Source organism: Dama dama, chromosome 28 (genome assembly GCF_033118175.1).
Source record: "Dama dama isolate Ldn47 chromosome 28, ASM3311817v1, whole genome shotgun sequence".
Lineage (NCBI taxonomy): Eukaryota > Metazoa > Chordata > Mammalia > Artiodactyla > Cervidae > Dama > Dama dama.
The window spans coordinates 14,810,288-15,054,080 of record NC_083708.1 but is presented as its reverse complement, the minus strand read 5'-3'; the positions used below and the strand labels follow the sequence as shown (position 1 = coordinate 15,054,080).

General features: G+C 39.5%; 1 protein-coding gene across 1 annotated transcript; it reads left to right on the top strand.

The window, feature by feature from the left end:
* Positions 1 to 21,046: 21,046 nt before the first annotated feature.
* COL12A1 (collagen type XII alpha 1 chain) lies at positions 21,047 to 134,947 on the top strand. The gene is made up of 65 exons (XM_061131780.1): positions 21,047 to 21,155; positions 28,079 to 28,195; positions 29,968 to 30,111; positions 30,557 to 30,616; positions 33,187 to 33,450; positions 33,628 to 33,792; positions 35,150 to 35,323; positions 37,446 to 37,736; positions 38,186 to 38,788; positions 39,892 to 40,164; positions 42,787 to 43,059; positions 45,138 to 45,410; positions 55,109 to 55,381; positions 61,123 to 61,389; positions 61,846 to 62,038; positions 63,303 to 63,424; positions 65,120 to 65,269; positions 65,351 to 65,470; positions 65,568 to 65,732; positions 66,315 to 66,461; positions 69,173 to 69,312; positions 69,844 to 69,973; positions 72,466 to 72,608; positions 72,903 to 73,032; positions 74,894 to 75,034; positions 76,121 to 76,246; positions 78,702 to 78,841; positions 79,050 to 79,182; positions 79,290 to 79,316; positions 79,660 to 79,802; positions 82,323 to 82,452; positions 83,390 to 83,529; positions 83,949 to 84,078; positions 85,515 to 85,657; positions 87,262 to 87,391; positions 87,697 to 87,839; positions 89,753 to 89,882; positions 92,045 to 92,164; positions 93,251 to 93,397; positions 94,849 to 94,965; positions 95,117 to 95,263; positions 95,780 to 95,854; positions 97,717 to 97,856; positions 99,511 to 99,634; positions 99,800 to 99,943; positions 101,542 to 101,706; positions 102,999 to 103,037; positions 103,134 to 103,272; positions 105,797 to 105,939; positions 106,225 to 106,334; positions 111,183 to 111,332; positions 113,326 to 113,403; positions 114,745 to 114,831; positions 116,234 to 116,287; positions 117,367 to 117,462; positions 118,711 to 118,764; positions 119,115 to 119,168; positions 123,309 to 123,362; positions 124,755 to 124,826; positions 128,292 to 128,327; positions 128,426 to 128,492; positions 129,561 to 129,749; positions 130,695 to 130,763; positions 131,505 to 131,675; positions 132,734 to 134,947. Exons 1-65 carry the CDS (start codon positions 21,083 to 21,085, stop codon positions 132,742 to 132,744), a joined length of 9,198 nt encoding a protein of 3,065 aa, XP_060987763.1. The 5' UTR covers positions 21,047 to 21,082; the 3' UTR covers positions 132,745 to 134,947.
* The last annotated feature ends 108,846 nt before the right edge of the window (positions 134,948 to 243,793 follow it).

Below are 243,793 nucleotides of genomic sequence, written 5' to 3'. Positions count from 1 at the left end.
TTTAGCTGTGGTTCCCAGAAAGAAATATACAGAAATCTGAACATTTTTTAGTATTTTCTAGCCCAGTTTTCAGTGATATTCAGCACTTTTTCTGCCAAGCACTGTCCTTAGTGCTTTGTAATCCATGAAGCTCCAGGTAAAACTAGGTGAAAAAGCAAATAGTGCCCAGTCAGGAGAGAATTTTGACAATTAAATTCTAGAGTCCATGTTTTAAAATGCATTATCTCTGTGACCCCAGTATTCTGAGGGATAAGGGGAGTCTCCTTTCTGATTCAGGGACCACTGGTTATCCTGCAACACCCTTCCTTTCCATTTCTAGCAGGTGGCTCACAACTTCTTGGAATAAAGACTACATTTCCCATCATTCCTTCCCACTAGGCATGGCCATGTGATTAAATCACAACCAATGGAATAGATTTGGGAGTATTTGGGGGTAACATGCAGTAGCCTGCTTTATGAGACTATGTATATGCTTTACTCACGTTGTTCAGTTCAGTTCAGTTCAGTCCCTCAGTCATGTCTGATTCTTTGCGACCCCATGGACCACAGCACGCTAGGCTTCCCTGTCTATCACTAACTCCCAGAGCTTGCTCAAACTCATGTCCATTGAGTTGGTGATGCCATCCAACCATCTCATCCTCTGTCATCCTCTTCTCCTCCTGCCTTCCATCTTTTCCAGCATCAGGGTCTTTTCCAAAGAGTCAGTTCTTTGAATCAGGTGGCCAAAGTATTGGAGCTTCAGCTTCAGCATCAGTCCTTCCAATGAATATTCAGGACTGATTTCCTTTAGGATTGACTGGTTTGATTGTCTGGATTGATCTTCTCTCACCAGTCCAAGGGACCCCCTAAGAGTCTTCTCCAACACTACAGTTCAAAAGCATCAATTCTTCGGCGCTCAGCTTTCTTTATGGTCCAACTCTCACATCCATACCTGACTACTGGAAAAACCATAGCTTTGACTAGACAGACCTCTGTCGGCCAAGTAATGTCTCTGCTTTTACTTTCGCACCATGAAGTAACACAGTGCTAAATGATTCCTGTGTGTCCCATAGTGATGAAGCATGGCAGTCAAATAGGTTTTTGTGCACTTAACCTTTTTTTTTTTTTTTTAATGAAAACAATAGGAAGATGAAAGTCAAAGTCAAGCTGTTAAATCAACAAACTGGAGTAAACAGGACAGAAAGTGGTAAAGTAGTGGATATTAGAAATGGAACAATCAATCCTTGTGCGGATCCTTGAGTCACTGAGGAATTGATAGGTGCTTAAGCAAAGCACCCTTATTCTTACTGTGTCACAGCTCTGTTTATTTATGAACTTGGTTTTCTGGATGCTCAAGATCATCTACCACTTCCTCGGAAAGAACAAGTCACATTTAAATATATCTCACTGCCATGGAATTTTTTTCTGGCATGTTGTCTGAATTATCTCCTATTCATTCATTACATTATTCATTTTGGCAATTTTCAAAAGTGGAACTGATCCATGAAGACTTTCTCTCTCTCTCTGTTTTTGTATTTTTACTTCCTTAGCTAAGGATGTCCTCTTCTCTCATCTGGCTGACTAGCTCCTACACTGTCTTGGTGCCATCATTTCCAGAAATCTGATTTAGACACCCTACTGTGTCCTCCTGGCTTGCCTGGTGGTTCAGAGGTAATGCAATGCAGGAGACTTGGGTTTGATCCCTGGATCAGGAAGATCTCCTGGAGAAGGAAATGGCCACCCATCCCAGTATTCTTGCCTGGAAAATCCCATGGACAGAGGAGCCTGGGGGGTTAGAGTCCATGGGGTCTCTAAGAGTCAGACGAGACTCAGAGACTAAACAATACTGACTATGTTCTCCAGCCTGCTCTGCGAGTCTCCACCAAGGCACTTATTACTCAATGTCATGCTTTGCTCCCCTGCTCTCCTCCACTGGACTATAAACTCCCTAAAGTCATCAACTAGGTATTCTTGTATTCCTAGATCCCAGCAAGCACATAACTTAGAGCAAATATGCACTAGATTCTTTTTTTAAACATATTTTTCTCAGATCTGAGATTCAAAAAAATCTCAAACAACACACCATAACTATGATATATGATATTTCTATCACTCCCAAAAAGTTTTATTTGTTCCTTTGTAGTCAGTCCCCCACCCCTACCTGCCTGGAAATCACTGTTCTGATTTCTGTCCCTATAGTTTTACTAGTACTATGCTGTCATACAAATGAAATCATATGTAGCTTGTATTCCTTTGTGTCTGACATTTTACATTGGGTCTAATGAGTTTGAGATCCATCCATGTTGCCAATTTCAGTAGTTTATTAATTTTCTTATCTAAGTAATATCTCTTGTATGCATGGTCTAAATGTGTTTATCCACCAGATGATATTATAGTTGTTTTCAGTTTTTATTGTTGTGGATAATACTCCTATTAACATTCACACACCGGTCTTTATGTAGACATATATTTTCATTACTTTTGGGTAAGTACATAGGGTAAGGATTTCTTGGTCATATGGTAACCATGTGTTTAACTTTATAATAATAAATGCTAACTTTTCCCAAGGCAATTGTACCAATTTACATGTCTACAAGCAGTATATGCAGTTTTCATTTCTCTCGTACTTTGGAAATAAATATTGTAAGTATACTTGTTCTAGATTTTTGGTTTTAGAGTTGTAAGATATTACTAAGTTTTGAAAAAAGTGTCAAAGTAGATGGATAGATGTGCTGAGGTCTAAATTTTTTGGTTGTCAGGGTAGAAAGATATTGAATAAGACCAATCCCTCCCCCAATAATTCCTCCACTGTTTTGGTTAGCAATACTTGAAATTCCTTCTTTGCAGTGTCATTTTTTCCTCCTCAATTTTTTATTAGAATTCAGTCTCCAGGAAGCCGATCTGACAGGATCACCCCATCAGGGTTTACCAGGATCACTTTCCGAAGGCTTAGCAAGAGTTGAGTGGTGAGAGCCATTCCCAGAATGGAGAGTCTGAGTCCAGCCACAAGGCCAAAATGGGAAGTGGGATGACAGCATCAGGGGGACGCACAGCAAACCACCAGGTTGCCAGGAGGCCGGGGTGAAGCCCGTTTTCCTTCTCTTGCGGCTGTGGTGGTAGATTTAGGGTCAAGAACTGGTTGTGCCACTTTCTAGTCAGGTGGCTTTCAGCAAATCATGTAATCTCTTGGGGATTCCCTGATAGCTCAGTTGGGAAAGAATCCGCCTGCAATGCAGGAGACCCTGGTTTGATGCCTGGGTCAGGAAGATCCACTGGAGAAGGGATAGGCTACCCACTCCAGTATTCTTGGGCTTCTCTTGTGGCTCAGCTGGTAAAGAATCTGCCTGCAATATGGGAGACCTGAGTTTGATCCCTGAGTTTGGAAGATCCCCTGGAGAAGGCAAAGGCTGCCCACTCCAGTATTCTGTCCTGGAGAATCCCATGGACTGTATAGTCCATGGGGTCCCAAAGAGTTGGACACAACTGAGAGACTTTCACTTATTTAAACATTAGATTTATTATTATTATTTTTTCATCTAGGATGCTGAAGAAATAACATAAGCTCCATGTGCGTTGCATGACTGTTGTGGGCACTGCACGGAGATGTAAGGGTAAGTGTGATGTCTACTTCATAGGTGTCTTTTATCTGGTCAGTTTTTAACCTGCTTGCCCTCCTTTAATTCTCTTCTGTTGAATCATCTTTTGACTTTTACCCCTTGCCTACTGTGTCCATGGTGTTTCATTTCAGATTGATTGACTCTCTTTTCCTGCCCCCATTGAAACAGCTGACACACTTAGGAAGCAATCAGTGGCACTTTCATAAATTTCCTTTGACTTGAGCCCATCTCAGACCCAGAGAACAAAACGGTGAGGTTTGAGATACGACTGGAGTGTGCCCTTAAGTTTCAGGTTCCGTGATCAAAGAACATTCCAATTACGTTTCAGTCAACATGCGGTGGGATTCAGATTGATCTGAAATGCTAGAGGAAGGCTTCTTAATTTCTGAGGGGACACAGGTATCCTTCTGTGACTTTTCTGTTGTCTCTAAGACAAACACAAGCATTTTTTTTTTTTTAAACAAGAGATGCTAAGTCAGAGTCATTTATAAAATGCCTACATTTTCCTGGAAATTTTCCTATATTCCCTTTCTATTTATAACTGCATTTGTTTTGCCTTTTTGTGTGTTCCAGAATAATGTTTATAAAACCAACGTCATGTAATCCTTTCAATGCCCTCTATGATAGGAAAGATGAAATGAAGTTTTAATGGAGTAAATGACTCGCTGGGGAAAACACATGTCTGTGCAGTGATGTCACCAGTGATGATTCCACGGCCTCATTGTTCTCTGGGGACCTGCTGTTTCCATAGACCGTCTAGCTCACAGGATGCTTTTGCTCTCAAGTAGAGCCAATTCTCCAAATTATGCTAAGTGTGCGGGCCAAAACTTAGTAGGAGTTAAGGAATTTCTGAAGACAATAGTGAGAAGGAGATTCCTCTGTACTTGGCAGCTAGTTCTCCAGACTGAGTGGAACAAGTCCAAATTTTGAATATAGTCTTGTTAAATTTGATATTGGTAACCAGTACTATTTGATGCCTTGGATAGGACTTGGCCTAGCTTAATTATTAGCTACCAAGTGGCCAGTGCCGATGACCACAGATGGTGGATACTTACCACTGGATTGCTGTCTATCAGTGGTCAGCCCCCCACCCCATTATCTGTTTTCTCTTTCTGCCATAATAATAGAACCTCAGAGGAGTGAAGTTGCTCAGTTGTGTATGACTCTTTACAATCCCATTGACTGTAGCCTACCAGGCTTCTCCATCCATGGCATTTTCTAGGCAAGAATACTGGAGTGGGTTGCCATTTCCTTCTCCAGGGTATCTTCTCGACCCAGGGATAGAACCCAGGTCTCCCACGTTGCAGGCAGACACTTTACCCTCTGAGCCACCAGGGAAGCCCCTCGCAATTTTATTCTTTTTTTTGGCCAAGCCATGTGGCATGTGCGATCTTAGTTTCCCCACCAGGGATCAAACCCACAGCACCTGCTGTGGAGTCTTAACCACTGGACCTTCAGACATTTCCCAGTAGAACCACAGAGTTTTAAATGGGTACCTGGATGACCAGAATAAACTACACTGTCAAGCCTCCTTTGCAGCTAGATGTGACCACGTGACTAAGTTCTGGCCAATGAGATATAATCACAGTCATCAAAGAGCAGCTTGTGGGAAGCTTCCTCAGAAGACTACACAGACTACCTGTGACTCCTTCTCCCACCTTTTATTGCCCTTTGTCTTCATCTTCTGGCTGAAAAGTGTATTTCATGTCTTGTATGTATATATCTTGACACAGAGGACTCATCTGTGGTGTCATAAGATGGGAAGAACCTGGGTATCCGAAACTTCATAGAGCCAAAGCCACATCTCAGCTGTGGACTGCCGACCTCTTGCTTTCATGAGTGTTTTAATCCCTGTTATTTCTGTTCTCTATTGCCAGCAGCAAAACCCCTCCATGCAATAGAGGGCCAGCTATAAAGAGACTCACAGAATAGAAAACAAATTGATGGTTACAAAAGGGGAAAGGGGTGGGGAAAGGACAAATTAGGAGGTTGGGACTAAAAGTTGCATAAAATAAGGACCTAATGTAGAGCATAGGGAACTATACTCAATATTTTGTAATACCTTATAAAGGAGGATAATTATTATTAATTAGATAATAATAACTATTATTTAGATACTTATTATTTTCTAAATAATACATATATGTCAGTTATACAAAATATATATGTATTATATATACATGTATATACACACATGTATATATACACATGTGTATACATGTATGTATACATGTGTATATATAATAACATATGGGGCTTCCCTGGTGGCTCAGATGGTAAAGAATCTACCTACAATGCAGGAGATCCAGGTTCCATCCCTGGGTCAGAAAGATCCCCTGGAGAAAGGCAAGGCAACCCACTCCAATATTCTTGCCTAGAGAATTCCATGGACCAAGGAGCTGGGGAGGCTACAGTCCACGGAGTCACAGAGAGTTGGACACAACTGAGGGACTAACACACATACAACATGTGTATATATATATATATATATATATAACTGAATTGCTGTGCCGTACACTTGAAACTAACACGACGTTGTAAATCAACCACACATCAATTAAAAAAAATTTTTTTTAAGTGGGCTTGGCAATGTTCTCAAGGATTCCCAGAAAGGAGCTTCTCGGGGAGAAAGCAGACGTTGGCCGTCACGGCACACGAGTCCCAGCGCTGGGCCTGTCTGTCCACCTGCAGTCAGAACACACGCAGACTGCGCCGGCCCTGGTTACGTGTCTACAGCAAGGAGGCAGCTACCTCCCCTGCTTGCTCTGGGAGCAGACTCACAGCCCCAGGCATCTGATCTCCTTCAGCTGGACTGCTAAGCACTGGGTGGGCCAGGCACATCTCATTGCAGATGTCACTGCCTATTTGTGGCAAGTTTTGTTTTGCTTTAACTTTAAAAGATTGCAGATGCAGATATGTTGTGATAGACGGTGGGCAGCTTTCCACTGCTCTAGTCCAGCCTGTTCTTGAGACAGTTAGGTGATGAGTCCCAACATGTTTCGCAAAATTAATGACATGCCCAAGAATAGGGTACCCAGAGGAATGGAAAGAAGACCAACCAGGCAGCTGACACCTGGATTCCAGTCCCGTCACCACGGATCTGCTGAGATGAATATGATGTTGAACCAGCTACTCAGCTGCTCTGGTTCCCAGGTTTTGCATGTGTGAAATGAGGGAGTGGGTGGCAGGATTTCCAAGATCCCTTTGCTCCCATCACTCTGTGATAATCCCACCATCATTAGCTGGGCCCATCATACAGTTTCATATGTGTGTGTGGATTAGTCAGTCAGTCATGTCTGACTCTTTGTGACCCCATGGACTGTAGCCTGCCAGGCTCCTCTGTCCATGGGATTCTCCAGGCAAGAATACTGGAGTGGGTTGCCATTTCCTTCTCCATACAGTTTCGTGTCTTTCTCTCAAACTATTCAATTAATCTGTTGAGTACATTATTTGTTTATCTTCTAAAATCAGAGTATAGTGGATTTACAGTGTGGTGTTAATTACTGATGTATAGCAAAGTGACTCAGTTGTACAGCTACATATAAAAGCTTCTTTTTCATATTCTTTTCCATTGTGGCTTAGCACAGGAAATGGCATATAGTTCCCTGGACTATACAGCGGGACCGTGTTGTTTATGCACTCTACATATACCAGTTTGCCACTGCTAACCCCAAACTCCCAACCCATCCCTCGGCCACCCTCTCCTCCTTGGCGACCACAAGTCTATCCTCTATGCCCGATATCGTTTCTGTTTCACAGCTACTTTCACTTGTGTCATATTTTAGACCATCGAGTAGGAAAACAGGAAAACAAAAATGTTACCAATATTTTCATTGGAAGAAATAAAACGCAGATTCTTTCTCACCTTTGGACATTTACTTTAGCATCGGCATCAGTAAGAGCAAGAGATAAATGACACCTTGAGTATCCTTCAGCAAAAGATACTGGACCATGTTTCTCTCTGACTTAGACTTTGGAGCCACTGATGACAGTGACAGATTCTCTGCAGCTGAGATGTGGAAGGGGGGCTCATGGAGACTTGTGAAGCTGGTAGGCTGGGTCTGATTCGATGCCCCACTTGCCAGCTCTGGCCCATCAATGTTTCCTCCGTTTGCTGGTTTCATCATGACATTTTTCTAACTGCTACTGCCAACACTGAACCCAAATTTAAACACCCCCATGGGCCTTGGTGGCCCAGACGGTAAAGAATATGCCTGCAATGCAGGAGACCCAGGTTTGATCCCTGGGGCAGGAAGATCCCCTGGAGAAGGGAATGGCTACCCACTCCAGTATTCTTGCCTGGAGAATCCCATGGACAGAGGCGCCTATCCTCTGTCGAACATGACAGAGCCACTAATACTTTCACTTTCTTGTGGGTGGTTAGTCCTTCTTACCTGTCAGTTCGAGGTGATGACTCTGTCTTCCACTGGCCTCTGAGTTCCCAGTATTTCCTTTAAACAAAGGGGGCTTGGCTTAGACAGGCATGTGTCAACTCTCACTGACCATCGGAATTACCCAGGTAGCTTCACGAACATGCAGATGCCCAGACCCCAGTCTGGATGAGAGTTAACTGGTGTAAGGGTGGTGTTCAGACATCAGTACAGAGATTGACAGAAATTGGTCTGTCTCTAAGAGTGATTATTTTGTGCAGGCAGACTTGAGACCTATTGACTTAGACCCACTGGGGCCACCTCCAGCCACATGGCCATGCAATAGGGCAGCAGTGGAAGGAATATGGCTGAGCCCACCGCTGAGTCCACACCATGATCACCTTGTGAAAGAAAGCCCATGATCGACCTGCCAAGACCCTCACCTCAACTTCCAACACTGAAACAGTACTGGACCCGGCTCGGAAATGCAAAACCAGACACTGCAACTTCATTTTCATAGCCCATAATCAAAATAATAAAAGTCCAAGACTTCATTTCAGAAACATGTTAATAACACATGAATGCAATCCGAAATCTTTAGTGTTTTAATTACATCCCTGTTTCGAACACAAGTCTTCAGTGTTCTAACACCAGAATCTTTTATTTTGGGTGCAGTTTGTGGTTTTGCTCCAAAGCTGCTTGCTACCAGAAAAGAAAACCCCAAAATTGCAAGAAAAGAAGCCACTCAGTAAATAAAACTATACTTTCTTTTTTAAAGGCAAAGCTAGGCCATATGTGAGTTTGAAGTGGTTATTTTCTCAATTTAAACACGAAGTGAAAACTTCACTTTCAGCTTGATGAGTCCAATACTCAGGCAGCAGATAGACAGGCGGAGGATGGAGAAATTGTTTAAGCATTTTCCAGATGCTTTTGTGTCACAAGCAGTGTTATGTATTTACCCACCCATGAACAAGCTTGCGGGAGGCCAAGGCCCAACAATGCCATTCTTTTCCTTTTGAATGGCTGCCTGTCTCAGAGTGCAAATGTGACTTGTAGTTTTTCACAGTTTGCAAAATCCTGAAAAAAGAGAGAAGGATACACCTCTATCTTAAAAAAAAAAAAAAATGGATCCACGTTTGTATCTGAGATACTGTGCTGTGCTGTGTTGAGTCACTCAGTCACGTCCCACTCTCTGTGACCCCATGGACTGTAGCCCACCAGACTCCTCTGTCCATGGGGATCCTCCAGGCAAGAACACTGGAGTGGGTTTCCATGCCCTCCTCCAGGGGATCTTCCCAACCCGGGGATCAAACCCAGGTCTCCCACATTACAGACTGATTCTTTACCATCTGAGTCACCAGGGAAGCTGAAAAATACTGGAGTGGGTAGCCTATCCTTTCTCTAGGGGAACTTCCTGACCCAGGAATCGAGCCAGGGTCTCCTGCATTTCAGGCAGATTCTTTACCAGCTGAGCTACCAGAGAAATCCTTTTAATATTATTAATACAATGGAAAGCTACCAATAAACTTTATTAGGAAAAAACCTACAAGGATTTTGATCATATAGAAGGCACATCTAAAGCCATGTGTCCTGTTCTAAAGCTAGTTTGCCTGCCTTACTTCCCTAATTTTCCCCATGGTATCATCATTCTTCCAGTCATCTGATTTTGCTTGGAGGTACTGCTTTTCCCATCCTTACTTCCTCCGGCCAGTCATCTTCCTCTTTGCCCACCACTGCTGTGAGCACCGTGATGGAGACCCTCTGCTTCTCCTACCTGGACTCTATCGTGGACCCTCCTCCTCCAGCTGGTCTCCTGGCTTGAAGCTGTCTTCCCAGAAAGTTACTATGAGCTCCATTGCCAGATTAAGCTTTTTTTAATAGTACATTTTTTCTTTAAGAAGCATTGATTTTCATATGATGGAAAGACCATAAGCTTAGATGTCAGATAATTGAATTTAGAGCCTGGTTCCAAAATAATTGACTAGCAAATCACTCAACTCTTCTGAGCCTCAATTTCTCATCTGCAACACAGAGAGAAAACTCAGATTTGGGGAACTAATAGGTACAAAATGTTTTGTGCAGTGTCTGGAATACACTCTGCAAATGATTACATTTAAAGGATTAAATGCAGAATCACAGCTACTTCCAAGTTCCACTGCTATTCCAAGTTGCATTCACACACTTCGTGCTAAAACAACTCAGCTTTATTTATTGCCCAAGACATTTCCTGACCTTGCCTCATTTTTCAACTTCTTATTTTGAACCTGGTGCTAGGAAGGCTCAGTTCTAGTCCTTTAAAGTCTCCTCCTCCAGAAATTCTTTAGAGACCATCTTGACACAGTGATTTTTCCCTTCTGTGAACTCCCAACAGTTCTTACTGCTGACACATTGCTCCATGGGTCTCTCCTGTGTCTGCGTGTCTTTTGAGCAGAGGCACTGGGAGGGGGACTGCTTTTGTTCCAGATGAGTTCTTCTAGGGCGTTTGTACATTAGCAGCCTTGGAAGAGCAAAGGGCAAGTTTGTTTACTGTCCAGTATAGCAAATATAATGTCTCTTTTCAAGGCAAAAGTCAAGCAGGCTTACTGTCCTTGTAAAAGTCTTGGGTTCCCCACGCTCAGATTTGGGTCCTGCAATGTAGTTACTGTGAATGCAGGTCGCTGGCTCTCTTTGCATCACCCAGCGGGAACTGGAGCTTAGGGAACCTTGCGAAGCACGCTATTCTGGCTACTGCTGTTGCTGTGAGTAATATATTCCTTTGTCTGGTTCCTTGGGTTGTCTGCCAGCACCCATGAAACTGCAACTGGGTAACTTGTTAGCCTGCAAGTAAGATAAAACTCCAGACCCTTCACATTTCTTGACAACTACTATTATTGTTATTGTTACTTGTAGTATTAGAAAATGTATCCTAAATACTTTTTCATAACAATCCACTCTTTCCTCCCCATTTTTCTTATCTTTGGTTTGTGGAAAGATTGCTTTATAGAGAAATTGGTTTGCACAAAAAAAATTTTTTTTTCTTGTGGAATATTCTGAATCATGGATTGAGCTGATTGTTTCCTGTGATGTCAAGTATCTTGTTTCTCTGTACTATGTATTTCCACCCAAACTATTTTTCATATTGGTCTTTTAGCTTCCAGTTACACAGTCTCCAGACCTCTCTTGAAGCATTTGAATCTTGGTGATGTTTGTTTTTAATCTCTGTTACCACATTAAATTTTTTGTTTTATTTATGGACAAGACTTCTTTTGGTTTGACTTAAGGAAAAAATTCTCCCACCCTTCCTAGTGAGCATGATGGCTAGAGCAACAGCAATTGCCAAATGAAAGCTCATGGTAAAATGATTAAAGGATGAGTCTGATCAGACAGGGTTTCCTGGGTGGCACAGTGGTAAAGAATCTGCCTGCCAATGCAGGAGATGCAGGAGACTCGGGTTTGATCCCTGGGTTGCGACGATCCTCTGGAGAAGGAGATGGAAACCCAGTCCAATGTTCTTGCCTGGAAAATGGACAGAGGCGCCTGGTGGTCTCCAGTTCATGGGGTTGCAAAGAGTTGCACAGGTCTCAGGGACTGAGCCCACACTCAGTGATCAGACAATAGCCACCTTTCCCCCTCTCTCCACCAGAGAGCACATTCCACGAGCAGGAGCATCCCAAATCTGAGCTCTTGGCTTTGAATACCTGGGTGTCTGTGCACCATACGTTTAGCTAAGTGAATTAGTAGGTGTATAAAATGTATTATCAAGTGGAGCCTTGGTCTGGTTACACTTCATTCTACACAGGAGCTCCAACTGAAACTGAAGTTGCTCAGTCGTGTCTGACTCATTGCGACCTCATGGACCATAGCCTACCAGGCTCCTCCATCCATGGGATTTTCCAGCTAAGAGTACTGGAGTGGGTTGCCATTTCCTTCTCCAGGGAATCTTCCCGACCCAGGGATCCCACATTGCAGGCAGACGCTTTACTGTCTGGGCCACCAGGGAAGCGAGGCCAATGAAACCTCTCTTTTGACTGTGATTTTGTTAGGGGAAGCACCCTGATTGAAACCGCCCACCCTGGCCAGGCACCATAGTAACCATTTGCATGAGCTGTTTTAGGACAGGAGGTCCTGGTAAGGAACACGGAACTAATAAGCCACCACCAACCGGGAGAGTTCAGCAAAGGTCAAGAGGAGACACCGCATGTCCGACTATCTCCCAGAATCCTCCTCCCTGGCGTCCATCCTGGCTGAACAAGTCCTGTCCCACCAGGAAGGACTCTGAGTCAGGATGATTGGCTAAAGACAACCTGGAAACTAATCCCGTCACCATAAAACCCGAGATTTCTAGCCACAGCAGAGCAGTCTCCTGGGTTCCCTTACCCTCTTGCTCTCCACCTGGGTGTCCTTTCCCAATAAAATCTCTTGCTTTTTCAGCATGTGTGTCTCCTCTGACAATTCATTTCTGAGTGTTAGATAAGAGCCCACTTTCGGGCCCTGGAAGGGGTCCCCCTTCCTGAAATAGTTTCATTATCACTGCATTTCAGTCTACTGTGTAGTGCATTTGAAGGCCAAGATCAAATCTTGAGCATTGGGTTCCTATGATTTTTCACATTTTTTCACTAATCGGGAAGTATATATCAAGCATACAGTCCTCACTGCTGACACATAGTGCAGTGACCTGGCTAGAAGTTCTGGACCTTCTGTTACTTGGATAATTGCAAGCTAAATAGATTCCCAGTCCCTTGACGTCTAAGGATGACTCAAACAGTGTTGAATCTTATGGAAATGAAAAAGGAAGTGGCAGAATGTTGCTTTCTGAACTCTTAAGGAAATGTATTGTCTTCTATCTTTTGCACTTTGCTTAAGGAGTTTAGGGCTAACTGAATAATCCACTTCCAGCAGCACTTGACTTTCATTAAATCTAAAGGGTTCATCCCAAACAGACACTGTATTTGGATACACTGTTTTTGTGGTTTCATAGCTTTCCATGCAACGGCAACTTTTTGAGGTCATGTGATGACCTCGTGACATTGAATATAATAAATAAGGTGAGTTACCGTTTTCCGCTCCAGAGTTGCTCATACCCTGATGCAGGTGGTGGGGCGGGGTGGGGATGGGGGTTCTGTAATGAAAGTGAGAAGCAGCACCAAGCCTGTGGGCACCCCTGAAGTAATCCTTTGTGAGGAAGCAGAGCCTTTCAGGATGGCAGGAAGACATGGCTTCCCTCTTCCTTCCTTCAGGGATGCCTTTGGTCTCTGATTCTTCAGCTTTCCTACTGCCTGCTGCTTCGTGCTATTTTTTTTTTTTTTTCCTTTTGCATACTTTTCACCACATAAGGGAGAGGGATCTGGGTAAGACCCCCAGGCCATTGGGTCTGAGGCCATTACCCGCAGGATCCTTACCCAGATCCAGCGATGGGTGTGTCCCTTTAAGTCACTACAAATTTCCATTGTTATGGCCCCACTGAACATTTACCTTTAGTATAGGTGAACTGTCAGTGTGAAACCCAGGATTCATGTTGAATCCTCAGTCCTGAGAGGAAGTGCTGCCGTTAGGGCTATTTTAGTAGGCCTGTGTTAGACCTCGAACCTCTCCAGTCACCAGTGCCTCCTGCCTTTGTCTTCCAAAGCCCCTGCCTGGGGAAGAACAACTGCTTAATGAAGTGAAAGTTCTCCATGAGATGAACTATCAAATAACGCACTCAACTTGTGCCCACAGCTTTAGGCACACAGAGACGCAGTTGATAAACTGCTGCTTTGCAATTTTAATGTTAAAACATTTTGGAGGCAAAATCTCTTGGGAGATTTGAGTGGGTGGAGTGGCCACACAAAGATGTTTCAAGTGCCCCAGGTATTGCCTGACAGAGTTTTGAGGGGGAAGCCTCTGTGTAGTTCTTTTGTATCCACTACGTGAGCTTGCCTTTATAGACACATGCAAGGTGCTGCCTGGTGTGATTCAACTTGCCTGGAGAACCCCAATCTAAGGGAGAGGATTCAGATAGCTTTTTCTGAGAATCCATGCAGGTGCCTTCTCTCTTTACACCCTTGGTGATTGTGGTGGCTTATTCACTAAGTCGTGTCCAACTTTTGTGACCTCATGGACTGCAGCCTGCCAGACTCCTCTGTCTATGGGATTTTCCAGGCAAGAATACTGGAGTGAGTTGCCATTTTCTTCTCCAGGGGTCTTCCGTACCCAGAGATAGAACCCGTGTCTCCTTCATTGCAGGCGAATTCATTACAGACAGATCCACCAGGGAAGCCCGTCTCCCAAAGGAATTGCCAGGGCTTTCTTCACAAAGACCCTTAAAAGCTCAGTCTGGGGACAACTCGTGCACAGCCAAGAGCTGGAACATCCGTGCTGGCTGAGTCCAGGTTTCTCCTTCCCGCAAAGGAAATCAGCAAGAACTTACGATGGAAACAACTCTAGCCTATGGCCAGGAACGCCGGCTGTGCTGACCTCAAGCAAATCACTGAGGCGGCCGCTTTTGTCCTTTTATAAGTTAAGAAGGGCGCTGTAATCTGCACTTCTTACTGATATTAGCATCTCAACCTTTGCCTTCCCCTGATCTGACCTCTCAGCAGCTTGGGGGCAAGAATTTCTAGAGGGGACTACTTCATGGGCGCACAGAAAATTTATGTCACTTCCCCAGACGTTCCTCCGTCCTGTCGCTTCGCTTCTCAGTCAATCCTGGGAGTCTGATCCATGGATGACACATTTCCCCAAAACTCACAGAAACCCGTCAACTTGCAGCCTGTATGTATCTACTTTCTGGAATTTAGACGTCAGGGATCGCGCCGACCGCTAGATCGCGCTGTCGGACAAGAAATCTGAAGCTCGGGACCCGCCGGGAACCCAGGAGTCGGAGGGAGAAGAGGCGGGAGCAGTGGATGGGAAGAGTGAGGTGAAGGAGATTCCGGGATGCAGCCTGAGGAATAAAAGCCAGGAAAAAAAACAAACGATAAATCCAGCCGGCGCTGCCTCAGTCGATAAATATCATTCAGTTCAGTTCAGTCGCTCAGTCGTGTCCGACTCTTTACGACCCCATGAATCGCAGCGCGCCAGGCCTCCCTGTCCATCACCAACTCCCGGAGTTTACTCAGACTCATGTCCATTGAGTCGGTGATGCCATCCAAGCATCTCATCCATAAATATCATTAATTTATTGCAAAAAACTAACAGGTTCAGAGGGGGTATTAAGAACTGGACGCACTACTGAAGGGGAAGACGGTTTACAATTTTTTTTCTTTTTTTTTTACGTTTGTCTGCTCACCATACTGGGAACCCAGCAGAAGGGCACCCTGAGGCCACACAGTGCAGACAGCCCGCTGGGAGCACCCCTCCCCCTCGCTCTCCTCAAGAGCGCCTTTGGAGACGTTTGAATTGCACTCGTGTCCCTCGGAGTGCGTGTATTGGATTAGTTTGTGGATGAGCATCTGTGCCCTTCCCGACCCGGGTGTCCCCAACCTTCTCCTTTCACCCTACTCAGGAAGTTTTGTGTATGATCCTTTTTTCAACGGGAGAGAGGACTTTTGCAGCCGGTGGATAACATTACCTATACTTCTTTGCAGCAACTGTTCTCGAGTGTATTAAATCTAAATTTGGGAACGAGACTGCTTTGAGCCGGAGAGGACGGCTTTGAGGGTCCCCAGCCGCCGCCAGGCGCGTGGTCTTGGGCGGACGTCTCTTCCACCGACTCTGTGGCCTCCAGCCTCCAGAAGGGGAAGCCCGCCTCTGCGCTCCGCTCTCCGGCTCGATTCCCGGGCTGCTAGATGCATTTGCGGTTCTGAATCAAATCAACAGCGAACTCTTTTTTTAATCCCCAAATATCAACACCTAGGGTTAAGTAGCTTCCTAGGCAACCTCGCCATCACAACTTTTAAAAAAGTACATAAAGAAAAAGAGCGCGCTCGCGTGCACACACACACATTCCACCCGGGCGAGATGCAAACTCCAGCCAGCCTGGGCTGACTTGCAAGGCAGCAGTTTTCCTTTTCTAGACAGAGGTGTGGATTTCCCAGGGGCATCCCCGGCGGTTCCAGGCCACCGGAAGCACCGTTGGGTGCCCGGGGCCGTGGATGCCGGGACTTCTTTGCTTCCCCGCTCTGTCCCAAGGCTGCCACCCGCCTAGGAGTGGAGTGAGACAGAGGGTGAAGGGCTGCTACCCTGGCGATCACCGCGCACTAGGGTGTTCACGTTGGGTTATTCACGCCTGGGGCGCTGGAGGTTTGTGCCAGACACTTGGGCTGTGAGAGTTTGAAGGGGAAAAGGCCTGTGCACTGTGCATGTGTGGGCTCTTTGTGTGAGCTCCCAGCTGGACTTCCAGTGGGCTGTGTGTGCTCGGGGAATGTGCAGAGGTGGCGATTCCCATTTTCCTCCATCCCCGCCCCCCAACCCCGTCCCCCCTTAATCTTCTCCCTGGCTTCCTCCAGAGCAGGCTGTGCGTGGGGCGGAGTACAGGGGACCGCTCGCTCTGCGAGTTCTTGCCATTCTGAAGGCAAGTTCGGAGGCTATCGAGCCCGGTGGGGGGAAGGGCAAATTAACAGATGTCAGATCAAACAGGGAGACGAGGTTATATTGGCCACCCGGCCTCCTCCTCCACTGCGGGCGGTGAATTCCAGGGCCGGCGCCGCGGCGTTCCCCTCCGCGCCCTCGCCTCCATCCCCAGTGGCTTCAATGAGGCAGACTAACCCCTGGGCTCCAAGAGGCCAAAAGGCGCAGGGCTTGCCCTGAGCGCACTGACATGTGTAACTCGAACGTTTCCTGAAGCGCTTTTCCGACGCCGCAGGGTAGGTGCGCCTCACCTCCTCCCGGGCGTCTAACACGGTTTGGCAGCCCTCGGTGCCAGGCGCCCCGCTAGGGGCCAAGAGGTGGCGCAGAGCGGGGAGCGGGGCGGCCAAACCTGGAGAAGGCGCTGGCAGAACGCGAGCCCCCATCTGGCCGCCAGCTCCCAGCAGTGGGGGTCGGGGGGAAACTCACTTCCCTCCGTCACCTTGACCCCGCGGTGTTTGAAGGGCAGAGCTTTCTTTCCGAAGCCTAGACTCGGAACCAAGTTTTGTTCTGGCTCAAGTGAGACATTTCGACGGTGGATGGAACTTGTTCCCGAGCGGGCTTCTAGTTCGGAGGATCCCTAGGTTTCATAGCATTCCTTCATTTTGGCTCAAATGAAGCCTCCCAGTTCTGTGCCGGAGCACCGCGGGGAGAGAGAGACAGGACTGGGAAAGCCATCCCGCCGCTGAGCCCCGCGCCGGCGGCCATCCGGGTTTCCAATCGCCCGAGATTGAAAAAGACAGAAGGCGCGCCGCGTGCACAGACAGTTAGTTAATGGAAACGCCGTAAATCGGTTTTAAGTGCACCCCAGGACGGATGGGGAGAAAGGTGTAGGTGGCGATGATGGGGGATGGGGCTAACGATGGGGTGGGGTCGGTCACATTCTTGCAGTTCTATACAGGAGACTCGCTACTTCCCTCCCCCCTCCTTCTTAATTTAGAAAAATAAATTTATTAAAGAAAATCGCCCGGAGAGGGAAACCCGAGCTCCCCAGCCCGCCCCAAGCGGAGGAGTGAGCGGATTCCCTTGGCAGTGAACCCGGCCACGGCTGTCGTCCCCCCACCCCCCCTCGCCCCTCCCTGCTTCCTCTGCATCGCCCCTGCCCCCTCCCCTTCTCCCCTCCCCGCCGGGGCACTGCTACTACGGCGATCGCCACCTCACGCCGAAGGAATGCTCGAAGTATGCACACGTTCCCAAAAGTAGACCTCCTTCACCGCCGGAGGAGCATACATCACCCCGTGGCAGCCGTCCACCTTCTCAGGCGTTTCGTAACCGAGTAAACTTGAGAGCTGGGAACAGCCCTCTATTAAGGAGCCCGCGGCGCGGAGCCTCTTCCCATTCGACCGAGGCGAGCCGACCCAGACGCGTCCGCGCGCCGGCAGCTGCGGTCCCGGGCCGTCTCCGCCAGTCCGGCCGCGCCCGCCGCTCCGCCCGGGCTCCACCGCCTCCGGCTCGCCGGTGGCCCTGCGGCCGCTCCACCTCTCCGCGGCCGCCAGGTGCGCCCGGAGCGCAGCGCCGACCGCCCGGGCGTGCGCGGGGGGTCACACCGAGCGCCGGCTTCCGCGACGCCGGGAAGCCTCTGTCGCCGCCGCTACCTCGGTCACCTCCGCCTCAGGTCGGTCTGGCTGCTAGCCGCCCCCCACCCTCGCCTCGTCCCTTCCAAAGATAACTGGGGAAACTCACTTCGAGCCTCTTCCTCGCTCCGCTCTGAGCCATTCAGGAGCCCGAGCGGGGGCCGTTTGAACGTGCGCCTGGGCTACTCGGAGATTTTTTGGGGGTTCATTTGTAACATGAAGGGGGAAAGAAATTTAGTTTTTTTCTCAAGAGAGGATGCCGGGCGGCTGTGCGTGTGTAGAGCACCGCTTCACTGTTCCAGCTGGGGGAGGCATTTCGTCTATAGATGCTTGGTTGAAATTGACGAGGGGTGCGCGGGGTCCTGGAGCCGCCGGTCTCCCCCCGGCCTCGCGGCTGCCGGAGCGCAAAGAAGGTGACGCCCGGGGCGGAATTCTTTAGAGGGCCCGCCGACCCCTCGTCGAGGCTGCGCTGGTTCGTGTGGCATCTGGAGGTAGATTCCCGGGCTGGTGTTCTGGCTCCTTCCTCCGCTTTTCAAAGCATCCCAGAGTGGGGGTTAGTTCAGCTCTCGGGGACTCCGCTTTGGCCTGACGTTACCCAGCTTCTCCCCAGGGCAGACGGGGTGGCCCTCCTCAGGGTCGTGGAACCTTTGCACGGGTTTCCATCCTCTATCCTAGAGAGTGTAGGGATCGCAGAGGGTTTTAAGGAGCGGGGAGTGTAGTCAGGGAGCAGAAGAGGTACACCGCATCAAGCACCCTTAGGGGCCGCAGATGGTCCTTGCGGGGCTTGCCGGGGACCCCATTCCCTTCCCCTCAACCCGGATTCTGTGGCCTTCTAAAGCGTGCTGACACGCTGGGGAAGGATGGGGCAAGAAAGGAAATGAACGCTAAACTTGGTGGTCCTTGGGTAACTAATGTCAGGGAGTCAGTGGGTTAGGACGGCGGTAGGTGACGCGCAGGAAATCTGGAGGGACCCCGCGGGGGTGGGGGTGCAATTGCCTTTTTTAACTTGGCAAGAATTGGCCTCTTCCAGCGGAGTTGGGGGAGGGGACGAGTTGGCCCAAGGAGATGAATCCAAGTTTCCAACCCCCCATCTACGCCCCCCACCCCCGCCCCCACTGACTCGTTTTCATTCATGAGTGTGTGAAATGGCCCTGCTGCCACGTAGGGGCGGCCGATTTCAGACTTTCTGTGTCTGAGAATGCTCAATGAAGTGTTGCTAATCATTCAGATAAATGTTTTGGCTAAAAGGAGAGAGAACTTTTCTCTTCTTTGTTTCTTCGTCTTCTTTTTAAACATGGGTGTAATGCCTGGCTGGCTGGCAGAACTGAGTTTATGTTCAGATACCGCGACGAGACAGGATCCATTGTGCCGCTGAGTTAAGACAGCCGATAAGTGGCGCTCTAGACCTGCCACAACTTTTACAGCGCGTTCAGCGGTTAAAAAAGAAAAAAAAATATATATATATATATATCTGCCCACAGTTTTTCGGTGGGTCGATTGTCAGCCTTTAACTTATCGTGAGCACAACTGCCAACTGAGTTGGAAATTATTATAGCGAAGTTAGGGCCAGATGATGGGAACAATGGACTGGTCTCACCTCTTGCCTTTTACTGATGTAGAAAAGGGTTAGACATGTCAGTTAGTTGTTAAGTAGGAAGAAAGAAATTGCTAGAGTCCTTGGGTCTCCAGAGCAGCGGGAAAATTTTAATCTTGGCTTATAAAAAGGAGCTCCCGGCAATTTGGCAAGCCTGTTCATCAGACATTTAAAATGCAATTTACACTCGGGCCCAGGAAAGCTGCCCTGATACATCATGCCAATAATTTGGAAAGACATGATTGGAGCTTGTCAGTTTCTTTTCTCAAAGAGGGCTCAACCTTTGGCTCCTTTTTGGATTCCCAAGCATGACTTCGTTTTTCAAGAGGCCTGGTCTGTTGCCTTACAATAATTTAAGTATCTCAGAATCAACTCTCTTTTTCTATTTGCCTCCGGCAGTCTTCCACTTTTAAGTTCATCGCTAGTAGCTTTTGTTCCTGAGTTGGATCTTAGAATAGTTTAGATTTCCTTCTACCAACATGGATTCGGCACCTACCTACTATGTGTTACTTGCCACAAAAGGTGAATACGTTTCCTTGTCTTGAAGGAATTAATAGCCTAGTTACAGAATCAGGAAAAAAATCAGAGTAGGATATATTCTCCTCTGGAGCATGTAAACCTGTACTCTTCTGGAATAAATGAACAGTTAAGTGAGAAGAGTAATTATTACTGAGAATTTTATTTTAAAAACCTTGGAAAAACAGAGACCAGTGCTTTGTCTCTTCTATTTTCCTTTTAATTATGTATTTCAGAGTTGTTTTTTCCTCATCTTGAGTGAAAGATTTATCAGATGTGAAGACAACACAGCTAGCAGGAGGGTCAAGTTTCTCTTGGGCTTTACATGTTTCTGTATAATCCATTTCAGACCTTCAAGGGCTGCATATTTTTAGGCAGAATAAAATGAAGAAAAAAAGAGAGTAAAAGAGGCTTATACTTTTCCAAATTACCCTGAGACTACTAAAGTACAGTTACCTAAAGAATTCCACAGCTAGGAAAAAAAAAAAAGGCTGGCCAAATAAAAACCCCAGCTGGAAGAGACATTTAGTTGACTCAGGGATAAGATGATCTCTGAATTAGCCATCACCCAGGCAGGATGAAGTCATGTGGGGCCTGATAAGGCCCTTCACCCGGGACGCTAAGCAGGTCCGGCCTCCAAGCAAACAGGACCCTCTTTAAACTTCAATTGGCTCTCAGGGCCTTGGTTGAACTGCTGCAGACGAACTTGACTGCTCCCACTGCTCTACAATAGGGCCCATTCTCTGCCCGGCTGGGCCCTGTGGTTATTAAGGCAGAGCGGGTCGGGTCCTGGCCCGGGTCCAAGCTCCAGTTCTAACCTGGTTCCAGGCTCGCCCGGACCCGGTTCTGATGCGGTCACTGTTTCCTCCGGCAGATCCCTTCATGTGGCTGTGAGCCCCGAGGCGGAGCATGCGGACCAGGCTTCCCCCAGCGCTCGCCGCCCTGGGCGCGGCCCTGCTCCTGTCTTCCATCGAGGCAGAAGGTAAAAGGCTCTTCCCTCCTTCTCCCCCGTGACAAGGTAGAAGTCTAGAAAGGAAAGAAAAAAAAAAAAAAGCAAACCTTCCTTGCCACTGTTGCTCGATCTGTTTCCCCTGCACTTCGTGTGTTTTCTCCCGGGGTTTCTCTGCTTCGGAGAAACGCCCCCTTCTCTGAGGTTCGTCCGCCTCGCAGCTCTCGGGTCCGGCTCTTTCTCGTCTTCCGCTTGCTCCGTTCCGTAAAGTGCTGTGTGCTGTCCCTCCGCTTGTCTCTGCGGTGTGCTGTCCACACCGCCACCGCCGCTGCCGCCTTCCGAGCGAGGACCAGCCGCCCGGGAGGGGGCGACGGCTGCACCGGCGCTACGGACCGGACGCCGGAGGGTGGTACCCAGGAGCCCCGGAGCGCGCGGCGCGCTGGCTCGTGCGCGTGGCTGGGGGAGCCCCTGGCTGGGGGCCGCGACCTCGGTGACAGCATCAAATAAAAGACTCCAACAGCGCCGGCTCTGCGCCTCTGTGTGTTTTGTGGGGGTCCGGTCGGCGAGGTGGGCGGTGCGGGCACGTGAGCAGCCGGATCGCCCCCCGGGAGCGGATGGTCGGTAGCGATCCGGGACCCGGGGTGTGTTGGCAGTGGCCGGGGGTGGAGGTAGGGGGTCGCTGCGGCCCTGTTTGGTTCGCTGCGCTCCGGGACGCCTGGCCCAAGCCCAGACCCAGCCCCTCGCGCACAGGTTGGGTCTGGGCCAAGGTTCTTAACCCAGGGAGCTGGTGGGAGCCTGGCAAGCCGGCATCACCTCCTCCAACCCTCCTTTCCCCAGTATCAGCCCTGGGCGCTGAGTCTTCTCAGCCTCAGAGATGGGCTCAGGGCCCAAGGGTCTGGAAGGGCTCTATAGGCTCCACCCCTTAGAAAATGAAGGACTTTTGCTAGATTTTCAACCTTATTTCATTCTTACTTTTGTGTGCATTTGATGGCTTCATTTATCAGTATTGGTGGAACAAGCCCTTTCTGGGTATTAACCCAGTAGGGGCTTCTGTGTTTCCTCAGTTATGGGAGATCTGACACTAGATTTATTGTTCTGCAAGGTAAATGGGGTACTACCTTAAAAGACAACTTAAAAATATACTTTTTTTTTTTTCTTTTTCAGTAAGGAAATGCTCCTGATGGAGTTAGGGGAGAAAAGCAATACTTCTGGGTGGGGCAGTGTGGAAACTGGGGGTGGGGTTCAGAGGGTGAGGCTTATTTAGAGGTTGTGGGGAAGTAGAAGGGTTTCAAGACAGCACTGAGATTTTCCAAAACCTCTGTTGTGTTCAATTCTCTGGTTCAAGACCGAAAGTACAAAAAAATTAAGATTAGGAAAAGTAGAGTCTTCAAAATGTACAGCATGTTCAGAAAAGAGGGGAACTTGCTGGCTCTGCTTATCTGATGAATACTTCATGAATGTAGAGGCTTTTCAGAGTGGCCTCTGTGAAGTAATATTCAGATGAGAGTGCTTTTAATGTTCCTTTCTATGTCGTTGTTAGGAAGGAATTTCACTGGAGGAACTTCTGGAAGCCCCACTCAAGATATTTTTAGATAATTCACTTAAGTGGCCTATTTATTGCTCATTAAGAAAATAGTTATTTGAAAATCAGAAAGAGCTGTGAATTCTTAGGACAAGAATTGGATTGGAAATGATGTAAGTGGAAAAAAATCAGTTCTCAATTGGATAATAGATAGCAAAGTGCAGTTAAAAAGAACATTTTGCTATCTACATTACTGATTATTTCCATATTTCTCATAGTTTACCTTTTAAGTTTGTATTTATTTCCACACAGTATAGCTCTTTCTTTTGCTTTCTTAAGCTGTTTCTCTTCTTGTCTCTCACCTGCTTAGGTCAGCATTTAATAATGATATTTTAATAAGATTTTTAATTTGAAGGGGACCTCATTCTCCAGTTTGACACTGTCAAATAGAAATATATTGTGAGCCACAAATGCAAGCCACACATGCAACTTAAAATATGCTGATTGTGACATTAAAGGGAAAGAGAAAAAGGAGAAATTAGTCTTTGTAACATATTTCACTTAACCTAATATATCCACTGTATTGCCATTTTAACAGGTAATCAATATAAGAGTTATTAGTGAGATATTTTGCATTTTTTGTATTAAGTCTTTGAAACTGGGTGTGTATTTTACACTTGCAGTGCATTTCGTCCAGACTGGCCACATTTCAAATGCTTGATAGCCACATGTGGCTTGTGGCTCCAGTATTGGACAGGACTCCTCCAGTGTTAATCACCAACTAAGTGGCCCCAGGAGGCTGGGAAGGGCTAACAAAATTTGTAGCCAAGGCGTTTCTGGGGACAATGGGCTGCAAACAGAAGTTCTCTGAATCATTTCTGTTGATACATTTCAAAACTTCAACTGGCAGCCCTGCTTCTTGAGATGTCATTTTGACCTTAATTCTGAAGTAGCCATTGTAACTTTTCTTTCCCTTTTGCAACTTGTACTCTTGTCTTCATACTATTTTCCAGTCAATTTCTACTTAATTTTTTTCGCATGTGTGGAAAGTTCCATACCTTGAATTACAAGATTTTGGCATTCATTTTTTGCATTTATCCTTTTTTTAAAATATAGGGAGTACCACCATTATCATGTTATTTTATTCTACCTACTTGTATAAGGAACTTAATTTTTCATTATTAGTATTTTGTCCCATAGAAATAAAAGTGAAAATGAATTTTTCTTTTAATTATTTAGCTGCAGCATAGACTTTATTAACCTTATAGCTTGGCCAGCTTTCTGTAAGGTCTAGAATGTGTGAGTTATTTTTGGTTCCTGTATCATAGGGTACATTAATTGCCATTTAGAAAATTTAACACTTAACATTTAAAGGTCAACGGCCAGTGTTCCCTGAGAATTAGACACCTTTCTAATTAATCTAAATTTGGGGTGATCCTATGATCTATGAAAAACAGTTGTAATTTTAGAAGCTCTGATTTGTAGTTCATAATATACAATGAAATGTTGGATATTTTGAATTCATAACAGAGTAGAGGCCATAAGCTTTAATTTTCTTGTGTCTAGGTTAAGAGGCAAGTTAATGCTATTTCTATAATCCTGTGTCTAACTTGCAACAGAAATTTCAAACTAGATGGGAACGTATAGTCATCTATTCTAATTTTCTCATTCTCCAAATGAGAAAATGAGGACCAGAGAGGCTGAATAGCTCAGTTAAGGATCGTGATGCCCACATGGCGCAGGCAAGACCCAGGTCTTCTAGTCCAGTGCTTTGCGAGTTTGCTCCCACTGCGCTGCTGTCTAGCTTGACAGTGGGTCAACCCAGTCAGTTTAATGAAAGAATGCATTTTGTAATCTGTACAGAATAATTTATTACTTGTCTGAAACATGAACTTTTCAACTGCTTATTTCTGGTATCTTTTAAACACAAATGAAATAAATATCTGTATCATGGCAAAGGTCATTTAATTTGTACTAGCTTTGGACAGAAAATAAAAATTAGTGCCTACTGAATATAGTATACTTTGCTCGCTTCTCAAAGTTTCTACCATTAAAGTAGTACCCTTCTCAGTATTGCTATCACAAAAATTAGACTAAAGTTCTTACTGGTTCATCAAGATGATATTTTAGCAGTTTGTTCTTAGTTTTCCTTATCTTTAATACACTTCATACACTTGCCAAATCTTATTAAGCTAATCTCCTCTCACCTGTCCATCCATCCTTGCACTGTTGTTAAACTCTTGGACATATCTTCCTTTTGAGTGCCATAATGAATAACAGTGTTTTGTAAAAACTATATATCAAGATAGACACTTTGGTTTTAAAATTGCTTAAACAAGTTGTAAAGTTAATATACCAAATTTTATCTGTATCTGAATTGGAGATGTCAGAATAGCACATATTTATTGTTGATGAGGAATCAAAGTTTTTCATAGAGTAAGTAAAATACTTATGTATATTTTAATAGCCAAATTCATATCAATATTGGTTTCTAAACTTAATCTTTCATGCAAATATTTCTTATTTAATAAGCCAGTATGGTAGAAAACTGTATGCTCTGGAGTCAGACTATGGGGGTCAAAGTTTTGCTGCTTATTTGTTGCTGTGTTAACCCTTCTGAATTTCATTGATTCACCTGTGAATCAGATAATAAGGCCACTCTGCTGGGTGGTCATGAGAGGAGAGAGAGACAATATATAAAGTGTCCAAATCTCCTCCTGTCATAGAAAAGACACTCAGCAAACACTAGCTATTATTATCATTGTTAAAAAGTCCTAAATCCTGCCAATTTATGTAAAAAGATATATCAGAATGTAGCTTTGATAGCATAGCCTTTTGATAACAAAAAGCATTATTCATAAATATGAACTTAAACTGCTAGTGTTATGAATACTTAAAACTTTAGTTTCTTCACTCAGTATTCAGTTTTGTGGCTATATTAATATACCTGATTGCTACCTTATTCATTTATAATTACACTTCTATTTATCTTCATTCCCGTTCATATTCTACACAACGATGACTGTTTGCAATCACAATCCCTATGTAGATAGTTTTATTAGAAATATTCTGGCATCTGCATTCACTGTTTATAATGATGCAAGGGCAGTTGTGAATTACTTTTATATAAAATGAAAGACTTTTGAAGTTAATGAAAATATATTTTGCATTGATTCACGTCAACAGGGGTCCACACTCAAACCTGCTTTATTATGTTTTTTTCATGAACAAACAAACAAACAAACAAAATACATAGAATGGCAAGCCTGAAAGATTTTACAGGTGATAAAAGTGGCAAGAAGAAAAGTGCAAAGGGCTGTCTGTTGTACACATGCTGGTCAACCACCCTTTCTCACTTTTGATCCCTAAGTACCACATCTGAGTTTCTATGAACACCTTAAAATCCAATTGTTAAAGACTTTTCCCAACAGTCAATTTTTCAGTTTTTCTGGAGTCCTGGTCATTTGGAAATCAACAAGGTGGGCTGCTGCTGCCCTTCAGCAGTTTTAACCTAGTGTCTGCTGCTTCAGGTCAATTTCCTTGCAAGGTTGGTGGTACTGTTTTTCCATGTACTGATTTTTCAAAAGCATGCTCAGGCCAGTCGCGTCTGCCTTTGCATTAAATTTGTCCTGAGCCATTGCTACTGGAACAATATTTTATAATGATATTCTTAATACCTATTGTCCTATTAACATCTGTTGCATGCTTGTTATACTAAGTGATGGCTACCGGGAAACCTCGCAATATGGTTACAGACAGCAGAATGTTGAATAATTAAACTATGCATGTAGATTAATGGTCTAATCTCACTGCCTGTGTATGGATAGTAGGAAAATAACATCCATTCCATTCCTAGTGTATACAGTCAAAAATAAAAAGCCATCTCCTACAGTTGGAAACAACAGTTCCTTAAAGCAAATGTTTGCTTAATTTGTATCATTTCCATTAAAATGTGCTATTAATATTATATAAATCCCTAACCCCAGTTAAATTCTATGACTCATGTCTCCAAGCTACTACTGCAGTTCAATTGACCTTTAGGAAAACCTAAAAGGAGATTGTGATCTCTCAAAACAGATGCGAAAATTCTGACTCACAAGGAATACTTTCAGTCTTAAAACGAAGAGTATGGCAGAAAGTCACTTTACTGTGTTGACCTGCTTCAAGAGTAATCATTTTGAATGCATCGACCATGCACTGTCAGTGAGTCAGTACAATGCTGCATGTTGAGGCATGAACATTGCAGGGAGAATATCATTATAAAATATTTCTGGAACGTCTTTGTGTAATGACTACTGTACATGGAGGCTTTCATTCATTGTGGGAAACTAAAAACCCAGTCAACATTTCATTGACACGTGCATGATGCTGAACAGTTTTGTATGTAAACTATTGCTTTCTGTACGTTTCAATTATTCCTGTCATTGACTTCTCCAAGATTTATGCGGTCATGTCTTCAGATTGCTTCACTAGTTTCTTTAAGTTCTGTAAATAAATGTCCATAAATATACACTGATGTTGTCTTTTCATAATTAACCATCATTTTTGTAAAAGGACCATACTGGCATTTTAACTTAAAATGCCACTTTTAGTATGGAATATACCTGCTGCAAAGGAAAATAAGTGTTGGTTTACACCTTGCAAACATACAGCAAATTGGTGTAAACAGGCAGAATATTACTTTTATAAACACCTGTATATCATTCTTTATATATTTATAAATGATTGACATCCCTTATGACTATTTTTGAGTATTGGTCTATTTGAGTACAAATATACATTTAAATGTATATTTCCTTGTGAAACGCAACAGTGCTAAATTTCCCAACAGTGTTTCTCCCTTTTTATTAAAATACATTTTTCATCTCTGCCACAGACTGAGAATTATCAAACAAAAATTAATAACAAGGCAATGATGCAGAGAATGAACCAAAATATCATTGATTTTTTTCCATATTATGAAAAAAAATAGTATTATGTCAGTGTTCTAACTTAACTTCTGTGGTTGTAAGCAGGTTGTGATTTGGCATGCTTATTCAAAATGCACTCAGCATGTATTGAAATTTCCTTAATTGTTATGTGAATTGTTTGCATATGTGGTTATTATATGTGATTTCATTGTACCTGTATGTACTTGTATCCAAATTTGTTTCTATTATGCTTGATTTTGCTGGCCATTCTTGGATGACCTAGCAACTCAAGAATCCAAAGCGTTTTGTGCTGTCTTCTGTAATATGTATACTCTCTGATGTTTTGTCATACCGTGTCAGCTTTTAATTTTATTCTCGTCCAACAAGATATCTTTTATATTTGTTGGAAACAAATTTATGCAAAGACAATTTTAGTAAGCTTTGCTCAACACAATTCTTTATTAATTAAATTGACCATTTTGTGACATTGGAAAATGTAACATACCAACTCTCTCTTTTTGCAGTTGAACCACCTTCAGACTTGAATTTTAAAATTATAGATGAAAATACTGTTCATATGTCATGGGCAATACCACCTGATCCAATTGTGGGTTTCAAAATAACAGTGGACCCTACAACGGGTAAGTTTTGGGATGTAGGGGTTTTCGGACAGAGACATCCAAGATGATATAATCTGATCCTTCCTCCACCTTCCACTTCATTATGAGGAAGCCAAGATTTAGAAAACATGAGGGGTTTACCTAATGTCACAAGACATTTGGTGGACTCAGGCCTCCAGATTTCCAGCTCAGAACCCACTGTTGTATTTTTATAGTGTAACTAGGTTTGCTGTGTAAAGCTGTTAGACTTTATCCCCTGATCAGAATATTGCTGGTAATCTTTGATTTTATAAAATAGAATGATCACTGCTTGACATTCTTCTTGAATCACTTAATCTGTCCAACACTTCAAGTGACAAGTGATAAAGTGAGGTGTTACACTTTGCCCAGTGTCCTGCTCACTTCAGTGCTCAGGACACAGGGTTCTGGGATCGTGGTGAGCGGCCATGATGGAAGACAAGGATTTACTGGGTAAATTCTGTAGATCCTAAGACTAAGAGTCAGTATCCATGATGTTGCTTGAGTAGGGAGAACCAATCTCTCTTGATTAACTTTTATTTCTAACATGGAATGGGAATAAAACCATTTTTATGAGCACTGGCCAAGTGGTAGGAAGGGGTCTTGATGGACTGATAGAAGAGATGGATGATGTCAACATACCTTATCACCAGAGCTGTGTTTGCATACTTATGGCCTTTAAAAATGCCAATGATTTTAAATGCTGATTTATCAGGGGATTGAGAAACTGTTAACCTGTTTTCAATATGATCTAAGAGCTTAAAAAGAGATCAGGCATTTACTTTTTCTTCCTTGAATCTTTTCTTCCCAAATACATTTGCAGTTAACTATTTCATTGATTCCAAAGCTGAAAAGCAGTTGAAAAATTCATCTGGTTTCCAGATGTTGGAAATGACTGACTGTAAAAATGCACACTGGGACCATCCATACCCGCAGAGTCCGGGGTCTTATTTTCCCATGGTGGGCCCTGGTTGGTTCTGCAATGCTCCACATATTAACCTGGAGCATTTCTCAGGGTTCTGTCATACTTGTTGCCTTTTTTGATTATTTATATTTTGATGAAAATTAATATGGTTAAGAATTTAAAAAGTCATTTTGTCTCTAACAACTACTGTTTCCTGTTGAATTGAACATTAACATAATCTAAAAGGAAACACATAATTGTCAACATGTAAGGAAACGCTCAGTACACCGTACTTTGAAATGTTTGATAGTTAAGTCAGTTCAGAGGACCATGGTTACCCATTAGAGTATGCCCCACCCCTCACTGGCGTGGAGGATACACCTCTCCTATAGGAGTGAATGCTGTTTCCCAGTAGACATTCATTTTAGCCAATGGGGTTTGTTGTCTTTGAGTTGATTTTCAGCCCTTCGTTTTCATTTGTTACTCTCCAATACATAATTTAAAATTAAATTATTTTCGGCTTTATTTCTCATTTATAAAAATTTTGTTATCTACCATTAGTATTCAAAAACAGTGAGAGATATTTTTTTTGATGTTCTGGTATATCTTTAATCTAGAGGCATACTTGAGTCCTCAAACAAATATGGAATATGATTGTAACAGGTAAAGGCAATGCCAGTTCATTTATTGAATTTCTAGAATTCAAAGTGTTAGTTTTGGAGGACAGTAAAAAATAATGCTTGGGCATTCTGAAAAAAATGTGTATTTTGAATTTTCAGGTTTTGAGTATATCTGGGAATTACATTATATTGTATTACATTATGTGTAAAAAAGTTTTGTTGCATTGATATTTTCCTTTCTATATTTCCAGATGGGCCCACTAAAGAATTTACCCTTTCAGCTAGTACCACTGAAACTTTATTAACAGAGCTTATACCTGAAATAGAGTATGTGGTGACAATCACTTCATATGATGAAGTAGAAGAAAGTGTACCAGTTATAGGCCAATTAACAAGTAAGCACACATATAAAGTACTTTTATACCTTATATTTTGCAGAAGGATTCTCCAACTTTCAAATTTAGTTTGTTGTTATGCAGAGTTAATTTACATCAGTATTAACTATTCTTGCTCTGATCCTAGTTATTAGTAGATGTGAATAATTTCCTCCTGATTTATAAGCTTGGTCTCTGGAAGCAGCAGGAATGTTATGAATGAAAACTATTAAAAAGCATTAGACTTTGCCAAGCTACAGAGTTAATATCTTTTTTTGAAATATATCTAAAGCCTTACTGAAAATAACTTATTTGCAAGGGAATGCTTATTTGGCTGTATTCTCTGACCAGCTGGGAATACACCATACACTTGAAAGACAATGGTGAAAGACAATATACTTATTTTCTTCTTAGGAAGTATTTGTATGGGTTCATTTCCCTTTGTAATAATCAAGTTTTGACTCAGTTCAAACAGGTGGCCCGACAAAGCCAGGGGAGAAGAAACCTGGAAAAACAGAGATACAAAGTAAGCATTTTCCTTAATATTTGTACATGGTTTTGCAGAAATAAGTTATAAATATAATATGTAAAGGAGATGTTCCAACTGGATCCATAGTTTGATCTCACTCCTATATTAATTTCTGTAAGCTTTACCTACAAGTATAGGCAGTGTAATAGTAATGTATGACCAAGTGGTTATAACACCTACGTTCTTACTTTCTAACCATTCTAGGTACTAAATATTCTTTTTACTGGGGGTGTTTTAAGTGTGTGTATGTTCAAGTTTCCCTGCAGTATTTTGGCAGTAGGTGAAAAACAAAGCTTATCATTGGACTTAACTCATTTCTCGAAGACAAATTGTAGAAACAGATGGTAGTTTAGGGACACATGGGAAATAGAAGGTTGGACCACAAGGGAGATGCCCTCGTGGTGTCTTTAGCAATTCCATTGCTGTGAAAATCTCTGTATATATTCTGTCATCTCTAGGGTGTTTATGTGTTTAGGCTTCCTTGGTGTGACTGGAACCATTTCCAGAGTCTCTGTAGGATGTCTCTGATAAATTGATGCATTTGTAATCAAATGAAAGCAATTTTATGGTCTGGTTTTGTGGTTTCTAGGCCTTTTTTGTCCTACACTGCTCTGACTTACTGGGATGAAGCCTTAAGTGGTTGGACTTCTAATTTTGCCACCTTATAAATGGGATTTATGACTCAGGATAACAATAAAAATATTGTGAACACAAAGTTCCCTTTATCTGCAATTTTCCCCTCCAGATCACTGTTTATAATTCTTTCTAATGTCTAATAAGCTGAAGTGAAGTTTATAGCATGCAGTTACAATGCAAATATTTTCCCTGAATCATCAATATTTATTCTAAAGCAAAGTATTATTCCAGACATCGACTTTAAATAGACTTATGTTGGCCCATTAAATAGTATGCAAAAATTATTTAGGCAGGCAACTTGTATTGGCTTGCAAATTTTTCCGGGACCCTTTCCTTCTTTTCTGAGCCAAATACTTCTCTTATTATCCATCAACTGACTGCAGGGACAAAAATATCTTCAGAAAATTTACTCAGCTTTGCCTTATGGATACAGATTTTCATAAAAACCAACCTGTTTCCCACTCACCAACTGACCACAGCGAGAAGAAAAAATATGTTTGATTACAAACACCAATTGTTGCATTTTTGGCGATTTAAAGATACCACATGTGTTTTTACTTTTGCATTAAAATATTTTCCCTGCCTTTTCTTTAGTGAAAGTAGATTTAGTTGTGAAATTTAAATACATTGATGATTAGGACAAGATATTATGGGTGTTTTGCATTACATTTATGATAGTTGTTACTTCTGTTAAGATTTCATTAACCCTCTGAACTAACCGGCTGCCAGCTTTAGACCATTACCTTGTAAAGTGCAGGAGAATGTTAAAAGATTTGCTTTTTTCTTCAGCTTTATTGCATTTGTTTAAATGGCACAGCAATTGTTCTGTAATTTTAAGAAAATATTTATTTGACTGCACCAGATCTTAGTTGCAGCATGTGGGATCTGGTCCCCTGATCAGAGATGGAACCCAGGCCCCCTGCATCGGTAATGTAGGGTCTTAGCCACTGGACCATCTGGGAAGTTCCTGTTTTGTGTGTATTGATCTAAAAGTACCAAGAATGAAAACACTTTGCTTATATTTCTTTTTTTTTTCATTTATTTTTATTAGTTGGAGGCTAATTACTTCACAACTTTGCAGTGGGTTTTGTCATACATTGACATGAATCAGCCATGGGTTTACACGTATTCCCCATCCCGATCCCCCCTCCCACCTCCCTCTCCACCCGATTCCTCTGGGTCTTCCCAGTGCACCAGGCCCGAGCACTTGTCTCATGCATCCCACCTGGGCTGGTGATCTGTTTCACTATAGATAATATACATGCTGTTCTCTTGAAACATCCCAAGAATGAAAACACTTTGCTTATATTTCTTTTGTATGCCTCCTAGATATTTTATATAATTTTTACTTGCAAAAAAGAGTGAGGATATAGTTACAAAAATAGATAAGTCAACAGCACAAATGCTTGGGTCACAGACTCTTGGAGAATCAGTCATATATCTTTTCATCTTGTCTTGCACAATGTCTTCTATGACAGTTTAAAGACATAGTTGTAGAAATGCATCTTCACGAAGGTACTGAAAATGCTTCTGTGTGTGTGTGTGTGTGATAAGTTGCTTCAGTCATGTCTGACTCTCTGTGACCCTATGGACTGTAGCCCGCCAGACCAGGCAAGAATACTGGAGTGGGTTGCCATGCCCTCCTCCAGGGGATCTTCCCCATCCAGGGATCGAACCCTTGTCTCATTGTCTCTTGCCTTGGCAGGTGGGTTCTTTAGCACTAGCGCCATCTGGGAACCTGCCTGAAAATGTGTGCCAATAAAATTTTGTGTTCTTTTGTGCATGTCAGTTGTGGGGAAGAAAGATATGAAATGTCCTAATGAACAAAATGATTTTAGGAGCCAACGTTTTTGCAATGTTAGTTTGTATTCCTTAATGCTAGGTAGATTTAATGGCGTGTCATTTACAAAAACGTATCACATATATTTCAGAATGTTCTGTCAGTGCCTGGACCGATTTAGTTTTCCTTGTGGATGGCTCATGGAGTGTGGGAAGAAACAATTTCAAGTACATCTTAGACTTCATTGCTGCTCTCGTGTCTGCTTTTGACATTGGGGAAGAGAAGACAAGGGTTGGAGTTGTTCAGTATAGCTCTGACACGAGGACGGAATTTAACTTAAATCAGTACTACCAACAGGAAGACCTGCTCGCCGCCATTAAAAGAATCCCATACAAAGGTGGCAACACAATGACAGGTATTTCTTTTACAAATTTAGTTTTGTTTACGGTACGTGAAGTGTCTGTTTGGGAAAGGAATGATGGGCTGCACAAATGATCATATGTTAAATAATTTTGAAAACAATCTCGCAGTTTTTGATTTTAATAAAATTATATCGTGCGGAGTGACTGAACGTATCTCTTTTTCATTTCAGGGGAAGCCATTGATTACTTAATTAAAAATACCTTCAAGGAATCTGCTGGGGCAAGAGTTGGCTTTCCCAAAGTGGCGATTATCATTACAGATGGCAAATCCCAGGACGAAGTGGAAATTCCAGCAAGAGAGCTTCGAAATATTGGGGTTGAAGTGTTCTCTTTGGGTAGGTCAAGTTTGGTGAAGTGTTTTCCTTTTAGAACTACTTTACTACTTCATGCTCAGAAGATGAAGGCTTGATTCCTCAGAAAGGATCCTTCCTCAAGGAAGGACAGCAAGGTTTACTGCATCTTATAGTGCAGTGTTAATCCAAATCAGTTTTGAGTAAAATTCTGCTTGTCTATTTCTTTCATGTAATGCATCCCTTTTTTTAAAAATAAACTTTTTTATTTTGCATTGGTGTATAGCTGATGAACGATGTGATAGTTTCAGGTGAATAGTAAAGAGATTCAGCCATACATGTACATGTATCCATTCTCCCCCAAACTCCCCTTCCAGTCTGCCATATAACATTGAGCAGAGTTCCATATGCTACACAGTAGGTCCCCATTGGTTATCCATGTCCCTTCTTTTTAAAAAAGGCATTAGAGCTGCATATGTATTAAGTAAGGCGATATTCACATTCCTTGTCAACCCTCTGCTTTTCAAAGAATTCTGGGCCAGTGGTTCTCATAAAGGTCCTCCTTGTATTATCATTAAGTGTTTTATATGTGTTTCCTCTATTATGTAATGCTTGAAGAATTCAGAGGGCTCCAGCTCATTCAGGACTCTGGAAGAAAAAAAGTATTATCTTCACAGATGGCAGCAGGGACAAATGATGGCGCGGTTGGCATGAGAGCCCACTCTGTCTTACTGACCACTCATTTGCCTCTGTGGCCACATTATGTGAGATGAGAAAATGTCATTCAACCGTTTTTGTCCTTTCAACAGTTGCACGCTCGTTAGGAAACAAAGCAATTCCCGTTTATGACTGAATAAGGATTTGAAAACGTCTTCACTTGGGAAAGACCAAGAAAGCAAAGAACTTCCTTGATTTGACCCACTTCCCTTTTCCAAAGATCCTGTATGTGTGTGTATGTGTTAGTTGCTCAGTCGAGTCCTACTCTTTGTGACCCAATGGACTGAAGCCCACCAGGCTCCTCTGACCATGGGATTCTCTGAGCAAGAATACTGGAGAGGGTTGTCATTCCCTTCTCCAGGGGACCTTCCCGACCCAGGATCGAACCTGGGTCTCCTGCGTTGCAGGTGGATTCTTTTGTTTGAGCCACTTTTGAAAGAAAGCCCCTTCAAATATCCTACTCCCTTTTTTAAAAACTTTATTTTGTACTGGGGTATTGCTAATTAACAATGTTGTGATAGTTTCAGGTGAATAGTAAAGGGATTCAACCATACATATACATGTATCCATGTACATTCTCCCCCCAAACTCCCCTTCCATCCAGACTGCCATATAACATTGAGCAGAGTTCCATGTACCATACAGGAGGTCCCCATTGGTTATCCATGTATCTTCTTTTTCAAAGGCATCAAGGCTGCAGATGCAAAAGAACTCAAACAAATAGCCTCCACACCTTCTCTCAATCATGTTTTCAATGTGGCCAACTTCGATGCCATTGTGGATATTCAGAATGAGATCATCTCCCAGGTGTGCTCAGGTGTGGATGAACAGCTCGGTGAACTGGTCAGCGGAGAAGAAGGTGAGTGAATTGTTGGGCATTCCCATGTGTTCACCTTTTCCATTATTCGAGAGCATTCGTGGTTTTACAAGCAGGGGGACATTTAGCTTAGCACTCTGCAACTTAAACTCATCACAGTGCTGTTTCTATTCAGTGGCAAAGAGTTTTTTATCACCATAAACTGCGTAGTGTTTTCAAAGCCCTTAAGAATATTTCAAAGAGCAGTCAGTTTGATCCTCCCGCTTTTGCAAAATGTCCCCATTTATCAGTCACTGCTTTTAAATACATGGGAGAGAGAGAAAAACATTTCATAACATCCTTTGGGGCGTTAAAAAAAATCACAGTTTCCATGATTGTTCTCCTCTCAGCCTGAGAATTGACAACTGATTCAAGATAAGTTCTAAATAACTCCATCTTCAATCATGTAGAATCTTTCATCTCCAAACCCCAAGCATTTTGGCAGTGGTCATGGGCTGTAATTCAGTTTCAGAACTCCTTTTTATTACCTCATGGGCTCTGAATCTCTTTCTTTGTTTTACTGCCTAATGTCTATGATTTTTTGCCCTGTATTGTTACAAAATCCACCCCCGCCTGACTTTCCCCTGGTTATCTTCTCTTCTTCAGTCTTTTAAAACATTTGAGTTTTCATCCTCACTAGGGTGCATGTGCGAGGTTAGGCCAACTTTGGTTCTGCCCCTGTTTGCACCCTCCCTGGCAGGGGGCGTGGACTTCATCCCAGGCGTCCACAGTCTTAACTTTGGGGTCTCCTCTCTGTTGCTGGCGATCCCCTATGACTTCTGTCCCCTTACTGTCTCTGCATCAGTCCAGGGCTTTGCCCAGGCTTCCAGTTGGCACGTCTATTCCTGTCCTCCCATTATTTCTCATTTCTTTAGACATCATTTTTATGGACTATGTCTGATTGCCTTTCAGAGAAGACAAGGAGTAGCCTTGTGCATGTTTTATCACCCAGTGTCTCAGGCTGACTTATAAAAACAGAACCATATCTTCTGGGAAATAGATTCCACTGACAGATCTAAAACTTCGAAGATTTGGTCTGAAATAGCTTAAGATACTTTGTTTTTAGCTAAGTACATGACTATGTTCTGCATCGACTGAGGATAGAACATTTATAGATGATCAGTATTTGCTTATCAGTCTGCTTGTTGTACACCGTGGTTTCACCTCTGTTTGGTGGCATAGCTGAACTTTTTCTTCTAAACCTTGAATGAAGTGGAAATACAATTATTTAAAATTATAAGAACCTGTCATTTAAGAATGGCCAACTTCTTATCTTTCTTGGCATGTTATAAAGTATCTTTAAAGTATTACATTATTATGCTTAATGTTTTATGAAAAGGGAAAAAATTTCTAAAGTATTGAGTAAGCCATTGATTTAACAACTATTTATCAAGTTCCTCCTTTGGTACCTGAATAAAGGCCTTGACATGCGTGTGTGCTAAGTCGCTTCAGTTATGTCCAACTCTCTGTGACCCCATGGACTGTAGCCTTCCAGGCTCCTCAGTCCAGGGGATTCTCCAGGCAAGAATACTGGAGTGGGTTGCCCTGCCCTCCTCCAGGATAAAGGCCCATGAATGTAATACCAAAACCAAAATGGGAGGTCTTGGTCCCAGAAATGAATTAGGCATCTGATGTTCTATCATTAATTTTTTCAAGGATTTCTTTGCCCTAAACTTCTCATCTCCTGGGTTAAAATTCAGGTACTGAATCTCTGGTTTGATGGGTACAAGTGCAAGTGGGGGCCTGGGACTGGAAACTTTTCCTGATATGTGCACGCAATGCATATGTGCGTGCTAAGTTGCTCAGTCGTGTCCGACTCTTTGCAACCCTATGGACTGTAGCCCGCCAGGCTCCTCTGTCCATGTGATTCTCCAGGCAAGAATACTGGAGTGGGTTGCGATGCCCTCCTCCAGGGGATCTTCCCAACCCAGGGATGGAACCTGCGTCTCTTAAGATCCTGCATTGGCAGGTGGGTTCTTTTACAACTCGTACCACCTGGGAAGCCCTTTTCCTGATGCGATCATGATTAATTTGAATAGGGAAAATTAAGGTGTAAACCTAAAGACCTCTTTAATGGGGTTGCTTCTCACTGTTTTTAATCACTGTTCTGCTTGTTGTTTTGTAGTTGTTGAACCTCCTTCAAATTTGATTGCCACGGAAGTCTCGTCGAAATACGTTAAGCTAAGCTGGAGTCCATCTCCTAGCGCAGTGACTGGTTATAAAGTTCTCCTCATACCCATGACCACGGGAAGCCGGCAGCACGCTCTGAGTGTGGGGCCTCAGACAACCACGCTCAGCGTCCGTGACCTCTCAGCAGACACAGAGTACCAGATCAGTGTCTCTGCCATGAAGGGGCTGACATCCAGTGAACCTGTTTCGATAATGGAGAAGACTCAACCAATGAAAGTTCAAGTGGGTGAGTTAATAGGGTTTGAAATGTGTGGCGGTCCATTTGATAGTATACCTTTCTGGTTCAGACTTACTTTTAAACAAAATAGTTGCGATAAGTTTCTTTTAAAGAAGCCTGCTTACTAAGAAAGTCAGATGTCTTTAGCCCTCTATATCCATGGGTTCCACAACCACAGATTCAACCACCTGTGTTGTCTGACGTTGGTTGAACCCGCAGATGTAGAAATCTGTGACTCTGGAGGGCCAACCTACCTGTGTGCCGTTTTATAGAGTCGACTTGAACATCCACAGAGTTTGGAATGGGAAAGGAGGTTCTGGAACCACTCCCACCCCCAAGATGCAGAGAAACTGCTGTATTTATATTTTTATGATTAATTCATATTTGTTTATAAATTTGTTTATTTCAAATGATTAATTGATATTCAAACTTTAATGGGCTTTCTTTCTTTTTTACAGAATGTTCACGTGGTGTGGATATAAAAGCCGATATTGTGTTTTTGGTTGATGGTTCCTATAGCATTGGGATTGCAAACTTTGTTAAAGTTAGGGCCTTTTTGGAAGTTCTCGTAAAAAGTTTTGAGATTTCACCAAATAGGGTACAGATAAGTCTTGTCCAATACAGCCGGGATCCTCATACTGAATTCACACTGAAAAAATTCACCAAAGTTGAAGATATAATTGAAGCAATAAACACTTTCCCCTACCGAGGAGGGTCTACCAACACTGGGAAAGCAATGACTTATGTCAGAGAGAAAATATTTGTGCCGAGCAAGGGTTCAAGAAGCAATGTCCCAAAGGTCATGATTCTTATCACAGATGGAAAATCTTCAGATGCTTTCAGAGACCCGGCTATAAAACTGAGGAATTCAGATGTTGAAATCTTTGCTGTTGGTGTGAAGGATGCTGTTCGCTCAGAACTAGAAGCCATTGCCTCTCCTCCTGCCGAGACCCATGTGTTCACAGTGGAAGATTTTGATGCTTTTCAGAGGATATCTTTTGAACTCACACAGTCTATCTGCCTTAGAATTGAGCAAGAATTGGCAGCCATAAAGAAAAAAGGTTAGTAGACTCTGTAAAGTAAAAGTTATTCCTTCATGAACAAAGCATTTTGGGTTCTAAAATAGTGGATAATCTGCTTTGTCAATTCTATCTGTAGGAAAAAGTAACTTTCCTGTATTATTGAAAACTACTGAACTTAGCTCATTTACCTCTGAGACATGGCTTTATCCTGGCTATGGGTCAGATGTTTATTGGTGAAAAAGCTGTTTACCTTGAGAGTCATGTAGGACTGGGAACCAGCTTTGTCACGCCCATTTGTCATGTCCAATTAAATAACTGAATTGAGTGGAGGGCTGAGCTAGTTCCTTTGAATCAAAGGTGACTGCAGTATAGTCCTGGATCTTTGAATTCTTTTTCCTGGACCATTTTTGGGCATCATTCCTCACAAATGAATTCCCTATTCTCTTCTCTTCATTTGGTCAATTTCTGTTTTTCAGCATTCGATTAAAAGTCCCATCTCTTGCATCAAGCTTCGTAACTGTTCTAGAGCTGTAACGCTTATCACTTGTAGTCATTTGGCATTCAAATAGACCACTTTTTTGTTAATAACCTTGCCCTCTCTTGTCACTTCAGTTTCATTGTATGTCCGCTAAGGATAGTGAGCTTGCCTTCAACACTGCGTCTTCCTATGATTTGGTTTAATAAATATTCTTTTGTTAGGAAAGCATTTTAAATTATTACTTTGAAATATCTATTTATGGTATGACAGAAATATCTGTCAAACCGTTTGCTTGATGATTCATTTTAGGTCTGATACTGTTTAAATATTCTAGTTGTGGGTAGGACCATTCTGTTACTGCTTTGCCTTATGAAGCTCAAAACTCTAATTCAGTTTTTTTTTTAAGTAGTTGTTTTCATTAAACAACATAACTTAGTATTATGAATGATCAAGACAAATGATCAAGCCCTCTTTGCAGGGCTGTGAGTGAGAGTGAGAGGCTGCCTCTCACTGGTCTTGTGTGGACTGCTTACTCAGTGCGTTGGCCTCAGCGACCACTCTTCCAACAGAACGGAAGGCATTTCAGAAAATGTGTAGCTGTTGGGTCCATGTTTGCTTTGTAGATTGAAAAAATTTAACTATGCCCTTCTTTTTCTCTTAACAGCTTATGTGCCTCCAAAGGATATTAATTTTTCTGAGGTGACTTCCAACAGTTTGAAAACCAGCTGGTCTCCTGCTGGAGAAAATGTTTTTTCGTACCACATCACCTACAAAGAAGCTACTGGGGATGATGAAGTGACGTTGGTGGAGCCAGCTTCGAGTACCAGTGTGGTCCTCAGCAACCTGAAACCAGAGACCCTGTACCTCGTCAATGTGACCGCGGAGTACGAGGATGGCTTCAGTATCCCCTTAGCTGGAGAGGAGACCACTGCAGAAGGTGTGAGGAGGGTTCCCCACCGTTTCCCCCAAACTAATAGTTTATCACAGAACACAGTCACCATGGGAAGTGACCATCTGCTTTATAGTTCAGCACTGTGAATGCCCTTGTAAGATTCAGTTCCTTTAAAATACAGCTACTCATAAATCTTTTTTCAAAAGGGAAAAAGTAGCTCTTGAAATACTGCCTATCTAGCATTTTCTATCCCATGTTTCAAATACTTCTGAGCTACCAAACCTCTGATGACAGATATATATTACCAACTTTTAAAAATTGTGGTAAAATGTATCTATAAGTAACATTATAGTGACCGTTTTAACCCTTTTAAAGTGTGCATTTCAGAGGCAATTAGTACATTCGTATTGTGCTAACATCACCACATTGTCTCCAGAACTTTTTTATCTTGCAAAACTGGAACTCTCTACGTGTTAAACAACAACTCTTCATTCCCACTGCTACTCCTAAACAACTCCCCCTTCTTCCCCCGCAACAGTCATTTTACTTCCTGTTTCTATGAATTCGATGGCCCTAGGTTCCCATATGACTAGAATCATACAGTATTTGTCATTTTGTGACTGGCTTAGGGTTCATCTGTGCTTGAAGCAGGTGTCAGAATGTCCTTTCTTCTATGACTGAATGATATTCCAACGTATGTATAGACCAACTTTTCTTTATCCATTCACCCATCAGTAAATACTTGGATTGCTTCATCCTTTAGCTACTGTAGATAAACCTGCTAAGAACCTGGGTGTACAAAGTTTACCAGATGTTTTAAGTGATATTTGTTTAGATGTGTCTGCTTTACTGGAAAGAGTTGAATACTTTCTGATACATTTTTCTACATTTGATATTTAAAGTATTCCAAAGAACCTTGTCAGAAGACTAGCACTGGATATTTACTCTTTAAGATAAAAACAGTGAATATTATAAGAGATATCAGTTGTTCTCCATTTTTATTGGGTATAGAAAAGGCTGATAGTTACAAACAAAGAAGTATTTGTTGACAGGGAAGTCATGTGCAGGTCTACTTGCTGATAAAAGCTAGAGAATCTTTGAGTTTTTCAAATATGATTGGTTTTTCTTTTGTGCATGGTTTAGGTATATTCCTTCCTGAAGGTTAGTAGATAGACTAAATGGCCTAAGGTGTCTTCTTGTCTTATGAATTTTGTGATGGTATAACCTAGCAGTCCACACTTAGCTATTTCTGACTTTCTGATGATTTCTCTGTAATGTCAAATTGTGGTTTGATGAGCCTGGCCCTTTTTCTTCAGCACTTTGGGGGTGGAGATGGAACTTTGTCTCAAGAAGAAATCGAAACCTAGAGGGTTTTTTTAGTACAGTCAACTATATTTGGATACACTCTAATTTTTCCTCAGTGGGCTACTACAATAGAATTTGGTAACGCCTTTCCAGTTCTGTTGTTTATAGTCAAATCTGAGATTTAAACTTTCTTCTGTCAATAAGGAAGTGTCTGATTCAATATCTTTATTAAACTAGCAGTTATTAAGCTTCTGCTATGTGTCAGGTACTATGATAATTGTTTCCAAGGATTATCTCATTTCACCACCTCAATAACCCTACAATTAGTCACGTTTTTGCTGTTGGCTAAGCTGAGACTCAAAATTACACGTTAATTAAATTTCAGAGCCAGTATTCAGATCCATCAGTTTTGTTTGCTTGGACTAATATAGCCTTTTTACTTGCCATATTAAATGAATCATGGATATAGGTCTGCCAAATTGCAAATTAATTTTCAGTTTGCTTTCTTTTCTTGAGATATGCAATTCCTTTTCCTCCCTGGAGTGGTCTATTGGATATCTTGGACATTTTGATAAACTTCTAATTGCATGAGAGGTACCTGCAGATATAGTGCACTGTGATTTTACCCTAGTGGATTTAGTTCATCTTTTCTGACCATGTTGTCCATATGAACAATTCGCTTCTTAGACAAAAAGGTCATTAAACCACAAAACCAAGTGATGTTCTCATTTGGACTTAATGAAAATTTCATTTAAGACTTAATGAAAATTTCATTTCATTTAAATTACATTGCAGTTTAACTTCAAGATTTAGATTCAGCTAGTATTCATTAAGTACCTACAAATATGTTTGGTTTAATGCATGTGTGGTCTAATTATTCTCAAGTCAAATGACTGTACAGATAAAAAAGTTACCAGTGTGACTGATTGGATAAGACAGTTTGTTCAAGTGGGTAAATATGGTAGACCTCAGTGTTAGGTATTACTTTCCTGCTTTTTTGAGAAAATCTAGTAAGAGTGAAAGCCTTGTTACTTGTACTTGAAGAAACAGATTGTCTTTATTTTTCATTTTGTGTCAATGTTAATTTGCAATTTTATAGAGTATTTATGATTTTCAAAGTTTACTGTTATATACCTCTTTATTTGATTAAACAATTGACAGTACTCAGTTTATTTCTGGGTATTGTAGTGTGTTTGCCATTTCAGAATGTAGTTAATATCTGGCCGAATGAGTTCAGGAACCAGGATGTTTGTCAAAAAATGCTCATGGATTTGCTTAGAGAAATGCTGTAACTTAGTGATCAAAAACTAACTTTTTATTCTTCACATATAATCAATCAACTTATTATTTTTTAAATTTTAGTGAAAGGAGCACCTCGAAACCTAAAGGTGACAGATGAGACTACGGATAGCTTTAAAATTACCTGGACTCAAGCTCCGGGGAGAGTCTTAAGGTACCGAATTATTTATAGACCTGTTGCTGGTGGAGAAAGCAAAGAAGTTACCACTCCAGCCAATCAGAGGAGGAGAACACTGGAGAACCTGACTCCAGACACAAAATATGAAGTATCTGTAATTCCTGAATATTTCTCAGGACCCGGGTCTCCGTTGACTGGAAATGCAGCCACTGAAGAAGGTAGATGAAATATGCTCATTATTTGGTAACAACTGAAATCTTAGACTAGGAGGCACTTTGGACAACTATTCAGACACTACAAGCCATGAGATACTTTGTCTCAATTATTGGAGTATCTAAGATGCTAGTCCTATTAGATTTGATTTACTCAGATATTTGACTTACTTGTGACCCCATTTATTGGGCTTTCCTGGTAGCTCAGATGGTAAAGAATCTGCCTGCAACACGGGAGACCTGGGTTTGATCCCTGGGTTGGGAAGATCCCCTGGAGCAGGGCAAGGCAATCCACTCCAGTATTCTTGCCTGAAGAATCCCCATGGACAGAGGAGCCTGGCAGGCAGGCTACAGTCCATGGGGTTGCAAAGAGTTAGATATCACTGAGTGACTAAGCACAGCACAGACCTCATTTATTGGTGTCAGCAGAAACCTGAGTTGTATGATACAGTCTAAATATTCTTTTAATATAATATTATTAAATATTCTATTATAAATTGAATGATGATTAGGGATTAAAAATCTCATTATGCACCATTGAGATAGATTACCTGTTATTTCTTCAGGAAGATTTTAAAATACTCACCTGTTTTTATTTAAATGGAATGATTTGGCTTCCAGGATAGATTCTGATATTAGTTGCAAGTTATTAATATTTAATGTATCATTTCATGAATAAAAATTAAGGCATATGTATTTTTCATTTTATTCCTTGTCTTTAAAGTTTTAAAAACATAATAATAATTCCATGTCAGCAATAATCAGCAGTTATTAAGTACCTGAAGTAGGAAATGGGAACCCACTCCAATATTCTTGCCTGGGAAATCCCATGGACAGAGGAGCCTACTGGACTATAGTCCACGGGTCACAAGAGTCGGACTCAACTGAGAGACTAAACCACCACCACTATTAAGCACCTATTCACATCAGCTTCTGTGCAAAGCTTTTCATGTATTCTCTCACTTAATCCCTGCATAGGACCTATGAAGTTGTTACTTTTATTGTCTTAGTGTTGCAAAAACATTGAGGCTAAGGAAACTGAATGTTGTTAATAAGCAGTGAATGTGAGTTTGTTGCCCTCCTGCAGAGGCTGACTGCTTCATGACTCCTGTCCTGGTGCAGCCTAGCTAATTAGTCTCTCCTGCAAAGACCCTCTCCACCTGCCCTCTTCTTCTCTTCCATTGGAGAAGTTACTACCCTTATTCTTTCCAGTTGGGGATCTAGGGCTCTTAGTACTGGGCACCAAAAAAAAAAAAAAATGACCCAGTGATGCTTCATCCTTATATTTTTTTGAGTTAAAGCAGCTGGGGGATGTGTACCTGGTGAGGAGCGTGATAGAGTTTGGAGCCTTGAGACCCTTCGGAGACCACATGGCCCCGTTACCAGGAAAGTCATGAAAAGCCAAACATCACAGTTGCAAAGGGATGGGCAGCCCCTGAGTGGAACCGAGGCTCGTTTCCTCTCATATATATTTTTCTAGAGACAGCACTATTTATCATTTTTATCAGTTAACATATTTCATGGGCATCACATTTAGATGTTCCTAGCTTTCCTCCAACAAAGTCTTTTTATTGACTATTTCTTAGAGGAGTTAAAAATCTTCACTGTGTTACTAATCAGCATATATACATTTTGTAGTGCTTTGTTCCAGTTTTAGAGAAAATGTTGTAGTTTTTTCACATGAAAGATTCTAGCATGGAAGACTTTAACCTGTGTGACTTCTGTACAGAAGAGAAATTGGATGGCTTTTGCTTCGTTTCTGCTAACACATAGGGCCCAATTTAGAGACACTTAAACTCTGTTGACTAGTCAGCAGTTACAATAGTCATAATCTCACCCAGGATGTAAATTTGATGACATATCTATCAATAGATAGATAGATAGATATGGGCTTTCCAGGTGGCACTATTGTAAAGAACCTGCATGTCAATGCAGGAGATGTGAGAGACTCGGGTTTGATCTCTGGGTGGGGAAGATCTCCTGGAGGAGGGCGTGGCAATTGATTATATATATATATAGCAGCAAAATATTTTTAAGTCATTTTATTAATAATGAATTTTGACGTTGTTGTTTCTTTAATGAAGTTAGAGGGAAGCCAAGGGATTTACGAGTTTCTGATCCTACGACATCAACGATGAAACTGGCTTGGACGGGGGCCCCAGGAAAGGTGAAACAGTATCTCATCACATACACACCGGTGGCAGGAGGTGACACTCAGGAGGTCACTGTGAAGGGAGACTCAGCAAGTACCGTCCTGAGAGGGTTAAACGAAGGGACGACGTATGCCTTGTCTGTGACAGCCTTGTACGCCTCTGGAGCTGGAGATGCCCTTTTTGGAGAAGGAACAACACTTGAAGGTGATTACTGTCATATTTTATAGAAATCTCAGAGCTTGCTTGTGACTGTGCTTAGGAAGCTTAAAATGTATTCAGAGAATGAAATCTGAGTGTGGGCCATCTTTTCTCTTAAAAGGAATTTGTATTGAAAAATAAGTAGTCATAAAAGTGCTTCTTATTCAGAGATGTAGGTTACCAGAAAAATTAAATTTGATTGAGAAGCAGTGTACTGGGGAGCTGAGTGTGTAGTAAGGCTGTAGAAATGTGTCTATTATGCCATGGGTTGGTTAAATGGAGAATGGGTGTGTGACTCTCAGAGTGGACAGGAGGAAACATTAATGGAACAAGAGGGTTTGGCTTGCCTGAGATAACGTGGTTGGTTTGTCACCCAGGAGCAGAAAGGAGCCCATTTCTGACTAATAACCTCTTCTCCTGCTCCGTGCCTATCAATATCAGTATCAGTTCAGTCGCTCAGTTGTGTCCGACTCTTTGTGACCCCGTGGACTGCAGTACACCAGGCCTCCCTGTCCATCACCAACTCCCAGAGCTTGCTCAAACTCATGTCCATTGAGTTGGTGATGCCATCCAACCATCTCATCCTCTGACGTCCCCTTCTCCTCCCACCTTCAATCTTTCCCAGCATCAGGGTCTTTTCCAATAAGTCAGTTCTTCACATCAGGTGGCCAAAGTTTTGGAGTTTCAGCTTCAGCATCAGTCCTTCCAATAAATATTCAGGATTGATTTCCTTTAGGATGGACTGGTTGGATCTCCTTGCAGTCCAAGGGACCCTCAAGAGTCTTCTCTGACTGTGCCTATAAGCAGTTATAAAAGCTTGAGAAATATGAGAATCCAAGTTACTGTTTGTTTTCTGAATGACTTCTAAAATTCAGTTCTGTGTTAGGAGTTCAAAGTTAATGCAGTACTTAGTAAGAACCATCAACAAGACTGGATCTGTTTCCTTGGTTCTCTAGAGTTCATTGTTAGAGGGCTTCATATTTCTTAGGCTCTTTTGAACTGTAATGGCAGCTTAGATTTGACTCACCACAACCAGAAAGTAAGTCATATGAGAGAGAGAAAGCACAAATTTAACTTAACTACAATGAGAATGGATTGTAGTGATGAAAAGCAGTATCAGTGGATGGTTAAAATGATGATGCAGTTCCGTAGCTGGGGCCTAAACGGGAGGTTGGGTTTCCTTTTGTTATCACCACCTTTTTTTGCCTTATTTAAAATAATTGTAGGAAGAAAATGAATCTGAAGTATCTTTTGTCATGTGAGATCACAGTGCTATTAGACAAATATCCATATCAGATTTAGTGGATCCAAGAGCTTGGGGGACGATAGATGTAATTACAAGGATGAGATCTACAAGAGGCAGTGTCGATTAAAACTTTAAGACTTAGGTAAGAAATAAAAGCTAATTGACAAAAACAGTCTAATCAAAGTTTTGTCTCTAATAGTGATCAAAGGTTTAATCCAATACTCTGTGAAATTTATTATTAGAAGAGGGTTTAAATGAAAGATTAAATCCCAGTGTGCAAAGTACTGATTATTTGACGAGTCCTGGTCTGGCTACCATGTGATTTTGAAATAACCTCTTAACCCCTCTGAACCTCAGTTTATCAATCTGTAAAGAGGGGATGACCATTTTCCCCCCTTTCTCCCAGACTTACTGTGGAGATCAAATGGTAGGGTGTGAAGTGAAATGCTTTGGGATCTGGAAAATACTCCACATATATAAAATTCATCAAGGGGAAACAACATTCAGTTTAGAACTGATATCTAAAGATACAGCTTTTGTAAGTATATCAAAGATGTTGACTGGTTACTCTAAAATTTTGAAAATAATAAGAGATGGAAATGGAAATTGCCTTAATTAGGGGGACACAGTCCAAATAATGAAAGCATGTGATCTTTATACCTGGAGCAACATTCAGAATTTCTGAGAAATTTGTCCTTTTTTTTTTTGACCTTTCAGTTCTCTTTCTCATGCGCTTTCTACAGGCTTTCAACATAGATTGCTCCTCTAAGAGTTTTAAAGGATCGGCTTTGGAGCTTTTGTTTTTTTATAGAATAGTTGTAGATTGTTTATATTTGCGAACATTTCTCCCTTGTAAGGGATATCTTGAAAATAATTTAATAGTTTTACTTTTGCTTATACTTTTTAAACTTCTTATATTCTTTTGCATTTCTTACTTTGTAAATATACTTACACTTTGTCAAAATGTTGCCTCTAAAGATTAATGCATTTTTACTAAGAATAATATATTATAAAATTTTAGAAGATAAAATGCACATTTTAACATCACAGCAAACATTCTATTGGGTAATGACTTTTCTAGGCCAAGTGTGTAGCTAAATTCTTTATAATTTTATGGCTTTGCACAGGTGGTATAGAAAATCCACAAATTTGAATATGTGTGTTAGTGTGCACACCCATATATCTGGTCAGGAATAATCTCCAAGGGAGATATACAGGTAGTAAAATAAATTAAAAAATTACTATTTCCCATTCCCTGAGATGGAGGAAAGCTAGATGATTTGTAACTTCACTTAAAAAATATAGTTAATTCATAACTAGATTGTAATAGTAGATTTTTTTCCATTGACACCAAAGCTTTTCACTTTAGTGAAGGATTAGAGAAAATGCTGCCAGCCTGATTTTGTTAACATATTTATCTCATTGCATGATGTGTGGTAAACTTATCAAATATGTGAAAGCATAGTTGTGACTAAGTTAAAATAATAGATTTTTTTTTTGCTCATGGTTATTCCATTTCATTTTATTATATTAACTCAGCCAAATCCACATACCATATACAGGAATAGGATATGATGGTAAATGCAGAGAATGGAAAGCCCAGAAACACAGCCAGCCAACTGCTCTTGAGGGTTGCTGTTTTTCTAATCTGTTTTTCTCTTGGGAGAGGAGGTGGTTAGAGCAGACCTTGAAGGAATGTCTCTTCCATCCAGAGGCATGGCTCAGCCAGCGAGGGCATTCTGTGGCTTGAAAATTTTTAGATTGACTGAAGTGCGTTCTATTCAATTAAGAAAGAATTAAAAAAATATTTAGCATGGGCTATAACCATCCCTAACTTGAATCTGTTTCCTAGTGCTTTCTTGAAATGCAGCCAATGATCAGAAAATTCCCCTGTCCCTGGAAGAGAGATTTATTAGCATTGGCGTTGGGGAGGGTTCATGGTTGGCCCTAGTACTGTATGAAATAGAATCACAAAGGCAGAGTTTATTACTATTTCAGATCCAAACTTCAGAGGAATCTGAGCACAAGCTATTAGGTTTGATTTACATTGTTTTTTTCTCCTGTTGTTGTTAAAGTAGATTTAATGTAATTACTAAAACACTGCTGTGCATGTAAATGGACTTCAGATCTTGAAAGAATTCTTAGTTGTCACTGCTAGTGTTTACAGAGGGAAACCTGCTCTCTTAAACCTAGAAATGAATAATTCCCATTTTAATTCAGAGATTTGCTGCAAATGAATGCAGATTTCAGCGTTGGAATAATACAGTTCTTTTACTTTTGAACGTGTTTGATGGCTGTGGAAAAGATGATTTTTCAGAATTTCCTTTCAGTTGCCATAGCAACCCTCTGGTGTCCTAAACACGAAAGGCTTCCTATACATCAAACCGAGCTAACTCAGCTGACATTTGGTTACCATGAGGTTTTTAGCACATCACAGGAATTCTTCTGCAAGATGTTGAGTAACATGGGGTGCCTCCAAGATGGAATAAATAAGGCCTCTGTGTTTTCCTAGATTTACTGCTGTCTCATAATTAGAAAAATCACTCATTCTGTGTATAACAATTCTGATGTTTCCAGGGAACTGTAGTCCAATCACCAAACAGTAACAATCTTTCCCACACATTGATGGCTTATCAGAGAAAAATCTAAACTACGTCGGAGAGGTGACAGTTATGGAAGAAATCTCATCCAGGCTTTGAGGTTGAAGGGCAATTTGTTTAGAGCTTTTTAAGAACTGTGTGTTACTTAAAGTAGGTTAACTGATCAATAGTGAACTTTGTCCTTTGGAATGGTGATTACAAGTCGTTGCTTGTAAATCAAGTATGTTTCCACATGAACATTATCCAGAGCAGGTCTTCCTTATTCTGCCGTGGAAAGTTGGATGACTTTGAGTTGAGCTCTATCGGAAAAGACAAATTGATTTAGAAGTGGGTTACATTACCTTTTCAATTTAATTTCTATTTTTGAAAGTGGTATGTGAAACTCAATGAAAGCTGGCTGGAACAATCTATAAGATGAAAATAGTTTCATTTCATAATGATTAATTTTTCAGTTATCACTGGCTAATTTGTGTTATAATTATATTTGAATTGGATGATGATCTGCTTTTCAGAAAGCAAATGGAAAAGGGCTAAGGAAATGTAGGAAAGTTACTTAAATGAGGCCTCAGTTCTTTGGCCTCGTATATGGAAAAAGTAGAATCAACCCCATGTGGATCTTCAGATCATGAGAAATGCACCTGTCTAATTATTTGCCTCAGCAGCAGCACAGAGACGCATGCATGTAGGCACCAGCAATGCTGCCTTTTGATATATGTGACTGTGGTTTGTAATCTGATCAGAAATACTGAGTATCAAAATTTCAAAAACTGGTGAATTTTGTTTGTTTAAATTTATGACAGAAAAGCTTTGTTATTTCTTATACTTCCCCTAGTACTATACTGGAGAGAGCAGAGTAGAAGGGAAAACTATTGAGAGGGAATCAAAGGAATAGAGATGAAGGCATGCCAATATTACAGAAGATGGTATGACTTTTTTGAAATGATTGCCAGCAATTCCATTCCCAGAGGTAAAAGTAACATGCAAAGTACAGGCATGTGGTTCAGAATGGCAGGAAACAAGTACAGTGAGATTATATATTATTGAAAACCATGTCACTCAGGTGAAAAACGTGAACAAACCCAAACATCATAAAACATGCATTTGTGAGTCTTGCGGGCAGACAGAGAGGAGGAGTTCAAGACGGGGGAGCCTTGCCTAGAGCAGAAGTGGGTTCATATTTAGGGACAGGTGAGACAAAGTGGCAAAAGTGTGCTGGATTGGTTTCCGCTCATGCCACTGTTTCTCTGGTTCCTGTTTTGAAGAACTGCAAATGGTGATTCCAGCCATGAAATTAAAAGACGCTTACTCCTTGGAAGGAAAGTTATGACCAACCTAGATAGCATATTAAAAAGCAGAGACATTACTTGGCCAACAAAGGTCCGTCTAGTCAAGGCTATGGTTTTTCCAGTGGTCATGTATGGATGTGAGAGTTGGACTGTGAGGAAAGCTGAGTGCCGAAAAATTGATGCTTTTGAACTGTGGTGTTGAAGACTCTTGAGAGTCCCTTCGACTGCAAGGAGATCCAACCAGTCCATCCTAATGGACATCAGTCCTGGGTGTTCATTGGAAGGACTGATGTTGAAGCTGAAACTCCAATACTTTGGCCACCTCATGTGAAGAGTTGACTCATTGGAAAAGACCCTGATGCTGGGAGGGACTGGGGGCAAGAGGAGACGGGGACGACAGAGGATGAGATGGTTGGATGGCATCACCGACTCAATGGACATGACTTTGGGTAAACTCCGGGAGTTTGTGATGGACAGGGAGGCTTGGCGTGCTGCAGTCCATGGGATCGCAGAGAGTCGGACTTGACTGAGCGACTGAACTGAACTGAACTGATCCTTTGTGGTCTTTCCTGTTAGCTCAAACAGTAAAGAATCCTCCTACATGCAGGAGACTCAGGTCTGATCCCTGGGTCTGGAAGATCTTCTGGAGATGGGAATGGTAATCCACTCCAGTATTTTTGCCTGGAGAATCCATGGACAGAGGAGCCTGGTGGGCTACAGTCCATGGGGTCGCAGAGAGTCAGACACGACTGAGTGACTAATACTAACCTTTGCTGGATAGAGGCTCTATACTAGTCTTATATTTCTTTCTTGTTCCTTTCTCTTTCCTCTTCCCTCCCAGGTATATTAGAAATAGACTCTCTCCCCAAACCAGTCCAAATAATCTCTTTCAGTAGCTGCTGATGTCTGAACTTCTGTAGTTTGAGAAAACCTACAATTCAATATAAACTAAAGCAAATGGCTCACTGGGTAACACTTGAGTGGAATCTCATTCACTGGAAAATGTGATCAATGCTTGACGAAGAAGCACTGAAAAGCCATTTCCTTTTGACACAGGATGGATGGAAAGGATTCTCTGAGGGTCGGCCTTGGGCTCACGCCACTACTACTAAAAGGGTGACTTGTGTGTGGCCATAGACCCATGTGATATAGAGAAACCATCACACCGTGCTACACAGCGTCCCCATTTCCTCCAGTTTTGACCAATTTTGCTTTCACCCCACGGTGTTTTATTTCACTACACTTGTCTTTCATTTCTGAATGAAAGCAAGGGTGAGGGTTCCCTCCCACACTGATCAAACACAGCTTCCAAATAAATGTCCCTTAAGTGAGAAAAGAGGCCAGAATCCTGTAGGAATTAGGATCACAGAGGAGTCTGAAACAATTTTTAGAAAGCATCAGGGCTCAGGCATGTCTTCAGACATTCCAGTTTAATTGGTCTGGGATGGCCGGGTCTTAGCCCTCCAGGTGATTCCTGTATCTGACCAGGTCCAGTCCAGGTTTTACTCCTGAGGGTCCCAGGGCTCCAGGAGGTAGCAGCATGCTCATCCCGTTGCACACCTTGTCCCCAGGCCAGCGTGGCCCCTTGGCAGACTGCCAGTAATATCACAGGGTGCGATTCAGCTGCTTTTTTGGTAACTTAACATTTGGCCAAGTCAAGATTCCATTTTTAAAAACTTCAAGGATTATAGGTCTGATAAAATATACTTATCACCAAAATATCATAGTCTCATGATTCTTGGATGTAATGCAACAGTTTGAAAACCCAGCCTTCCTACTTTTTGGAGAAAAAAGGTGTTTCCATGTGTTTGACAACAGTGTACACTTAGTATTTCAGTTCAGTTCAGTTCAGTCGCTCAGTCGTGTCTGACTCTTTGCAACCCCATGGACTGCAGCACACCAGGCCTCCCTGTTCATCACCAACTCCCAGAGTTACTCAAACTCATGTCCATTGAGTCAGTGATGCCATCCAGCCATCTCATCCTCTGTCGTCCCCTTCTCCTCCCGCCTTCAATCTTTCCCAGCATCAGGGTCTTTTCCAATGAGTCAGTTCTTTGCATCAGGTGGCCAAAGTATTGGAGTTTCAGCTTCAGCATCAGTCCTTCCAATGAATATTCAGTACTGATTTCCTTTAGGATAGGCTGGTTGGACCTCCTTATATTTAGGATTATTCTTATCAAACTGACTGACTGACATACAAGAAACCCACTGAAGCAGTTTATATTTTCAGTCTTAGCTTCTGGTTTGAGGTGTATTTTTTCTTTGGATTTCACGTTTCTTTGTCACAAACATGGAATGTTGCAGCACCAGTACGTACAAATAATGCCTTTCTGTGCCAGGCAGAAACTATCATTTTTTTGAGGACCTTTTATTTCTGTAATTGAGAATATAATTAGTGTTCACTTGAATTAGTGCTGTCATGCTATTAATGGGAACTCAGGAATATTTTTTAGTTAATATTGTATTTGGATCTTAAAAAGTGTCTTTACAGATTCTTTCCAGGACATTGACCAGTCTTGCAGAGGTCTTCATTGCAATTTTATTAATATTTTGTCCTAGCTTTCCAGGTCTTGAGAGTGTTAATGTAGTTGATTAAAATCCATGGGAATACATGTCTAGAGCTCCTTTTGTTTGTAGCTCAGAAATATCTTTGTGAATGTATTTTTGCTTCAACCACAAATTCCCTTCCTATTATTTTCTCACAGTGAAATCATTAGACTGTGTTTGTGAGATTGATGTCTGTTGCCATGGAAAGAAACAATGTCACAAATTCAGAACTATAGAACGTGGGCAGAAAAATAGGCTGAGAAGCGCAATCTTTGGGAAAACTAGAAATTGAAATTATTATTTGTAAATCACTCCAGTGTTAATTTGGACGATTACCCCCATGTTGTAGCTAACTTTGTTTTATACTTTTGGGGAATGTTCTTAATGTAGCTTTTTAGCTTATTTAAATTCTGAATCCTTTTCAAGTGCTTTCAAGTATTATTTCACAAAAGCTGTTGCTAACTGCATCCTGGGAAATTTAAGAGGTGAAAAAAGGGTGTAGTATATATTAAACAAATGAAACATGCTGTGTATTTAAAACTTAGAGACCAATAGTTGAAATATCCACCATAAAAACAAAATATAAAGCAAAAAAAATAACAACCAAGTCAAACCCAACCAACTCAGCCCAACTCAACCAAAGAAACAGTTTGTTTAATTCCTATAAGTAGAGAAGATATAAAGATGTGTGACCTTAGTAGAAATACAATTAAAGAAGACCTTCAAATGAAGATGAGCCTCAGGAACTGAGGGAAAGAAGTCAGTATGTTCTTGAAAATAAATATTCTTGGTTGCAGTGAAATATGTAATTAATTTCCCTCCAGAGATGAGATGTCCTGTCAGCAGTTAAACTTATTTATAATAGAGTTAGAATTTTCCATTTGGTCTTGGGGTCTGGTAGTATGCCCAGCTTCCATTTTATTTATTTTTTCCACTGTAATCTAACATATATGATAGGGTTTTGTCCACCAAGATTTCTTTGTCATTTATTGTTATCTTTATGTACTTGAAATTTAGATAATTATGAGTATTTTTAAGATACTCATTTTTACTCTTTGATTCAAGTAGAATAACAGCCTTCAGCATTCTTGTAGCAGCACTATATATCATTTTCTTGAATACACAACAATTACTGGTAAAATGTATGCTGTAGAGGCAGATAGTTTTATATTTATGTCATACTGTGGCATAAACCCTAGTAAAGGTAGCCAGTATAAAATGACTTGCATGTTTATCTTACATTTAAATTATGGAAAGTTAGGGTTTTATTGGTAGACATCTGTGCCTCCTATTAAGTCGGGGTTTCCATATTTTTTCCACTTGAGTTGTATTTTTATTTTGAATGAGAGAGCCAAAATTTAGTAGCAGGCATTTTCGATCAGTTAGAGCAAGTGGTGTGTTTTATTTTGATGACTAATCGTTTTTAGGTTTTCCAGAAGAACTGTCGGTTTTTATTTTCCTTAGGGTTAAGCTATAATCAAAATTTTGCATTTCTGGTTTTTTAGCTTTGTGAACGAACAGACCTTTGAAAATAGATTGTGAAAAAAAGACTGTTGAAATTAAGATTTGCAAGTGATATAAGATTGTTGAAGTAACTGGAAGTGGTACATTGAAACTGAACTTATTTAAAGAAGATAGGAAAAGATGGCGAAGAAATAAAGATCTTTGTGAACAATGGATAAAGAGAACTGAGTTGTAAAATTGGGGGATTTAGATGCTTTTTTTTCTCTTTGAAATTTTCTTTAGGCACTTACTTCTTCGTATTTGAATGTCATTCTTGTCCTGAAGGACATTTCAATCTGACTGGACATATGGGGGCAAGGGTGATAGGCAGGAATCAGGCATAGTCATTAAGTTTAATCCCATCTTCTGTTCCCCTGACAGAATGGGACAGACAGCTCAGAAAGAAGAAATGGGTAAGTTAGACAAATTGAGTCCAACAAGTCAGGGTGTCTGCCAGGATGAGGGAATATTTACATATCTAATAGACATTAAAAAATGATCCCCCTTTCATTTCTTTTCTAGAGCGCGGTTCACCTGGAGGTTTGATTACTAAAGATATCACGGACACATCGATTGGGGCTTATTGGACGTCGGCTCCAGGAATGGTTCGCGGTTACAGGGTCTCTTGGCAATCACTTTATGATGACATAGAGGCTGGAGAAAAGAGTCTTCCTGCAGATGTAATTCATACTGTGATAGAAAACCTGCAGCCAGAGACCAAATACAGAGTTTCCGTATTTGCAACTTACAGTAGTGGAGAAGGGGAGCCCTTGAGTGCAGAAGCCATAACTGAATGTAGGTAACATTCTGAGGGGGCTTGGCAGTGTGTTGGTGCTACCTAATAGCTGTCAGCTCATGATAACCTCTTGCATTTTTTTTCTTTATGTGACAGATAAGGACTAAAAACTTATGGCCTTTCATGAATGTGCTTTAAAATCAAGTTCGTTGTGTATCTAAACTTGTATTAAATTTTGAAATATTGAATCCCTGCCAACTACCTACACAGTTTACCCTTGAAAATGTGGGGGTTAATCTGAGTAAAATTTATAGGCAACTGTTCTTATCTGAGGTTCCTCTGCATCCCAGGATAAAACCAACCTTGGATTATGTAGTCCTGCAGCATTTGATAGTGAAAAAAAAAAATCCATGTGTAAGTGGACCTTCAAAGCTCAAACCATTGTTGTTCAAGGATGAACTGTGTTTCTCTCTGTCTTTCTCTCGCTTCTTTTTTTCTGGTGGAAAGATCAACTAGATAAGAGACTCAACTAGTAAAGAGACAAGAAGCTATGGAAACAAAGAGAATTCAGGCACATTTATAACTACATGGCCTCGGGCAAGTTCTTGAAATTTCTTTGAGCTTCAGTTTCCTAATATGTAGAATGCAGCGTCAGACTGTGTTGAGCATTAAATAAAATAACAGTGGGCAAAGCAACAAGCATAGTGCCTAGCCACTTGGAGAAGACTGATGTATAATGCGGCTAGTGAGACAATGTTTATTATACAACCAGGACTAATCCTAAATTATTTTTACTATGTTTGGGGAGGCTAATTCAAGTCTACTCAGTTTTCTGGTGGCTAAAATTTACCTTAATCTCATATTCCTTCCTGTGAAAAATTTTGAGTGACCTCTCATCATTTATCATCAGGTGGCTAGTGAGAAATGGGTCTGTATTTCATAATTGTCTTTCCTAAAAAACAATTTATTAAAAATGGGCATTTCTAAGAATTTATAGGAAAGTTTATTCCTTTTGTTTGGGAGGATTTTAGGAAAAGGGGAAAGAGTGGGGGTATTCTTGCATTTCTTTTGTTAAGAAGAGGTGGTGATTTTTCTGCCAAAGGAGGAGAGAGGAAAATGCCAAGGGCAATTTCAATTTCAGTGAAGTCCTGTATCCTGATTTGAAGTTGTCCTTAAATTAAAATCTTTTGGTCTGAGTTCTCTGTAGAAGTCATTTTTTTTTTCTTTTTTTTAAATCACTGGCAAACTCAGTTGGATATGTCTAAGCTAGGCCACATATGACACATCTAGCTAAATTTATTTGTAGGTATAAAGATACAATTCACATGGCTGAGAAATTATCAAAAAACACATATTTAGAAGGAAACTTTTTCAAAAATTCTCCTCCATCCTTTCTCCTTCTGAAAAGATTGAATCCTCAGATATTTATTTGGGATTTAAAATCTCCACAAGGGATATGTTTTAGCTCAAAGCAAGTATGTTAGTAGAAATTCTAAATAAGCTTTCTAAAAGCTGAGCATCTAAGACATTTTCAGTATTTCTTGGCTAATTGATTGATTTAAAGCTTAGTAAATAGAAAGGCCTCTTTTGAACCATGAGCAGAGTAGGTAGGAATGAAAGGCACATTTTCTAGAGGGTATAAGTCAACTGCTCAAACTGCTAAGCAAATTAGATGAAAGACAAGAACCTTTCTTTGTTCTGCTACCATTTTTTAAAATTTTTATTTGGAGGACAATGGCTTTACAATGTTGTGTTGGTTTTTGCCTTACAGCAACATGAATCAGCCACAAGTGTATATACATCGCCTCCCTCTTGAGCCTCCCTCCCCATCCCCTATCTGCTACCATTTTTAGTTGTTGGCGTGTTTTAGTTTGCTCTTTTTGTGGAAGGTAAGGTAGTTTCGACGATACTTTGAGAAATCCAAGTCACATGTAGTGTCTTTGGCTGGTGGACAAATCCAAAATGGTGTGTCTAACTGGGCCATGCTCTTAGAGGACCTTATAAACTTCCAAGAGGGACGTTTTGGAAATATTTTCTGCTTTTGCCTGACATTCAGATACATGGAATGCAGACTGTCGATACAATGACAATGACAAATTGTGGCTAGAAAGCCAGCAGGTGGGAAACTACCAGCCCTCCAATTATGGCAGCTAGTTTAGCCAAGGTACAGTGAATTTTGGAGAACATCTTGTGAAAAGCACTAAAACTTGAAAAGAACTTAGAGAGTGGGAGTGTTATAGCATTTTATAGCATGTGGCATACCAATGAATGGAGTGACAAATCTTGCCTTTTACTTATGGGAAGCCAACAAGGATTTTTCTTCCCTCCTTAAAATTCAGAGTTTCCTGTTAAAGCTAGGATGAGATATGTCGTACTTTATTTAACTTCAATTCCTTTATTTTAAAGAGTTAATTAAAAAGCAGGAAAACAATTGAGATCCTGAAGCATTTCAAGCATTCATTTCAGTATGAAGAACAGTATTTGACAGCTATTAACATATTTAAATTTGGGAATATTTTCAAGTTTGTGATCCCACTTTTTGGGGACATAGGCTTCTTTTTAGACCAATACTCATAAGATGTAAATGTCCGTTTTTCTCAGTTTTAAATGTTATGAAATGGGCTTGAGAATTTTGTGTAAGGAAGAAATGTCTTGTTTTAGTGAACAAGAGTTGAAGACATGGAAACAAGAGGTCAGTAAACATATTTTAGCAGAACTCTTTCTAGGAAAGTGTTAGACACACATGGATTTACTCAACTCTTGTGATAGATTGTTCTGTGTACTATTCTTTCAAAAATCCTATGTAAGGTCTTTACATTTTTTTTTTGTTGAAAATATATATGTATATTTTTCTTTTAATAGTTCACTTACCTAGAAAATAGTAATGGAGAATGGGAGATTAACTAAATACATTTTAATATTCCAGGAAGTAATGGACTTGGCTGAGAATTCTCTTACTTTCTTTTTAACCCTAAAATTAAAAAAGTTGCAACTAATATACTCTTAGTTGAATTATTAGCATCTTTCAGAGACATAATTCTTAACCATATATTGATTTTCTTTACCTATTTTGTTATTCTTACCTTTGTCCTCTATACATAATGTATCTTTTGCTTATATGGCTGCTGTCAAGATTTTCTTTTTATACTGATTTTAAGTAGTTTGCTAATAATGTGCCTAGGTGTAGTTTTTTCATGTTTCTTGTGCTTAGGGTTATTGAGATTGCTGGATCTGTGGGTTTATAGTTTTATAAAGTTTGAAAATATTTAGGCCATTATTTCTTAGAATGTTTTATTTATTACTCTTCACTTTCTTCAGGTACTCTGGTTCCACATGTGTTAGACTGAAGTTGTCACATAGCTCACTCCTGTGCTGTTCAATTTTTCAGTCTTTTTTCTTTTATTATGTTTCAATTTGGGTAGATTTCATTCTCATGTCATCAAGTTCAGTAGTTTTTTTTTTTTTTCCCCAGTGTCTGATTTGATGTTAATACCACCCTGTGCATTTCTCGTGTTAGGCATTGTATTTTTCACTTCTAGAGGTTTGGTTTGAGTCTTTCTTATATAGTCTATGTGTTTACCTAACATGCTTAATATTTCTTGTACCATCATTAACATATGGAATATGGTACATATTATAATATTAATAATAGCTGTTTTGATGTCCCCTTTGAATAGTTCTGTCATATGTATTATTTGCAGTTCTGTTTCTGCTTGCAGAACTTGGTTTCTGGTGAGAGCTCTCCTCCGGGTTTGCTGATGGCCATGTTCTTTCCATGTCCTCACGTAGCCTTTCCTCAGTCTGTGCGTGTTGAGGGTGGGGAGGGGAGAGAGGGAGAGAGGAAATGTCTGGTGTCTCCTCATCCTCTTATAAGGATTCCAGTTTCATCAGATTAGGGCTTTATCTGTAAAATCTCATTTAATCCTAATTACCTCCCTGCTTGCTAAGTCACTTCAGTCATGTCCAACTCTTTGCGACCGCACGGACTGTAGCGCTCCAGGCTCCTCTGTCCATGGGATTTTCCAGGCAAGAAATAATTGAGTGGATTGCCATTTCCTTCTCCAATTACCTCCCTAAAGGTCCAAATACTATCCCCAAAGGCATTAACATATGAATATGGGGAGGCACAATCATTCAGTCCATGATACAGGTTATAATTTTTTTCTTTATTTGCATTTCTGGTCAGTTTTATTAGAAGCCAGACTTTATGAATTTTACCTTTTTGGATGTCAGATATTTTTATGTTCTTACAAATATCCTTAAGATTTGTTCTGGGATGTAGTAAACTCACTTGGAAACAGTTTGATATTTTTGAAGCTTTCATTAACATTGTGTTAAAGCTAGACCAGAGAAACCTTTAGTTGAGGGCTTCTTTAACTCCACTCCTGGGGCAGTAACTCCTTCTTAGTACTCTATATGATGTTCAGAGAATTTTGAAATTTTGTACTGTGAAGACGAGGAACATTTCTGGCCCCACATGAACTCTAGGAACTTTTTCTCCCCACACCTTCCAGGTGGTTCTTTCTCTGGTTTTGAGTAGTTTCCTTATTCATATGCACTGAGTAGTACTGGGTTGAAGACTCAAGTAGGACCTTTTGCAGATTTTTGGAGTTTTTTCTCCGTCACACCATCTTCAGGACGTTCTCTTCAAGTTCTAAGTGCCTTGGACTCCCTGAACTGACAAAACTACCTCCTCAAGGGAGACCACCAGGCTCCATCTGGGTTCCCCTTTCCCGTACTGGTGCTGGAAACTCTCTCCAAGCAATTAGTCAGGACAGTGATCAAGCTCCTTCTCATTTGTTTCTCTCGGGAATCATGGTCCTATGCTGCCTGATGTCCAGTGTCTGAAAAATGCTGCTACGTCTCTCTGTGTGTGTATATATTTTTTAAAGCTTTCCCAGGTTTTTTTTTTTAGTTCTTTCAAGTGGTCCTTACCTTTTTTGAACATGAAGATTTCTTTTAGAATCAAAAAAGATTGTCTGCAGTGTTTCCTTCAGCTTTGTCTCTCTTTTTAGAAGATGCTTATGATTTTTGAATGCTAAGATTACTGAACTGAATGAAATGATCCTGCTTAGAAATTCTAATTACATATAAGAAGAGGACTGTATTGGCTATTTGTGGATGTTGGGTGACCTGTTTCTGATATAGTTATTAATAAGATATAATTTAATAAAGTTTGTTGTATATTAATCAAACCCTTCTTACATACAGTTTTTTCTAAAACCACCCAGTGTTTACTGGTTCATCTCCAGAGCCCCTGAGATATTTTTATGTGTCAGAGTTTCCTGTTCCTTTGTGTTGATCGTGTTACGTGTTCACGGCAATCACAAAGGATGGTGTTAACTACAGTCACTCTGGCTAGTCATTTATGCATTGTAGTTTTTTCTGAAAAGACTCAAGGAGTATTTCTGACCCTGTATTTATGATTTTTCATATTCTGCACACTGTAATTTCTACAGGAATTCTTTACAGATGGAAATATAACAAAAATTCTAAAAACTCATCTCCGGAAATGGATGTTTTCTTTACTAAAGTCTCTGGAATGCAAATAGGAAATCCTTGCAATATGAACTTCCATTTTTTAGTTATTAGCCAGATAAAGAGAAAACATCTCAGTGTAACCTCACTGAGATTAAGTTCACACGCCATCCTGAATTTAAGCGAGATCACAATGCTAAGAAAAGGAAGGGTGTATGTATTTAAGAAACCACACCTAGTGTCTTTTCACATAAATGCGGTGGTGGACATAAGCATTTTCTTTCAGCATGATATACACTATAGTCTTCTTTTCATCTCACAGTGTCTGAAGACTCGAAAACCTTGAAAGTGGATGAAGAAACGGAAAACACAATGAGAGTTACCTGGAAACCGGCCCCTGGGAAGGTTGTCAACTACCGTGTTGTGTATCGCCCCCGCGGGGGTGGGAGACAGATGGTTGCTAAAGTGTCACCCACAGTCACCTCAACGGTGCTAAAGCGACTTCAGCCCCAGACCACGTATGACATCACTGTTCTCCCAGTTTACAAGACAGGAGAAGGAAAGCTTAGGCAAGGATCAGGAACAACAGGTATGGAATCATCAGAATTTGGGGGGGGAAGTGTGTAATATTTTAATGGGGGATTTTAATATATCTGCTTCATTTGTGAATATCTAAAATGAGTTCTGTAATAAATTACATTATAATAAATAGTTGGATAAGATGCCTAGTTAGCATATGATTTTTATCAATCTAGTTCCTTATAAAATGATTCTACATATTAATGTTACTCTAATCTGAATTGTGAGTGCTATTTACACTCTCACTTGGCTTGTGTTCTAAGATTCTGACTTTTATTGGGCATTATAGTTTGTGCTTTCTGACTGAACCCTTTAGGTAAATATTTATTTTGAAGTGTTTTGCTTGTAATGATTGATATGTGTGTCACTTAGATATTTAGAATTCAACTCATTATTGTAGGGGTTAATAAAAAACTGCAAAGCCTAGGCTTTTGGATAATATTTTAATTATCTATTATCTCTACAGCTTCTCGATTTAAATCACCCAGAAACCTCAAAACATCTGATCCAACCATGTCCAGCTTCCGGGTGACTTGGGAGCCCGCACCTGGTGAAGTCAAGGGTTACAAGGTCACGTTTCACCCCACGGGAGATGACAGAAGGCTGGGGGAGTTAGTGGTTGGACCGTATGACAACACAGTTGTTCTAGAGGAACTTAGGTAGGAGTGAACTCTTATTTCATTTTTGTTAACAAATGGCATAATCGATGTAAATTTGTAGGCCTTCCACACAAGATCACTTATGTCTCTGTTGCCGGCAAGGTATTTAAAATCAGCCCAAGTTCGCTTTCTTCACTCTTGTTGAGGCTGAAGTTGAGGTTAGGGTTCAGACATTCGAATTTAGCCCTGAACAAGGGTACTATTTTAATGATGTTTGTTATTAAGAGATCAGGAATGGTGATTTTTTTCTATAACATCCCCCTTTTAAAAAATTGACATCCACGTTGCTCAATTTCACCAAGAGCAGCTTGTCCCCAGCCAGCCCTGTGGAAATGTGGGTGTTTCTGTGCTTCAGGAAAGGCCCAGGGGCGAGGGAGGGAGTGGGCCTTCATGCTTGGGGTCAGCTGAGAGGCTTGGGGAAGTGGGGGCTGCTGGAAGGTCTTGCTGTAGGCTGCGCAGTGGAAAAGAAGGAGGTTTGAGTTTTAACAGCGGCCTATACCCTTTATAGTGAAATAAACAGAGTGCTCTGCATTCATTGCCTAGTGGAAAGTTGACTTGTTTTGACTATTCATTCAACAACACTGAAATCTGTTTGAATGCACAATACTTACTTTTATCAGAATAGGGAGGATAAAATTGATTGAGCCTACTGTGTGCCAGGGGGCATCCCTGGTAAAGTATATATATGCAATGCAGAAGACCCAGATTTGATCCCTGGGTGGGGAAGATCCCCTGCAGAACGGAATGGCTACCCACTCCAGTGATCTTGCCTGGAGAACCCCATGCACAGAGGAGCCTGGTGGGCTGCCCTCCATGGGGTCACAAAGAGTCGGACATGACTGAGCAACTTTCACACGCTATGTGCTGGGCACTGTGCCAGGGCTTTTTGTTTCCTTGCAAGTACAACATTTTCAATTGTTTTCTTAAAGCCCATTACTTAGCAGTAGTGAAAGTGAGAGCTTGATCCTTCCCTGACTTGCTCAGTGGGAAGGTGGGAATTCTACATCTGATGGAAAGGCAAGGTGGAAACTGGTGCTCTGAACCCCCAGTGTTCTCTAGAGCGCTAGTTTCCCTCGATACCTCACAGTGTGAGCTTCAGCTGGAATGTGATGGAAATTATTTTTCTTCTCTTGCAATGTTATGTATTATAACTTCCTCTGAGTGATCATTTGTAAATCAAGCTGAATATTTATAACAAAACAAAGCAAAAAATGCTACCACTTGAGCTTATTATACATGCAGACTGTATATTTTAACATTTCAGGGCAGGTACCACCTATAAAGTAAATGTTTTTGGAATGTTTGATGGCGGAGAAAGTTCACCACTTGTTGGACAAGAAATGACAACTCTTTCTGACACAACTGTAATGCCAATTTTATCCTCTGGTAAGAAATTGAATTGCATCCCCCTAAGAAAAGTTAGTACCGTGCAACTTTTTCAAATGTAAATTGTTGGATTAATCATACCATGAAAATCAACCATTAAATTTTACATTAAAATTTATTTCAGTAATATATAATTAAAAAAATTCTTCAGACATCCAGCTAAGCACACTTTGCCAACATTTTTTAAGGCTTTCTTGTCAGCATTACATTAGTTACATAGTACTGTATTATTTAAAACTGAGTTTTTCAGTGGATAGATGATGTACATTTTCTCTCTTTTTAATGATTAAAATGCAATTTTGTTTCACTAAAGTAATTGTAGAAAGGATTTATTTGGGCTGAGCAAGTGGTGTTTGGTTATTGATGTGTTAATAGGTGGGCAGCTAAGACTTGGGAAGCAAAATGGTAACATAAACCCCTTAGACTTTTGCTCCTGCCAAGACTACAGCTTTGATACACATGAAGCTAGATTTGAACATTCTTAGCAGTGAGGGTGGTGGATAGAGTTTACTTTTAAATATTTTCATCATTTGCTTGTAAAGAGTAGGTCTTGGCCGAAGCAGACTTGTAAAGGCATAGGTGCTTGGACAGCGTTGGGGAATCCTCACTCTGATGCACCATCCAATATACCAGTGAAACCTTTGTATAATGAGCATCACTGAGTTTTTCTGTTTTTTTTTTTTTAAATAATATAAAGATCAGATGCTAACATGGCAAGTAGTTGGAAAATTCATAGCTGGTAACATAAGCTCTTGGAAAAGAAAGCATTTGAAAATATGGATGTGGATAAAATAAAGTCTGAACTCTTGCTGTTTTGCATTGATGTTCTGTTTTTTCTCTTATGATGATATTAACTGACTTATATTTTTATTTTGTAGCTTGTGCACTGAGGATTTGGGATAATTCTCTTTCCAAAGCTCCCTAGCTTTCTATCAGTGTGTGCTTGTGGTCTCTGTAGCTCTCAATTTCTATACTTGTTTGCATCTTTTTTTCTAGATTGTCTTCCTTCTCTTGATTTTTTTAATGTGCAGATTTCACCATCTGTACTTACCTGATTGTTATATGTAGTAGATGATTAAGTTATTTAAACCTAAATAATAGCCATCAGATTTTTAAGCAATATATCTTTACTTCAGAAGGGTTGAGAGTTCTGTGCCTAATCCTTAATAATATATATATTATTGAGAGTTTTCATTCATTCAAAAGATAATTTTGGCTCACTGAACCTTTTCCCGGCTTGCACATTTTAAAGTTCATCTCATACTTGTCTGCTAATGACTACTGAAAATTGAGAAAAATGCAAAGTTTTATTGAGACTGTTATTTCCTTATAGTCAGAAGGCTGTAGATTCCCTCTCATATATTTCAGTGTTTGGGTTTGTGAGCCCATTCAAATTTATAATGACATAAACTCAGTCTCCATGTTCTATGACTGTGGCCGTAAATATAGTCAAAGATGAAGGACAGATTTTCCACTGAAATGATTATTAGAGGGCTGGATAGTTCCTGTGATTCTTATCGGAGGCTCTAAGTCATATGGACACGTTTTCAAAGTCTTGAACCTCCAATCGCCTCTCTGAGCCACAGAGCTGAGACTGTTAGGTGAGCCTGGCCCCTGGGGTGGCAGAAGCTGGTAGGCAGTGACCCGACAAGGAATGCGCCCTGACCCTGTGCTGTCTCGTGATTGCCGCGTCAGGGATGGAGTGCCTCACCCGGGCGGAGGCAGACATCGTGCTGCTGGTGGACGGATCCTGGAGCATCGGCCGGGCCAACTTCAGAACCGTCAGGAGCTTCATTTCCCGCATCGTGGAAGTCTTTGAAATTGGCCCCAAAAGAGTACAGATTGGTAGGTCTGACAACACTGACGGCATCTAGATGTCTTCGTCGGGTCTGTTTACATATGCTAATGCCAGTGGTGTCCTTTCAGCCCTCGCTCAGTACAGTGGGGACCCCAGGACAGAGTGGCAGTTAAATGCTCACAAAGACAAGAAGAGCCTGCTGCAGGCCGTGGCGAACCTGCCTTACAAGGGAGGCAACACCCTTACCGGTGAGCCAAATGGTCCAGGGCGCTGCCCGCTCTCTCTTTTGTCCGAGCTCCTGGCTGAATAATGATGTGGCTGATTCTCTTTTAACAATCCCACTAGGGATGGCCTTGAATTTCATTCGCCAGCAGAGCTTCAAGACCCAAGCTGGCATGAGACCTCGAGCTCGAAAAATCGGTGTTCTTATCACTGATGGAAAATCCCAGGATGATGTTGAGGCACCTTCCAAAAAACTCAAGGATGAAGGCGTGGAACTGTTCGCTGTTGGTAAGCATGGATGAGAATAGCCACGCCCCCACGGGTGACAAATATTTTTGCAGAGGATGATTTTGTAGTTAAAAATATTTTCTGAAGCATGAAAAATACAAAGACACACTTTCCCTATCACACAAGTTATCAAAATAATGTGCCAGGAAGTTCATCTATTTTCTTCTTTTCTCCTCCTAATGGGAGGAAACTACGCGGCTTCTTGGAAGAGAGTAGTAAATCAAGAGGACAATTGTAGTGTTAATAGGATTCAGGAAAATTCCTATTTTGTTTTCCACAGCATCATGTTTGTTTTTGATATCCACTATTTTATAATACTTTCCAGAAAAAAGCACTAAACAAACTCTTTTTGGTGGGGAATTGGTGCTCGAAGCACTGAGAAGAAGCCAAACAAAATAACCTTCAGTTTGTATTATTTTTTGTTTCTATTTAATTTATGTAATCATTTTATTATTGGGGAAAATCTTATTTACATTCTAGCTAACACTGAATGTATAAGGGTAGCCTATGAAATATTTGCTTCGTTCCATGAATTTTTTTCTGAGACATGCTTTTAATTTGTGTATGTCCATTTTCCCCAAGGTATTAAAAATGCTGATGAAGTTGAGTTAAAGATGATTGCAACAGATCCTGATGATATCCACGCTTACAACGTGGCGGATTTTGAGTCACTCTCTAGGATTGTGGATGACCTCACCAACAACTTGTGTAACAGTGTCAAAGGTCCAGGTAAGATTAGCCCAGGTTCTCACCCTCAGAACTGTTGGTATCTTGGCCCAGATAATTCTTTGTAGAATGGAGGGAGTGGATTACTTTGTGCATTGTGAGATATTTAGCAGCATCCCTGAACTCTGCCCACTGGATACCAGTAGTATCCCCTGAGTTAGGACAACTAAAAATACCTTCAGAATGTGCTGAATGTCTGCTGGGGAGAACACTGCCCCCAGTTGAGAATCATTGATTTAGTTCTTGAATTTTCTCTGATGGCATCAAACTGTAAATGACTTCTAGATTATTTGAGGATACATTTAGTTTATATGTGCCTCTACCAAACACATGCTTCCTAGGTGGCTCAGTGGTAAAGAATCCTCCTGCCAATGCAGGAGATTCAGTTTTGATCCCTGGGTCGGGGAGATCCCCTGGAGAAGGAAGTGGCAACGCACTCTAGTATTCTTGCTGGCATAATCCCATGAACAGAGGAGCCTGGCGGGCTACGGTCCACGTGGTCGCAAAGACTTGGACATGACTGAACGACTGCACACGTGTGCTGCACACGTGTGCTGCACACACAGAGACACATACACAAGTGAGATTAGGGAATAAAGAGGGGCTTTCTTGCCTGGTGTATATCTATTCTCTGGTAAAGCATCTTCACTCCATATCATTACTAAATTACTATTAAATGCCCCAACCAGAGATGATCACATTTGGTACTTTGTACTTGTAACCTCTAAACATAAAGACAAATTACAGTGTTAGAGTGTGGATTTTTAGAAAGGGTATTATCTCTCTTTACCACTGAAGAAATAGATTTAGAGAGATTCAGTTACTCACTCAAAGTCAGATGGGTAAAGATGTTTTGAGACGTCCTTGCAAAAAGGTAGCTATTGATAAAGAATTAAGATTTAGAAATAAAATTATAGAAGTGAATTTGTAGTGACAAGTGGTATAAAATGATTACTATCTGTGTAAATTGTAGGTCAAATCATGGTAAATACTAAATTGAAGGTATTTGGAAAATTAATGATATAAATGATGGTTCTTATTGTATGAGAAAAATTTCTTTCAAGTAAATGTAGATTCTGGTAAAGACTGTCTTTCATTAACTTACTCTGGTTTTGGAAAGTTGGAATGAGTTTAACAAAGTGGTAGAAATGGTTCACGTGCTTTGGATACTAAGGATACGTTTATTTGAATGTTCCTTCTTGAATTTCTCTCTTCAAAATTTTGCAGATTTTCTTTTTGGATTTTGAACAATAGACTGACCTTTTCCCAGGAGAAATAGACCAGCCAGGAAGCCAGAATTTGTAGGCGTCTGGCTCTGGATTAGCTGAGAGAGTTGTAGTTTTATTTAGTTGGAGAGAACTTTGAGTGGGGATGAAAACATCTTTTATCTGTTTTACTTTATTTTTTTTACATCAGCTATGTAATAGTTGCATTCATTTAGTTTCCCAGACAGTAAAATTGCTTGATAATTTTGTAGGCTTGATTATGACCCAAGTACAATAAGGGTTAGGATACTAAGAATGGAATTGCTTTTTCCCAGCTTTGGCTTACAAAGAAAGTAGGAAGAGTTCTTATGAGAATGATTTGCTATGCTCATGGAGTCGTTGCATTAAGTCTCCCATAATTATTATTTGGGACATCTCTCTAATGGTCATATTGAGCCCAATATTTCTATTTTCATTTATATTGATTCCAAATATTTTTCTATATTAGTCATTTCACCTACACTTATGAACAGAAAAAAATAAAACACAGGCAGTAGGATAGTCCTAAATTTTAGAAGACTTGGTTGTTTCTCTCTGAGTGAGAAAGTAAGTAGGTTCTCTTACCACTGAATTAGATCCTGAAAGGAAAGTAAACATAAATAAGAAATCACTTCTGTCCTCACAGAGCATGACTTATAGTTAAGAAGATAAGACATGAATGTAAATAATCAACATGATAATGAGGGCAGTGAACTTGGCTGGTACCAATAGTGATAGAAGCAGTAGAGTTGTCAGGACCCATGTTATCATTTACTGATACATGTAGAAGGTGGGAGAGCAGAGAGAGTATCTCGGATGAGTCAGAGGATTTGAATCTAGGTGACCAATAAACTGTGATGCTGTCAGGATGAGGGGAGCAGCTTTTAAAGAATGACAAGAGCTCAGATTTGAATTTCCTGAGGGTGAAGAATCTTAGGCCACCCATTCAGAGAGGACTTATAGGCACTGGGCTGATTTACTGGAGAAGACTCTTGAGAGAGTCCCTTGGACAGCAAGGAGATCAAACCAGTCAATCATAAAGGAGATCAAGCTTGAATATTCATTGGAAGGACTGATGCGGAAGCTGAAGCTCCAATACTTTGGCCACCTGATGCAAAGAGCTGACTCATTAGAAAAGACCCCTGATGCTGGGAAAGATTGAGGGAAGGGAGAGAAGGGGGCAGCTGAGGATGAGATAGTTAGATAGCATCACCAACTCAATGGACATGGATTTGAGCAAACTCCAGGAGACAGTGGAGGACAGAGGAGCCGGGCCTGCTGCAGCCCATGGGGTTACAAAGAGTCAGATATGATTTAGCAACTGAACAAGAACAACTGTAACTTCTTAGTATATGGAAGAATGTGTGTAAATGCTTGAAATATGGAGAGGAACACCACTGCAACCTAATTTAAATATCACCATCTTGCTATGATAATGAAAAAGTCTATTTACTTCATTTCCACGTGCAGGTGACTTGGAAGCACCTTCCAACCTAGTTCTTTCTGAGCGGACCCATCGTTCTATGAGAGTGAGCTGGACCCCTCCTTCTGACAGCGTGGACAGGTACAAGGTGGAATACTACCCAGTGTCAGGAGGGAAACGGCAAGAAGTGAGTAGACAGTCCTTACAGCCCGCTCCTTCCTGTCCTGAGACTGGGCCCTCCTCCTTAGGGCTCTGGGAGGAAGGCCGGGGGGATGTAGGGGGCAGAACTGGGTCCATGGTGGTGGGCTCCATTTCTTGCAGGGCAAGCACTTCCATTTAGGTTTAATTAGAGGGAAGAGCTTTTAATTTCTTATGCTTTCCAAAAATTACAGTATCAATTAAATTTTTAATTAGGGATTATGAGGGCATTTAATTTATTCATGAGTTTATACCAGAATCATCGAGTAGGAAGGAAACATTGAGGACGTTCTAATTTTATGCACTCATCTTACAAATAAGGAAACAAGAGCTGGGAGAATAAACTGTATGGATTATCCAAGATCTCACTGTAATCTGATAGTTTTCAAAAACAAAAACAATGGTCTCATTAAAGAATATTTCCTAAGGTCATTGAAATTAACTACTTCACAATCAACAGTAGAAAAGAGGGAGCTGATTCTAACAGAAGTTGTTATTATTTGTAAATTTTCCTCCCTAGTTTTATGTGAGCCGATTGGAAAGGAGCACGGTCCTGAAAGATCTGAAGCCTGAAACTGAATATGTTGTCAACGTATATTCTGTAGTGGAAGATGAATACAGTGAGCCTCTGAAGGGCACAGAAAAAACATGTAAGTCAGATTTAAAAAAAAACTCATTGTTTAATTTATTAAGGTAAAGAGGTGTCAGGCCATGTGGGATTTTTTTTCATTTTCATTTAAAAAAAATTATTGAAATATTGGTGATTTACAGAGTTGTGTTAGTTTCAAAGGTACAGCAAAGTGATTCAGTTATATGTGTGCATTCTTTTTTTTTAGATTTTTTTTAGATTCTTATAGATTATTAAAAGATACTGAGTGTAGTTCCCTGTGCTATATAGTAGGTTCTTGTTGATTGTCTATTTCATATATAGTTGTTGTTCAGTCGCTAAGTCATGTCTGACTCTTTGTGACCTCATGGACCTAGCTCACCAGGCCTCCCTGACCTTCACCATCTCCTGGAGTTTGCTCAAACTCATGTCCATTGAGTCAGTGATGCTATCCAGCCATTTCATCCTCTGTCGCTCTCTTCTCCTCTCGCCCTCCATCTTTTTCAGCATCAGGGTTTTTTTTTTTTACATATCAGTTCAGTTCAGTCGCTCAGTCACGTCAGACTCTTGGCGACCCCATGAATCGCAGCACACCAGGCCTCCCTGTCCATCACCAGCTCCGGGAGTTTACTCGAACTCATGTCCATCGAGTTGGTGATGCCATCCAGCCATCTCATCTTCTGTCGTCCCCTTCTCCTCCTGCCCCCAATCCCTCCCAGCATCAGGGTCTTTTCCAATGAGTCAACTCTTCACATGAGGTGGCCCAAGTACTGGAGTTTCAGCTTCAGCATCAGTCCTTCCAATGAACACCCAGGACTACTCTCCTTTAGGATGGACTGGTTGGATCTCCTTGCAGTCCAAGGGACTCTCAAGAGTCTTCTCCAACACCACAGTTCAAAAGCATCAATTTTTCGGCACTCAGCTTTCCTCACAGTCCAACTCTCACATCCATACATGACCACTGGAAAAACCATAGCCTTGACTTGATGGAGCTTTGTTGGCCAAGTAATGTCTCTGCTTTTTAATATGCTATCTAGGTTGGTCATAACTTTCCTTCCAAGGAGTAAGTGTCTTTTAATTTCATGGCTGCAATCACCATCTGCAGTGATTTTGGAGCCCCTCCAAAAATAAAGTCAGACACCGCTTCCACTGTTTCCCCGGCTATTTCCCATGAAGTGATATAGTACTGTGTATATTTTAACCCCAGCCTCCTAACTTATCTCTCCCCACCTCTACCACTATCCCCCTTGGTAACTAGTTTGTTTTCTATGTCTGTGAGTCTATCCGTGTTTTGTAAATAAGTTCATTTGTACTGTGTTGGATTTCAGTAAGCCTTCCAAATCATTCCTTTATTTGATAGCTCTTCAACACACATTTACTGAATGTGTACTTTGTGCAGGTACTCGATAAATACTTTGATTTTCTGCTTTTCATGGCTGCTCCTGCCTTCTTGGGACCCACTGGGTAGTCATGGCCAGAGTTTACTTTAGAGGGAAGGGTACCTTTCACAATTGTCCACCTCTTAAGGGAAGGTACCATGTGGGGAGTGGGACTCAGAGTATCTGGAGGAGCAGCTGTGCAGGAATGATCCAGTTCAGTTCTGCATGAGGCCAGATCTTCCCGCTGGCAGTGAGAGCTCCTTTTTTATTGACTTTTGGACTCTGGCCTTTACTAGAGAAGCTCTGATGGCTTTGGCTTTGAGTAGAGCTTTGGGGAAAGATATTCCTCACTCCTATTCCTGGTGGGGTTTCTGAGGCCATATGAAAATACTCTTTCCTTCTCCCATCTTCTTGGCTGACCTCCAGGAAGAAGGGAGACCTCTTAAAAGAAAGAGGAAGGAATGGGTGTAACTCCAAGGCAAGAATCTACTCCACTGACTGCTCAGTCCCTTAGGTCTTTATCTCTTCTATTTCCCTTCATATTAGACCATTAGGCTGGAAATAATATATTTCATAATGGGCAGGATTAATCTGATAATTCCTTAAAACTTTAAAGTCCATCTTTGGACAAAAAAATAGAAAGCTGTGTGGATATTAAGTGAAGAGGAGACTGTAAGCCTGTTAGTGTGCCTCATGGGCTAATCTTCTCTTTGAAGAATCCCCTGAGTTCCACTTATTAGTAGACATCACTCTCACTTATTTTTTCTAAAGTAAAAATGAAATGAAATGAAATACTAGGTTGGCTTTTTATATATGAAATTCCATGATTGAAGAACGAAAATGGTCAACTTACAGATGTTCCAGAAAAAGAGACTGAAACCTCAGGAAGTTAGTCTCTGTTTTGGCTTTTGTATAGACGTACTAGAATGCCATTTTACATTTAAATGTCTTTTCTTTATGAATTAGTTATCACATGCAGTCCTAGTAGGTGTTGGCATGAAACAATGAGATTTTTGAGGGGAGAGAAAGGGATTATATTAACTCTCACTGATTTCTCACAACAACTCGTTTTCTATTTACCATATACAAAGGATGCGGTTAACAAATGAGGAGAATGACAAGAGTTAGAATGATGTCTGCTTTTTTATTTCAACAGTGCCAGTGCCTGTGGTCAGCCTGAACATTTACGACATTGGCTCAACCACCATGCACGTGCAGTGGCAGCCAGTCGGGGGCGCTACTGGCTACACCGTGACCTACGAACCCATCAATGCCACAGTTCCGACCAAGCCCAAAGAGGTGGGAGCCCTTTATTTCTTTATCTTGGGTCTTCTTGAGTCCCCGTTAAGGGGCAGTTTACTCGTTAGCTCATTTATAGCTTTACACGCAAAACAAAAAACAGATTAGATTTGTGGCCTGTGACACATCTTAAAAAAAAATAATCAGTATGAAAAAGGAAATGCCGTTCAGAGAAATGAAAAATAAAAGTTGTGATCAAATCTAGTGGTCACAACTTGGTGTGATTGGCTGTCCCTCATTAGCGGAAATGTTTCATTTGAATGTATTCTTCCGCCTCGGCTTGTCCATCTACAGATGCGCGTGGAGCCGACAGTGAATGACGTGCAGCTGAGTGACCTCTTCCCCAACACTGAGTATGCGGTTACAGTCCAGGCTGTCCTGCATGACCTCACCAGTGAACCCGTCACAGCAAGGGAAGTCACCTGTAAGATGTCACTAAGTTTCCTTATTCCTTCATTGCTGTGAATGTGACTCATTCGTTAGGCTTTTTCTTTTGCCCAATGATGCTAAAAATGATTTTGATTGTGTGTAAGTTGTAGGGTGATTCCTTATGGCCAATGTTGTTTCTGGACTTAGGGCAGCATCTTAAATCGATTGTTAAGATTTGCATTTATTTTTCCATATTTAACATATCAGATTTTCAGATGGTATCATGCAATCAGTGGTGTCTTACAGTTGCTCTTGGTGAGGTGTCAGTCAGGGATCAGAGCGTAAAATAATGGTGCATCTTACAGTCCATGTTGTTGTTGATCCATGAATATGGTATACACCATTAGTGAGAAGGGGATGTTGGAGAAAAATGCTAGGTTTAAGATCAAGATGTTCCAAGTTCTTGTTGAAGTGGAAACTATGGCACATCAATCAGTCTGTTTATGTGAAGTAAATTAACTCAATCCCCAAACATATTGATCAACTGTGACGTTGCAGTCTTCTGCCTAGGTATTGGGAATGTGTTGATAAATAACGTAGGGCAGGGTGGAGGACCCCGACTCCTTCATGGTTTGCACTTCTCTTGTGTGTGTTATTCAGCCTCCTGTGTGTTTCTGGTTTGTTTCACTAGCCTTTAGGTGCTTTTTTCTTGAAAAGTGACAATGATGGCACTTAGGACCCTGGTCTCACCCAGCTGGTAGTTTTGTTTCATGCTTCTTGGGGTGGGCATGCTGGGATTCTAAGCATGTCTTGACTTACATTTTGTGAGTCTCAGCCTGCATTTCTAAGGAAATTAAGAAGTTGTAAGAAGCCTTCAAGGGGCTATGGGGCTGAGACAGAAGCATGAAGAGACAGAGAAGAGAAATGCTGCAAGGTGGGGCAGGATATAGTCACGGACATCAAATAATCACCTTTTACATGTCAGACCCTATCTGGAACTTGTGGTTTGTAGAAGTGGGGTGGTGGCGGGTGGAAAGAGTGGGGATCCAGCCAGGCATGGAGACATATTTTGGAGATGCTGAGTGAGGGGACCCAAGTCATAGTGGGATTAAAGACAGACATGGCTATAGATTTGGATATAGGGCTGGACTGCAGCACCAAAGGAGGGGAGGGTACAGAGAGAGGCTGAGAGGAAAGCATTGAAGGGATGGAGGTGTAGGAGCATAGAGGTGGAGAGACAGATTCAGGAAGAGACATGTGCAGACTTGAAATGAAAGACAAAGAAAGTTGGTCAAACAGGCAGCTAGAAAGAGTGAGATACATCTCATGTGGCAAGAGAAAAGCTCTTCTTTAGTTATCCTCCTCCTTGTCCTTTTTAAGGTAAAGCTTTGTCTGACTTGGGGAAAATTTATTGTTGGATTTGCTCCTAACCATTTGGGCTTCTGTGGGTTTTTTCTTATAAACTTATTGGATGCATAATTTTGAATCATCGTCGTTCTTCACTCTTGTAACCATTTGTTTTGCTATCACATACTTCAGGAAGCATGACACTTTGATTTCAATCTCAACTGATTTAATATTTGATAAAGAAACATAAGCTGTACATTTATGGTGAATTATGATTTATTATAGCTGAGCAGCAAGTAAGAGTTTATTTAAGTAGAAGGGGAGAAAGTTAAATATAAACGAGAAAGAGTTGTTATAAAAATTTAAATTTATCCTATTTTTAAAAAGCCTTCTTAAGAATTCATACCTCGTAGAATCAAAGTGCTTTTGTCATCATAACCAGTTTGTTTAGTTACTTTGCTGCACACCTTTTAAGTTTTCTCCAAGCGACTTCTTGAAAGCTTGTGTGGAAACTGTAGAGCTTTGTGGTTGAGAATAAATTCTGGTCCTAATTTATCATGCGTCTCCAGTGCCTCTGCCCAGTCCTCGAGACCTGAAACTCAGAGACGTGACTCACAGCACCATGAACGTCCTATGGGAACCTGCGCCTGGAAAAGTGCGTAAATACATAGTTCGCTACAAAACCCCAGAAGAGGAAGCCAAAGAGGTAGGTTGAGGTTGGAAACGGTTTAGAAATATTTGTTTTCCTAGTAGGTTTAATGGAAGAATCTAAACAGGTATAGCATGTTTTGAATACTTGTCACTTTATGAACATAATGTTGAAAACTTGTCATATATTAACAAAGCACTATTTGAGTAATGATAATATATTGGACTGTTTTGCATTTAGTTTAGAAATATTTTGCTGTGTGATATTAATCCTAAAACATCATCTCTTAGTAGATAAAGGGTTACAGAATCCTGATGGTATTTCGCTCTCCTCCTGATGCCTAATATGGTGCTCTGCATTCTATGAATGACTGAAAGATTGTCATAACAATGTTCCTAAAAATGAAAGATAGCAAGGGGATTCAGGAAAGAAGAGGGGGAGTTTGTCTGGGAATGGGGAGGTAGGATAGTTAAACAGGGCAGAGAGAAAGTATGAATATAGTGTCAGGAGAGCATCTCTTTGGCTTTGAATGTTTCTGAGTTGATGCTGGGATGAAAAGCTATTTCCATGACAGCCTGCTTCAGAGTGGGAGCAAATTGAGGGGCTTCACCAGCAAATGGGTTTAAAATGTTATGTTTCCCTGAAGGGACACTAATGTAAGCACCTCAGAGGCAGTTTTGCAAGCTAGAAATAGTTTCTGTGAGCACCCAGTTGCAGACTGCGCTGGTCTTCTCAACTGCACGCAAGCTAATTTAGACCTGTGCACATATTTGTTTCATTCTGGGTTTCAATTTTTGGAAGCAGTACCATGACCAGTGGGTCTTATAAGCTAATGTGCAGGAGAATTTTTCTGAAGGAAACGAGGCAGTGACTCTCAGGGAAATGGGGAGAAAGCGATCAGGTTGTTTGAATTCCTAGGCTGTCATCATTTACCAAACACAGGGCTCTAGTACATACACCGTTTCCACTTTGGAAACTATAAATGGTCTTAGGTTCCTGGACTCTTAGGCAAATTGGAAAACTTTGCTGGTTTTTTTTTTTTTTGTACTGCCGTTCTCATGCTCTTGTGCTGAGAGACACAGCCAACAACAGAAAGATGTCAAAACTAGACTTTGTAAAAATAGTTCCACCGCTCTATTGTAGGTAGAGGTGGACAGGTCACGGGCCAGCACGCCGCTTAAAGACCTCTTCTCACAAACCCTGTACACAGTCAGCGTGTCTGCCGTATATGAAGAGGGGGAGTCTCCCCCCATGACTGCGCAAGAAACCACCCGTGAGTTTTGCTCATGCTTTAATGATAATTGAGAAATATCACCGCATGCATGTGTCACTGACTAACTGGTTATTTCATTTCTTAAAACTTTTTTAAATTTTTTTAATGGAAGTATAGTTGATTTATCATGTTGTGTTAGTTTCAGTGAAGGGATTCAGATTTATATGTACCTCTGTAATATATACTTTAGATATAAGTATATTCCTTTCTGGAATCTTTTCCCTTATAGGTATTATAAAATATTGAGTATAGTTCTCTGTGCATTTCTTAATGCTATTTTTGCCAGAATTTAATAATGTTTGGGATCATAGATTGTTTTTCACTTAGTTACTTCCCATCTTCTATCCTTATGTCTATTCCTTTTGTGATAATTTCTCTCCTGTTATTCTACCAGCCACTGTCACTAACTAATTCATTTTCCAGATACTTAACTGGTGTGTGTGTGTTTGTGTAGGGGGATGGAGAGAAAGCATGCTACTTCCACAGTATTTAACTCAATTATTATTGCCTGTCGGTCTTTTCCTGTCTATACCACTTCCCTCTGGCTCCCTCCTAATGACGTCTGAGACATTTATTTTGCTCAACTTTGAACTTCCAGTTTCTGGCTCAGTGCTTACCACGCCATTTTCTAAATAAGTTGTGTTTAAGAAATTGAAGTCTAGAGCCAGCAGAATTCCCAAGAAATATAATATATTGGGAGCCACATAGGTAATTCAAAATTTTCTAATAGCCACATTAGAAAAGGTAAGGAGAAAAATGAAATTAACTATAATAATGTGTTGTATTTAACCCAGTGTATCCAAAATATTAGCATTTCAAAATTTACCAGTATAATAATTATTAGTGAGATATTTCACATTTTTTTGATAATAATTTATTTTTTAAATCTGATGTGTCTTAATTTGGGGCTTCCCTACTGACTCAGTGGTAAAGAATCTGCCTGCAGTGCAGGAGATGCAGGTGACGTGGGTTTGATCCCTGGGTCAGGAGAATCCCCTGGAGGAGGAAATGGCAACCCACTCTAACATTTGTGCCTGGAGAATCCCATGGATAGAGAAGCCTGGTGGGCTACCGCCCACGGAACTGCAGGGTAGGATACGACTGAGTGAGCATACATGCACACACGTGTCTTAATTTATGCTTTCGGTGCATCTCAACTCAGATGCCACATTTCAAGTACTCGATAGCTACATGTGACTGTTGTCTCCCATGGTGGACAACACAGGTCTAGAGAATTCAAACAACTTGCCCAGCCTTGCCCAGGAAGCTAGTGGTGGGATAAGTGCTGTGGTCCAAAACTTTTCCAGCATCTTTATCACCAGAGGATCAGAAACTTCTTCAGTGCCCTGCTGTCTGTACATGATCAATGCCTCTTGTCAAATATCACAGCCTCCTATGTAACTTCAGACAGTCTCTACCTCTGCTGTTTTCTTACCATGTGAAATCTCTTAGCAGCTTCAGTTGCCTTCTTGGCATCAGTTCTTACCTGGGAAGGGTAGTGGCTGGAGATGAAAATTTGCCCGTAGGTGCACACTGGCATAAATATAACAGGAATAGTAAAGGGAAGGGAAAGTTCAGGAAGAAAGACTAGTGAAAGCAGGTAATTTAGCATACTAAATTAATGCTTGTTTTTAATCCTTAAGATTTCCTAGGAACTTTTAGACACATCCAAAGTGCATCCTTCATGGTTGGTTGGTTCTGCAGTCATGCTTGTCAAAGTGGGACCAGTCTCTCTGTCTCAATGGGCCTTTTCATTGTCATTATTAGAAACAAATTTTTGATAGCTCTGGCTTTTGTGTAGTTGGCTTTGGTTACCAGGAGATAGAAGAATAATTGACAATGAAAGCTCAGAACGGGTGGCAGACGTTCCAAATTGCTTGCGCTGCAAGCTCACTGGGGGTGCCTGGTCAGTAGAAGGGTGAGGGATTTCAGCCATCGTCAGCACTGCAGGGCTGTTCCTGTCTCTGAATAGAGCTGATACAGTCAGCTTCACATAGTGTGTTAGGTTAGTAATCTGTAGGAAAAGCTTATTTGTGGGTTACTTAGATCATAAGATTTCATGGACCATGGAGGTTCATGCACTCTCTGATACTCCAGGCTAAAGTGTGGCTTCTGTGTTGCTGTGGAAGAGTCCAGGGTTTTCCTTAGATTCTCAAAAAGTGTGAAGGGCAAAACGATGAAGAACCACTGTGTTAGAATAGTATGACTAAATGGTACTTTTTAAGAAAAAAACACCATTTTAATAGACTTAAGTAGTCTGTTATATCCATAAAATACTTGCAGTTCTCAGGGCTCTCTCCCATATTTACTTTCAAATGAACTGAATTTGTAAGATACTTGGTTCTCACATTGTCAGCCGGTTTCCTCATGTCCGTTAAAATAAAACAAGGTAGTTTTATTATACTGAGTTTGTAGATCACATCCAAACATATAGTCCTGCCTTTTCTCATGACAGACACCGTGCCAGCCCCAACAAACCTACAGATTACTGAAGTAACACCAGAGAGTTTCAGAGGGACTTGGGATCATGGAGCTTCTGATGTGTCTCTCTATAGAATCACCTGGGCACCTTCAGGAAGCACAGATAAGATGGAGGTAGTGTTAACTCTTTTTTTTTTTTTTTTTAATATATGACCTTTGTTGCCTGAAAAGCATCATTTCCTACTAGTTACATTTGAGCTCATGGTATGCCTCAAAGCAGGAAGAACATCTGGCTAAATGATGTCAACCAGCTGCTGTGGAGTGTGTGTGCACACAGTGACTTAATCTTGTTTGGGCTTTTTTTTTCCCCTCTTTCCTGAAGACCATCCTAAATGGAGATGAAAATACTCTGGTGTTTCAAAACCTGAACCCCAACACTCTCTATGAAGTTTCTGTCACCGCCATTTATCCTGATGAGTCAGAAAGCGATGACCTGATTGGCAGTGAGCGTACACGTAGGTGTTTAACTTTCAGTAGGACATTTTTTTTTTTTAATTAACAGAATAGAACTATGGCTGAATTAGTAATATTTTGCCACCTTCTTCTTCTTTTTTTTTTTTAGAGCGTTTGATACCGTTAACAACACAAGGTAAGAATTTAATTTGCTGATTGTATGAGTGACCAAAGAATGAACAAATGAATGAATGAAAAATACCACAAAATCCATTGCAAATAGGCCTTCTGCTTTTACAATAAATTGTAAGGTGTTGATTGGGACCTCTTTTAAACAGGTCTCTCTGGAAGAATTTTGCTCTTTGCTACTATCTGTTAAGGAGTCCTTTGAGACTCAATGACCATCATTTGTTATGGGGTCAGATTTAGTTCTGAGTCTAGAAGTACACAACTCTGTTCATTTCCTTGGGGATGGTGCATATTTGTGGGGGAGGCATTCTTCAGTTTGTTTACTCTATTTCTCAACAATCTTTCTTAAGCTCCAAAGAGTGGCCCACGAAACCTTCAGGTGTACAATGCAACATCTAACAGCTTGACTGTTAAGTGGGATCCTGCAAGTGGTCGTGTGCAGAAATACAGAATCACCTACCAGCCTTCAACAGGGGAAGGCAATGAACAAACGGTAATCTGTTTGGGAAAAAACATCCTTGGTTACATTCTTTTTCTCCTCAGGCTCTCACTCCCAGTGTTTAGTTAGTCAGACTTACTGTTTTGAGAGTTATGAAATTTACTGTATTAGTTGGAATTATTTGGCTTTATCCCCAATGGAGTCTCATAGCATCAGGCTTATGCCTCAGTTCATTCATGTTTTCTTAAAAACTATTAGGGCTGGGTTATCCATGAAGATATCTAGATTTTTGAGTCTATTTGTATTTTCATTTCTTATATCTCTGACTTGATCAAGTGTTGAGAGAGTTTGCTAATCTTCCATTATTCTAATTTTTCTGTTTTTTGCATGTCATAATGTATGTCTTCATTCTGATGTTTCTTGATCTGGGTACCTGTTCAACCTAACTTATACTGTGTATCACATTTGCATTGATCCAAATGGAGATTCCTGAGGAAGACAGTAGGACTGTAAACTTGGCCTTCACCGAGCCTTCCCTTATTTAACAGAGCCCTTATCCATTCACTTGGCTTACTTTGAACCTTCTCCAACTTTGTTTTATGAAAGGTGTGGCCCAAACTGCACACATTACCCTGGGTCAGGAAGCAGTGTGATTTTTATTTAGGTAGAGTGATGCTTTCTGATTTATTTCAAATACTTCTTTGGGTGAGGTCTGGCATTTTGTTGACTTTTGCGGGACTATATTCTTTCCTCACAAAGCCTTGGAGAGAGATGACTTATTAACTTTTAATCATCCGACTCTCTGAGCTCCAGCAAATGGTTCATACCTCTTCCCGTTTTAGAGGTGTTAGGAGGGGTAGACGCTGGCAGTGGTTAAAGGTCTCTGAACCTGCACGGTAAGGGGATTGAGCTGAACTAGTGCCGCTTGTGAACCACTCTGTTGAGGTTTCCGTAGAACCGGAGTTTGGGAGTGTGATACATTTGGATTAAAAATTTCTTAGAGTTCATCATAATAAACTAAATACCAAGTGTCATCAAGTGGCTTTTATATAGAATAAGACATTTAAGGGACTGATATTGTAATGGCAGAAACAGAACTTTCACCTGTGCTGGGCCAGATTTAGGTAAAATTTGTCCTTAGCATTTCTGTTCTTGGTGATACTGACCATCTAGCTGCTGCCTCAAGTCTCTTTTTCCTATCCTTCAGCTGTTTGTTGTAAGTAGAAGGAGTGTCCTAAACTTATCCTCTGTAAAGTATTAGCTGACAGTCCCTTAGAATCTGTTATTCTTAGGAGTATTTGACTTTTAATGCTGGCCCGTAAAATAATCAAAGTAATGACTTACTGATGCTAGCATTATTTTGGAGAATTGGATGTAAGAAGTAGGCACACTCTTCTGTTTCCTCATGGGGCTAGTTCTACTAAGTGGACTCTTTCAGATTTGTTAAGTATCAAATACGTTGATAGCTTGAGCTCATAATCTCAGATACTAAAATTTGTTAAAATTGGCCACTGTGAGCTTCCCTCGTGGCTCAGGCAGTAAAGAATCCGCCTGTAATGCAGGAGACCTGAGTTTGATCTGTGGGTTGGGAAGATCCCCTGGAGGAGAGCATCGTGACCCACGCCAACATTCTTGCCTGGAGAATCCCCATGGACAGGGAAGCCTGGCGGGCTACAGTCCATCAGGTTGCAGAGAGTCGAACACGACTGAGCGACTAAGCAGTAGTGGTTGAGTTTGCCCGTGTTGAGGAGGAGTGCAGTGACGCACTGAAGTTTTCCCTGAAACTCAGACCACTCAAGTGGATGGGTGCTAAGCGGGGAACATCTGGGCTGACCATGGCATGTGCACTCATGGTGGGCAGCATGCCGTTTTCATGTGATTTTAATGAGTCTGGCATAAGCATCTGAATTCGGTAGACTGTTAACAAATCATACAAATTTCCTTTCAACAAGATAACGAGATGGCCTTAAGCAGTGACTCTGTAATCAGAGGATGTTGAGAAAGCTTCATACTGCAAGGCTGGAGTCCTGGGGTGTGGCCTGGCAGAGGGTCCTGACTCGTAGTTTACACAGCTCATGCTGTGAGAGGGGTAGTTTTTGAGGGGAAAACCAAAAGCTTTAGATCTTTTGCTGAATCATTTTAATGTGTTTCTAAAGCAAATAAGAAACATCTGTAAAAAAGGTAAGACTAACACTCAATGGTGTGGTGCCTCCACTATTGTGCAGTTCTTTGCTTTCTTGAAGTTCCTTTGCAGCTCGCTTATGATCAATGCCTTTTTTGGGGGAAGAGATCTGTGAAACGTGTTTTGGATGAAAATTTCACAGTGCTAGCAGCTAGCACGTTGAAATATCTTTTTAAGGTCACCAGGTTTAAGGCTTAGAATCCTTTTTATGATTGAAGGTGCATCTTTTACATTTAAAATTATACCTAAGATATATTTCCAACTTTCACTGTGGGACATGTTTCCAGATCTTGGCAAAGGTCTCTCTATAACTACTCTGTAGAAAGAGCTTTTTTCTAACAGGTTAGTGAGATGGAGAGACAAGGCTGACACTTATCCTTGTTTCGCTCAAGACCACGATAGGAGGACGGCAGAACAGTGTGCTCCTGCAGAAGCTGAAGCCTGACACTCCTTACACCATCACCGTGTCCTCCCTGTATCCGGATGGCGAAGGTGGTCGCATGACAGGAAGAGGCAAGACCAGTAAGTGAACCCAGAATCCTGTAGCTTTAAAAACAAAAAAATTAATTCATTTATTTATTTTTGGGTTTTCTGGGTCTTTGATGCCGCTTGGGCTTTTCTCTAGGTTTGGTGAGCGGGGGCTGCTCTCTATTTGCAATGCTCAGGCTACTCATTGAGGTGGCTTCTCTTGTTGCAAAGCACCAGGGTTCATGGGGTTCAGTGGGGTTCTAGGGCTCGGGGGGTTCAGTAGTTGCAGCTTCCAGGGTCTGGAGCACAGGCTCAGTAGTTGTGATGTGTGTGCTGAGTTTCTCTGTGCATGTAGGATCTTCCCAGATCAGGGATCGAACCCATGTCTCCTGCATTGGCAGGTGGATTCAATACCACTGGGCCACCAGAGAAGCCCAGTCCTGTGGCTTTTTAAATAACCTTCATGGAAATGGAATCATATCTTTCTCTGGAAACCCTGGGGTGACACAGAGCTTTGCTAATCTTTTAAAATGCATATTGAAAATGGTCTCAATTGTTTTTAATATCCTTGCAATTCTCTGTCTCTGTTCAGGGAAAAAAGACGTTTATAATCACTCTATCAGTTCAGTTCAGTTCAGTTGCTCAGTCATGTCCGACTCTTTGCGACCCCATGGACTGCAGCACGCCAGGCCTCCCTGTCTATCACCAACTCCCAGAGCTTGTTCAAACTCATGTCCATTGGGTCGGTATTATTCTCTAGGATAAAGCAAATGAAAACTGCCTTGGAGCCAAAATATCTCTGGAGAGATGAGAGACATTCATCAGACGATCACAGACATTCTTTCATTTATTCACTACTTTGACAAATATTTGTGGGGTGCCTACTACGGGGGACCTGCTGTGTTCTAGGGTTCCTGGGAGACATCAGGGAACCTGTGTTTTGTGTGTGCTGGGTTGTTCGCATCACACCATGACTGTGTGTGCATTTCAGAACCTTTGAATACCGTGAGGAACCTCAGAGTGTACGACCCTTCCACCAGCAGTTTGAACGTTCGCTGGGACCATGCCGAGGGCAATCCTCGCCAGTACAAGCTCTTCTACGCACCCACAGCAGGGGGGCCGGAGGAACTGGTAATTATTTCCTGTAGGGAAGAATGTGTGTTTGTTTCAGCTGCAGCCAAATGGTGCAAAGTAGAGCTAAAGAGTTAAACATTTACCTTAGAGCCTAAGAAGTTCATATTCATTTAGTAGAACTTGACGGAGGCTAGTAGGTTGGTGCCTCAGTGCCTGGGTGATTGGGTAGTTTTGGGGACAGAGGATTGGAGCTGAGGGAAGTGATCATTCCAGGGAGTTCTAGGAGAGAGTCTAGGATTAGTGTAAGAAGTCTTCTCAAATAGTTCGTCTGGGGGCACATCATTCTGTCCCAGTATTACAGAATTTGCTTCTTGACTTGGTCTTGAGTGATTATATTGAGTATTGTGTCATTCGAAGCATTATTTCCTTTGCAAGTTTTTCAAATCAAGAACTTTACATTTTATTAAAATCTTTAGGTACCAATCCCTGGGAATACCAATTATGCCATTCTTAGGAATCTGCAGCCGGATACCCAATACACCGTTACAGTGGTGCCTGTTTATTCTGAAGGTGATGGAGGACGCACATCAGATACTGGAAGGACCTGTAAGTAAGAAGGCAGAAAATGGAGCTCTTTCATGATATACTTTGCTTCTCAATGTAAAGGCCGTATAGGCACATTAAAGAATATTTGGAAAATTCATGATAGAATAAAAATGTAAAAGTTACTCATAGTTTATCATTCAAATGCCACCAACTTAATATTTTAGTGTATAAAACAGAAAAGTTATAATGGCATTCTTCTTCTGAAATGGTAATTTCAGAATTTATACATGTGTATATAATGGTCCGTATTCTGTTTCACTGGCAAAAATTCATGAACTTTGCTTTGTGCTTTATAAATTTACTTGGAGCAGTATTTTGTAACTGGCTCTCACAGTGTCAATTTTTGAAATCTGTTCGTCACATTACTTAATTGCACATTTCTCTGGTTTGCTGATGAAGTGCTTTTTGGCGTTGAAAAGCTGAGTGCTTTCATTTGCCATTAACATCCTGAGAAACCAGTTTATAGTGGTTTTACAATTCTTTGTAGTATTGCTTAAAGGCTTTGGGGCATACCTATAAATATTTCTTTGGCTTTAAAAATACACTTGCTGATGGCTAAAAGAGAGCAAGTTCGGATGACTTCTTTTGGCAAAAGATTAGTGGTCTGGAAAGATGATGATATTGGCTAAACTAGAGTTTGGGGTTAATACATGGATTTAACTTGAATGTTTTTCTAAGACCTGGTTGAGGCAGTTAACTGAGAACTGACTGTATCTTTTCTCCTTCCTTTTGCCTTTTATTTTAATCATAGAAGACATTCAGTATCGATTTGCTGAATGAGAAGAAATGAATGGGTGAAGATAGCTATTTGGAATTAGATGGCTTCACCCGTGTTGCCAGGTTTCCCTTAGAAGGCAGAGCTATAAAATCCTCTCTCTCTCCAGTACCTGTGTTGGAAAACTTAGGCTTCTTTTCAGTTTCTTGTTCCTTGTCTGTTCTTTTATGGCCAGGAGTGCTCAGTCACTTGGTCGTATACTATTCTTTGTGACACCATGGACTGTAGCCCACCAGGCTTCTCTGCACATGGAGTTTTCCAGGCAAGAATACTGGAGTGTTTTGCCATTCCTTCTCCAGGGGATCTTCTCAACCCAGGGATTGAACCCATGTCTCTTGGCGTCTCCTGCATCGGCAGGTGGATTCTTTACCACTGAGCTACCTGGGAAGCCCTTTTTATGGCCAACCCAGTACTATTGCTTTTACTTGCTTGTTTTTATTGGCAACAACTTTGCTTCCATATAGACCAAAGACATAGTTGGCTAACTTGGACTACATTTGGATTTGAAAATTTTTAACCTGCTTTTGTGTGTGGATAATTAGACGTTTAAGGAGGACAATATTTTATCCTATTGGAGAGTGGAAGTTCTGGAGAAGTGATAACAAAAACTCGACACAGATAAACAAACATAAGAAATATGTGTTGGCTTTTCTTTCCTCAGTGGTGAGAGGGCTGGCGAGAAATGTCCAAGTGTACAATCCGACACCAAACAACCTGGACGTTCGTTGGGACTCGGCACCTGGCCCAGTTCAGCAGTATCGCATCGTGTATTCGCCTCAGGATGGTACAAGACCCTCCGAATCTGTAAGTCATGCTGTTGCCTTAGAACCTGGCCAAAGAATGCTGCGGATTTCACTGTATCTCCAGCTGTAGTAGTTGCTGGCCCCGGACAATAAGTCAGTTGGTGTGGCACTGGGTCTCCTGGAAACTTTCTTTCTTGATAAGCTTAGTTTCATGTTTGTGTCCTGGTTGGTTGTGAGAATGCAAGCCATAGACAAGCCTGCATGTAATGCTTAAATGATTGCTTTTGATGAAATAAAGTATTTCCTATAGGGTTAGTTAGCAAAAATGAATTTTATTTTAAAAATGAGAATTAGCTATATAAGTAAAAGCCCCATTAGTTAATGCAAATCGTTGCTCAGTTCAGTTCAGTCACTCAGTCGTGTCCGACTCTTTGCGACCCCATGAATCGCAGCACGCCAGGCTGAATCGCAGCACGCCAGGCCTCCCTGTCCATCACAAACTCCCGGAGTTTTACTCAAACTCCATCCAGCCATCTCATCCTCTGTCGTCCCCTTCTCCTCCTGCCCCCAACCCCTCCCAGATCTTTTCCAATGAGTCAACTCTTTGCATGAGGTGGCCAAAGTATTGGAGTTTCAGCTTCAGCATCAGTCCTTCCAATGAACACCCAGGACTGATCAATGTGGGCTTTTGTTATAACATACGTGTGTCTTTGTTAAGAAAATACTTTGTTAAAGTTTGTCTCCATTGGCTCTTAATAGATTGCCCAATCTATCTTCAATTCATGGTACTGTGCTTTTTTTTTTTTTAAAGTAGATTAGTAGAGATCAGAAATTACTAATTTGACTACAAATATGGGCTTCCCAGGTGGTGCAGTTGGTAAAGAATCCACCTGCCAATGCAGGAGACACTGAGATGTGGGTTTGATCCCTGGGTCAGGAAAATCCTCTGGAGTGGGAAAGAGAAACCCACTCCAGTATTCTTGTCTGGAAAATTCCATGGGCAGAGGAGCCAGGTGGGCTATAGTCCACGGGGTAGCAGAGTCAGACATAACTGAGCATGCATGCATTGTCAGAATACCTATGGGAAAGTAAACTTATAAACTAATTTAATTTATAAGTCTTTACAAAATAAACAATGATGATGAACAAAGATTAAACAAATGAGCAATGGCTGTGTTCTGTAAGAATATTGATTTGCATATCCCTGTGTGTGTTGTGTATATTCAGACAACTTTGCCTTTACCCATTGAATGGAGTTGCTATTTTAATAGAAAAGCTCTGCCCCGCCAGTGTGTGTGTGTGTGTGTGTGTGTGTGTTGCTTTTCTTATGTGTACCTAACATTTGGGACACTTTTGATTAACTGTCACGAGCCCTGGATGTTGTATTTGAGAATCTTTTACCATGAACGTAAATGTGAGATAATTGAAGTTAGTAAGGGTCCCGTGTGAACTAACTTTTTTTGGAGAGGAAATTTCTGAGGCTCAATTGCATCGAATGCTATGGCTTGGGCATATCCCACGAGGTAGCACAGAAGTCGGTTTCTGCTGTATTGGGCTCCACTTTCGTTGTAAACGTTATTGTGCTGACTAATGAAAGACTTGGTAAGTGTTTGGGTTGTCATCAGAGCTCTGTCTTCAGAGAATCTGGCATGTTCTCCCCTCCAGATTGTGGTGCCAGGAAATACCCACACGGTGCACTTGGAGCAGCTGATTCCGGACACGCCCTATTCTGTGAACATCGTGGCGCTCTACTCGGATGCAGAAGGGAATCCCAGCCCTGGCCAGGGCCGCACACGTGAGGCGCAAATCCTTTCTCCACTGGGTTCTCTTGTGACTCAGGCTGGGAGGCCTGGGGGGATGTGGGTGGTGAATGAGGGGTGCTGGGAGCTGCCTAAGTGAAGCATGGATAGCTCTGAATACAGCATTTTCTACTGTTTCTGGTTTCACATGAAAACCATAGATGTCTATTCCATCATAAGGGAGTAAGCAACTCAGAGAGTGGTGAGGTACCTACCCTGGGGACATTTCTTTCACACCCACCCCCCACCACGTTCACCATGATGACAGACTGGAAACTAACTGTTGCATTTATTTATTTAGTACCACGAAGTGGACCAAGAAACCTCAGAGTCTTTGGGGAGACCACCAACAGCCTCTCGGTAGCCTGGGATCATGCTGATGGACCGGTTCAACAATACAGGATCATTTATTCTCCCACTGTTGGTGACCCGATTGATGAATATGTGAGTCTGATTCTCATTCTCCTGAGCATTTTATTTTGTAGTCTCTTACCTGTTGAAGGGTGAACTTCAGCTTTCCTCTTTAGGAAGTCTTGTGATCACAGTTGCATTCTTGTCTCTTGTGAGACGGTCACACTTTGTATGACTTTCTCTGACGTGATATTAGAGCAGCTGCCTGTGCCTAGCATAGCCTCCCCCACCACAGCCTATCGGTGTCTTTGGGCTCATTTCTTTTCTAAAGACAGGTTGAAAGATTTGTCTTCTCTAATATAAATGCATATATTTTTATTCTATCATGAATTTTCCAAATATTCAGGTAATGTGACTCTTTAAATCTTAACCTTGCTTTAAATATAATTTCTCCACAATATCTCCCGTCAATCGTTGCTGTTTAGTCGCTAAGTCATGTGTGACTCTTTACAACCCCATGGACTGTAGCCCACCAGACTCTGTCCATGGGATTCTCCAGGCAAGAATACTGGAGCGGGTTGCCACTTCCTTCTCCAGGGGATCTTCCCGACCCAGGGACCGAATGCATTTCCTACACTGGCAGGCAGGGTCTTTCTCGCCGAGTCAGCAGGCTAATCAAGCAGTCTTTTCTCTGAATTGAACATTTTTGGGTACACTTTAGTTTTTGAGTATACATACTCTCACTTTAGTCTTAAACTTTTTTGAGTGTTGTATTTTGTCACTCTAGAACCCGATTCAAGTTTCTTCAAGCTTCTTCCTAGTTCTCAGTATGTGTATCCATCCATTACAGAGGGACGAACTCACTCCTTTCTTTAAAGTTTAATGGTTAATTGATGTGATAGGTTAGTAGAATATGACACAGAATGTTGATTGTAAGGCAGTGAAGTCTGTGCTTTGTAGCCATTTTGTCACATGTATCTTCTTTGACTCAATGGACATGAGTTTGAGCAAACTCCAGGAGATGGTGAAGGACAGGGAAGCCTGGCATGCTGCAGTCCATCGGGTAGCAAAGAGTTGGACATGGCTTAGCGACTGAAAAATAGCAATCGTCTTTGATAGTTCTTCCTTCATGATCCCCATGTTGTATCATTTTTTATTTACTTGAACTTGAAATATTAAACTTGAATTCAAGCCCCTATTTTTATTAATCAGAAAGTCACATAACTGTCTTTCAGTTTCTGCTCAAGATGAGATAAGCAGTATTACCACACTTAGTTTGCTAAAGCAGAGAGGCTCATGCTTTAGTGTTTATTCAGCTTTGCCACTGACAAATATGCAATTTCCTGTCTTTTTCTGAAGACACTAAAAATGTAATCTCCCCCCACTTCACCATTTGGATTTAGAGGACACCATGCTGGAATTCACTGGTTTAAGTGATCCCTGTTGTTTGTAGAAGCAGAGCATAGGGTTGGAAGGGAGATTCATTTCCTCTTCATGGGGGCAGTTGAATGCATCTTCCATTTCCTCTTTTTCACCTAGCTCATATCAGCCAAACTGATCTTCTTGAGGACAGAACCTGAGTCTCCTTTTGCTCCCTGGTGTGCTCCCGTGGAGGGTGTCACGCCTGGCCCGTGGGGGGCCCCGGGTGCATGTGTGTGGAGGGAGCACCATTAAACTGACACAGAGGGGTGGGTGAGAAAGGACAGGGGCACAGCGGTGCATGGTCACGTGTGTGCGAGATGCTGCCTTTCTTTCTCAAGGCTTCCTTCCTTCCGAGGGGCTGAGCCACAGGACAGGGACGTGACTGATGTAGGATTTGAGCTGAGATGTACCTGACTCTAAAACCATTCCCCTTGCTGTTTGGCGGCAGGGAAGACAGTTTGCCCCACTGTGAACACTGTACAACAAGAAGGAACCAGGAAGAAAACATTGCTGTTTATGGGAATACATATTGATCTGAAAATCCTCTAGCTGGTAATAACCTCATAATTTAACTTCCCCTGCAGACCACTGTCCCAGGCAGAAGAAACAACGTAATTCTCCAGCCCCTGCAGCCGGATACCCCCTATAAAATTACCATTATTCCCGTTTATGAAGATGGAGATGGTGCCCATTTGATAGGAAATGGAAGAACTGGTAAATGTCTTCTACCTTTTATAATCTTTAAACTTGGTGGGCTTTGAGTAGCTGCATCTCAGATACTGTATTAATCCTGCATCAACATTTGCATTTTGGCAAAATGATATGACAACAGAATGTGTTTTTAACTTTTTAAAGGTCCACTAGAAGAAGGAAAATGAGACACAAGCCTGCATATTTTTCTTTGCTTGAGACAGCTTTATCCTTTGGAAAGCCATCTGCTAGTCACTGAATAATGTTTTAGTTTGTGTGGTGTCAGTCATGGCTGTGGCTGTTAATCAATTAAGTGTCAGCAAAAAACACCATGTCACCATTGAATTTGTCATAAAAAGCAAGATGACTAGTAGTCATCTGCCTTTACAAAGTTAGGTTTAAAAAAAATTTTTTTTTCTATTGTTCAGTTCAGTTCAGTTGCTCAGTCATGTCTGACTCTTTGCGACCCCATGGACTGCAGCACGCCAGGCCTCCCTGTCCATCACCAGTTCCCGTAGTTTACTCAAACTCATGTCCATTGAGTCAGTGATGCCATCCAATCATCTCATCCTCTGTCACCCCCTTCTCCCGCCCTCAATCTTTCCCAGCATCAAGGTCTTTTTCAGTGAGTCAGTTCTTCGCATCTGGTGACCAAAGTATTGGAGTTTCAGCTTCAGCATCAGTTCTTCCAGTGAATATTCAGGACTGATTTCCTTTAAGATGGATTGGTTGGATCTCCTTGCAGTCCAAGGAACTCTCAAGAGTCTTCTCCAACACCACAGTTCAAAAGCATCAATTCTTCGGCGCTCAGCCTTCTTTATAGTCCTAAGTCATTTACAGAGAATTACCAGGATTCAGGTGTCTTTTCTAGCCCACATGGGTGGCAGTTTCTTATGATTTAGATTACAAGTTCTCTAGTTCAGTAGCTGGAATCACCTGAGGACCCTTAGAAAGGCTTACGCCTTGGCACCACCCACAGAGACACTGGCGTAGTCTGTCTAGATGTGGCCTGGACCTGCTGAAGTTGTAGTGCGTAGCCAATGCTGAGAGTCTCTGGCTGAGCTTGGAGGCAGGCTGGCTGTCAGTATGCTGGGTTCTGTTAACTGGGCAACATTGCTAAGACTTTTTTTCCACTTCATTCAGCAAAAATCCCCTTAAGTAACATGATTTCAGGGTCCTTGCCTCACTTAATTGCCCAGACTCTTTCTCTGCTTAACCGATCTTGACAACATTACAGGATTTGGGAGAGGAAACATTTGAAAACTCCCGAGAGAAAAGCAGGACCAGTGTTTCAGCTCAGTCTCTGGAGGCCAGGAATTTGTATTTCTCGACACTTGTTGTCTACAGAACTGAGTCAACAGAGACTCTTGTTTAGCGACTCAAGATAATTTTAATTGAACAATTTCCAATTTTCACTCCTGCCTGAGGTTTCAGAATATATTTAGATACTTTTCTGGAGGAAATGCCATATTTCAGAATGTTGTGCTTAATCACAGAACATGAAAAATCTCTCCTAGATCATGAGTTTTCTAGGAAGGGCCAAAGCCACTTCTGGTTTCTGTTATTAAAACAGTTTTTTAAGTTGAAGTCCTTATGTGTGTAATGCTATGAATAATAACTCAGTGGCTGACTATCATGCTATTTCACAGCATTGCTCTTACTGGGAGTGGAGGTAGCCTGAGCTCTGGAAGCCCGAGGATTTTCTCTAGGTCTTGCTGGTAGAGGTTATAATGGTGCTGGGCAAGAACCTTGTTTTAGTCATTAGCTAGCTGTGTAGTCTTGGACAAACCATAGTTTATTTTTGTGATAAGATGGTTGGGCTAGATAGTCTCAAAATTGCTTTTTTTGGTCTAAGAATCTTTGAACTATAACATTCAAAAACTGGTATGAGATGTATTTTAGTCTCTATGATTCTGCATCACATAACATACTGGTTCGGAAATCACCAGTTCCTGAGTCCGTTTGATTTGCTGTCGGAATTTGGAAAATTTCCAAGCTTTCTGTTGAACATTTAAGTGCTTATTAATTGTTTTTTGGATCAGAACATTATGGGATATATTAATATGCTTTCATGGGGCTACACTTCCAACATTCATAGTCAATACTCACTAAGTTCTATGCTTAATGTTTGTTAGTCCTTGTTTGTCAATAAAAGGTCAGTAATGTGTGCCAATGTTTGTTTTCAGTGGGATTACTTCCTCCTCAGAACATACACATCTCTGATGAGTGGTATACCAGATTCAGGGTGTCCTGGGATCCTTCACCCTCTCCTGTTCTTGGATATAAAATTGTGTATAAGCCAGCAGGTAAGGAAACACCTTTGTCATCTTAAAAATGCATTAGAGGGTTATTTGTGTATGAGGGTGTTTTTAATTGCATCCTCCATTAGATTCTCCTGATAGTTCAGTTATCACATCAAGTTCTCTCCTACCAAAGGTAACATTTCTGGAAATAGTATTTAAGCCAGTGGTTTAAAGTATTATTGTTACTATGGGTTTAGATGTTACTCCCATTAATTTGCATGACTAAGATGTCTGATCTGGTTCATAAAATTCCACAAATTGAAATTGTGTTCAGACAACCTATATGTTATTATGCTTGTGAAATAATGGGTGCATAAACAATATAAACTGTATTTCTGTATTTTCCCATTATGTCAAGGTATTATTCCATTTGGGGCATGTGCATTTTAGTTTATTCACAACAGGCTTGGTTTTCAACTTCCCACTGACACTTTCACCTAAATGGATATCCTCTCTATTAAATTATTTGCCATCTTTGTTTCCATATTCTATCTATATGTTTAGCAAAATGGAATAAATATACTCTTTGTGCTAAATTTGCTGAGGTATCTTCCATGTGCCCAAGAAGGGTGTGAACCAGAAAAAGGAAAAGGAGAGAAGGCAAATGTCAGGATATGTGAGCTGTGTAAGAAGCAAAGAGAGAACTTCAAAGTGGAGGAATGGGATGCAAGACAGATGTTCTTAAATCATCTCTACAACAGAAAAAATGTTAACTGAGTACCTAGTTAATGTTAACATAGTACCTAGAGTACTATGCTGGCAAAGTGAGGCTTAAGAGAAGAAACTTGAGAGTCTAGAGTAGTTGACTGTGTGATGATTTATTCATTAAATGAACATTAATTGCACACATGCTGCATTCATTAGCACACATGATAGGTATTGTGCTACACTTTGAGAATAACAAGAAAAGGATTGTCTCTGCCTACAGTTCTGTATTCACCATATAATATAGCATGTATTACAGGGAGCAAGTGCATAAGGGCTATGAAATCAATAGTGTTCATACTATCGTTTAAGTCACTTGATTTTAAGAAAAAATTGAGACTAAGGATCACATATTTCCCTGTATTTTTGTGATTGTAATAAAAGGTTCCAATGAGCCCATGGAAGTCTTTGTTGGAGAAGTGACATCGTACACATTACACAATCTCAACCCCAGTACCACCTATGACGTGAATGTCTATGCTCAGTATGATTCTGGACTCAGTGTTCCTCTGACCGACCAAGGCACGACATGTGAGTCACGTAGCTTTTTGTGGTTGTAAGAAAAAGTGTCATATAAATGATCAGACCAGTCTGTTTTAATTTTCTTTCTTAACATGCATGTTTCCTCAGCATTGAGTAGGTAATCCTTTTGTGTCCAGCTAAACAAATACTTGGGCCATATAATCAAAATTACAAAATGTGTATGTTGAGATATGTTTATTTCATATAAAATACATTTAAAATATTGAAAGATAAAAATTTTGGAAGTATTATTTCATCCATGAATAATATGTAAGATCACAGAGTTGAGAACTATGTGGTTTTTCTTGACATTTGATGTTAAACACGGGCTTCATAGGTGGTTCAGTGGTAAAGAAGGCACCTGGCAATGCAGGAGATGTGAGAGACACGGTTCAACCCCTGGGTTGGGAAGATCCCCTGGAGTAGGAAAAGGCAACCCATTCCAGTATCCTTGCCTGGAAAATTCCATGGACAGAGGAGCCTGGTGGACTACAGTCCATGTGGTCACAAACTCACACCTGGGTGACTAAGTAAACATATGCACAGTTGAAAGTTTTCCTGTAAATGTCATGATTACTGATTCAGCCCACAGATAGATTTTGTTATCATCAAATGCTTTAATGACTATTTTAAGAACTTAGCAGATAGAATTTCAGAAAAAATTCTCATTGTATTTCATGAGATCTTGGACATTCATTGTGTTGAGAGGGGCTACAGACAGACCTCGTTTTACTGCACTTGGCTTTATTGCACTTTGCAGATGCTGCATTTTCTATAAATTGAAGTTCTGTGGCAACCTGGCATGGAGCAAGTCTACTGGTGCCATTTTTCCATCAACATTTGCTCACTTCATGTCTCTGTGTCACATTTGGTGGTTCTTGAAATATTTCAAACTTTCTCATTATTATTATGTTTGATATGGTGATCTGAGATCAGTGGTCTTTGGTGTTACTATTGCAGAAAGATTACAATTAGCTGAAGGCTCAGATGATGGTTAATGTTTTTAGCAATCAAGTATTTTTAATAAAGGTATGAACGTTACATTTTTAATACAAAAAGCTGCTTCACACTTAATATACTATGGTATGGTATATGTGTATAGTGTATAGTGTATAACTTTTCTATGCTCTGGAAAGTCAAAATATTCATGCCACTCATTTACTGAACCAATAGTTGCTTTATTCTGGTGGTCTGGAACTGAACCTGCAGTATCTCAGAGATATGCCTGAATGTGGAATTTCCTTCTCTTGAAAATCAGTGATAGAAAGGGAGATCCATTTTGACTGTACCATATTTTCATGTTGGTTTCATGTATATTTCTTAATAAGGAAACACTGTGAGACTTTAGGCATTATGTTTTTCAGCCACAAAGAAAGTTTTAAAATTGTGCTAGGATTAAAAGTATGCTTTTTGCCTTTGTTTGGGAAGTAAGTCTATTTCTTTCTGCCTTTCTTTTGTAGTATATTTGAATGTGACAGATCTGAAAACTTACCAAGTCGGGTGGGATACATTCTGTGTCAGATGGTTGGCTCATCGAGCAGCTACTTCCTACAGACTAAAACTAAGCCCCGCAGATGGTACGTGTACAAAACAAAACAAAACAAAAATACCTGGAGCACATAGTTGTCACATTTTAAGCTTTAGTAAAGATGTTATTTTGGTTATAAAATGATGCATCAAAATGCCTTTAAATATAACTACTGACAATGCTGGCATTGTCCTAACCAGGAACCAGAGGGCAGGAAATCACAGTGCGTGGATCAGAAACCAGTCACTGCTTCACTGACCTGTCACCAGAAACTGATTACAGCGTCACTGTCTTTGTGCAAACACCAAATCTTGAGGGACCAGGTGTCTCGGTCAAAGAACGTACTAGTAAGTGCCTGAGTAATCTGGGGAGTCTCTGTAAGGCTTCAGAATAGGATGCTCTGGGTGCGGGAGGCTGAAGTGACTCCTGCGTGGACACTTCTCCTTGTGAGCAGCAATAGTGACGTGATGGCAGATCCTTGAGGTGGGCCTGTGGCCGGTTGATCCCTGTGGCTGTCTCAACACCCTTATCTGCAGCAAACCTGTGCTACCCCTGTTAGGCTTGGTATAATCATAAGGAAAGACCTCAAGGAGGGAGCTGGCTCTAGCAAACAGTGAGAAGGCGAATATGTGTTGCATTAGTGACCTTTGCCCATTCTTCCTCTGATTCTGGGCTTCAGTTCCTGCTGCAGTCAATACTGAGTGTCTGCCAATGGTACCAAATTTGGATGAAATGGAATTCCCAGCGTCAGTGCCAGGGAGACCTAATTTGTTGTTGAGGGCTTAAATGGCTCTTAAGATTTACTTTCTGTGATGTGAAATATGCACTTGTTGTGGTTTTCTCATTATTCTTTTAAATTCTAGCCTTAAAACCAACAGAAGCCCCTACAGAGCCACCCACACCCCCTCCTCCTCCTACAATTCCACCAGCCCGGGAAGGTAAGTGATGCTGTCAAGTCAATGCATTCAGCTGATGGGGACTGAGCTCCTTCTTACTTATGCAGCCTGTACATCATTTACAGTTGATATAGGACATTTCTGATTTATTATTCCTGCTGAAGTGTTTTTCGATCAAAGGCAAAGATTACCAGTCATTGGCTCTTCCCACGCTCCAGACACATTTTGGTGTGACTAAAATCAATCATAAACCACTGCAGCTCTTCAGTGGAACTCTGTTTCCTCAATTTTGCAGATGAAGGTCTAGTGATGCCTTATATAATCCATAGTCACATGGTGGGCATTTCTTTCTTCTGGCTGTTGGCATCAAAAAGCACTGGGAACCTTTGGGGCTAAATCTGCAATGTAACTCCTGTGGCCTTTGACTTTGGAATTCCTGGCTTCTGACCTGAGAGGCCCTGAATTACACAAAGCTGAAAAATTTCCATTCACCAAAGTTGGAGGCATAATTGTCACTTGCAGAGAACTGGTAAAAAGACACATACTGACCTTTTCCTACTGGTCTCTCTGTAATTTGGGGCAGCACTCAGCGTTTCATCCAATTAAGTTTCAGGTGACAGAGGATGAGATGGTTGGATGAGTCATGGACATGAGTTTGAGCAAGCTCTGGGAGGTAGTGAAGGACAGGAAAGCTGGCGTGCTGCAGTCTGTGGGGTTGCAGAGTCGGACACGACTAAGTGACTGAATAGCAAATTAACTACTGGTTTATTCTTTTCCTACATTCTGTTTCCAGCATTTAACTGAAAGCATTTCAGACTTTAAAGGTTTTTTTTTTTTAAATCCTGGAAGACTTAGAAGGCTATGATTTTATCTTAGCCTTTTTGATATGATTTTATCAAGTCTATTAAAAAAGTAAAATTAAAAATGTGTTATTATAGGATAAAATAGTAATGAGTTTTTTTTTTTAATTTTTTTAGTAATGAGTTTCTTTAAGTTAAACTTTTGAAAGGAATTCAATAAGTAATTTTGGCTTAAAGATGTGCTAAGGTCTTAATAGACGTTAAATTTTATTTTAGAGGAGTTAAATTTTAGAGCAGTTTTAGGTTCATAGCAAATTTGAACTGAAAGTACATGTAGGTCCCAGACATGCCCTACCTCCTCCCATCCAAACCTCCCCCAACCCTTAACATCCCCCTGCTGCCAGAGTGGTATGTTTGTTACATCCTGTGAACCTATATTGGCACATCATTATCATCCAAAGTCCATATTTACATTAGGATTCATTCTTGGTGTTAAATATTCTGCACATTAAATTTTTGTCACTAAAATGTTGTTAAATTCTTATTTTCAGAATTTTTTTAATCCTTCAAGTCTAAAGATTTAAAGATGTTTCTTTATTTTATCCCCCCCCCCTTTCCTCCTTCCATATGATTCTGGTGGCTTAAGTTAAAATTTAAAAGACACCTTATCTGCATCAAGTCTTTGATAATTATATATAGAATCTCCAAACCCACTGATGACTCAAGTTCTGTGAATAATTGTTTTTAATTTGATTTCCTCCACATTTATTGTTTGAAGCTACTTGAATTATTCTATATGGAGGGAGTCTGTGTTTGCAGAGTGAATGTGAGCAGGTGGAGTAATTCTAGAGCAGAGATTGAGAGCACTTCTCAAACTTTAGTGTTCACTCGAATCATCTGGCACGTTGTCACTGCGAATTCTGATTCAGGAAGTCTGGGGTGGGACCCAGCACTCTGCATTTCTATCAAGTTCCCACATGATGCAGTTACTGCTGGAACCACAGGGGAATAGCAGGCTGTTAGATTACATTTCTCAGTTTTGTAACTTCACTTGAATGAAAGAATTTATGAGATTTGGGGCTTCTTTTGTGTTTTCTCCCCCAGTGTGCAAAGGGGCCAAAGCAGATATTGTATTCTTGACCGATGCTTCCTGGAGTATTGGGGATGATAATTTTAACAAAGTTGTAAAATTCATCTTCAATACCGTGGGAGGCTTTGATGAAATCAGTCCTGCAGGAATTCAGGTGGGTGTCGTATCAAAGGTTATTCATCTGTAATGTCTTGCTGTTTCCTCCAAACTTCTTAAGTACAAAGACTTTTCAGTATAAACTCCGTTTTGACTTTGTTTGCTATTCTCTTTACACATATACTTCTGGGAAGGGCTTGGGTGTAAATGATAAAGTGAATAGAAAAAATAAGTATTCCTCTAGGTATACTCTTGGCTAAATGATGTTCTTGTTGAAGAATTTAGGGAATTCTAACTCTTAACTTGCAGCCTAAAACTTCTGACAAGGATCCGTTTTCACAAAAGATCATTTTGTATTCTGGAAGTTAAATGCATTGTAACTGTCCTACCCTGTTAACTCAGAAGATCTAGGGATGATTAGTGACTGGTGGGGGTGTGGAACCCTGCTGTCCCCTCTATCATGACACTCAGGGCCAGTGGCTCTGTTACTTATAATTCAGATTCTGCAACCTTGAAGACCCACTTCAATTCCACCCTTTCTGGGGAAGTTTCCTTGACAGTCTTAGGCATTCCAGACTCCTGAAGGGTTCTGTTTGTATTGCTCTTGTGGCCCATACCACTTTATATTGTCATTATTTGTGTGTTTCTCTGCTGTCTAAATCATTGACTCCTAAAGGCAAGAGACTGTATTGTTTTATTATTTTTTTGGAATTTTGTTCTTTCCTTCCACGTTTCTCTTGGTGAGTTTTCTTCTTTATTTTGGCTGTTTGTACCTCTTCATTGTGACATCTTAGAGATGTTATGAAAATAAGAGCTTTTGACATAAACCACAAATAATTCTGCAAACAAATCATGTCTTCTTTTATGGAATAATGTTTTATGGAATATATTAAATTTCAAATCCCCAAATAATCCTGTGGATGTTATTCCAACCCAAGACGAGGAAAATGTCAGGCTAGTTATGTTCTTAATTTAATGTATCAGCAACTAAGCCATTTAAAAAATCCTCTTAGAAATTAAGATTTCTGATAAAATATAAGAATAAAAAAGCTACCATATTTTATTAGCTTCTGTGTGCCAGCTACTTAGTATATATGATTCTTCTTTAAAATGACTGTAGAAAGTAAGTATAATTATTTCCATTTTACTGATTAAAAAAACAAAGACCCAGAGATGTTGGGAACTTGCCCGATGTCACAAAGCTATTAATCGGCAAAGTTTTGATCCCATTGATCCTGTGTATAAAGCCTATAATCTTTCTACTAAATCACACCGCCACCGAGTTTGTGATGAGTGATGATTATTATCACACATGTGCCATTTTTATGTTACCATGAAGAGTAGATTTAGTCAGTAGAAGAGAGGAACAATTGCTTAGCCAACATTTGAGCTCAAGATGGTATGTTCGCATTTCTCATCCTGGAACCACATTGCTTTCTGGCTTCACGTATCCCTTCTTACATCCTGGACAATGAACATACTGCACGTACTTTATCAGTTATCAATTACTGACACTTTTATGAAGATCAGAAATTCGAGAATTTAGTGAGACAATGGTAGTCAGTGTTATAATATTAGCTATAAAGTGTTTATAATATTTCATCAGGTCTAATCCACTTCTCTTTCCCATTCTACAACTAGAGGAATCATTTGAAAACTGAAACATAAAAAGAGCTGACTTACCCTCACCACCAAACTGCCTTTCCTTTCAGGTCTCATTTGTGCAGTACAGTGACGAGGTCAAGTCTGAGTTTAAGCTGAACACATACAACGACAAGGCCCTGGCCCTGGGTGCTCTCCAGAATATTCGGTACAGAGGAGGAAACACAAGAACAGGTACCGTTCATCAGCATGTATTTAGACTTTCACTCTCCAAAGCCTTTGGAGTGATGGGCTGAGTATAACTCTAACATTCAAATTCTTACCAGCTGGGTGTGACTAAGGGCATTTGGATAGTTTTCACTGATATGACACGAACATGTTCCATGCCACATTCTACAGGCAAGGCTCTGACCTTTATCAAGGAGAAGGTGTTGACCTGGGAGAGCGGCATGAGGAAGAATGTCCCCAAAGTGCTGGTTGTGGTCACGGATGGTCGGTCGCAGGATGAGGTCAAGAAGGCAGCTTTGGTCATTCAGCAGTCAGGTAAGCACAGGCATACATTTGACGCCCAGGGATTGCCCTCATTTATTTTACAGTTTCAAACATTCAGAAATGCTTGCAAAAGACCAAAATTATGGATTTTACTTTATTGTTTCTCTTTGACTCTATCCTCCTCCACACCCTTCTAATGTTAGTTTACATTTAATCATGGAACAGTTGGATAATTGCTCAGCTATGACATGGTGTATTCTTTGTGTAAGACATGCATGCCTCAGGGTCTGTCCCCCATAGTGGTTGGAAGGCTACAGACAGCAGAGATGGGATGATCCTCAAGCAGGCTTCCTGCTGTAGCAGAAGCAAATCTTGATGCTGGTTCAACCCACTCTAAGGAGGGACATAGGTTTAGCATGACCTGGTAAACTCATGCCCCAAACAGGTTGCTGGAAGGTTCACTGCAAAGGAGCGGAGAGGCTTCTGGGGAGACGTCACTGGTGTAGATCCTGGCGATCCAACATTCTGAAAGCCTGTAGCAAGGATGTGACATTGCCTTTCAAATTAGTTATGTCAGATGATTAGAGATGAAACTAGATCTTTATAGTACTTGAATTAACAACCTCACTCCTTCAGGCAGGGTCCAAGGTGGACATATTTTAGAGAGAATTCTATGCTATGCATGATTTACTGTGGTCTAAATTGTAGAGTACTTCATTACATGGAGTTTGTCATCTGCACATGTGTGGGTCTTTTGCTAAAATTTTGAGTCATGATTAGTACTAAGTCATGCTGTCTTCTTACAATAGAGATCATTCTATGTACTGGTGTTTTTATAAATTATTTCCATTGTGGTTAGGCACTTTGAACAGATTTCTTCATATGTTGGGCTCCTCGCTGATTTAACTTTGGGGTTATGAATGACTGCTCCTCAAGTTATCTTGTTTCTAGCTAATTATGTAACCAGTTCTTTATATAGCCTATTTTTCCTGCTGTCAAATTAAACTTTTGGAGTGAAAACTTTGTTTATTTGTATTAGCCTAAATAAATGAAAGTTTATTGCCAGCGGCAGTTGTAGATTTCATTTTGAAAGTGGTCAAAGTGCTGACTTTGAGCCTGAGTTTATTGAGTAAATTAGTTTCAGGAATTCAGTTTAAAATGGGCCTATTGTTGGTTTCTGAGTCACATCAGCTTAAAATGCTGATGTTGCCTAAGACATGTGTAGAATTAATGGGTATGTTAGGATGTGTGGAAGGAAATGAGTGCTACATTAAGTCATTTTGTTATTAAAATGTTCACCTTTTAATTGTGAAGATTTTATTTTAGGAAATCCAATTAATTGCATTTTATGTTAATGGGTATGTTAGGATGTGTGGAAGGAAATGAGTGCTACATTAAGTCATTTTGTTATTAAAATGTTCACCTTTTAATTGTGAAGATTTTACTTTAGGAAATCCAGTTAATTGAATTTTATAAGCCAGACATAGGAAAAAGTGTATATTAATTAAGGAGACTTTATGTCAGTTGAAAGAACTTGATGCATAAGCTGAGAAAGTTTGGCATCATTTCTGATAAGATTTTATTTTGAGTTGTTTAGGCCCCAAAGGAGGCACAGAAGTCTGTGTAATTCTATAAACATTGCTCTGCAGGGTTCAGTGTCTTTGTAGTTGGTGTGGCTGATGTCGACTACAATGAACTTGCCAACATAGCCAGCAAACCAAGCGAGCGGCACGTGTTCATTGTGGATGACTTTGAATCTTTTGAGAAGATAGAGGACAACCTAATCACATTTGTGTGTGAAACTGCCACTTCAAGTAAGTCATGGTCCATATGGATCCATAGTGTCCCTTGTTTTGAAAAATAACTACTGAGTAGACCATTCCTTATCCTAACCAAGATCAAGTCTTGTGCATAAATAGATCCTGGGAAACCACTTGAGAACCTGATGAATCACTGGTCCTATTGAGGTCATGCTAACTGTGTGCTTGTCAGAGGTCCATTTTTAGTCTTGAAGATGCAATATTCCTTGTATGGAAATAAAATGTTGGTATATATCCTTTTCCCACCATCTCAATGCCTGTGACATTTGAGAAAATGAATCTTCAACTTAGAAACGCATTTATAGAAGCATTTCTGTGAGATGAAGGTTTTCCCTGTTAGTAATCAATTGGTATTTGTTCTGTCAACATCTGTGCTTCACGAGAGCCATGAAAAAACAGCCTTATGCGAGTGTGCCCCGTAGAAATGCACTTGGTTCTCATTTGTTTCTTTGGGTATATTCATGGTATACTGTAGACCTCCAGTTTAACTTTTAAGATACAGTGAAGGACAAAAGATTTAAATCCATTTGTCCTCCTCCCCATTCATGAACTCTGATTCTTGGAGTATTAGATTAAGGAGATAGTTGAGTGGCTCATCTAAACCCCTAATCCCAGGCAGGGCTGTACTTTTTAAGTGTTGTGTTTTCCCCTATTAAACATTATATCAGACTCTCAGAACTCTGGTTCAAGGCAGCAGAAGTAAACGAATGTCAGTGGCTTACTGTAAAAATTAACGCTGAAGCTCAGAATGGAGCTGCCGTCGTGAAAGTGAGCGGGAGCAGCAGCTGCTCCGTCCATTCCAGGGGGTCCTGCATGCAGCCCTCCCTGTCCCAGCTCCGGGCCCCAGGTTGAGACCCCCTGCATACCTACCCCTGGACGGTTCAGTGACGAGCACGAGCCTCCAGCGTTTGGCCGAGAAGAGGATTGGCTGGCAACAGATTCCTCCTGCCCTTGCACAAATTTAAAGTTCCCTGGGTGAAACGTTCTTTAATCCATCGAAAAAAATATATAAATTTCCCCCTTTAATTCTATCTTAACCATTCTTAAGAACGTTGTAAAATTCCAGGTGGACTGGAGACGGTCCAGAAAACATGATTCCACTGCTCAATAGCATGATTTCCCCTACAAGTTGAAAATCTACACAAAACCACTTAGAAAAGGTTTGATTGTTGTGTTTTATAAATGAATGAACAGTTTTGTTACTTGCTGTATGCAGGTGGTTTCTGTGCGTGTATAATGTTGGTATACCTTGGTGAATTGTACTTAAACAACGCTGTATGTTGCAGGTTGTCCTCTCATTTATTTGGATGGCTACACCTCGCCAGGTAAACATTCATACTCTTTGGCTAATTTATTTGAGGATTTAAGCAATAAGATAATTCAAATAACCTCATTGCAATATTTTCTGTTCTGATGTGAAGGTTTTAAGATGCTTGAAGCATACAATCTGACCGAAAAGAACTTTGCTTCTGTGCAAGGGGTCTCCCTGGAGTCCGGCTCTTTCCCCAGCCACTCGTCTTACAGGCTTCAGAAGAACGCCTTCGTGAGCCAGCCCACAGTGTGAGTCTGACAGCCGGAGGGTCTCTTTCTTACCATGGGCCAGGGGCTTTTCGGAGGTTCTTAGAGTCTTTGCTAACGTAGCACTCTGGTATTTTAGAATTGTCGGAGAAGTTGTATGGATGACCTGATTTAGTTTCCTTGAGTCCAGTTGGGTTGTGTGTGTGTGTATGTGTGTGTGTGTGTGTTGTGTGTGTGTTCAGTTGCTCAGTCATGTCCGACTCTTTGCGACTGCATGGTCTGTAGCCTGCCAGGCTCCTCTGTCCTTGGGATTCTCTTGGCATGACTACTGGTCATTTCTTCCTCCAGAGGATTTTCCCAACCCAGGGATTGAACCCGTGTCTCCTGCATCTCCTTCACTGCAGACAGATTCTTTACCGCTGAGCCATCAGGGAAGCCCCACTGCTGAGTTAAGGGTCACATGGGAGACTAGTACTCAAGTCTGCTACTCTGAGAATCTCATCCTGTGTCTGCCGTGTGATGGATTACTAAGTCCTTTTGAATTTAAGGCTAGGACTGTAGTTATGCATCTTCTAAGGGAGATTATTTAAGCAGGGAGGCATCATCTTCTCTTGAACCCTTCTCCGTGGGTGCAGAGGGGCTGGATGGAATCAGTGCAGAATGGGAACAGGCATTCTTCCTAGAGTTTCTGACTCCAGAAGATGAAAGACTGCAGCAGTCTGTCTGTGATCTGACAGGCGGCAGTTAGTTTTTATTGGCCGGTGCTCCAGGGACCTGTTGGGCAGCTCTAGATGTTATTTAACTTGATGAAAGTTTGTACCTGGTTCTGATAACCAAAATATGTGTTTGGCACCTTCTGGAGGGGAAAGAACACTAAGAAATAAAGTTTTCAGAAACCTAGGACAAGGTCAGATGATGATGCCTGAAATTTGAAATGCTCTGGGAAAGCTGACGGAAAATTCAGACTAAAACCAAGGCTAATTTCTTGTAAGGAAGCACAGATTGTATTGTTGTAGCATGACCACACTGTGAGTTCCTAACTCTTTTATGGTTAACCTCACTAGTTAGCAGTTTTAGGTTTTGCAGTGAACCTAAATACCCAGTGTTTAACTCTGTCACCTCAAGCTATGATTCCTACATTTTCACATAAGACAGCCCACTGTCCTCTTAAGATTCAGAACTTGTGGCTGAAAGAGGCATAAAATGCAATTAAATACTTCTTTTTTTTCATAACCATTCATTAACTATAAATGAAGAAAAATGGGCTAAGTGACTGATGAATTTATATGGAGAAGATATTATTTTTAATGTGGAATATTATGAAGATTCCAAGGATAGAGGAGCCTGGCAGGCTATAGTCCATGGGTTGGCAAAGAGTTAGATATGACTGAGCAACTCTCACTTCACTTCATTATGACGATAGTTGGTTTTCGAACATACAAAAGACATTGTGTCAGCTTGCCCAGAACATATGCTTTAAGAAGGAGGGCATTACAGAGTATTGAGTAGAGTTCCCTCCCTGTACAGATGGGAAAAGGATCTAAAAAAAGAGAGGCTCTATGTATTTGTATAACTGATTCACTTTTCTGTACAGCAGAAACAAATACAACATTGCAAATAAGTATATACCAAATAAAAACTGAAAAAAAATGTAGGACAGCATTATATTCCAGAAGCGCCAGCACCGTGGTACACTGAGGCTCAAAACCCCAAGAGCCGTTCTGGGCCCTCTATCAAAATCTGTGGAGCAGTTGCTTCTCTTCTGTCCATGAGCCAATTATCAAGGCCCTTTTCCTATCTTTTCGAAGAAAGTATTTTTAAATGGTCTCTGGCAAAAATCCATTAATTCTGTTTCAGAGATTCCCTTAGAACAATGATTGACTCAAGTCTAGAAGGACACATGGGGCCACATTTTATCTCTAATAGCCTTAGAGCCAAGAAACTTGAATCACATCCGCTTATCAACACTAAACATTTGCACATGTATGTGGCCGTAACACATATTATTGGTTTTGTTTCTGGGAATGTGTGACCTTCTGAAGCTTATTTGATTTATTTGATTTTAAGGGAGGACTTTGGAAGTGTATAGGGAGGGAGAAATTGAAACCTTGAGCCATCTTACTTATGATCTCATATCCCTGATGTTGGAAATTGAATATATTTAGTGAGATTTATGCTCTTTAAATTACATCCATAGATAGAATGTTTATCACTCCAAAGTCATTATATAGTTTTATAATCATCTATGTATCAAGAAAAAATGATTTATTAACTGTAGGATGAAAGACCATTTGGCAGTTTCCCAGACTTTTTGACTTTATCAGATTATGAATAAACTATTACTGTTTACATAATGGATCTTTAGTGTTTGCTATTTTGAAGTCATTCTCAAATTTTCCCCCTTCTCATAATGTATTATTAGAAAGATTATTATAATTGGATTATTATAAATGGCTTCTAATACTAGTCATGAAAAGATTCTAGTCCAAAAAATTTAAGTATCATCTATTTCTGATGAGAAATCCTTACTAATTACCTAATTAATTAATTTTGCTTTATTCAACAGAGAACTACATCCCAATGGACTCCCTCCTTCATATACAATTATATTACTATTCAGACTCCTCCCAGAAACTCCCAGCGACCCTTTTGCAATTTGGCAAATCACAGACAGAGACTATAAACCACAAGTTGGGGTGATTGCAGATCGTAAGGATTTTTATCTTCTTTTAGGGCCCACGCATGCATATTTTTGATTATGTTTTTCCTTCTCTTTAAGAACCTTCTAGATGTGTGTATATATATATATATTTCCTTGATTATGCTTTTATGTTTAAAGTTTTTAAAAAATATGTCAGTAAATATTAGAATTACATTTTATCTTAATTGAATTATTAATTTTTTAGAGATCTCTTCAACAAGAATTAATTGTTAATACTTTCAATATAGAATCTCCATGCATTTGATTTAATAACAATTATGTGTTGATTACAGCTTCTAGCAAGACATTATCATTCTTTAACAAGGATACAAGAGGTGAGGTGCAGACTGTTACATTTGACACAGATGAAGTGAAGGCATTATTTTATGGAAGTTTCCATAAGGTAAAATTGTAAGATTATCTGGTTATTTATAAAAGAAGTATATGGACTTAAAACTTAAACTAATTTATTATTCATTAAAATGTATGTTAAACTGGTGGAAACATAGCTATGTCTTTTGAAAACATCTTATTTCAGAAGATTTGATTAATTTTCAAAGAAGAAAATTTAAAATGATATTTCTACTAACTATGAGATTAACTACTATTAACATTTCAGTATATATTCAATGCTAATGTCTTTTTAGAATATGCGTTGTGTAGTATATACAATATTGTATGCCCATTTTTCTACCTACCATTTTATTTTGAACCTTTATGTAATTTTGTTTCAAAAGCTTAATTTTTGTGGATTGTATTTAGTTGATAATATTATTTATTCTTTTATAGCGCATAGTAAGCTGCTTCGCTTGCTCATTTATTGAAAAGTTATAAACATGTCAGTCCAAAAGTTTTCACTATCTACCAAAATAATTAAGATAATGTTTATGAGATTAACTTCTGCATGAACACATTTACAACTTCTCTGAAACATTTTATTAAAACTTCTAAGATAAATTCTTAGGGGATTATCTATTCTTGATGATCTTAATTTTTTTATTTTAAGATCCAAGGGTAATATAGACTTGCTTTCAGACAATTAATTGACAGAAAAGAGTACTGGCGTTGGCAGCATCAGAAATGAACAGTCTTGGTTATGAGTGGACTTTTTAATGGAATTTTTTTCATCAGTTGGATCAAACGAACAGGAGGAAGACTACTTGCCATGCAATCTTTAAAATTTCCCTGTATGATGCTCAGAAATTTAGTCCCCATATGTAGAAAACAAATATTTCCAATTCAGTCTGATTTTTCAAGTGAAAATTGAAGAACTTCCCCATAATTAGGTAGATTTAGATGAATTTCTTGCTGATTCTCTTCCTAAAAATCTTGGTTTCTTCCCAGAATGTTTTCTTATTCATGAATCAGATTCTTGGTGAAGATAGCAAGGGCCTCTCCTCACGGGACTTGGAGAGGCCTCAAAGTGCACATTATTGTTGTTGTTTAGTCACTCAGTGGTGTCCGACTCTATGGGATCCCATGAACTGTAGCCCGCCAGGCTCCTCTGTCCATGGAATTTTCCAGGCAAGAATCCTGGAGTGGGTTGCCATTTCCTTTTCCAGGGAAGCTTCCTGATCCACGGATTGAATCCTTGTCTCCTGCATTGGCAGGTGGATTCTTTACCACTGAGCCACCAGGGAAGCTGGATGAGCTCATTAGTGATAAGCAAGAAAAAAAAAAAAAAAACAATGATGGGAAAACATAAAGGCATATTTGCTCAACAGGTTACAGACTTTACTGGTAAAGTACAGGAAAATAAATGCCTTATTGGAAAAGAAGATTCTGGTTTGACAGATTTTTACTAGCTTCAATTGCTTCTTGTCCAATAATAGATGCTGAATCTGGCAAAGTTCTTATGAACTTTTTTTGGCTCATTGATACACCTATTAAACTTACATTTGAGTAACTTGCTAAAGAGGACTATTTTATTTTTCTTCCATACCCATTGAAGATATTAGAAACTCAGCCTGCTATGAACCACCTGATAATCATTTAGAAACTATTATTATTATCTTTTTGAACTTTTCATTTTGTACTGGGGTATAGCTAATTAACAATGTTGTGATAATTTCAGGTGAATAGCAAATTGACTCAGCCGTACGTATACATGTATCCATTCTCCCCCAAACTATTCCCCCCATCTAGGCTCGGAACTATTATTTTTTAATTTCTGACTTTCATTGAATGTTTCATTTTACTTGACTGAAATAAGGTAGTAATTTTGAAGAGATCTACAGGGATAGTTTTTTGACCCTCCCTTCTTAATTTGCCTTTATAGAGAGGTATTTGTACTCTTAGGTTTTATGTAATGCCTCTTCTCTCTTTTTCTCATAAACTCTTTTCTTTTCAAATTCTCTACCTTCTTTTTTCATAGTGTCTTTCTATTTTTTTAGTTCCTCCTCTACTTTTTCATTATGCTTTCTTCCCCCTCCTTCCTTCCTCCACCCCATTCTTATAACCTACGCTCATTTACCGCATCAGTTCAAGCACCAAATTCAGCCTCTATTGGCTACTTACATTCTTCTGATCCAAGGACTTGGAACGCCCTTCTTTCATTTCCCATGTGATTTGGGAACTGAAGTTCTTCAGTCTTTGAGATAAGAGCAAGTAGTTCTCTGAGAGAAGCAGCAAATTAGTGAAAATAACATGCAGGAGGCTCTTGGGAGAGAGGCTAAAAAGCTAAAAGAGCTTATGTGGGGAAGGGCAGACAACTGCAGCTTCTAGAGGATTCTCTTGAAAAGTTCTATGTCTTTATCTTATTGTATCAGATGACATAGATTCAAGTGAGAAATTTGTAATAAGACAAAAAGGTAGAATAGATGAAAAATAAGGAATGGCAGACCTTGGGAAGGGTGATGATGAGTTGACAAGAGTGTTCCTGTTTCTTTCTACTGGTCTGTGACCAACATGCTTCCCAGTTGGGAAATAGTCGCTAACTACTTGGGACAATGGTGCCCAGATGAAGAGCCAATCTGAAATGTAATTATGCATGTGTTTTAAGTGCAATAAAACACTGAAGAGATTGTAGAAAAATATATTTTTAGCATGTGTTTCTTTTTGGTTCGCATTGAGTGACGAGTGTATTTGGAATAATTTTGTTTCAAAACTTCAAAGCTTTGATTTTGAAATAATTTTTCCAGATACTATGATTTTTCAAATAGCTTTTGAGTGTTAGCCTCTGAGATTGTTCATATAAGATCCAATAAATAAGTTTCAGTTCTTACTAGATATTACTAGATAATAAATACCTTGGGAATTTCTGTATGGTATTCATCTTGAATTCAGTATTAGATGATTGTCCTGGGGTATTTAAAATTATTTTTAGTAAGTCATATATCATTTTTAAATAAAAGCAATATGTAATTCATACTACTTATAGATACACTAAATTAATGTTTTGGTGGTGATTCTATGTGGAAAAAATATCTACTGTTAAAAAAAAATCTCTGGAGACTGTCCTTATGCTTATTTACTCTAAAATATTTAATGGAATTTCTGTTCCTTAACTTGGAACCAAACTTTTTAAAGTAATCATCATGGGCTTACTTAGTTATTTGGGCTGTGATAAGTGGAAACCATGGGCATATCTATAAAGCCAAAGATTGCCTGCAGGCATTCTTTACATTATTGAAATATAGATGTTTTATTATTTATCTGTACTAATAGATTTCTTAAGATTCTGAATATCTTCAATATCCAATAACAATAAATCAACATAAGTTTGTTTTCTTATGAGGAAATTGAGTCTTGAATTTGATTTCCAGAGCTGACTCTTTATAAAAGATACAACCTAGCTCTTTCCTGTGTTAGGTGTGGAAGGTCTGTTTGGCAAGGACTGTTGTTGTTCAGTTGCCCAGTCATGTCTGATTCTTTGCAACCCCATGGACTGCAGCGTGCCAGGCCTCCCTGTACCTTCATCATCTCCTGAAGTTTGCCAAGTTCATGTCCATCGCGTTGGTGATGCCATCCAGCCATCTCATCTGATGCCCTCTTCTCCCTCTGCCCTCAATCTTTCTCACCATCAGGGATTTTTCCAATGAGTTGGCAGGGATTCTGGACTAAGAAATTAAAAACTGAATTTAGCAAAATCAGTGGAAGACATTCGAGGCTCCTTTGTTCTGAGTATAACAATTTATTAATGATTTATTAACTTGTATTTTAATTCACTTTCTAGTGTATTTTTTAATAGTTATTAAAAATATTGACTATGTTCCCCATATTGTATAGTGTATCTTGATAGCTTATTTTATACAAACTGCTGTGTACCTCTTAATCCCCTACCCCGATTTTGCCCCCGTGCCCCGCCACAGGTATCCACAAGCTTGTTCTCTGTATCTGTCAGTTTGCTTTTTTTTTTTTGGAAAAGCTCTCTATAGTTTAAAGAGTCATCTCATCTACTATATTACCTCTAGCCATCTCAGGAAGAGTACATAGTGGGGAAAATAGGAAATTATAGTGATATATAATAGTGGTAGGAAACTGAGACTCAGAGAGGTTAAGTGGTTCATTTAATTTGATGTTGTTAAATTAAATGACGTTGACACTGCAACCTGGTTCTTGAATTTTTAGTCCAAGGCTCTTGATTTGGGATGAGAATAGCTTTCAGTTCAGTTGCTCAGTTGTGTCCGACTCTTTGCAATGCCATGGACTGCAGCATGCTAGGCCTCCCTGTCCATCACAAGCTCCCAGAGTTTACTCAAACTTATGTCCATCAGTGATGCCATCCAACCATCTCATCCTCTGTTGTCCCCTTCTCCTCCCTCCTTTGATCTTTCCCAGCATTGGGGTCTTTTCAAATGAGTCAGTTTTTCACATCAGGTGGCCAAAATATTGGAGTTTTAGCTTCAGCATCAGTTCTTCCAATGAATATTCAGGACTGATTTCCTTTAGGATGGACTGGTTGGATCTCCTTGCAGTCCAAGGGACTTGCAAGAGTCTTCTCCAACACCACAGTTCAAAAGCATCAATTCTTCGGTGCTCAGCTTTCTTTATTGTCTAGCTCTCACATCCATACATGACTACTAGAAACACCATAGCCTTGACTAGACGAACCTTTGTTGGCAAAGTAATGTCTCTGCTTTTTAATAAGCTGCCTAGGTTGGTCATAGCTATTCTTCCAAGGAACAAACGTCTTCTAATTTCATGAATAGCTTTAAGTATACATTTTTTTAACATGTGATCTGATATATGTAGAAGTCAGCCATATTGTTCTGGGTAGAAATTTTGTAATGGAAACAAATTATCTTTTTAGGTTCATATCGTAGTGACCTCGAAAAGTGTTAAGATTTACATCGACTGCTATGAGATTGTAGAGAAGGATATCAAGGAAGCTGGAAATATCACCACTGATGGTTATGAAATTCTTGGAAAACTGCTTAAAGGGGAGAGGAAGTCAGCCACAGTAAGTAAGACAGTTTTATTTTTCTTGGTACCTTGTACGAAGATAGAAATGACATTTTTCAAAGTAATTGGTACTTTTTCTTTTCCCTTGATGATGTTTTTAATTGTTTTATATCTTGGTTAGATTGAAACACTGGAAGTTACACTGAGGTAATACGCTACTGACAAAACATGATAATATGCTTTACTGCTAGAAGCAAATTAAGATGTCAGGGCACCAGAGAACATCATGTAGTCGACTTGAAACCGAATCAAACTGGAGAGTACAGCACAAACGGTTGCCAGGAGAATCAGTGAAATGTAAACGAATTCATTTTTTTGCTTTTCAAAAGTAGGGACTGTTGACACAGCTTTGTGCATTGAGGACATTTTGCATTTGTGGACTCTGTGACCGTCACAGAGCTACGCTCCCTCACAGAGGGGTCAGTCCTGCCTCGAAGGAAGACGAGTGTGGGGTGGCAGCCGCCTCACAACTGTCATTGGCTTAAGCTTGAGACGGGGGCTTGCCAACCCTTTTACAATGCTATTTAGTAATAGACTGTTAAAACCTGAGGTTTTCATTGTCCCAGGCTAAGTTCATAATAAATGTTGATTCATAATAACCTTGTTCTGAAAGCAGGACTACTATTTTTGGCTTCTATTATTTTTTAAGATAATTTTGCTTGTTTATTTCTGGCTGTTCAGGCTTTTCCCTTGTTGTGACAAACGGGGGCTACTCTCTGGCTGTGGCATTTGGCTTCTTATCGCTGCAGCTCCTCTTGTGGTAGAACACGGGCTCTAGGGCATGAGCTGCTCTAGTTGCATCCCATGGGCTCAGTAGTTGTGACCCCCAGGGTCTAGAGCACAGGCTCAGTAGTTGTGGTGCCTGGGGTTAGTTGCTCCATGAAATGTGGGATCTTCCCAGATCAGGGATTGAACCTGTGTCTCCTGCATTGGCAGATGGATTCTTTACTGCTGAGCCACCAGGGAAGCCCTTCTATTATTTTTTCAATTGCTGTTACTGAGCTTAGCTTTCTTCCATGGGCAGCATTTTCTTCTCTATTCAGAAATGAAATTTTTAACCCTCAATGGAGAACTTGAACTGGCAAACACTCCTAGCTTTCACTACGTGAAGTTGAAGTGAAGTTGCTCAGTCGTGTCCGACTCTTTGTGACCTCATGGACTGTAGCCTACCAGGCTCCTCCATCCATTGAATTTTCCAGGCGAGAGTACTGGAGTGGGTTGCCATTTCCTTCTCCAGAGGAGATTCCCAACCCAAGGATCGAACTCAGATCTCCCACATTGCAGGCAGACTCTACCCTCAGAGCCATGAGGGGAGAACTAGTTAGTGCAAATTTCATATAATTGCAATTAAAATCTTTTATTGAATATTGGGTTTAATATTTAAATAGAACAATTACATTAAGTTTATAAAAGAATGACTATATCTAAATGACCTTTTCTTTTTTATCCAAAGAACTCTGTTTTTTAAGTGTAGAAAGATAGAAAAAATATATATATTGAAATAGTTAAGCTGAAGGTAGACATAAAATTATTAGTTAGCCCCTAGGTAAGAATTTATAAGAAGAAGAGTATCAATTTAAGTGAGGAATTTTAAAAAATGTTACTTTTTTTTTTTTTTTTTTTTACAGAGGTAGACTCTTAAAAGTTGATTTAAATGTGTGGTCTTCAAATTAAAATTCTGAATTAAATGCACCTATCATTTTTAAGGATATAAAGAAATCAATGTTCTCTTAAAAAAAAAAATGAGACATTTCATTTTAGGTAAGGAAATGAATCAGAAGTGGGACTATCACATCTGCATTTTGCTTTACTGTCCCTTTCTCTGAGGCATAGGTTTTTTTTGCTTTTAGGAGGTAAGGATCACATTGCTCTAATTGCCTGGACCCTCAAGAGAGTCTGTGTGAGAAGTTAGCAGAGGTTAAAATGTGGAAATGTTAATATGAAATGTTTTTCACGCATCTGCAGCTCATGTTGTTGTTGGTTGTTTACAGTTCCAAATCCAGAATTTTGATATTGTCTGCAGTCCGGTGTGGACCAGTAGAGACAGATGCTGTGATATTCCCTCCAGAGTAAGTGAAACAGAATGGAATTTTGTCATGGTTTGATTAGTCTTCGAGGAATAAGAGATGTGGATGAGGATGACCTGGGAGAGGAAGTAGCCCTCAGCAGCTGCATGTTCAGGACGGAGCCAGGGACACACATGGTGTGTGTGCTCATCAACGGCCACAGCTCAGGCTGGGGAGCCCTCCCTCGAAAGTCAGGAATGTAGAGGACCGCATCTGGAAATTCTCCCTAACAGCCAAAGTGGTTAGGCATAGTCAGAAAAGTCCTGCTTTAATCAGCATGTCTGATAAACCCATTTACTGTGGAGTCCTCCTAGTGCTTGTAAAATACCAGCATTTTACAATAAATGCTTATTAAATCCTTTACAGGATCAGCCATCATACCTCTCTGGATGTCTAAGTAGAAATGCTCAGTGATGATGGCCTTCGCCCATATTATCTGTGTAGGTGGTAATGGTTATGAAGTTGAATGCTGATGAAGGATTTGAATTCTAGGCAAATAGTGAGCTGCATGCACCCACACAATAAGTGTGCATTATTTTCAGCAAATACTTACTGAACACCTGTTATAGGCCAGGTACTATCCTGTGAGCCGGGGTTATAGTAGTGAAAGGGAATGTTCTAGTGAAAGGCAGAGAGAGAGGAGGAGTTAATAAGTAGGTGTATACTGTGTTATCCAGTGAAAAGAAATAGAGAGAAAACCAACCAGGGTACAAGGACAGGTAGCCAGGTGAGTACCCTCAGCGCTCAGGGATAAGGTGAGTTTTAAGCAGAGACCTGAGTGAAGTGAGGGGACAAGCAACGTGGATAATGGAGAAAGAGCATTCCAACCAGAGGCAACTGTAAGCGCAAAGGCCCTAAGGCCACAAGGTGCCCTGAGCATCTGAGAAGCAAGAAGTGGATGAGGGGGGCTGGGGCAGAGTGAAGGAGACGGGAGGTGGTGGGCAGTGGGTGGGGGGGGCAAGGTGGTGGGGTGCTGTTTTGCAGACCGTGTGAGGCCTGTAGGCTCTGGAAGGGACTTTAAATTTTATTCTGAATGAAATGGGCATCCATATCTGGAACACTCAGCATTTCTCTGATACCAGACTAGAGAGAATTGGATTAAATTACCAGGGGTCCTGATGATGGTTTTGTAAACATATCTTATGTGAGATTTCCTAAAGCAAAACTTTTAAAGACATAAAGGGGCATAGCAAGATTGGGTGTAAGACTTTGTAATCATAATTAAAAATTATTCCTTTAAGTTGGGAAATAGATTTCCCTGTGTGTATAAGATAAGTGGGTGTGGAGGATAAGAGGCTGTGTTTACTTTCAATTCAGAGATAAATATTCTTTTCCAAATTTCAGAGAGATGAAGCAAAATGCCCAGCTCTTCCGAATGCTTGCACATGTACACAGGACAGCGTTGGACCTCCGGGACCCCCCGGCCCTGCAGTAAGGAAACTGAAATAGTCCTTCTAGTATTTCCAGTTAAATCTTTGGCATAATCATTCTTTGGTCAGTGTGTTGTGGATAAAATGTTTCCAGCCACTGGTGTGTTCTAGGACAGAACAAGATGAATTGCAGACCATTTTCACAGCACATCTTGAGATCTGAACTGGAGTAAATCCAGAAGAAAATCTTCAAGCATTTGAACACATTTCTCTACTCACATGAGAATGAATGATATGGGCTAGCATTCAAGAGTTTTTCAAGATACGGATTTGGGTTTCTCTCTGTAATTACATGATTTTGAAAATTCCTTACATCTCCTGAAAGCTTCTTGTACCTATGTTATGGAGCCATGATTGAGAGGCTGACCCAAAAAATCTTTAGAGCCTAGGATATGTGTATATTATTAACAAGCATATCATAGAATAACATATAGAGGATAATTTATGTATGTGATGATATTATAAACTCTGGGTGAAAGTGTTGGGGTTAGGAATAACCTGAGTGAGAAAACTGACCAGGTCTTTCTATGGGGGTAGGAGGGGAGACCAATAAAATGCGATGCAAAACATTGAAGAGTACAGTGTTAGATCCTGTTGATCAATTACATGTGACCTGGGCTGGCTTTTCAGAATGGAAGTGGTACCACTAAGCTTTATTGACCTCTTTTAAGAACATGGATTAATTAACATAGAAACAGCTTAAAGAGCCTTAGAACACCAGATTTTACTATACATGGTTGTTAACAAATAATGTAAATTGATTTTAGGTTAATTACAAACCAGCTCCTCATATATGGAATCAAAATATATCTGGAATTAGCATCATTTATTTTCTTTAATTAATAGTGACTTACCTGACTTATATTTATAATCATAAAATTATATCCTGGATGTGACTTCGATGTTTTTGAGAATTAGGAATTTTTTTCCTAATTGTAAGATAACATGTCAGTATCATGTTTATTTCCTCTTTGTTCGGTGAACAGGTCTCTGAATTCCTATTACTAAATTACATGTTCTGAGATTCTGAGAGAGTCTTCTTATTGCATATTATTTTTCCTGAAGAATACACTCATATAATTCTGAAATAATTTTTTTTCCTTAGAAATGCTTAAATATTGTATTTAATGTTTTTTTAAGTAAACCTCAAATTTTCAAATCAACTTCAAAATTTGCTAACAATTAAGGAAAGATCAGAATATAAAAATGAGATCCTTAAGAATGTTTTGAAATTCTCCTTTCCCACATGTTTGTATGATAGAAAGTATTTACTTCCATATTTCATAAATATCTGTAGTAGTATTGGTTGTCTGGAGTATGCGCTGCTTCTTAAAGCAATTTTTATGTCTCAGCTTCTTCCTAGTTTCCTATGTTCACCCTAAAATGTGCTCTGTGTATTTTAGGGAGGACCTGGTGCTAAAGGTCCAAGAGGTGAAAGAGGTGTCAGCGGGGCAGTTGTAAGTATATTTTAGAGTGCATTTACATTTTCACCTATATGTTGAAGTCTTGTTATTCAAATTTCTACTCACAGGGTAATGTGACCTTGAATAAGTTGATTCAAGCTTAGTGAGCCTTAGGCAATATAATGATCTCTGTCTTGCCTCTGGATGTCAAAATGGTAGATTAGATTAGTCAGATAAAGGAATGTACAGGGGATGTCACTGAAGTGGGAATTGCCCATGGGAGACCTAGAGAAGCACCTAAGGGCTCTGCTCTCATATGGGCAAGCAGAGGGGGAGACCTGGCCATCAGCTGGAAGACCCCCCTCAAGGAGCAGAGTCCCACTAGAGGGGGCTGGGGAGGGTTCATCTCTCTCAGAGAAAGAGCCGAGCCGGCCACATCTGCCTTCGCTGGGGGTCACTGGCCTCTTCTATCGGTTCAAAACTGTCTCCGTAAGACAACTCCAGCATCTTGGGAGGATGTATTATGAAGGTGATGTGTAGTTTTTGTCATACTGTCATTAAGCTAACTCAGGAAAGTGAGGCTGGGGTGCTGACCCAGGTCTGTCTAACTCCAGGTCTGTCCTTTTCTACCTGGACACCCTGCAAAGAAGCTCCAACATTGAGTGAACGTACCTGCTCTTTCCTTTCTTGATATAGACATGTGTTAGTCCCAGAAATCAGCCCAAGTCTAAGAGGAATCAGGACCAGCTTAAAAGAAATCAAATCTAGTGAATTGTGAGGTTTGATCTCTGAATGAATCTAGGACTATAGATATATGAATATATTTGATGTATTTTAGTTTTTAAGAAACCTATTCCCTTGTTAAAATAGGAGGTTTGGAAATTTAAGTGCTCTTGTGAATTTATTGTACTTTCTAATTCTTTTAGTGAGTATTCAAAGGAAGAAAGGATGACATTAATAAATGCTTTTATATTGGGTTGGCCAATAACTTCGTTTGGGTTTTCTGGTCAACCCAATAGATGGGATGATTTCTAAAATGTTTGCAGGGATTCTGATTGGTATCTTAGAGTTGTGAAGACAGCCCTGGAAGGGCAGTCTATGACTCTGTGCTTGTTTCTCTGTTCTGTATGTAGGGGCCCCCCGGTCCTCGTGGAGATACAGGTCCTCCTGGTCCCCAGGGTCCTCCAGGCCCTCAGGGACCCAATGGCCTCTCTATTCCCGGTGAACAAGTAAGCACAAAGACTTTCTGTATGAAATGAGGATGGTGGATTAATGTTGAATTTAACTGGAACATTTTCTACTCTATTTTGCCAAATTCCAGTGTTTTTTCAGAAAACTCAACAAGTTTAGTCATTGAGATGACTTCCTGTGACTATAATTTCAGATATGTAAATAGCATATGTAATAATATGTAACTGTAGGAAAAATTGTTGCTACTTCTTTGACCTTTAAAAATTATTTTAATAAGTAATGCAAATATCCTTTAATATCCTGAAAGCTTTGAAATGGCTTTGAGTCTGTGGCAGGCCCTGGGGTTCTGTCTGATATTTATGACTTATTTATCTAGGTCATTACTTCAATAAAAATTTGTTTTATTCCAAATGCCAATCTGAATTTAGAAGTGTCTTACCTTTTGAGGCTGGTGTTTTATTTAACTACTTTTTTCTATACTTTAAAATAAAACAAATACAGCATATGAATAAGAATCCAGATAATTACATAGTTTTAAATTTAGATCTAAACTCCCTTTAAAGACCTTTTTTTAGCATTTAGAGAAAAAAATAATCTATATCAGATATAGCTAGAAATGAAACATTTGAAAGAACTGGGTTTTTCTTTTCACTCAAAAGGGTTGAATGCAGGACTTCCCTAGGGGTCCAGTGATTAAGACTGAGCTTCCACTGCAGGGGGCACAGGTTCAATCTCTGGTCAGGGAACTCAGATCCTGCATACCTCTCAGTGCAGCTATAAAAATGGAACAGGGTTGAATGTATCTACTTTTAGCTTCATATATTCACAGGGGAGTTTGGGGGAGTTTTATTTCTATTTATTTTCTTATTACTACTATTAAATTATCAGCTTTAATTCGGATCTGCCTATTAACAAGTGTCTTCTAGCATGTAGTTATAAAGAACAAAATTATATTACGTTTCATTGACTCTCCATTACAATTAGCACCAAATTAAATATGTTAAATAATAAAAATAGTTTTCCCTTCAACTTGGGTTCTTTTAAAAGAAAGGCATATTATCCCATGATTATATAAAATGATCCCATAACACGATAAATGGAAATTATAACAGCATTTGTAGTTTAAAAAGTGAGCATCAGTCCCCAAAATAATTTATTCATCTCCCTTCACAAATATGCTTCATTGGATTTATGAAGTGATAGAGATTTCAGGAATGACTCACGTCTTCCCTTTTCACTTAATTTCTGTAAAATGCTGAGACCTGTTTTCCCACTGCTTGCTCCAGGGTCGCCAGGGAATGAAGGGCGATGCCGGAGAGCCAGGACTTCCAGGCCGGACTGTGAGTTGTTCTTCACCTTGCCTTTTCTTGACTTGTCAAGTGTTCTTTGCAAAGTTGCCCTTGTAGTGCCTCAGAAGGTGAACCAAGGTTAAGCCGCAGAGCAGAAGCCTGGCCATTTTCCATTCCGTCGCCTGGCCTGAGGCTTCAGGCTGAGGCTGTGCAGTCAGGTCTGGGCTTGTTGACTGAGCTAGAGTCTCCCTCGCGGGCTGGCTCTGCACTCGCTACTGAGTTTCTATTCCTTCGCAGAGTCCCTGCACTTTTCTCCCAAACATTTTGGAGAAGGACACAAATTCCTTTCCTCACACAAGAAGTTTATTACCTTGTTTTCTTGTTTGTTTCCTTTTGTGTAGGGAACTCCAGGATTACCTGGCCCACCAGGACCAATGGGCCCTCCAGGAGACAGAGTAAGTGTTCTTGTGCGGCCTCTAATGACATTGGACATGATTATTGCCTATTAATTAACCCCCCCCCCCCCCCCCCATAGTTCGGTTGGTGTGGCTGAAAATGCAGAGTTCACATATCTCATAGGAGGCAGGAAAGCTAATATCAGTGGGCCAACTGACACCAGGGCAATCTCAAGGTCTATGAAACAAAATGGTGGGACTTTAAATGAGTCGTTAGAATTTTGGAAATTTAAAAAAATTCAGCATACTCAGAAACCAATGAATTTTGGTTCATTGGGAAGAGATTCAAGAATCCTAGAAAACTGTGTTAAATCTGAAAATTAATAATTTTTTATGAGGCATCTTTTATGTAGCTCTAAGAATAGTCTTGATTCCCGTGGCACTTTGTATGTGGTCAGGGACATCTTTTCTACACCTTTAGAACTCAGATACCATCTGCAGGCCTCTGTGATGGATAGCAACTGGAACTTAGTAGGAATTGTGCTCATTTATGGCAGATCTCAGGTCTGTTCTTGAGTTATGAGGAGATCAGTGCAGGAGACCCAGTTTTTTCTAGGACAAGTAGATGAGAAGCACAGTGGCTTCTGTGCTCTGTTTAACGTTACAGAAACATTTGGTTTCATAGGAGACCACAGACGCTTTAATAGAAGGTTTTAGAGCTGCTCAGAACCAAGGCACTAATGACTTCAGCACCTTCTAGTTTAGACAGCAGTCTGAGTGTTGTCTATATTCTGACTAATCAAGTCAAAACACAAGACTAGCAGCAGGCTCTGAGAGGGCCAGAGCTGTAATAGTTGTCACTCATGCATTGATCTGTTAACCTTAACACCTCCAAGACCCCATGGGGCAGAAGAGTTGGGTCAATCGGATGGAGCAAAGTTTTGCCCAGATAATACCAGATGTTGGATGATTTGCCAATGAAATTTATTTGCTCCAATGCCTACTCTTGAGTTTATGAGAAAATGAGGTCAAAGAGAAAACTGTTCTCTGGGAGCCTGGGACCCACTGGTACTTATACATATTCTTCTGACTCTTTTGAGACTGGCACTCTAGTTTTATTTGAATTCTTGTCTCATAATAAAGGACCACAATGATATTGCAAGGGTGATCAGTCAGCCTATGCAATCAGTCAACAAAACCAAAAATATCGCATTCAGGAAGTAATGACGGATATTAAATATAGTTCAATGTCCTATGATAAGCCATGATAAGAAAGAATATGGAAAAGAATATATATGTATAACTGAGTCATCTTGCTGTATAACAGAAATGAAATACAACATGGTAGATCAATTATACTCCAATAAAATAAAAAAACAAAACAAAAGTAATGATGGGCTGCCTCCCTTGCCACCGCTACTGCGGAAGCCATGTTGGCTTGGCACGTGCTTCAGCATGGGTTCCATGCAGACTCGCTGGGTGGTCAGTGCCCACCCCATCAACACGCTCCTTCTGAGGTGGCGGTCAGGCAGCCATCCCCGCCATCACTGCTTCCCTGAAAAGTGAAGGGGTGGGAAGGACGGTGTTTTTCACTCTTGCATTTTAATCTGTGAATCCAGCTTTGTGGTGAGGCAACCCAAGACCCTCATGTTGAGAGTGAGGAAAGTTTTCAGGAAATTATTCATCTTTTTTCCATCACAGCCTTGTACCTACCACTCAATTTCCTGTCACTACAGCTGAGAGTAGGAGTCACGGCTGATGGAACATAAACGGTTTTGGAAAGTTAGACTTTGGGTGCAGGCATCTCAGCCAAAAGAGAAAGAAAGGGAGACGGAGAGAGGAAGGAAGGGATGAAGAAAGAAAGGAAGGAAGGAAGAAACTTGAAACCTGTGGTGGGACAGAAGAGAATAAAGCTCAGGAGAGCACGCCCAAGATCATGGTGATGAAGAAAGATGTCCTATGTGGATGGAGTTGTCAGAGGCAAGAGGCTTGGGTTGCCTTCAGCTCAGATCGATTTTCAAATGAACCACAGTTTTGGGGACTGTTAGAAAGTAGGAAGACAAGTACGTGTTCAGGCAAGTCATACATGTGCGTCTGTGAAAGCAACCACAGGTCCTCTTGGCCACCCTCCCATGGAGGGAAGCAGCAATAGCTGCTGCAGCTTTGAAAATGGAAAGTAAAAAAAAAGAAAAAAAATTTGCAGCACAAAGTTCTGCAGGTGGCTCAGTGGTAGCCTTCTGAGGTCACCAGAATAGAATCCGCCTCATCCCAATTTAGGTAAATGTTACTTCTAAGAGAAAATGACTGGTTATACCTAACTGTCCGCCCATGAATGAGTGGATAAAGGTGTGATATTTTAATATATGAATATATGTTTAATGTATATAATGGAATATTATTCTGTCTTAAAAGAAGAGGGAAATGCTGTCATTTCCCAAAACACGGATAAACCTTGAACCTGGAGGACATGCCATCTGAAATAAGCAAAGCGCAGAAAGAAATACCACATGATCTCACTTATGTATGAAATCTCAAAAAAGCTGAACTCCTGGAAGCAGGTGGCTGCCAGGGGCTGAAAAAGAAGGAGAAATGGGGAGATGTTAGACAAAGAATACAGAGTTTCAGTTATGCCAGATAAGTTCTGGAGATCTAATGTACATTTTGATGACCACAGTTAATACTATAGTATGTACTTGAAATTTGCTAATAGAGTGTATCTTAAATAGTCTCACTACATAAAAAATGATAGCTCTGTGAGATGATGGGTGTGTTACCTTGATTGTAGTAATCATTTCACAATGTCTACATGTATCAAAACATCACGTGTACACCATAAATATATACGATTTTGTCAATTATAGCTCAATAAAGCAAGGAAAACAGAGAAAATGATTGGTCAGGAAGTTCTTAGAATGACTGAAGGAGGATTATTCATAGACATGATATTTACCTTAAAAAATAAAAGAAAAAGAGTGTTTTCCACAGTGGTTGGAGGAAATTTAGATGACATTCAACTGTCCAAACCATACTCAGAGCATTTTTGCTTCTTAAGTGGCTCCCAGGAGTGGTGTTGATGTTACATCAGATGAACTTAGAGTCTGTTTTTTGTTAAGCAGGGCTGGATCTTCCAGAAAACAGTCTGAAATGTTTATCTCTATAAGTTTCTGAATTTTTTTGAAAGGACAGACTATTTCTAATGCAATTTTAAAGAAATAATTTAAACTTCCTCTTTTGTAAAATCAATGGGAGTCCACTTAATGCAGGCAGTGATCCAAATGATCTTGACTTTTTGCTAGGATCCAAGAATATGCATAAAATTATCACTTATTCTCAAAGGAGGCAAAAATTTCCTTTGACAGAGGAATGCAGCAACCATAAAAAACTGCCTGACTCAGAAATCCTCGGCTGGATTTCAGAGGTCCGCACTTGGGATGAATACTAGGCGGGCAGTGAGTGACTCATTCCAGGCAGAGGTCGTCTGGCTCTGTGCAAGCTGCACAGAGATGCCCGCTACTCCTGGGTAGATCTCTCCTCTCAACCTGACCCGGTATAGGTCTAGTCTGTGAGATGAGGGGAGATGGACCACTAAACAGTTAAGTGAAGATTGAGGGTTTCCTTTCTTTTGAGTGGTGGAGTTAAGGTAGTTTTGCCTCTTTCTTGGAGGGGAGGAGAGAAATCACCCAGGAGTGAAGCGACAGTGGTCCTGTCCTGGCTGCCTGGAAGCAAGGGAGAGGGTTTTCCCACCAGGTGGTTGGCCTCTCCTGCATCTTCTATGACGTCACCTGGTTTCCTCAACAACATTCCCTTCATCCTATTTTGATCCTTCCCAGGCCAGTTCGTGGACGTTGACTTTTCAGTAGAAAGGGCTAGTCTTCCTGTAGAGTTCTCTATACTCTTAAAAAAGCAAAAGGCAGTATCTTCATAATAGGAAACTGCCTTCTTTGGAGAAGACTAGTTTGATTCTTAAAATGATCTTATTTGTAACCCTGTAAATGACTGAGTTTAGAACTGAATTATTCAGTTAAAGGCATAACTTAAACGGAAAGCATTTTTTTGGGGGCATATTTGTCTTTATATTGAAAAGTTACCTGCAATTGGGTTAAATCTCTCACCTGTCACTTTTATCATCCTGTTTAGTTTCTTTCCGTTTTGGCTGGTCATTATTTCACTAATCCACACTTAATTTCATTTTTACAATAGGGCTTTACTGGAAAAGATGGAGCAATGGGACCCAGGGGTCCCCCTGGGCCACCGGTAAGAATGGAATTGGGTGACAGTCGTCTCCCTGTCCTGACTCCCTACCCCCACTTGCTAGGAAAAAGTTCAGAAACCTGACCTTTGAGGCATATTCCATCTGTGCTGTGGACCGCACTGTTGAGGGACCTGCTTGTTTTTATTCTCCTAAATCAAAATCGGCTAGAGAAAACATGTGTTAAAAGTCTTTCTGTTTAATCAAGTTATATTTGAAAAACAGAAAAATATCTCTTAACTGGTTAGTGCCCCAGTTCCTTCACTGTGTACATTAAGTGGTGGGTTTTATGATCTTGCTGGTCATTTCCTGTTCTAGAATTTTAAGAGTCTGTAGCTTATGATATTTGAATTTTAAGGATATTAATTACAGAACAGCTTTAAGTCATTCAAAGGATGTAATTCTTATTGAGTAAGTTTTCTAATTAAGATCTTTGGGAAAATTACTGAGGCCATTGACTCTGAAAGAAGTATCTGTATATCTGCATCCAGGTGAGATAGCAATTACATTGTTGGAGGTAATTGATGCTCTTCATGGCTTCTGGCTGGATAGGAATGATTTATGTTTAATATATATGTACTCAAGTAGAGTTGAAAATGTACAGTAAACTTTCATTTAAAGTATTTACTACAGAGATTAACCTTTATATGATTGATGAATAAAGAATTGTTTTATAGAAATCTGATGATTCCATTTTAAGGAAATTTTAGCTTTAGAAGATAATGTACTGACTAGCAATATTATAAATATTTTACTAAAATATGGCTGTGTGAAAGTCGCTCAGTCGTGTCGGACTCTTTGCGACCCCACAGACTAAACTATGGCTAAAGTTTCTTAAAGCTGTGCTAAAAGGGAGAAATTCTTATGGTTTTGATGGGGTTGAGGGTGCTGATACGATAGAAGAGAATTATGCTTTATTAGAATGCATCAAAGAAAAAGTGAGTTTCTAGGCTGAGCTCCGACTTCCTGGAGGTAAGGGGAACTCCACCACATGGGGCTCAGATACCTTCTCAATTTCTTCCCCAAACAAAGTTTTCACTCTTGTCTTTTGATGTGTTTTCTATTTTGATAACAGAAATAAACGAACAGAAATTGCTTTCTGTAAATTCACTTGGTAGCCAATTTACTAGGATCCCAGTCTGTGAATGGTGAAACTGATTAAAAACAGTATATGTATATATATTTTTCAAATGGTTTCAAATGTATTTTTCAACTATACACTCCATAAAGACTGAATAGGAATTTTCAAGATTTTTTTTCTCCATGTTATCTTAAATTTGATTTTACTCTTCCTTAATATGCTGAAAGCTTTCAAAACCCTCCGCGCTTTGTTAGTTTCCTTCACATGGGATTCCTCTTTCACGGTAACCTTTTGTTTCTCTGCCTGTGTGTATCAGGGAAGCCCAGGCTCTCCAGGAGTCACAGGACCAAGTGGGAAACCAGGAAAGCCGGGAGATCACGGCAGACCAGTAAGTGGATGGCTTGCATGCCTAGTCATTCCATTGTGAGTGATGAAGAGACTGCAAGACTGTGGCGTATTTATGTTATCTCTGCCGTAATACGTTTGAAGCATTTGTTGAAACTATGCTAAACCCATGGATTTAACTTGGTACTAGTTCTAAAATTTTTCTCTCCAAGTTATAACATTCTGGGATGAAAACTGTGGTCATAGGGTTTCTTTAAAAGGAGAATGGGATTATGAGCCAAGACACATATTTCTGCACTGTATAAACACTCAGAGCTGGGTCAGCAGAATCATTCTTTTTATTTAGGAGCGGTATGCAGCTTAAGATAGAAAAACACATGATGGTGCATGGCGCCTCCATGGATGCTCTGCAGAAGTTAACCCTTTGTGAGCGTCCTGTAGCCCTGCCACTCACTCTTTGCCCTTCTGTTGAGGATGCTAGAGTATTAGCCCCAGAATGAAAATAATTTATCTAATCCATTATCTTACTTTTTTACACTGCCCTGCTCCAACTCATATCCAGTTTACCTTTCTGTTTATCAGATGTTTTGGTTAAAATAATAGTTGAGCTGGTCTAATGCATATCTTCTGTTTTCAAATTTGTATCTCCAAAACTGAATGCTTCCCAGGTGGTGCTAGTGGTAAAGAATCTGCCTGCCAATGCAAGAGACAGGAGTTTGATCCCTGGGTCGGGAAGATCCCCTGGAGTAGGAAATGGCAATCCCCTCCATTTTTCTTTCCTGGAAAATTTCATGGACAGAGGAGCCTGGCGGGCTATAGTCCATGGGGTTGCAAAGAGTCGGACATAACTGAGCACATATTTGTAATGACTGTTGGGCTCCATATTCTTCCTTACAAGCTCTCCCCTATTTGTGTCTATGAAGAATAAATGTATTTTAAGCAGCTTTTTGTCTGAGTAGAATTCTGAAATATAAAAATTTATTTCAAAGGTCATGAAGTCCGACATTAGTGATGGCACGCCTATCAGAGCTGTTCTCTGAATGGAACTTCTCTCTTCTTAAGTTTTGTCCAAGTTAAAAAAAAAAAGTATAAACCCAAGTTAAAAAAAAACAGTTTAATGTCAAACTAACTTAGGGTAGAATCTTTATGTGACATGGCCTGCCTTCTACGTTTACATAAAATTAAGCAAGCAGCGTAAAGATGAAAGGCCTCCTGATATGCCTCATACTCTGTGTATACTCTAGCACATGACTTTATTACTCTCTTTTCATTAATAAATCATGGCAGAAACTTCACAAGAGCAGTTAAAAGTACACAGAACTTTTCAACCCATTCAGGATTCTATTTCTTTTTATAATGACCAAAATAGAGTCTAACATAATAATATCACTGATGTAATTGATGGCTGCAGCTAGAAACCTGAAAGAAATGTCTACTTCCTTTACTTGAAATGAGATCTCAGGATACTGGCAATAAAGATGAGTTCTAAATCATATATACTAGACCAATCTCAGAGAGGCACTAAATTAAAAAAAAAAGGGGGAACAAAGTAGCAGTTAATGCAAAAAAGATTCCCTGAAATTTACAAAAGGCTCCAAGCTAAATAATGTTTCCATGAGAGTGGAATACTTTTGGTAGAGAGAGTCAGGCTCCACTTTTTCTTCGAACTACAGTTTGGTGACATTTATCTGGACGTTATCTACCCCGTTCCCGTCCTTTAACCATCCTTTTAAGGTGGTAAATTACCTCTCCTTTTCTTCTCTCTTCTATTTACGTTTAGTTTCTAAAACCAAAACTAGCAGTTGCATGTATAAAGGTCTTAGCAGGGAACTTAGCTCAACCACGGTTAGCTTGTCATTAGTGCTTGTATGCAGAGTTGTCTTTCTGTTAAGTATATAATACCTGATGTTGTATAGTGGATGTTGCCAAGAAATGCTGATGGAATGTTTTTATTCATTTACTCAACACCCTTTGGTTGGTGCCTAACTGTGCTAGTTGGCATTCTAGGGTCTGGATAAAGCCATAAACAGGGCGAAGTCCTTGCCCTCACAGAGATCCTAGTGGGGGATACAGACCAAAAATGTAAATACATAATATAGTTTCTGGTGATGATGAGTGATATGAAAGAAAGAGGCACAGAGTAAGGGGTCAGGGCCCATTATGGTGGTGTGAATGGGCTATTTCAGATGCAGCGGTCAGGGAGCCTGTCCGAGCAGGTGCAGTGAGGTTGGGAGTATCTGCGGGCACATTATTCCAGGTGTGGGGAAAGATGAACAAAGGCTGAGGGAGGGTGAGTGGGGCACGTGGATGGAACAGCAGAGAGATCCGAGCACCTGAAGCGAATGAAGTGAGGAGAGGCAAGGTCAGGTAGCTGGGCAGAGGCCATCATGTGGCCCACCCAGCCCACACTTATTCTAAGTGTGATAAGAAGCCCTTGGAGCCAAGAGTGACATGGGCCGATTTTCCTCTTAAATTAACAGTCTGGCTTCTTTGTGGAGAACAGACTCGAAAGGGGCAAAAGTGGGAGAAAGGAAGACCAGTTGGATGGATGTTGAGGAGTTGAGGTAAAAGTCTTGTAGACGGTAAGATGCAGTTTGGGATGTTATCTGAACGTCAGATTTGTCAGTGGTATGGGTATTCCTTTCAGGGGGTAGCCTGGAGATATACAGAAAGACAAAAACTTCTTACACTAGAAGGAAGACTTTTTCCAAGGTGTTCTTGTGGCCAGTGAGAAGCCTGACAGAATAGGGAAGGGGGCGGCAGAGGACGAGATGGTTGGATGGCATCACTGACTCAATGGATGTGAATTTGAGCAAGCTCCAGGAGATACTGGAGGACAGGGAAGCCTGGTGTTCTGCAGTCTATGGGGTCACAGAGAGTTGCACACAACTTAGCAACTGAACAACAACAACAACAAATTCTGTAATTGTGTTTGGATGTGGGACCAGCATTTGGGTTAAGTTCTTTGATAATCGAGGCATGTAGCTCTTTCATATCCAAGGCACAAAATCACTAGAAGTTAGAGATGCATGTTTAGTTAGGGAATTGATGGAAGGTCTTACTATTAAGAGATCTTATGGGTTCTTACTGGAACTGAACCAAGATTAACCTACAATAGTCAGTTGAGCTCCCTAGCCATAGTGACATGAAAAAAAGGTAGAATAGAAGCAAGGGCAATGTGACATGTATTTCAGTTCCAGATCTCTACTGTGAATGGGCATCATAAAATGCAGGCACAATACATAACTTCTAAACGTGATCATAAAATGCACATCTCAGCACTATTTTGGAGGACATCTGCTTCTGAGAGAGGGAGACAGGGAGACAGGGAGACAGATTAGATTCCTTCTTACAGACAAGCAAAAGGTGAGTAACTTGAATGTGAACACGATGTGTGATTTTGCTAATTTGTTAGAAAATAGACCTTGCTGTCTTTCATCATGTCCATTCAGAAGTCATTTTAGACCATGTTTGTCAGTTTGTAATATCTGAAATTCCTATATTTCAGGGTCCATCAGGATTGAAAGGAGAGAAAGGCGATAGAGTATGTATTTCTTAAAATTTGACTTACAAGTTTATTTTGTGTGTTAAACATTGAACTCTGGAACTATGCTGATCATACTTACTGATTTAATTCACTAGGGAGACATCGCTTCCCAGAACATGATGCGAGCAGTTGCAAGACAAGTCTGTGAACAATTGATAAGTGGTAAAATTTCTTTTCCTTTGAATATATGCATGTTTAAGTGAATTGCAGGAAAATGCAGGGTGTTTTCTAAGATATATACTTTCTAAGATAAATGTTTCTATTTCATTTTCACAACCTCTTCTTTTTATACATTGTCAGTTTTGTATCCTGTTAGATAAAGTGGATGATATTTTAATGATTGTCATCAAGATAAAACAGTAACCCAAGGTAAAATAATAGCCCGTTATCCTTATATTCGGTCTGATACAAAATCACATTTTAAAAGGGCCTTTCAGTTTCAATATTAGGATTTTTTACTGGGTATCCACTGAAGCAGCAATCATTGCATCTCTTAAGTTATGCTGTTTGAGTTTCACTGACTCTTAAGGAAGGAGGACCGTGGAGATTAATTTGATCCTGAAAAGTCCACGTTGATGGGGAACTTTCTATTGCCTCCTTTTGATTCACGGACTCTTTCTCCTTATTCCACGAAATTTATTAAGTGATAAGGCGCAGTGCCTGCAAACTGAGTGTGACCTCCAACTCAAGGCCTCCCTTTTCAGAAGTTTTAGGCCAGCTGTCTCCCAGGGTGGTTCCGAGGAGCGCCTGCTTTAGAGTCACTGATGCTGTATGTGAGAAATTAGTTCCTTGGTCACCCCAAATCTGGTGAATCACTCTTTGGAGATGAGACCCAGAAATTTGTAGTGTTTGAAGTATCCCACAGGTGATTCCAGTTTACACTAAAGCCTGATTATCACTGCTGTAGGCACACACACAAAAATGCTGTCATTTTTTAATTTAAAAAAAGGTTCTTTTTGAGTGACATCATCGGGCAAAACCTTGGGGCTTCATATGAGAAGCACGTTAAACTTTCACAAGTCTTTTATGTTTAGAGTAATGTTGATGGCTTACTAGACAGTATTTGGTGTTCTTATCAGGGACCATTTTGTCTGGGATGACTGGAGTGTTTTATTTTAGGGTTGGGATTCTAATTAAAATGTTTGCCGGAGGGGGCTGGAACAGAGATGAATGTCACTAAATACTAAGAGAAATCTGTTTCATGTTCTCATCCCTTATTTTAATTTTCAGGTCAGATGAACAGATTCAATCAGATGCTGAACCAGATTCCAAACGATTACCACTCTAGTCGCAACCAGCCAGGCCCTCCAGGCCCCCCAGGTCCCCCCGGCAGCGCAGGAGCCAGAGGAGAACCAGGACCTGGGGGGCGGCCCGGCTTCCCAGGCACACCAGGGATGCAGGGGCCCCCGGGAGAACGAGGTAGGCATTCCTGGCTGCTGCCTAGGCATCAAGGAAGGAATCGCTAAGTGTAGAAGCTGGGTCGAAAAGCACGTGGAAGGCTGAGCTTGGCAAATGACGCTGGTCTTGTTTGGACAGCCCCAGAAGAGCCACGCATCCCTGAACCTGTTTTTCTTTCTAGGCAGCTGTAGGCTATAGAGATCCTTATCTTAGAAAACAGGAAGATTTTGTCAGGAGATCTCTGTCAAGACAATGCCGTTTTCTGATTGTTGCTGTTAGTGAGCAAAATTGTTTCTTGGCAAAGGGAATCAGGCACTAAAACCGTATTAATTGTTTTGACTGGCAAGAGCTGGGCAGCAACTGAATGTAAGCTGCCTTACGATTTTAGATCCAAATTCTTCTGGTTCCTTTACTCAGGGTCTGGAACTGGTCTTATGTGTTTATTTGGCTTTAATTTCATGGTAGATAAGTGTAATTGAAGGAAAAGGAGAAAAACAAGATTATCTGATTCCAGATGTTTCAGCATGCTGGGGACTGACTTTGTGAAAGTAGTGGTTAACATTCTGGGGAAGACCTAGATGCTTCTATAATTCTGATGGTTTAGATGCCATCCTCATAGGGCTACTGAAGCTGAGGTACCTTTGAGATGTCTTCAGTGGGTTCTAATTCTTTAGTCAAGATTTCTGTTCTTAATTACTGTTTCTAAAATAATATATTCGACGTGTTTGTTTTCTTCAAATAATTTTTCCCCTGACTTGTAGCCAGATTTGTTTCTTGGCCATGAACCTGGAATTACACAAATGTCTAGAAAGAATTTTGGCTTAGAAAGTGGACTTCTGTGAAAAATTGGGTTCTGCTTTTACTAAGGGAAATGAATTACTTAAATCAAGTATTATCGGTTCCGATGAAAACTACATTTTTCCAGATAATTTTCCCTCTGTGTTTTCCCATTCTGTCCTTGCTTAGGTTTGCCGGGAGAGAAAGGTGAAAGGGGTACTGGATCTCCAGGACCTCGAGGGCTACCTGGCCCCCCAGGTAGGTTTTGAGAGCGCACAGCCCTCCTCAGAGGCGCAAACTCATCCTGTTAGCTTCAGGCAGGCCAATCATCATGGTATATATTTGAACAAGAAGTTCCTCTTGATCCTCCTCATTTTTATGTTCTTTTTGTTTAAAAAAAAAGTTTCAGCACATTCTATTTAAGATTTACTCTAAGTGTAATATATGAGGGTCTGAGTTTTAGTGACAGAAAGATGCTGTTTTCTTTTCATGGGATTCCTTTTTTTTTTTTCCCCTATTTGTTTTGTTTGGCCTCACAGCTGTTAAGGATGGCATCATTTCCTGCTCCTTCCGCTGTTCTTCAAGATGCTAATAGACTAATAGACTGAGGAAATATATCCTTGTTAGAAATCCTGACACATCCCAAGATTTCATTCACAGGTTTTTTTATTGAGGTTTTGGAAGGAAAGAATAGTTGTTCTATGCATTTTGTTTACTAGATTGAGAATGAATTGTTTTCTTCACCATAAGGTCCATAAGGTCCTTTGCAACCATGGTCAGCCCTGGAGGTTAAATCTTTATATTTGTGTTAACCACGAGTGAGTATCAGTAGATTCAGAAATAACATTGCTTCATACTGGTGATTTCTAAGGAAATATTTTCTTACCATATGCTAGAGACTCATCTGGTCTTGAAGTAGTGGAGGTACCAAAGTACTGTTGACTGCCTTGGGAGATGCATTTAACAAGAGGGGCAATATTTGTCTTAAACCCACAATAGGTCCACAAGGAGAATCAAGAACTGGTCCACCAGGGTCCACAGGTTCCAGAGGTCCTCCAGGTCCTCCTGGTCGTCCTGGAAACTCAGGTATCCGAGGCCCCCCAGGTCCTCCTGGATACTGTGACTCATCCCAATGTGCCAGCATCCCATACAATGGACAAGGCTATCCAGGTATGTTGTGGCCCTTATAGGGACCCAAATTCACCTGAGTTAAAGAAAAACCTGTATGAAAATAAAGTTCCCTAGGATTGAAGGAAAGTTGATTTGAGGATTTCTTCAAGATAGCCACTCTTTCAGTTGTGTGTTTTGATTATGTAGTAATAGTCTCTCTCAAAAGAATCAATGTTAATTTTATGACATTATTTCACTGATAGGAGTTGAATAATTCTTTTCTCCTCCTTTCTATACTTCTGCATTTATCAAATTACAACATAATCTTCTCTATTTCTCCTGATAGTTCAAAGAATGTTATTGATTGATTTTTTTTTTTTTTTTGGCCTAAAGGTTGGGAACAGGGATTTATTGAGTACAACTGTAGAATGCCAAGAATATATATATATATAAAATTTGTTTTGGGAATCTAATGTGTAGGCAGACTATTTGATAACATAGTAGAGGTAATTGGAAATATTTCACTATTTTACTTTGTCCATGGAATTAGTGTTTTATAAACTCTGGGACCTAATTTTTCAAGAGTTTGTCACAAAATTCTAATATTTGACAATTTGACAATTACAGGAGGCAGAAGTCTCTTAAGCCTGAATTTGGGGAATATGGGGACAGAGGCAATATGCTGATCTAGAAATTAAAAAATTAATGCTGTGGGCAGTGGTCAGCAGTGACCTTTTTCATCAATGCACCCTCAAGCATCTTGCAAGTTTTAAAAATGATACTGCTGTTTGATATGGTTGGCTACTAGCAAGTAGTGCATGAGTAGTTGAATATCTGAATATCTATATATCTATATATTTATGTGCATACTTACATATGACCAAAAATAATCATATGAATCTTAAATTTCTTATGCAAACCATTCACAAAATTGCAATTTCATTCTTTATAAAAGAAATTTGAATTACCTCTGCCTTCTGGTATGTATGAGTAACTTGAAATATATGGATATATACATATATAATTTAACCATTACATACTTAGATGAATGTGTATAGATATTTTTTTTTTGCATAGTAATTCAACTTTTAAAAACTATCATCTTTGACCTGTTTCAGGTTCCGGCTAACAAATTTTCTAAGTCGCCAGTGCTGCTTACAGTTTGAATACATGAAAATCCTGTTTCTGAGATGTTTGCGCACGTGCTTATTAGAAAATGAGTCTGTATGGAAATCTCACCACAGATCTGGTTAACGAACCGGGTGGACATCATAAAGGAGGGTGGAGACTCTTTATACTAACTTGAATGAGACAAAAGCAGTGGTGGTAGTTTATAAGCCTGATGCATTTCAGTAATAATGTAGAAAAATATTATTTAAAAAAAAAAGTTCAAACACAGCTCATGAGGAGCCTCGGTTGTGAAAGAGGCGCATAATAAAACTACTAACGCGGAGATGATGCCATTTTGGGAAAAACAATTAACCTGGTTAAAGAGAAATACCTTATGTAAATAATAAACTAATTATGGCTTGTAAATGATTTGTATGTGATACTGTCCACTAAAATCACTTAACAATTCTACAATCAGCTTCTGCCTGCCGCTTGCTCTCTGCCGGAATAACATCGAATTAGAATCTCCTCATCTCTTGCTTGTTAGCGATGTGTCTGATTACCTTATGTACATGTACTCTCATTTGGGTTTTTGTAATCGCCCTTTTCAAACCAAAAGTTCAGACTCCCTTTTTTTCTTCCTGTTTCGCTGTTGTCACTGGTGGTCCTCACCCACCAGCTGTTAACTCAGGCTGTGGGCCAGACAGCCACAGAAAACGTCATGTACTGTATATTACTTGGTGATAATTGACTTTCACCTCCAGAGTTCAGTTTTAAGGAGCCAATATAACTTCCCCATCACCTCCTCACCTTTCCCAGTGGTTCTCTGAACTGAGAAATTCGAAGTCATGAAGTTACTTGGGGATTTGCAAAAAACTCCTACCTAGGTTGGTTGACAGTTCTCTTTGGCCCAGTCGCTGACCCTTCCCAGGTGTTTGTGCAATAACTCTATTTACTGCTGGACCTCTGAAGGTTACAGACAAGTGCCATTTCAGATCACCAAATTCTCTCTGCGAATGGAAGGAATCAGAACGGTGTAATTTCTCTGCTTTTGTAGTCATGGGATTAAGACTGGAGTGCAGTCCCCTCGGGTGATGGTTTAGCTTTTGGTGTGTGTGTATCCCTTCCAAATCATGCCATAACTGTAATGTTGAATCGGACAGAGCCCTACGTGCCCGAGGGCGGGGCCTACTTGCCCGAGCGCGAGCCCTTCATCGTGCCGGTGGAGCCCGAGCGGACCGCGGACGAGTACGAGGACTACGGCGCCGACGAGCCGGCCGGCGAGCACCCTCCCCACGCGCGCTGGCGGCGCGCCCTGCCCCACCGCCCCCGGCAGTGACCCTGATCCCGCGCGCTTGCGCAGCGCGGCCGGGCCGCGGGGAGGTGTTCGGATTCCCATTTACAGGTCAGACGGAGCAGTGGACGTCTTACCTGCCACGTTTCTTCCGGCGTTGCTTCATCGGAGAGTACCCTTTCTGACTGTTAGCGAACCTTGTTCCTGCAGGAAGCCTAGCTCGCTGCCCGCGCAGTCTGTAGAAATCTTTTGCCTTTGCTCTTGAAGTTGTTTGCAAGATCCTTTGTTCACAAAAGCTGCGGGGAGAGAACGTCCTTTGTGCCTTAAATAGGTAGCTAGCAGACAGCCTCAGTGAAACTCTTAAAGCAGTTAAGTCCTGGAACCCAGAGCGACGGTGTATTTCGAGAGGGCAGTTTGTCTTTTCCAATACTTAGCTGCAATTCAGTTACATCCCCATCCAAGCAGTTTCCCTCGTAAAACCAAAAAAGAGGGAAAAGTCACTCTATTGCAACTGTTTATCTTCCTCTTCTATCCTCTCTCATACATTAGGGCATAGAATGCTCTTATACATCTCTTTTTTAAAAACCACCAACCTTAAGCCATGTAGCTGAAGTTATTGTATCAACTGGATACAGTTCCATATTGCCTTAAACCTCCTTGTTTTAGACACGCTAACATTTATGCCAAATTGCAGATTATTCTGCAGAGATGGAATTGCATGTTTGTGTTGTATATTTAGTATGAACTTTTTTTTTTTCCAGAACATAATGTTTCTTAGTTATCAAAAGCAGTTGGAAAATGTTTGCAAGACTATGAACATAGAATTGCTGCTTTTATATTTTAACTGCAGATTGTGAATTTCACTGCCTTATATTATTTATTTCTGAAACAAAAGAGGCATTTTTCAATAAAACTACTGAAAATTTGACATGGTATGTGTTTTCTTTAATGTCCTTTGGGACTATTCAGGCCGTTGTTACAACAAACAAGTTCATGTCCTTGGATACGGTTACAAAGCTTGTTACTATTAAATTATGGTAAATAATGTTAGATTTTTAATGATATGGTGAAGTCATAGAAAGTAGTGAGAGAGCCTTTAAAGGCCCAGAAGATTCCAAAGGCTTTATTAGGAATGTAGAGGATGTGTGTGTTGGTGGAAAAACAACTAAGTATCCTAGGAGACCCCAAACAACCAAACAACCTTTAACAAGTCACATGATTTCACATGCACTTACTCATATTTCCTATACCATACTTTACCCAATAGCATGTTTAACTACAAAAAGAGTAATTCCTTAGTGATACCTTCTTTTTGTACCTTTTATGAATACAATAACATCATTTTAAATACCAAAGAAAACAATGTTCATTTGAAAGAACCAACATCAATTGAAGAAAGAAGTATTGAAAGAAAATTTTCCACAGAGTAAAACTTAAGGTTTAAATACTTCCTGGAGACCAAGATCAAAAGGACTAGATGATAAATGATAGTATTGTTTGATTAGGAGGTTTCAACCAGGTCACCGAATTCATAGTATTCACCTGTAATTTCTGATACATACGGTTTAAAGTTGAAGGAGACCCCTGAGAACATCCCAGTTCAAGTCTTCACTTTAAGTGGGGAGAAACACTCACCTCATCAGTATCAGATCGAACCCTGGTCTCCTATATTGCAGGCAGTGTCCTGCATTGCAGGTCGATTCTTTACTGACTGAACCACCAGGGAAGCCCTAAAATCCTAACATCAGTTCAGTTTAGTCATTCAGTCGTGTCCGACTCTTTGCGACCCCATGAATTGCAGCATGCCAGGCCTCCCTGTCCATCACCAGCTCCCAGAGTTTACTCAAACTCATGCCCATTGAGTCAGTGATGCCATCCAGCCATCTCATCCTCTGTTGTCCCCTTCTCCTCCTGCCCCCAACCCCTCCCAGCATCAGGGTCTTTTCCAATGAGTCAACTCTTCACATGAGGTGGCCAAAGTATTGGAGTTTCAGCTTCAACATCAGTCCTTCCAATGAACACCCAGGACTTATCTCCTTTAGGATGGACTGGTTTAATCTCCTTGCAGTCCAAGGGACTCTCAAGAGTCTTCTCCAACACCACAGTTCAAAAGCATCAATTTTTCAGTGCTCAGCTTTCTTCACAGTCCAACTCTCACATCCATACATGACCACTGGAAAAACCATAACCTTGACCAGATGGACCTTTGTTGGCAAAGTAATGTCTCTGCTTTTTAATATGCTATCTAGGTTGGTCATAACTTTCCTTCCAAGGAGTAAGCATCTTTTAATTTCATGGCTGCAGTCACCATCTGCAGTGATTTTGGAGCCCCCCAAAATAAAGTCTGACACTGTTTCCACTGTCTCCCCATCTATTTCCCATGAGGTGATGGGACCAGATGCCATGATCTTAGTTTTCTGAATGTTAAGCTTTAAGCCAACTTTTTCACTCTCCTCTTTCACTTTCATCAAGAGGCTCTTTAGTTCTTCTTCACTTTCTGCCATAAGGGTGGTGTCATCTGCATATCTGAGGTTATTGATATTTCTCCCGGCAATCTAGATTCCAGCTTGTGCTTCTTCCAGCCCAGCATTTCTCATGATGTACTCTGCATATAAGTTAAATAAGCAGGGTGACAATATACAGCCTTGACGTACTCCTTTTCCTATTTGGAACCAGTCGGTTGTTGTATGTCCAGTTCTAACTGTTGCTTTCTGACCTACATACAGGTTTCTCAAGAGGCAGGTCAGGTGGTCTGGTATTCCCATCTCCTTCAGAATTTTCCACAGTTTATTGTGATCCACACAGTCGAAGGCTTTGGTGTGGTCAATAAAGCAGAAATAGATGTTTTTCTGGAACTCTCTAGCTTTTTCCATGATCCAGCGGATATTGGCAATTTGATCTCTGTTTCCTTTACCTTTTCTAAAACCAGCTTGAACATCTGGAAGTTCTCAGTTCACGTATTGCTGAGGCCTGGCTTGGAGAATTTTGAGCATTACTTTACTAGCGTGTGAGATGAGTGCAATTGTGTGGTAGTTTGAGCATTCTTTGGGATTGCCTTTCATAAATCTGATTTTCCTCCATTGTCCCCATCAACCACCAGTTTCTGAGGCTAGAATTTTGAGTCATTGTAAACTCTTTTCTCCTTTCAGTTTTCACATCCAATTCAAGTCTAACTGACTGAGCTCCTACATACGCATCTTAATCACCCCATTGTTACTACTCAGTTTTAGACCCTTGGGATCTCTTATCAGGAGTGTAATCGCAGTCTCTTAAATGATCTTTTTTCCTGTAGCCTTTGTCGACTTAAAAAAATGTACAACATGAGAAGTGTGAAAAGCAAAAGTGAAATTTGCTCAATCCATGAAATTCTCCAGGCCAGAATGCTGGAGTGGGTAGATGGATGGCAGGCATGAATCCCACATGGCAAGCGGATTCTTTACCTGTTGAGCCACAAGGGAAGCCCAAGAATACTGGAGTGGGTAGCCTTCTTCAGGGGATCTTCCCAACCCAGGAATTGAACCGGGGTCTCCTGCATTGCAGGTGGATTGTTTACCAACTGAACTATCAGGGAAGGTGAGTGAAGCTTTATCTGGGGCAAAATGAGCCCTACCTGAGAGGGCCTCAGCTCTGAGAACCCACTTCAGAGAGGCAGGAGGGAAGAACTTGGTTATAAGTGATTTTGGTGAAGGGGCAGTCTATGCAATCAAGTACATATTTTCCCATGGATTCCGCTAGTCTTGTGAAGCTTTCTTCTAGTCATGAGGAACAGTCATCACCAGGAGGGGTTTTAGTGCTTTCCTAGCTATAAAGAGGGCTTCCCTGGTGGCTCAGAGGTTAAAGCGTCTGCCTGCAATGTGGGAGGACCAGGGTTCAATCCCTGGGTCGGGAAGATCTCCTGGAGAAGGAAATGACAACCCACTCCAGTATTCTTGCCTGGAGAATCCCATGGAAAGAGGAGCTTGGTAGGCTACAGTCCACGGGGTCACAAAGAGTCGGACATGATTGAGCGACTTCACTTTCACTGTCGACTTAAAAAAATGTACAGCTATAAAGGGATACAAGAATTGAGCTCAAATATTGGCTCCTAAAAATATCTGACTCCTGAGGACCTGTTCTGCCAGCCCGTACCTCCTCCTGCCCCAAACACAGAGTTGCCTCATGTCTCCTGTCCACTCTGAACTCCCTCAGGGGATGTTGAAGGTCAGTAGCTGCAGCAGCATTTGTGAGTCAGTCATCGTAGAGGTAAAATGACGTGCCAATTTGTAGCTGACAGGTGCAAGCCTGATGCATCAAGAGATCCGTATTCTATTGGCATGACCATTTAGCAGCTGTTTTTGTACCTTTACCTTAGTGCCCTCAAAGAAGTACACAGGCCAGTGTGATTTATCTAGAATGCAAACCTGACCTTGTCATGTCCTCTGCTCAACCGTCTTCAAGTGGTTTACCAATGTCTCCGCAAATCAGGGTGCTACCCTGGCACCTCCTGGCTTGACCCTGCAGATACCCATGAGAGAGTATATGCCTCCCAGAGTTGGTGGGTGGAGACGTGTCCTCCTCACCCCTCAGCACTGTTTCCAGGCCAACAGTCCTTCCTTCTGTAAAGTCCCTTTATTCTTTGGGGCTCATACCCAGCTTCCCATAACTGTCATATAATTTCATTGTGTTCAGTTCAGTTCAGTCACTCAGTTGTGTCCGACTCTTTGCGATCCCATGAGCTGCAGCATGCCAGGCATCCCTGTCCGTCACCAACTCCCAGAGCCCACCCAAACTCATGTCCATTGAGTTGGTGATGCCATCCAACCTTCTCATCCTCTGTCATCCCCTTCTTTCTCCTCCTGCCGTCAATCTTTCCCGGCACCAGGGTCTTTTCAAATGAGTCAATTCGTCCCATCAGGTGGCCAAAGTATTGGAGTTTTAGCTTCAACATCAGACCTTCCAATGAACACCCAGGACTGATCGCCTTTAGGATGGACTGGTTTAATCTCCTTGCAGTCCGAGGGACTCTCAAGAGTCTTCTCCAATCCCACAGTTCAAAGGCATCACTTCTGCACTCAGCTTTCTTTATAGTCCAACTCTCACATTGATACATGACCACTGGAAGAACCATAGCCTTGACTAGATGGAGCTTTGTTGGCCAAGTAATGTCTCTGCTTTTTAATATGCTATCTAGGTTGGTCATAACTTTCCTTCCAAGGAGCAAGCATCTTTTAATTTCAGGGCTGCAATTACCATCTGCAGTGACATTGGAGCCCGCAAAAATAAAGTCTGACACTGTTTCCACTGTTTCCCCATCTATTTCCCATGAAGTGATGGGACCAGATGCCATGATCTTAGTTTTCTGAATGTTGAGCTTTAAGCCAACGTTTTCACTCTGCTCTTTCACTTTCATCAAGAGGCTCTTTAGTTCTTCACTTTCTGCCATAAGGGTGGTGTCATCTGCATATCTGAGGTTATTGATATTTCTCCCAGCAATCTTGATTCCAGATTGTGCTTCCTCCACCCCAATCAGTAGGAGTTTTAGTAGAGGGCCATCAGTGTTTTTACCCATCCTAGCGTCTGCCATCTTCTGGGTGTCTTAAGCATCCATGTTTGATGACAAATATAACATTATCTCAGCTATTTGACCTTTTCATCTTCACAATCATTTTTTTTTTTTTTTTTAATCTCAGCTCCTTGGTCTCTTGAAGTTCTTGGACTTGAATCAAACTGCCACTACTTTGAAATCATTGATTTAGACAGGCCACTCTTCTTCAGTTTCTAGGCCACCAACTCAAGTACCCCCACTGGAGCTCTTTTCAAGCTTCATCATGACACTCAGTGCTGTGAAGCATCTATGATCTTCCATCCATCAGCACCTCCTCATCTTCACTCTCTTTACCCACTTTGGATTTCATGTCTTGGTAACATACCCAGTTTAATGAACTGCCTGAACTCCAAGTTTACTTTCCTCTATTTTTCAGTTATGTTCTGTTGGATATTATTTTTCTGTCCCTTCACATGCCTTATACAAAACCCATTGCTTTTAGATTATTTCAAGCATGAATACTTGAAATAATGCATGAATAAGCATGGATACTCCAGTCCAGTCCCATGTAATTTAATCCACTTGAAAACATTAATCTCAAATCTAATTTAGTATTCCTTTTCCTTTCTATCTTGAAGTCAGAAATTAGGACTTGAACTGTAGAGACAGTATGCCAGTGCTTTCACTCAGCTTCTTCAGAGTTCAGCTAGGGGATGAGAACTAGAGAAAAAGGAGGTTAAGATTGTCTCCACTTAATGTGTGCTACTAGAGTCTTCTCTTGAATGTCAATGCTCACTGCATGATGGTGCCCATATGCTACTCCTGTTATTGGGGACCTGTGTTTGCCCTTCAGAGGAGCCTTCTGGGTCTCTGTCCACTACCAGTTATCTCTAGAATGGTCAATCCCAACCCCCCTCAGCCTCTTGTCTCTATGGAATATTTTATGGCTATTTGCTTCTCAGATCCTCTCCCCAAACCTAAAGTCTTATTAGGGGGGATTCTAGTTAGATGGCTCAAGTTTGGGTACCTGTTTGACCACAGGAGACTCAGGCTTCCTTGTCAAGCCAAATGAAAAATGGAAGTCTGCTTCCACAAATATGACATCTTGTTTCCTTGCTGCCTCCCATGCCTTTCCCCCCATTCAAGCACATAGGCATGTAAGTTAGGTCAGCAATTTCACTGTGTAATACATAACCACTGGTGGAATAACATGCTCTTCTTGAAGACACACCTCAGTCTCTGTGAACTGTTTTCATAGCGCTTTTCTCATGTGGCTCACTGGATGAAGGTTTGAAGCACTCTTTCTATAATAGAAAGTAAAAGCCCCAACTCTCTACCCTATACCAATGTTTCCCTGCTTCCATGGAGTCTTCTTGATTTTTTCTTTTGCAAATGTAGACTGCTTGGGTGTGATGGTGTCTCAGTTTGGATGGCAGAGCCAGTTCTATAAATTCTTGGAAGTCCCAATGGAATGTGCTTTATGACTCTCTCTAGACCACGGGTGGTACTTAATGGTTATTTTTATCTTTATGGCCATCTGTCAACTTCTGAGTCAAAAGGAAAAGTCCCATTTAATAGCCCAATTATCCAGATGAACCAAACTCCCTTGCTCCTTTTTTCTTCTGTCATAACTATACATTAAAACCTTAACTCCAGATTATCCCAGCTGTTTGGGATCACCATGACTATACCCAGGGTACTTAGCACAGTAGGGCAAAATCAGACTTTGGTCAAGTCTGTAAATTCATTATGACCAACCTCAACTTGCCTGACAACAGAGTAATTTGACTAGCCATATTCTCGATTCTTTTCAAAAATTTCCAAATTCCAACGCTGTACCTCATCTTGTTCACATGATTTCTTGTTACTTCTCATAGAAACAGCTATTTCATATTGAAATGAGAAGCCAAACTAAAACCTCACTTTTCTAGCACCAAGGTTACAAAACCACTTGCCTCTGGACTCACCCTTTTCTCCTGTTTCAACGAAAGGAACATCTCTACTCTTTGAACTCTGAATCCCTTTTTATTCCTTCCACAGATTTGGATTAAGCAACTAGGCAGTGGAAGGCACTGTTAGAAATGGTGCTGGGATTCTATAGAGAATATAGGAAAGAATAGGCAAAATCCTTACCCTCTTGGGGCTCACATTTTTTGGGGTGAGATTTTGTATATGCTTTACTCATTAGCGTTACCTAGTAAAGTAAAATAAAGTAAAGGTAGAGGATGATAAGTGCTCTGGAGGAAGGTAGAGCAGGGCTAAAGGATAGATACGCTGGGTGTAGTTTCTGGTTTAGGTAGGGTGGTAGAATATGCTTCTTTGAACAGGGACCTGAATGAAGGTGCCAGAAACCATGAAACTGAAATCTGACTGACAATTGTATAATCTGGATACTTTCCTAATTATATAGATTACCAGGCATATTCCTAGAGCTGTAGTGCTTGACTTCTGCCTACCCATCTGGGGAATTAAAAAAAAAAAATCTTCATGTCTGAATACTACCCTCATAAATTCTGGTTAATTGGACTAGGATGAGGTCTGATGATAAGGATTTTTGAGAGTCTCCAGGTAATTAAGAAGTAAAGCTAATGAGACTAACTAAAAGACCTAGAGATTCTGATCCTGCATATTGGAGATGGAGGCTTAAGAACACATATAATTTAAATATATTCTTCAGGTGAGTCACATTATCAGCCAGAATGGGAAAATTTTACACACTCTCTTTTTGATTTTGGATATAATTTTTATTCCAAAACTGTATTTCTAGCCCAGATTTTGCTTCTGATCCTCAAGGCATGTGTATCCAACTGCCTTGATATGTCTCTCATTGGACGTTTTACAAGCATTTCAAGTTTATTATGCATGAAGTGAAATCCCTCACTCTCTTTTCCACACTGTCTTCTTTCTGCAAGTTCCTTGCTCTGGCGAGTGGCTCCACCACCCTCTCAGTTGCTTAGCCCACAACCCAGGGACTGACATGATTTCTCTTTCTCTCACCTCCTACATCCCATCAATCACCAAATCCTTGGGCGTCTTTCTGTTTCCTGAGCATCTTTCAGCTGCTCACCTCCCTGTAACCCCACTGTCATTCTCTCCCTGTGGGCCCTGGGGTCTTGTCTGGATTCCTCTGAAGTCTTCCACCTGATGTCTTTCCATTTGTTCCACTTTTCTCCCTTCAATCCACTTTTCTTACAGCTTAACAGCCGGAATGATTGTGAATAATGCAAATCTGGTCATATCATGGCATTTCTTAAATTTTTGGTGGTATCAAGTTTGGAAACCTTATCAAGACTTAGGTGCCAAGGATCTGGGCTCTTCCTACTTTTGCCATCATGATACCTCATTTATCTCAGTTGATTTTCCCCAACTACACTGAACTTCCTGCTCTAATCCTTCTTAATCATGAGCCTTCGTGGGCGCTATTTCTTTTATCTGTAAACTGCTCTTTTGATTTTGTCATGTCTTATTTATCCTTTAATTTGATGTTGAAATAATCACTTCCTTTTAGATACCTGTTTGTCACTTTCAAAGCTCAAGATCCTTACAGCATGAATTAATACCACTTATGTTCCCTTTGATGTGTGTGTGTGTTAGTTGCTGTCGTGTCTGACTCTTTGCCACCCCACGGACTGTAGCCCATCAGGCTCCTCTGTCCATGGAATTCTCCAGGCAAGAATACTGGAGTGGGTTGCTGTTCCCTTCTCCAGGGGATCTTCCTGACCCAGGGATCAAACCGGGGTCTCCTGCATTGCGGGCAGATTCTTTACCGTCTGAGCCACCTGGGAAGCCTATCATACCAGTAATTTCTTACCCAATTTGCCTCTCCCACTGGACAGTTGTGGTGGTTTAGTAGCTAAGTCATACCCCATGGACTGTAGCCCACCAAGTTTCTCTGTCCAAGGGATTTCCCTGGCGAAAATACTGGAGTGGGTTCCCATTTCTTTCTTCAGGGGATCTTTCTGACCCAGGGATTGAACCCGGGTTCTCTTGCATGGCAGGCAGATTCTTTTCTACTGAACCAGGGAAGCCCCTCCCACTGGATAGCAAGTTTATATAAGAGCAGGAACCGTATTTATTTTGTTCACTCTTATGTTTCCAGCAGACATTAGAGTACTGGCATCTAGGTGGTGTTGAATGAATAATTTCAGGAGGAACGAACTCTCTTCCTTTATACACCAGATTTTATTTGAAACATCAAAGTACTATATGAAGATTGAATAATGCACCTGTAATTGAACTTCATGTCTACCTTGTTGCAGAACCAGGACAGATGCCAACACTGTCTTTTTGTTTGTTTTTCCCTCTGTAAGAGCCACAAGTGACAGGAAGGCTTGATTACTCCTACTTTGAGCTATATTATACAGTTTTGTTAGCACACTATTGTTGGAGAAGGTCATTGACAGACATGATTGCCAGTTGACCTTCCACTGGATCTGGGCAACTAGAGGTTCCTCACTCCATCCTCTATCTGTGGAATATATCCTTCACCCACCGTTCTCACACTAGGAGCTATTTTCAAGGATGCAAATTTGAGAGAGTGAGGTGGTGTTGAAACCATCTGGACTGAATATATGTCTGGACCCAGTTAAGACCTCATATAAACTCTTATGATTCTGGTAGGTGGATGTGGAGACCTTCTGGTGTTGGGTCCACCCAAGACAAACCTTGTAAGCGAGTCCTTTACTTATTAAACCTGCTCCCCCAGTCTGGAGTGCTCCATCTCTATCTCTGGTCCCTCCTTGCCATCTGAGTACAGGGGCTCATGTCAACTTTCACCTGGGAAGCTCCTGAGCTTTCAAGCCAACCCTTGTACCTGTGGATCCAAGGCAATGTGAGCAATGAAGGGAAGATAATTGGCTAGACTATAGGAAACATTTCATGTTCTCTTCTTCTTTAGGATCATACCCGGAAAATCAGATAAAGAGTTTGCTCCACATTCTCATTGAATTATTAATGAAAAAAGCCTAAGGTGTTTAGGAAATGTGACAGAGAAGAAAGAATGCCTTATTTTCTCCCATTAAATTCTTTTGCCCAAGCCATGCCCTCAAGAGTCAGCACCTGACATGATTAAATAATGGAGTTTATTATAAAAGTAATGTTTTATTGAGAGAGGTCCTGGTAAAAACTGTTGTCAATCATTGGAGCTTTTGATTGTAATTCTGGTTACCCCAAATGGAATAAGCAAAGGGTTGTCAAATGGGAAATATCTTCAATCAGAACATCTCCCAGAGTTTGACAATTCAAGGTACATGTGAGAGTCACCAGTTTAAGTTTCTGCTTTTTAGATCCCTCAAGGCAAATGCCACTGGAATACATTGCTTTGATCAATTTACTCAAGTACATCTATACTAACAGAAAATTTACACATTTTTCTTCTATATATACTGTTAAGTTTAGATTTTCTTACCATATATATGTATATTTTTTTCTTGATCTCTCAATTTCTTAGTTTCTCAATTAGCAATACTAATTTCAGAACAATGCAAAATGTAATTGAGGCAAAGATATATTAGGTTAGATAGAGCTTAAAATGAAGTTATGAAATATTTTTCAGAGATATTTTAAAGACAGGAAATAAAGCCACCATGTAAGCTACCTTGTGTCTGACATGGTGCTAAGTGCCTTTACTTAGCTGTTCTTACATGTGTTATTGTCCGCACTGTACAGATTAGAAAAAGTTTTTAAAAATTAAACTGCTGTTGAAGGTCACGCAATTAAGAGAGGTTTCCAATCTGTGCCTTTCTCCTACACTATGCTGTCATTACTGTTTACCTGTGGTAATGAAATCATAATCTTGTGTATAAAACCTGATGGTCTTAAGAGAGCACTCAGATAAACCTGAGTTTGAACTCTGACTCACATGCTTTCTGACTGTGATGTTAATAATTTTCTTAACTTCTCTGATTCTAAAGTTCTGAAAATCTGGGCCTCATACCTGTCTCTAGAGTTGTGCCAATATTTGGCAACCCACTCCAGTATTCTTGCCAGGAGAATCCCATGGACAGAGGAGCCTGGTGCACTATAGTCCATGGGGGTCACAAAACAGTTGGACACGACTGAAGTGACTTAGCACATGACCATATTAAACAATTAAGCCAGATACGAATCCACAAGGAGGTGTTAGAAACGTCTCCAGTAGCTATTCCAACTCATGCTATGGTTGTTCCCGTTCATTTTCCAGCTGAAGCTGTCTTACTTTCTCTTAAGTTTTCATTCCATCACTTTAAGTTCTAACATCTGTTTCTCCTTTCACATTTTGACAGCTGATCACCCTTTTCTTCCCTCATATCAATAGAATCAGAAAAGACAATGACCTGCTGCCCAGCACTGGTCCTTGAATAAATGCTGTCTTCCAAGTCTAGCCACCCAGTAGCTCCAGTAAATCGGTCTTGACATGTGATCGGATTTCTCAATACTTCTTAGGGATTATGGTGAAGACTTTGCATAAGGTTTTAGTAAGGATTTTATGCCACAGGAATTTAACATGCCTTGCCTTGACTTAACCAGATGGAAGAATGTGGAGGGGGAAAATGGAAGGGACGTATGAAATAGGAACATTTTGGGAGTATGAGAAGCCTTTATCAGAATTTGCTAATGAGAATAGTTTCACAACTTGTGAAGGTATTAGAATTATGACCTTCTTATATAACATTGTGTTCTTAGGTTGTGGAGCCAAAGGTTGCATTTTTAAGAACAAAATATCAAGAGAGAGCAGCCCATTTGGGGATTGGCAGTGCAGTAGTGGAAAAAGGCTCTGGAGCCAGGAAGACCTGGATTAAGCCTAGAGTTTGCTGTTTACTAGTTACTTTGGGAAAGTAATTCAACTTCTCTGAGTTTTACTTTTCTAATCTATCAAATGGGTATAATATTTCTTTTGCAGGGTTGTGTTAGAGGTAGAGTTAATACATGTATAAACACTTGCTATATAGTAATTGATTTTTAATTTAGTGGAAATTTCTAAATGAATAGAATTGCTTTTTTCCTCTATATTTGATACAGAGCTATTTCCATGTGGATGTTCTGTCATTTATTATAAGTAGGATACCAGCAAACTGGTATGAGGGAGAATGTGCCAGGAAAAAAAAGTGTAGCTTTCCTCAAAAACATTCTACATCTAAATTATGGCTGCTCAGAAATTCCCCCTCAGCTCTTAAGTTAATTGGCTGTTTAGTAAGGTTATTTTTTGTCATGGCATATCTTTTAGCAGAGATCTATCTAGAATTTAGAGGTCTGTTAGTGATGCTAATAACCAGCTTTAGAATTGATGTTAAGGATTAGATGATGTCATGTTAATAAAGCATTTTGCTTGTTTAAGAAATGATATTTTTGTTACTAGTGGATATATCTTACAACACCTATCAATCACATGATGGCACCAAAATGTTAATTACTTGTATTAATACTATCTAAAATGGATACAATCTAATTGTTTACTTTACCATTAGCATTTTGAGAGCTCCCTCAAATTGGGCTAGCCGGTAAGTGAATTATTGACTGAATTATTCCTTCAATTTTTAGCATATCCAATCTGCAAATAAAACCTTCAGATGAATAAAATATACATCTAGAAAATCGCTTCAACAAATTTAGAGCGGAATAACTTACAAACAAAACAAAGTCTCTTGGTCATCTCCTAAACCACTGAAAACATTCTACACTTTCAGAATTGAATAAAAAAATAATAACACATGTCAACTAGGAGTGAAAACGCCCTTTGACACACTTTGGTATGTGGTTGGGTAAGAGGAGCGGGCACTCTGCTGTCCTGGGACACGAGAACTTCAAATGGATCTTGTTTGGGGTTTTGATTCTTGTGGGCAGGCAGCCATAACCACTGAGTACTTTCCATGTGAAATCTAAAGTCTGTTTCTGGAACTTGTGGGTAGGAAGAAACTTCCGAAAAAATCTAGCCCAACTTCTCATTAAAACTTTGATCAGTAGTGCACTGAAAATGAGCATTCATCTGCTGATTCTTCAGTGAAATCCTATTAAAAAGATTATGAAAATCGAGCGTGAAGAGTCATAGAAGATAAGGGAACAACTGAGCCAGGTTGGCAGTGAGTGTGGGAGATTTAAAAGGAGGGAACCTTCTTAGAGAAAGTTATGCCTGAGCTAAGTCAACAAAGAGAAGAAGACTTCCCTTTTATCATTGTCAAGGATGGCACTATTCAAATCTCTTTGGTAAAATGTTGCCTCACTATTCCTACAACATACTTGAAAATAAATATGTAGAAAGATTATATCCTATAGTAATAATCTATAATTACAATTTATTTATGATTACAACAATAAATCCAAGGTGGAATCAAGAATGCCAGGAGAAATATCAACAACCTCAGATATGCAGATGGTGCCATTCTAATGGCAGATAGAAGAACTAAAGAGCCTCTTGATGAGGCTGAAAGCAGAAAATAAAAAGCTGGCTTAAAACAATAATCAAAAAACTAAGATCATGGCATCTGGTTCCATTGCTTCATGGCAAATAAAAGGGGGAAAAGTGGAAATAATGACAGATTTTATTCTTGAGTTCCAAAATCACTGCAGATGGTGACTGTAGCCATGAAAATAAAAGACACTTGCTCCTTGGAAGAAAAGCTTTAACAAATCTAGCCAGTGTATTAAAAAGTAAAGTCATCACCTTGGTGACAAAGGTTTGGATAGTAAAAGCTATAGTTTTTCTGGTAGTCATGTATGGATGTGAGAGTTGGACCATAAAGAAGGCTGAGCACCCAAGATCTGATGCTTCAAACTGTGATGCCAGAGAAGACTCTTGAGAGTCCCTTGTACTGCAAGGAGATCAAACCAGTTAATCCTAAAGAAAATAAGTCCTGAATATTCATTGGAAGGACTGATGCTAAATCTGAAGCTCCAATACTTTGGCCACTTGATACGAAGAGCTGACTCATTGGAAAAGATCCTGATGCTGGGAAAGACTGAGGGCAGGAGGAGAATGGGGCAACACATCAGCTCAATTGACATGAGTTTGAGCAAACTCCAGGAAATAGTGAGGGGCAGGAAAGTCTGGTGTGCTGCAGTCCATGAGGTCACAAAGAGTTGGACATGACTTAGCAACTGAACGACAACAAGATAGGTTTTATAGTGATAAAAAGTGATAGACTCTTGTTTTATTTCTTCTTTCTAATTGATAGTCAAAATTCAAGTTGATTCATTAACATTACTAATAATAACAATAATTTTTTAAGTTTTTTTTATCATGTGTCACCATGGTGATAATCATATGATAGGCATTAAAAGAGTTAATATAGGAAAAGTACTTAGATCAGTTCTTGGCACACAGTAAATGCTCAAAAGCATTTTTGGCAATTATTATTATCACAAATCTACTGTTATATACAATCTATTGCAAAATGAACATGAGGACAGAGTTTGGAGAGATTTAGTAATTTACTTAAGATCACAGAGCTAGTAAATTTACAAATTTGGGATTGGAATTCAGGAATCTCTAACTCAGAGTGCCCAAACTGAATTACTGTGATTCAGTTTACTAAATTATTCTCTAACAACCTGCAAGCTAAATTTATGTTAAGTAATAGTAAGGAGAACATGGGTCTTCCTTGGTGGCTCAGACAGTAAAGAATCAGCCTGTAATGCGGGAGACCTGGGTTCAGTCCCTGGGTTGGGAAGATCCCCTGGAGGAGGGCATGGCAACCCACTCCAGTACACAATGTGCTTGCCTGGAGAATGCCCATGGACAGACGAGCCTTGTGGGCTATAGTCCATGGGATTGCAAAGAGTCAGACATGACTGAGTGACTAAACACAAGAACACAACAGGGGGAACGGGAGTTAATCCATATTACTTTAGTCTAGACTATTGCTAGTCAGTTTTCTTTTAAGCCCTGATAATGTTGTACATTGTAATGAACAAAAATTTATTAATTAATAACATTTGAAATCTCTGAAGATAAAGCAGATAAGTATTTACAGGGGCTACCAATGTACCAAGAGTCTGATAATACTGGTAAAAAAAAAATGTCTAACTAGGTATAAGAAATGAATTTGTGTTGGTATAAGGAATCATATAGTAGGGGAGGAGACAGGTCAACATGGGAGTCAGTAAAGGCAAGTGGCAGCCCCTGCGAAACCTAAGAAGCAAACCTGATAGTCCTTAGATTATATTGGGGATTATGTGGATTTCACTTTCTATAATTGGATGTGCATAAAACAATTTGCCAATCAGCTACATTTACAAACTTCAGCAAACTAGAAACCTTTTTTTTTGGTTGTTTTTGTTTGCTCTTTCCTCTTCTAATTATTTTTGCTTTCCTCCATTCCTTTCTCTTTCAGCTCCTGTGATAGATTAGTGAGATATCAGGAAAGCCTCACAATCTGAAAACAAAAGATTATTAGCAAATGTTTTATGAGAAGCACAGTCCTCACTTTCCTGGAAACTGGGGGTACCCTAAGATGGAACTGTGGGTGCCAGATCCAGCTTGAAGAGATGGAAGGTCTCTTTGTGTACTTCCATCTAGGTTGAGACTGGTCATTTCTGGGGACCTAAGAAGGTGCCTCTAATACCCACCCCCAAACCTGCTCCCATCTGAAGTTTCAGCATTAGGTTCTTCTCTCCCAGTTTCTGTTGCAGTGGAGGGCAGGGTTCCCCAGCACATGTAAAAAGAGACCAAAGGAAAGATCCAATCTGTAAACGTGGTGTGAGGGGCTCTGTGGGTCTGCTCCCTAGTGAAGTCACCATAGCTAGTGAAAATTATTGAAAAAGCAACAATTGAAAGCTTTTGGAAATTGTCCTAAGAGCATCCAGCAAACGAGGAAACATTTATGGAAGAAAATCTACTATATTTGAGTGAGAATAGCAAGAATCTTTGGCATCTGAGCCATGAACTGCTCCATCACTTCCTCCTCATGTCCCCAAGCTGAACTTGATTGCATTTCAGGTGGGTGTGACGAACAGGGAGCTCTCTTCTCCCAGCTCTCAGTCAAGGACTATGGTATCTCCTTGGAGGGTCAGACAGTCAGAATTTCTCATCCCTTCCAGGGCATCACACGATGATAAAAGGATCAATCCAACAAGGCATTTGAAATTAATTGTACGTCAGTTCAGTTCAGTCTCTCAGTCATGTCCGACTCTTTGCGACCCCATGAATTGCAGCACACCAGGCCTCCCTGTCCATCACCAACTCCTGGAGTTTACTCAAACTCAAGTTCATCAAGCTGGTGTTGCCATTCAGCCATCTCATCCTCTGTTGTCCCCTTCTCCTCTTGCCCCCAATCCCTCCCAGCATCTGTATATAACTGTACATAGGAACACCTAAATACATAAAGCAAATATTAAAAAGCATAAAGGGAGAAGTTGATAGTAATACAACAATTATAGCAGACTTTGACACCCACTTCTATCAATGAACAGATTTTCCTGATAAAAGCAACAAGGAAATACTGATTTTAAGTGACAAATAAGACTAGATAGTTTTAAATGATATATATATAGAACATACCACCCCAAAGCAGCCAAATACATATTCTTTTCACCTGCACATGAAACATTCCCCAAGAAATATCACATTAAGCCACAGAATAAGTCTTAATAAACTTAAGAAATTATATCAAACATTGTTTTCATCCACAACATATGATCATCTCAATAGATACAGAAAAATCTTTTGACAAAATTCAGCACCCATTTATGATAAAAATTCTCCAAAGGGAACATGCTACTGTTAAGTCACTTCAGTTGTGTCCGACTCTGTGCGATCCCATCCCTGGGATTCTCCAGGCAAGAACACTGGAGTGGGTTGCCATTTCCTTCTCCAATGCATAAAAGTGAAAAGTGAAAGTGAAGTCGCTCAGTCATGTCCGACTCTTCATGATCCCATGGACTGCAGCCTACCAGGCTCCTCCGTCCATGGGATTTTCCAGGCAAGAGTACTGGAGTGGGATGCCATTGCCTTCTCAAACTAATTGAGACCACAAATGACAAACCCACAGCTTTATATCATACTCAATGGTGAAAAACGGAAAGATTTTCCTCTAAGGTCAGAAACAAGACAAAGACACTCACTCTCACCACTTTTACTCAACATAGTATTGGAAGTCCTAGTTATAGCAGTTAGAAAATAAAAAGAGATGAAAACAGCCAAACTGGAAAGGAAGAAGTAAAACTGTCACTTTGCAGATGACATAATATTATATATAGAAAACCCTAAAAGCTCCTCCAAAAAGCTATCAGAATAAATGAATTCAGTAAGGTTGTAGAACACTCAGTTAATAACAGAATTTCATGTATTCCTATACAATAATAATGAACTGTCAAAAAGAGAAATTAAGAAAGCAACTTCATTTACATTTACACAAAAAAGAATAAATTTGACCAAGGGGGTGAAGGACTGTATTTTGAAAACTATAAGACACTGATGAAAGAAACTGAAGATGGTACAAGCAAGGGGAAAGACATGCAGTGCTAATAGATTGTAATAATTAATATTGTTACAACATCCATACTATCCAAAGCAATCTACAGATTTAATGTAATTGCTATCAAAATACCAATGGCATTATTCATAAAACAAAACAAATAATTTTATAACTTGTATAGAAACACATAATACTTCAAATAGTCAAAATATTCTTAACAAAGAAGCTTATAGTAATCAAAATTGTGCACAACAGACACATAAATCAGTGAACAGAATAGAGAGTCTTGAAATAAACTCTTGCTTATATGGTCAATTAATTTTTGATAAAGGAGGCAAGAATATACAATGAGGAAAAGACAATCTCTTCAATAAATATTGTTGGAAAAACCAGAGAACTATTTGCAAAAGAATGAATTTAGATCACTTTCTTACACTATTAAATGAAAATTAACCCAAAATTGATTAAAGATAGATGTAAGATCTGATACTAGAAAACTAGAAGAAGAAAATATTAACCATACACTCTTTGACGTCAGTCTCAGTAATATTTTGTTTTGGATTTGTCTCCTCAGGCAAGGACAACAAAAGGCAAAATAAACCAACAAAACTATATCAAACTAAAAAGCTTTTGCATAGCAGATGAAATCATCAACAAAATTAAAGGAAAGTCTACTGAATGGGAGAACATATTTGCAAATGATATATCTGATAAGGGATTAATATTCAAAGTTATTAAAAACTACACATGTCAATGGGCTTCCCAGGTGGCTCAGTGGTAAAGAATCTGCCTGTCAATGCAGGAAATGAGGGTTTGATCCCTGAGAAAATGACAATCCACTCTAGTATTCTTGCCTGGGAAATCCCATGGACAGAGAAGCCTGGTCTTCAGTCCATGGGATTGCAAAAGAGTCAGACATGACTTAGCAACTAAACAACAATGATACACCTCAATTTAAAAAAATCTGATTAGAAATGGACAGAGGACTGCCAAAGATATTTTTCAAAGGAAGAAATATAGATGGCCAACAGACACATGAAACAATGCTCATCAAGAACCATCAGGGAAATGCAAATAGAAACCACAATGAGATATCACCTCACACTTGTCACTATGACTATTATTAAAAAGGCAGTAAATAATCAGTGTTGGCAAAGATGTGGCGAAAAAGGAACACTTGTACACTGTTGGTGGGACTGTAAATTTGCACAGCCACTGTAGAAAACATAGATTTCCTCAAAAAATTAAAAATAGAACTATCATATAATCCAACAATTCCATTTCTGGGTATTTGTCAGAAGAAATGAAAACACTCATTTGAAAAGATATATACACCTTTATGTTCACTGCAGCCTTATTTACAATAGTCAAGATATGGAAACTGCTGAAGTGTCCATAATTAGATGAATGGATAAAAAAGATGATACACACACACACACACACACACACACACACACAAAGGAATACAACTTAGCGATAAAAAAGAATGAAATCTTATTATTTGCAGCAATGTGGATGGACCTAGTGAGTATTATGCTAAGCGAAATGAGTCAGAGAAAGATAAATATTGTATAACTTCACTTACATGTGAATCTAAAAACCAAAACAAATGAACAAAAACCAAAACTGAAACAGAGTCATTGATACAGAGAGCAAACTGGTGGTTGCCAAAGGAGAGGGTGGTTGGCGGTTGGGTGAAGTAGGTGAAGGAAATTTAGAGATATGAACTTCCAGTTATGAAATAAATAAGTCATGGATTTTATCAACAGCATAGGAAATATAGTCAACAATATTGTAATAACTCTGGTGTGGTGACAGATGTTATTGGGCTTAACATGGTGATTAATTTATAATGGATATAAATGTTGAGTCACTGCCTCACACACCTGAAACTAACATAATGCTGTATTTAGTTATACTTGAAAAAAGATACACAATTCAAAACATTTAAAAATAGGAAAAAAGAGGTTTGCATTTGGGCCTGGTAAAGGCACACAGGGATCCCAGAAATCTAAGATGGGAAAGTAAAAATTGAGTCAGATGGAGAGATCCAGGGCATTTGATGTCCAAGACTTTTTTCTTTTGGAGATCTTATCAGTTTCCACTGATGTTTGGCTTGCTCCTTTCTTGTCTGACTTTGATCATTGCTTATAATCAAGTCCCTTTGATCATTGCTTATAACCAAGTCTATTGTCTGTGTGCGTGGTGGTGGAGAATGTGGTGAACAACACTTTTGGATATTTGTGATCTATATTTAGAGTAAATTAATTTTTGAAGATTTTGTTAGAAAAACGAGGAAGAACCAATGAAGACACCAGATGTTATATAAAGATATTTGGTGAATGAAATTTCAAAAGGCTAAGAAAAGGAAGAACAAGAAGCTTCCATTGTTAAGGCCACTGCTCAACCTAGAGCTCTCCTTTGGCCATTACATTTTATAGACATGAATTCTGCAGATAAAGACCCCAGACCATATGGGTCAGACAGGACAAGAAAGTCTTTCTCCTGCCTTTATGTGGACTCTTGGGGCCAGTAGCTATACCAGATACACATGTGTGTGACAGACTTAGTCTAGTTCAAATCACAGAAAGCCAGAGGGAAACTCCTCCTGAAGAATGTGGTGGGAATATTTGCAGAAGACAATTGGGCTATCAAAATATAATCTAGATATCTTTATCTCCAAAGAAGACATACAGATGGCTAACAAACACATGAAAAGATGCTCAACATCACTCATTATTAGAGAAATGCAAATCAAAACCACAATGAGGTACCATTACACGCCAGTCAGGATGGCTGCCATCCAAAAGTCTACAAGCAATAAATGCTGGAGAGGGTGTGGAGAAAAGGGAACCCTCTTACACTGTTGGTGGGAATGCAAACTAGTACAGCCGCTATGGAAAACAGTGTGGAGATTTCTTAAAAAACTGGAAATAGAACTGCCATATGACCCAGCAATCCCACTTCTGGGCATACACACTGAGGAAACCAGATCTGAAAGAGACACGTGCACCCCAATGTTCATCGCAGCACTGTTTATAATAGCCAGAACATGGAAGCAACCTAGATGCCCATCAGCAGATGAATGGATAAGGAAGCTGTGGTACATATACACCATGGAATATTACTCAGCTGTTAAAAAGAATTCATTTGAACCAGTCCTAATGAGATGGATGAAACTGGAGCCCCTTATACAGAGTGAAGTAAGCCAGAAAGATAAAGAACATTACAGCATACTAAAACATATATATGGAATTTAGAAAGATGGTAACGATAACCCTATATGCAAAACAGAAAAAGAGACACAGAAATACAGAACAGACTTTTGAACTCTGTGGGAGAAGGTGAGGGTGGGATGTTTTGAAAGAACAGCATGTATATTATCTATGGTGAAACAGATCACCAGCCCAGGTGGGATGCATGAGACAAGTGCTCTGGCCTGGTGCACTGGGAAGACCCAGAGGAATCGGGTGGAGAGGGAGGTGGGAGGGGGGATCGGGATGGGGAATACGTGTAATTCTATGGCTGATTCATATCAATGTATGACAAAACCCACTGAAATGTTTTGAAGTAATTAGCCTCCAACTAATTAAAAAAAAAAAAAGAAATGAAAAAAAAAATATAATCTAGATATCTTTAGCTTGAATGCCCTCCACCTGTGTGGCCCAAGGACTCTAGGTTAGTGATTCTCAAGTGTTGGGGGTGGGGGGAACATTTTCTTGGGGATGGGTAAGGATCTCATCAGAATTTGAAGGATGAGAATATGTATGTCTTTCAATATGCAAGTTCAATATACTTACTTAGTAACACAAATTGCAGAGAATGAAGCTCCATAGTCCTTTTGGTTGGTGGAAATATACAGAAGATAAAATGAGAAAGCACTGTTTAAGAGACATAGGATAGGAAATATTGATAAATCGTGTTGAAGACCCATAGGATATAAAAGGTTTGGTAACAAAGCATTTTTTCTTTGATGAGATGCAAGGGTATTTTCTGTTGTTGGAGCAGTGGACCTAGGGCTGTATTTGACTCAGTGACTGTGAAGTTTAGGAACTGTTCACAAATTGTGATATTTTGTGTTGATCAGATTTTCAGGTCTCTCACCAGCTTTTTCCATGGAGCCTCTCATGAGAAAGAGAATTAAAAATTCTCATGTGGTCTATGTAGACTCTCCTGTGTGTGTTTATTGCTCAGTTGTGTCCAGATCTTTGCCACCCCCTTGGACTGTAGCCTGCCAGTCTCCTCTGTCCATGGAATTCTCCAGGCATGATTACTGGAGTGGGTAGCCATTCCCTTTTCCAGGGGATCTTCCCGACCCAGGAATCAAACTCTGGTCTCCTGCATTGCAGGCAGATTCTTCACCATATGAGCCACCAGGGTAGCTTTTCTTGGGGAGGCTCATACTCATTCCAGAAAGCTCATCGCTTGGTAACATGAATTTTCTGATGCTAGATGACTGGTTGGCGAGAAACCATGAATCTTGAGGCTTTTAGGAGCATTTGAGGTTGTACGCTCTTTTTATATGTAAGACTACACAAGGATGAAATGTCAATTAAGAGTTAAGTAGACTCTTTTAAATGGGAGTCATTCATATCTCTAGTGGTATGAATTATACCTTGAAAAATAGAATCATCAACTCACAAATATGGCCTAAATAAAGTGTTCTGGCTTTTTGTTTTGTTCCTCACCCTGTGGTCCTAACCTCTAAGTCTATCCTGCACTCCCAGCCTGTGGAAGCCAACTCCTTGGGAGGAAATCACGTAGGATCTTTTACTGACTTGCTTTGGGTGGGACTCAGGCAACAGGAAGCACCAGTGGGAGCTCTGAGGGAGGAGGAGAGTCTTTGATGTCTCATCTCCGGCAGTAGCCACGTCCTACCACACTCTGCCTCTTTCTGGATGTCTTCCTCTCCTCAGCCCCAGCTCCTACTGATCTCTGACAACAATACCATTGATGTTTCTTCCTGTGTCTCCAGCACTGGGAATTCTCATGCCTTCCAATGAGCAAGTTCCGGTTGCCATTTTCTGAACACTTTACCATTCTAAATTTATTTTCTTTTGAGCTTACTCACACCTATGTAAATCATCTCTTTACTCAAGCTTTATATCATTTGGACTCTTTGGGAGCTACTTCTTGTCTTCTGGGACTCTGACTGACGCATGAGGGGATGAGACTTAAGAACACCGGAATGGAATCTGAAGTAGATTGGCCACTAACTGATTCTGTGATCCCTGTAGAAAATGCTTTAGCTTCTCTGAACCTCTATTTCACCTTGTGTAGAAAGAGCAGGACATTATTTCTTGACTCTAAACCATACATGGCATAAATGGCTGTAAGAGAAAGCGGCAGGTTGGACTGAATGACAAGCCTTCTCGTTTTCAAATAGTGGAAACAGATCCAAGTCCAAACAGGCTGCTTTGGAAACTATTCAGGTGCTGTGGGGAAACATTTATCTTTGTAAGGGGAAAAAATACTAAGAAAATTCTCTCTCAAGCCACACATAATCTCAGGCTGGATTTCCTCTAGATAAGGAAAACTTATGCAAGGGCACAGGAAGCTGGGTAGAAGTAGAATTATAAGGACTTCCTGTGAGACAAGGCAGTCATTTCCTTGGTTCAAAATGCTATAGTTAAGGAGGATTAGGTCACTGCAGAGATGTGGGTGGGTTGCCATCATTGCCTAACAGCACGTGTGGGGAGCAACAGCTGATGATGTGAGCAACCCTTGGACTCTAGTTTTAGACTCTTTCAGGTGCCCTTCTGGAGCCACTGTTTCATTCATTTAGTTTTTAGACCATGTCAGGTTATACTTGCCACTCTTAATGAGTTCTTTTTTTCCAAAAAACAAAAAAACAATTCTCCATTCAGAGGTCTCAGAGAGCACAAAAATGAAAGGTTTAAAAACAACTGTACTTTATATTTTTTTGAAGAATCACATACATTTTAAATAAAACTAGAGTTATTCATCCAGCTTACAGAGTTCCTCTTTCCTGGAGAGGTCTAAGGTACTATTAGAGCTATTTCAGAAGGTAAGCTACTGAGATGTCAGATGTGGGGATGAATAGGAGATTATGGAGAAAAAAGTAAGCAGGGAAAAATAAATGAAGAAATTGATGGAGAGAAGAAATATATTTGTAAAGAGGGAGACTGATAAAGAGTGGGGGACTGGGAGCTAAATTTTACTTAAATGAACAAAGATGGCTACAGTATGTTAGCTTCCTGACCAAACAAAGAAGAAAGGAAAAACCATCTTAGAGATATTTTGAGCATTTTTCATTGAATATTTAATTTGAAAGTAAAATTTCCTAAAGCAATGCTGAAGTTGATGACTCACAAAAAAATCTGTATGTGATAGTGGATAAATGAATTTTTGAAAATGTTCAAGGATAGCTGTCTAACATAATTTAATACATTTTGAAAAAAAGAACAAATGGAATAATATCCCCACTTGATTTTGTTCATTGTTCTTTATTCATCATGAGAAAAGAAAGGTCAACTGAGATGAGCATAGGCATTCTTACTAAAAGTGAGAGCAATCATTTAATTGATGTCTGTGCTGGGAACAACTTTTCTAGGTATAAAAATCCTTCAGCTTCCAAGGCCAAGGAACATGCTCTATTACACCAATGCTATATGAATTTCTTTTTGAAGTTCTTCCAACTTTTATTAGTTCTGTTTGATTTTATTTGGGATATTTTTTATGCAGGCAGCATCATTTGCACAGTAACGTTCCAAGCAATCCTTATTCCAAGAGCAGCTTGAATCAATTCAGGTTTGGCACATCAGAGCAAGACTTAAATGTCTCATTCTATTAATATGTCATCTTTTGGCACATATACTGTCATTATTCATGGTATTTAATTCTGTAGTCTTCTTCCTTTTCCTTGTTGCCTTATCCATAGCTCATGTTCCTCCTCTCCAAAAATACAAAGAAATTATCTTGGGAAAAGCGATAGATGGCCTAATTTTTTAGAGTAGAAGCCATCAAAATCTGGGGTTGTAGAGATGAAAAATATATGAGAGAAATACCAAAGAAGAGACTGGTCACCAATTCTCTACATTCTGATGAATATTATTAATATACTCCCTCTTGACATTTATCACAGATTATAAAAAACTCCTAGTGACCTTTTATCTTCATAAAACACTAGTGGCAAGGGATGAGGTGGTTGGATAGCATCACTGATTCAATGAACATGAAGTTGGGTGAACTCTGGGAGATGGTAAGGGAGGCCTGGCATGCTACAATCCATAGAGTTGCAAAGAGCTGGACATGATTTAGTGACAACAACAAATGAAATTGTAGACTATAAGTGATTTCCAGTTATTCTGATGCTTTTTAGCTTTTATAGAAATGATACATCATTGTCATGAGAATTTATCTGAAATTAACTTATTGAATCCCCAAGGGCCTCAATAGCTGAAATTATAGTTTCCTTCTAAATTATAGGCTTTAATTAAAATTTTTCAAATGACATTTTGCTTAAAAATCTTTGTTGACACCTGTTGAGAATGATAATCATTGTCACTTCAGCATTTCAGCTCTAAGTGAACAATAGTGGCTGCAAATATAATGCATAAGAGAGGCCAATCTACACCATTAAACTGAAAGTCAAATTACACCTATCACATATATGATGGTGAGTATTTCTTTTGATGTTTTGTTGGTGTTATTCTTGTTTCCATTAGAATTCTAATGACTTATCAATTCAATGTGGATTACCAAAAACAGAGTTTAGGTTTCCCTAAGTGACTTAGCAGCAGCAAAAAAAATCAAAAGTAAAACTTTAGACTGAAACAGTCTCATTCTATAGGTGGTAAGATGTACCCGTGAGGCATTACCTTTGGGGCTTTACTATTTTCTCAGACAGGAACATTGCAACATAACTGAGCAATTTTTGTTTTCTAGAGGAAGGGCATTTCTGGCCGATGAAGCCACTTATAAAAAGGTGTGAAGGAACAGGGAAGGGGGAAGGGAGACCCGGCGGGCACAGAGATGTGTTGGGAGAGGGAAAAGGGAACCAGAGGGAGGAGAAAGGGTCTTGTGGTCAAGCTGAGAAACATAACTTTTATCTTGAGGATGAGTGTGGAGTTGATGGAGAGACGGAGAGGGAGATATTCACTCAGAGTGTGACATGATCAGAAGTGCCTGGATTTATTTAATCCAGGCTTCCCCTGGCATGGCTGAGTCTCAAAGTCACTCCAGAATTCTCCCCTCCAGTCCCTGGCTGAGAAGCAGAGAGGCAGCCATGAGCCAGAGGGGCACTGGGTTACTTAGAGCTCCCTTCTTGCCTGGGAAATGACTCCTTTGCTTAATTCAGAGGAAAACTGAACTTGCTTATAACATTTCTGTTAGCTGACCGTAGGAGATCAGAAGAGCAATAGCTCTTCCTCATTATGCATCTGTTCTGTGTCCTTTGCGGCACTGAAGACACATTTGGATTTCCTAGCCAATTCTGACTGAATGGAAACTCAAATCCTACAAATACGGACAGAGGCATTATATTGTTATTAAGGGACTTTTCTTAATTCATTCCTCTTTCTCATTTTTCATTAGGATTATGCAGATGTGGACTTAAAAGAACTCTCTCAAGCAGGCAGCTATGTTCACTGTTCAAATGGGTGATTATTCTTCTAAGCCAGTCTTACCCTCAAGGAAAGAGGAAGGAGAAAAAGAGGAGACAAAGAGATTCGGTTCCTGCCCCAGGCGCAGTGTGTTCTCACTGGAGAATGCATCAAGATTTCCAAACTGGAGGACTGTCCCCATGGCTGATATTTTTAGATTAGTACTGAAAAATCAGAGATGTTATCTGGAAAACAATCAAACAAAAGAGCTTCTTAGTCTACACTGATAGAAACCCACATTATAGACAAGGGTTATTACAAAAATGCATAGTAGGCGATCAAATATTTTTAAAATAAATATTGAGCAAAACGTTCTCCTAGAAATTGAATGACTTATGGACGTATGATGCTCCAGTGTAAGACTGAACTATCTGGACATGTCTCTCTTTGTGGGAATTTTGCTGCTTTGGTCAGGTTTTGTTTGGTTTTGCTTGGTAGCAAAGATTTGAAATCCAAGTGTAATTTGTCCATCTGAGACCTCTGACTCAACAGAGCACACTCACAATATGTTTTCATGATTAATTTATTCAGTGGCATTGTGTCAGCCTGTTTTGGTAAACCAATGAAGTAAGATAACCCCTGGCCTTCAGGAATATTTGGTTCACAACAAAGGAGCATTTCTTAGAAAGTACTAAAGTGAGATCATTTGGAACACAGCTCTAACAGTAGTCCACTAGCTATCTACTCCTTTATTTCAATAAATTTCCAGTGTTCTCAAACATGGCGCAATTTAGGTGTTTCTTACTGTCTGCCTCTAAATATATTCACGTTTCTCTTTTAAAAAACCATGTTTTTGCACACTTTGTCTCGTTCGTGCCTTTCACAGAGAAACTTCTTGAAAAATGAGTCTCTGTCTGTTATTTCCATCTCTCCACCATCCACTGAAACCATCATTCTATCAACTATTGATTATGACCAGCTCCCTGTCCCTAACTCTGCTCAAGTAGCCCTTGTGATGTTGTTAATGATTGCTGGATACAAAGATTTTTTTCTTTTTCTTTTTCTTTTTTTTGATGTTTGTTGAATAAAACACTTTGCCCCTCCCCCTGCCCCCTCCTTATGACTCTCTTTCCTGCTTCCTAGGATATTAGCACATTCTAGAAAACTGAATTGTTGCTCTCTCCCTTACCTTTTCTGCCCCTTCCTTCCTTCATCTAGTTCTCAGTTTTCCTTTAGAGAATCAAATTTCCCGTCATCCTCAACCCATGTAGTCCCAGAGAGACTGGCCCAGCTTCTTGAGTCCAGGGCTGGGAACCTGGCCTCGACAGTGGACATATTCTATCCCAGTTCTCCTTGCAGGAGGGCATGGCAACCTACTCCAGTATTCCTGCCCGGACAATTCCATGGACAAAGGAGCCTGGCGAGTTAAAATCTATGGGGCCACAAAGAGCCAGACACGACTGAGGGATTAAATCCGTCTGTATCTTTATTTAAACATAATTTAATTGCACATTCGGATAATCTGAACTTCAACAATTTTAACAACTTTAACCTTAAAATTCCTGAAGTTGTTAAATCCTCAGGAATTTTAAGGTCCAACAACTCCAATGCACAAATGCCTCTATTTTGAATATCCATTTGTGTTTCTTGGCAGAATTAATTATTACTATTAAAACTGCCAAACAGTAAGCTTTATAGTTCAGTTCTTCCTTCTGTACTTATTAGTTGGCCTTCTAAACCTAAATAACAGCTTATTTACTTATGAACTCATTGATAAACTCATTATGAATTATTGATACCTAGCAATGAGTATTGATACCCAGCAGTGAACAGTATGAAAAGGCAAAAAGATAGGACATTGAAAGATGAGCTCCTCAGGTTTGTAGGTACCCAATATGCTACTGGAGATCAGTGGAGAAATAATTCCAGAAAGAATGAAGAGATGAAGCCAAAGCAAAAACAACACCCAGTTGTGGATGTGACTGGTGATGGAAGTAAAGTCTGATGCTGTAAAGAGCAATATTGCATAGTAACCTGGAATGTTAGGTCCATGAATCAGGGCAAATTGGAAGTGGTCAAACAGGAGATGGCAAGAGTGAACATCAACATTTTAGGAATCAGCAAACTAAAATGGACTGGAATGTGTGACTTTAACTCCAATGACCATGATATCTACTACTGTGGGCAAGAATCCCTTAGAAGAAATGGAGTAACCATCATAGTCAACAAGACTCCAAAATGCTGTACTTGGATGCAATCTCAAAAATGTCAGAATGATCTCTGTTCATTTCCAAGGCTAACCATTTAGCATCACAGTAATCCAAGTCTATGCCCCAACCAGTAATGCTGAAGAAGCTGAAGTTGAATGGTTCTACAAAGACCTACAAGACCTTCTAGAACTAACACCCCCCAAAAATGTCCTCTTCCTTATACAGGACTGGAATGCAAAAGTAGCAAGTCAAGAAATACCTGGAGGAGCAGGCAAATGTGGCCTTGGAGTACAGAATGAAGCAGGGCAAAGGCTAATAGAGTTTTGCCAAGAGAATGCACTGGTTATAGCAAACACCCTCTTCCAACAACACAAGAGAAGACTACACATGGACATCACCAGATGGTCAACACCAAAATCAGGTTGATTATATTCTTTGTGGTCAAGGATGGAGAAGTTCTATACAATCAGCAAAAACAAGACTGGGAGCTGACTGTGGCTCAGATCATGAACTCCTTATTGCCAGATTCAGATTTAAATTGAATAAAGTAGGGAAAACCATTGGACCATTCAGGTATGACCTAAATCAAATCCCTTATGATTATACAGTGGAAGTGAGAAATAGATTCAAGGGATTAGATCTGATAGAGTGCCTGAAGATCTATGGACAGAGGTTCATGACATTGTACAGGAGGCAGGGATCAAGACTATCCCCAAGAAAAAGAAATGCAAAAAGACAAAATGTTGTCTGAGGAGGCCTTACAAAAAGTTGAGAAAGAAGAGAAGTGAAAGGCAAAGGAGAAAAGGAAAGATATACCCTTCTGAATGCAGAGTTCCAAAGAATAGCAAGGAGAGATAAGAAAGCCTTCCTAAGTGATCAATGCAAAGAAATGGAAGAAAACAATTGGACGGGAAAGACTAGAGATCTCTTCAAGAAAATTAGAGATACCAAGGGAATATTTCATGCAAAGATGAGTACAATAAAGGACAGAAATTGTATGGACCTAAGAGAAGCAGAAGATATTAAGAAGAGCTGGCAAGAATACACAGAAGAACTAAACAAAAAAGGCCTTTATGACCTAGATAATCAGGATGGTGTGATCACTCACCTAGAGCCAGACATCCTAGAATTCAAAGTCAAGTGGGACTTAGGAAGCATCACTATGAACAAAGCTAGTGGAGGTGATGCAATTCTAGTTGAGTTATTTCAAATCCTAAAAGATGATGCTGTGAATGCATTGCACTCAATATACCAGCAAATTGGAAAATTCAGCGGTGGCCACAGGATTGGAAAAGGTCAGTTTTCACTCCAATTCCAAAGAAAGGCAATGACAAAGAATGTTCAAACTACCACGCAATTGCACTCATCTCACACGCTAGTAAAGTAATGCTCAAAATTCTCCAAGCCAGGCTTCAACAGTACATGAACTGTGAAATTCCAGATGTTCAAGCTGGTTTTAGAAAAGGTAAAGGAACAAGATCAAATTGTCAACATTCACTGGATTATCGAAAAAGCAAGAGAGTTCCAGAAAAACATCTACTTCTGCATTATTGACTCTGCCAAAGCCTTTGACTGTGTGGATCACAACAAACTAGAAAATTCTTGAAGAGATGGGAATACCAGACCACCTGACCTGCCTCTTGAGATATCTGTATGCAGGTCAGGAAGCGACAGTTAGAACTGGACATGGAAAAACAGACTGGTTCCAAATAAGGAAAGGAGTATGTCAAGGCTGTATATTGTCACCCTGCTTATTTAACTTATATGCAGAGTACATTATGAGAAATGCTGGGCTGGAGGAAGCACAAGCTGGAATGAAGGTTGTCAGGAGAAATATCAGTAACCTCATATATGCAGATAACACCATGCTTATGGCAGAAAGTGAAGAGGGACTAAAAAGCTTCTTGATGAAAGTGAAAAAGGAGAGTGAAAAAGTTGGCTTAAAACTCAACATTCATAAAACTAAGATCATGGTATCTGGTCCCATCACTTCATGGCAAATAGATGGGGAAAGAGTGGAAACAGAGGCTGACTTTATTTTAGGGGTGGGGTGCTCCAAAATCACTGCAGATGGTGACTGCAGCCATGAAATGAAAAGACACTTGCTTCTCGGAAGAAAAGTTATGACCAACCTAGACAGCATATTAAAAAGCAGAGACATCACTTTGCCAAAATGTCTATTTTGTCAAAGCTATGGTTTTTCCAGTAGTCATGTATGGATGTGAGAGTTGGACCATAAAGAAAGCTGAGCGCAGAAGAATTGATGCTTTTGAACTGTGGTGTTGGAGAAGACTCTTGAGAGTCCCTTGGACTGCAAGGAGATTCAACCAGTGCATTCTAAAGGAGATTAGTCCTGAATATTCATTGGAAGGATTGATGATGAAGCTGAAACTCGAATACTTTTGCCATCTGATGAGAAGAGCTGATTCATTTGAAAAGACCCCGATGCTGGGAAGGATTGAAGGGGGAGGAGAAGGGGGCGACAGATGAGATGGTTGGATGGCATCACCGACTCAATGCACATGAGTTTGAGTAAACCCTGGGAGTTGGTGATGGACAGGGAGGCCTGGTGTGCTGCAGTCCATGGGGTTGCAAAGTGTCAGACATGACTGAGTGACTGAACTGAACTCAACTGAGCACTGAGTATAAACTCATTGATACCTATTTTTAGCCAACAGATTGCAAACCACTATTATCATAACTTATTTTGATGCTCAAATTGTCCACAATTTGGCCAGTAGGAGGCTCTTTAAAATGGCACCTCTTACCTTCTCTGAAGCTGGGAAAAATTGAGGGCAAGAGGAGAAGGGAACGACGAAAGATAAGACAGTTGAATGTCATTATCGGCTCAATGGACATGTGTTTGAGGAAACTCTGGGAGATAGTGAGGGACAGGGAATCCTGGTATGCTGCAGTCCAAGGGGTCGCAAAGAGTTGGATAGGACTCAGTGACTGAACAGGATTTTTAGTTCTGGTGCAAGAAGATTATTCTCCATATACTTGCATATAGTCTATGTTTCCTGTGTAGGTAATTGTTTTCTTACTGCCATTGCTGCCTGTCCCCATGCATAGGGGCCCTCCTTACCCTATGTCCCCACCCTGCTCTGGGATCTATCCCATCCTTATCACACCCTTTGTGGACTTGGTCGATAGGTATTATATATTTTTACATATTGCTCAACTCAAGGTCGCTGCTATTTGTTGAGTTTTGTGTCAGGAGTTGGCAAACTTTGTAAATGGCCATAGAGTACATATCATTGACTTTTGGACCACATATTTTCCATTGCATCTGCAACTGTTTGACTCTGTCATAGCAAATGAATGGATGTGGCTCTGTTCCCATAAAGCTTTGTTTACAGCCAGCCAGCCCACAGATTTCAGTTTGCTGATCCCTGTTTTTGTTTATGAGAATTCACACTTTCGGGCCACGATTTTCTTATAATGTCTCTATTTTGGTATCAGGGTGTTGATGCTGGCTTCACAAAATGAGCTAGGAAGTGTTCCCTCCTCTTATTTTCTGGAAGAAATTTTGTCAAATTGTTTTTATTTCTTCCTTAAATGTTTGGCAGAATTCACCATGAAACCATCTGGGCCTGGAATTCTCCATCAGTCCACTGTTTCACAAAGTGGGCCCTAGCGACCAAGAGTTCATCTTACAACAAGCAGGAAGAATGCTTGGGGAGACCCCAGGAGTGAATCCTTCTCTGACCAACATTTTTTTATAAGCCAAAGTAACTGAAAGAGAATTTTTTTATTTTTTGATACAGTGCAAACCTTTTTCTGAAATTCCTAGTTGGAAATTTGATTCATTTTGCATAGGAAATGATCTAAGTTTTATTTCTGCAAATTGGAAAAAAGTGTAGAAAAGGAGAGTCAAGAATTTATTGTCTATCTATTATCTAAATATTACAAACCCAACAAGCAGGCAGTATAAAAGATATTCTGTCATATGTCTCATTACAGAGATATTAATGGATATGATATTCTTGGGTTAACAATTGAACTTGTTGTTGTTAAGTTGCTAAGTCGTGTCTGAGGCTTCCCCGCCTCCACTATCTCCTGGGGTTTGCCCAAGTTCATGTCCATTGAGTTGGTGATGCTATCTAAATGTTAAAATCTTGCAGTGACATATCTCATGGTCATGAATCCTGGAAGTCAGTTGAAATTACTCTTGAAATATTCCAACAAGAAGGAAGGAAGTCCAAATCCTTTATACAATTCTGATAACTTGCCAATAGCATACACTGAAAACTGAACCTTCTTGGACACATGGAATGATTAGTGGCCCAAGTGGAGACCATCACAATTCGCTCACCTACAGGTAATCGGCAATGCACCTTTGACCTGCTAGAAACAAGTAATGATTAAAATGTATGTATGTGGCCTGTAGTAATATTAGGAATATTCATCTTCCTTACTTTTTGTCCCTTGCCAGTTAATTTTCTATGTCAGGTGCTGTAATGAAAGCAGCTAGGGAAATGGGGGCCTAGGTTTACATCGACACTGCAGTTATGTATCCTTGTAGTATATTTTGCTCCTACAAACTGAGTAGGAGAAGCCAAGTCTAAAATTAATGATCTTTTTGTTCTTGTAGTGAATGAACCCCTGTCCTCTGACCAAACTGCCAAAGGCAAGTTTTTGCCATTCAGTTTGTGCGCTGAATGAGTTGTTTCTGTTCCATGGACTATGCCAAAAGATACTGTGTGCTTCCTTAGTTCTAAACTGTCATCAGTCTGGCCTGCTATAGGCATTGAGTGGAAAGACAGATACTGTGCTGGACATCTTCCTTTTGTCCCTTCAGAGTCACTCTTTCTTATTCTCTGCCCTTCTCTATGGCAAGCAGGCTGACCTTTAAGGATTGCATCCATGATCTCTCTTGCTCTCTCATTATGGGCTGGATTTAGCTCATGGGGAGGCACCCCTTCTTGTGGGTTTTCAATTGGTTGGTTGTGTGCCTTGGTTGAGGGTTCCAGCCCCTTTAAGTTGGTCCTCTCCACACAGTTCTCTTGGTAGACCTGCATTCTCCTTCCCTCTCCAGGCTCAGGAGTGGTAACTAGTATGACTACCCCCCAAGCCCATGTGGTTTTCCTACAACCTACCCACACCTCTGTCAACCATCCTTTCTTAACGTTCTCATATTTTCTTTATTGAGCATTCCATCTGTTTCTTGCTGGTATCTCAGCTGACACAGAGGATCACTACGACAAATCTCTTCAATCTTTTAATCTCTCTGATACCACCATGCCATAATAGTTCTTAGCTTGTCTTCCATAGATTGAAATCAATTCATCAGAAAATTCCTGCAATAAGAAAACTGGGAAGTCAGCCTTGTATTTCCAGTAGGCATTAGTGTTCTATAAGGTTTTGGAGTTCACTTTATCTATGGCTCTATACACCTTAATGTCACGTTTGACTCTTTAAAAAAAAAAAAAAAAGTGGTGTTTTTTTTTTTTAAAAAAAACTATGTACTTATTATTTGTATGGCTGCGTAGGGTCTTAGTTGCAGCACAGGGGATCTTCATTGCCACATGTAGGATCTTTTGTTGTGGCTCACGGGTTCTCTAGTTGTGGCACATGGGCTCAGGAGTTGTGGTGCTCAAGCTTAGTTGCCTTGTGGCACGTGGGAGCTTAGGGAGTGAACCAACATTCCCTGCCTTGGAAGGCAGATTCTTGACCACTGGACTGCCAGGGAAGTCCCAACCCTCACATACTAAATAGAATGAACTCTCCTTAAAGGCAACTCCCCTCAAAACTAAAAGATGAGGAAGAATCATCCAAAATTCTTTGTGTGGGAAAATATAGGTTAGATCTAGGGAAGCTTCTGTAAGGATTGTGCATGCTTTTAAAAATAGGGTGAATAGATAGCAGTTACAATGAGACATTTCTCTGCATTGTCCTTATCCAATGGAAGTTCTTGTCCAACTCGGGCCTGCTGCAAATTGGTCTACTTGAAGCTGCATGGTGCTGGCTATCTTTTCCATCCCGTTGCTCTGGTACATGGGATAAAATATCTTACCACTGAGAATTGCCTCTGAATGTGTCTGTTGCTGTAGGATTTAGATAATGAAATCAAAGCTCATTGGCTGACAGCTCATTATCCTTGAACCATCCTAAGAATGAATGTTCCTTTGGAACACCTATGGTCCTGTCTATGCGGGGACCCCTGGCTGATCTGTTTCACCAGCCTTTAGAACATGCTGAGAGAAACCTTTGCTACTCTGTAGGGCCTCTGTTATTCTATAGGGAAGCAAAGTGGGTTCCCTGATGGCCAAGCCAATTCCTGGCTGCATAGCTTTGCACAGATTACATAGAGTCCCTAACCTTAGTGTCTTCATTTGTAAAACAGAGTATATAATATTATCTACTTAATGGAATAGTGATAGTGGAATAAAATAGTATGTGAAGCACTTAGTGTGGTGTCTGACGCAAAGTAAGCTTTCAAAAAGTGTTAGTAATTTTTTAAATTATTACAAAAGGGCTTAAAAGTTTGAAAACTGTTCCTATTCTTTTTGTGATTGGAGTATAATTGGTTGCATTAGTTTCTGCTATACAACAAACTGAATCAGCTATATGTATACACATATCCGTTCCCTCTTGAGCCTCCCTCTTGAGCCTTCCTCCCCGCCTCACCCATCCCACCTCTCTAGGTCATCAGAGAGCACTGAGCTGAGCTCCCTACACAATACAACACCTTCCCACTAGCTATCTATTTTACACATGGTAGTATGCATATGGGCTTCCCAGGTGGCTCAGTGGTAAAGAATTTGTCTCCTAATGCTGGAGATGCAAGAGATTGGGTTCAATCCTTGGGTCAGGAAAATCCCCTGGAGAAGGAAATGGCAACTCACTCCAGTATTCTTGCCTGGAGAATCCTGTGGACAGAGGTGCCTGGTGGGCTACAGTCCATAGTATCGCAAAGAGCCAGACATCACTGAACAAGTGAGCATGAGCAGAAGTGTATATATATCAATGCTAGTCTCAGTTCGTTCTATCTTCCCCTTGCCCTAGAGTTCATATGTCCATTCTCTACATCAGCGTGTCTATCCTTGCCCTGTACATATTTTCATCAGTACCATTTTTCTATCAATTTAAAAAATTGTTCCCATTCTTTATTTTTTTAAAAAAATTAGTTAATTACTTATTGGCTGCTCTGGGTCTTCGATGCTATGCACAGGCTTTCTCTAGTTGCAGTGTCAGTTCAGTTCAGTTCAGTACAGTCACTCAGTTGTGTCCGACTCTTTGCGATCCCATGGACTGCAGCACACCTGGCCTCCCTGTCCATCACCAACTCCTAGAATTTACTCAAACTCATGCCCATTGAGTCGGTGATGCCATCCAACCATCTTATCCTCTGTCGTCCCCTTCTCCTCCCCCTTCAATCTTTCCCAGCATCAGGGTCTTTTCCAATGAGTCAGTTCTTCCCATAAGCTGGCCAAAGTATTGGAGTTTCAGCTTCAGCATCAGTCCTTTCAGTGAATATTCAGGACTGACCTCCTTTAGGATGGACTGGTTGGATCTCCTTGCAGTCCAAGGGACTCTCAAGAGTCTTCTCCAACACCAAAGTTCAAAAGCATCAATTCTCTGGTGCTCAGCTTTCTTTATAGTCCAACTCTCACATCCATATATGACTACTGGAAAAACCATAGCCTTGACTAGACGGACCTTTATTGGCAAGTAATATCTCTGCTTTTTAATAAGCTGTCTGGTTTGGTCATAACTTTCTTCCAAGAAGCGAGCATCTTTTAATTTCATGGCTGCAGTCACCATCTGCAGTGATTTTGGAGCCCCCCAAAAATAAAGTCTGTCATTGTTTCCATTGCTTCCCCATCTATTTGCCATGAAGTGATGGGACCAGATGGCATGATGTTAGTTTTCTGAATGTTGAGTTTTAAGTCAACTTTTTCACTCTCTTTTTTCACTTTCATCAAGAGGCTCTTTAGTTCTTCACTTTCTGCCATAAGGGTGGTGTCATCTGTGTATCTCATGGGCTTAGCTGCCTCGCAGCATGTGAGATCTCCCCAGACCAAGGATCAAACCCATGGCCCCTGCCATTGGCAGGCATATTCTTAACCACTGGACCACCAGCAAAGTCTTTCCCATTCTTTAGTAAGTAAAACTTCATGAGTATTTGAGTATAAATATACTCATATGTCAGTGGGTATGCTTTCATATAATAATTGGATAAATAGCTGAGCTGGTTTGAGATTCCTTCCTACTGGGGCTAAGTTTTTAGAAGAAGAAAAAGCTAAGATCACAGATTATTTTTCACAGTTTTGAAGTGTTAAGATACCAGAAGCTTGGCTTACATTTCCCTTCTTCTTCGTTGACTACTCACAGGGAAAATTAGATTGAAATTTCCTTTTCACTACTAATTTTTGGGCAGCCTCTGTTAGGTCATACTTGGGCACTGTCTTAGTAAATAAAATCCTTTGAATCAGCCTTATTCTTTGTCAGTTTATCCATGAATCACCTGTTTTGAGAGGCCAGATGACAGCAGGGGAACATGCATAGGCCAAAGGAGCAGGTGAAATTTTAGATGAGAAACATATCTGTGAACAGTGGGACCATATTACCTTATATTGTATAACAAATCTAACATTAGCTTTCTTTTTCTGATTTACAAAGTCTCTCCTCCTGCTCTTTGAAGTTTAAAAAAAATTTTATTCAGTTCAGTTCAGTCGCTCAGTCATGTCCGACTCTTTGCAACCCCATGGACTGCAGCACGCCAGTCCTCCCTGTCCATCACCAACTCCCGGAGTTTACTCAAACTCATGTCCATTGAGTCAGTGATGCCATTCAACATCTCATACTCTGTCATGTATGAGTATGACATACATGTCATACCTCTCCTCCCACCTTCAATCTTTCCCAGCATCAGGGTCTTTTCCAATGAGTCAGTTCTTCCCATCAGCTGGCCAAAGTATTGGTGTTTCAGCTTCAGTATCAGTCATCCAATGAACACCCAGGACTGATCTCCTTTAGGATGGACTGGTTGGATCTCCTTGCAGTCCAAGGGACTCTCAAGAGTCTTCTCCAACACCAAAGTTCAAAAGCATAAATTCTCTGGTGCTCAGCTTTCTTTATAGTCCAACTCTCACATCCATATATGACTACTGGAAAAGCCACAGCCTTGAGTAGACAGACACTTATTGGCAAAGTAATGTCTCTGCTTTTTAATATGCTGTCTAGGTTGGTCGTAGCTTTCTTTCCAAGGAGTAAACATCTTTTGATTTCATGGCTACAGTCACCATCTGCAGCGATTTTGGAGCCCCCCCCCCCAAAATAAAGTCTGCCACTGTTTCTACTGTTTCCCCATCTTTTTGCCATGAAGTGATGGGACCGGATGCCATGATCTTAGTTTCCTGAATGTTGAGCTTTAAGCCAATTTTTTCACTCTCCTCTTTCACCTTCATCAAGAGTCTCTTTAGTTCTTCACTTTCTGTCATAAGGGTGGTGTCATCTGCATATCTGAGGTTATTGATATTTCTCCTGACAACCTTCATTCCAGCTTGTGCTTCATCCAGTCCAGCATTTCTCATGATGTACTCTGCACGTAAGTTAAATAAGCAGAGTGACAATATACAGCTTTGACATACTCCTTTTCCTATTTGCAACCAGTCTGTTGTTCCCTGTCCAGTTCTAGCTGTTGCTTCCAGACCTACATACAGGTTTCTCAAGAGGCAGGTCAGGTGGTCTGGTATTCCCATCTCTTTCAGAATTTTCCACAGTTTGTTTTGATCCACACAGTCAAAGGCTTTGGCATAGTCAATAAAGCAGAAGTAGATGTTTTTCTGGAATTCTCTTGCCTTTTTGATGATCTAGCGGATGTTGACAATTTGATCTCTGCTTCCTCTGCCTTATTGGAGTATAGTTAACCCACAATGCTGTGTTAGTTTTGGTTGTACAGCAAAATAAATCAGTTATATGTATACATATATGTGTATGTGTGTGTATACACACACACACACACACACACACACACATATATATATCTATATCAACTCTTTTTTTAGATTCTTTTCCCATACAGGCCATTACAGAATATTGAGAAAAATTCTCTGTGCTATACAGTAGACTCTTTTTAGTTATCTATTTTATGAATATCTACTTTTTGAATTTAATGTTAGATATTTTGTATGTATCAATCTATGATTTTTTTCTGTTTACAAAAATACTCAGACACAAAGATTTTTTTAGTTTCAATATGCTGCTATACACATTATTTGGTAATTTTTTTTAACCTGAAGAATATAAGATGAATAGCTTTTCTGGTAAATATGTATCAGTAAGTCTATACTTTCCAATAGCTATGTGATATTCTGTAGATTTTGTGGTATTTATCCCCGTCTTCCTCTACTGATATAAATGGACATTAACAGGTTTTACTATTACAAACAGTGCTGCAGAAAGCATCCATGAACATTCATCATTAGGTATTGATTATCTAATTTCTATGAATAGAAGTTCAGATATGGAACTGCTGAATCAAAGGTTACACACAATTGTAGTTTTAACAGATACACCAAATCACTTGCTAGAAATAGATCAACTTATATGCTCATCACCTGTATATGAGACCCTCTGCCAAGATCAGGCATTAGTGATTCCTAATATTTGCCCATCTGGTGAGTGAAAGATAGCCTCTTATCATTGTCATTTTTTTCTTTGCATTTTGAAGATGACCATGAGCTTGAGCACATGTTACATACTGATTGCTCATTCAAATTATCTATTCTGCTTCTGTCACTTACCCTTTGGCCATTTTTCAAATACGTAGTTCGAGAGGCTCTTTGTCTATAGATGTTTAACAATGGTTAATTACAGGGGCTGAAAATGTCTTCCTCCTGTGAGAAAATGCAATCTTTATCAAAGAGACATTTTACATTTTAATGAAGTCAGATCTGGCAATCTTCCCTTCTGGGGAATTCTAGATTTTGTCTTTCTGATGAAGGTCTACAAATATCCAGTGTTACATATATGTAAAATTCAGTTCAGTTCAGTTCAGTCCCTCAGTCGTGTCTGACTCTTTGCAACCCCATGAACCCTAGCATGCCAAGCCTCCCTGTCCATCACCAGCTCCCGGAGTTTACTCAAACTCGTGTCCATTGAGTTGGTGATGCCATCCAACCATCTCATCTTCTGTTGTCCCTTTCTCCTCCTGCCCTCAATCTTTCCCAGCATCAGGGTCTTTTCAAATGAGTCAGCTCTTTGCATCAGGTGGCCAAAGTATTGGAGTTTCAGCTTCAACATCAGTCCTCCCAATGAACACCCAGGACTGATCTCCTTTAGGATGGACTGGTTGGATCTCCTTGAAGTCCAAGGGACTCTCAAGAGTCTTCTCCAACACCACAGTTCAAAAGCATCAATTCTTCCGTGCTTAGCTTTCTTTAAAGTCCAACTCTCACATCCACACATGACCACTGGAAAAACCATAGCCTTGACTAGATGGGGCTTTGTTGACAAAGTGATGTCTCTGCTTTTTAATATGCTGTCTAGGTTGGTCATAACTTTCCTTCCAAGGAGTAAGCGTCTTTTAATTTTATGGCTGCAGTCACCATCTACAGTGATTTTGGAGCCCCCAAAAATAAAGTCGGACACTGTTTCCACTGTTTCCCCATCTATTTGCCATGAAGTGATGGGACCGGATGCCATGATCTTAGTTTTCTGAATGTTGAGCTTTAAGCCAACTTTTTCACTCTCCTCTTTCATTTTCATCAAGAGGCCCTTTAGTTCTTCTTCACGTTCTGCCATAAGGGTGGTGTCATCTGCATATCTGAGGTTATTGATATTTCTCCTGACAACCTTCATTCCAGCTTGTGCTTCATCCAGTCCAGCATTTCTCATGATGTACTCTGCACGTAAGTTAAATAAGCAGGGTGACAATATACAGCCTTGACATACTCCTTTTCCTATTTGCAACCAGTCTGTTGTTCCCTGTCCAGTTCTAACTGTCGCTTCCTGACCTGCATACAGATATCTCAAGAGGCAGGTCAGGTGGTCTAGTATTCCCATCTCTTTCAGAATTTTCCACGGTTTATTGTGATCCACACAGTCAAAGGCTTGTCAATAAAGCAGAAATAGATGTTTTTCTGGAACTCTCTTGCTTTTTCAATTAGATCCTGCAATATGTGACAACATGGATCAACCTTGAGAACTTTATGCTCTGTTAAATAAGCCAGTCACAGAGGGATAAATCATGCATGATTTAAAATAGGTATATGAGGTGTTTAAAATAGCCAAACTCATGGAATAGAATGTTTCCAGGGACTGGGAGCAGTAGGAAATGGAGAGTCTCTAATCAACATGTGTGAAATTGTTATGGAAGATGAACCAGTTCTAGAGATCTGATGATGAATAAGATCTAGAGGCACCACACTATGCCTTTGGATAACAGGACCAAGTTGTACACTTAAAAGTCTGTAAAGGTATCATGCTGAGTGTTCTTACCAAAATAAAAGTTTGAAAAAACTTAACACACACGCAATAAAAGATTTAATGCATCTGAAATTCATTCATGTAAATGGCATGACTTTTTTCTAGATAGATAAATGTTGTGCCAGTACCATTAAATAGCTAATTCATTAAAAATTGAAAAACTTTTAATATACTAAGATTTCTTTGGACTTTCTTACTCTATTCCATTTATCCACTTGTCTGTTTTCATGTCAATTTGTTTTGGTGATAGTGATTTTATAGTCAATTTCAGTATCTAGTGAGGCATGATTCTCTAATAAATCTCTTCCCCCTCAACCCTCCTTTTTACTTTTAAACACTTCTTGGCAATTTTCACTTATTTATTAATTCATATATGTTTTAGTCATATGAAATACATGATTATTTTAATCAATTAAAAAAAAAACCTCTTTGAAATTCTACTCAGAATTTCCTTAAATTGTATTTTGTTTTGAGATAAAACTGTCATTTTAATCATAGTGAATTTTCCACTTATGAATATAGTATGTCCTTCCCTCTGATACTCATTCAGGTTTTATTTTAAAACCTTCAAATAGTCCCTATGAAGTTATTGTAGTCTGTTATTATGATCTGGATTTATACATAATGTATAGAAACTTCTTTTTTTTTTTTTAAATTAATTATAGATGTTAGAAAAAAGACTGATATGATTTTTCCAGGATGTTGTGGCTTGGAGACTATTTGATGTGGGTGTTCCATATACTTAAGTAAGTTGTCAGCCTTTTCAAAGTAATAGACCAGAAATAGAATTTATTTATCTGGAAAAATGCTTGCATCTCTGGTACTCAATGGAATGCTAGTTTTGCCTAAGGAGTACAGAATGCCAACTTTTGATGTGTGTTTGTTGGAACAAGACTGAATTTATTCCACATTAACTTCCATTCAATGGGATTTTCCTATGCAGTTGAAATAATTTTGGGGGAAACATTTATTTAAAAACAACATACATATTCTATTTATTTACCCATTAATATTACTTTGGATACAAAGATTTTTCCTGTTGCTAAAAAAATAGTCATCTTTAAAAAGTTTGGATTTAAAAATAAAAAGTTATGTAAATTACTTTATGTAAGTTTTACACTTCTTATCCTATTCATGTTCTTAGATTAATAAGGAGGCTCAGTGACTGCGATGTGCAGAGGTGACAGTTCTTACAACCGGGAAAGAAAATTCTGGCAGAGTCATTATTGTGCATAGATTTGCTCTTTTCTCCCTGTAGTTGTCAGGTGCAGAGAGATATTTGAACATTCAGGTTTATGGAGCAACATCTATGATGTTTCTTTTCATCTCAAATTATTAACCTTAACCCTAACTGTGCACATTCTAGTCCTTTACAAAGGGTAAAGGAGAGTGAGCCTTTGTTACTATCAGTAGACATAGATTTTCATTATAGATTTAATTGCCTTCTGTAGTCACATTTTTTCAGGGTGTGTGTGGAACAAGCTGCACATGTAGAGTTTTATGGATTAATTTAAACAGAATGAGGGGCAGTGCCCAGACCCTCCTAGTTATAGGGCCTCATTTATTATAAAGCAGCTATAACCATCGCTTTCACTGAAAACTCATATTCTGCTCTCCATGGTCATGAGTTTGTCAGTATCTTTATTAATGCCATTTAATGCCTTTTTAAAAAATCTTGAATAATTGAGGATTGAAGTTGGTGGGGAATCTCTGTATTTAATTAAAATAGTTGTTTTATTAGGCTGAGAACTTAAGACTGCTGTCTGGAGTCCTTAAGGGATTCTTTATTGATTTGTGCAAGGCGAAAACCAGTTCAAGACATTTGTTTCTGTGTTCATGGGGGCAAAATATTTGCTTTATCTTTTTAAAATTAATGACACCCATGAATTGGAACACCAACCCTCCTTTTCATAGACAAGTACCTTGCTGAAAAGCATTTTTTTGTATTTATGTTTTTTTTGTCAAATAACACTTAAGAAGGTATTTGGGTCTGATTATAGTCAGGAAACTCAGAGATTTCAGAAGCTCAAGTTATTATCAATCTGAACAAGAGCCAGATTAAGAAGCATTAAGAAAAGTCACTAAAATACGTTAGAAACATGCTACCAGTTAACTCAAATTTCTACTGCTACTTACGGAATTGATGAAATATCAGTTGTCTTGATCTAGCAAATAGAGACAGTGCCCCTAAGTAGAAATCTAAACACTTTTCGTCTATGCCTCTCCATCTCTGTTAAAAATATGTGCAAACTTCATGGAACAATTCCAAGCCACTCTACCAAGAGACAAGAAACTTCCCCCTTCCAAAGTTGTTAGGCATAGTCAGTTGTCACTCTGAAACTGAATACGATATGGCATGAGGCTGCTTTCCAAGACGAATGGTTTGTTTTATTATCTAAAGTTAAACCCTCTCAAATGCCTCCCAAGCTGCTGACTAGCTCAGAAGCACATGAAGTTAATGCATGTAATAAATTCCTTATTTTGAACGTGAGCAGATAACATACAATTTTTACTAGCAGAAAAATCCAATTATTTTTACCTGACTAAGCAAAGGTTCAAAGGGATTTGTGTATTTGTGGTTTGAAGGAGTACTAAATGTTTAATCTCCTCAGAGTATCCTCAAGTCTCCTGATATGAGGGACAGGTAATCCATTAGTACCTAGTCTCTGACCTGGACATTGGTCTTACTAAGCTTCAGTGAATTGAGCCTACTCAGTCTTTCAACATACAAATGTAAATTTGGGCAAGTTCAGAAACTAACCTTTAAAGCAGATTTGGTCTCTACATCTAAAAGCGAAAAATGTGTCAAGTAAAAGTTGTAGAACTGTAATTCAACATTGCTGTCATATCCATCTCCCCTTCATAGCTTAATCCACTACTCACCGAGCCAGATGTGGCCACTGAACCAAAAGTGAACACTTGACTCCTTTGTGTTCCTAGAGGAACAAGCTGTGCCCAAGTATAGCTGATCTTCTCTGATCAGATTTCATTTTGTAAAACTTAGAAATGAAGGACACGCAGGGAAGCCCATCTCCTCGACAGTTGATGTTGAAGAGATTGGAGGGCACGACCTTGTGCCGTGTGCTTGACTATTGAGTAAGTAAAGGAAGCAGATGTAGGGATTCTTTAGAGGGGACCGGAAGGAGGGACCATTAGCCCCACAAGGGGGCATGAAGGCTTTTAGGTCCTTACTCTCAGGTTCCCGTGATGCTGGGAAATATCTGCTATGCCCCAAATTTGCGAGAGCCCCTCATTCTTTTAACTTGACTTAGTTTGAGCAATTACTGCTTCTTGTAGCCAAAGGATCCTTGACTGAAACAGAGATAAAGACATGCTAAAATGTGAAAGATTTGGAGGGTTGACTCATAAAAGCATCATGATTTACAAAGAACCCTGTCCTATACCTGGGTTCAAGCTCTGGCCCTCTCACTCACAGAAGGGCCTCTAGAAAGAATTTTAAACTTCTGGCCACAGTTTGTTTATTTGAAAAATTGAGGACAGGAAAGAGAATCGCATTTCACCATCTGTGAATTCCCCTTGAGATTCTACATTCTTGGAATCTACTGCTTTTGTTTAGTTTCAACTGGATACAATTTCTTGGTTTCTGCAAGTTCTAGAGAGTAGAGAGAGGAAGGCAAAGGTCAGGGAAACACGGTGGTCCAAGAGTACAGGCTTTTGGTTTGTAGATGAAAGGACCCTCAGTCAGTTTTAAAAGTGGTATCTGAAAGATGCTAGAGTCTCAAGAATTCTGATTTAAAATTTAAATTCTCCCTGGAGGTGGACTGTTTTTCCCCTTTCTCCAGGAGTGATTATTCTGGATTTTTCAATGGGACGAATCTAATCACAAGAATCAAACACAGATAATCATTCCATGCTATGGTTAAAATAAGAGGGAGATATGATTATGGAAGAATAGCCAGAGAGATGTAATACTATGGGCATTGAAAATGGAGAAGGGGACCATGAGCCAAGATGCAGAGACATACTCTTAAGAGCTGGAAAAAGCATGGAGACAGATTCTCTCCTAGAAACTCCAGAATGTTATGCAGCCCTGCTGACACTTTGTTTTTAGCTCAGTGAGACCTGTCTTGGACTTCTAACCTATAAAACCATATGATAATAAATTTGTGGTTTAAGGCACACAGCTTGTGGTAATTTCTTACAGGAGCAACGGAAGCCAGCCTGGTGAACATGACTATGAGTGTGGCTGTGTTTTACCTTTTCTCTATAATATAGGATCGTATTCTTCACTCCTGATGATCAAAGTAATGTCAGCAGGCATTTGTGATTTGTGGTCTGGAGCTGCTTTCACTGAACCAGAATGCTCAGGTCAGTGGAAAGCGGACCAGGCCTGAAGTTGAGATATATGGGTTCAAGTTCAAACTCTGCACTTGGTGATTGTGTAACTGGGATGAGTCACTTAAGCCCTCCGGCTCCAGTGTCCTCAACTCTACCATGAAGGGTTTAGTCTAAGATAATCTCTAATTCCTTTCAGTGCTGCTCCTTGATGATTTTTCTGAGTGCCTAACTCACACTAAGTCAATGTTCATGGGTGACTCTGTCTACACGGTCACATCGACTAGGAGGTGGAGTTTTACAGAAGAGTCCATGAGTAAGACTTCTATGTGTCATGCTTAATTTTCACATGTAGTTTTCTTGTTTTGGTGAAGGATGGGTGTTTATATGTACTTGTCAAAGGGAAATCTTTTATCCTAACTTTTATGATTTTTCAACGTTGAGTGAGATTTGAGGTCTTAGATTTAGAATGTGAGAGACAGTAGCTCAAATTCAGGACTAAAAACTTCCAATTTAATTTTCAGCAGAATAGCAATTATCTATTTTACAGTTACTGGAGGGTGGAAATAACTGATTTCACAACTTCTTTTCATTATGAAATACAGATTTTTAAATAATATACCTTTTCCTTATTTTACCCCCAAGAGTTTTGCCTTTCTAGTTTGCACAAGAATTCTTCTTTATTTTTACCCCCCAAAACATTCTGTACTATGTTTTTGACATGATGTTTACTTTTATCAACCTCAATATATTTATTTACATTCTTGACTCATTTGATTACTAACTTTTTTATTCACGGATTTTATTTTATTTTATTTTTTTTTTAGTTTCACCTGGCATCTTTATTTTTTTTTTTTTCTTTTTTTATTAGTTGGAGGCTAATTACTTCACAAAATTTCAGTGGGTTTTGTCATACATTGATATGAATCAGCCATAGATTTACACGTATTCCCCATCCCGATCCCCCCTCTCACCTCCCTCTCTACCCGGTTCCTCTGGGTCTTCCCAGTGCACCAGGCCCGAGCACTTGTCTCATGCATCCCACCTGGGCTGGTGATCTGTTTCACCATAGATAGTATACATGCTGTTCTTTTGAAACATCCCACCCTCACCTTCTCCCACAGAGTTCAAAAGTCTGTTCTGTATTTCTGTGTCTCTTTTTCTGTTTTGCATATAGGGTTATCGTTACCTATTCATGGATTTTAAAAAACCTATCAACAAAACCTAAACATTCCTTAAGTTCATTTTAGTTATTTTGCCAGTAATAATAATTAAATGGTTGCTTGTTTATTATATGTTGTATGGCTTTGGTCACAGAGGTAAAGAAAGTATCTGCTATAGTTTTGGAGTTATTCTGATGCCAATTACAAAGACTTCATTTTGGAAATTCTTTTTCTTTTTTGTTGTCAGGCAAATGACAGACTTGAATGTATTAGAGAATAATCCTCACTTCAATTATTTTTTGATCTGAAAACCTGAAATTTGTATGAAATATACAAAACATATCTAACAGTAATGCTGAGATTTATGTAAACTGTTATACAATATTCAATAATGAATATACAATATTCAAGGTTATGTTATTATAGAATGTCAGAGTTGGAAAGAACTCTAAACTATAGTTATTATCATTGTTATTATACACATTGCTATTATAGACATTCATTTCATATCCTTTTAAGTAAAATGTTTACTAAACATACTTAAACAATTGGATTAGAAAATTAAACCCAAGTATAAAATAAGCATAGAATAGACAATTCATTGTATACAGATAATAGAAACAATTATGGGTTTTCCTGATGGCTCTGATGGTAAAAAATCCACCTGCAATGCAAGAGACTTGGGTTTGATCCCTGGGTCAGGAAGATCCCCTGGAGAAGAATACGGCAACCCACTCCAGTATTCTTGCCTGGAGAATCCTGTGGACAGAGGAGCCTGGAGGGATATAGTCCATGGGGTCCAAAGAGTCAGACGTGACTGAGCGATTAATACTTTCCCTTTATATTTAATTTACTAACCCCCCCGCCCCACTTTTTTAAATTTACGCTTTGGATTGCTAGGAGTTCATGGTGATCCAAGTCTAAAACAAACTATTAACTTGATCTATAGATTGACACAGCAGTGGAAGGAGTGCTTATCTCTAATATTAAGTCTTTCTAATCTTGTCTGAGTTCTTTCATTTTTGCCAGTCTTTAGTTTTTTCATAGTCTAAATAAGCCCGTTGATAACTGGCTTAGATCTTCATCAGTAATACATTAATTAGAAAAAAGTGCCTAGAATATAGCCAGCATTCAGTAAGTCATTATTATTTGTACATATATTCTGTTCGATTCCTAAAACATTACGCTTGTATAGTACTCTTTAAGAAAAATCTGAGGGCTGTTCATGGCATACACTCTATTTTGTGAGGCTTAAAGTTTTTGTCCCATGATGTCCTGCATGTTAGAATCTACATTTAAGTAGTGTATTACCTCACCTGTACTGTAGGCACAAGGCCATTAATGATATAATTTACCTAAAAGTGCTATAGATATGAAGTAGCAGTATTGTTCTTGTGAAATCTTAGTCCATCTTTGTTGTATATTGGTACCAAGTGCATATGAATTCAAATATATTTTGAAATATATTCAAAATGCATTTGAATATTTATATTCAAATATAAAGATATATGAAGTTTTGCATTTGCTTTATTCCTAGGTTTATTTTTTCTTTCTCATTTACTTCCAATTTATACCATCTGGCTTTATTTTCTAAAACTTTGTGTAATGCCATCATTCCACTTCAGAACATGGTGGGATGCTAACACACAAATAATACATGAATATGTCTGTGTGTATACACACATCAATATCATTATTACAGTTTTAAAAATTCTATACTATGAAGGAAGAAGTGGATGAATTCTGGAATTCTGTCTAATTTATACATGGTGTACCTCTGATTGTTCTGACAAGCTGGATATAAGAGCTTTGTGTTGAAGAAGAATTTAATTTGGGCATCAGGCTGGAAAATTTCCCCTTTAGAACCACTGCATGCCTAAATTATGAAATAGAGACAATATTATTAAAGTTTATTTATGCCTGTTTATAACAAAGTGTTTGAAACATATTCCTTTAGATCAAACCAATAAGCATTTAATTGTGTGATGACAATTTCTAACTACATGAATGAAGAAATTGGACTCAACAGGCTTATCTGGGGTCTTTCCAGCTCTCCCAGGCAGAGCGTAATTCTGGAACTTGTTGCTCACGTGCATCTGGAATATATTGCTACAGGAGAGGATTGGGATCTTTCTGAAAGGCTGGGTTTTTTCAAGGGCCACTGTTTTAGCATATATGATGCCTAGGGAAGTGATTTCTCAGTTTAATGTGGGACTGGTTTATGGATTGGCCCCAGTGGTACTTGTCAGATATCTATTAGAACCAGTGCTTCATTCTCAGTATCTTTTCTCTTTCTGACCATCTTTCCTGTATGCCCTCAGTTTATAATAGCAGATGGCTTGCGAAGGTCGTTTACCTGGGTCAGAATTATTGTCAGAGCATTAGTTGTTGCTGTTCAGTCACTAAGTCGTATCCAACTCTTTGCGACCCCATGGACTTCAGCTCATTAGGCTTCCCTGTCCTTTGCTCACATTCATGTATGTTGAGTCAATGATGCTATCTAAAAATCTCATCCTCTGTCACCCCCTTCCCATGCCCTCCATCTTTCCCAGCATCAGGGTCTTTCCCAATGAGTCACCTCTTCTTATCAGGTGACCAAAGTATTGGAGCTTCAGCTTCAGCATCAGTATTCTCAGTGAATACTAAGGGTTGATTTCCTTTAGGATTGACTGGTTTGATCTCCAGAGTATTAGTATTTATGGTATATTAGAATCTCAATTCTTAGCAATCAGAGCATAGAATAGAATCTACAATAGAATCACTAAGTTGAGTCCAGGGTTGAAAGCACAGAGACAAGCATCTACCTTAAGTACTTTTGCATTTAAATTATTGCCAGCGACCAAGCTTGGGTATCCTATATATTTGAAACTAATGTTATGATTGGCATTGGTTTGTAAAAGTGAATTTAGTTATTGACTTTTCGATGTGTTGATTCACTGAAGAATACATAAGTTAAACCATATCAACCAATATTTATATCTGATATGGAGAGGAAATATAAATAAAGTTTCTTTAAATTTAAATATTTATTTAAATGTTTTTCCTTAGATGTAACTAATATGTTAAAAAATCTCTGTGATCAAATCAATAAAATATTAATATAAGAATAGAAAATAAAAAGAAGGTATAAAGTACACACAGCAGAAATATTTCCCATTATGTAGAGGAAGTTAATATATATTAAGGTTGGTATTTCAGGTCAATGGAAAATGACTACTTAGTTACTAGATAATGCCATTGCAAGATTGGCTACTCATGTGAGAGTAAAGAAAACTGAACCATTATCTTGCAGCACACACAGATATAAATTTCACATAGACTAGCAACTAAAAAACGCAAAATAAAATAAATATTTGCAAAATATCTGGGAGACTAGATGTGTCAATTTAAAGACAAGGCAGACCTTTTCAACCAAATCTGGTTGAGAAAGTACAAAATAAAATCACATATGGAGATATTTGATTATACAAAAATCAAGACCTGTTTTAGAATTATACTGCTGTTCTTCATTTTCACTCTTGAATTCAATCCAGGATTGTTTGATTGAATTCTTTGAAAAACACACCACATCTGAAATTCAGCCCCCTATAGAAACTGGTGGCTAAATGCCCAAGAAAAATACTTCTGTGACATATAGAAATGGACACAGCTTTAATTAGTTTAGGTGGAAAAGAAAAGTCAATGAAGCACGGTTGCTTTATCTTCAAAGGGATTTTAAACTACCTCTCTGACCAATTGCTATGATTGATGTTAATGTAAATGAAATATAGAGATTAATGAATCATGTGCAGCAAATAACTATGTTTATTTCTGCTAATCATATGAGGAGACAGGCAGATATTGGAACTTCCTTGTGTCTCCCAGTTTGTGCCATATAAAACACATTGGTAAAAAGAGGACTCATGTAAATAAATACTGATGGTATTATCTTTGAATCTAAAAATATTTAAGCAGAGTTCCCTTATACTGTGCTTTCAAGGTATAGCCAGATTCATTGTGTAATGAAAAATCTTGGGCAGATTTCGTGAGCTGTTCTGTATATGGGAAAAAATTAGTGTGTATGAGAGGCAGAAGAGATTCAAAGACCAGTTTTGAGAATTTGCCATCCCTGATTCTTTCTGATTCTCTTGCACTTTTATCTAAGCTCTTTTTTTCTTCCTTAACAACTTCTTTCATCAAACAGCTCCCCACCTGGGACTACATTTATCTTATCCAGCTGTGGCATCAATTTCTAGACACATACACATACTATATGAGTAAGTGTGTATACTGGAGAAGGAAATGGCAACCCACTCCAGTATTCTTGCCTGGAAAATTCCATGGACAGAGGAGCCTGGCAGGCTACAGTCCATGGGGTTGCAAACAGTTGGACATGACTGAGCAACTAACAACAACAACAACAACAAAATGTGTATACAATGGGGAACATTCATATTTCTTTTAAAGTTCAAAAATTATATTTATAAAAGTAAAATGACAACTGAGAAGTATTTTGTTTTGTCTTGTTTTCCTTAAACCTAAGCCACTTAAACAAACAGGAGACACCTGATGTGCGTTCTATAAGAGCACATCTTGTTTACTTCCACCCTAGTATTCTTCGGCTTCCCTTGTGGCTCAGCTGGCAAAGAATCTGCCCGCCATACACACTGAGGAAACCAGATCTGAAAGAGACATGTGCACCCCAATGTTCATAGCAGCCCTATTTATAATAGCCAGGACATGGAAGCAACCTAGATGCCCATCAGCAGACGAATGGATAAGGAAGCTGTGGTACATATACACAATGGAATATTGCTCAGCCATTAAAAAGAATTCATTTGAATCAGTTCTAATGAGATGGATGAAACTGGAGCCCATTATACAGAGTGAAGTAAGCCAGAAAGATAAAGACCAATATAGTTTACTAACACATATATATGGAATTTAGAAAGATGGTAACGATAACCCTATATGTAAAACAGAAAAAGAGACACAGATGTACAGAACAGACTTTTGGGCTCTGTGGGAGAAGGCGAGGGTGGGATGTTTCTAGAGAACAGCATCGAAACTTGTATATTATCTATGGTGAAACAGATCACCAGCCCAGGCTGGATGCATGAGACAAGTGCTCGGGCCTGGTGCACTGGGAAGACCCAGAGGAATCGGGTGGAGAGGGAGGTGGGAGGGGGGATCGGGATGGGGAATACATGTAAATCCATGGTTGATTCATGTCAATGTATGACAAAAACCACTACAATATTGTAAAGTAATTAGCTTCCAACTAATAAAAATAAATGAAAAAAAAATAAAAGAAAAGAATCCGCCCGAAATGCGGGAGATCTGGGTTTGATCCTTGGGTTGGGAAGATCCCCTGGAGAAGGGAAAGGCTAGCCACTTCAGTATTCTGGCCTGGAGAATTCCATGGACTCTATAGTCCCTGGGGTCGCAAACAGTCGGACACGACTGAGCAACTTTCACTTTCATTATAAGACAAACATATGGATATGTAAGCATATTTTTGTGGCACAAATTTTCTAAAAACTACAGCTTTGTTTTCTTTCCTTTCCTCCTGTTTTTCTGCCACCTATTATACCATACCATTGACCATGCATGAATTAACCTGGAGCATGCATTAAAATGGCATATGCTGAATTTTATGAATCTCTGAGAGCTTTATGAACAGTTTCATTCTACAGGTTGAAAAAATAGCCTAAAGACTGTAAATGCTTAGTCAATTTAATCAATTCCAAGAAATTCAGCAACCAGAGAGAAAAGCAGAATTCATAAGGTACATTTTCTTCAAAATCTCTGATGGACTTTGACCTGATACAAAAATTTTCAAATATTAAGTTCACCAATTTTCCCCTCCTCAAAACAATGAGCCTGACATCACTAGAAGCAGAGAACAGAGTGATGTTAGGAATATAAAAACTCTTGAAATACATTTGTGGAAACACCTTGACTCTGTTAATCATTAAACTAAGAAGTAATTAAGAACATGAACCTACCTTCACTGTCTTATTTTGTCTACTCTGGTTCTTCTCAAGTCTGAGAGAATACTTGAGACTTTAGCCTTTTTTTCTTCTTAATATGGTTATGACAAGTACTTACTACCCATAATGTCAGCCAACTCTACTTCCTAACTAGCTCTTTTGCCTTAAGTTTTAAAATATCAAAATATGTGTGTCAAGAGCCAATAAAAATACTTGAAATTTCAGGAAAGAGATATTGGAAGTCCTTTGGGATGTATAAATGAACAGATGACTAAGCTTATTTGTAACTTCCAATTTGGTTGAATGCCCAGGCAAATTCAGCTTCTGTTTTGTATGAGGTGAAAATTTGGGAGTTGAAAATGCCTCTTATTGGGTCTATTTATGAAATTTCTTCATTTTTTTATGTTAGAAATAATAAGTAAGTGAAATATTTTCATGGAAATAGATAATGTATAATAATAGTTTACATTTAGTGAAAGGTTACTATTTGTAAAGCACTGCTCTGAAGGACTTTGAAGGCATCACTTCATTAATTTCTACAATGTTCCTGTAAGATTATTAATTTGATCATCTTCATTTTATTGATGAGAAAATTAAAGCACAGAGAATCAAAACAACTTACTATGGTCACTTAAAAAAGGTAGAGTTAGGATTCAAACACAGGCAATCTTGATCTAGAATCTGTGCTTTTTACCACATACAGTGCTGTTTCCCACATAATTCAGACTCAAAAACACTTAGATTCAAACCTTGGCTAGATTACGTGTTAACTGAGTAACCCTGGAAACCAGGCCTCAGTTTTTTCATCTGTTAAATAGGCACAATAACACCTATTCTACTGGGTTGCTGTGAATATTAAATGAGAGAATCTACAAAAATGAACAACAAAGTTCCTGGCACAAAGTTGATAGTAAATAAATGCCAGATGCTTCTATTTCCTCTAATGCACTGGTGTTAAAAAAATTAATGAAAAAATCCTCTTTTTCTCCTCAAATATCTTTATAAAATCTAGTTAAAATGCATAATAGCAGATAGCCTATTCATTTTTCCATGTCCTTTAAGATGATTGCATTATGAGCATAGAAAATTGAATCTTTTTCTCTCCTTTCCTTTCTCTTAGCTAGTAACTGCTTAATAGCGATGTTTTTATGAAAAGATGAGGTGGGATTAGAGCTGAGGCAGAAACAGCAGAATTTGTGGTTCTTTTTGGAGTTTTAATTATAAGTCCAAAAATGTTCCTTTGATTAAATTCTGGTATAAATTTTCTTGAAAAGATCTTTGTTTACTGACTCATAAATGAGAAATTATAAAATTCAGATTCCACATCTTGTAATAAGTTAAACCCCATCTCTAAGAAGAAAGTTCCATATGTGGGAATTCATGGTGAAATTGGCATGTGGGGAGGGATCTATTTCTTAGACATCACTCAGATATGCTCCTCCAGCCAGAACTGGGTCTGTTTATTTAGATGAAGGGTTCAGGCATCTCTGATATCTAAATCTGAGGGCCACAAATAGTGAAAAGTACAATTCACTGGGCAAGCTGAAAGCCAATTCCTCCAGCTGTGGAGTGCCTCAACGTCAGGTTCTAAAGAAGCCAAGGTTGTGGTGAATTTTGGGGCAAAAACAAATCATCGAAAAATGTGCCCTTCTCCTTCCTCCGTTGTCTTTTAGAACCATCCAACTTGAACATCTTTAATGTATCCTACATTTATCTGGTATTGGATTCGCGGAAAAAAGTCAGCACTGCGCTCTGTGGTGCGTAGGCTGTGGTTTGGCTGGACACGTGCGTGGGTTCCCAGGCCACTTCTACCCACGTGAATAATGGTAACAAAACTCCCTTTCCATTTCCCACCCGCACACATGTCTGCAGAAGAAAAGACTAAACAAGATGTTCTTTTTTTATCCTAAATGAAAACAAATAGAAAAATGAGTGGGGGAGAAGGATCTGGTTAAATTTACTGTAAAAGCCTCCAGAAAGAGTCTCTATCAGAACAAGGAAGAAATCCTTTGTTTTAGTTTTTTAAATACCAGTACACTGTCTATGAATATTTAACCTGTAAGCTCCTCTCAAAATAAATGAAGTTCTTACTAACTTCTGTCTTCTCCTTCCTATAATAGGTGCTGTGGGTCAACGGGTCAACTGTCCCCAAAGAGCTTGCAATTTGCTTTCTTAATTGTTTTATTTGAAGATTTGTATTTGTCTGAAGGGTAGACATAGCAGAAGTGAGACAAGTGTTTGTATCTGCTCTCTTTCAAAATCCTGCTAAGCTAATGGCACAGGTAAAACAGAATAAACAGAAAGGATGAATAAACCAAAAGGATGAAGAGGCAGAGCAAGGAGGGAACACCAAGTGAGAGATGATTACAAGTTTGGGAAGCTGGATGTTAGAGGATTTGTAACTGATTTAAAAGAAAGATGTAGCTGAGAGCATCTACAGAAAGAACTGCATAGGAAAGGAAGGTGATTTTTCCTGCAGATCCCATCTCCATCCTGAGATGGAGGCAACATGTACTTCAAAAATCATGGGGCTAAAACTGGAAGAGTGAGTTGGGATTTTGTGTAGGAAGCAAACTCCCAGGTCTTTGTTCCCTCCTGGAGCACTGGCAAGTACTTCTCCACCGGTGCAGAGGCCTGGGGATTTATTTCTATGGGAACATTACACCAGATTAGTTCTTGATTTAGGGAGATAGGGTGCAGGAGGGAACCACTGGGCTGAAAAAGGGAATCAAGTGAAGTCTTTACATGGATGGTGAGTCACGTGATCCTCAGTTGTCTGCCTCCCAGGATGCTGGCTCTCAGGCATCCACTTCCCAGGCAGGAGATGGGAGAATCCCTTTTTTGGAGAAACTGAAAGGATCCAGGCATTCTGATATTTGGAGAAATTGCAGTGAGAAATCTGTTTTATTGCCTAGGCACTCTAGTGAAAACCATAAACAGACAGCTGTTTTCCTCCTTGTGCCTGATACTCTCTCCTCTTCACCTCTGCCTGCATGGAGAACATCCAATCATCCTTGTTTGTAGCCTCACCTTAAACATGAACCAATATCCAAGGATCACCAGGAACTATTCAGTAAAAACCTCCTTCATTAAACAGAGGTTATGATAAGTAAAGAGAAAAAAAAAATAAATACAATTAAGGGAAAAGAAATAGACTTTAACTTAACATGAATAAAGTTAATATTCTCAGAGAGATAAAATTCACTGCATCCCTAGTATTAGAATTGGATGCTGGAAAGAGTTAATACTGAGAACAAGAAAAGTCATGGGTATCAAAAATATAATACCTCAAATTAAAATTAAGCAGAAGACAAAGTTTGAGAAATGTTCAATAAAGCAGAATAACACACAGAGATATAGACAAAGAAAAAAGAAAAATTGAAACTCAATCTTAAGTTTTGTGAAATCTTTAAAGGGCAACATTCACTTAAGAGAAATTATAAATTGAGAACAGGAAAATTGGCACAATCTCAAATAGCCAATACAAGGACATAAATTTCCAGTTTAAGGGGCCTATCAAATGCACAGAGTAGTAAAAAAAAGACCCACATCAAGATTTATTAGAAAATAGAAGATTTCTGGAAAAATCTAGGTTGATGACATGTCATATTTTCAATCTAGGCCTAAGAATGCTGTAGATTGCTCAAAGAGACTGAGCCAGAGAAAAATGCAGAAATGCTTTAAAAATTATGAGGGAAAAATAAATCCTTCCTAGAAATTATAGTACTAGGTTATTCAAGGTCTTGAAAAATCATCTGTCCTACATGATTTTTACTGAAGCATATAAGAAATAGAAGTATGGGATGTGGAAAATTAAGAGATAAGGAATTTTCAGGATGATGGCCAGAGGAAGTCTAGCAGTGAAGGTTATTCCAGTCAATGATTATTTTCATAGTTATAATAATGCAAACATTAATTATTATTTTGACCAAAAATATGATATAATTAATTGGAGAGCTTAAAATAGTTTATTATTGTTGATGATATTTGGAGGTAGTGATTGTGGTATAAAAATGTAGCATCTTGACTTACCATAATAGTGTTTAAAATTGGTAAATCCAGTAGAAGCAAAAGATCTAGTGTTACAGAGTTGACTACCATAACATTTCCTAAAAGTGTGAAATAAGTTGCTTCTGGGGAATGGACCTGGTTTCAGTAAGGATGAAGTAAGATTTCTGTTGCATAGCTTTTTGGTGCTATTAGAATTTTACATAATAGCTTTCATGAAATAAAACTAAATATTAAAAAGTAATGTCTTTTTATTATATCTACAGGATAGGTTAAGTTATGCTGCAGTAACAGACAACCTCAAATTTTAATAGTTCAATGCAAGAAAAGTTATGCATATGCCACTTGTGCAAATGGAGTCAATGGAAGTTCCTGATTTCTGTACTTCTGTGATTACTCAGGAATCAAGGAAAAGAGGCTCTGCATTGACTGAACTTTCACAGTTATTACAGTAGTGGGATGGAAACTCAAGGTTTCTAATTGTCAGTTAAGTGCTCTGGTTCAAAATGCCACACCTTACTTCTGTTCTCAACTGATTGGCCAGAATTAGTCACATGGATCCTCCCAGCCTAGAAAAACCAGGCAGTTCAGAGCTTCATATGTACAGAAGAGAGGAGAACCCAGCATTAGTGAGCAGAATAAGCAACCATCACATACATTTTTCCATTTTGCTTCTTTCCTGTTTTCCCTGTCTCTTTCCTTTCAATTTTCTACCTTCCTAACCACGTAACCTAACCCAGTGAATGTCTTTCTAATTTCATGCTTTATGCTTTAAATATTATAAAAATACAGCCATTAAAAAAAATGTAGCTCGCTTTTCTTTCTTGGCAATGCATTGTGAGTATTTTCTAAGATCGAAATATTTTGACCAAACTAACTATACAGAATTTAGCATGAATGTACTACAATTCATTTCATTTACCCAAGAATTCATTTAAAAATAAGTAAGATTTAAAAAAATAATTCATTTAACCAATCCCTACCGAGACATTGAGGGTATTTATGGACCTTTATCACAGAAACCAGAGCAACAGTGAGTGAACACTCTCATACATACATCTTTTTATATAAGAACATTATTCCTTTAAAACAGTGGTTCCTAGAAATGTGATTGTTGGGTCAAAGGATAACTGTTAAGCTTTAATAGTTACCACAAATTACTTTCCTTTAAGATCATAGTAATTTATATTTCAATCAGTAAAAATCAGATTTTCCACTTAACCAGCATTTTCGTGAGCACTTGGTAATTTTTCTTTCTTTCTTTTTTCTAAATTAATAGGTTGCAATTTAATTAAGGTGATATGAAATGCCCTTGAAATGATTGGTGATAAAGAAAATGTAAACAAGAGAAAACCCAAGAAAACTCAAGTGTTTAGGCAGTGAGGGAGATTCTCAAAGAGAAGACAGCTCTTGAACTATAAAGAAATTCCAGAGGAGAACGATAGCACAAACAATTATCCAGAGGCACGGATGCTTCTGCCAAGTTTACTAACAGCAAGATATCCTTGCCAAAAGTGAGAACCACACGGTGGACAGTGGGGGAGAAACAGTGTTGGACTGGTTGGGTGGAGGAGAGTTGTCACATATATTATGACAAGGGAGAGACATTTAGACCTGGAAGGGGAGTGAAAAGTCAGCTAGTATAGATTTGCTCACAAAAAATATGACATGATAGAAAGAAGTGCTCAAAAAGGCATTTTTGGCAAAAGGCTACAGGTAATGTGGAAAAGAGCTAGGATGCTGACATAATAACATAGGCATAAAGAGGATTTTAAAAGTCCAAATCTATCTTTCTTTGCATTTAGTAAACATGATTTTGCTAAAAGAATGTATACAGTGACATAGAGTTAAACTGTAGTTTTTGTTTGTTTTAAAATCCTTGAAATCCAACCAGAATAGCAAAAAGAAAGGAGTAGAAAAGTGAGTGAAACAAAGGTTATAAGAGGAAGTAAAGGAATGAATAGATGAATTCAGAACATGGGGTGTAAGAAGAAGGCAACTTTAAAAAGTAAAAGGCAACAAATAATTTGGCAAGGACATCCTTTAGGTAAACACAGCTGTCAGAGAACAGGGAAACTCAGAGTAAAGCTACATTCTAGGATGAATAATATAATGTAAAACTGCTATGTGAGGGAAAACCTAATGTAGGTTAAACTTTTAATACATTTTTGGTTTAGGAATACAATGTTAACTAATTCCTTCATAATTTGGATTGTTTAGATAGAGTTTTAATTGTACATCCATTGTGAGGAAAACAGAAATGCTATTTTCAGAATATAGAAAGAGATAACAAAAATTAATACCTGATTATCATGTAAGCATGTAAGAGAAAGTAGAAATGCAAATAGTGCAAATAATTTGTAAAGATCTTTTTTTTTTCCCAATTATTTTTATTAGTTGGAGGCTAATTACTTAACAATATTGTAGTGGTTTTTGCCATACATTGACATGAATCAGCCATGGATTTACAGGTGTTCCCCATCCCGATCCCCCCTCCCACCTCCCTCTCCATCCCATCCCTCTGGGTCTTCCCAGTGCATCAGCCCTGAGCATTTGTCCCATACATCCAACCTGGGCTGGTGATCTGTTTCATCCTTGATAGTATACTTGTTTCAATGCTATTCTCTCAGAACATCCTACCCTCACCTTCTCCCACAGAGCCCAAAAGTCTGTTCTGTACATCTGTGTCTCTTTTTCTGTTTTGCATATAGGGTCATCATTACCATCTTTTAAAATTCCATATATATGTGTTAGTATACTGTATTGGTCTTTATCTTTCTGGCTTACTTCATTCTGTATAATGGGCTCCAGTTTCATCCATCTCATTAGAACTGATTCAAATGAATTCTTTTTAATGGCTAAGTAGTATTCCATGGTGTATATGTACCACAGCTTCCTTATCCATTCGTCTGCTGATGGGCGTCTAGGTTGCTTCCATGTCCTGGCTATTATAAACAGTGCTGCGATGAACACTGGGGTGCACGCGTCTCTTTCAGATCTAGTTTCTTCAGTGTGTATGCCCAGGAGTGGGATTGCTGGGTCATATGGCAGTTCTATTTCCAGTTTCTTAAGGAATCTCCACACTGTTCTCCATAGTGGCTGTATTAGTTTGCATTCCCACCAACAGTGTAAGAGGGTTCCCTTTTCTCCACACCCTCTCCAGCATTTATTGCTTGTAGACTTTTGGATAGCAGCCATTCTGACTGGCGTGTAATGGTACCTCATTGTGGTTTTGATTTGCATTTCTCTGATAATGAGTGATGTTGAGCATCTTTTCATGTGTTTGTTAGCCATCTATATGTCTTCTTTGGAGGAATGACTGTTTAGATCTTTGACCCATTTTTTGATTGGGTCATTTATTTTTCTGGAATTGAGCTGCAGGAGTTGCTTGTGTATTTTTGAGATTAATCCTTTGTCTGTTGCTTCGTTTGCTATTATTTTCTCCCATTCCGAAGGGTGTCTTTTCACTTTGCTGTGGTTTCCTTTGTGTGCAAAAGCTTCTAAGTTTCATTAGGTCCCATTTGTTTAGTTTTGCTTTTATTTCCAATATTCTGGGAGGTGGGTCATAGAGGATCTTGCTGTGATTTATGTTGGAGAGTGTTTTGCCTATGTTCTCTTCTAGGAGTTTTATAGTTTCTGGTCTTACATTTAGATCTTTAATCCACTTTGAGTTTACTTTTGTGTATGGTGTTAGAAAGTGTTCTAGTTTCATTGTTTTACAAGTGGTTGACCAGTTTTCCGAGCACCACTTGTTAAAGAGGTTGTCTTTTTTCCATTGTATATCCTTGCCTCCTTTGTCAAAGATAAGGTGTCCATAGGTTCATGGATTTATCTCTGGGCTTTCTATTCTGTTCCATTGATCTATATTTCTGTCTTTGTGCCAGTACCATACTGTCTTGATGACTGTGGCTTTGTAGTATAGTCTGAAGTCAGGCAGGTGGATTCCTCCAGTTCCATTCTTCTTTCTCAAGATTGCTTTGGCTATTCGAGGTTTCTTGTATTTCCATACAAATTGTGAAATTATTTGTTCTAGTTCTGAAGAATGCTCTTGGTAGCTTGATAGGGATTGTGTTGAATCTATAGATTGCTTTGGGTATTATACTCATTTTCACTATATTGATTCTTCCAATCCATGAACACGGTATATTTCTCCATCTGTTTGTGCCCTCTTTGATTTCTTTCATCAGTGTTTTATAGTTTTCTATGTATAGGCCTTTTGTTTCTTTAGGTAGATATATACTCCTAAGTATTTTATTCTTTTTGTTGCAATGGTGAATGGTATGGTTTCCTTAATTTCTTTTTCTGTTTCCTCATTGTTAGTGTATAGGAATGCAAGGGATTTCTGTGTGTTAATTTTATATCCTGAAACTTTACTATATTCATTGATCAGCTCTAGTAATTTTCTGGTAGAGTCTTTAGGGTTTTCTATGTAGAGGATCATGTCATCTGCAAACAGTGAGAGTTTCACTTCTTTTCCTATCTGGATTCCTTTTATTTATTTTTCTGCTCTGATTGCTGTGGCCAAAACTTCCAAAACTATGTTGAATAGTAGTGGTGAGAGTGGGCACCCTTGTCTTTGTCCTGATTTTAGGGGAAGTGCTTTCAATTTTTTACCATTGAGGATAATGTTTGCTGTGGGTTTGTCATATATAGCTTTTATTATGTTGAGGTATGTTCCTTCTATTCCTGCTTTCTGGAGAGTTTTTATCATAAATGGATGTTTGAATTTTGTCAAAGGCTTTTCTGCATCTATTGAGATAATCATATGGGTTTTATCTTTCAATTTGTTAATGTGGTGTATTACATTGAATGATTTGCAGATATTAAAGAATCCTCACATTCCTGGGATAAAGCCCAATTGGTCATGATGTATGATCTTTTTAATATGTTGTTGGATTCTGTTTGCTAGAATTTTGTTAAGGATTTTTGCGTCTGTGTTCATCAGTGATATTGGCCTACAGGCCAATTTTCTTTTTTTGTGGCATCTTTGTCTGGTTTTTGAATTAGGGTGATGGTGGCCTCATAGAATGAGTTTGGAAGTTTACCTTCTTCTGCAATTTTCTGGAAGAGTTTGAGTAAGATAGGTGTTAGCTCTCCTCTAAATTTTTGGTAAAATTCAGTTGTGAAGCCATCAGGTCCTGGGCTTTTGTTTGCTGGAAGATTTCTGATTACAGTTTTGATTTCCTTGCTTGTGATGGGTCTGTTAAGATCTTCTATTTCTTCCTGGTTCAGTTTTGGAAAGTTATACTTTTCTAAGAATTTGTCCATTTCATCCAAGTTGTCCATTTTATTGGCATAGAGCTGCTGGTAGTAGTATGATTCTTTGTATTTCAGCATTGTCTGTTGTGATCTCTCCATTTTCATTTCTAATTTTGTTGATTTGGTTCTTATCCCTTTGTTTCTTAATGAGTCTGGCTAACGGTTTGTCAATTTTGTTTATCTTTTCAAAAAACCAGCTTTTAGCTTTGTTTATTTTTACTATGGTCTCTTTTGTTTCTTTTGTATTTATTTCTGCCCTAATTTTTAAGATTTCTTTCCTTCTACTAACCCTGGAGTTCTTCATTTCTTCCTTCTCTAGTTCCTTTAGGTATAGAGTTAGGTTACTTATTTGAATTTTTTCTTGTTTCTTGAGGTAAGCCTGTAATGCTATGAACCTTCCCCTTAGCACTGCTTTTACAGTGTCCCATAGGTTTTGGGTTGTTGTGTTTTCATCTTCATTCGTTTCTATGCATATTTTGACTTCTTTTTTGGTTTCTTCTATGATTTGTTGATTATTCATATGCATGTTATTTAGCCTCCATATGTTTGAATTTTTAATAGTTTTTTTTTCCCCTGTAATTGAGATATAATCTTACTGCATTGTGGTCAGAAAAGATGACTGGAATGATTTCAATTTTTTTGAATTTACCAAGGCTAGATTTATGGCCCAGGATGTGATCTATTCTGGAGAAGTTTCCGTATGCACTTGAGAAAAGGTGAAATTGATTGTTTTGAGGTGAAATGTCCTATAGATATCAATTAGGTCTAGCTGGTCCATTGTGTCATTTAAAGTTTGTGTTTCCTTGTTAATTTTCTGTTTAGTTGATCTATCCATAGGTGTGAGTGGGTTATTAAGGTCTCCCACTATTGTTGTGTTATTGTTAATTTCCCCTTTCATACTCGTTAGCATTTGCCTTACATATTGTGGTGCTCCTATATTGGGTGCATATATATTTATAATTGTTATATCTTCTTGGATTGATCCTTTGATCATTATGTAGTGTTCTTCTTTGTCTCTTTTCACAGCCTTTATTTTAAAGTCTGTTTTATCTGATATGAGTGTTGCAACTCCTGTTTTCTTTTGGTCTTCATTTGCATGAAATATTTTTTTTTCCAGCCCTTTACTTTCAGCCTGTATGTGTCCCTTGTTTTGAGGTGGGTCTCTTGTAGACAGCCTGTATAAGGGTCTTGTTTTTGTATCCATTCAGCCAGTCTTTGTCTTTTGGTTGGAGCATTCAACCCATTTACATTTAAGGTAATTATTGATAGGTATGGTCCCGTTGTCATTTGCTTTGTTGTTTTGGGTTTGCATTTATACAACCTTTCTGTGTTTCCTGTCTAGAGAAGATCCTTTAGCATTTGTTGAAGAGCTGGTTTGGTGGAGCTGAATTCTCTCAGCTTTTGCTTGTCTGTAAAGCTTTTGAATTCTCCTTCACATCTGAATGAGATCCTTCCTGGGTACAGTAATCTGGGTTGTAGGTTATTCTCTTTTATTACTTTAAATATGTCCTGCCATTCCCTTCTGGCCTGAAGAGTTTCTATTGACAGATCAGCTGTTAACCTTATGGGAATCCCTTTGTGTGTTATTTGTTGTTTCTCCCTTGCTGCTTTTAATATTTGTTCTTTGTGTTTGATCTTTGTTAATTTGATTAATATGTGTCTTGTGGCCTTGGGTTTATCCTGTTTGGGACTCTCTCGGTTTCTTGGACTTGTGTAACTTGTGTAACTTCCCCTGTTTTAGGGAAGTTTTCAACTATTATCTCCTTGAGTATTTTCTCATGGTCTTTCTTTTTGTCTTCTTCCTCTGGGACTCCCATGATTCGAATGTTGGGGCATTTCACATTTTTCCAGAGGTCCCTGAGGTTGTCCTCATTTCTTTTGATTCTTTTTTCTTTTTTCCTCTCTGCTTCATTTATTTCCAGCATTTTATCTTCTACCTCACTTATCCTATCTTCTGCCTCCGTTATTCTATTGTTGGTTCTCTCCAGAGTGTTTTTGATCTCATTTATTGCATTATTCATTTTTAATTGACTCTTTTTTATTTCTTCTAGGTCCTTGTTAAACATTTCTTGCATCTTCTCAATCCTTGTCTCCAGCCTATTTATCTGTAACTCCATTTTGTTTTCAAGATTTTGGATCATTTTTATTATCATTATTCTAAATTCTTTTTCAGGTAGATTCCCTATCTCCTCCTCTTTTGTTTGGCTTGGTGGGCATTTTTCATGTTCCTTTACCTGCTGGGTATTTCTCTGCCCTTTTCTCTTGTTTAGATTGCTGTGTTTGGAGTGGCCTTTCTGTATTCTGGTGGTCTGTGGTTCCTTTTTATTGTGGAGGTTTCTCCCCATGGGTGGGGTTGGATGATTGGCTTGTCAAGGTTTCCTGGTTAGGGAGGCTTGCATCGGTGTTCTGGTGCATGGAACTGGATTTCTTCTCTCTGGAGTGCAATGGAGTGTCCAGTAGTGAGTTTTGAGATGGGTCTATACATTTGGTGTGACTTTGGGCAGCCTGTATATTGACGCTCAGGGCTATGTTCCAGAGTTGCTGGAGAATTTGTGTGGTATGTCTTGCTCTGGAACATATTGGCTCTTGGGTGGTGGTTGGTTTCAGTGTAGGTATGGAGGCTTTTGGGTGATCTCTTATTATTTAATTTTCCCTGTAGTCAGGAGTTTTCTGGTGTTCTCAGGGTTGGGGCTTAAGTCTCCTGCCTCTGGATTTCAGTCTTATTGTTCCAGTAGCCTCAAGACTTCTCCAACTATACAGCACTGATAATAAAACTTTTAGGTTAATGGTGAAAATATTCTCCACAGTGAGGGACACCCAGAGAGGTTCACAGAGTTACATGAAGAAGAGGAGAGGGAGCAGGGTGATAGAGATGAGCAGGAGGAGAAAAAGGGGGACTCAAGAGGAGAGAGACAGATCTATGCAGCACTCTGTTCCCTAGGTGTTCTCCATAGCCCAGAACACCCACAGAGATTCACAGAATTGGATTGAGAAGAGATGGGGGAGGGAGGAAGTAGAGGTGATCTGGGGGAGAAAAAGGAGAGTCAAAAGGGGGAGAGAGTAATCATCACACTCCTGAGTAAAATTTGGTACTGAATATTGGATTCTTAAATGTCCAAAATTGATATCAAATACTGAAAAACAAAGAGTAAAAATCTAGAGTAGAGGTTAGACTCTTAAAAATACAATATTAAGAACAAAAACAAAAACACAAAAAATTTAAGAAATATATATGAAGTTCGCTTTAAAAATAGGGTCTTTTTTTTTTTTCAAGGTTATAGTGAAATGAAAATGAAAATTAAGGAGTAATAGAGGACTTTAAAAGAAAATAAAAGAAGAAATTTAAAAAAAAAGAAAAAAAATTTTTTAATGAAAAAATAGTAAAAATATAAGGAAAATGAAAATGAAAAATAAGGAGTAATAGAGGAGTAATAGAGGACTTTAAAAGAAAATTAAAAAAATGAAAATTAAGGAGCAATAGAGGAGTAATCAGGAATTTTAAAAGAAAATGAAAGAAAAAATAAAAATAAAAAAAAGAAAAAAATTTTTTTAATTAAAAAAAAAGTCAAAATATATCTAGGAATTTCTCTGGAGCTGTTGCGGTCAGTGTGGGTTTGGTTCAGTTTCAGATAGCTCCTTGTTCCAGCTTACACTTCTCAATATCTATAGGCCCCTTCCGGTGTAGTCGGTGTTAACTACAGGGGTTTTAATCTGTTGTACCAGTCACTTCTGAAGTGGTTCCCTTTGTTTATTTGGCTTCTGTTTGCAGGTCTCTTCAGTGTCTAATTTCCGCCCTGACACAGGCGGGTGGAGGTGGTCTCTTGTTTAGGTTCGCTTGTTCAGTCATTCTGTGAGGAGGGAGGGGCACTGCAGACAAATATCACTGGCCTGTGTGGGGAGCACTCGCAGTGTTCCGGCCACACTGAGTTTGCCCCCGCTCGTGGCGTGTGTGCTTTCCCCATCTACACTGCTCAGGCTCCTGGCTGCTCTATATGGAGTGGGCCCTGAGTTGCGTGCGGTTCCAGTTTTCGGGTACTCCACAAAAGCACAGACTCGGTTGGGCCCCCGTTTTGTGCCTTCCCCAGCCTGAGCAGCTCAGGCAGCCAGGAGCTTGACGGGCGCACTCTCCCTGGGTGCGGTGCGCCTTATCACCTCCACGGTCCCAGCCTCAATTTCCACGCATGCCGGTTGGGTGTGCCTTGTGTCTGTTCTGGGGAGCTGACCTCTAGCTGCAACCCTTCCCAGAGGATGTCAACCATCCAGAATCTCAGGAAGTCTTTGGTTAGAAACTGGAAGCCTGTTTGCAGTTTGGTAGGGGATGCCGTCTCTGAGGCCAAGTTTGCCCCTTTCCCCTCCTTCCTGCCTCCTGCCTCCGGCGGGGGATAAGCCGGTCCGACACCAGCTAGCTCTTCTCTGGAACTGCTCAGTCCTTCCTTTGTTCTGCGAACGGGCCGACAGTGTGTTTGGTTAGCGCTTTCCCCCTAGTTAATTTTCTCTCTCTCTCTTGCTATCCCACAGTTTAAGTTGTTATCTCACATTAGCTCCCTCCGATTGCCCTCAGGGCATTCAGGCCCAGTCCTTACCCTAAGCAATGCCGCCCGCTCCTCTCCGTTCAGCCCCCACTTGCTGGTGGCGGATGCAAGTGTCTGGGGTACTTTTCTGCTGGGAGCTTTTAGGCATGTAATCTGTGAGTTTCATTTATTTTTCCTCCCAGTTAGGTTGCCCTCTGAGATTTGAAATCTTCCCCCAGACCCGCCAGTGAGAGGGTTTCCTGGTGTTGGAAACTTCCTCTATTAGGACTCCCTTCCCAGGATGGGTCTCCGTTCCTAGCTCTTTTGTCTCTCTTTTTATCTTTTATATTTTGTCCTACCTCCTTTTGAAGACAATGGGCTGCTTTTCTGGGTGCCTGATGTCTTCTGCTAGTGATCAGAAGTTGTTTTGTGGAGTTTGCTCAGGATTCAAACGTTCTTTTGATGAATTTGTAGGGGAGAAAGTGGTCTCCCCATCCTATTCCTCTGCCATCTTAGCTCCTCCCCCTGTAAAGATCTATATTACACGTGCAGATACACACACACACACACACACACACACACACACACACACAAACACTTCTCATGTCAGTGAAGTCAGTCGTAGGCTTGTTGGGGGCATGTGTAATTTCCTCATTTCTGTCTCATCACAACAAAAATTTGAAGTGATAGACCAGCTCTCGAATGGACCAGTGGTACAGCTCCGTTACAGCTCAGTTTTATTTAGAAAATAAAGGAAAATATATCGTCGAGGAGTGAGGGCACCACGACTCAAAAGACACGAAGAGAAGAGAGAGAGACCCCCCCACCCTTTGGTTCCTCTTTTTATAAGTTTTTTCTCCATCTCCTGGGCCTGCCTTATGTAAATTGGGCTAGCCAGGAGTGCTGTTCTACCTGAGGTCCTCACTCTGGTCCTTGGACCTTCCTTTGTTCTATTTTTGTGGGCTTTTCCCTTCCTTGTCTTTTAGCCACCGCCATTCTGGACTCCTTTTTCCTATTTGAACTACCTAACAGGCCGATAAAAGTTAAGTAAATTAAAACAAACAAACAAACAACAACCAAAAAACAGGTTTTGGCTTTTAAAAAACTGAATTGCAACCACTGAGTTTCTGGAAGATCTTTAAGTTTTCTGCATCTCTTTCTGGAACAATGCAGAAGGCAATTTGGCCCTCAATTTTTTAATTCCTAAAGGACTCTGAATTTTCAATTAAAATATATTAATAAATAATTATTTTCAATAGGTAGTTTTGAAGGGATTTCTTTGCCCACTTTATTGCAACTTTTTTGCTGAAGAAAATATAATGTTCATGATGACTATTTCTGGCGTTCTTTCTCCAGACTGGTTTTGGGGAAATTTATAAAATATTTAAAGAAGATATAGTATTTATTTTTCTCAAACTATTCCAAAAAATTGAAGAGGAAAGAATGCTTTCAATCTCATTTTATAAGGTCAGCATCATCCTGATAGCACATGCAGACAAAGAAACAACAACAACAAATTACAGGCCAATATCATTAATTAACAAAGGTGCAAAAGTCCCATACATAATATTAGCAAGTGGAATTAAACAATAGATGTAAAGGAACATGCACCATGATCAAGTGAGGTTTATCCCAGGGAAGCAAAGATGGTTCTCTGTCTGCAAATCAACCAATGTGATACACCACATTAACAAACTGAATATAAAAATCATCTCATTAGACTTGGAAAATGCCTTGACAAAATTCAACATCCACTTATGATAAATTATGATAAATTTCACATTGTCTGAAATAAATATGAAAGTTATTGCTCAATTACAGTTTTATTGATATGTAATTCACAAAAGATTTAATCATATCAAGCAGAAAGGAAGTATTTATTAAAGAAGTGCAGTTATGGAAACATGGTACATGGATTTAGCCAAAAATATCATTTGTCTTCACAGTCTAAAAGTTCAAGGGTAGGAGAATCTGACTTACCCAGGCACTAACTCTCAACCTGACAGAGTTAGTGTCTTCTATTTAATCCAAAATTTCTGTATTTAATATAAGCAAGGTTTCTAGCACTCTGGTGGGAAACATGTGGTTGCCAATGTAAATTTATGCTCACTGTTGAGAATGGAGCCAGGCAGGATGAAAGAATTAAAGAGCGAATTCCTTCAATTCAGCCTAATAGCTGGTAAATCTGAGACTTAATTAACACATGTATTTATACTGCCTTTTCACAAAATGGTAGCTGAAAGCCTTTAGGTAAAAATGGAAATGCTTATTGCAAACCCATATGGAGATTGTTAAATATAACCTACTTACTTTCACATGAAAATTTCTCCTTGTTCTGCCTTCTTGGAAATATTTACAGTTATGCATAGTCTCTGGCACTCTTATTACCATCTCTCCTCTTAAACAAATGTCCTATTGTAGTATCTTAAAATACCTCACAATTGAAAAGATAGGTTTAAAAAGTTCAGCCAGCATGCATTTGCTAGCTATAAGCACAATTTCAAAATAGAAAAACAAAACATCTTATATGCACTAGGTAAGTACAAAAGATTTTAAAAGCAATTTTTTTTCCTGTATTGAATCTAAAGAAAAAAATTGCTTCACAAGTACATTGCTAAAAGGACACTTTCAGAAATCAACTTTATTTTTGTCTATGTTTTTCTTTTACCTCTGTATTATTTCATGGTATTGCTACCAAATTATTTTCTAAACCTCTCTAGGCTTTTGGAGAATCACTGCTTGAGTAATCTACTTGGTTCTTGGCTGTCATTGGGTCCTCTGTGAGACCTGAGAGCTTTATTCACAGGAAGTTTTAAAAATGGATTGTTTCCTTAGTAGACACGTGAATATTCACATTTTCTGTTTCTTTCTGTATATTGTAGTAGTTGTTTTGCTTTTCCTTTTTTCTTGTTTATTTTTCTTTATTGGAGTTCATCCATTTAATTAATTTCTGCTCTCATTTTTTCCCCAATTTCTCTGGGCTCTCAGTCTTTTTTTTTTTTTTTTTTAACGTTTTGAGTTGAGTGAAAGACAATTTGATTTTATGCCTTTCTACATTTTCTAAAATATGCATTTGAGGCTAAAATTTTTCCTCTAAGCAAGTCTTTAGCTGCATCTCACAAGTTTTGGTATGATGTATTTACATTTTCATTTAGTTCTAAGTGTTTGTAATTTCTACTGTGATTTTCTTCTGTGACCAAAGTGCATTGTTTATTAAATCAATTCATTTAAAATTTTATATTTTTTAGAATTAGCTTTTAGTTATATTTTAGTTGTTAACCTATGTTAAAACATGTTGCTTTTACTTAATAAAGCCTAGCACAAATGAATATGTTTACCAGTTTCTGTATAAAATTAATATTTTAAAACTCCATTCAACACCCACCACCTTTAATATTATTGTTGTTGTTTGCTGTTTATTTTAATTCTAGGTATAGCTTAAATATCATATAATCTTATTATTATTGTTGTTTTATGCTGTCATATTGATTTAGGTTTCTTTCTTAATTGCCATATATCTGGCCTAAATTATTTTTCCTCAGTCCGAAGAGCTGTCATTTATTTTTGGTTAGTTTTGTCTCAATTTTTAAAGCGTATATTCTAAAATGTGTGCAACTTAAAGTTGGCAGCTATTTTTTTAAGCTCTTGAAAGCTATGATTTCTTTATTTTCTGGCTTTCATCATTTCTGCTTAAGAGTCTGTCTTACTGCTACATTGAGAGTTTTTCTGTTTTTTTTTTTTTAAAAATAAATGGCTGCTGGTAAGATTATCTTCTTCCAGCAGTTTTACTACATATGTTTCTGGACATTGTTTTCTTTATATTCTACTTTGATTATGTGTGGTTTTTCATGCTGTTACTTGTGACTTTCATCAAATTTAGAAAATTAATCATTATCTCTTTAAATATTGCTTTTGCTCAACTCTTTCCTCTCCTAAAATTTCAGTTACATTTATGATAGGCTTTTTCACTATGTATTTACCATTTATATATGCATTTTCTATCTTCTTGTCCTATTCATGTTTCAGTTTGCATCTAAATATATTTTTCATTTTCCCTCAGTTGAATTCATCTTGCTTTTAAACCAGTCAATTCAGTTAATTTTTTTTATTAATGTCATCAAGTTTAAGAATTTCCTTTAGATTAATTTTTTATAATTCTAATTTGATGGCAAAATTTTCCACCTTGTCTTTTAAAAATTTTTAAATTTATTTTAATTGGAGGCTAATTACTTTATAATATTGTAGCTTTTTTTTTGCCATACATTGACATGAATCAGCCATGGGTGTACATTTGTTCCCCATCCTGAACCCCCCCTACCACCTCCCTCCCCATCCCATCCCTCAGGGTCATCCCAGTGCACTGGTCCTGAGCACCCTGTCTCATGCATTGAATCTGGACTGGTGATCTGTTTCACATATGGTAATATACAGGTTTCAATGCTATTCTCTCAAATCATCCCACCCTTGCCTTCTCCCACAGAGTCCAGAAGACTGTTCTATACATCTGTGTCTCTTTTGCTGTCTTGCATATAGGGTCATTGGTACCATCTTTTTAAATTCCATACATATGCATTAGTATACTATATTGGTGTTTTTCTTTCTGACTTCACTCTGTATAATAGGCTTCAGTTTCATCCACCTCATTAGAACTGATTCAAATGTACTCTTTTTCATGGCTGAGTAATATTCCATTTTATATATGTACCACAATTTTCTTATCTATTCATCTGCCAATGGACATCTAGGTTGCTTCCATGTCCTGGCTATTATAAACAGTGCTGTGATGAACATTGGGGTACATCCATTTTATCTTTTCATCTCTAACAAATTAGTCACAGTTATTTTAAAGTCTATATGTAACAGTCTAATATATAATTCATGTTAGCTGTATTTCTATACTTTATTTTCTTTTGATCCATATTCAAGTAATCTTGGTAATTTTTTACTTAATACTAGGATTTTTTGTGTGTATGTGAAAACATTATAAAGCTCTAGAGACTATTATCTCATTCCTCAGAGGATTAACTGCTTCTACTAGATAGAATAATACAAGATCATCTTTGTACAAAGATGCAACCAATTCAAGTTGGGTTTCAGTCTTTATAAAGTCTCTCTATTTACACTGTGCTTTTACTCTTGAGATGTTGTCCTTCACATCAGAAATTATGATGAGTTTACCAGGAAGGAATTGGCATACACTGCTAGGGAAAAAGAGGTGCAGAATGTCAGGTGCTGCTGTTACCATCTCTGGAATTTTTGATTTAAATATCTCCTGCCTCAGTAGCCTTGAGCTCCAGTTCTTGTCTCCTCAGTACTGGGTTAATGTGGGAAACTGTGTTACTTTTTTCAGTTTTCTTGGTCATTTCATTTATCAGAAAATATTTTATGGGGAAAAACAACCAGGTTAGAATTTTGGCATCATCTCAGTGTGCTGCAAATTTCTCTACAATCTTGACCTTTCAGATAGTGGCTGCCCTGTTATCTTCATGATTCCTCCAAACACACACTAAAAAAAAATTTTATTTATTTATCAATGTGCTGGGTCTGTGTTACTGCACTTGTGCTTTCTCTAGTTGCAGTGAATGGGGGCTACTCTTCATTGCATTGCACAGGCTTCTCATTGTGGTGGTTTCTTTTGTTGCAGAGCAGGGGCTCCAGGTGCACGGGCTTCAGTAGTTGCAGCCTGCAGCCTCAGTACTTGTGGTGTGCAGACTCTAGGGTGCGTGGGCTTTAGTAGTTGTGACACAGGAGCTCATTAGTTGTGACTCACGGGCTCTGGGGCATGGGCTCAGTAGCTGTGGCAGTCTTTAGTTGTCCACAGGATGTGGAATCTTCCTGGATTTGGGATCAAAACTCATGTCCCCTGCATTGGCAGGTGGACTCTTATCCACTGTGTCACCAGGACAGCCCATACATTTTTGAATTTATGCAGCTTCTCTAGTTATTTTTAGCGAGTCTTCTACAAGTTAGATTAACATAGACAGAAGTTCTCCTTGAAATCAATTTTAAGCTAACTGTTCTCTTGACCATCCACCGTTCACTCCATCAACCCTAGCTGACACTGCCATAGGCTTTTCCTTCCCCTTTCCTCTTTTGCTAACCACTATCAAAAAGATGGAGGGAGGTGGATGAAGTGTACATGTAAATTCTTTTTCGATTGTTAGTGCAGTAAGATGACTTTATTCTCTCTGGGTCTAGCAGACATTTAAAATTACTTGCTTCTCTTGTGGGTATTTTGGTAGTTCTTTCTGAGGTCCCACTCTAAATGTTTATCTGCCCTCCTTGTATCACAGTCAGTACATCTTCCTCTATCTGAGCACTCTACTGTCATCCTCTGATTTCCTTGTGGTCTCTTGGAAGGTCTCTTTCTAATTAGATTTCATTGCCTTTCTAGGTATTTATCTTTGGAAGGACTTTAGATCACCTCTCTCTCCCTTGTATCTCTATCTTGTTCATAAGAGACAGTCAGAATACGAGCTTCTGATGTCAATGACAGTGCAACTGTTGTTTGGTCGCTAAGTTGTGTCTAACTCTGCAACCCCATGGACTACAGCACACCAGGCTCCTCTGTCCTCCCCTATCTCCCAGAGTTTGCTCAAATTCATGTCCACTGAGTCAGTGATGCTATATAACTATCTCATCTGTCACCCACTTCTTTTGCCTTCAATCTTCCCCAGCATCGGGGTCTTTTCCAATCACTTGGCTCTTCACACCAGATGTCCAAAGTATTGGAGTTTCAGCATCAGTTCTTCCAATGAATATTCAGGGTTGATTTCCTTTAGGATTGACTGGTTGACTGATTGATCTCCTTGCTGTCCAAGGGACCCTCAAGAGTCTTCTCCAACACCACAGTTCAAAAGCACTAGATATATTCTTATCTGTCTGTTTTAGTACCTTGTGCTGATAGTCACAGACATTTGACTTTAGATTCTTTAAGTGTTTTAATGTATCATTTCCTATAATAAGAAAGACATACCAACTCTTCTGATTGGACTTTTTGAAGTTCCTCTATCCTTGGAGAAAACACACACCCTTGCTAACTCATGGTCCATTAGCAGGCTTCTTGAAAGGAATTTCTATCTTAAAAAAAAAAATTCTCTTAAACTCTATCTCTTAACCTTTTAAACGTTTGCATTAGTTTCCTAGGGCTGCTGTAACAATGTATAACAAAGTGGGAGCTTAACACAATAGAAATTTATTGTCTCACAGTTCTAGATGCTAGAAATCTGAAATCAGGGTGTTTGTAGGGTCACGCTCACTCTAAAACCTGTAGGGAAGTCCTTCCTCGCCTCTGCTTGATTTCTGGTGGTTTGCTGGCAATCTTTTGCATTTCTTGGCTCATAAATGCATCACTTTGATCTTCTGTCTCCACAGGGCATTCTCCCTGTAGATCTGTCTCGCTTCCCTAGCTATCTTCTTATGAGAGCACCAGTTACATTGTTAGTGGGCCCCCTAAGCCACTATGGCTTCAACTTAACTAATTATATCTGCAATGCTCATTCCCAAATAAGGTCTTATTCAGAGGTAGTGTGGTGAGAATTTCAACATATCTTTTTTAGTGGGCCACAGTTCAACTCAGAACCTAGATGTATTTGATTTATCTAACTGATTTTCAAACTACTGTGAATTCCTCCAAGTTAGTTTCATAACTCATTTTGATCTATGATGTCCATTGATCTTGATGCTTTAGCTGAAACCTCCAATTTAGTACCCTGTTAGAACTGAACGGAAGTTGCATTATGTAGTTACTTGTAAAAATACTATTGGTGAATAGTGAACATTATTGGTAAATATGAACTGAGGCAGTATATGAAAACTGAAGAACTGCAAAAAACTCAGGAGACACCTAGGTGAATTTTTTTAAAGTAACTTTATACTTAAAATTTAATCATGTAACTTTTTAAATGAAGCTTTCTGGATAACTTCAAATATGATATTGATCACATAACAAAAATTTAAGTATTTCAATGAGAAGTTGATAAAAGATATGAAAATACATTGGACCAAACATTAAATAGAAAGTATTTAGAAAAAAATTCTGAATTTACAAAATGGATTTCTGTGACCAGTGAGAAAACCAAGACTTCAGTGTTTACTTGGCAAAAGTTGAAAAGGGAATTTAAAAATTAGTTATTAGTGGTGCAATGGATAAGAATTTGCTTGCCAATGCAGGGAACATGGGTTCAATCCCTAGTCCAGGAGGATTCCACAAGCCATGCAGCAACAAAGCCTGTGTGCCACAGCTTTTGAGCCCTTGGCCCAGATCCACATGATACAGCTACTGAGCCCATGTGCTGCAACTACTGAAGCCTGTGTGCCTAAAGCCTGTGCTCCGCAATCAGAGTAGCCACCGCAATCAGAATCCCCCTCACTGCAACAAAGAGAAGCCCCCACTCTCTGCAGCAAGAAGAATTATTGGTTATGCTGCCATTTGCAGAGGAAGATTTTGAAACAACGAAAGCTTCAAATATTGAAGATAATTCAAACATTTAAATAGCACTATAAAACTTGCAATGAAAAAAAGTAGATCCCTATTGGATTATTTTTTCATCCCACTATACTTAGAAGAGACAGCTACTTTAAATTTTTGGCTATCAATTCTTCTTTAAGAAATTATCTTCATAATTCTGAATAACATGTTAATACATGTAGAATGCATCCTCTTGATTAAGCATTTTTAAGCAGAGACATTACTTTGCCGACAAAGGTCCATCTAGTCAAGGCTATGGTTTTTCCAGTGGTCATGTATGGATGTGATAGTTGGAATGTGAAGAAAGCTGAGCACCAAAAAATTGATGCTTTTGAACTGTGGTGTTGGAGAAGACTCTTGAGGGTCCCTTGGACTGCAAGGAGATCCAACCAGTCCATCCTAAAGGATATCAGTCCTTGGTGTTCATTGGAAGGACTGATGCTGAAGCTGAAACTCCAGTACTTTGGCCACCTCATGCGAAGAGTTGACTCATTGGAAAAGATACTGATACTGGGAGGGGTTGGGGGCAGGAGGAGAAGGGGACGACAGAGGATGAGATGGCTGGATGGCATCACCGACCAACGGACATGAGTTTGAGTAAACTCCGAGAGTTGATGATGGACAGGGAGGCCTGGCGAGTTGCGATTCATGGGGTCACAAAGAGTCAGACAAGACTGAGTGACTGAACTGAACTGAATGCATTGTCTATTGACTTCTATTTTGGTACATAAAGATTTTAACTCTATTGCTTCTCACTTTTTCCATATTTCTTTGTATATTTGTACTGTACATTTTTATTAAATGTTTTCATTATTATGATATTAAATAGTATTCACTGCTCAGTCAACTAATGTTGTTCTCTTTTCTTTACTGCTTTTTATTTTTCCTGCAGTTAATAATTTTCCCTTTCTCTCACTCTTTTTTTTAAATTTGCTGTTTCTTTGAACCTAGGACTGAGTTGACACATATTTTCCAATTGCTCTGTAGACTACCTCCCTTTACAATTTCCTATATAGTAAAGTTGGCCATGTAATCTGTTCCATTTTTCCTTCCTGGGACTTCCCTTTAGGTGCTGTCTATATCCTTGATTCAATCTAGATTTGCTCTGCAGGGGCATGCCTTTCATTTTTAGACTCTAGCAGAAGTTCCAAGAATTCTCCACGTTTTGTTTCTGCATTGGATTCTCATTTCCTGTTTCATAGCTTGTCTTTCTTTTTTCTCCCCTATTTTGGTGAGGCACATTGTCCAGGAGATTCCCAAGAAGGGTACACAGGACATAAATAAAGACCATGAATGTCTGAAGTTGTTTGCATTCCATTCTTACACTTCGTTTATAGCTTAGTAAGACATAAGCTTCTAAGTAGAAAACAATTTTCCTAAGAATTTTGAAGATGTTCCATTATTTTGTTTCCATTATTGCTGTTAAGAAGTTCAGTGACATGCTTAATCTCAATTCCTTGTTTCTAACCTATTTTTTTTCCTATGATCTTCTTTTTTACCCTAAAAAGCCATGGTGAGGTGTCTTAGAATGATAGCTTTTTTATATTCATTGTTCTGAACGTTTTCAATTAAGAATGTTATGCTTTCCAGTTCTAAAAATATTTCTTGTGCTATTTTTTTTACATCTGTTCTGAAAATTTTGATAGATATGACATGGCAACTCTCTAGCATTATCTTCTCTTCATCTTTATCTCTGTGTTTTTGGAAGATTTCTTTATTTCATGTTCCCACTTGTGCTGATAATTTTTACTTTTGCTATATTTTAACTTTCCTTTATAGCTTATAAATGTTCCTTAATACCCTGTTCCTACTCCATGCATAGAAAATACGCTCTTACCCCTGAGGTTACATGATATTCAGATTTTTCTTTTCTTTCTTCTATTTTATTTTCTTCTACTTGTAGTCTTACTTTCTACTGATTTAGTTCAGTTTAGTTTAGTCTCTCAGTCGTATCCGACTCTTTGTGACCCCATGGCTTGCAGCACGCCAGGCTTCCCTGTCCATCACCAACTCCTGGAGTTTACTCAGACTCATGTCTGTTGCGTAGGTGATGCCATCCAACCACCTCATACTCTGCCATCCTGATTACCATACATGATTTATCTCCTGCATGTAAGAAATTTTACTCAAATATCTGTTGGTAATAAAAACCAAATATCTGTTGTGAATAGTCACACTTGAAAGTGAGAACTTGAAGGATCAGTTATAAATACTTTCTATGTAGTTTATTTCATTGGCAGGGAGAATTCATTTTATGAAAATGGGCAGTCAGACAGCTTTGGGGTTATAAACCTACTTATCAGACATTTTTCAGGTTATTACATTTCTCCAGAGAAGGGTAGATTCTTCCATCTGGTGGAAGTCCAGAGGTGATATAAGATTGGAAAGTGGCATTCTGGATCTACATCGGTGAAGGCTCCCGATTGCAAGTTTCATCTCGCGCTTCAGCGTGTACATTTTCACTGAGTACCCTCTACAGCAAGTCTTCCCTGATGGCGCAATGGTAAAGAATCTATCTGCCAATGCAGGATATATGGGTTCGGTCCCTGGGTTAAGGCAGATGTCCTGGAGAAGAGAATGGCAACACACTCCAATACTCCTGCTTGGGAAACCCCAAGGACAGAGGGAGCCTGGCAGGCTATAGTTCATGTGGTCCCAAAAAGTCAGACACGACTGAGTGAACAACAGCAACACTAGTTTTTAGCCTACCACCTCCTTCTAGTCTTCCTCCTGTTCCTATCACCCAGTCACTAATGTCTCAGTTTTCATATTTGATTCATCTAGAAAATAGATTTCTTTCTCCTATAGTGAAGGGAAGTAGTCATTGACAGGCCGGGTTTAGGGCAGAGGGATCTAACTTCTCCATAGACAGAGTTCAAATCTCCACTTATGGTTTGTGGACTTATTTCACACTTCCCTTCTGCCATCACTGATGTTTCAGATAGCTAGATACCTGTAGTCTATTTCTAGTGGGTATCTCCCACTCCAGTCCTCTGGTTTAGAACTTCCTTTCCTCTGCTGACTTGTTTACCAGTCTTACCTCTTTTTGCAATCTTTGTGTGTTGTGGTTCTTACTTTGTTTATATATGGGAGTTTAAATATGGGAGTTTGTTTTTGTTTTGGGAAGGTCTTCAAAAACTCTTAAATCTGAAAGGCCAGATGACTATTTGAAAGACAACATCATTTGCATGATGTGATTTGTGATTCATGAGTTGGGCAACAGCCTCTCTTTTAGTCGTGTCTGACTATTTGCAACCCCAGGCTCCTCTGTCCATGGAGTTTTTCAGGCAAGAATACCAGAGTGGGTTGCCATTTTTTGCTCCAGGGCATCTTCCTGATCCAGGGATTGAACCTGGCTCTCTTGCATGGCAGGCATATTCTTTACTGTCTGAGCCACAGTGCAAATACAGGGTTAATTTTACAAGTCATATAAGAAAGTAAGAGCTAGTCAACTCTCTGATTGTTAGAATCCCAGGTAAGGGATGAAACAGGGAGCTTTTCATTCTTGGGTTCGTTACTTTGCCATTGAATATGATTAACACTTTTGATTCATTATTAAGGACTCAAACTTTTACTCAGAGTTACCCTATTACTTGTCACTGTTGGTTTCTTTGTTCTGGAGTGAATTTTTTGAAAGAGTTGGCCATTCACACAATTAAAATACTGATAGCAACTCCATTTATTAAACTAAATGGACTCTAATTATAACAGTCTTTTTCCTTCCAGAATTTTCTGGGGATACATATCAATCCAATGGCCTCTCTCACCATAGCTTTTCTGAAACAGAATTTTTAACCTTATCTGCCAAATCAGTTACAAAGTTTGAAACTCTATATATGCATTAAAAAATTATTTCACTATGACATCTGTTGACTTGGATATGATTCTTCCTGGCAGGATATGAGATCTTTTTGCTCAGAAAATACTCTAGCTCTTTTAACCTCCCATTTGAACCTCCCAGTGATGCTATAAACTTCTCAATAGACACTTTCTACATGTTTGGCAGCTGTGATTTGAAAAAGTAGAGTGGATAGCAATAAAGCAGAAATTCTGACTTACAGAGTTCTTGGGTGATACTAAAAGTAATGCAGTAAAGAACGTTTTATATGAGACAATGATTTGGGAGTAAATCATCTTTTTGAGATGTTAGAAACAGTCTTTCCTTCATAGACCCGCCAGTGAATTCCCATCTAAGATAAACCACACCAGTGAACATCCAGATCACTACTGAATGAATGAAAGTGTGTCTGTGAATCTAAACCAGTTAGTTCTACTTGGTACTAAATCAACTCCTTGGAATAATTTCTGTCGAAAGGATTCCCAGTTGATCATACAGATCTTCCTCTTCTCTCACCTCTTTTATTTTTCACAAAGGCAATTGTCTTTATCCTCTCTTTGGAAATCACACAGGCATCATTCCAGTTCAACTTTTAATTTCACTAGTCAGGCTAATATGATAGATTCTGAAATAATCTTCACACTTTTAAAGTCTTTTCTTTAAAACACTACTGCCAAATTTAGCAAACTTAGCTTCATCAAGTGTTAATGCTGAGCATACAATCTTTAAAAAAAAAAAAGAAAGAAAGAAAAAACCACCTCCAAACCCTTTGTAGGCTACTCATTTTCTACCCAATTAAAATGCCATTTAAGGACATGCACATAGCTTTCCTTTCCACTTGTCCTCTGCTATTTTCCCGAATATAGTCTGTATTCCATTAAACAAAATTACATGCTCTTCTCTTGCAAACTCACATGACTACAGGACCCAAGCAGGGAAGAATTTTTAGTGAAGCGGGCCTATATATTTTATTTTTAAAATTTTACTTATTTTTAATTGAAGGATAATTGCTTTACAATGTTGTGCTAGTTTCTGCCATAGTTGTTGTTCAGTCATTCAATCATGTCTGACTCTTTGCGACCCCATGGACTGCAGCACACCAGGCTTCCCTGTCCTTCATTATCTCCTGGAGCTTATTCAAACTCATGTCCATTGAGTCGGTGATGCCATCCAGCCATCTCATCCTCTGTCATCCCCTTCTCCTCTTGCCTTCAGTCTTTCCCATCATCAGGGTCTTTTCTAATCAGTCAGCTCTTTGCATCAGGTTTCTGCCATGCATCATTATGAATCAGATATAAATATACATTAGGTCCCTTCCCTCTTGAACCTCCCTCCCATGGCCCACATCTTCCCATCCCTCTAGGTTGTCAGAGTCCTGGTTTGTGTTCCCTGAGTCATAAGGAAATTCTATCTATTTTTACAAATGGTAGTGTATATGTTTCCATGATACTCTCTCCATTGGTCCCGCTCTCTCTTTCCCACCCTGTCCCCTGTATCCAAAAGTCTGTTCTCTATGTCTGCATTTCCACTACTGCCCTGCAAATAGGTCCATCAGTACCATCTTTCTAGATCCATATATAAGGGTTAATAAATGATAGTTGTTTTTCTCTTTTTGACTGACTTCACTGTGTATAATAGGCTCTAGGTTCATCCATCCATTAATACTGACTTAAATGCATTTCTTTCTATGGCTGAGTAATATTCCATTGTATATATGTGCCACAGTTATTTTATCCATTCGTCTGTTGATGGACGTCTAGGTTGCTTCCATGTTCTAGCTGTTGTAAATAGTGCTGCAATGAACAATGGGGTACATGTGCCTTTTTCAATTACAGTTTTCTCAGGGTATACGCCCAGTAGTGGGACTGTTGGGATTGCAGTTTTATTTCAAGTTTTCTAAGGAATCTCCATACCATTCTCCAGAGGGGCTGTATCAATGTACATTCCCACCAACAGAGCAAGAGGGTTCCCTTTTCTCCACACCCTTTCCAGCATTTATTGTTCGTAGATTTTTTGATGATGGCCATTTGGACTGGCATACATTTTATTTAAATAGCATTACTGAGCTATAATTGATATACACTAAACTATAGATACTTTAGGTATAGAGTGCCTCCTCTATACCTCCTCCTCCCCAAGCATTGATCTGCTTTCTGTCACTATAGATTAGTCAGTTTTTTCTAGAGCTGTACACATAGAATAATTTAATGTGTAGTATCATTCAGTATCCAGTATCTACTCATTTTTAGGTCTGGCTTTTTAAAATTCAGAATATTTTGAAATTTTGCCTTCTTGGGTGTTGGATATTTTTGTACATCTATAAATATTCTTGAAGTTTGTTCTGGAATGCAGTTAAAACACTTGGAGGCACTACGATTCTCTTATGTTTTGCTTTTAAAATTTGTTAGATGGGACCAGTGTAGAGCTAATTATTCCCCACCACTGAGGCAAGACCCTTCTGAGTACTCTACCCAAATCTCCATGAATTATGTGGTTGTTCTATCTGCCTGGTAAAACCAGGCACTATTTATGTTTTGTGTGAGCACTGGTCTTGTTTTCCTCTAATCCTTAGACAGCTCTTCCTTTGGGCTAGGGTAATTTCTTTATATGTACATGCTGATCAGTAGTCTGCTAAACATTATAGGGGGATTCCTTCCCTCTGAAGCTCCTTGCAGTACTTTTTCTCTAAGCTCTCACACTGCCAGCAGTCTGTCCTGCAAACTGTAACCACTGGGCTACCAGACTTTCAGTCCATTCTCCTCAACTCAGAGAATCCACAGATCTCCATCTGGGTTCCCTGCTTGCCTGGAAACTCTTCCAAGGAAGTCAGAAGCAACAGTTAGAACCAAACATAGAACAATGAACTGGTTCAAAGTTGGGAAAGAAATACATCAAAGCTCTATATTGTCACCCTGCTTATTTAACTTATATGCAGAGTACATCATGCAAAATGCCTGGATGAAGCTCAAACTCAAGCTCAAGCTGGAATCAAGATTGCCAGGAGAAATATCAATAACCTCAGATATGCAGATGACACCACCCTTATGGCAGAAAGCGAAGAGGAACTAAACAGCCTCTTGATGAAAGTGAAAGAGAGTGAAAAAGCTGGCTTAAAACTCAACATTCAGAAAACTAAGATGATGGTATCCAGTCCTATCACTTCATGGCAGAGAGTTGGGGAAACAATGGAAACAGTGACAGACTTTATTTTTTTGCACTCCAAAATCACTGCAGATAGTGACTGCAGCCATGAAATTAAAAGACACTTGCTCCTTAGAAGAAAGATATGACAAACCTAGACAGCGTATTAAAAAGCAGAGACATCACTTTATGGACAAAGGTCCGTCTAGTCAAATCTATGGTTTTTCCAGTAGTCATGTATGGGTGTGAGAGTTGGACCATAAAGAAGCCTGAGCACCAGAGAATTGATGCTTTCAAACTGCATTCCTGGAGAAGACTCTTGATAGTCCCTTGGACAGCTAGGAGATTAAACCAGTCAATCCTAAAGGAAATCAACCCTGAATATTCATTGGGAGGACTGATGCTGAAACTGAAGTTCCATTACTTTGGCCGCCTGATGAGAAGAGTGGACTCATTGGAAAAGACCCTGATGCTAGGGAAGATTGAGCACAGGAGGAGAAGTGGGCAACAGAGGATGAGATGGTTGGATGGCATCACTGACTCAATGGACATGAGTTTGCACAAACTCTGCAAAATAGTAAGGGACAGGGGAGCCTGGCATGCTGCAGTCCATGGGGTCACAAAGAGTTGGACACCACCAAGAGACTGAACAACAGCAAAAGAATGTCTTGAAAATTATTGTTCTATATATTTTGTTTGGATATTTCATTAACTTTAGCCAGGAGAGTAAACCAATCCCTTTTACATTTTCTAAATATCTCAACCATATGTGACCTCTTTAGTTCTGGAAGCCTCAAAGAGCCTTGTATCTCTTAATAGCACCGTATGCTGTTTTTCATTATAAGTATGCCTGTAATTGTTTTATTCCTCCTCTTAGCTTTCAAGCTCCTCTGTGTTGCTTCTCTTTTCCTACCAGTTATTGTCATCTATGATGTACCCAATAAATAGATGTTAAATTCAAGTAAGGTAAAAGATAAGAGGCCTTAGCCTGTTACTTCAGAAAATGATTTCTTTTTTTTTTTTTTTATTTCATCCATTTTTTATTGCATCCTCTCAACTGCCCTGCATACGGCAGGCTATTCTCCATATATTTTTTTTTTTTTTCAGGGTAAAGGGCTACTTTTATTTATTTATTTATTTTTTATTTTTTTATTTTTTCTTATTTTTTTTATTAGTTGGAGGCTAATCACTTCACATCATTTCAGTGGGTTTTGTCATACATTGACATGAATCAGCCATGGATCTACACGTATTCCCCATCCCGATCCCCGCTCCCACCTCCCTCTCCACCCGATTCCTCTGGGTCCTCCCAGTGCACCAGGCCAGAGCACTTGTCTCATGCATCCCACCTGGGCTGGCGATCTGTTTCACCATAGATAGTATACATGCTGTTCTTTTGAAATATCCCACCCTCACATTCTCCCACAGAGTTCAAAAGTCTGTTCTGTATTTCTTGTTTAAGCTCAGTAATCCCAAGTATATGCTTAAATTATCAGCACCAGAATTTCTCTTTTGTACAATGGTGAAATAATGAAAGTTATTATATTTGTTACTTATAAAATACTTTTCCCCATATTAAATCATCTATAATGCTAAGTTCTGGGTATTTTCTAAAACTGTCCTAGTTGTTAGAAATTGTTGTTCAGTCGCTAAGTCATGTCTGACTCTTTGCGATCTCATGGACTGCAGCATGCCAGGCTTCCATGTCCTTCACTGTCTCCCAGGGTTTGCTCAAGTTCATTTCCATGTTAGAAATTAACCTGCTTTAAAAATTTATTACAGATATTAGTCAGACTTGCCACTGAACGGCTATGTGGCTGATAAGTAGGCTGAAATTTTCTTTTACTGCTGTGCAGTAAGGAAGGTGACAGAGTTATGTCTTGTGGATAAAACACAAGGTTACAAGGTTCAGTTTGTTGATATCCTTCATGATATAATTTTTTTGGGAAGAGCTTGGCTGTCCTTAACCAAACTCTGTATATGATTTAAAAAATATTATTAAATGCATGAATCTCTGGCTTATTCCCCAGGATGTCTGTTGTTATAGGAGAGGCTGGGGATGATAGAAAAACCAAAATCTGGATGAAGATCCATTTTCAAGTCCTGACTCTATCACTTAGTCAGAAAGATATTTTGGAAAATTAAATTAGAAGATATGATTTTTATTCCTTTATTTAAAAATAAAGCTGATATTGTAGTCTTCAAAACATTCCTTTGATGGTCTAATGAAAAAGTGTTCTGTAACTTGTAAGACATTAAACAAAGCCTAATTCCTACTGTTTTTTCAAGGCTTCTGTATCTTGTCTAGAGCTTGAGTCCTAAAATCTCCAAAGCTGCCTGTATTTGTCAGGGTCCATACAAGTCAGTCCCCTGGGAAATGGGGAAAATGGTTTTGAAACTTGGTTCTACTGTTCTAGCAGCCGTCAAGTTTCTGAATTCAGAGGAAATGTTTGTATTTCAGTAATTCATTTATTAAAAAAATATTTATTTCACAACTCTCATGATATAGACCCTGTTCTGGTGTTGAAGATAAATCAATCAATCAAACAGCAATTCCTGCTTTTCACTGGGCTCACATTTTGGAGGAGAGGGAGCAACAAAATCAACTTACATAAATCAGTAAATCAGATATTTTTGGAGGTGTGGCAATTGCTACAAGAAAAGATAAACACACAGAGTATGAGGAGGAATCAGGAGTGTAGGGTCAGTGTGGGTGCTGAAACTTTGAATAAGGCCTCATAGAGATGGTGACAGCTATATAAAAACATGAAGAGGAAGTATGGGAGGAGCATGGCAGGCAGAGAGAATAGCTAGTGCAAACAGCTGAGGTGGGAGCATCCAGAGTGAGGGGAGAGGGTAGGTAGTGAGGAAGGACTAGGCATATCTCACTGGCTTGCAGCCATGGTGAGGCCTGGCTCTCACCCTGAGTAAGGAGGAAGCCAGGGAGAGTGCTGAGCGGAAGAGGGTCGTGACCCGATGTTTTAAAAGAAGTTCTGGCCTTCACCACCATATAAACAGATGTAAAAACTTATTAAATTGAAACCATTTTAAAATTCCAATTTACAATACAACAGTTCAGTTAAATAATGTTGAATGATTCATTCTCAGAGTTTTTCAAACTGAAGGTTTGTAATCTCTGCGTTTAGCCATACATCAGTGATGTCTAACAAGAAACCCTTGTGATGGATGTTATAATTCTAGCCAGCTTTCAGACGTGAAGGCAGGCCTGAGATTGATCTGGAGGACCAGAAAATGCTCAGAGCAACGCTGCCCCCACCATCACCTGTCTGGTAGGTTTATCAGCCTCTGATGCTGCCCACACATTGTCTGCTGTGAGATGGAGTCCCAGCCAGAAAATGTCAGGTGAATGCAGCCAAGAGTTTGGCTCTCCTGGTGCTGGAAATGGATTTTGTTTTTCCCTTAACTTACTCTCTTGCAAGAGTGTGAACTTGTTTTCTATAGCCAAAACAAACAGACTTGATGATGATGATATATATTATCCCCAACCACAAAAGGAAGCGCCATTATCTGGGGCAGAACAAATGCATTTGGCATGGCCTCTTGTACCTGCCTGTACAGCACACCTGATTAACTGCTAAGATAGTTTTTTTTTTTTCTTTTTTGAAAAATATTTTATTGTAGTTGATTTACAATGTTGTGTTAATTTCTGCCTTACAGCATAGTGACTCAATTATTCATATATCTTTTCATATTCTTTCCCATTGTGGTTTATTACAGGATATTGAATGTAGTTGCCTGGGCTATACAGTAGAACCTGTTGTTTATCCATCCTATATATAATAGTTTGCATTTGCAAAGATCGTTCTTGAACATGGGCCTCTCTTTCTCTCTCTCTCTCCTTTTCTTTTCCCTTCTGACAATAAATTTGGGTGTAGACAAAATAATTCCAAATGGAAGACCTGAATAAAGGGTCTTCATGAGGAGAGATTACAGGGCCCTGCAGTTACACCCACAATCTTGGGGTGTGAGGAAGTACCTATCTGTTGCAGACAGTATACAAATTCTGCAGCGTGAACAGTAATGTGGCATGAATGTCAGCCACATTCATGTGCAGTGAGTGTTAGGAATACCCACTGACAGCCTGTAGCCTCCTAAAGAGGATGTACAGAAATACAGAACCCTATTTCACAGTTTCAATCAGAAAGATTTCTTGTCCCCTGCAATGGAGTGCAATCAAGATTCATAGATTTTACATCAAATGTTTAAGGAAAATCACACCTCAGATATTTTTGAAATAAAAATACCTTGAGCAGGAGCTGATTCTGATCCCTGAAGAAGGTGAAGAGGAGTTTACTGGGCATTTTACCCTCAAGCAGGCATTTGAAGAAGAGATAAAAATCTAACAATCTTGGACCATTCAAGGGCCACTTGCAAGTTTGATTACAAAAGGTTAACAGCGGAGCAACATGTATGGATTTGCAAAGACCATTGGAAATCTTATATTTGTAAAATTGTGAAGTGAATAACATATGATTGCAAATAACCATCATGCTGGCATTTTTAAAGTTACAACTTTTGATTGAAACATAACATACAGAAATAAAAGTGTATAATTTTTAGAGCATAGCTGGAAGCATTTTCACATGGTACATACATCTGTATAATCACTTCCTGTATCAAGGTGTCAATCATTGCACCTCTCCTTTTGTCCTCCTCCAAGGAGTGAACCACTATGCTGATATGTAGCAACATTCATTAGTCTTATTTGTTTTAGAGGTTTATTAAATGGAGACACACAGAAATACTCTTTTATGTTTTAAAAATTCATCACTGTTATTGTTTGTAGGAGTTGCTCATTTTTCTCACTGCTGAATGGTATTCCATCAAATGGATATGTCACAATTTGTTTCTGTTTTCTCCTGTTGATGGACATTAGATTTTTCCCTAGTACTTGCCTGTTTTTAATAATGCTGCTCTTTACATTTTCATACACTATTTTTGGTGCACATAGACATGCATTTCTGAGAGGGTTAGACTTACTAGTTCACAGAATATTCATATGTTCAACTTTAGCAAATATGACCACAAAGTAAATACATATTTACACATCCCATTGTTTTTTATTTCTATTGAATCTCCATGTTTCTACACAGGATAATTTTCCTTTTACCCAGATAACTTCATTTATATTTTTTCCCTTTGGCCTTCTAGCAATAGTGCCTTCACTTTTTGTTTGTCTGGAAATACCTTTATTTTACCTTCATTTAAGAAGTTATCTTTGCTGGGTATTTAAATTTGGATAGTTTTTTTTTCCTTTTGGCATTTTAAAGTTATGATTGCATTTTTTATTGTTTATATCCCTTCTGTTCAGAGTGGAGATGTCAGTCTTAATGTTGCTTCTTTAAATATAATGTATTTTTGATATGGCTTATTATAATTTTTTTTTACTTTCTTTGTCTTTGGTTTTCATTTGTTTTATGCTGAAAAGCTGTGCCTAGGTGTAGGTTTCTTTGTATATATCTTGCTTGATTTCTTGTGCTTCTTAAATCTATGGCTTATACTTGCTATTAGGTTTGAAAAATCCTAAGTCATTATTTCTTGATGAATTACTTGGAATTTTCTTTATATAACACCATGTTCTCTGAACATAGGTTCATTTGTTCCATTCCATTTTGAATGCCTTTATTTTTTTTCTTGCTAATTGCCCTGGTTACAACCTCCAGTATAATGCTGAATATAAATGGTGAAAGGAAATGCTTTGATTTGTTTCTTATCTTACTGAGAAAGCATTCAGTCTTTCACCATTAGGTACTATGTTATTTGTAGGTATTGGTAGATGCCCTTTATCAGGTTGAAGCTTTATTCTATTCCTAGTTTTTTGAGTGCTTTTTTTTTGTCATGATGTGTTGTTGGGTGTTGTCAAATGCTTTCTATTTGCCTAGGAAATGATCATTTGCCTTTTGCATATTATTCTGCTAATATGGTGTATTCCATAAATTGGACCTTTTAAAATTGAAATATAGTTGATGTACAATATTATGCTAGCTGCAGGTATACTACATAATGATTTGACATTTGCACATATTATGAATGATCACCATGATAAATCTAGTAACCTTTTGTTCCCATATAACTTAATTACAATACTACTGACCATACACCTTATGCTATATATTATGGCCTTGTGACTTTTTAATCATATAACTGGACATCTGTACCTCTTTATCATCTTCAGATATTTGTTCCATCTTCTACCTGCCTCCTTTTTGGCAACCACTCATTTATTCTCTGTATCTGTGAGTGATTTTGCTTTATTTTCTAGATTTTTGCTTTATATTTGTTATATATATAGCAAATATATATATATATAGCAAAATATATATATATTTTGCTATATATATTTATATCTAGATATTTGCTTTATTTTCTAGATTTCACATATAAGTTAGAACCTATGGTATTCATCTCTCTCTGTCTGACTTATTTCATTTAGCATAACACCTCTCAATCCATCCACATTTTTGCAAATGACAAGATTAAAAAAAAATAATGAATAAAATATTCCAATGTTTATATATACAGCATCTTAATTCATCTATGAATGGACATTTGGGTTGCTTCCATATTTTAGCTGTTCTAAATAATGGTGCAATGAACATTGGAGTCCATATAATTTTTTGGATTTATGTTTTTGTTTTCTTAGGAAAAATAATCAGATGTAAAGCTGCCGAACCATAGCATGGGTCCATTTTTAATATTTTTTTAGCCTCCATACTATTTTCTATAGTGACTGCACCAATTTATGATTCCATGAATAGTGCACTAGGGTTTCCTTTTTGCCACATCCTCATCAAAACTTGCTATTTGTTGCCTTTTTGATAATAGCTATCTGATATGTGTGAAGTGGAATGTCATTGTGGTTTGATTTGCATTTCCCTGATGATTAATGATATTGAACATCATTTCATGCATCTGCTGACTATCTGTATGGTCTTCTTACACAGGTCCACTGACCGTTTTTTAATCAATTGTTTGATTTTTTGACTTTGAGGTATATGAGTTCTTCAATATTTTGGATATTAATCCCTTATTGTATATATTGCTTGTAAATATCTTCTCCTCTTCAGTAAGCCAAATTTTCATTTTGTTGATAGTTTCCTGTGCTGTGTAAAAACCTCTTTAATTTGAGGAAGTCCCATTTGTATATATTTTCTTTTGTTGCCCTTTTCAGAGGAGTCAAAACATCCTCCCCAAATATTGCTAAAATTGATAAAAAAGAGCAAACTGCCTCTTTCTTTCTAGGCCTACAATAATTTCAAGTCTTACATTTAAGTTTTAATCCATTTTGAGTTTATATTTGTATATGGTATGAGAAAGTCGTCCAGTTTGATAATTTTAGTTGTAGTTATCCAATTTTCCTAGCATTACTTATTAAAGAGGCTGTTTTCTTCCTATTGTGTGTTCTTGCCCATATTGTCATAGATGAAAAATGGGTTATTTTTGAGCTCTTGCCTATGTTCCATTGACCTAGGTATCTTTTTAAATATCATGCTGTTTTTATTACTGTAGTTTTGCAGTATAATATAATCAGTGAGTGTGCTACCTACAGCCTTGTTTTTTTCTTAAAATCACTTTGTCTATTTGAGGTCTTTTGTGTTTTTATGTAAATTTTAGAATTATATCCTAGTTCTGTGACGAATGCCATTGGTGTTCTGCCTGCAATGCAGGAGACCAGTCTTCAATCCTTGGGTCGGGAAGATCCCCTGGAGAAGGAAATGGCAACCCACTTCAGTGTTCTCGCCTAGAGAATCCCATGGTCAGAGGAGCCTGGCAGGTTACAGTCCATAGCATCACAAGAGTCAGACACAACTTAGCAACTAAACCACCACTGTGATGAATGCCATTAGTGTTTTGATAGAGACTTAAATGAATCTGTAGGGTGCCTTCAGAAGTATGGTCATTTTGATATTAAATCTTCCTATTCATGAGCATAACAATTTGTGTCATCTTCAGTTTTTTTCATCATTGTCCTATAGTCTTGTGCAAGTCTTTTACCTCCTTGGTTAGGCTTAGTCCGAATCTAAACCTAACACTAAATTGAGCAAACACTAAATTTTTATTTTTATTTAGTTTATTCTTTTTGATGCAATTGTAAATGAAATTGTTTTCTTAATTTCTGGTTATGATAATTTGCTGCTAGTGTATAGAAATTCAACAGATTTGTATATATTAATTTTGTATCCTGAAAATTTACTGAATTCACTTGTTACTTCTAATAGCTTTTCAGTGGCATCTTTAGGGTTTTCTATTAATAGTGACATGTTATTTACAAATAGTGACAGCTTTACATCTTCCTTTTCAATTGGATTTATTTTATTTCTTTTTCATATTTGATTACTGTGGTTAGGACTTTCAATTATATGTTTAATAAAAGTGGTGAAAGTGGACATCTTTGTCTTATTCCTAAACTTAGAGGAAATGCTTTTAGTTTTTCAACATTGTAAATAATGTTAGCTATGGCCTGGTCATATACTGCCTTTATTAATTTAAGGTATGTTCCCTCTATGTCCACTTTGTTGAGAACTGTTATGATAAATGGATGTTGAATTTTATCAAAAGCATTTGCTACATCTATTGAGAGATCATATAATTTTATTCTTCAATTTGTTAATGTCATGTGTCTCATTGATTCATTTGTTGATATTGAATTATTCTTCATCCTTAGTATATATAGTACTTGATTATGGTGGGTGGCCCTATTAATACATTGGTAAATTCAGTTTGTTAATATATTGTTGAGAAGTTTTGTTCGGTTCAGTTCAGTCTCTCAGTCATGTCCGACCCTTTGCAATCCCATGAGCCGCAGCACACCAGGCCTCCCTGTCCATCACCAACTCCTGGAGTCCACCCAAACCCATGTACATTGAGTCGGTGATGCCATCCAACCATCTCATCTTCTATTGTCCTCTTCTCCTCCTGCCCTCAATCTTACCAACATCAGGGTCTTTTCCAATGAGTCAGCTCTTTGCATCAGGTGGCCAAAGTATTGGAGTTTCAGTTTCAACATCAGTGTTTCCAATGAACACCCAAAATTGATCTCCTTTACGATGGACTGGTTGGATCTCCTTGCAATTCAAGGGACTCTCAAGAGTCTTCTCCAACACCACAGTTCAAAAGCATCAATTCTTTGGCGCTTAGCTTTCTTTATAGTCCAACTCTCACATCCATACATGACCATTTGAAAAACGATAGCCTTGACTAGATGGACCTTTGTTGGCAACGTAATGTCTCTGTTTTTTAATATGCTGTGTAGGTTGGTCATAACTTTCCTTCCAAGGAGCAAGCGTCTTTTAATTTCATGGCTGCGGTCACCATCTGCAGTGATTTTGGAGCCCCAAAAAATAAAGTCAGCCACTGTTTCCACCGTTTCATCATCTATTTGCCATGAAGTGATGGGACCAGATGCCATGATCTTAGTTTTCTGAATGTTGAGCTTTAAGCCAACCTTTTCACTCTCCTCTTTCACTTTCATCAAGAGGCTCTTTAATTGTTCTTCACTTTCTGCCATAAGGGTGGTGTCATCTGCATATCTGAGGTTATTGATATTTCATCTGGAAATCTTGATTCCAGCTTGTGCTTCCTCCAGCCCAGCGTTTCTCATGATATACTCTGTATATAAGTTAAATAAGCAGGGTGACAATATACAGCCTTGTCGTACTCCTTTTCCTGTTTGGAATCAGTCTGTTGTTTCATGTCCAGTTCTAACTGTTGCTTACTGCCCTTCATACAGATCTCTCAGGAGGCAGGTCAGGTGGTCTGGTATTCCCATCTTTTTAAAGAATTTTCCACAGTTTATTGTGATTCACACAGTCAAAGGCTTTGGCATAGTCAATAAAGCAGAAATAGATGTTTTTCTGGAACTCTTTTTTGATGATACATCGAATATTGGCAATTTGATCTCTGGTTCCTCTGACTTTTCTAAAACCAGCTTGAGCATCTGGAAGTTCACGGTTCACGTATTGCTGAAGCCTGGCTTGGAGAATTTTAAGCATTACTTTACTAGCATGTGAGATGAGTGCAATTGTGCGGTAGTTTGAGCATTCTTTGGCATTGCCTTTCTTTGGGATTGGAATGAAAACTGACCTTTTCCAGCCCTGTGGCCACTGCTGAGCTTTCCAAATTTGCTGGCATATTGAGTGCAGCACTTTCACAGCATCATCTTTTAGGATTTGAAATAGCTCAACTGGAAGTCCATCACCTCCACTAGCTTTGTTCGTAGTGATGCTTCCTAAGGCCCACTTGACTTCACATTCCAGGATGTCTGGCCCTAGGTGAGTGATCACACCACCATGATTATCTGAGTCATGAAGATCTTTTTTGTACAGTTCTTCTGTGTATTCTTGCCACCTCTTCTTAATATCTTCTGCTTCTGTTAGGTCCCTACCATTTCTTTCCTTTATTGAACCCATCTTTGCATGAAATGTTCCCTTGGTATCTCTAATTTTCTTGACGAGATCTCTAGTCTTTCCCATTCTATTGTTTTCCTCTATTTCTTTGCATTAATCACTGAGGAAGGCTTTCTTATCTCTCCTTGCTATTCTTTGGAACTCTGCATTCAAATGGGTATATCTTTCCTTTTCCCCTTTGTTTTTTGCTTCTCTTCTTTTCACAGCTATTTTTAAGCCCTCATTAGACAGCCGTTTTGCTTTTTTTCATTTCTTTTTCTTGAGTATGGTCTTGATTCCTGTCTCGTGTACAATGTCTCGAACCTCCATCCATAGTTCATCAGGCACTCTGTCTATCAGATCTAGTCCCTTAAATCTGTTTCTCACTTCCACTCTACAGTGCTCCGCTTTGCTGGGGCAACCATGAAGAGAAACCCCACATCCAAGGTAAGAGAAAACCAAGTAAGATGGTAGGCACTGAGAGAGGGCATCAGAGAGCAGACAGACTGAAAGCACAATCACAGACAACTAGCCAATCTGATCACATGGTCCACAGCCTTGTCTAACACAATGAAACTAAGCCATGCCATGTGGGGCCACCCAAGATGGACAGGTCTTGGTGGAGAGGTCTGACAGAATGTGGTCCACTGGAGAAGGGAATGGCAAACCACTTCAGTATTCTTACCTTGAGAACCCAATGAACAGTATGAAAAGGCAAAAAGATAGGACACTGATAGATGAACTCCCCAGGTTGGTAGGTGCCCACTATGCTACTGGAAATCAGTGGAGAAATAACTCCAGAAAGAATGAAGGGATGGATCCAAAGCAAAAACAATACCCAGTTGTGGATGGGACTGGTGATAGAAGTAAGGTCCAATGCTGTAAAGAGCAATATTGCATAGAAACCTGGAATGTTAGGTCCATGAATCAAGGCAAATTGGAAGTGGTCAAACAGGAGATGGCAAGAGTGAATGTTGACATTCTAGGAATCAGCCAACTAAAATGGACTGGAATGGGTGAATTTAACTCAGATGACAATTATATCTACTACTGTGGGCAGGAATCCCTTAGAAGAAATGGAGTACCCATCAACAAAAGAGTCCAAAATGCAGTACTTGGATGCAATCTCAAAAACAACAGAATGATCTCTGTTAGTTTCCAAGGCAAACCATTCAATATCACAGTAATCCAAGTCTATGCCCCAACCAGTAATGCTGAAGAAGCTGAAGTTGAACAGTTCTATGAAGACCTACAAGAATTTCTAGAACTAACAACCAAAAAAGATGTCATTTTTGTTATAGGAGACTGGAATGCAAATGTAGGAAGTCAAGAAACACCAGAAGTAACAGGCAAATTTGGCCTTGGAGTACAGAATGAAGCAGGGCAAAGGCTAATAGAGTTCTGCCAAGAGAATGCACTGGCCGTAGCAAACACCTTCTTCCAACAACACAAGGGAAGACTTTATACATGGACATTGCCAGATGGTCGACACTGGAGTCAGATTTATTATATTCTTTGCAGCCAAAGATGGAGAAGCTGTTTATAGTCAGCACAAACAAGATCGGCAGCTGAGTGTAGCTCAGATCATGAACTCCTTATTGCCAAATTCAGACTAAAATTGAAGAAAGTGGAGAAAACCACTAGATGATTCAGGTATGACCTAAATCAAATCTCTTATGACTATACAGTGGAAGTGAGAATTTTTGTATCTATGTTCATTTGTGATATTGGAGTGTAATTTTTTTTGTGTGTGTGGTGTCTGTCTGATTTTGGTACAAGAGTGATGCTAACCATGGAGAATGAGTTTGAAAGCATTATTTTTCCTTTTTTGGAATAGTTTGTGAAGGGTAGGTGTTAGCTCCTAGTTACATGTTTTTTAGAATTCACATGTGAAGCTATCTCTGGCCCTGGAATTTTGTTTGTTGGGTTTTTAAAAACATTACTAGTTAAATTTTATAACTGATAATACTTTCTATTTCTTCCTTATTCAGTCTTGGGAGATTGCACAATGTAGAAATGCATCCATTTCTTTTAAGTTGTACATATTACTGGTTTTTAATTATAGCAATCTCTTTTGATCCTTTGCATTTCTATGGTGTCAGTTGTAACTTCATTTCTGGTTTTATTTTGGGAGGCCCTCTCTCTTTTTCATGATGAATCTGGCCAAAGGTTTATACATTTGATTTATCTTTTCAAAAAACTAGCTCTTAGTAGGCACTAACCTATTCTATTTTTTTAAAGCATCATTTCATTTATTTCTGCTCTGATTTTTATGATTTCTTTTCATATACTAACTTTGGGTTTAGTTTGTTCTTTTTCTAGTTCCTTATGTGTAAGGATGGAGTATTTATTTTATCTTTTTTTCCCCTTTCTTTTCTTGAGGTAGGCTTGCATTACTATAAATGTCCTTCTAAGAGCTATGGTGTATCCCACAATATTTGAATCATTTTTTTTTCCCATTTTCATTTGTCTCCAGGTATTTTCTGGTTTTCTCTTTGATTTCTTCAGTGATTCATTGGTTGTTTAATAGCATATTATTTAGCCTTCACGTGCTTGTGTTTTTGTTTTTTGCAGTTTTTATATCTCTGTACTTGATTTCTAGACTCATTGAATTGTGGTTAGAAAAGATGTTTGATATGATTTCAACCTTCTTAAATTTACTGTGACTTGTTTTAGGTCCTAGCATATGATCTATTCTGTATAATGTTTCAAGCACACTTGAAAACAACATGTATTCTGTTGCTTTTAGATGGAATATTCTATACATATATTTACTTATTAAGTTCATCTGATCTAATTTGTTCTTTAAGGTTGGCTTTTCTTTATTGATTTCATCTTATTTTGAACCCTCTGTGCATTCTGGACATAGATAGATGTCCATTTTCTTTCCCAGGTTAGGGAATTTTTCAGCTATTATTTCTTCAAATAGATTTTGTGCTCTTTCTCTCTTCTTCTGGGATGCCTATAATTCTTGATGTTGTACCAGAGGTCTCTTAAATTATCTCATTAAGAATTGTTTTTTTATTTATTTTTTTTTTTTGGTTCTGTTCCACTTGACTGATTTCCAATATTCTGTCTTCTAGTCTATTAATTCAGTCCTCTGTTGTGTCTAATCTATTGATTATTCCTTCTGGTGTATTTTTATTTCAGTTACTGTATGCTTCAACTCTATTTAGTTCTTTATAACTCTTTGTTAAATGTCTCACTGTTTTCATTTATTCATTTTTCTTTTTCATAAATTCATATTTATTCATATCTTCTCTCCTGTTTGTTAAGCATCTTTATAATCATTACCTTGAACATTTTATTTGTTAGAATGCTTATCTCCACTTTGTTTAGTTGTTTTTCTGGGGTTTCATCTTGTTCCTTCATTTGGAAAATATTTATTTGTCTCTTCATTCTGTCTAAGCTTCTATGTTTATTTCTATATATTAGGTAGGTAGATTATATTTTCCAATCTTAGTGACACAGTGTTGTGTAGGAGATAGCCTATGGAGCTCAGCAGTATACTACCCTCTGATCACCAGATCTATTATTATATATTCTAGGGATGCTCCTTATGGGGACTCTATGGGTCCTTCTGTTGTAGAAGGGCTGATTACTGTGAGCACATTAGTAGGTGGGGCTACATCCTGGTCCATTTGGCTGTCAAGCACTGCCTCATGCAGTGACTGCTGGCCTGCTGATGGTCAAGGCCGGTTCTTGGAGCAACTCACAGCATGTGCTGGTGTGCCCAACGCTGAGGCAAGTCTGCTGGAAGACAGCAAGCCCCTGGCACTAATAGGCTGGAGGTAGGATTTCAGAATGTTGCTTACCGGCACTAGTGTCCTCATGGTAAAACAAGGTCCCTAAAATGGCTGCCAGTGTCTGTGTCTTCAGGGGGAGTCCTAGTGTCCTCCTGCCTTTCCGGTAGGCTCCACAATATCAGCAAATGGGTCTTACCCAGACTTCTTTCAAATTACTGCCTCTGTGCTGAGTCTTGGAATGTGTGAGCTTTTGTGTGTGCCCTTGAAAAGTGGAGTCTGTTTTTTTTTTTTCAACTTTCAGACTCTCCTGTATACAAGTTCCACAGATCTTTAAAACCAGATGTTCATCTTCTTGATGGAGAAGCCTGGATTGAGGACTCATCTTCCTGGTATAGAACCCCTGGCTTCGGGACCCTGATGTGAGATTTGAACCTCTCGCTCCTTGAGGAGAACCTCTGCAGTTGTGATTATCATTTGTTTGTGGGTTACTTATCAGGGGTGTGTGTCTTGCATACACCATGTGTCCACTTCTTCTACCCATTCCACTGTGGTTCTTTCTTTATATCTTTAGTTGTGGAAAATATTTTCTGCTGGTCTTCAGGTTCTTCTCATAGAAATTTGCTCTGTAAATAGCAGTAATTTTGGTGTGCTCATTGGAGGAGGTGAGCTCAGGATCTTCCTACTGTACTATCTTGGTCACCCATTCATATTAATTGAATTTTGAATGTTAGTTCTACCTTGAATTCCTGAAATAAATCCCATTTGATTGTGGTGTATAATCTTTTTTTGTAGTTTGCTGGATTTTGTTTGATAGGATTTTCCCATATATATTCATAAGAGCTATTGGCTTGTAACTTTTTTTCTTATTATAGCTTTGCCTGGCTTTGGCATCAGGATAATATTTGTTTCCATACAGTGAGCTGGGAATTGTTCCTTTCTACCCTGTTTCATGGAAAGTGTGAAAAATGGTGTTAATTCCTCTTTAAATATTTAGAAGTATTTACCAAGGAAGCTATTAGGATCTGAGAGGGTTTTAAGACTATTAATGGAGTCTGTCTACTTATTATAGTTCTGTTCAGATTTTTTACTTATTCTTCAGTCATTTTTGGTAATTAGTATTCCTAGAATCTCTTCCATTTCATCTAAATTATCTAATTTGCTATATACTTGTTCTTAATATTACTTTACATATTTTTTTCTGAATGTCTGTAATAATTTATTTCTTTCATCATAATTTAAGAAATTTGAATTTTCTCTTTTTTACCTAGTCAACCTAGATAAGGATTATTACTCTTTAAATATTGTTTCCACTTCATTCTTTCTCTCTCACCCAAGGCTTGAATTATACCATATAGACATATTCACTATGGCACATGTATTTTATATTATAATTTGCATTTTATATTTTTTTCTTCTGTATGCTTGCATTTATATTATACTGAGTTTTCTTTTAATTCACTAGTTCCTTCTACAGTTACATTCTACAAGTTAAATTCATTTACTGTGTTCCTAACTTAGTTATCTTAAAATTCTTGAATTTCACATTTTTTCTTGTGCTTCAATTTTTGTGAAAAATCTCCATTTCATCTCTTTTCTTAAAAATAGTAATCACAATTATTTTAAAGTCCATGACTGATACTTGAAAATCTGGATCACCTATGAATTTTTTAAGTTTATTTATTGTCTAATTCTATTACTATTTCTTGAGAATACTGGTAAGTTGTGATTGACTGCCAGGAGTTATAAATATTATAGTGGTTTGAGTGATATTATCTTATGCCTCACAAGAAGTCTTACTCTATCTTTTGATGAACCGTCAGAGTTGGGGCAGATCCTCTTGGTATAATCCAAGAGAACACTCTCTTCATTTTAAGGCATCAAGTATAATAATATATTTAGGAAATAGAATCTCTGTTTTAAATACAGTAGAACTTGAATTTTAAGGTAAAGTGTAGGAAGTGAATCTTTAAAGAGTTAACTTCAATATCTGTGGCTGTAGAAGTCAGCACAATACTTGATTAAGAAAGATAAACAGGAAAGATTGTTGTGTTCATTTTAAGCCATGGGGTGTTAAATACTGGGAATACTTACAACATTTGGTGCATTGTCCCTTAGAGAGGCGGTACTTAGCAGACAGCTTCACGTAGAGTAAATGCTAAATAATGCTTGGTCATTAAACTGAACATCAACTGTGCTTGCTTTGAAGATAATATCTAATTCCTAAGATTGATGTAAGGACTAATCATGGAACTAAGGAACCGCTGACTACCCTAAGAAAAAATTAACTTCTATTGTATGTTTATGAATATCTGTTAATCGGTTTTTAAAACTGGTTTGAAATATATTAGCCCATTCTTCCCTTCCCTCATTTCTACCTTTGCCCCGCCCCCAACACACATACATATATTCACTCATTGTTGCCTATTTTTCCATTGTTTCCTTAATATTTGAGGCTCTGGGCACCAGATATTCCTTTATCTAACATCTCTATCCCTCTGAGCTTCCCTGGTAGCTCAGGCAGTAAAGAATCTGCCCATATTGCAGGAAACTCAAGTTTGATCCCTGGGTCGGGAAGATCCCTTGGAGAAGAGAAGGACAACCCACTCCAGTATTCTTGCCTAGAGAATTCCATGGACAGAGGAGTCTGGCCAGCTGGAGTCCATGGGATCGCAAAGTTGGACATGACTGAGCAACTAATATGCACTGGTAGTTCAACTTATTCTAATAATTGATTCTTCAACCTTATATCTGTCCAGTGCTATGCAATGCTTATATTTTTCAGGTCACTATAAATCTCTTGTAAGTTCTTATGCAAACTGACAACCTGAATGCTATTTGAGAAGAAACTATAGGATTTTATTATTAAGTAAAAGCCAAAGTCAATCCAAATAAATTACAAATCGCTATTGATTTGGTCAGTGATGTTGGCATTGAAGTTGTGGATTGATTAAACAAAGGCATTAAACATGCAGACAAGAGATGTTAAATATAGTTTCAAGGTCTCTTCTAAGACTTACAAACTGGATCATGAGAGAGAATTTAATCTTGTTTTTTAAATAAACAGAACTAATTTTCTTTCAATTGCTTGAAAAGAAGCTTATTGAATTCAGTTAAATAATGTCACATTTTTATTTTATAACTTACAAGCCTTAGGATTATTTATTAGAGAACCTGAAAACAGGCCACAAACCTCTCAAAGAAAACCAAAATCTTTTTTTTCTCCTTTCAAACACAGGGTTATTTTGAGTTAATCAGTGTTAATGTTTTTTAGATGAAAACAATCTCTCTGAAATATGAATTTTTAGGATTTCCTAACATTAAAGCCCTTTACCAAGTTGATGGAGAATGTTGACATTTAGATTGCACACACAGAGTTAGTCACTGATATGTTTAGACTGGATTAATTTAAGGGAAGAAAAAATTTAGTTTGTGCACTACCAATGAAGCTAAAGAAGTGACTTGGCAAGGTTTAAACATGAAGCTATCTGAAGAAGAGTATTTATTAGCGCTATTGTGATTAAAAAAATACATTCTTGAAAAATGGCCATGAATGTAAATTTTTTTTTTCTTGAAATTACCTGAGTCCCCTCTGAATAGTCATCAACCTGATAGAGCTGTAAGTAATATTTTACAGCTGGTAATATAATATTTTTAGTAAATAATCATAGTGTTCCTCCTTTTTAAAAAAAAGAATCATTATTGCATTTGATACTATATTGCTTCTGTTTTATGTTTTGGGTTTCAGGTTGCAAGGCATGTGGGATCTTAGCTCTTTGACCAGAGATTGAACCCGCACCCTTTGTGCTGAAAGGACAAATCCTAACCACTGGAGTGTAAGAGAATTCTCCCATTGGGTTCATTCTTATTTCCAGGGAGGAACAGTCTCTTAATACAATTTGTGACTATCAACTTGGTTCCATTTGTGAGTAGCAACTTGAGAAATGAGTTCAGTTCAGTTCAGTCGCTCAGTCGTGCCGACTCTACGACCCCATGAACCGCAGCACGCCAGGCCTCCCTGTCCATCACCAACTCCCGGAGCTTACCCAAGCTCATGTCCATTGAGTGGGTGATGCCATCCAACCATCTCATCCTCTGTCGTCCCCTTTTCCTGCTGCTGCTGCTGCTGAGTCGCTTCAGTCGTGCCCGACTCTGTGCAACCCCATAGACTGCAGTCCACCAGGCTCTGCCATCCCTGGGATTCTCCAGGAAAGAACACTGGAGTGGGTTGCCATTTCCTTCTCCAATGCATGAAAGTGAAAAGTGAAAGTGAAGTCACTCAGTCTTGTCCGACTCTTTGCGACCCCATGGACTGCAGCCTACCAGGCTCCTCCGTCTATGGGATTTTCCAGGCAAGAGTACCGGGAGTGGGGTGCCATTGCCTTCTCCGCCCTTTCTCCTCCTGCCCTCAATCTTTCCCAGCATCAGGGTCTTTTCCAGCGAGCCAGCTCTTCGCATCAGGTGGCCAAAGTATTGGAGTTTCAGCTTCAACATCAGTCCTCCCAATGAACACCCAGGACTGATTTCCTTCAGGATGGACTGGTTGGATCTCCTTGAAGTCGAAGGGATACTCAAGAGTCTTCTCCAACACTACAGTTCAAAAGCATCAATTCTTTGGCGCTCAGCTTTCTTCACAGTCCAACTCTCACATCCATACATGACTACTGGAAAAACCATAGCCTTGACTAGATGGACCTTTGCTGACAAAGTAATATCTCTGCTTTTTAATATGCTATCTATGTTGGTCATAGCTTTCCTTCCAAGGAGTAAGCGTCTTTTAATTTCATGGGTGCAGTCACCATCTGCAGTGATTTTGGAGCCCCAAAAAATAAAGTCTGTCACTGTTTCCACTGTTTTCCCATCTATTTGTCATAAAGTGATGGGACTGGTTGCCATGATCTTAGTTTCCTGAATGTAGAGCTTTAAGCCAACTTTTTCATTCTCCTCTTTCACTTTCATCAAGAGGCTCTTTAGTTCTTCTTCACTTTCTGCTGTAAGGGTGGTGTCATCTGCATGTCTGAGGTTATTGATATTTCTCCCAGCAATCTTGATTCTAGCTGGTGCTTCATCCAGCCCAATGTTTCTCATTATGTACTCTGCATATAAGTGAAATAAGCAGGGTGACAATATACAGCAGTGATGTACTCCTTTTCCTATTTGGAACCAGTCTGTTGTTCCAGTTGCACTCATCTCAAATGCTAGTAAAGTAATGCTCAAAATTCTCCAAGCCAGGCTTCAACAATACATGAACTGTGAACTTCCAGATATTCAAACTGATTTTAGAAAAGGCAGAGGAACCAGAGATCAAATTGCCAACATTCGCTGGATCATCGAAGTTTGAAGAGAGTTCTAGAAAAACATCTATTTCTGTTTCATTGACTGTGCCAAAGCCTTTGACTGTGTGGATCACAATAAACTGTGGAAAATTCTGAAAGAGACGGGAATACCAGACCACCTGATCTGCCTCTTGAGAATCCTGTATACAGGTCAGGAAGCAACAGTTAGAACTGGACAGGGAACAACAGACTGGTTCCAAATAGGAAAAGGCTGTATATTGTCACCCTGCTTATTTAACTTATATGCAGAGAAATGAGTAGTGATCACTATTTTGTGCTCTTTATACTAAAGAAGGGAACTATATTAGTCAAGTTATAATAATGATAGTATAAACACTGTTCACCTTGTTTACAGGACCAATTAACAAACTGAATATATTTTGTTAGGTAGTTTGATGAAGAGGAAGAACTTTCTTATTCAATTAAGGTTTATGATGGTAGGGCTGAAAGTCTAAAAAGATAACTGTTTGGTTTAGTTTTTATTGAAAACTTACATATCCTCCTTTTGAAAGTTAGTCATTCACATCTTATCCATGTATAGGTTAGGAAGCAGTGTGCTTGACGTGATACTTTCCTAGTCCAGGATGATTTGTTCTTTAACCACCTGTATTATAGGAAGATATCTGGGCCCTATCTTCCCATGACTCTATCACTAGGGAAGGAATGTTTACTAAGAACCAAGAGGTCACTTATAAATCTTTGATGACATCACTTGGGATCAAAGACTTGTACTTCCTATAGATGCTTTGAGAATTCAGTATGGGGATAGAGTCTGTCCCTGGGGAATAAAAGCACTGGAAGTTCTAGATTTAAAACAAAAAACCACTAATGCCCTATCAGGCACCAAAACTTTCTCGAAAGCTAGTCATTATAATGTTACTTTGCTAATGGCAGAATCAATAAACAGATCAACAGATAAAATAAAAAATAGAAAAGTAGATCCTAGTAGAGGCAGAAACTGTGTATTATCCATAAAAGCAGTCCCACAAATCAGTAGTAGAAGGCAATGTTGGGTTATAGGTTAATAAAATTGCATTGTGATGATTAAGTAATACTTAGAAAATACAAAGGTAAAATTTTACCTTGTCATATGTTTCAAAGTAAACTCCAGTTGGATTGAAAGATTTAAACATAAAATCTTTTGATCAACCAGTTTTAAAGGAAAATTATGAATAAAACTCATCTGACTAAGATGAGGGTAATCTTTCTAAGAATAAAAGTAATGAAAAAATGCCAAATATTTACACTTTATTAACATTCTCATGTATAAAGTTTAACTGTACAAAATTTTAGTTATGTAAAAAATGTAAAATACCATCAAAATTAAAAGATAAATAAATGTGACAGGAGAATTAATATCTTTCCTACAGGGAATGTCATTAAGAAAAACATCAAGCTTTCAATAAAATAATGGTCAAGCAACATAAAAACAGGAAATGTAAATGGGGTATAATGAATTCTATAAAGATTCAAATTCACTGATAAATGAAAATGCAAGAAAAATTGGATTCTTACAAATCACATGGAAAATGCTACTAAGAATGCTTCCAAGAGCATTTACAGGGAGACTGACCCCATCCCATGTCAGTGGTAGAAATGTCAACTGGTGTTTTTTTTTTAACTTTATACTTTTAATTTTGTATTGGGGTATAGCCAGTTAACAATGTTGTGGTAGTTTTAGGTGAACAGCAAAGGGCCTCAGTCATACATATACGTGTATCCAGTCTCCATCAAACCCTGCTCCCATCCAGGCTGGCACATAACATTGAGCAGAGTTCAATGTGTTATACAATACGTCTTTGTTGGTATCAATGGTTATTAATTCTTAGAAAAGTGTATAGCAATATGTGCTCTCTGGTGAGGAGCATTTTAACACTGTAATCATTCTAGGAAACCGTTCTAAAGAAACTATAAGACTTAGAATCAAATGCTAATAAACAACTAGAACTTTTGACTCACTATAGTGGCAAATTAGTTGGAAAGAACTCCCCAACAAAATAAGATGATCAAATAAAATAAATAGAATATTATACAGTTATTATAAATTATGTTTTCAAGGAATTTTCAAGACATGAAATGTCCTGATATGATATTGGTGAAACATGGCTGTACAGAAAATTTATATAGAGTATGCTATAAATTTTGTTAAGAATTTATTTGCTTGTGTGTGTGTGTGTACACATATGCATATGTATAGGGAACAATGTTGTTTGGAAATACATTAAAGGATCAATAGTATTTTTTTCCTGGATGATAGGATTATAAGAGTTTTAATTTTTGCTTTTTATGTTTTACAATTTTTAGTTTCCACATGAAGTTTAATTTGTTAATAAGGAGAAACATACTAAAGTTAAAACTTTAGTATTTACTTTGGTAATAAGCTTAGTTTACTTGGAGAATTTGACCTTAAGTGTCTCATGATGAACTATGCGAAGTTGACTAATGGTTTGATGAATAGCTCTGACTCAAACATTTAATTCATTCCTTGCAAGTTTCAGCAAGCAGGTGACATCCTTGCTCTTCCCTCTCATGTTTATCTCTTCAGCTTTAAAATGTGGCAAGAGTAGTGGAACAATGAGTTTCTTCCAGTAAGTGGAGCAATGCAAAAAGTTAAAAAAAATAAAAAGCAGACATTCCCATAGAATTTGTCACCTATTTTATTCTTGGCAAGACGCTGTTGATTAGCAAATAGAAGAATTGGCCACAGAGTGAGAAGTTCTCTTCTCTAGTTAAGGCAACATTTATCCCCTCAAAAGGGAAAAGCAGTAAACTGGTGTTTTTGGGAAACTACCTCATTAGCATTCTTTCGCCCCTTAATCTCTGTCCTACTTTTCTCTCCCGTGGGCAGTCAGATCTCTTGAACTGGTCTATACCTCTGTTATATACCACTCACTCACCCTCCCCACCTCCAGCAGCATGACTCTCTCATCAGGCCCTTTCCACTGAAAGTGCCCTGATCCAAATGGCCTTGCTTCAGTTTTCTGTCTTCTGAACCTGTACCCGACATGCTAAACCTCATCACCTCTACTTCAAAACAGCCTCTTCCTCTGCTCTTGTGACCCTGTATCACCTCTACTAATCATGAGTACCTTTCAGGACTTCACTGGCTTTGTATACTTTTGCCTTTGTGATCTTTGGGATGGCAGAGGGCAAAATGAATGCTTGCAACCCCAGTTGTTTCAGTTGTGTCCAACTCTTTGCAACCCTAAGGACCATAGCGTGCCAGGCTCCTCTGTCCATGAGATTTTCCTGGCAAGAATACTGGAGTGGGTTGCCATGCACTCTTCCAGGGGATCTTCCCAACCGAGGGATCAAGCCCATGTTTCCTGCATTGCAGGCAGATTCTGAGCCACTGGGAAAGCCCAGGGGACAAAATAGCATCCTCCTACTCTAGCTGTTACTTCCATAAAGACTGTTAATTATGAATTTCTTCCACAAACAGCATATCTGAAGTGCTGTGTGCTTAGCTAGACACTGGATTTGTAGACTTGGTATGATGATGGTAATGAAGAGTACCATCCTTCAAAATATCTTAGATGGATTAACTAAGTTCATTTCCTCAATAATCCTATGCACTAAGATGCTATTATTTCCTTCATTTTACCAATGAGGAAACTGGGAATTTATTTATTTATTTATTTTTTTATTAGTTGGAGGCTAATCACTTCACATCATTTCAGTGGGTTTTGTCATACATTGACATGAGTCAGCCACGGATCTACACGTATTCCCCATCCCGATCCCCCCTCCCACCTCCCTCTCCACCCGATTCCTCTGGGTCCTCCCAGTGCACCAGGCCGGAGCACTTGTCTCATGCATCCCACCTGGGCTGGTGATCTGTTTCACCATAGATAGTATACATGCTGTTCTTTTGAAATATCCCACCCTCACATTCTCCCACAGAGTTCAAAAGTCTGTTCTGTATTTCTGTGTCTCTTTTTCTGTTTTGAATATAGGGTTATCGTTACCATCTTTCTAAATTCCATATATATGTGTTAGTATGCTGTAATGTTCTTTATCTTTCTGGCTTACTTCACTCTGTATAAGGGGCTCCAGCTTCATCCATCTCATTAGGACTGGTTCAAATGAATTCTTTTTAATGGCTGAGTAATATTCCATGGTGTATATGTACCACAGCTTCCTTATCCATTCATCTGCTGATGGGCATCTAAGTTGCTTCCATGTCCTGGCTATTATAAACAGTGCTGCGATGAACATTGGGGTGCACGTGTCTCTTTCAGATCTGGTTTCCTCAGTGTGTATGCCCAGAAGTGGGATTGCTGGGTCATATGGCAGTTCTATTTCCAGTTTTTTAAGAAATCTCCACACTGTTTTCCATAGCGGCTGTACTAGTTTGCATTCCCACCAACAGTGTAAGAGGGTTCCCTTTTCTCCACACCCTGGGAAATTAAATGACTGGGAATTTAAATGACTTGTCCAGATCATGGAGTTAATGAGAGCAGAATCAGGATTCAAATCCAAGAGATCTCTGCTCTTAACAGTTTGTTGTAACACTGTCCATGGGCTCAAATAAGTTGTTACTCAAGTTAGGCAGTCAGAATACTAAGAAAAACTACAACACAGAGTGAAGGTAGTTATTACAAGGTATGGGAAAGATGCTGCAAGCACAAAAGAAGGGCACATGAGCCATTTATAGGGGAAACCTCCTGGAGTTGAGTTTGCAACATGAAGATGTGTGTGTGTGCTCAGTCAGTCAATCATGTCTGACTCTCTGTGACCCCATGGACGGTAATCCACCAGGCTGCTCTGTCCATGGAATTTTCCAGGCAAGAACACTGGAGTAGGTTGCCATTTCCTCCCCCAGGGGATCTTCCTGACCCAGGGATTGAACTCATGTCTCTTGCATTTCCTGCATTGACAGGTGGATCTTTTTTTTTTTTTTTTTTAAACCACTGAGCCATCTGGGAAGCCCAACATGAAGATGGGGGGAGAGTAAAGATGAGCACAACAGACAGAGAGGAGATAAGCATGTGATATGAAGTGTCTTTTTATTTTTGAGGAACTGCATGTTATTTGGTTTTGTTCCCTGTAATGGATTCTTCAGAGCAGCAGGATACGAAATGAGAGATAGGATAATATGAACTATGGACATTAGTGATTAAAATACTGGTTAATGTTCTGAAAGCTATAGAGTGCCACTGAGATTTTAAAATGCGTAGAGACATGATAAGGCTTTCATTTGATAAATGTCACTCTGGAAGCAGGAGAGAGAAGAGAACGAGTAGGCTGCACACAGGGTGAGTGAGTGGTCCCAGTGAGAGCCGGGAGGGCCACAGGCAATTTATCACATTTACGGTGGAGGGGAGGGCCTGACACATGCTTTAGGAGGTAGAGTTCACAGAAACGGTGTTTGATTATACGTGAGAAAAGAGGAAAGGGAGGAGTAGGACTCAAGGATGACCTTTATGCGGCTGGCTTAGATGCTAGGTGATCATAGTTCCTACAAGGAGGAGCACAGTAGGGGAAGGAGGTCTGTGAAACGGTGAACTCCATTAGGTGACTGAGGAGGAGATTGAAAGAGAAACTGCAGATGTAAGTCTTGGGGTAGGATGAGAGGTCAGGGAATACAGATTTGAATGTTCTGGATATGTGAAGAGTGGTGGATGGGATCATCTTAGGGGAGGTATGGAGCAAGAAGAGAAGTTGAGAAATTGATTTCCTAGAAAATATGGATATTTACATGATGAAAAAAAGGTAGAGACAGCAGCAAAACAGTCAGAGAGAAAACTGAGAAATTTGCGGGCAGTTTCGTGAAGTCTTTCCAAATTCGTAAGGAGCCGACTAGTTTCCTGTTACTTAAAAGAAGTCCAAATTCCACGAATTTCTAGTGGAAAAGTGTGTCAGGAGAAAAAGCATTAAGAGATAATAAGGGATAAGGTTGGATTTCTTGCTTTCTTTTGTTTTCTAAGTGACAAAGAGAAAGCCATTCTCCAAAGATAAACTAGAAAGGATCTAGCCGGTGAAGGGCAGTAGTTTTGCTGGGCTGACCATCAGAGAGAGAGCTGAAAATGTAAAAATAAACAGTGGGCTTGCCTGGAATGAGCATGGCAATTCGGGAGAGAAATTTGGCTATCTTTTATTCTTTGATTCTATGTTTTATTCTTTGATTCTATTCTATTCTTTGATTTCTATGTTTTAATGACTTTTCAAACTAAACTCAGGAGGATAAAGTACACTTACTGCCTAATACTAGACCACTTGGAGATGACATATTTTGAGACAAAATTTCTTTAAGCTTTAAAAATAAAAGCATTAAGAATTTTGGAACATATCGCCACAGTCTGTATGCATGAATATGTCTGCTTGTCTATGTATAGAAGCACACACACTAAATTAAGATCCTAGTAGTCATGCTACTGTGACACCTGCTCTTCTTGTTTAACAAGAAATGTAAGCATTTTATCATATCATTGAATATTTTTCAAAATATTGTTTTGCATGAACACATGAATGTATACCTAAATCAATTTTTTAGGTCAGCTACTTCATGTTTTCTCTCAAATCATCATAATTTTGAATTGAGATGATAATGGCTTACAGACCCTGATGCTGGGAAAGATTGAGGGCAGGAAAAGTAGGGGGCGATGAAGGATTAGATGGTTGGATGGCATCATCAACTCAATGGACATGAGTTTGAGCAAACTCTGGGAGGTAGTGAAAGACAGGGAAGCCTGGTGTGCTGCAGTTCATGGGGATGCAAAGAGTTGGACGTGACTGAAAGACAACAACAACAACAATGGTTCAAGCACTGATTTTTAAAAACTCAAACCTTTCCTATCTTTCTGCCTTCTCTGATATTTAATAGAAGGCTGTGGACTTACTCTGTTGTCTATTTTTTATGATAGTAACCACATGTATTCAATTATAGGTAAAAGTAATTATTTGGTATAAATTATAGGAGGAAAAGCCCATTATGACCTGGAAGAAAACCTGAATTGTAGGTTATTTGAAAATAAATTGTTTTATTTCCAATGACCAAAATTAGGATAATAAAAACAGTTTATAACTGTTCAAGAATTTAGTGACAAGAAGAGCAGGGCACTGTGTGGAATCCATCTGGTGAAGGGTGGTGGCATAGTGAGTTTTGGGTGGTGTCAGAGGGTGAACCGGTGTTGGTTGTATGCCTTCACCAGCAGAGCAGTTCTGCTCTGTGATATTAGGCACTTCTCTGGCTGTGTAGCTTGCATTCCTGGTTTTGCAGCCATCTTAAAGATTCTATGAGATAGGTCCTTTAAATACATTTCCTAAATTCCTTTTTTTAGCAGGTTTCTGTTGCCTGCAATTGGGAATACCAATAGAGTTAGAGATCTTATTCATCAATGAAAGTTTACCTAGAATATAGAATGTATAAAACCAATGGACATTTTTGTTAGTCACTCAGTTGTGTCCAACTCTTTGCAACCCATGGACTGTAGCCCTCCAGACTCCTCTGTCCATGGGATTCTCCAGGCAAGAATACTGAAGTGAGTTGCTATTTTCTTCTCCAGGGGATCTTCCCAACCCATGTCACCTGCATTACAGACATTCTTTTACCATCTGAGCTACTAGGGGAGCCCAGTGAGCATTTAAAAGACATGAAGAGATCCAACACTTGGCAAGCTGATTAACTTATTTATAGACTTGCAGCCAGTTGATGTGACTTTTGTCATGATTTTAGGGGAAGGAGGTGTAATGATCTGGAATAATGGAAGCTGCCAGGTACATTCGGTCATGTAACTTTGGCCTGAAGTGACTGAGACAACTGTTCCCTCATAAAAATGGTAGAAAGAGATTAGTTTTGCTTACTTTCTGAGTTTGCCTAGGAAGAGCCTGTGAGCTGATTGTAGACGTCACTGGTGTACTCTGTAGGCATCATACATGGAGTCCATGCCTTTGTGGAAGGCACATGGATGGAGGTGGTGAAGCTGGTGCCGCACTGTCTGCTGTAGTCAGCCTTCCCAACTAGGTCATAGGAGTAGAAAAGACCTTCTCATGCTTTTAAAGACAGAGAAAGGCCCCAGGCTATAGAATTTAATACTACTAGTCAGGAGCCAGGCCAGTGTCAGTCTTTGAAAGCAGGTTACATATACAGTCTACCTTCTTAATAACAGTGTGTGTGTGTTCAGTCATGTCCAGCTCTTTGCAACCACATATACAGTAGTCTGCCAGGCTCTGCTCTCCATGGAATTCACCAGGCAAGAATACTGGAGTGGGTTGCTGTTTCCTTCTCCAGGGGATCTTCCCAACCCAGGGATTGAACCCATGTCTTTTGAGTCTCCTGCATTGACTGGCAGGCAGGTTCTTTATCACTGATGCCACCTGAGAAGCTTTCCATTTAACAGATTACTCAATAATTATAGCATGGAACTGGGTGCACTCTATGCATGACAGAGAAAGAGGTTTTCTTTTTGCCAGATTGTACAGAGGGGTTCACCACAGTCATGACAGGTGTTTTATTTCACTGCAAACTTCTTTGAAAAGACCTTGGCATGAATTTGTGCTTGGCATG

Bases quoted from the DNA above. Each gene is read 5' to 3' on its own strand.
- COL12A1 (XM_061131780.1), top strand. From the start codon at position 21,083: ATGCGGACCAGGCTTCCCCCAGCGCTCGCCGCCCTGGGCGCGGCCCTG. The intron at 43,060-45,137 runs GTAGATGAAATA...TCTTTAATGAAG, and splicing joins AAATGCAGCCACTGAAGAAG to TTAGAGGGAAGCCAAGGGAT. The intron at 85,658-87,261 runs GTAAGTCATGCT...TCTCCCCTCCAG, and splicing joins GTACAAGACCCTCCGAATCT to ATTGTGGTGCCAGGAAATAC.